Raw genomic sequence first — 243,793 nt, forward strand, 5'->3', positions numbered from 1 at the left:
TGTCAGCCTGTGTGTGTACTCCTCGATGACCATGTGCAAACGCAGGTTTCGACGAAGACCTCTTGACATTTAGTGTGTGTATAACTCAACTCTCAAGAGCAGGGAATAATAAATTGTGATTGATTCCCAAGATTGGAAAATCGTAATCGAGGAAATAAATAGAAATGTGGAAAACTGAAGGAGGATGTTAACTGGTAATAAAAAAAGTGCACAAGAAATGAGATAATCAAGATATTGGAGTAATAATTTTAGGGCAGATGTAAAACACTACTGTGATCTGGATGTTAATGTCCACCCTAAATTCCGTTGTTGAAATCCTCAAGTGCGAAATGTGGTATTAGGAGGTGGGCCAGTGGCTGGGGATTACTTCACAGAATGGATTTGTGCTCTTATAAAGGAGATCTCAGAGCAGGCCTCTTCCATGATGTGAAGTTAGAATGAGAAGCAGATCTCTGCTAGATCCTGTACCTGCTGGCTTTCCAGCCTCTACACCTATGAGAAGCAAATTTCTGTTGTCAATAAAGACAATTGATGATACCTTATGATGTTATGTAACAGCTCAAATGGGCTCAAACTGCAATGAATCTATTTTCTATTGAGAATTCGCCAAAGGAATAAGTAAGCTTTTCAGTTTCACTAAACTTGTAATTATTATTCTTACCCAAATAATAATTATGGGAGTTTTCACTGTGATGCTGTCTGGAGACACACAATCCCATTTCATTTTTGTGGAAATCCTGGGAGGAGAGTTACTTGTAGCTCTTCCTTGTTTAAGTCTCCTCATTCCCTAAGCGAAGACTGGCACACTAGGCTTGGCTCTGAGGGTAAGTCATGTGTGGGGGTAGTGCCTCTGCCTTGCTTCCTCCCCAGAGAAAGAAGCCAGGGAACACCTGTTGGTTGAACACTAAGTTAGAACAATGGTGCTTTCCTTGTGACTCCCTGTGTTGAGTCCAGTTCCAGATTTTGAACTTTTCTGTTAGCTTACCAGGTTAATCAGTTAACTTGTCTGTGTTTACAGAGGTAGAAATTAGAGGAGTCTGGGTTGAATCCAAGTGGTTTGTTTCTAGAGTTCCCTAATATCAAGGAGAAAAAAAAATCCATGACAGCCATGTATTGCTTATCAATGTTTCAGTCAAAGTTGGCAGAGTGTGTATTGATGATCCCATACAATTAAAGTGGAGTTGAAAAGTTGTAATCACTTTGTGTGCCATAGGTGTCATACTGTCCTCGTGCAGTGCATCGCTCATGTATTAGTGATGATGGTGGTGAAAGAAACCTACTGTGTTTCCTGTTGTATGAGAAGACAGCATGTATAATTATGCACAGTAAATAAGACTTGATAATGAATGACTAGGTTACTGGTTGATATGTTTGCTGTAGTATCTTTTAATCATTGTTTTACACTGTATTCCTCTACTTCTAAAACACTGCCTTATGCTTTATTGTGTTGACAATCTCTTGATAGCATAGAGAGACCACATTGAGCAAGTGTTTTACCATTAATGGTAATAACTGCTTTTACATAATATAATAATTATGATCATTATAAACAGTTACTTGGCATTAATATAGAGCTTTCTGAGTTAGAAATGCTTGCATTTTATTTTTCAGAAGAGCAGATCTCACTAAGAGCACAGATAAATTTGGGGGGTGGGCATAGGATTAAAACCATGCAGGTAGACTGAAGGCCAAACTATATACAGGGATAATTTAGAGGGCATGTTGAATGTCATGTGGGAGAAGTTAGACCAGGAGCATCAGTTTTGGCTTCAAATCTACAAACTATGCTTAGACAAGCAGGATTGTTGGTTAAATCTACCTTGCTTTTAGTGAACAATTGGTGCCATTGTGATGACTTATCACCCTCATCCTTCCAAACGCAAAGGTTACTGTCACTGAGAAAAAGCCGGACTTACGCAATTTCCAAATAATTTGCAATTCCAGTGGAGTTTTAAGCTCTGTGTTGGTTGACATCCACAGAAACTGTCCTGCCACGTTACTCTTTAATCTAGCTCTGTTGAGGCCCTTCCCCAGAACTGTGTAACCAAGGAGTTCTAAAGGTGGGACCAGGCAAGGGTACATCTCGAACAGCTGGCCGAATCATCCTGATGGGCAGCATGCTGAAGAATCCCTGTAGTAGAACCTTATGGTTGGGAAGACATTGGCAAGGTTGTCCGTCAGCCAGAGCTCAAAGCCATGAAGCAACAGGCCATGAATAGTCTGGCTGTGCTGGGAAAAAGGCTCAGTTCTGTTTTCTCATTTTATGTCTCCTGTTTGATGTATGTGATGTGCTCTTCTGCTTTGCTTAAGATACTTGGGTTCCTGCCTTGGCAGTGCTCTTTGTGGTTGTCCTGTTTCCCCCTCTGCCTGTCCTTCCTGTAGTACTTACTTTTTTTTTGTAGTATGATTCTCTTCTCTCTCCCCACCTCACAGAGTTTAGTAAATAGCTGATTTTTCAATACAAATTAAAAATCCAATGCGGAAGGAAGTATACTCCGAGTTGTTCTCTCTAGTTCTTGGAATCTAGATCAGTGACGTCATGTTACACAGTTTTTCACCATAGATTTTTTCCCAGTGAGTTTTCCCTTTCTTTAAAAAAAAATATTTGTGGGGCCAGTGTAACTTGGTACTTGCTTCAAAGTAGAAGCACAGTTTCTGAATTCCTCAACTTTCCAATGACTTCAACTCCTCCATCTTCCAGAAAAAATATGACAGGTCAAAATTTATGTTGATAAATAGATCAAATTTAGAAAAAAATTTATTTCCTTTAAAAAGTGCCTTTTCCTTTCTTAGGATGGAGTGCTGGTTAAATCTAAAGCAAACGTCACTTTTCTGAAGTTTGTGGAGATGATTAAGAAAGGAATTACAGCTAAGGAGTATTGGAAAATGAGAGAAATTCCCTATTTTAAATTAAAAATTTAATTAGTTGAAGAGAGAGGTTCTATCCATTGTTTCACTCCCCCAAGCCAGGGACCTGGAACTCCATCCAGGTTGTTCTTGGGAGTGGCAGGGCCCCCCGAACTGGGTCATCACAACCTGGCTTTCCAGATGCATGAGTAGCTGTACTGAGAACAGAACTGAGGCCCCAGCTGGTGTCCTGTTATGCTTACCTGCTGTATCCCACTCCTGGCTCTGGCATGGATTACTTTAACATATTAAAAATGATAGTCAATTTAGAGTTTTTTTATGTTTCCCAAATGTTTCTTTTCAAAAATATTCTTACGTGGTTTTTCCCCCCAAATTGGGTCCTATTCTTATACCTGCTCAGTCTGACTTAATTTTCTTAAGTAAGTTTCATGTAGCTCTTTTGTTAATATCTTGCATCCCGGGGAAACATGAGAAAAGCAGTGAAAGTGCTTGCTTGTCTTGTTTGTGCTGGCATCCTTGGTATCTAATATAGTTGCTCATATCTGGCAAATGACAGAATATTCTCAGTTGAGCAATAAATGATGAATTAATGGAATACTTAAACGAAAAGCAATTTAGTTTTGATCATCCTGTTAACTTTTTCTGTCCTTGATTTGCTTTGAATTTCCCTCTGATGGGAAAATTAAACAACCACTAACATCCTTTGGAGTACAGAATTCTTTAATACTTGTTTTGATCCGCATGAAAAATATTTGGAACATCTGTCAATAAAGCATAGTTTTTGTTTAAATGCTTTAAAATGGAATGTCATTAAAACTTTATAAATATAACATATCTGACATGATTTATTGGTGGTGAAGAAATATATAGCATGGAAAGCTATGTGTGTGCAATGCTATAAGTCAATCCATAATGGTCTGTATTTGCTTCTTTAGGCTTCAGGAGTCTATTTGTGATTTGCAGAAAAATCAAAATATTTGTTTCTGTTTTGCTTTGATCCTAACTAAATCCTGGGAGAAATTATTGACAAGTAAGAGTTCAAATAAAGAGAAGTTATGTCAATTTTTATTTTGAGACATTATTTCATTGCTCCTACAGTTTGGAAAGTTGCTGCAAACTTCCTAAGATGAATGGCTTTGATGAAAAAGGCACCCGTGGTGTCTGTGTGCAAGATGATACTGACCTCCAGAGGAGGGGTCAGGTGCATTAGGCTGCTCTGCCAGTAATAGCAGGAGTGAAAGACACGGATGTCTGTGTCCAAGGATGCATCTGTGTCTAAGCTGCAGCTGCAACTGTGAATCTTTTCAGTTTAAATTGGACAGGAGCACATTTGATCATTTGTGCTGATTATCGTTAATGAAAATAGAGCAAAATGGTGGTTTGCTCTGGAATTGCCGAGGCAAGAATCCCCAAAGTCCATGATCTTATTGCCTCATGGTAATAAATTACCCAACCTCATTTTTAAGTGGTGCTAAGGCTTTTGATATGATAGAACAGAGACAGAAAGTCTCATTTTCACATTGAAGTATCTAGGTTTCAATCTCCTCCTTGGGGAGTTTGTACCCAAAGATCCCTCATCATTAATTTATATTCCCTACAAAACAGTATTGAGAAATAAGAGCTAGTAGAAACATAAGCTATGGGGATAAAAATTTTAATGAATGTGGAGAGATTTTTTCCACAGTTGAGGAACATTTTCCTCTACAGAAGGGAAAATGACCAATCTAATAATTTTAATGATGATAATCATAATGACAGCGAAATAGTGGGAATTATTTCCATGTGTTTGCTTTGGGAAGTGCATATAATTTCATTAGTAGCAAAAAAGAAGAGATCTCGACAGACCTATCAAAATGGAATACATCACAAAACTAATTCAATTTCTTGTTAATTTTCCTTGCCAAGTTTTATTTTTAGGTTTTATTTAAAGTTTATTTATAACATAGTAGATTATTCATATGGACTCCAAAGTCTATAAATTAACTTACCTCTCCTTAGGAGCAATGGGAGAAGTATCTGTTGCTACTTTGTTGTCTTAGCAATAATTAAATTCTGAGAAGTTAGGAAGCACACATCAAGGCAATGATTACACTGCAAATACTCTGAGGAGAGAAATGTAAGATCAAATGGAAGATAATCTCATAAGGTGAAATGGGAGTAAATGTGGGAATGTTCTGAACCTGGGAGGGTTCTGTTCTGTACCCGGAACTCAAGGCTTCAAGATTACCAAGGAGAAGTTGAAGGTCTGGGCTCATATAGCCGACAGTGGGATAAGAGAGAGATACATAAAGCATTCAGGACAGAGTAAGACTGTTTCATCATTTGCAACATACACAAATTGCAGATGAGGTAAAGTTTCACATTTTAATTAGTTAGAAATAATTTTCTAACTTTATACTTGATCTTAGCCAAAGGGCTGAGAAGCAATATAATTTTCTAAGTTTAAAACTATTAAATCTGTGGTTGACATTTTGTGCAGCATTCAGAATGCTGTTTGGGAACCCCAGAGTGCCTGTGTTGGAGTTCTGGTTCTGCTCACTTCCAACTTCCTGCTAATGTACAACCTGGGAGGCCAGAAGTGTTACTGAAGAGACTGAATTCCAGATACTCAAGTGGAATACCTAGATTTCCTGACTGCCCTGGTCGTCATGGGCATTTGGGGTGTGGAACAATGGATGGGAGTTTGGGCTTTCTGAAAAAATAAAGTGAAGAAGCAAAACTCAGATTAAGTTTGGTAAACAAAGCTAGTAGTCCATTTAATCAGTGTTGAGTGAATTATGTATGAGACAATGAACGTTGGGCATGTATCAGTAGACAAGTCGTAGGCCTTACAAACATGATACCAGCTTCATGGAAATCAAAATGGACAGAGGTCTTAAATTTAATGGTTTCTTTCAAGTTCTGAGAACTTATGTGCCTGAGTATAGAATGGAATTTTCTGTTATTTAAGCTTTATTGCTATTTTTGAAATGCAGGAGGTGATCATTTTTTGTTGGTTTGTTTTTTAATCAAATCCAGTCAGGGGCTGTGGACAATCATCTTGTGTTGGAATTTTAGGAAGGTTTCAAGAAGACCTCACCAGAGAAACACATCATTGGAGTCAGGACAAATACTTTGCTATGTGTGGTCAGGGAGAATATTCACTTCCTTTTAAAATTCTTATTTTCATGTTTTATTTGAAAGGCATGGAGAGTGAGCTCTGTAACCTACTGGCTCACTTCCTAAATGCCTGCAATAATCAAGCCTGGTCCAGATCAAAACCTCTAGGCAGGACGTTTTCCTGAATCTTCTACATGGGTGGCAGGGGTGTAAGGACTGGCAACATCATCTTCTGCCTCCAGAAGTGGTATGCATTGCCAGGTAGCTGAATTGAAGCAAACACTCTGCTATGGGATATGGATGGCCCAAATGATATCTTTACCAATACATCAAATGCTCACCCCTTAACCAGCATGCTAATCACCAACCAACGTCTCAACCCCTAGGTTAAATGTCTACCCCTATGCTCAACATTTTCAACTAACATTGTTCCCCTCTATCAACTTGCACGTTTCATAAGAAGTAGGGAAAAGATATATTATCTGATCAATACAATAACTTCTACTTTTGTGGATTAAACATGTTGTAATGACGTTTTTCCCAGCTAATATTTCTACACAAATGTTGCTACCATCTGAATGTTTGTGGTAATGTTAGGAGATGATTAAGTCATGAGGCTGAGGGATCACTGGTGTGATTAGTGCCCTTATGCAAGAGGCTTGTCAGGAACACCTTGTCCCTTCTACCCTGTGAAGTTATCATCAAATCTACTTATGCCTTAATCTTAGACTTTCCAACCCCCAGAACTATTAGAAATAATTTCTGTTGTTTATAAACCAGCCAGCCCATGGTATTTTGTTATAGCAGGTTGAAAGGACAAATGGTTAAAAATAATCACGAATCCAGATTTAACATCATAAGAAACATTACAAAATATAACAAACATTGCAAAATATAAAAGAACAAAGGTCTGTGTTGAGAACCAACTTAGGCAATGAATCCCATTTGACCAAATAAGAATAGAAATGGCATGCAGCCTTGTATGACCTTGAGACTTAGAAAGAATGAGTTCAGGAGGTAGACAAGTCCAGCAGACAAGACTTAGACAACCAAAATATCATGAACATCAGAGGTAGCTCATGGGAGGAAATAATGGCCAGTCATGGGAAAGGGTTTGAAGGGATAAGGATGAAGAATACACAAGAACAGAATAGAACGTGAGGAGTTGAGATACTTGACACATGTTAAGGCCATGGAAAGTAGAGGTTTATGTACATGAGCCACAAAAATTGACTTGTTTAATCGGGAAAGGCACAGTAGGAGCAGACTCAGGCTTTGAGCAGGGAGTCCTAGTGCTTGGACCTGAATTGGCTTCAGTCTACAAGTGAGCTCAGGAAGAATGTCCAGCCCTGAAGGTTAGAGTTCCTGCAGAGAGAGGATGTCATATAGACACTTCCAGACAGTTAGAGAAAGACAAGATGCACAACTGGCCAGAAGACACCATCTTAAGTCCTAAATTTGGAAAAGGTCAGAAGCCAAAGACTGAAAGTCATGGGCACACTGAGCATCTGTTGGTGCTTCGATAATAACAGATGAGAGACTGAGTAATCGATAATGACCAGAAATGTGCTTCTCATCATGTGGGGTCTTTGGGTGCATCCTCACATGACAGAAAGACAGAAGGGTAAGAAGGCCTTTCTAGTTCCTTTGAGCCCTTTCATAAGAGTACTTATACCATTCAGAATTGCACGGGCCCTGGCGACTTAAACACCTCCCCAACCCCCCACCTGTTAATGGGCCTAAGGTTCCAACATCTGAATTTTGGGAAGACACACCCACTGAAATTGGCCTTCCACCCATGGGCATTCTCTAGCCTCTCGTCATTCTAAGATCATTTTTGTGTTCTTAATAATTAGTAGTGGAAGGAATAAAAGGCAATAGCTTTAGCATTTTGTTCTCTACTCCCCTAACTAACATTGGGGCCAAACTCTGTTTTAGAAGCAAGAGAAAAAAACTTCTTTGCAATTAGAGTTTTGAAATGCCAGCCCAGCCTATTTTGCTTGCTGCGACATTGTCTGAGTACTTGAACTTTGTGTCTCAACATCATCTCAGTCCCTTCCTCCTGACAGTTTCCCTGCTTGTATTTTGGAATTTAATGCAGTTGATAAAATTTTACTTATCAATGCACTCAGTTTCAAAGCAAAAATATTTATTAGGCAACCCTGTTAATTTATTAGGTCAGGTAATTAAATAAAATATAATCCCTGACTTTAAATGAACAGACAAACCAATGAGTGGCAAAATGTAGCAGAGAAGCAATGGAAGAAATACATGCAGGGTCAAAGAGGGAGAAGAGTCAGATGTCTTTGTTGAAATGACTTTTGGGTAAATGTTCTAAGTCTCTAAGTTGAACTCCATGCCCATTTATTCCTTGCTGTGGTAGGAGAGACCTACTTCCCTTAATATTCTTGTCCTCTTTTGTATTTATTGTTGTTACCCATAAAAAAAGCAAAGGAAAAATGCACAGCATTTGCTTTTTCTTCAGCTTAAGACTTTACTTAATCGGTTTTCTGAAATTTGTCTTCCTGAGTATATGCAAGAAAACATTGTGTGGAATGGAAAGGGAAATTTCTTTGCTCAACATTCCTAGAGCATTGAAAGCCATAAAGAAGCAGCTTACAGTAAGGTTTGCTGTGCACTGAGATTTCACCCACTTGAAAATGAGGATGCTTCGTTGCCTTTTGAAACTAGAAACAGAAAACTCCCCTGCTACTTTCACTTAAGGAACTAATATTCAACATGTTTTGAATCTATTGGCATGTGCTTTCCTAACCACTGTGCCTCCAAGGCTTTTTTGGAGATTTAAACAGTCACTGTGGCTTTAATGCAGTATTTTCTTTCCCCAAGAATTGCAGGCTGTGTGGTATTATTGGTTCTAGTTGAAACATCACACTTTGGGAATAAGAAGTGGGCTGTCAAATGCGTTTGACCTCCTTAATGTTCCCTGCATTAAACTTTTAGAAGAAAACTGAAATCATCACAAATTGATCGCTGTCAGTAACCCAGCATTAAAAAGGTTTAGGTCAAGTGAAAATTCATCTCGAAAATTTTTCTCGGTCCCTTGACAGCTAAATTTTCTAGAGAGATACTACTGGCAGATTAAAGATGACTTGGTAGAGAAATTTATTATTATTATTAAAATGTTATAATTTCTCTCTAATGTGAACTATATGACATAGGTTGTCCTTGCTTAGTGAATAATAACTTTAAGAGCAGAGGAAATCGGGTGGGTGTGCAGTCTCAGATGGTTTGCATGGGGGGCAGGATCTGGAGTGTACCAGTTCCACATGGTTTTCATGAACCCAATATAGATATTCTAGACTTCTTAAAAATAAAGGGTATTCTAGACTTCTTGAAAAAAAACCCTGTTTTTACATGTATGTTTCATCTTTTGCCAAATGCACCCTGAAAGTACATGATTTGAATTGCTGAATATATGGCAAAGATTTAGAGTTCGCTATACTAAACTGAAGTCAAAATATGAAACCATGCTAAGTAACATTGGCTCTGTGTTGAAAGCTGAAGGAGCGTCAGCAGGGATTCCCTAATATCCACGGACTTCCTATAGGAAGCGCTTTGGCATACCACTGACTGCACAGTGGCGAGATTCTGTACTTCCCCGATGCATTTACTCGATTTTGAGCTGTTTCTCCACAGTATAAGCTTCATTTCTTTCCCATTAACCAGAACAATACATTGCACAAAATAGCAGCATAATGTACTTTTATCTCTATAGCTCCACATTAAAGCTGCCATACAATAAAGTGCTTTTGAAGCCCATTCTCTAATGTCCTGATAAATGAGTGTGAATATAAAATTACATCATTTGCATTCAGTGTTTCATCCATGCTTAACTGGAAAAATAGGTAACCTGTTTTTATTTAAATGACAGCAACTATTTAACTTGGTTTGGCTTGATGTTATCAATCTTTCGAGGAATAAATGTGATCATGGCTTAAGCTTTTATTCGATATTTTGTTGATAAGAATAGTCACTGTATTGTTTAGAATGTTGAACTTAATCTGTCCTTATTTTAGTGTGTACCATCATAACTTAGTTGAAAGTGCTTTGGATCAAGAGACACCAGTATGCTAATTCTTACTTGGTCAGTGTGAATTCAAATAACTTGTTGGTACTTTTCTTGTTTTCTTAATGAAGAAATACAGCTTATGTCTGTTATGTTATACTAGGAAATAGCCATTCATCATTTGTTTTGGAAACACAAACTCCTTTTGTTTTAATGTGGGGATAATTCTTTTAGTTGTGTGTTTTGGGGAGTGGCAGTACTTTTTCCTCTTATAAATCTCATTACTAGGGTATAGGCACGTGATAAAAGATCTTCTATTCAGAATCGCCTACTCCAAGGTTTCATTCTGTAGCTGGTGACATAGAGTAGCTCACTCTCTGTCTGTATTCCATGTGTGCATTGGCCATGACTGTGAGGCTAAGATCTGAGCTTAAAATGGACAGTAAACTCCTAGGCCTGAGGTATGACAACCGTCTTCGTTACATCAGTCGTGCACCACAATTTGGGCATTGTTCCAAGGGGTGGGGGTAGGCTTTCAGCTGGTTGTGTAGCACTCCTGCAGATGCTGGGGGAGCTTCCTGAGACTACATCAGCTGCTGTTGTTGGAATCTAAAAACCTCAGGTGATATTGTACACCACAGTATTAGGCGCTAGTCCATGGAAGTTCAATACATTTGGCAAATGTCAGGCTGAGAAGTTTAGGTTGGGTTGGATGTGGAGGCTTCTGATAAGAGTGGTATCTAAAGACTTAGATGTCTGTTAATATAAGCATTGTGTACAACTTTTTCAACCTCAGAGGAGTGAGAATGAGGCAATCTTTTATGATCCTTACACAGATACACACATATATATAAATCATATATACATAACATATGTTATTTCTTTTGACTATCTCTTGGTGCAGCTGGTCTTTTATTTATTATTCACTTACTACTAGTGTGTGGGCAAATAGTGTTCACTGAGTATGAAATATTGTTCTCTAAGAAGGAAAAGGCAACCAATTTGAGAGACAAATCAATCATTTCAATGAAATTAAAATCCTTACAGAGTCTTCCATGTACAAAGCATTGAAAACATCGGTACCAAACTGTGGTATTGTTTTATCCCATTCATTTTTTGGTAGAAATGTTAAGGTTCTCTGCTCATAAATATTGAAACTTTGTGGAGTTAACTTTTTCTTTTCCTTTTTATTTTTTATCTTTAAAGACTTTGTAAATTATCTAATGTTACAAAGGAAAAAGAAGCAATGAGACAGAAGTATACACAATTAAATTTTAAAGAAACAGAGTCATATAAATGAGGGATATTTTGTCCTCAGAGCCAAGAATGCAGAATAATGGTCCTCTAATTTCTCCTCCCTAGTCTGCCATTCTGTAGTTGGTAGCAGAATGCCTACACTCTCATCGTCTTGGTTGTTTCCCAGGGTTGTCTGACAGAATGCCTGCAGTCACGTTTGCCAGAAGCCCTGTGTAGCTATTGACTACAGAATTTCTTAAAAGAGGCGAGCTTTTTTTTTAAAGCATGTTTTTTTTTTTTGGAATATTTCAGCTACATAATAAAAGGAAGCTGAGAGTGCTCCCCAACTTTGCTGCTGCTTCCTTTTTCTGAAATAAGGTTTTAATTATTTTTTTATTTGGAAGGTTGATTTACAGAGAGAAGGAGCAAAAGAGAATCTCCATCAATGGGTTCACTCCCCAAATGGCTGCAATGGCTATCCAAGGCAGGATATCCAGGAGCCTGGATAGCCATTGCGGCCATTTGTTGCTCTGGGTTTCCCACATGGGTATGGGAGTCCAAGGCTTTCCTAGGCTATACACAGGCAGTGGGCTTGGAAGTGGAGTGCCCAGGACCCAAACCAGCAGGAATGTTGTCACTGCAGTTGGAGGTTTAGCCTACTATACCATGGCACCAGTACCACATATTGCTTCTTTGACTATCAAAGTCCAGTCCCACAGAGGTACATTGCTACATGTTTTGAGTCTACATTGATTTAGCATTATCATAAATAGTCCACAGTTTTATGTTAGGGTTCATTTTTGGTGTTGTACCTTCTATGGATTTGAACAAAGGTATATAATGATCTGTACCTACCATGAAATTATCATACAGAATAGTTATACCACTCTGCCTCATCCCTCCACCCTCACTAGCCCCTGACAATGACTGATGTTTTACCTTTTCAATAGTTTACTATTTTCAGAGCACCATATTTGTTAGGGCAAGAAGGAGGGCAACATGGACAGTGTGGGGTGGTCTTCAAAGAGGTGAAGTTTTCTTTATCTTTGTCCCTTCCTCCTGAACAGCAGTGCTACAAATGCAACATAAATTGGCACTTCCTTTCTATTTGCCTTCCCTGTCTCACACACACAGCTTGGCAATGCTCGAGTCCCACAACCTGCAGACTCATAAAGAATGAGCAACAGCTACAAGTTAAGAGTATTTGAGGGCTGACAACATTGAAGAGTTGATAGCATCTTGAAACACCTGCCCCCTCTTGGAGTTTCATTGGTTGATAGATGCGAGTATTGTGCAGAGAATCTTGGAGCAAGCGGTTTGCCAGTGCTTTGATGCACAGCCAGAGCAGTCCACAGGGCTTATTATTGTGTGATGCTGGTCTGGAGCCTTCGCTTAATAAGGGCCAGCTCCCAGATTCCCCTGACAGGCTGCTGGGCTTGTTAGTGCTGTCTCCCTCATTCTGAGACAGCCTACCACAGCAGTGCCACAATGCAGCCTTAAGTCATGGCTTGCGCATGTCATTTCTTTGGCTCAGGCTGTTTCAACTTGACAATATTTTGTCAGGACGTTACTAAGGCTGAATAAACTTCTCCATTTTCTGTCTGGAGTTCTAGTCAAAGAAAAGGTTGTTAAAGAACAGCAAGGGAATACTTGATCAAAATAATCAAACAAACCTTCAGGTACATAGTTAGCACCTTGCATGGCAGAACTGTAAAAGAGTATTGACCATTCATGGGGCCCCAGGCGCAGCAGGCACGGCAGACTGTGCTTCAGCTGCTTTCTTGTGCTTTTTTGGAGCAGGACTGCCTTGAATCCCTCTGGAGTTTTTCTGAGTCAAGTACTTTTTGTTTTAAGGATATTTATTTTTATTGAAAAGGCAGATTTACAGAGAGGAGAGACAGAGAGAAAGATATTCCAGCTGCTGGAATATCACTCCCAAGCAGCCGTTGTGGTCAGAACTGAGCCAATCTGAAGCCAGGAAACTCTTCCTTGTCTCCCATGTGGGTGCAGGATCCAAGGCTTTAAATTTTCCTCTACTGGTTTCCCAGGCCACAAGCATGGAGCTGGAAAGAAAGTGGAACAGGTGGGATATGAAATGGTGCCCATATGGATCCTGGTGAATTCAAGGTGAAGACTTTAGCCACTAGACTGTTGCACTGGGCCCCAAGTCAAGTACTTTTTTGAAGGCTTTAAGTAGGCAGCTCCCTACTGTTCAGGTTCAGAAATTTCTGACTGTCCCATTAGGGCCAAAGTAGTTTCTTTCTTTTTTTTTTTTTTTTAAAGATTTTATTTTATTTTTTATTACAAAGTCAGATATACTGAGAGGAGGAGAGACAGCGAGAAAGTGGAGCTGCCGGGATTAGAACCAGCGGCCATATGGGATCAAGGCGAGGACCTTAGCCACCAGGCCACGCTGCCAAGCCCCAAAGTAGTTTCTTGAGGAGCACATCTTGGAGAAGCCATATTCCTTTCTTGTGTCCACCCGCATTCTTCCTCCCGGACAGCTTACCTCCTCCTACCTTGACGCCCTTGTTTGATCAGCAGTTCTTCTGACATCCAGAATATTAAATTTCAGTGGGAACTTGGAACATCTTTAGAAGATGGTACCAATTGTAGTTTAGCTACTCATAAGTCCATGTGTATTTTCTCCTTCAGGTTGTATTGATGTTCCTTACTTGGAGTAAGGAGAAATAACAGGGTTTGGAATTTAGTAATCCTGGATTTGATTTTCAGTTCTGCTTCTTATAAGCTCTATGAACTAATTAATTTCACGGAACATTAGTTTTCTCATCTCAAAAAATGGAGTAATGCTTTGTATCTTGTATAATTTTTGAGGATTATGTAAAAATAATCATTATTTCAAATCACTTAACAGATCATAGGCAGTCATGAAGTATGAAACTCAATGGAAGATTGCTACAAGTTATCATCTTTAGGAGTGATTCCATCATCTGTTTTCTGTATGTGTTGTGTCAGAGGAAATGGTACTAAATCATGGACTGAACAACTCAGCAATGGTAATTAAAAAATTAGTGAGATCTGTTAGCTAATCCAACTTTTAAAAAATTCTGTGCAGAGCAAGGCAAATTAAAAATATTAAAATGGTCATCTGAGATGGAATTAAAAGGGGATCAGATAGCATATGTCATGAGGAATGTTCTCAAAATCACGTTTTTGTACTGGGGTTTCTACTGAATGGTCTGGTTGTTGTCCCTGATCCATCTACACTTCTAATTAGCAAGGGAATGGTACATTAATTATTGGTTTTCATGTGTGATTGAACTGTAATAATTCTGATGATCATAAAAATCTCAAATTCCTTAGTTAATCATGTTTTTATTAAAATAAATATCCAATCATCAGTCACCTCTGCTTCCTTATAAACATGGAGTCTGATTATGAGTAATTGATCCTGAACATTTGGTTATAATTCCAAGTGACAAAGAAAACACATGGACGTTTCTGATTAGAAAATAACAGCTAATTAGATCCCAAATCCCCTTAGAGGTCTAACTTCACTGTATATGTCTTCAGCTATATATGTTTCTAATCTATGTAATAATATTAAGGATTTTGTTATCATTTAGAACAATTTGGAGTTAAAATATATGGAAGAGGGAAAGAGTTGATAATCCTATCTTCGTGATCACTGATGAATTGGTACAGTGTAATTTCTAATTCAGAAGAGTCGATGACTCATGCATTATCGACTGAAGGCTCTTATCTTTCGAGAGGTTAGGATTTCATTGAGATATGTATATATATCTTTGTGCTTTCTACTGGATTTTGTGCAATCATTAAGGAGATCAACTAAATACATTAGGAGTGGTTAGTAGCATTGAGTGTGTGATTCATGCCATAGTAAAGGAAGCTTGTGGGAAAGTGTTTGCCCTCCTGAGCTCTTGTCTTTCTGCTTTCTGCCATGTGGTTACATAGCAGTGAATCACTTGCCGGTTAACAGTGTCTTGTTCTTGGAATTACCACCCTACAGTACTGTGAGCCAATGTATTTGTGTTGAATATATATTACCCAAATTTAGATATTCTGTTAGAGCAGCATAAAATGCAATGTTACCATCCATCTATTCCTACTATGCTATTATTCTAATCAGTTGTTTCTAGGAGATGAAACTTCATCTCTGTTCACTTTACCAGTTGATCATGGTAAGGGTGATTCATGTTTCATTCCTATTTGTCCATAGTTTGATATCGTAGCATACCATTGGTAGATAAAATCTCTAAGTGACATCAAACCATACCATGATTTCTGTCACTTGTAAATATTTCTTTGTGCATCAAAGAGTTTTTTGTGTTTGATTCAAGAACAGTGAAGTCTAGCTCCAGTATTTTAGGATCAGAACTTGTAGCAAGGAATGATATCTATGCATGATGCAAAATTCAGTAGAAACTAATGAATGAGTAGTATAAATTCTTGTTGTGCTGCCTTTAATTCCTCACCTCCATCCTTTGCTAGAGACGTAATAATGTTACCAGAAGGAGAGAGAGGAGGAAAAACTAGAGCTGTGTGTGAAATAGTCAGTGTCAAATAGTAGAGAATTGAAATAACAACTATGTATATTTTGACATTGCAGATCAAATAATGCCAGGAATTTTCTACCTTCAACTTTTCTCATAAAAATACTTTTGTCACAGACCCTCAAAAACTGTAACTGTCAATTGACCTATGTGTCTTGGAAATAATAGGAGACACAGCACCTGACTGTACAAGGATGCCTGAATCAATTCAAGTTAAAAGCAATATTGTGAATTGTCTATGTCACTGTTTATGCTCAGAAAGGATGAGGAAGTTCTAGTCATTGCTTTGGGCTTTCAGCTGGACTCCACTGAATAATTTCAATCAAATGCCTCTTATTTGTGGCTTTTTTGGCTCTTAAGCACTCAGCTAGAATCTTACTTTTGTTAAGGTTTGGGCAGACAATGAGTAACCAGAAAAAGTCTCTTTGGAGAACCCAATCTGCAAAGCTATCATCTTCCAGGGTACAAATCAGTTCTGAGTTGAGCAAAGAAACCTAGCAAATCTAGGTCAATCCAACTATAGAGAATCATAATATTGGAAGCATTGGATCCCTTTGTGTTGTATTTTTTAGGAAAGATTTACTTATTTATTTGTAAGGAAAAGTTGTAGAGAGGGAGAGAGATCATCAATTCACTGATTCATTCCCCAATGATCACAACAACTGGGTGTGGAGAAGACTGAAGCCAAGCACCAAGGATTCCATCCACGCCTCTCACATGGATACAGGGCCATGTACGTAGGCCATCATCTTTTTAACAGGGAGCTGGATCAGAAGTGGAGCAGCTGGGACTTAAATTCATGTTCAGAAGAATCCCAACATTGCAGGCATACCCGCTCTGACACAATGCCATTCCATTTCTGTGAGGTTTTTAACAATGGGAAAGTTCAAGCATCGCAAATACATTAGAATGGAAATAGGCACAAGTAATGAAAATGATGATGGAGCTGGGAGAGCTGATTTATGAGGAGTTTGAAAGATTTGAACATGGATAGCTTGGCTGAGTGCAGAGTGTAGGTCCTTTGATTAATAATTGTACATTGTCACAGTGCACAAGCACTAAGAAAAAAGTTCAGTAAGTCTTTGGGTGTGGAAACATGAATAATGGAATCAATTAAGTAGAGGAAAATAGATTAAATATAAAATTCAAAGTGTCTATTTCTGGATTTTTCAGACATGCCTCTTGAGGTACATTCAATGTTAAATATTTTCTGGTAAAATGAATTTTAAAAATATATTCAAGATGAAAACATGAAAAAAGAAATACAGTAAAGGCTCTAAAGGATTTTACAATAAAACATTTGTCCATAGGTTAGGACAGTTGGATCCCTGTGTCTACTATCTTTAGGATGATACATCCTGAATGTAACGCAGTTGTATGGAAAACCACAGAAAGGTCTTGGGCCATGGAGGAAGTCACGAGGAGAAAATTGCCATGGCTTTGGCATCCTCTTGTTGGCATCCTCTTGTTGGCATCCTCTTGTTGAGGATGCTTCATCACCTCTTATAATGAGTCAAACAGTCTCATTTAGTAATTGGAAAGGGCTGGAGTTTAAACAATTAATGAAATATGTGAGCATCATTGTTGGAGTTGGATTGCTGAGACAGAAGTTAGGCAGCCTGGGATGAGCAGGAAGAATTCAGGGTCTCGAGGAGGGTGATGAACCTGAAGATCATGGTCTTCTTTCAGGCACACATGGATACTTTCTAATGTTGCTTCCTCCTGTGCAATGGGATAACTCCCAGAGTTGTGAGGATAATACAGAAGATTCTGCAGGTGGAGCTTAACATGGCTACTACTCCAATAAGAGCTGGTGTAGCTGGTGTAGCTGATTTAGCCTGTTGAGCTGCTGCCTGTGTCACCGGCATGCCACATGTTTGCATCCCAGCTCTCCATTTCTAGTGCAGCTCCCTGTTAATGGGCCTGAGAAAACAGCAGAAGAAGATTGTCTAAGTACCTGGACCCCTACCGCCCATATGGGAGACCCAGATGAAACTCTCAGCTCCTGGTTTCAGTCTCACCCAACCCTGGGTGTTATGACCATTTGATGAGTGAACCAGTAGATGGAAGGTTGCGCTCTGTTTATCTGTCTCTTCCCTCTCTGTGTAACTTTGCCTATGAAATAAATAAGCAAATCTTTGAAAAGGTGACTAATAAAGCTAACATGGTAAAAGCCATGGTGAAGACACTCTGAGGCATGGTTGGCTTCTGCTTATGTTCCGTGTGACTTGTTTCTGTATACCTCAGTTTATAAGAATGAATTTTCTTTAATTATGTTATTCTCTAGGAACTTGTTGTACATATAAGGATTCTGTGGGCAATTTGACATCTTAAGTTCCCAATACCAAATGCTTTATAAACACTATCTAATCCAATCACCGTTTCATTTTCTTTATTCTTTCCTATAATATTTATGAACTTGAGTTTCATAATCAGGAAGGACAAATTAATGTAAATTGTCTGCCTTCTCATTGGGAAAACAATGAAATCAAGAAATTTGCTCTTAGGAATAGGATTTGACTGAATTGTTCTATCTGGGTTAATTGTGAGTCAGGAAATTTGACGTTAGGAAAGCTTAGAAAAGGAATAATGGAAACTTAGAAATGAAAATTGGAAAATAAAGATCATGCATGAAACATATCAAGACTAGCAGCAGAAGTTGAAATCATATTTTAAGGGCCAGTAAAATCCACAGGAGGAGAAATTAAGTTTGGTGAACCAACAACTGTAAGTATGATGAGGACATCAGATGAGGAAACAGGCTTTGAGAGTGTAAGTTGTTTCCCCATGACAAGGTAGATATTTGGTAATGCTGACTCTGTGTCTATGGCTGTGGTATACCAGACAGTCTGTCCTTGACCTCCATTTTATAAATATTCGTATGAATATCGTAGTTACTTTTTCTAAGCAAGAATGTAAAGTCTCTTGCTTTTACTCATAAAAAGTAAAGACCCTGTATTTTGATACATAAATTTTAATGCATTAACAGGAGACACATTTTCATTTATTATCTGTCATTTCAGGTTTGATGTTGTTAGACCTTAACTCTCCTGGAGTTAATGCTACACTGAGTAGGCTGTGCAAGCAGTGGGGAGTTGTTTATTTCATGATGTGGATTTGCCTTGGTGGCCTGCTGTGGACTATTCATTTGACCCTGGGCCTGTCTCAGCAGTAATGATCCTTCAGACTTTAAGCTAGCATCCTCAACTGTGCCGCTGCCTCACAGGCCACTTTGCTGCACCTACACCTGCAGCTCTTGCTGCACTTCCCTGCAGTGCACCAGCACTCAGCCTTCTGGTCAGTCGCTGAGCCCAGTCTGGGGGACCCACAGCTACCTCTGCATGTCCTCCTGTGGCATGCAAGACTGCAGACATTTCCTGGGTTTCCCCAGTTTTCTCTTTTTCGACTGTGTAGTGATCACATTGATACAGCCAGTTGGTTTCCAAAGACTTCACCTGAAATCTAGGTGGTCCCAAATTTGGGCTAAAACACTGAAGAGGGCTACAAGTGATTTTTGATTCATCACACAGGAACTCAGCCCAAGGAAGTGTTAGGCTAGAGCCTCCTTATCCCTTGTTAATGGTTACCTCTCAAAGTTTGCCTCTTCTGTTTGCAGCATCTTTTCTTCCCCAGCTCACGTTGCCTATCTAGACTGACATGGAAGTACAGGACAGAATCAGGTAGGCAATACCTAATTTCTAGTGCTTCAGTCTTATTTAGGGATCTGAAAGTTTTGAGCCTCTTTGTTTAATTGTTACTTTATGAAGCTGCCTTTTAGGGCTAAACTCCTAGCCCAGGTGGAAGAAGGTCACCTCTGGGGGGGGGGGGTAATGGAGGAAGGGACACTCCATTTGCTACTTGTCATTTTTCCAGTGTTTGTTAAATGATTACACCTTGTTAGAGTCATCTTTAAGGGCAGATTTCTCATGAATTAATAACTTAGAGAAATTGCTGATGTTGAAAAAAATTGCACAAATAGTTAATACTTTATACATTCAGTAAAGGTTACTTAATTTATCGCTTCTGTTATTTCATTTGACATTTGAGGCTTAGAAAAGGCAAAAATTATGTAAGTTATAAAATTAACAGTTTTGTGGCAGTTCATGAAGTACCTGAGCCAAGTCTGTCTTAGCGCAGGTGTTGGGAATTCAAGGACAAGACAAACTTGGCAGTGACGAGGGATGCTGAGAACGTGGGTTTGTGCAGCTGACGCCATCAGTCATCTGTATGCACCAGAAAATCCTGTTAAATCAGTTTTCAAGGAATTGCCCCAGTTCTTTTGTTCACATAAAAATGGTTTTACCTGCATCCCTGCCTCTTCTCCATATTTGAACAAGAACCGAGTTTTGTCTCCAGGTATTTGTCCTGCCGTTTCCATTCTTGTTACTACCACCTGTTAGACCCCAGAGGATTTACTCTCCTTGCTTCACCCAGTTCATCCTCTGCTTACACCAGGAAGTCTTTATGAAATACAAGCCTAATCTTTACTCCCTCCCTCAGCAACCGTGATACCACTCCGGTACTTACAGGACAGTGCCAGTCCCTGAGGAAGATACACAAAGCATTTTTCTTTCTGTCTCTGTTCTGTGTAAGCATTTATTCATTCATTCATTCATTCATTCTTTCATCCAATCAATATTACTGAATTCTTTTAGAGATATATAGTATATATATATTCATATATGTAATGCTTATCTATATAGCATGTAGCGTAATATCCATTAACATATACATTTCCATAAATAGGCACATGTTCAGTCTTGGCAGCAGTGAGGATGTGAGTGAGACAGTGGTAGAAAAGCAAGGAAAGAAACCATTGTACCTACTGCAATGGAAACGTGCAAAAGATATAGCAGAATTTTGAGCCAGTCTTCTGAAAAAACTGGGGAAAGTTCACTTTCTGTGCATACTCACTGTCCCTCTCCAGCACTTTCTAATTCTGCTGTGCCACTCCATGCCCTTTTACCTCTGTTGGATTATGAGCTTCTTCATGAGTTTGTTCCTCCTTCTCATTTTTGTAGTCCCTGTATTGCCTAATATAGACCTTGACACACAGTGACACACAATAACCCTTAGTTGAATTGGGAAATTGAATCAAATTTTGACATAAGTCCATTGAGATCAGGAACTATATTTGGCATTTTTGGATGTTAGTTACAATAAATGGCCTTTGTTAATGATAAATATCACATGAATGATTTCTCCTTAGTATTTACCCTTAAACTATTGCCTTAGTATTGTTTTTTTTTTTTTTTTTTTTTTGGAACCACAGGTGAAAGCCATGTATAATTTTCTAATCCAAACTTGACACCTAGACTCCTGATTAAGCATTTTTAAGGGACTCAAATTTTGGTGTCTCGGACTAAGCCACGATTTGGAGATTCCAGACTGAGCTGTTCCACTTCCAATCTGGATAATACTTCAAGTGTTTGGGCTCTTGCCAAGTGGGAGATCTGGATGATGTTCCTGGCTCCTGGCTCAGCCTTGACCAGCCCTGGCTGTTGTGGTTATTTGGAGAGTAAACCAATGTGTGGAAAAAAATCTCTATCTCTTTCAAACTACTTTTCAAATAAGTAAAGTATATATCTTAACATCTAGTATTTTCAAGAAAATGGGATTTTGGTATTCTTAGAAGGGGAGGGGGTGCCTGCCTGAGACAACAGAGCGGATGTTTGGACCAAAGCTCTGGAAAGCTGATTCAAGAGGTCACATGAGGCATGGAAAACTTCGTGGGGAAAGTGAACTTCTAGTCTGATTTTGAAGGAGGGATCAAGTGAAAACTCTTTATAAATAAGGAGAAAAAAGCAACTCAGGGAAAGGACAGCATAGTGAAAACTATGTAGGGGGCATGAGAAATAGGAAAACATTAAGCAGTAACAAAATGCTTTGTATACTTGGTAGGTTTTTTTAATAATTATTTTGTGCTTATCAGGCACTATGTCATCAAGTTTTTGATTACCTGAATTAATGAGGAGGCTAAAAATGATCAAGAAATGTAACATACAGGACCTCACATTATGTTAATTTTAAATATATAATAGTTCTTATGTTGAAGTAGAGTTATAGTATAAGATATGGTAGTGGATTATATCTACCCAACTGCTTCTCAAGCAGAATTGCATTCCTCTTACTTTTGGATTCTTCTCCAGTATGCCCTTGTGTTACATGCCCACTCATCTGGGCACAGAGATGGGCAGGGCCAGTCCATTCCAGGGTCTTTCCAAAGTGGAGTAAGGTAGGAGGAGTAATCTTCTTCAGAGATGAGGTAGGAAGCGAGGGGCAGTAAACTGTAATGTTTCTGACTTTGAATAAAGGAAGCCAGAACTCTAGAGAGCAGACAGAGTGGTTGAAAAGCACGCAGATTGTAATCTAAATGTAGTTGGGTAGTGTCCAAACCTGACATCTTTGCCAAAAATCTTCCCCAGTCTGCAATGCAAGCTTAAATTTGGTTTCTCTGTATGTGGAAGGAACTGACCTGGGAGTTTTACGACTCCAGAGCCACAGAATGATAAAAGATTTGTTGAGTGAGGAAATTCTAATGAGTGCAAGCCAATGTTCACTTTTGTTGGTATTGTGATTCAGAGCAATGCCCAACTGTGTTTTAGGATAGTCTAGATTGAAGTACCACTACCCCAAGCTGTAGAAGTGTATGACCATTCAGAGTCAGTTTCCGCATTAGTGCTTGGTAGTAATATTCCATTGTGTATGTGTACCACATTCTCTTGGTTCGTTAGAAGGTGGATATGTAGGTTGTTTCCACTTCTTGGCTATAGTGAATGATGCTACAGTAAACATGAAAGAATACTAGGTGTGTCTTTGATAGACTGGTTTTCTTTCATTTGGATGTATGTTCAGCAGTGGTATTCTTGTATAATGTGGTTTTCCTTTTAATTTTTGGAAGAATCTCCATACTGTCTTTTGTAATAACGGTGATACTTTCCTATCCCACCAATGATATGCAAATGTTCCCTTTCCTCCCACATCCTTACCAACTTTGTAAAATGATACATGTGTTAACTAGCTGGGCTTGATCATTCTGCAATTTATGCATACTTCCAAACATTATGTTGTATAAAATAAATACATATAATTATATCTAGTAATTTAGGAAAGGGAAGAGTCATTTTCTCTCACTGAGTATTAATATCAGTTTTCTTAGTGTGATGGAAAAGGAATTAAGAGTGTTGAAAAGGGAATCTGTTTCCTGGCAACTCAAGAGTCCAGTGGGTTCTTGTTGCTTTAGGTGCATCTGACACTCAACTGGGGCACAAAGGGGCCCCTGCAGTGGTCAGATTGTTTTCATGTTCTCTCTGTTTTCTTTTGGAGAAGGTTGAGCCCTTGACTTTGTTTTGTGATGTCTAGCGGTACTGTGTTGATGTGGTTTTTGGCAAGTTTGCTTGACCCTGAATTCCTCAAAGTGTCATTCTCTGAAGAACAGAATATGCACTGGAGACTTTTAAAAATACAAAAGACCCTTTGGGAATTCTTGATTGGTTAAGGTATAATTGTTTGTCAGAATGAATTTACTATTACTGCAAAATTTTGATACAGAAATGATTCTTTAAAAAAAATTCAAGCTTAAGTAGCTCCATGTAAGAAATCTAGTATGCCTTTTAATTATCTCTTAAGATAAAAAAATATGTTTTTTTCTATATGGTTCCATAGGCACAGGGATTTCCCCTTCATGTAGTTTCTGCCTCCCTGTGCCCCGTTTTCTGTTATTACACTTATACTGTACATAACCATTTTTAACTTTGCATCAAAACACCTAGTGTCTTCTGGGACACTAAAGTGAATATAATTCTCAACTTCTAGGGGATTACAATTTTGTACGGATGTCAAGACACATTTTGGAGTAATCACAGTCTCCCCATCTATACAGGCATGAATCATAATAATAGCAAAACTCCTCAGGCTAGCAGTATTTTGGGAGCAGCAAGTTTACTGCGTAGAGTTTAGGTTACCTTTCAAGCTGCTAGTTTCTCACGGCTAGTTCAGAAAGTCCCAAGGTAGTGTCTGGCTTGCGATAGCTAACGTAAACTTTTTGTTTTCCCCCCTAAGCTAGAAACAAGTAGACTTTGTTGGAGAAGTCTCCAGCTGGAGGATCTAGCATTCTCTCTTGCTTTGGTACTGCCTGTATGTCTCTAACCAGTACTCATTTCTGATGTTATCCTTGCTTTTGCTTTTCACATGGTCATCAGTTTGGCTTCCTACTCAGTCTTCCAGGACTTCTCCCCTCTAAAACGTTTGTGAATCCTTGTCTCCTGGTTGACTGTTGTGTTCAAAAGGAAAAGTGTCTCCTGTGCCCATTTGTGACCCCTACTAAAGCATGGGCCAGAAAAATGCATCATTTTGTAACCTCTGCATTCTACAAAGATTTCAGTGAAGCAACACCCTTCTCCTTTACTCTAGAAACTAACTCCCAGAACTTTTACCTAATTTCTGTTATTGAGTAAGTGTGGTGGCAGGCTGTGGGACAGTGGCAGCGATGTACTTCAGATAACACAATTGCCCCTCCTTTCCAGATGCAGCAGTTGCACTTGAATTCATCTTTGTCACCCATGCATTAGTCTCAGGAGGCACTTCTTTGTCTTGTGGGTATGCAGATCTCCCGCAGTGCAACCTCAGTGACTCTCTCTCTGCATGTTGTTTTCTTCAGTGAAAATCTGTCAGCTATCCCTGCATCAGTTACCTGGCTAGGTCTGGGAGATACAGTGGTTGATGAAGCAGTCTCAATTTCTTTTATCATGTCTCTTAGCAGGAAAGATCATAGCCTTTAAGTATTTGAATATTTGGGAGAAAAACAGCGTGTGTTGGCTTCTAACCCTGCTGCTGAACAGATGAACAGCAAAAGGTAGCACCTGTTAGATGCTCAGGAAAGAAGCAGCACAGGATTTCAGAGGAGCAGTTGATTAATGGAGAGGGTGGAGGAAGAAATGGGAAGGAGCAAGTTGGGACTGGAGAGCAGGAGTGGTTAGAAGAGTGACACTGAGCAGGAATGGCATTGGGGGAGGAATGCATGTGCTAGGTCCTGGAAGAGAGGAGCAGTGCAGCTTTGCACACCTGTGAGCCCGGAGCAATACTCAGGACAAATGAGTCCCATTGGCTTGAGTTCAAATCTCAGTTTGATCACTGTGCAGATGTGTAACCTGGGGTCAGCCATTGCATGCTCTGAGCCTCGATTTCCACATCTGTAGAAGAAGGATGTCAAGAACTGCTCCGAGAGTCTTCTAACAGTATGAAATATCTTAGGATAAATGCAGGTAAAACGTAATGAATACTGTCTTGGATGAAGTAGATAGCCAAAACTGAATAGCTGCTGCCAGTTTGTTGGAACAGATGATGCACGGAGGGTGAAGAAAGTGCTCATTTTCATATTTCTTTTTTGGAGTTTACCCTTTGCTGTTGAGTAGGCGCAAATGAATGAGGAACACTCTCTGCTTTGTTTCCCACGGTGGTGGCAAGGGGAGTATCCTGTTTATTCCCATCACTGTCCTTGCCCAGCAAGCTGAGGAGGTGTTGGTGACTCCTGTTTATTACAAAATGATCTCACCATATTCCTGTTATGTCAGAACATCAAGCTGTAGGAACTTAGAAGTCATTGATAAGCAGGACTGATATGTTTTCCTATACCCTCTATGGCATCAGCTTTATTTGCCCCAATTTTTGTCTTGACATCTATCTGTGACAAAATAAGCTTCCCTGATGCTTTGAGGTTGCTCCATCCCCTTGTTAACATCTAACTTGTTCCTTTCCAGTGAATTTCACCTCAAATATCAATTGTATCACTTTATAAACTTTAAAATGTGCACTGTTTCACATTGAAAGGCCCAAATAGACCAACACTAGCAGTTCTCTTTAATTAGATTCTTCACACACAGGTTTTATAATGAGTTTTTGTTGTAATCTAACCTGACTTGCTATCCAAGCTACAATAAAGTCAAATTAGCAGGATTAGAGATAATGTCTGGTTCTGTAGAGTTTTCATTGTATCTTTGTTGAAGGAATGCAGGCACATCCCAGAAAAACCTAAAAAACACAGAGACTGATCATTCAGAGTAAGGCATTTAGTAGAATAAAAATTATTTAAATCAGTGGAGAAAGTTAATATATTCTGTAAATACTAATAAAACAAAGAGTAAAAAGAAAGTGTAATCCAAAATAGGTGAATGGTCTTCAATTAAAAACTAACACATGGATTGTGGGAAGAAAAGTAAATGGTGATTCAAACGGTGGTCTGAGTGGGATGAGATGAGGTCATGTGACTAAAGTAATTGATTATAGAAGGAAGAATCAAATGGAGGTGCAAATTCCATTCTAACAGTTTTATTTTGAATTGTCAACAGGTAGAACAGCTCTGACATAACAGTTTAATTAAGCAAGGCATCACTGAGGTTTTATTGCCTGTTCATTCTGTTCCTAGTATGACTCCTTAGGCTTTTTTCTGATGTTGCACACCTGAATATGATTGTATTGTAGTTCATTGATTAGGCATTGCATTGCAGCTTGTCAGGGAGACATTTAAGGGCATGGAAAATGTTGTGTGCATTGTTAAGTCTCCTGTGCCTGCTCCAATATCGGACGTGGATTGGATGCTCTGCAAAAGGTGTGACATTGGCTCAATTAATGAATGCCCCTCTGGCTGGCTAAACATGCTTTTGTCCTTTGCCTTGACTGTTCTTTAGACAAATTGTTAATTCTTTCACTTCCGAGCAAATAGAGGATTACTTCTGACATCAAAGGGACGTTCGAAATAAAGGAAAGACAGAGTTGCAGGATTTTGATTCCAGGAAGTGTTTCTGTCTTTCATGTGCTTGGAGAAAGAACAAAAATCAGTCTGGCATCATGGTGACAATAATTGACAGGCTAACAAACTCTGCTTTGCCTGATAAATCAAGAGGACTGGGTATGTGTTTCATACCCTGCCAATTTTAAACTCCTGCCTGACAGCTGTCTGTCAGGACATAACAAGAACAGGCCGCAGGGAGACCCAACACTGCTTCTGGCATGTGTGGCTTGATGTGAAAACTGGGCTCTCGCTCACTGCAGTGCGATCTTTTCCTCTGAGCCTGGGACCTGAAATATTTTAAAGATGCCGATTTGTTGGCAAGGCAGCTTTCTAGGATGCAAAGTCACTTGGAAGTGGCAGGAGCATGCTTATCCTTACATAGTAGCGTATTCCTATGCATGAAGACTGATAAAAATGGAGACAGACTTGATGATTGGAGAGACACTTCTAGGTGTGTGCAGGTAAGCAAAGAACAATTCGTCCATGTCTCTTGCATGTGCCACTTGTTTCCCAGACATGGCATGCCTGGAGGTATGCAATGGTTCACCACTGCAGCAGGGTCGTACCCCTATCCCCCCGGGAGCATTGGGCAGTGTCTGAGGACATTTTTGGCTGTCACACTTGGAACAGGTGGTACTGGCATCTGGCTGGTTGAGGTAGTTTGCTACTCAACACTCAGCAATGCATAGGCTCTCCTCCCCGCCTCTGAAGGAATTATTCACTTCAGAAGGTCTGTAGTGCTGAAGTGGAGGGTGTAAGTGCTATAGGCCTGTGCCGGAGCTCAGGGATCCCATTTCTGGAAAATCTGCTGCTTCTGTATAGCAAATTCCCTGCTGAGAAATCCACTAGACCAACCAGTGTGTCCTCCGCAGGCATTTGGGATGTAATTTCCTAGGTTCTGCAATAATTTTTTTTTGAGTGATTTAAAAAATCTTGATCTTTCTCACATCTGGTGCCCGTATCAATTTCCCATGGTCCCACGGAGGCCTCCGTGGTATCTCCTGATGCCACCTCCATTCTGCCACACACTTGTGAAATGAAGTGTATGGTGTCTGCTCATGTGGGCTCCATCCTGGGTCCTGGCTGTCTGTGACGCTGCTGTCACTTGGCTAGCAGAGTTTGCTTGTCACTCTCAGGTGACTGGTTGCTGTAAGCTGAGCTGTCTTGCCTACCTCCAATTATAGGTTGAAGCTTTAATGTTCAGTATCTCAGAATGTGACTGTAGTTGGAGACAAGATTTTTGAAGCGATAATTAAAATTAAGTCTTCTGCATAGGCTCTTATCCAATATGATTGATATTATCATAAGAAGATGGTATCAGGACAGACACAAGACACAAAGAAGACTAAGTGAACATGCAAGATGGCTGTGCATAAGCCAAGAGGAGAGGCCTCAATTAGAATCAATCCTGTTGGGCCCGGGACAGTAGCCTAGTGGCAAACTACTCCCCTTGTACGCGCTGGAATCCCATATGGGCGCCGGTTCTAATCCCAGCAGCCCCGCTTCCCATCCAGCTCCCTGATTGTGGCCTGAGAAAGCAGTCAGGGATGGCCCAAAGCCTTGGGACCCTGGGCCTGCATGGGAGACCTGGAGGAGGCTCTGGGCTCCTGGTTTCAGATCAGCTCAGCTCCAGTCATTGTGACCACCTGGGGAGTGAACCAGTAGACAGAAGGTCTTCCTCTCTGTCTCTCCTTCTCTCTGTGTATCTGTCTTTCCAACAAAAATAAAATAAGTGAATCTTAAAAAAAAAAAAGAATCGACCCTGCTGACATCTTGGTGATGAACTTTCAGCCACCTGAAGTGAGAGGAAAATACGTTCTTGTTACACAGGGTACCCTTCATCTTTTCTATGGAAACAGGCGGATGGCTTCTGATGTGTCCACTGCCTCCTTTTATTTCTCCCCCATTTCCTTATTGCTTTGCTTAGTCCCCGCACTGGCTTATGCTTTGTTTATACTATACCATGTATCATGAACTAAACTTTAGGGCAATGTCTGTCTTCCCCACCCCCATCCCCAGGTTGTTAACACTTCTCAAATTCCAGTGTTTGAGGATAGTGGTTCTCACTGTGGACTCCCTGATCACCGGGAAATTTGTTAGAAATGCAAAATCTCAAGCCAGGTCCAGCCTGACTCAATTAGGAACCCTGGGGAAAGGGCCCAGAAGTCTGTTTTTAACAAGACCTCTGGGGGATTCTGCTGTACACTCCTGTTGGAGACGCTAAGAATTACAACTTCAATTCCAAGAATTCTTCTTTATTCTCAGTCCAAGCACTTTAAGGACTCTCTGGTATCTGAATTTTGGAGTCCCTCCCTAGAGTAACATGCTATTTTTTCTTTGTAACACCCACCAGCTATTTTATCCTGGGGGAAATCAGCAGATAGTTCATAGATACAGTGACAGAAAATTCAACTCTCCAGTCCTCCTTCCATTAGAATAAAAGCAGGGATATTTCTCCCTCTGTAAGTAATTTGTCGCTGATCGGGGCCACAGCATCTTTATCCCTGTAGCTGTATGAAATGTCCTTTTGTGTTATAATCAGGTTATATGTTCCAAATGTTTGGAGCAGTAGGTGGAAGGAAGAACAGAGGGAATCCTCAAAAACTTAACACTGCAAAGCACTTTTCACAGGGCGCTTTTTACATCTGGAATCATTGTAGTCCTTACCTGTGGAAGAGGGAACATTGTACTTAGTCAACAGGACTCGAAACAAGCTGGTGAGTTGGCTTCTCATTTCCCAGGTGGGAAATTAAGGTTCTGGTAAGGAACATGACACAAGATGTTAGTCCTACAGAATGAACTTGAGCCCAGTAATTTCCAGCTGGTGCTAAGAAAATCAAGGCACAGCCCATTTGTTCCTACTGTGCAATCAATTGTACCAAGCAGGATGAGCCCAGGGGTCTCACTGATGTATTTATTTCCTCTTGTTAGCTGCTGATACATAGATTCACTGTAAAAAACTGAAATAAACAGGCCCAGGGAGCCTTGTTTATTTCTCTTCCATAAATTTACTGAGAGGAGATGGCCAAATTATTATCGACTAATTAGGATTAGAACTGTTAAAGGCAAATGAGTTATTGAATGCAAAGAGGTAGGCACCATCAGCAGTGAGGGACTTTGTGAGACTGGTGACCCAATGGCTGCAGAACAGCTTTGGGGAAGGTACTTCTTTGACAGTTCTGGAGCCCCAGGGCCATTAGGGAGACGCGGTGTCTACAATGGGTCAGTTGCTTCTACCTTACAATGTTGAATGCTGCCTAATGCAAAAATTCTAGTTGATGCTATAAATAATTTATAAATAATTACCCCCAAAAGCACCAGAGTATTTATGTAGCAAACATTCAAGGACACAGGAAAAGTCTGCAGAAGCCTTTTGTTGAGCAACAGAATAAGACAGGTACCTGTGTGTGTGCGAGGGTGCATGTATGTGCGTTTGTGTGAGGTAGCAAGGGTGTGGATAAGCATACGTGTTCTCGGTATTTCTATTTGTTGTATATTTTTTGTGCCTTTAAATCCTTGGTAAAAATTTGGGGAGAAGATTTTGAATGATGCATTGGAGTATCAGATTATCTTTGTGATAATACAGATTTCTGGGAGCCACATAAGCAGAGGTGGAATTTTCCTAAGGACTACTAAGGAGAAATTTGTGCCAGGAGATAGGATATAATTCAATCTTCTTAAACCATATTCTGGGCAATCACTGATAAAAGATATTTTGTCATTTTCTCCTTTTATGCTGCGACTCAATCGTTTGCCATCTTTTTGAGCATTACTTCAAGTAAATCTAAGGTAGGTGTATGTTTCATTGATCTAATAAAATATGAAACAAAAATAGTGGCAATATTTTAAAACTACATTAAGTGTGTGTGTGTATTCATATTTTCCTCCAAGTGGTTTACCAGAGATTGCCAGAATGTGTCATAGAGAAATACATCATTTGCGATTAAAAAATATCCATCTGAATGCTTTAATATTTGCACCTTAGTAAGGCAGTCCACTCAGAAATATATTGACCTCATTTGCACAAAATGTCTAAAAATCATTCATGGGCCCGTTGCGGTAAGCTAGTGGCTAAAGTACTTGCCTTGCGGGCACCAGGATCCCATATGGGTGCCTGTTCTATTCCTGGCAGTCCCGCTTCCCATCCAGCTCCCTGCTTGTAGTGTGGGAAGGCAGTTGAGGACGGCCCAAAGCCTGGGGACCCTGAACCCACGTGGGAGGCCTGGAAGAAGCACCTGGTTCCTAGCTTTGGATCAGCTCAGCTCTGGCCATTGTGGCTGCTTGGGGAGTCAATTAATGGATGGAAGATCTTTCTCTCTGTCTTTCCTCCTCTTTGTACATCTGCCTTGCCAATAAAAATAAAATCTATAAAAAATCAAAATCACTCAGAATGTAAAAGGCCCATATTGAGAGAAGATAGAGTAAGGTGAAGAGATATGAAGTATGGGCCATGTGTAGTGAGCATCAATATCCCATTAACAGGAATTGCAGAAAAATAGAACAGAACAAAGGAAAGGGAGAGATTTGTCAAAGAAAATATTGAAAGAATGCTGAATATTCTTATAAATAGTGTAAATGGACATGGAAAAATAATTAGAATTGTGTTTGATGGAATTCTTAAATTTAGTTTGAAATAGACTTTAAAAACAGAATTTGAAAAAGAAGTGATAAATGAAGTTAATTATAAAGAATCACTCTTGTAGGAAAACTTCTACTTTTTTGCATTAGCTCCAGTTGACTGAGTCTCCCAGCAAGTGAAGCTTCCTGTCGCCTGATGGTTTGCTAGAAATTCACACATTGAGCTGTGGCATCAGAAATTCTGGGGGTTTCTCATCTGTATTCCTGGAACCTCTGGCTGGGTGCACATAGAATATTGTTCTTACTCTCCTTTTAAGGATGCATTTTATTTTTTATTGCAAAGTCAGATATACAGAGAGGAGGAGAGACAGAGAGGAAGATCTTCTGTCCGCTGATTCACTCCCCAAGTGACCGCAAGGGCTGGAGCTGCACTGATCTGAAGTCAGGAGCCTGGAGTTTCATCTGTGTCTCCCACGTGGTTGCAGGGTTCCAAGGCTTTGGGCCGTCCTCAACTGCTTTCCCAGGCCACAAGCAGGGAGCTGGATGGGAAGTGGGACCATTGGGATTAGAACCGGCGCTCATCTGGGATCCTGGCGCGCTCAAAGCGAGGATTTCAGCTACTAGGCAACTGCACTGGACTCTGTTCTTACTCTTTATTGCCTCTCACAGACACTTTTCTCCTACCTCACAATATGCACACAGACACACACTCTTCATCATCATCGTCGTCATTGTCATCACTGTGGGAGAACCAGATGAAGCCATTGGCTTCCAGCTTCAGCCTGACCCAGAGCTGCATCATGTGGGGAGTGAGCCAGTGGATGGAGGATTAGCTCTCTCTCCCTCTTTCTCCCTTTCTGTAATTTGAGTAATACATTGTGAAAAATATATGAAAACTGCTTTGAAAATTCTTTCTTGAACACCATTCTTTCCTAATGTTGGCATCATTTCTTACCTTTCATATCAGATCTCAAAATAATTCTCTAGAAATTTTCCTTGTTTTGCTTTTGACCCCACTAAACCAGGGTTTTACTGATACCTCTTTACTGCATTTGCTAAATCCAATGAAAAATGTTTACTCTTTATTTTACTTGACCTGTCAGACACATCTGACAGTAAACTTTCAACATACTTTGCTTGATTGACTTTAAGTTACCACACTGTCTTGGTTTTTCTCTAATTTTGTGTACTGTGCCGGCCCCTTCTCAAACATTTTATTACCAAGCAATATCTGTCTTGTACCTCTGTGCACATTCCCTTGTGATTTTATCCCATGTCATAGTTTCGAATGCCACCTCCATGATGATGAGCCCAAATTTTTATCTCAACTGGTTCCCTGAATTGTAGAAATCTAGAAATCTAGACTCAAGCAGCATATCTGGCTTGCTGACAAATAGAGATCTTGGAGTTTGTATACCCCCAAACTGAGTTCCTATATATTCTTTTCCAGACCTAATTCTTTATATCTGCACTGACTACAGTTGATGACAGCCTCGTATTTCCACTGCTTAGGGCAAAATCCTTCTGTTATCTTTGCCCCCTTTTTCTCTTTTATGCTCCACCCAAAGTGACAGTAAATCCTATTGGTTCTGTTTTCTAAGTACATATTTATGAAGATGTATGAATAATTTTAGTTCCTAATTTGGAAAAATGTTTAGTCTCATCCACAAGATCAAGGTACAATATGGAATTATTATACTTGATAAAGTGAATATATATATCACAAATATGTATATATGTGTGTGTGTGTGTGTGTATTTTTTTTTGTGATAACCTTGGCCTCCCCATTTGGTTGTTAGGTCAAGAGCTGGAACCTGACATGCTTTGCTCACAGGTGTCCAGGGCTAGCACTAAGTGAAGGAAGGAAGGCCCTTACTTTGGCTACAACATTCATTTAGAGGTTTAGTGGGGGAGGGAGAGATTTGATAATCAAGATAAATAATGTATTTTCATGAAATCCTTTTTGAAAGTCAAAATTAATGTAACAATATATGATGAAAATGTGCCTAAATTTTATTTTATTTAGTATTTAATTTTTTTCTGAATTTTGTTTTAAATATTTATCTAATGAACATGTCTATATGTCATCCATCTATCTATCTACCTACCTACTTACCTACCTATCTAGACTGAGAGACAGTTAGAGAGAGCTATGATCTAGTCACTCACTTGCCAAATGCTTGCATTGGCCAAAGTGTACATTACCAGGATGCTGGAGTCAAGAACTGGAGCTGAAACTTGAACCCAGATATTCTGATAAGAGATATGGGTTAAGACATAGAACTGTGGTCTATACTAACCTACCTTGATATCAAAATTGTAGCTACGGGCCCGGCGGCGTGGCCTAGCGGCTAAAGTCCTCGCCTTGAAAACCCCGGGATCCCATATGGGCGCCGGTTCTAATCCCGGTAGCTCCACTTCCCATCCAGCTCCCTGCTTGTGGCCTGGAAAAGCAATGGAGGACGGCCCAAGGCTTTGGGACCCTGCACCCGCGTGGGAGACCCTGCCGGAGTCCAGCTCCAGCCGAGAGTTCAGAGCTCGGGAAGGGTGCGTGGAGTCGGCGATAAAGAAAGACACAGACACTGACACTTGGTGCGTTCTCACCACAGCCCAAGAAAAAGCTGTCCTTTTTATTTACTCAGACACCTCACAAGCTTCTGCACAAGCAACTAATTGTTCTATTTTTTACTTCAAGACTAAGGAGGCATGTACAGACATTCGGTCATTCCGTCTGCACTTCAGGGCTAAGCAGGTGTCCCCAGAGATAATTCTTTAAAACACTGTATTCATATTCTTCAAAGCAAGCCATTATTCATTCTTCAACAGTAGCCATGGAGCGGCAGCCAGGACTCCAAGGCCAAGGCACATGCGATTACCTGCTAATCAGTAGTACATTCCTACCACATTTCTATTTTTACAACTTGCCCATTATTCGATGGGAAAATAGTTTACAAGGGAAAAAATATAATTCTAAAAACAAAAATTACAAATATTAAATCCCCCTACAACTATAGACCTTGCAACCCCATAAATAAAACAATAATCAAAAACATTTTTCTTTAATAAAAGCATCCTTAATTCCTCTAGCTAAAAATTATAAAAGCGGCTGAAACAGCTACATTTTCTATGCTCCAAAAAATTGCAAAAACAGGCTAGCCTATAAAATAACAATAACTATACTTATTGCCATAGCAATTTCAGCTCTCACTCCCATCACTTGCATTCCCGTGGGTCCACTGGGTGCTACCTGACTGGCCAGGCCCTGGAAAGGAGGCAGATCCGCCTCACCTGTGACCTCCTGTCTTCCTGCTGCCTCCTGGCCTTGAACCAGTCATTATTTTAGGGCAGGGCACTCGTGCAGTGCTCCCAACAAGACCCAGAAGAGGTTCCAGGTTCCTGGCTTCGGATCAGCGCGCACTGGCCCGTTGTGGCTCACTTGGGGGGGGTGGTGAATCATCGGATGGAAGATCTTCCTCTCTGTCTCTCCTCCTCTCTGTATATCTGGCTTTGTAATAAAAATGAGTAAATCTTTTAAAAAAATTGTAGCTAAAGAGAGGATTAGTAGTGAGCGTTGTGCCTCAGCATGTTAGGTTGCCACTTTGAATGCCTGCATTCCATGAGAGATTGTTGATTCTGACTTCAGCTATTCTGTTCTTCTGATGCAGCTTCCTGATGACTTACTTGGGTGTGGGAGATTACCTCTGAATCTCTGCCCGCTTAACTTACGTGGCAGGTCACAGGTACAGGGCACATCATGTCCCCGGGGGAACTCTTGGACAATGGTTTTGTCTAACCGAAACCTCAACCTTGCTTGTTCGCTGATCATACAGGTGAGAGCAGTGGGCTGCATCCCAGTGTCTCTTCTCTGTCCTTGGACGAACTGTGCTGGGACTCCTTGATAATCAACTCTGAGAAGTCAAATGCAACCCATAGCCTACCTGCGAGCCACATGTGGGGAATGTGTTCTGAGGCATACCTTTTAGCCTATGTGTAGTATGTGACTCGTGAGCTACCTACCTGTGACCTGAAGATATATATGCCAACTGTGCATGTTGAACGTGATCTGTGATTTGGTTGGAGGGTCCAGAGAGATAGACATGCCTTCTAGCCAATGACAGTGTCATTGCTGGGTGGGAGGATTGTTGGGAAACACCTTTCTACCTTTCCCTTTAGTAGTCTATATAAGTTTGTGCTCGCTTTACAATAAATGAACATGGTTGATTATACTGTCTCTGGTGGTTCTTGCTGTGGCTGAACACTGTTGCCTCACCGCCTCGGTGCTTTCAGTCGCCTGCTGGCAGGAAAAACCCTTGAGACCTGGGAGGCACAGTGATAGCCCAAGTACTTAGGTTCTTGCCACCTGCGTAGGAGACCTCGAGTTCCTGCTTCTTGACTGTAGAATGGCCTAGCAATGACTGTTGTGGGCATTGAACCAACTGATGGAAGACCTCTGTTCTCTCTTCTCTTCCTTTGTGCTCTCCTTTCTTCCTCCGTCCTTCCATATCCTCTGTCCCCCTTCTCTCCATCTTGTCATCTCCGTTACTTCCTCCTTTCTATTCTCCTTCCTCCCTTCTGATCCGTCTCTTCTCTTCCATCCTCCTCTCTGTTCCTCTCCCTTCTTTTCTCCTCTCTTGTCCACCTCTCTCCTTCTCTCCTCCTCTCCCTCTTTCCTCCTCTCCTTGCTTTCCTCCTTACACTGCCCGCTTTTTTGGTTTTGTTTTTTATTATTATTTTATTTTTTATAATGTTTACATAGTTAGGAATGCATGCCCATGTGGACCACTGATTAGGGTGGGGAGGGTCGATGAATTAGGGAACAGCAGATTTTCTACTTTCTAGATCATTCTGTGGTCTAGCCTGACAGGACTGGGGAAAGCAAAGAGAGATGGGGAGAGGGCTGCTCCCAAGAGCCCAACTGCATCAGTACCTAGGGATGGGGGATGGCTACCCAATGTCATCCCAGGGTCCCTGATTTAGAACCAGTAGTGAGGGTACTGCTTAAGTGGTCTTGATAGTTTGAAATGTTGTTGATCTCACTGCTCTAAAGTTGAGTCTCCATTCACCCAGGTATTTCCTGCCAGCGCTTAGTTGGGGTAGCTGATCAATTTGTTCTGACCTTGTTCCTCTGTTATGATATACCATGTTCTCTGCAGGCTCTAGTGAACTGCCATATCCTCCAGGTGCATCTGGATATGCCATCTACTGCTCTGTGTAAGCCATTGGAGAGGCTCAGATCTGACACATGCACTCCATGGTCAAAACATAGATCCTGCAATTCTCCCCTGGTTGGAATTCTGAGTCCAGCAGCTCACCTGAAGGATCCCTGATGAAACCTCACCTGAGGTGATCCCAGACCTAACTTGTGTGTGCTTTCCAGTATGGGGTCTGGCTTTGTTCTTCACCCACTTCAGACTATGTGCACACTGGTAATTGTAATTGTTGCATTAGTACTGTCTCCAGCTCTGCCTCCTGCACAAACCAATAAATGGTGCAGCCCAGTCCAACCCAGCCCACCACACACTCAGCCTACACATACCCCAGTAGCAACTGCAACTTAATCAGAGCAACCCCTCAAAACCCCTACTAGGCGTGCCCCCAGCCCTGGTTCCTGTACTTGTCAGTAAGTACAGAAGATTGGTGCAGTCTATCCCACTTCCCATTCAGCTCTCATATACTTCATTAGCGTTGAAGCCCAATTCAACACCACCAACCATCTTGTCCAGCCTATAATTATTCTGGTAGGTACCACCACCTGTTTAGCCATGCCTGCCCCCAGCCCTGGTTCTCATGCTCACCAGTGAAAGTTGCAATCCATCAGAGAGATGCCCACAGTTTTCCTATTGGGCTCACTCTAAGTCCCGGCCTTCCCTGGCCAGCCCACACCCATTCCAGCTCCTACTGTTGGGTGTTACAGCCAGGTCATACCTGACCCATCCCCAGACCCAGCTCTTGCTTGTTTCAGTGGGTGCAGAGATCTAGCCCAGCTTGTCTTATAGCTACCTTGGCTCCCGTGGGTATCAGCAGGTGCTGGAGTATAGCCCAGTCTGGCATACCCCAGTATTAGTCCACACTCATGCAAAGGGAAACTACAGCCATGCCCAGCCCAGTTCACTACCCCCATTCTAGCTCTTGCTCTTACTAGTAAGAACCACACCCCAGCAGGGGCATCACCTTATCTCTACAACCATGGCTGCTCCCAGCCACAGATCTGACATGTGCCAGTGGTTGCTCTGACCTAGCCTGGCATAACCCAACTTGTTGCTTAGCCTTTGCCATTGGATGCTGCACCCTGGCCTGGCCTAGCCCACCGCTAAGCACAACTTTTGCTGCTCAGTGCTGCAGCCTAGCCTAGCCCTGTGCAGCCTCCCTCCATCTTTTGCTTTCATGAAAACCAGTATGTGTAGTGGCCTAGCCAAACTTGGTATGGCCTGCACCCTATCCTGGTTTCTGTGAATGCCAGTGTGCTATGGTCTAGACTAGCCCTGCCCAGTTTGACCCCTGAGCCATCCCATACCCCTGCTAACAAGCAGAGTAGCCCTGTCCAGCCTGACCAATACCTGGCTGACTCACATGTTCACTAATGGGAGTAATGACCCACCAGGTGAGTTCCCCAAGTTCCCCCACCAGGCCCACTCCCAAACCCAGATCTCACACATGCCAGAGTGTATTAGGCCCTTACCCTGCACAGGCTGCTCCCCAGTGTCAGCCTTTGTGTGTATAGGTGGATGTTGCAGCCCAGTCAGCCCCACATCTCACTCTTGGGTGTGCCTGCAGGTACTGCAGCCTGGACCAGCCCGGCCTGTTCCCAATGAGTGTTGCTATGTTCCATGGTCATGCCTAGTTAGTCCTGTCACCACTCCTGGCCCTTCAGCACACCAGCTGGAATGGGAATCCTACAGGGGTGAGCCCACAATCCCCCACAGAATCTGTTCCAAGACCTGCTTCTCTTGCATGCTGGTTAGTGTCATTGCCCAACCTGATATGGTCAACCCCTTGCCATGATACTCACTGGCGGGTACTGTGATCGAACCCTAGCAGGCAGGCTCCCCAGCCATGGCTTTTGTGTATAGATGGTGGCCATACCAATAAGCCCAGCTCAGGTCTCCCATGTGGGCAGGTGTATTGGTTTGGTCCTAAAGGATGCTCTGGTTTCCCTCTTCCAAACCACCCTGTTTCAGCCCAATAATTTCCCTGAAAGTGCAGTAGCCTGGTTAGTGGAAGTCCCCCAGAAGTCACTCCTCATCTGTCACGTTCTGCCTCACCAGTTCTCTCTCTGTCACACATTCCCAGACCCCCTTCCCTAAGCAACCCATTGCCCCACACACTCGTGAGTGCACAGATGCCCAAGCCCAGTCCTCCAGCAGCACCCTGGGGGCCTGCCCACCTCCCCAGGGTCCATGTGCACTCAAGCATGGTCCCCACACTCCTTGCCAGCATGCTGGCATCTGCCTCCACCTATCTTTTTAAAAAGGCATCTGTGCTGGCACACTGGCATTAACCAGACCCAAATGCCCATCAGCTATTAGCTGCTTTTCTCCCAAAAGTATCACACTTGCCTAAGTACAATGCAACCTGGGCAGTTGCCATAGCTGGGGACCTCATGCTCTTTCCTCGCTCCTCCTCCGTCCTACTTCCTCCTCTTTCCTACTCACCTCCCCTTTTCTTCCCTGTCCTCCTGTCTCCTCTTCTCTCTATCTTTCCATCATTTTCCCTTTGGAATGAAAATGAATAAATCTCACTGAAAAAGAGAAAGTAATAGTGATATTGATTCCTTTCATCCCGGTTTTTTTTTTTAGATTTATTTTTATTTTATTGGAAAGTCAGATATACAGAGAAGAGAAGAGACAGAGGAAGACTCTCCATCTGTTGACTCACTCCTCAAGTGGCTGCAATGGCTGGAGCTGAGCTGATTCAAAGCCAGGAGCCTGGAGCTTCTTCTGGGTCTCCCACGGAGGTGTAGGGTCTCAAGGCTTTGGGCCTTCCTTGACTGCTTTCCCAGGCCACAAGTAGGGAGCTGGATGGGAAGTAGGGCTGCTGGGATTAGAACCAGTGCCCATATTGGAGCCTGGCGCATGCAAGCTGAGGACTCAAGCTGCTATGCTACTGCACTGGGCCCTCATCCCAGTTTTTAATGATGCTCCAAGTGGTGCTCATTTTATGTCTTGGTTCCTGGTAACCGTCTACTAATTGAATGCATAAAGGAAGGCCGGTAAAGGTGTAGTAGGGTAAAAGAAATCATGTCTTGTTCTTTGATTTAACAAGCAGAGCAAACAGCATTTATAATGTGCTGGGTACTAATCAAAGTGATTCACTCATGTGACAACGCATTTAAGACCTCTGTAATCACTGCAAATACTTATTACTGTTATGACTGTTTTACAGATACATAAACTGAGATTGAGAGTGATAAAACCACTTGTGTGGCAGGGTTATGCTCAATAGTGGCTTTGTGAGGTCTCCTGAGGGTAGCTAGTCTGATGGGTTTGCAAGGCACCAGGGAACATTTCAGATAAAGTGAGTCTAAGCAAATTCCTTTTGCTGTTACAGAGTGAGTTCACACACACTATAAAATAAATCATGAAAACATAGGGAAAAACAGATGTCATGATCCAAATCCTAGGCTAGAGAAACTAATGTGGAATTATTCTATGAAGTATGTTAGACATATGGAATAAGTTAAGAAGCAGGGCCATGACAGGTTTCCTTTTTAAAGAAGAAGAAGAAGAAGCTGTTGGCTTCAATGCCTGGAGTGTAGGATAGAAAAAGGAAGGAAAGAGGCAGGGTCCTCTCCTCTCTAGTAGCAGAGAGACTGCCTGAGAATTTTCCTTCTTTCCCAGTGAGGAATTAGTCATGGTATCCTTATGTGGCTTCAAGCAACCACTACTCTCTGAATGATTTTACTTATATTTCAAAAATTTTGTTGGAAAATGGAGAGAGAAGTTCATTTTGGTTAAAAAAAAAAAAGTCTGAATGGCTGGTGCATAGCTTTTTCATGATGCGCATTTTCCCTTTAAGCTTTTTGAAGACTTCGCTTCAGTGGTAGGGATCACAGATGAAGATCACTTGCTGCAGGTTCTTTGTAAGTCTCCATATAGCAAACGTCAGTGACTTTGTCCCCATTAGTTTGGAATTTATGTTATTTCAGTTCTCTGGAGGTCTGTTCACCAATAGAGGACTTATCCTCCAAAATATGCAACTATAGTTTCGGAGAATGTTGACAGACCTAATGAACTATGGTCTTCTTTTCTTCTGCTTTGTATGAAATACTGAAGTTTTATTTCATTTTATGAATATTAATGATAATGAAGGTAAAAGTCTTTTAGAAGCATGTTATGGATGGACAGATAGAGGAGGCTTTCTTATTTAATGTCTGTATTTTTTTTTTAAATACTGGGAAATACTTGGGTTGTGACATAGGTTTAAATTTCAGACACTCAGGTGAAAAAATTGATTTCTTTTTCTATTTCCCAAACTCTTCCATAAGAAAAACATTCACCATGGACCCTGACTTGTGCTCCTGAGATTCTAAGATATCCCTCCTGGTAGATCTATTTATGTATTTAGACTATAAATAATCTAAAAATGGAAAAATGAAGAAAAATTTTAAAAATAACAAAGTGTAGCTGTCCCTATACTCCAGGTTAATCTTTGTATTCTAATGTGACTTCTTTGAAGATGTATTGAAGTCAGATTTTGTTTATTCCTCTTTCACTTGCATATGAAGGTTTGTGACCGTTTAAAGTCCCCAAGGGAAATGACAAACTCTCTTTTTGTTTTGCTGAGATAATGTGAGGGTGCATCTGCTGGCATCATTTTTGAGAACTGGGAGCTCCGCTGTTGTTGCTCTGTGGTGGATTCTGTCTTGAGTCACTCACTGCTCCATTGGAAATAGAAGAGACTTCTGCAGCAGTGATTTCCTGATGGGGGAGCATGAGCCTAACATGCTGCTTTTCAAAGGGTGGTGTCAACTCAGTTGATATGATCAAGGAATGTAGAAATCAAGTTTCTGTAATATTTTTGCAAAGCATGTGGCTGTACGATGAAGCACCAGATTTTTAACAGGGCCTCTCTTAGTGAATTACAGTCTTAAGCCACAGATTCAATAAAGGTTGAGGGAATGTGCATGACAAGTTGACTAAAATCACCCTGCTATAAATTACCTGTGAGCTTAAGTAAGATGCTTTACTTTTGGAGGCCTAAGTCTTGTGTTCACTGTAATTCTTGTCTTACATGTATAATTACACATTTTCTACGTAACATGTTACACATTCACACTGCATCCTAAAATTATCTATAATTGTTCTGTCAATAAAAAACAAAAAGAAATATGACATTAATATGATAATTTCTTAGATATAATCTCATTAATTCACCAACAAAATGAAAATATGTTGATAATCTTTTCTGCTAGTCAGTGAAGTAGGGTATTGAAAATTCAGTGTCAGAGAAAACCAGATTTGGCTTGCTAGAATCTTGGAATTTACAATCTGGTAGGAGGAAACATATATTAATAAAAAAATATAAAAATAGAAGGGAAACATGAAAGTGTAATATCTTGAAAAGACAAAAATGCTTTAGGCAGTCTAAGCATTTAAAAGGAGGGAATTGAACCACTTGAACATGAATGTTCTATTCTATGCAGGAAATTTAGGAAAAATCAAATGTTAATAATCACATTTTATTCACTCAAAAATAATTTTATTGAGTCTTATAGCAGGCAATTTTATGTTCTTATTTCATGATTGGAAGAGAAAATTTGGTAGCTTAGGAGTTTGTAGGTAAGAACACTACTTTGTTAGAAAAGACCAAGTTTCCAAGTAAAGCATGATTGGAACCCTTGTGATAAAATCGCATGCATTTGTTGGCAGTGTTGAAAGTGCAGGATGGAAAGAGGGAGCGTGTGGAGGGGGGTGAGCAGAATGACAGACTGCAACGCAGGCTGATGTACCCCCTTTTCTTTTCTGGTAGGGCATAAAGCTGCAAAATTCACATGAATCAAGGTTGGAGGTCCCTGGAATTTCACAAAAGCAAGGTTTTGATATAAACATTTTGATCAGTAGTAATTCTGTGGGGCAAATTGGTCCAGAGAACATCTGTACTGTGCTCCAGTTTAAGTTGTGTGCCATATTATTGAAAATCATGCCAGAGAACTTTTGCTCTGCTTTATAGCTACTAAAATGTTTTGAATAACTCTTTTGCTTCTGTTTAAATCCTTGAGGCCATGTATTGATGTGGACCTCCGTGCCTCTCATGATAATAACATCATCTCTATGACCACATGCATTCCCTACGGCTACTAATGCAAGTCTGCTCTGTTAGAAAGCATAAGAGTTTTCCAAAATTTATTTAGTTTTATATATTTGGAAGGCAGAGAGACAGAGACACAGACAGACAGATGCCTGCAGCAGCTGGGACATGGTCTGGCTGAAGCTTGAGCTTAGAACTCAAGTTGGGTCTCCCACAAATGTGGTCAGGGATTTAAGTACATGTGTCACCTTCCAGAAAGGGAGTGTTAGCAGTATTCTATATTAGCAGGAAGCTGAGATTGGAAGCAGAAATGAGATTTGAACCCACGTGCTCCCATTTGAAAAGCAAACATCACAAGTTTACATCTTAACCACTTATGTCAAACTCCATTCCAAAAAATTATATACATACACTTGTAAGTGAGGGGATTAATAGCTCTGGGACCATCACTATGGAATTTGGGGCCAGGCCCCAAAGCACCAGGCCCTAATTTCTCCATAAATAATCCTAAAATGATGAGCCTTTTCCTTCCTTTTCAGTTCTTCCCATTCCCTTTCACTGGCTTTTGGGAATTACCAAAACTGACCAGCTTTGCACAAATCTTTTGTCTGAGGATCTCTTCTTGGCATTGGGCAAAAGGCGATAAATGGCAAGATTGGTGCTTATTTATAACTTTTATTATTTATTTTTGTCTACTTGAAGGCCATAGTGACAGAAAGAGAGGAAAAAAAGGAGGAAGGGAGAGGGAGAAAAGGGTTGAAGGAGAGAGAGGAAAGGAGGGAAGGAGTGAGGGAGGGAAAGAAAGGGAAAGGAAGAAAGAGAGCAAGAGGGAGGGGAAGGATGACAGAAGAGAGAGAGAGAAAGAGAGAGACAGACAGACAGAGAGAGACACACACAATGAGAGACAGACAGACAGAGCTTCCATTTACTGGCTCACTCCCTAAATGCCCTCATCAGCCATGAATGGGCCAGACTGACTCCAGAGCCCTGAACTCCATCTGGTTCTCCAGTGTGCCTGAGCACTTGAGCTCTCATTTGCTGCCTGTCATGGTGCACATTGGTGGGAAGTTGGATGAGAATCCTGGAACCTGAATCTTCTCCTGTACAGGGTACAGACATTCCAAGCATTGTCTCAGCCCTCTGTGATGTAATTAATGTCTTCACCAAAATTTTTTTTTAAAAGCAACACAGGTACATCTTTTTGTGTTTTTGTTCTTAATTGTGTTTAGTGATTTTGAATTTATAAAATGAGCTCACATTACTACTATTTTTTCATTCTTGAAGTGATTTTGAGAGTAGGAATTGTTATTCCCGTAGTATAGACAGAAGCACTATGACTTAAGGTTAGGAAATTAGAAGTGACTTGCAACATGTCACATGGAAGTTACCCATGTAGAGCTCACCAGTTAGTCCATTCTCTAGCCCCTTCATGGAATACTCCATGTGTCATACCCTAGGATAGCCATAGGGACACACTCTTCTTCCTCCCCAATGGGTGTCCCAGAATTCTTGCTGGGGTTATTCCAGGTCTGAGCAAGAAGAGATGGTACAGAAAGCTCCGGTGGTTCCCACACCTGTAGACACTGGCTGCTGAAATGCCAGACTGTCAGAAAGCCAATCCTTCTCCACCTGCACCTTGCTGGTGGCTTCATCTCCTCCTATATTTCATCTTTCACCCTTGAGATTCCCTTGGTTGTGCAGCCCAAGACCAAAAATTCTAAAAAGATTGTTTGGTGATTTTCGTTTTTCTAAATCCTACTTCCCTAAAGTTTCATTGTTGTTACTGATGATTTTCTAATGTTTCTGGCTGATATTTCACAAAGTTCATATTTATGACTTAATGTAAAGCTTTTCTTTTTTTTAAGTAAAGAACAAAACAGAACCATAAATGGAAAAAAGTTCTGAGTTGCCTGCAGCTCATAAATTCTTTAGGTTAATATATTGTCTGAAAATGTCACTATGTAGCACTTAATGATTTTATGCAGTATGTCATTTGGTATGGAATAACCAAGGAAACTAAGTGACTACACATAAAATATCAAATATGACTGCAATCATTGCCATAATTATATTCAGCTGCATATCTATGTAAAAACTATGTGTAACTATATAGAAATATAGAATTACACACACATACATATATGACTTCTGTTGAGTTTGCTTGAAAATTGAGCTTATGAAAGGTTATGTGCTAATGTTTTATGAGGTGAGAATCCTTTGGTGACTAGAATATGGAAAAAGAAAGTGGCAGAAAACTGATAAGAAGACAAGTGACATATTACCTTACTGAGCATAAAGTCACAAGGAGGCACATCAACTCAAGCCTTGGTTGGTTTGAATGGCATTGGTAGGATACCCTGTGTGGCCAATCATGTCTAACCAACTGCTATGGAGGAAGGAGTGGGATGACATTTGTTTGAAAATGCTTCCATTTTCTACTTCCTACGGGCCAACATTTGCTCTGTTCAGGTTGGCTCTCCACATTCAAGAAGTTGTATTGTTCATTTCTTTGCAGCTTTAGGAATGGCAGATCCTATTCTAGAACTGAAGTATGCAATGAGTGAGAGGAACTAGGATCTCCATCAATGTTGCTAGTTTGGTCCCAGGTGTAATGTTAAGCAACAAACCCCAAAGCAAGTCTCAGGATCAACATTGAGCCAGAGGCCATTGTTGAGGGTCTGAATAGTGGTAAAGTCAAGAGGACATGGATAGAGCTATGATGTGTATCCGATTCAATGCAAGTATGAGTTTCCAGACTCATACTCACTATGACATATAACATTAGCCTAACATTTCATGGATCCTCAAATATATTCATGAAAGGAGAAAAAGGACGTGCATATTTGTATGGATTAGAGTCCAAAATTGCATCACAATTTGAAATGGATGTATGAATGTTTAAGTTTATTGAGAGCCATGTAAAGGTCTTAAAACAAAGTAATAAGACATATTTAGAAGACCTAGCTTAGGAAGCTAAGCAAAGCTGTCTTTACCTACTCCAATGCTTCACATCTTTTTTTTACCCTGGGTTAACTATTGCAGTTAAATGATGCATTTCTGGACATTTACAGAATGATCTTCCTAAAAATACCAAGGATGCCTTGGAATAGATGTCTTCCCAGAGAACAAGAAATAGTTAGATTTTCAGATTTCAAAGAGCTTCCCTATAGGTTGACTATGGAGTAAACAAAAAGAACCGAGGAGTCAACAATGCAAGTGGAGAAGCTGAATCAATACAGTCTGAAACCCAGAAAGCCACAGTGTGGGTAACAGTCTTTTGGATGAACAAGACTGAGAATTGTGAGAGTTCAAATGTGAATACACACTCTAGTGCCACAGGAAGGGATCTATCTAGGAAAAAGTCTGTTTTCTAGAAATCAACAGTGTAAGGAATCAAAATAAAATTATTAGAGTTACTATATAATTGCCAGAAGTAAGGTAACCTTAAAAATCAGTGCAGTTAACTGTGGGGTTCAGTTTTGGAGACATCCTCAACAGTCCCATATAAAGAATGAAATATGACAAACACTTAGGGAGCTAAACATACTTTTAGGAGCCCTTTTATTGCGTGGCTTTGTACCTAGAATGATCCAGGCATTCCTGCGCTAAGTGACTATTTTTTTTTAAGATTTGTTATTTATTGTTATTAGAAAGTCAAATATGCAGAGAGGAGGAGAGACAAAGAGGAAGATCTTCTGCCCAGTGATCCAGTTTCCAAAGTGGCTGCAATGGCTGGACCTGAGCTGATCCAAAGACAGAAGCCCAGAACCTCTTCTGGGTCTTCCATACAAGTGCAGGGTCCCAAGGCCTTGGGCTGTCCTCGACTGCTTTCCCAGGCCACAAGTAGAAAGCTGGATGGGAAACGGGACTGCTGGGATTGCAACCAGTGTCCATATGGAATCCTGGCACATGGAGGGTGAGGACTTCAGCCACCAGGCTACAGCACTGGATCCAATGATTGTGTTGTATTTGCAAAAGAACATCTATTTCAAATTATTTATGATTCCTAAATATATGAAATCAGAGAGCCTACTGAATATAGGTAGAAGTTGGTCCTTGCAGTTAGACTTACTAACCTGGAGTTGTAGATTTGTGGCACAAATCATACCTGAAAATACGTTGCAAAGTGTTCTAAAAATCAGGAAATATGACATGATGTTTTAGGCTTATTTAAAAATGCTTGAAATCTGTCCATTTTAGGCGTTCAATCCTCCAGGAAAGCTTTGGCTTGAGACGATTGGTACTCCTTGATGTGCTTTCCAGTTCATTGTTATCACCACTCTTCCATATTGAAACAAACTGTCAATCAATCTTGCTTCCTGTAGGAAATCTATGTTATAACTATGGTCCTGTCCAAAACACTGCTGTTCCTGAAGTTATCCCGAAGAGGTTTGGCCTGGAGTTTATTCCTTCCACTTCTTGCTAGTGTGTGTCACTTTGGTTTCCACTATTCCTGATGGTTTCATTTGACTTCACTGTGTGTCTTTCATTGCTGTCTTTGGCCATTCTTCCAAGTCAGCCTCTAACACAGGCACCATATTTTGGTGTTTTACCTATGCCACTCTAATCTGGGACCTTGATTCTTTCTTCTGCCTTAGTAGCGAAAGCTAATTCTAGTGTCACAAAGGAAGGCATGTGATACTGCTTTAAGTCACTGAGTTTTGGAGTCGGTATGTTACACAGCAATGGCTAGCTAACATAGTGTCCTAATTCATGAGTCTTATTTGGTATTATTTCTTACAAGAAATGAGCCTTGGGAAAGATATTAGGTAGTTACACAGTAAGCAATGTGCCTAGTAATGTTATTATTAGGCTTTGAAGTCTCCAAGAAGCAAGAGAATAGAAGGGCTGATTTGGGGAAGGTTGTTTAGGTTTCAAAAGTGTAAACATGTCTCATCTAAAAATTGAACATGTTCTGGAGACATTCAAACTCCATGTTTGTGTCACAAATAGCATTCCAAACCCATTTCCACATAGGTACAGGAATCTTGGGCTGGCATGAAAAAATATTCCAGAAACCATTACAGTCACTTTGACTTTGAGGTCTCTCTGCAGCAAGAAGTGCGTTAGTGGACCTCTGAACGTTTGGCAGTGCATTTCAAACACTTATCTGAGCCACGCAAGTGAAGAATCTGGGATGGAAATCTTCTAAGAATAACTATTCTCACAAAATTTCCAATCCCTCTTGTTTTTGGCAGAATGTAAAATTCTGTGGAACTGGCTCATTTCGCAAGACTTGAGTGTGTGCTGCTGGCCAGTACCAGGAAGAAGAGCCGACCAGGAAAGGAAAACCAAAGCAATGTGGCTGCATGTTTTCACGCCTTAGAAAAGGTTTGGGTTTGATTCAACCCAAGAAAGAGCACTTGAGTTATTTTTTTGTGTGCCAGCTTTTTCAAATGCCATTCACCTGACGTATGAGGCTCTGAACATTAGAAGGAAACAAGAGTGGGAAAACAGTCTTGAGAGTCTTGATACCCCAAAAACACTGTGGACAAGACTCGTTGCTAGAAGAGACAGAATATCAGCAGAGCAAGATGCACTCACACAGCCCTTGTGTTTACCAGTCAGTTTACTCTATGCCACTGATACGCATGGTTTCAAGATGTTTAAGACTTAATGGTTCCCTTTTCATAGTTTTCATGGTTCACTGAGGAGGACAAGCCTGGGCCAAATTCTCCAGTTCATCCAACGTCCTACTGAAATTCTGAGTTCTAATAATGCACATTTTTTTTTTCAGTAAGAGTGGCTTTGCCATTTTACTTGTCACACTATTGTGTATACCGATTCCACTGCCTGGAATATCACACCACTTATTGTCTGCTTTGCAAATTCCAGTTTCTTCCTCAAAACTTTTCCAACAACAACCTTAATCATATCAAACATAATTACTACTCTGTACATATTTACATGATTCATTTAAAACACAACATTGTGTTCCTAGCATAGTACCTTTGCACATATTTATATTATTACATGTAACACAAAAACTGCATTCTTAGCATAGCATATACTTGATCAGCTATAATAGATTGCTCAGCACACCACCATAGACATTGATAGACATTGTTCCCTTTTCATGACACACAAGCCCTCAGTCATTGCTAGCTGCATCCTTTTCTTTCAACATTACTTACAATTCGACCTTTGGTCATTCCTCATGTCACTTTCTTCCACATAGCTCCCACACATCTTCTCTATATTCCAGGTCACTCTGCCAGCATTTTCATGTGCAAATACTCACAGTTTAATATCTCTCCATCTACCCATAGAATTCTAAATTACTAATACAAAAGTATCTTAATTTCTGGATTCTATTGTCATTTGCTGTACTGAATTATTTGATATCTAGTCTTATGGTAATATATGAAACTGGGACACAGAATCTCTTTCCCTTGAAGTTATAACAGGATAAGGATAATCTGATTTAGCATATTTTTCAAGTTGCCAGTGGCTGGGTCCTTCATCAGATTATAGCATGAGCTGGTACTAATGAAGCAAAGGTCAGGGGTTCACATCTCTGTCTGGGCCAATTAGAATTATTATTCTTCACATTCCCTTTCCATTCCCTTCAGTCTCAGCCAAATCTCCTACAAATTAGAACAACTGCACAAAGAATGTCCAAAGAAGAGCACTAGGAAGGCTGGTGAATACCCACACTTGTTTCTGTGAAAATTATCTGAAATATGCTAATGCTGTGTGTATGCACACACACCCTCATGCAGAGAGAGTAATTTTTTTGTAGGTGCATACAAAAATATCTGCCTATCTGTTATATGATTTGAAAAATATTCATTCATTGTTTCAGAGGGAAGGATTATGTTACTTGAACACTGGTATTTAACGTACATGATCACATTTATTATCATATCAAAACCAGATGTTTAAAATTTGGGCTAGAAATTCCATAGCACGGATTGCATTACCTCAGAGTCACCCTACCACCTCCTGCTCACTGCTCAGCTATGTTTTGTTCTGGCTCTAATAGAGCAATAATGTGTTTCCACAAGTCTTAGTCTAGTATTAGTCGACATGTGGGCTAATTCTGGTGGGTTGAGCGAACTGGCAGGGGGTTATGCAAACCAGAGCAATTTGCTTTCCCAACAATCAGAAAATATGTGAAGAATTATTGTAATAGAGCATCTCTCTTACACCCTCTCTCGCCCTCTCTTGCTTTCTCTCTCTTCCCTTTCCAGCCTTTTGCCATTCTTTTTTTTTATTCTTTGTCGTTCACTCCTTTATTTAAAATTTGTCATGCTTTCTTATGTTTCTAAATGCCCTTCAGACTTCTTACTGGAGCAAAATCTAATTACCAACTTTCTATATCAAAAAGTAGTTGGAATTTTTCTCTCATTTGCCTTTGTTACGTTGCTTTGTGCAGATAAAATTAAAACAAGCATGTACAGAAAAGTGATAATATTTCTGATTTTCAAAATGTTAATGCATTTAGATAAGGTAAAAAAGATAAACCAAAGACTAGGGGGAACGCTGCCAGGGATTCATCTGTTTGCATTAATAGGTTCCAGCAGTGGCACTGCAGGCGCAGAGCCTGGTTGCCACTGCACTTAGTAAGCACATGAGCTTAAAAATAAACTTTGACAATGTAGATCACTTTGTCCTTTCAGGAATGGAAAACGCTATGTACTTCAAAGCATACTAAGCCTGATTGGAAAATGTAGTCAGAATATTGTCTCTCTGGCAGTTGGGAGGGTGCTCACAGCACATGGGTGCTTCATGTGTAAATAGCACTCGGGTCACTAACGAGTGAGAATAATGACACTGGCAACTTTGACAGCCTCATTCATGGGAAAGAAACTTCCATCTTTTAAGTTCTCTGGAGCAACTGGAATCTAGTTTTTTTTTTTCCTTCTAATCAGGGAATATTTTCCTGAACCAAACTGCAAAAACAGAGGATTTTGAGTAGCACATTTCACTTGGATAAAACAGCATTTGTTCATTTTGAGTGTTTTTGGAAAGGAAATCTATCTACAGGGCAACGTTCGCACACAAAAGGAAACAGTATGGGACGATGGCTTGTTAGTACAACTGACTCTGTTTTGGAAATTACGGACAAGAAACCTTGGAGGAAGAGCAGCATAAAAGATCAAAAGCATCATGACTCCTGATGAAAACATCACCAAATGATGAACCCGCGGGCAAAAAGGAACTGCTCCTGTAAGTATATTTGCAATAATCCACTATATTATTTGTCTTCAAAATTTCTAGATCATGCTGAGTAGATTTATTTCCAAGCAAGTCTTTGATGTAGAGACTCTTCATTATAGACAAGTCTGTAATTAAGTTCATTGGGTGGTTTCAATAGAGGGTTAGTTACTGGATTTTTTTTACATGACCTTGCAACACTAAAATAAATTGCACATTAATTTGGATATGTTTTATGAGACAGCTAAGTTGCATCAGGCTTTCACTGTGGGATGTACTACTTCTGGCATTGCAAAATCTATCAATATGTGAGCCTATAAATCCCATTACGTTGGATTCTGATAGTGTATACTATGGTTACATTGGTTTTGTGTTGTGGTTAATTCTGTAATTTATATGTTGTTACACGAAATCACTATTTATTTGTAATTTAAAGAGAATGTTAACTATTTCCTGAGTGAATTTCACTGATACTGTAGGGAACACATAGCTTAGAATCTTGGCAATGGGGAACAAAGTCTTCAAGCTACATTTTGGGAAGTTGAGATTTAGTTTCTTTCTACATTTCCGGAGTTTTTTCCTAAGTAGGTCTGAAACTTACTTAACTATCTATATGTAAGACTTTTTGTGGTCTTAGAAATATGAGCAAAACTTCCAAAAGCATAGCCCCATGTAAATGTTAAAATAGCAAAGTCCATCTTTAGTGCCTGTGTGTCATTAGATATTTTTAAGTGCTGAATAAATACTGGTATTGCGTAATGGGACTAATATCACAATTGTGCAATCATCATCTTATATCGAAATTTCGCCCTTTGAATTTATCCATGAGTACAATTGATTTTGACAGATATGACATAAAAATAGGGATATCATGTATTAACATAGTCACTAAACTTATTTCTTAACAACTTCAAATTTAGGAATGGTTGATATTGGTGGTTTTTCTTTTTAAATATAAGTATTCAACTTACTGTTTATTTGAAGGCATGTCATACAGATTTGAACTAGTTTGGATTTTAAAGTAAATACCACTTGTAGTGTCGAGATGATAGTTTTATTATACTTGGACTTGGAATTAGCACCTCTCTTGAACTCTTCATGCAGGTTGAGATGCCGGCCTGGACATTGGCCAGGTCTTCAAATGGGAAGAGCAGGCTTTAGGTGAATGGGTACGTGAAAATAAACTGAGGAGCAAGTAGATGAAAAGTCAGACTGAGTGTTTGGAGTACGTGAAAAAAGAGTGGTGAGAGGAGAGGGGACGGAGTTGAGTGGGGGTGCCAGGGAGGTCAGGGAAACTCATCACAGACACTGTTTCATTGAGTATGAGGCCAGATAACACTAGGCTTGCACATTTATGATTTTCTAAACCACTTGATGTAGTTGCTTGTTGTGGCACAGAACATATGACCTTCTGATACTAAAGGTAGGAAGTGAGAATGGCTGTGTATGTGATTTTATTGCTTCTTGATTAGAAATGCTGATCAAAACAGACAAAGCAGTAACTGTACAATTACCTTTGAAGATAAAACACTGTTGGATAATCAAATAAAACATTTGGATAAGCTTAATTTATATCATATGTAACATCATCTATGCAAAAATGAGTCAGGTTATAAATTATTCCTTTAAGAATTCTGTTCAGTCTCTTACTTAGAAGTGTATTTTGTAGGTAATTCTTTTAGACAGACTTGTCAAAGTCTGAGTAAGACATTCTACAGAAATTGAATGTTCTTTTAAGAATTAGGAGATCAGCCCGCAGCATCTGAAAATATTGTTAGGCTAAGAATCATCTGGATTTACGAAGCAGAATTCTGGGACCTCAGTCAAGAAATGATGCAATAAAAGATGTCCTAAGGACTTTGTTCTTCCTTCGTTCCTTGTTTCCTTCCTTCCTTGTTTCCTTCCTCCCTCCCTTTCTTCCTTCTATTTATCAATCCCGTCCTCCTCCCCACCCCTCTTTTCTTTCCCCTCCCCCACTTCCTTTCTTCCATTTTTTTTTTTTGAGGAAAGGGATGGCATTTGATTATAACTTTAAAGCCAAATAAGTAATGGATGGTGGGATGATAATGATTTTGAGTATTATCTTTAAGAGGAAAACAGATTTAGACCTCCCGGAAGGACAGGATCAGAATGTATGTATTGATAACAAATGAAAACTTGAGTTTTTGTGGCATATTACAATTATTTCTAGTTAGTTATTTGGCATAAGAGGATCTCTAATCATTAGCCATCCAGAGATTTGTTGAGCTCCCTGCAACTGGTGGCATGTGGCACAATAAGAGGAACAGCAAGAAGGCAAAGATTGATGTTCTAAATCAGAGCAATGTGCATTGGAATTCAGAGCAGAGCCCCCATTTATAGACTTCTGAACCCTGGGCAAGCTACCCAAGTGCTAAGCCTCTGGTTCTTTGCCTGCGTATAAGAAGAGCTATCATGTCTTAAAAAAAAAATATATATATATGTATATATACATATATGCACACATATATACATATATATTATGTGTGTATAGGTATGTGTGTGTATATATAGAAGTGTGTATATATATATATATATACACAATTGGATTATTCATACCAACTTTCTGGAATTTAATAAAGTTAAGCTATATGGTCTTTAGGGGTCTAATTTTAAAGCTCTAGTAATTCTAGCAGTTTGAAGTAACCCAAATTCCTCGATTTTCCAAATGCTATCCAAAGAGGCAACTTAACCAAAAATATTTAATCTTTATTTAATGAAATTTTAACACACACAGGGAAATTGCAAACCCTAAGCTCCAACAATTGCAATAAAGAAATGAGCATGGTAGGATGAGGTATCTGTGTCACAGGAGTTCACTGGGATGCTTGCAACTCCTATTGATGTGCCTGGATTTGGGTCCTGCGTCTACTTCTGTGCATGTACACCCTGAAAACCAGCAGGTGATTGCTGCAGTGGTTGGGCCCTTGCCACCTTCATATAGGAGACCTGGATTGACTGACTGAGCCTGGCCCAGTCCTGGCTGTTTAACATAATCCTAATGAATAAATTGAAAGTGATTAAGTTTAGTTCTCCTTTGTTTTATATTTTTACATAGGCTCAGTGGTCCAAATCTGTTTGATTGGCCATTATAGTTTCTAAAGATTACGATAGTGAAAGTCCTGTATTGACAATAGCTTATTGCTTTCTCATTTCATGTTTTCTTTGTAACTTGTGTGTAAGCATCTTGAGAAATCCACTTTAGTCAGCAACATGAACAATTTTTTTAAAGTCTAAAGGCTAAAAGTGTTTATCTTCAAATGTTTCCTATTACAACCTTCTCTGGTGTTTATACAAATTGAAATTTTATGTGGGTAGTGTTTTAGGATGCTTGAATTTATTGTGTCCATTTGTTCCAAGAACACTTGGTCATAATACTATATCCTACTGTTGAAGCTTCCTTAAGCAGTATTCACACATTGCAGATATGAAATAACAATCTAGCTCTTAGATTCCTTTATCTGGAAAAATTGCTATTTGTTTGAGAGCATTTCAGAAATGGCTTACTAAATGGCATTCTATTTTCTAAAGTATTTCTACCTATACTCATTTTTCTCTCACTGTTGAAGCAGAGAGGGGTGCTACATTCCTTCCATTTGCTCACAGTGAGAATAACAAACCCTAAAATTAAGCAAAATCATGTAACTACAAGTTTAAAATGAAGGAACAAGACTTTGCATCTATCATGATTTTTAAATTGATATAATGATTATCATTGATATTTAAACATTGGAAAAACAGAAATACACACACACACACACACACACACACACACACACAGAGATCTGTGTGCTGATTCACTGCCCGAATGGCTGCATTTGGAGCTGGGCCAGGCCAAAGTCAGGAACCAAGAATTCCACCTGGGTTTCCAGTGTGGACAACAAGAGCCCAGGTATTGGTCTGTCTTCAGCTGCTTTTTCACGTGCCTTAGCAAAGAGCTGGATTGGGAGTAGAGCAGCTGGAACTCGAAGCGGTGCTAATGTGGGATGGTGGCTTTGCAGCAAGCAGCTTAACCTGTTGCACCACAGCACAGACTCTCCCCGTCCATCTCTGACTTTTATCCAGGAATATATGATTCATCTGCTTCTTCCATAGTTTATAAGGAGGGCTTAAACCTTAGTACTAGTTAACATTTATCTTATATTGTGCCATCCACAGAGGTCCAATGAGTCAGGCACACAAAAGCTGAAGTGTCGCACATGTCTGTGGATTGCTCTTTTATGTAAAAGAACCTGAGTGCCTGGAAGCTTTCTGTCATTTTTACTATTGGTATTTTGCAGATACTTCAAGAAAAGGAAGATGTTCATATCCGTTCTCTTTGGGATTGGGAGTTTGTTTTACAATAGAGTCAAGGTCATCAATAAACTCTTGACTATCTTCTCTGGCTGCACAGATGATGTGGATGTGGATAAGTGCACTCTGGGTGCGGGTGTATGTATCTCAAGTCAGAATGGATAACATCAGCTGTAAGTCTGTTCCACAGCTCCTCAAACATTGATGAGCTGCCTCTTACAGGCATAGGTCTTTTGCAGACTTGGGGCACAGTTAGTATCTGTTGATTTTACCTAATAACCAGCTGTCATCTTAGGTAGCACAGAAAGCTTTAGTTAGCAGGCATTACAGTTTTGTAAGTTTAAGAGGGAAACAGAGAACCATAAGGCAGTGGGGGTCCAAATATCTGATGCAAACTAACCACTAGGTGATTTATAAATTTGTTAGGTTGCCCTTTTTCATATTAGTAACCTTATATATGTAATTTTTAAATTTCAGTTTGGTTTTCATTTAAAGGTTAACATTACACATACTCCACAAGTTTGTTGGTGTTGGTGGTATTGGTGACATTTCATGGCAATGTAGACTTACAGAGGATATTATGAAATAGAGGGCTTTGATATATTTTGAATTTCATGGAATGATTACAAGAGAAGACCTTGCTCTGCTTGTACATACTTCAGATGTTATCTTACTATTCCTTCCTCTTGTGAGAGAAACAGACTAAATTAGAGCCCAGCTAGTGGAGGTGTGATTACAGGTAATTAAATAGTGTGATGTGCAAGTGTTTTGTTTCCATTGTGCTGTTGATCTTCTGAAATCCTAGGGGAGAAGTCAAGGTGAGTCAGTTGTATGTCAAGGCAGCTAGCCACTTTGCACCTGTTGATTTTGGAGAGTTTCATGCAGTGCTAGCCTAATGGAGAATTTTTTTTTCCTTCATGTTTCAAAGGGTTGGTTCGTTTTTGAGAAAGGAACAGGTCCTCCATTTTTCCAGATTGAGATAGGCTTCTGACAAAAGGCACATTTTAGTTTTGTATATGTCTGTGTGATTGTTTCTAAATTTATATTAGGGAACATTCAATAATTTTGTGTGTACAGGTCTTTGACCCTTCAGGTATAGTCTCTTGGCAACCATCACTATAATCAAGATATTGAATAGATTTTTCAGCCCAGAATTGTTCCCTCGTATTGTCGCTGTATGGTCAAGGCCTTCCCGTCTGTAATGCCTCATACACTTACTTCTCTCTCTCTGATTCTGCCTTTTCCAACATGTGATATATAAAAACATACAGTTTACAGTCTTTTGTGTGTGGTTGCTTTCACTATGGGCAGGATGCATGTGCAGTTTACTCACCTCCTGGTTTTTAACATTTCACATCTTTATTCCTGAGAAGTGTGTTATTATATAGAGTTTATGATACTCTTCACCAAAGGAGAGCATCCAGGTAGTTACTGGTTTTTGGTGACTACGACCAATGCTGTTCTCAATATCATGTGCTGTAAACATGGGGTTTTATGTGAGCATGAGTGGAATTGAGAGTCTTATGGTAATTCCACATTTAAGTTTACAAAACAAACAAACAAAACTTCCAAAATGCTTTCTTTTCAGAAAGGCTTTATTATTTTATATTTCCAAAGTCAACATATGAAGGTTCTACTCACTCTCTCTCCTAACTGGAAACAATTTTCTTGTTTTGCTTTTTATTTGTTGTTGATTAATTGTTGCTAATTAATTATTTAAATATGTCATTAACTTGATTATTCTGAGTGTTGATGGGTCTAGGATTTGCAGATGTTTTTCCTATAGGTTGTGTTTTCATTCTCTTAGGCTACTTATGTAGAAAAAAATATTTTAGTTTTAGTGTAGTATGAATGATTACTTTTTTCTTATGTCTCATATTGTTAGTGTCATATCTGAGTTTTTAAAAATCTAGCTTCAACCCTGGCTGTGTGGCTTAGTGGCTAAAGTCCTGGCCATGAATGCCCTGGGATCCCATATGGGCGCTGGTTCTAATCCCGGCAGCTCCACTTCCCATCCAGCTCCCTGCTTGTGGCCTGGGAAAGCAGTCGAGGACGGCCCAAAGCCTTGGGACCCTGCACCCGTATAGGAGGCCTGGAGGAGGTTCCTTGCTCCTGGCTTCAGATTGGCACAGCACCGGCCGTTGTGGTCACTTGGGGAGTGAAACATTGGATGGAGGATCTTCCTCTCTCTCTCTCCTCCTCTCTGTATATCTGACTTTGTAATAAAAATAAAAATAAATCTAAAAAAATCCCAATTAAAAAAAATCTAATTTCAAGAAGAATCAAGATGGCAGAATAGGGTAAGGACACGTTTAAATGGACAGAGAAACATTTAATCAGGATGAAGCAGAGAGGGCACAACCAGAAAATAGGAGAGGACATAACAACAGCAGAGGGGTTCCTGGAGACTGACAGACACAGGAAAGCAGCGGACACCATGGTGAGGTGTTGCAGTGACTGATACCCCAGTGGCATTCAGCTAATGGCAATCTGAACTCCACCAGCAGCCAGAACTCCACCAGCAACCAGGTGGGAAGGGACTTTCACTGGGAGCTTGGGAGGTAAACCCAGACAAAGAACTGTCCATCCTGCTGGTCTGTTTGACCAGGAACAGAGACATAGCAGCAGATCCCAGACATAGCAAGAACAGGGTGGATTTCACAGCCCAGGCAGCCCCCTTAGAGCCGAATTGTGCTCCATTTTGCTTAAGGAGGCAAAGGCAAGGGTAAGGACTGAGCATACGCTGAGCTGGGAATGAACTCATTTCTGACTCAGTGAACTGCATCAATGTGGCATTCTACAGGTTCCACCCAAGACAGGTCTGGGTGGCCCTCAGACCTGATGGCCATGAATTCTGTGGATTGCACTGGTCTTGCAGGAAAATAATACCAGCTGTGGCATTGTACGGGTCAAAATAGGTCCATGTGACACCCAGACCTAACGTCCAACAGGTTCCAGCAATATCAGTGCCACCCACAACCTACCTCTATAGGTCACCTGGTGTCTTCCTAATCCTGGGACCTGCTCCAACCGGAAGTGGGAGAAAGATTGCAGAGACAACAGTGCAACCTCAGCATAGTATCACAGGAGGTGGAGATTGGTGAGCCAGGATTTGGGGCTACAGAGTTCTTTGTGGAAATCTGACACAAGAACCCAGACCTGGAACTCACTGAGGGAGTGGCACAAGTGGCTGCAAGCAATCAACTGTGTACCAACTGCAATAAGTAAAATCAAACTGTAGACCTGTGGGTGACATAGCTTAGAAACCTGCCCCAAGGAGAAGACTGCTAACCAGAAGTACAATGACCAAGAGCAAAAGAAGAGACAAAAGCACAATGAATGTTACTGAAAACTCCCCTGCAAAGGAGCAAAACCCTATGCCAACCTCAGACTTAACTGAGGAAGACATCGAGAAAATGGGGGACACAGAATTCAGAAAACTCATTTTAAAGCTTCTGATCAACAATGAGAAGCACATACAAGAGTTCAAAGAATTTAAGGAATATATTAAACAGGAAATAGCAACAATAAAGCAAATCAAGGCTGATATATCAGAAATGAAGAACGCAGGAGAGCAAATTAAAGGAACAGTGGAGAGTCTCCAAAATAGAATGAAGCAAGCAGAAGAAAGAATTTCAGTATTGGAAGATATTTCCTGTCACCAGGGGGAAGCATGGAAAAAGCTGGAAGCAAAATTGGATCAGGCCAAAAAAAGTATTCAAGAATTGAAAGTCACTATTAAGAGTTACGGGAGTCCCAGAAGGTGCAGAAAGAGAAACTGGTTTTACAAATATATTTAATGAAATAATAAAGGAAAATTTCCCTAATCTAGAGAAAGAATTGGGAAACAAGATCCAGGAGGGGCACAGAACTCCCAACAGGCCTAATCAAAAGTGATCTTCACCAAGACACATGATCATCAAGCTGTCTGCAATTGAACCTAAGGAATAGATCCTTAAATGTGCATGTGAGAAAAATCAATTGATATATAAAGGAATGCCAATTAAACTCACAGGAGATCTCTCACAGGAAACTCTATAGGCAAGAAGAGAATGGAGTGACTTATTCCAGATTCTAAAAGAAAAAAAATTGTCAGCCCAGGATAATATATCCAGCAAAGCTTCTTTTGTCTTTGAAAATGAAATAAAATTCTTACACAGTAAAGGAAAGTTAAAAGAATTTGCCTCTTCCAAACCTGCCCTACAAATGATACTTCAAGTTGTTCTCTTGACGGAGAAGAGGAATAGCACCCAACAAACCCAAAGGCAAAAGGGAAGAACATCCCAGTAAAATGACAACAGAAGACTAAACCAATGAACAACCCATTACTAAAATGACTGGACCAAAGTACCACCCATGCATATTAACCCTGAATGTAAATGGCTTAAGCTCAATCAAACGTCATAGATCAGTAGATTGGATTAAAAAACAAAAGCCATCTTTTTATTGTCTAGAAGAGACACACTTCACCAACAAAAATCAGCAGAAACTATATCGCATAGGTTTTGATGTTTTCTGTTAGTTTCATCTCTTCAAAACAATTTTTTCTGATTAAATTCTTCAGTGACTCATAGATCATACAATAGCATCATTTTCTTCAAGAAAGTTCTTGATTTTCATTTCTTCAGGTACACATTAGTCATTTAGTAGCATGTTATTTAACTTCATGGTGTTGTTAATTTCTTTTTTCTCCCAGATGTTGATTTTGTTTTGTGGCTTTTCATTTAAGGGGATGTATAGTAGCTGTGTAATGGAAACTGTCATATCTAGTAACATGTCATTTAACTTCATGGCATTGTTAATTTCTATTTTTCTTTCTATTGTTGATTTTGTATTATGACTTTTCATTTAAGGGGATGTACAGTAGTTGTGAAACGGAGACTAATATCCGGATGTGAGGATACAATGTAGTATGCATTTCTACTTCCAGACAAAGATGGACTTACAGTGAAACTGTTCACTGTACCTTAACAATAGGATTCTGGACACTCTGCCACTGTCTATGCCCACAATGATGGACATATGACTGTGTATGAAGAACTATACTTTAGTAATGATATAGAGGAACTAGAGGAACTAGGCAGGGGGCGGGGAGGCAGAAATTGGGGCTGGGATAAGGAAAATACCAGGATCCTATGGAACTGTATCATAAAATGATAATAATAATAATAAACTGTAAAATGTGAAAAAATCTAACTTCATGAAAATTTCCTAATTTGAGTTTTTTTAGAATATTTTAATTTTATGCTTTACATTTTATAATTCATTTTGAGGTATTTTTGTAAAAGGTGTGAATGTAGGTTTCAATATTTGTTTTTGCATATGAAAGCTCTCTTATTTCAGCACCATTTGTTGAAAAGAAAATCATTTTTCCATAGAGCTTTTTTTTGTACTTGAAAAATCAGTTGACCCTGTTTCTTTAGGTCTATTCCCAGATTTTATTTTTCCTATTATTTAAAATATTTTAATTGCTTACTTTAAAAAAATTTGAGACAGAGCTCCCATCCTTTGGTTATCTCCTGTAAATGTGGGCTGGATCAGGCTGATGCCAATGTCATTCTGCCACGTGGGTGGGAAGGACCAAAGGACTTGAGCCATAACCCACTGCCTGGCCTCTGCACTTCTAGGAAACTGGAAATCGACTTGCAGCCAGGATTCAAACCCAGGTATTCCAGTGTGCCATGTGCTAATCTAACCTGTGCTAATCGCTATGCCAGATACTTCTAATAATGTATGTGTATACACTTTCAGTAATACCATACCATCTTGATTATTATAGCTTTAAAGTAATGGAAGAAGTAGTGCGAGGACAGTAACTTGCTCCTTTTTGTCAAAAAATTTAAAGCATTTACCTTTCTACATACATTTTAGAATGAATTTCATAGTATTTACAAAAAATTCTGTTACAATTTTGATTTGGACAACTGTTGAATTTATGCTATCATTTTGGAGAAGACAGCATAACAATACTCAGCCTTCCATGTACTCTCTCTCTTCTTTTAATATTTATTTTATTTTTATTATAAAGTCAGATATACAGAGAGAATGAGAGACAGAGAGGAAGATCTTCCATTCATTGAATCACTCCCCAAGTGGCTGCAAACGGCTGGAGGTATGCTGATCAGAAATCAGGTGCCTGGAGCCTCTTCCATGTTTCCCACCCAGGTGCAGGGTCCCAAAGCTTTGAACCATCCTCGACTGCTTTCCTAGGCCACAGCAGCAAGCTGAACGGGAAGACAGGCTGCCGCAATTAGAACCAGCACCCACATGGTGCAAGGTGAGGACTTTAGTTGCTATGCTACCACATCAGACCCCCATGTACCCTTTAAAAGCTCTTTGAATTCTATTTGTTTTGTCAGAGGTTTGGTGCATTTTCTCACAGAGGTTTTGTACACATTTTTTTTTTTTTATTAGATTCACAGTTAGGTATTTCATTTTGGGGGCAGTTACAAGTGATACCTTTAAAAAGTCTGTTTCCAATTTTCCTTGCTAGTATATAGGCATCTGCTGTATAGTGACATGTATCTTGCACATTTGAAAAGTTCATTTCCTAATTCTAGAATCTCTTGTGCAGTTTTTATACAGATAATGCTGCCTCTGAGTGGAGACAATGACATAGCTTTTATTTTTTCCTCCAATCTTTGTCTTTTAACTTCATTTACCTGTTTTAGTGCATTATTCAGCACTTTCACTACCATGCTGAGCAGGAGTAAAGAGAACAGACATCTTTTCTTTGGTCCAAATTTTGGTATTTTCATTATGACGTTAGTTATAGCCTTTTCTGTTTTCATTGGCTTTTGTGGGTTTGATAGATGCACCTTATCAGTTTAAGGAAATTCCCTTCCAGATTTGCTGAGGGTTTTTGGTGTTTGTTTGCCATGTATGGTTTTCAAAGGTTTGGAACATGTTTTCTGTGTCCATTTATCTGACCACATGTTTTCTTTGTCCTGTACTGATTCATGTGATAAATTGCATTGCCTAAATTTTGAAGGTTGAACCAGTCATTTTTGAGGATCAACTTCAAACTGTGAGAGGTTTTTTTTTTTCTCAGTGTATTGGTGGATTACATTGGCTAATATTTTGAGGATTTTCACATATATATGCATGAGGACTATTAATTTGTAGTTTTTTCTTACCTTTCTGTTGTCCCATGTCAGGGTAATCGTCATTTGAAAATGGCAGAAATTTTCTTCCTCAAAATTTTCAGAAAGTACTGATGGCTATAAAAATTTTCTATTTAAATTAGTGGGGAAGCTAATGACTAATACATGGTCTACCTTTTTGAAACAAATGGAGTTAATATGTCACTGACCATAGACAGTGGTAGGGGCAACAGTTAAAAAAATCCTGGTAGAATAAGACTCCAGTGTGTGTTGGAGGTGCTGCATTTTGCCATCGACTGACATGCATAAATGCTAAATTGAGCTCTTAGGACTCATGAGACAAAGCTTTACAGATAATCTGATTTTCATCTTCCTGTCTATTTTTAGAAATGTTCAGTGAGGCTGAACCTTGTGTGCTGTTTCTCACTCAAACAGATCCCACTCTTTCCTAGATAATGAGCGTGCCAAAGATCCTGCAAAAAGAAGAGACGGGTTTGCTTAACTGTTTTAAAGGGCTAATCTTTTGAGTAGATGAAACATAAAGGAAGGTCATTACAGATAGGGCAAAGAGCAAGAAAAGCAAAATATTCAAAGCAGATGCCTTCATTAGCACACGGTGGTTGTCCTTGATAGCATAGATGATAACTGTTTATTTTCATATATCTAATATCTCCTTTGGGTATGCTAGGGTTTTAAAAATACGAATTCCATGTGGAAACAGAAGAGCAAAGGAGTATCTTATTGTTATGCAAACAGAATAACTCAGAATATTTACAGTAATTACAGGAAAGCATGGGAGGTCAATTTAAAAGTTATAGCCATTTGGGGATTGAAAGACTGATACAACATCCACCTCCTTTGCCCGCACCCTGCCTTGCCTTCCCTCTGTCAACCTCTCTTCTCCCTCTCCTACTCTTTATTGCTCTTTCTCTGCTCTTCTACTCTTTTCCTCTCTCCCTCTTTCTCCCCCTTCCTCTCCCTCTTCCTTTGTCTTTGTCCCACACATACATACACACTCTCTCTCTCTCTGTCTCTCTCTCTCTCTTCTTTTCAGGCTCCCCCCCCCCGCTTCTCCCTCTGTAACTGATGAAATGGTCCCCTTGGGATTAGACTGTCATTTTTTAGTCCATGTTTATATTCCAGTGGAAATGTGGTCTTGTGGTCTTTTCTACTTGTTGAATCTTGTGATTTGTGGCAAATTAAGCCTGTGAATACAGAGTGAATTAAAATGATGACTCTCCCAAATGTTGTCGGAGAGAAGAAGGGAGGGAGAGGTATAGGGGAATCAGGGAGCAAGGGAGCATGGGCATCTTCTTGGAGTGGTGCCCGTGGAGTGCATGGAATCTATTCTCTTTATACTAGTAAAAAAAAAAAATAAAAGCAGAAGCTGAAACTGTTTAGGGTTTTTCTCAATGCAGTAGTAGTTAAGTAAAAGGGGGTGAAAATAACTTTTAAGGGACTAGAGTATTCTGAGCCTAGTGGCAAGCTTTTCTCGAACTGGGTGATATTTTTAATATACTTCTTACAGGAGATAAAGCACTTCATTCATTTGTTTGCTTAATGAATACTGTTGTGCCGGATTTTGAAGTTCCCAGAAAATCATCAAGTCTGAAGTCGGTGCTAAGGCATAAAGGTGGTTTATTCAGGTTAGCCTAGGTCTCCCAGCCACCTCCCCCAGCCCAGCAGGGCCGGGCAGGGGAGGGGCAGCCTCAGCTGAGGCTGCTGCTGCTGCAGGATTCGCAGGGAGGGCAAGAAGAAGGAAGAGAGCGAGCCAGAGAGCGAGCCCCTAGTTGAACAACCCAGCGTTCTTATACATTTTAGGCTATTAATTATACAGTGATGATTTAGCAGGCTTCTATTGGTGGGTTTGAAGCAAGCAACTTTCAAAACATACAAATCGATGGGCTCTAGGGCGGTGGATCTTATCAAACACCAGGGACCTCCTTCCTGAGGAGTGGTCTGCCTACGTGACCTGCCAGGTGTCCTGCCGGGTGTCATGTAGACTCTCAGGCCTGGAGTTCACACAGCCCCCAGCCAAGCCATTAAGGCAGGAATTACAGAAGGCAGAAAACATCTAGGTTCTTCAATACCACAGTGAGTCTGAAACATGTTGGTACCTATAGAATTGCAATCAAACATTGAAAAGAATATTATCTGCTATATCCATAGGCTATGACAATGTTAATATAGTGTAACTATGAAAAATGGGACATTGGGATAGCTTATATTAAATCATAATTTTCAATACCCTCAATAGTTATATTGTTAGTAATATTAGCATTAATATTTTAAGTTATTCCATAAGTAGTTATGGTGTTTGTTATCATTCCCTGCAACCTCGAGATTCAGGAATCTTGATAAGGGAAAACATGAAATTTAGATGGGATATTGGAGAAATTAAATGCTTTAAAAACTGAATTTGAATGGGCAATAATTACACTCACTCACGAGATGACTTATCTTCCTATGACTGTGATTCATATGTGTCGCCCCAAATCATGCATTGGAAATGCAACTGTGTTGGCAGGTGGGCCAGCTGAGAGGTGATTAATATACCAGGGCTCTGTCCTAATGAAGGAATTAGCATCTTCTCATGGCAGGTCCCCATGTGCACTGATCCGGCTTTGACCAGGGAATGAACAAAGAGTCTTTACCAACACAGGTAACATGATCTCCTTCTTCCCAGCTTCAAGAACTTCAAGGAAATACTTTCTGCTCTTCAAAATTTACCATGTCTCTGTATTCGGTTAAAGCAACACAAAACAAAGTACAAAACATAAATGCTTATGATATTTCTGAATATTGCATAGTTTGTATGCATCCAATTGAGAACATAAGAAGTATTGCATAATATAACATGCATAATGTAGATATAAATATGTATTTCTCAGCTATGTTCCTTTCTTTCAAAGACTTAGAAAAAGTTACCCAGCCCCTGGCAGCAGTGAAAGTCTTTTTTAGCATAATTGTGGCTTTGATTGAGACTGAGATCTGCAGAATGAAAATTTTGGTTTTGTCATTTTTCCATCAAAAGAAGCCAAGACAACTTTGAGAAATGCATGTGTCCAAGTATACATCAAGAAACATTGGTTCATAAGTATGAAATGAATTTTAAAAGACTACAATGAGCTAAAAGTGGCACAATTTGAGCAAGATAATAATTGCAACAAACCTCATCAAATATTTATATATGTGATAAGAAAAACAATTAACTAGAGATTTAGAGAAGGTCTCTTTAAAATTAAGAAATGGAAATTGAGGGGTAAGTTAGGGAGAAGCTGGGGAGAATGCAGGCACAGCTAGGGCACAGAAGAGCTGATTGTGACACTGATTGTCATGGCATCAAGCAAAGGATTTGGTTTTCAGTTCTTAACACAATGGGAACTTCCTGGTTTGTTTCGTGCAAGGAGAGGATATCACCAGACTTACGTATTTGGAAGATCACTCTGACTACTACATGGCCAGTAGACTGGGAATGTCAAGAAGAGAGTTGGAGAGGGAGAGTAAGGGAACACTGCTGGTGCGAATTGTAACTGGCAAGGTTTAGGAAGGTTTGGTGCACTTATTGACTGCTATTATGCATTTCTATCTCAGGGAAAAAATATTCTAAAAAAGACTTCTTGATTTGTAGAGTAACTGTGCAAACTGGATAGAATTTGCCCTGGATATCTGATAAAATCAGTTCTCTTGTCCTTATTCCATTGTCATCATTAATTGAGTGTGTAACAGTCTATTCCAATAGAAAGTTCACTACGTAAAATTTTTATATTAATAATGAAATTTATTAGACACTTTTCACAGAATACTTCTTTAGTAGAGTAATGTCACTTTTAAAGTATTTGTTAAAGTATCAGAAAAGATAAAATTACTTAGCTTTTTAAAAATGATTAGGTATTTACTTGAAATGTTACAGAAAGGGAGAGGCAGGGGTGGAGAGAGGGAGAGATCTTCAATCCATCAGTTCACTCCCCAGATTCCACAGTGGCTAGGGCTGGGCAGGCCAAAGATGAGAGCCTGGAGTATCCCATTTGGGTATGGAGAGCAAAATACTTAGACGATCTTCTTCTTTCCCAGTGCAATAGTAGGAAGCTGGATCTGAAATAGAGCAGCTGGGACTTGAACCAGTGCCCCTGTGGGATGCCGACACTGCAGGCTATGTCTTAGCATATTGAGCCACAGTGTTGACCCCCAAATCACTTACCTTTACTCTTATTTTTACCTTCTATGAGACAAAGTGTTGACCTTCCCCCAAAATAAGTTGCAGAAGAAATATTGTATCTTTTTAATGAGCTCATACATAAATAAAAATTAATTTGTGTTAAAAAACATATATTTCTCCCATTAACAAACACTCTTAAGTAAGAAAGTTATTGAGCAGAGATGTCCAGTAGGACTAAGTCAGTTGTTTATGGCTGGCACTCAAAAGTTGCTGCGTCCATGTTGGTTGGTCTCTATTGTGTACTGAAGTTTATTCAGTATTTAAATACCACTCTGATCATGATTATCAAAATCACATTTCCACTTCTCAATTGGGACACATTTAAGTTAATTCACTTTGTACAGTTGGAATTAAAGTTTGAGGCCAGGCAACATTCTGATTCACCACAGTCAATACTTTTTGGGAGGAGTGGGGGAGATTATCGAAGAAATGTGTAGTCATCTTTAGAGGTTTATCTCACTGTGCATCCTCTAGCTTTCAATATATTTGGTTATAATCCACAAAGAATACTAGCTATTATGTTTCTGTTATACCTTTCTTCTTTTCTTTGACAAACACACACAAACTGAATGGTAAGAATGAAATTAATAGCTTCTGATTTGATTGTTGTTCATAGCCCTTGGCTATATTCCTGTGGTCCGTTCTACTTTTTTACTTGTTGAACATTATGTTAGTGGTGTATTAAACCTATGATTATGGAGTAAATTTGAAAGTATGTATCACAATTTTTTTAAAGAAAGGAGGAAGAAGGGATGAGATATTGTTATAGTCTTTGATTTGTGCCTATAAACACTTGCCTATAAACCCCTTTCTCTCTATATAAAAATATATTACTATTTTTAGAAAGAAGATCCTATTTTTTTTACCATGTTGTATTTTAAAAATGTCAGGAGAATTGAGTTCACCATGAGTCATCATAGAGCTACTGCTCAAAATTTATAGTACTAATTCCTTTTCTCTCTTGTTTAATGAGTGTGCATTTTCTTTTATTTCTACAAACTTTAAAAGTATAGTGTTTCTGATATTCACAGTAAGAGTGTCTGTACTGTGACGTCCAATAATAACGGTTGGGAACAAATGTAGTGAATAAGTGTGTCAGTCTTGGAATTATTACTCAAAATCAAAGAAAAGCCCAATTACAAAGACATTTAGTCTACTGCTCTTGAATGGCTTGTCAATTAGTTAAAAACATACTGATAACATTCAGTGTCTTCTAAGGCTTGTTATTATCTCTCAGAAGTCAACTTCAAAAATGAAATACCAAAAATAGTTCAGCGTTGATACCTTTTGATTTGAATAGTTTCCCCATGTGATTACTAATGGATGGCACTCATTGAGATGTGTGAATCCTAAAAAAAAACTTGCTTTCTACTCTATGCTGTGTTTCTACTACATACATTCAAATAGCCAGTTGGAAAAGGGAACTCCAATGAAAAGATCATATGTGAACTATCACCTTATCACCTTTTACATCCTTTTAGAAGTCTTCTGATCTGCTTCCCTCTTATCTTTTAGGATAATCAATGGTGATGGGAAGACATCATCATCTTGAAAATTCTAAATGAGCCCAAATTTTAAAAGGCCAATGTATTTTCATTGGTGGATAATAGTGACTTATTAAAGTATATTTTTAACTTTACAGTAATTTTCATCTATGTTTGGGCAGTAAAAACCTAGTTTAAGAAATGTGATTTTTTTCTATAATGGACTTAAATTTTATTCTAAGTTTTTAATTTCACCTGGAAAAAGTTAATCTTGGTGAATATGTTGGTGATTAGATGCATTGTGCTGGCTGATTTCAGAGACACGCAGAAGCTGATGTGGTGTCATATCTGGGTTTGTGAAGTTGTCTTTGGAGGAGATTGGCATTTGAATCGGTGACATGAGAAAGCAGATGCCTCCCTCACTCATTGTAGGCAGACACCATCCAACCCATTGAGGGCCTAGATGAAATAAAAACTCAGAGGAAAGATAAATTTGCTCTTTCTTCTGGAGTCAGGATAATCATTTTGTGCCTTTGAACATCGGAATTCTGAGGTCCCAGGCCACAAGCAGGGAGCTGATGGGCAGTGGGACTGCCAGTATTAGAACTGGAGCCCATATGGGATCCCAGTGCATGGAAGGTGAGGACTTTATTCACTGAACCACTGCATTGGGCCCAGAACATGGTCTATTTTAAACGAATGGAGTCTCTTACTGAGATCTGCTGAAGCAAGTTCTAAAATCACAATCAATTTACATTCCTCTCACTATCCCCAGTCCTATCTGGGGATCTGTAACCCTCTTCCTGCCTGCATTGGCCTTGAGTTAAAGGAAGACAAAGTGCTTCTTTCCAAGGGGGGAGAACATCTACTTTTCATTCTTCCTGATTTTTCCTTTTCTCTATCCCAGATAGTCTATCTTTTCTGAAGTATTAAGGAAATGAAAGAAACCCTGGATTTCACATATATCATTAGGCCTTCACATGTAATCATTACATGAGGATTTTGGCTTTTAAACTCCAACATTAGTGATTTTCTTCTTTCTTTCCTGAAAGCTGTGAGTCTGTAAGTGTGTTTATCAGTGGGAGTAGAGGCACATGAGTGAAAAGAATGACTTGAAACAAAAAGCGAATCAGTGCAGTTATACAGCAGCCAAGTATGGACAGTAGAACTGATAACAGGTGGATTTTTTACAGCCTACAGATTTTGAAATGGAAAGAGGTGGCTCTAAAATGGGAGCCTTCCGGAATGGTGTTGCTTCTGCTGTGAGACAACTGTGATAATTCCTTCTAGAAAGTTCCTTCTTGCATTTTAGGAACTTTCTTGAAGGCTTACTTTGTGTATGTACATACAGGACATATGTGTGTGTGTGTGTGTGTGTGTGTGTGTGTCTGTGTGTGTCCTGTATGGCTAGATAGGGTAGGAAAGTTAGTCTTGGAAATAAATGGGCTCTGACCAGTCCCTGCTATAAAGACATCTTCCTGTGTATCCCCAGAAGCTTCTGTCTATCCACCTATGCAGGAGCGAGTGAGCTGATTCAGTGACCCTGTAAATGAATAACTTTTTCAAATCTGCACTCTGGTCATACCTATGTCACTTCAGTATTATTTTATAGTTGGCAACTGAGTTACACTGAAGCATTTAGAGGAGGAAAAGAAATAGGAACATTTATATTAAATAGCTTCACAACAGTTATAATCAATAATTGGGTGCTCTAGGTGAGTGACCATGGCTATGCTATCAACATAGTTGGCAACTGAGGTCTAACCCATCAGCTAGCCAGCATCTTCTATCAAACACTGAATTCCTAAATGTGCTTTCCCATTGATTTTCACCAGCAATGAGAAGCATGCAGAACAACTGAAAAATTTTCAATTTTTTTGTTTGCAAAATATTCAGTTTTTCCAGTTGAGGAAATCTGAGTGATATTTGGCTCAAAGTTATATTGATTTCGATTCAGAGATTATCTGAGATAGCTGCTTACGTTTTACATTTTATGCTGTGCCCCTTTTTTTCCTCCCCCCTATTCCTCTGCATTCTGTCCCTTTGATGGTTTTCAGATTAGGACACAAAAGTGGGGAATCAAATTTGCATCCCCAGTTTTGAAGATTTTCTCACCCAATATCAGGGACACCCAGCAGGGTGCAGAATTAAGTCTGCAGTCTAGAACTAGCTCCTGAGTGGATGTACTATGCCCTACCAATTTGCATGTCATCTCTGAGTAGGGGCCATTCTGATAATCTCTGTATTGTTCCAATTTTAGTGTATGTGCTGCTGAAGCCTGCACCTGGATGGGCTGCTGTTTTGTTCTGGGAAGGACAGAGGTAGCATGAGCAGTCTAGGGAAGGTGTGAACACAATAGGGCAAAGGCCTGCCCTGAGACCCTGTGGACAGATGTAAGGACTAAAAGAATCTCAGGATGGATTCTTAGTCAAGGACTTCTAGACAAGAGCAACAGTAACTACAGAATCAGGTAATGATACTGAATCTGTGTCAGCCTCTCATAACTTTGGTGTATAAACTAAAGAGGCCCAGTCTTAAAGGAGCCCAGTCCACTTGTGTTGTTAACAATACAGGGTGACTCTAAGAGCTTATGGAAAAATTAGATTAGGAAAGAAAATATCTATGTATCTCTCTCTCCTTTCTTTTTTTGTACCAAAACAAAAATTTTTAAATTCCATTATCCATGAACTGTTTAAGGTACTATCATGTGCTGCTAGTCTTGACATTCAAAGCTATATATGCTTGTGCAATCAGTTGATAACACTGCTTTCATACATACATACTCAGACACACACATTTGTACTTGCCTAGATTGCTTCCCATTTTTCTCATGTTATTCCTCTCATTTCTCAAAATCTTAATCATATACTAAATGCCACTTCCTTTGTAAAGTGTTTGTATCTGAAATTCCCACTGAACAAATGTTTGTTAAATATCAAGGAGAGACAAATGAGAAAAACACACAAAAAGCTGATCAGTTCATTAGTTTTTTTGCACTATATGGGGGATTCTCTGAGTGTTTGTCAAACATATTTCAGTGACACATAAAAACAAAGCTTATTGCTCTTTCACCGTTTTTACATCTGATCTCACACATCAGATCTAATAGATTTAAGTTTTTAGACTAAACTTCTACATCTCCTTGCTCAGGGAATTATCCATAGCTATAGAAGTTTCCTTCTTTAAAAAAACTAAAATAAAAGCATAATGCTCATCTTACATCAAAATGTGTGTGTTTATTTTAGTGATATGTGTAGGCATAACTTGGTTATAGGTAAAGATCTGGAGATTACAGGCCAAGCTGTCGCAATAAGTTGATTCAAATATAAGCCCTGGAACTAAATGATTGTCTAACCTTTGGAAATTCTGCTTAATCTCTTCATTTTCCAATTGAAAGAAGTTTGTTTTAGTGCAAAAAAGCAAAAAAAAAAAAAAAAAAAAGAAGAGTGAGAGAGACCCATGAATGATTTGTTTCATAATCTGAATTTTCCATAGACTCCTGGAAGACTTGTACTGTTAACTGCACAATTTAATATGTGAAGATAATAGTTTGGACTCCATTGGGTTTGGGTGAAAACAAATTAATGAACACATGTAAAGTGGTCAGAAAAGCACAGTAAATAATACAGATGGTTAAATTTGGGCTTCTTTCCTTTTTTGCTTTTAATTTTTATAATGAAAAGTATTATGCTTGATGAAAGGCCTGTCCCCAAAAGACAAACATCATGGGTTTCCCCTGATTTATGGTATTATACAGATTATAAAAAGTGTAATGTATATGAATGAAACTGGAAATTTGAGATTTGATAGTTAGAGCTCTCGTTGATAGTCTTGCGGAATAGTGATTTTTCTACTTCCTATTGTTGAGTTCTTTATTTGGTGGAGTGTTAAGGCTGACCATAAAATGAGCTGAAAGTATGTCATTGTCTGTAAATGCTTTCAAACTTTGCATCAAAAAACATCCAATTCCATTTTCAAATAATTTTTTGAAGTTCACTTATGTACACAAATTGTGTATATGTGGTCATTGTTTGAATTAGAAAAATGAAACCCTGATATGCATGTTTTTGTACATCTTCGTTTTTTCTCACTCTGTAATAACGTTTGAAAATCCCTGCAGGTCAGCAGGTGTACCTGAATAATGCTCCTATGTTCTGTGGGTCAATATCATATATGCATACGTGTTTGCCAATACAAAGAGTGCTGCAGTTAACAATAGAATTCACATAGCCTTGCATTTTGGTAGTTGCATTTCTGTGGGTTATACATGCAGAAGAGGAATTGCTGGTTCAAAAGGCTTACATATTTCTGAATTTTAATGCATGTTGGCAGTTGCTTTCTGGAATACACTCATATTTCTGCCAACAATGCATAAATACTTTCTGAATATTATTGGTAAATAATTCTATCATTATTTAAAATTTTTTTCAGGCTGATTGGTTGAAAGTCATAGTATATCATTACTTCAATTTCCATTGCCCTGTTCGTAAATTATATATAGATATATATAACACATATATTAATTATTGTATTATACATATCACATATATATGATCCAAGAGATGATGGAAAATGGAATTAGAAGATGGTTGTGTTGCGACAAAAATTTTGGAAATCCACACATAGTTTTTTCATAATAAAAATTTCCATCACCTTTTAGAAGAGCCCTTATATGCATGGATTTTGAAAAAGCTAAATTTTAACCCAATTTTACATGCATATTTTGAGTTATCCTTATTCTGTTAGAAATTTGAATTTGCTGATCTGTAACTCGCCTATTTATATTTGTTGCTCAGTTTTTAAAATAGTTTGTTGTCCCTTGTCAATTTTTAAAACTCTCGTAATATAATTATAGCTTTTAAGAGCTTATCTGTCATGTGTATTGCAAACATGTTTCACAAATTTACTGTTCATTTAATCTTTTTTTATGTTATCTGTGCCACTTAACAATTTTCTTAGTTTCTATCTAGCTCTTCCCCAGAAATCTTTGTGAAATAGCAGTATTATACTCATATTTAATAGTTGAATTTATCTGATTTGTTGGTATATGACGTGACATATGATTAATTTTGTCAAGATGGCTATCCAGTTTGGTAGGAAATTTTGTTGTACGTGATTTTTTTTTCTCTCCTGAATTTAGTTTTCCCCTGGTCAAATGTTGAATTCTCATGTCTATGATATGGTTTTCTGGAGTTTCTCTGTAACTTTTATATTTCTAACATCCCTACATTGTTTTGGTTTTGATTTTTGTATGCTGTTTGGTTAGGTAACTAGCCCCTTGCTTTTTGTTTTAGGTTGTTTATGCAAATTGCATAACCAAAAATAAATTTAAAGGATGACATGGATACAAATTAAAATATATATTGGGGGCAGCATTTTTGTGTAGTGGGTTAAACCGCTGCTTGTGATGCTCACACCCCAGGCTGGAGTACTTTCCTATTGCACTTTGAATCAAGCTTCCTGCCTATGTGCCTAATGCCTTGTGAGATGGCTGAGATGGAGTTCCTGGCTTCTGCCTCACCCAAACCTAACTGTTATAGCTTTATGGAAAATGAGCAAGTAGAGGAAGATCTCTCCTCTGTTTCACACTCTGTTCTCTCTCACTCTGTCTCTCTTTCCTCTCTATTTGCTCTGCATTTTAAATAAATAAGTAAATACTTAAAAACCATATTAAAATTATTATGCTAATAATATAATATTGTATTTATAGTTAATACAATAAAGTATGACAGGATCTTAGCTTTCTATTAGAATTTTATTTCATATGTGTATATATGTGTATCATGATTTAAATAGCTGAATTCTTCTTAGTACTCAATCATGTTCCATTACCTTGTGCAAGTGGGCCTTAAGATGTTTGTAGGAAAACAGAAGTATGCTTTGGTGCCAAAAATGTCTGGATCCTGTGCATGATTTTGTATAATACACATTTTCCATAAACTTTTTGGACTCCCTCAGATGCACTGATTTTTCTTGCACCAAAGTAAACATCATTGAATTAGTTCTGTTTTCCATGAACTCTTTGATGTAGCTTGCATGCCACATTTACTTACTTCTTCACTTACTTAACTATAACCTGGTTGCTTCCAAGTTTTAGTAATTATACATTACCAGATAATTTTCTAATTATGTATCCTGCCACCTTAAATTTGTAAATAGTTGTTTTATTGGTATCTTAGACTATACAAAATGGATTTTATGTGAGAGTAGAGATTTATTTTACTTCTTTTTCATTTTTAGTCTCCTTTTTCTTTTTCTTGCCTTATAGCATTTGCTAGGATGCTAGTTCAGCAGTGACGTGGTGAGAGTGAATATGTTTTATCACTAAATACATTGTTAATCATAAGGTTTTAGTGTTTATTTCTTTGTGTATGGATTTTCTTTTGCTAATTTTCAGAAAGCTGCTGAGAGATTCTGTGCTAATCACAAATTAGTATAGAATTTTGTTAAAATAATTTTTCTGTATTAACCACAATGATAATATGATTTTAATTTAATCTTCACTATTATAAAGCAATTATTTGTGTTTATTAACTTTCAAATGCTGAGCTGGTAACATTTCCTGAGATAAACTCTAATTACTATGGCCATACCACCCTGAACACACCCAATCTTGTCTGATCTCGGAAGCTAAGCAGGGTCGGGCCTGGTTAGTGCCTGGATGAGAGATAAACTCTAATTGGTCACAACAGATTGACTTTTTTATATGTTTATACATTTGATAATTTGTTAAATATTTCGAAGTTATTTTAAAGACTATTTTACTTGAATATCAGAATTGCTGAGTGAAAGGGAAAGACAGAAACAGAGTTCTTCCATCCACTGGTTTCCTAAATAACTACAAAGGCTAAAGCTGAGTTGGTCTGAAACTTGAAGGCAGGAGTTTCTTCTGGGCTTCCCATATGGTCTCAGGGACCCAAGGTATTGGGCCATCCTCCATTGCCTTCCCCAGCCATTAGCAGGGAGCTGGATCAAAAGTGGACTCACTAGGACATAAATTGGTACCCATATGGGATGTTAGCACCACAGATGGAAAATTGGCTTGCTATACCGCTGTGTTGGCTCCCTAAGTGTAAGTTTATGGGAGATGATATTGCCTTGTGTTTTATTTTTATTTTTTTAAAAAAACCTTTTTGTAACGCTGTTGCTAGATTTTGAAGTAATCAGTTACATTAATAACCTCGAGAAATGCATTCTTCAAAGTGTTACCTTCCCTACTGCATTCAGCAAAAGTTTTAAACAATACTATTTTATTACTTATTTCTTGGGAGACAGATACTAAATTCAGGGAACTCAACCACTTGAGCCATCACTGATACCTCCAAATATACACATTAGCATAAGCTGAAATTGGGAGCAGGTGCTAAACACTGAACTGTGACACTGATGTTAGCTGAATATGTGGCAGTTGAACCACTTGACTAAATGTCCTCTTTTTATATATTTCACATTTAAATAGCTGGAATACCATACCATGACCTGAGCATAGACTTTTCTTTGTGGGAAGGTCTAAAATTATTATTTCAAGTAGTTAGCATTTAATAGTTAAAATATTATTAAAATAAATATATTTTATAATTAATATAAATACTTTTTTCAAACCATTTTTGATAATATGTGTCACTCAGGGGGATTTTTCAATTTCATCTGTTACCAAATTTATTGGCTTTACTCTGTCTGATATGCCTTTATAATCATTTTAAGATTTGTGGAATCTAAAGCTTTCATTTTTAATAGCAGTCATTTGTGTTTTCCCTTTTTCTCTAAGGGGTTCTCAAGGTGGTAGAAGTTAGTTGCGTGTGTACAGTGATGCATGAATCTAAGACATGAGAAACAAATGTCTAGCTCCTTCATCTTCTTCTGTGATCCTAATCTTGAGAATGGAGGCAGAAGATTCTGTCCATACGCAATTTCCTTTTGGATTTTTTTAAAAAAAAAAAAGATTTTTTTTTTGGAAAGAGAAATATACAGAATGAAGGAGCATCAGAGAAAAAGATTTTCCTTTGTCTGATTCACTCCCCAAATGGCCACAACAGCCAGAGTTATGCAAATCTGAACTCAGGAGCCAGGAGACCTTGTGGGTCTCCCACGTAGGTGCAGAGTCTCAAGACTTTGGACTATCCTTTACTGCTTTCCCAGGTTGGGAAGTGGAGCAGCTGTGACCTGAACAGCAGTCATATAAAGCGGCCTTGTTTATAGACAGAAGATTAGCAGAATGAGCCATCATGCTGGACGCCCCCCACCAACTGCCCCCTCTCTTCTTGGATTTTTCAAATACCAGAGACCCTTCATCTCACCAGGGGGGTTGTAGACCTGTTGACTCCCTCCAGGGTCTGAGGGATTTTAAAAGCGAATCTTTTCTAGAATCTTGGTTTTTCAGTCCATTATCCTGCGGCTCATCAGTGTTGTGGGTGTTGAGGAGCACCCTCCCAAAGAGGAGGCTCAAACTCTTCTGCTCCTCTCTGCTAGGCATGTTGGCTGTGCTTCTTTCTGATGCCTCTTGGCTTCTATTTTTCTTTCGATTTCCCCATATCCTGTTCTTCACATGAAAATGGTATCATAAGATGATTTATCGGTATTTTATAATTGTTTTCACCTACAGCAGAGAATATTGTCACACCTTTTTTTGTTGCCATGGAAATGATTATACAATAAAAAAATAGAATTAAGATTTTATTTAGGTTAGGAATTAGGTTGGACAGATAATGTTAAAGGCATAGAAGGATGCCTATTTTTGTGCCTGGAGGAAAGCAAACCATAAATCAAATAGCAATAGGTCTTTTTGTTTTAACAAGAACTGTTAGAATATAAAAAACAGATTTGGGGCCCAGTGTGGTGGCTCAGCAGCTCAAGTCCTCGCCTTGCATGTGGTGGAATCCCATATGGGCGAGGGTACTAATCCTGGCAGCCCTGCTTCTCATCCAGCTCCCTGCTTGTGGCCTGGTAAAGTAGTCAAGGATGGCCCAAAGCCTTTGGGACCCTGCACCGGCATGGGAGACCCAGAAAAGGCTCCTGGCTCCTGGCTCCTGGCTTTGAATTGGCTCAGCTCTGGACATCGTGGCCGCTTAGGGAGTGAGTTATAGGACGGAAGATCTTCCTCTGTATCTCTTCTTCTCTCTGTATATCTGCCTTTCCAATAAAAATAAATAAATCTTTTTTAAAAAATCAGATTTGGAGCACTTGTGTGAGTTTTACAGATACCTTATAGCTAAGAACAGTGTCATCCTGTGATCTGATTGGTCTTACACCCTTGAACCTTAAACAAAAATCACTCTCTTCAAGTATGTCCCTGTTTTTAACCAACTGGTCTGTCATTTCAGCTGTATTACTTCCACCTATTAATAAAACTCACTTAATGAAGTTAATCTTATTAAAGTGCAGGATAGTTTGATCAGCCATTTATCAGCAAAACCACTGAGTTAACAGAGTGATTTCCTGCAAGTCTTGGTTTGGGAGACTTTCCCCTGCGTTTCCTATAAAACTCATGCATAATTGAAATGTTTTCATTGTTTTCCGAAGTAGAAATGAATCACTGTCAAGTAACACAGTATTAGATATCGAATAGAAGTAATGTGAGGGCCTGCTATTATGTAAACTGATAGAGGAACTCAATTTAAATATAAAGGTAATCACAGAATTTAGAGTGTGGAACACTTCTATCAGAATGTGTTTAATAGAAAACTATGTAATAGAATACATCAGGTAGTCTCTCCTTGTGTGTCCACAGATATTTATCTCTGTTTAGTGTGTGCCATAGTTCAGTATTTTGCCATCAGATACAATTTTCTTTTTAATAATTCTTTATTTCCCCTCAGGACACTCATCTACTCAGAGCATCCTGAGATCCAAATGCTTGGGACAGAGGAGAAATAAGTGGAAACTTTTTTCTATCACTGTGGATTGCTCCCAGGGGAGTTAATTTTCCACACTGAATTGCAATTTACTAACTATAGAGCCATCTGCTTGTGCCTCATTGTAGAATGTTACAGATGACACTTCGGGGGCACTTATGAAATGGGCGAGGATAAATATGTTGTAATAGAATGAACTCTGTGGTGAAGGTCTAACAATTAATATTCCAGCTCCTTCTATATGTAGTTTACATTACAATATGTAGAGGTTATAGTATTTGAAACAGATGGTATGAGTTTAAGTCTGATTTTTTTTATGGGATATTACACAAGTTATGTTGCCCATCTCTGATTTATACCTTTATCTGTCAAGAGATTCTCCACACATTAGAGGTTTGTTGTGAAGCAAATAATTAGTGCTGTATATTACCCTTAGTTCTTAAAATAAGCCTAAAGGAAAGTGCTGCCAACCGTATTATATAGCAAAACATATAATTGGACAGGTTGCATAACTTTCCCAAGGTCATCCTCCTGGTTGAATAGGAAAGACCATTATTCTTTATCATTATACCAGATGTGCTATAATGCTTCCAAGTGTTACATGTTATTGGAAAGGTAGTCAATCTTCAGAATTTAATTTACACATATATTAGACTAATGCGTGTGCTGGAGCTTACCATAGGGACTGACTCACTAAACTCAAGTAGCCACTTGTGAAGTTGGAAAGTTGATGTTAGTAGAGATGAAGACTACCTCTGTGGATTGGCATGATTTTGTAGGAAGTGTCACCTGTTAGCCCCAGCATCTTAACACAAACCAGTTTTCACATTTCAAATTGAGACTCAGCCAGCTATCAACATTCAGTGCCCACCAGCCTTACACCAGGTGACACTTGTATCCATGAGATAAACCAACTTTGGCAAGTTGTTTGAGAGTCAAACCCACATTTGACATGAAGTGCTGATGGTACAGCATTAGTGTTTAGTAGATGTGAAATGATCACATTCTGTGTGGATTGCTCTACAGTTGCTCCCAGATGCAGAACCAGGCTGGTCCAGGACATCAGAGACAAGTTGTTGTAGCCCAGAATGGAACCTTGGGCCAGGGCTTGACTTCCATCACATTTTAGGGTCTCATGTTTCTCTCCCTTCCTTTGCATCTACTATCCCATGTGTAACCCGAATAAGGAAAACCACTGATGAGCCACATCAGGACTCATTGTTTCAGAAAACAGTTCTTTATGTTGTTACGTTGTCAAAGCCTAAATGGCTCTTGTCTGTAAACTGAAGATAGTAAGAGCCATGTCCAAGACCCTGTGCAATAATCATAGTGGCTAAACCTTTCCCTTATATGCACCAGGATCCTGTATGGGCACTGGTGTATATCCAGGCTGCTCCACTTCCCATCCAGCTCTTTGAGGCCTGGGAAAGCAGTAGAGGATGACCCAAAGCCTTAGGACTGTGCACCGACTGGGAGACCTGGAGGAGTCTCCTGGCTTGACTTCATATCAGCTCAGCTCTAGTTGTTGCATCCGCTTGAGGAATGAACCAGCTGATGGAAGACTTTTCTTTCTGTCTCTCCTTCTTTCTGTATATCTGCCTTCCCAATAAAAATAAATAAGTTAAAAAAAAAGGCTTGTCCAGAAGGAGTAAGTATGATGGTAGATGCAAAGTACGTAACAAGAGTTCTGACTGAAAGAGCATACTAACTGGTAGTTACCTAGAAAGAAGTGCCCCACGATACGAAGCAGGAAGAGAATCAGATCTGGAAAGTTTGCATATTGTGAGTAATTCTGATACATGGCAAGCTTATTTGCCTATAATGAGATTAAGAACATTTCTGTCATTTGTGTTGTCTCTGTATATCTTTAACATGCACACTGGAGAAAATCACAGGTGGCCAGATTTTGGATATTTATTTTGCTGAAATGTTGGATTTTAAATTCAAATATTTGTCCTTAGAACACATGTGAGTGTACTCAGACAGGTGCACAGGATTAAGACATATTCCTACCATTGTGAATTTACAGGTGCATGCAGAAGTGTATGTGGTATATATTTAAGGTGTGTAACATAAGGAGGAGTACAGTTTGTTTAACACCATTGAGTGCAGATCATCATTACACAGCATCATATTGGTGGTACTTACTGGCAAGTTATGCCAGTGTTGTTTTCTGTAGGAATTCACAATCTCACAGATGGGATTTATACATAAAGTCACAGATAGGGCACAGAGTCAAGGGAACAAACACTAAACCGAGTGATTTTTAGCTATCGTTGTAGGCAGGACTTACTGACAGGGTGTTTTCATTGGAGGGGGGTGTGGCTTGGTGAAAGTTCTGTAGTTGGATTTTGGTACTAGTTGCATAGCAATATCAGTGTAATTAATGCCATAGGACTATAAATTTTGCTACAATAAAATTGTAAAATGATACTAGGATACTAAATAGCCATGTAGATACTCCCTTAAAATTGAGTTAGTAGTATAGATGACAAGCGCAAAGAATCTATAGATGACAACAAATAATGTTATACCTGGGGAATTTTTATGATGAGGAAATGTTGGTCTTTATTTGAACAAGAACCTCTCTGATATGTTTGAATAAACGCTTAATAATATCCTAAAACACACTTTGAAGTGTTTTTATTAAGTGTTTTTATTAAGTTAACCTAGATTTGACGCTGGTTCTCTGAGTCCCTCAATTTTCTCAGTGATAAAATGGGACTATATGATCTGCTTCACAGGTGGGTACTACCTATCAGATTGGATATTAAAAATTATACTCCTTGGCATTGTAAACTTCAATTGATTCAATTAACTGGTTAGCCCACTGCCAGCTATGATTATAACCATGCAGTGAAAAATAGAAACCTAAAAAGGGTAGAACTACAAATTGATATAATTAGATGAAAAATATGAGAAATGAACCATAATTTGGGATCCTGATGGACTGTATAAGTATGCTTTAACTAGATATCTGTGGATGAGTGTTTGTGTCTTTGTGTGTATGATGAGTTGTCAAGAATGCCTTAAAAGATGAGTAGATTTAAAGACAAATTTGGATTATTTTACTGATCTAATATGAAACGTTATACTGGCTTGGAGGGGATGCATTGGTAGGTCTTTATCCCATTAATTGTGTCTTTGTGTGAGTTGCTGGGGGATCTAATCTCTTTTCTGATAATGATTTCCCTTTACGAACCAAAATTTAAAGAGAACTTTAATCTTGAATATTGTTGTTCATCAAAAAATGACCTTCTGAATAATACTTGAGATAAGGATTTTAAGAATTGTGCATCTTTTTTTAACTGAATATAAAATAAGTTGAACTGTGCATATAACCTTTACTGAATTTGCTAGAAAGCACTTGAAAACTCTGCCATTGGATTATTATCTGAAAGGCTTTTTCTTGAATTCCTGGATAGTTTGGCCTTGGGCAATTTGTTTTAAAATGAAAGAGTGCCCTTGGGTAGTTTTGTAAGGTGGTCTGCTTGCTGTAGGCTTTTCTGAGCAGTCAGCTATAAATTTTCATCTGGTTTCACATGATATCTCTACACTTACAAATGTGTGATTTTAGCAAGAGTGGTGATGAGTGTGCAGTGAGTATGCTTGTTGATGCTAACTGATATAATCGATTTGTAGTAGTTCTTTATTTGAAGGACTCACTGCCAGTAAAACACAAGCATCCATTATAAGATAGAACCTGAAGGTAACACGTAGAACTCAACTTTCTGTAGGATGGCTCACGCTCATTAATGGCTTAAGTAAACATGAAAAAATTTGTAGAGCAAAAATTATTTACAATGCAAACAAACAAACAAAAAAACTAGAATAGATAGAGAACAACAAGGAAAGCTTAGAAACAGACAGGAAATGGTCAGCGGATATGCACTTATAACTCACTGGGTGGGACACAAAGATTAGTTACTCCTCACTGGGGTATTGAAGATTTCTCTGCACACCCCTCCTAAAACTGTTCACCTAAACTGTTGACATATGTCTTGTTAGAGTCGTAGAGTTAGACTACCTGAAAAACAGCCAGGTTCAGCAAAATCATGCTTCAACGCTATGAACTGCTAAATACTAAAACTAGAATATACATGAGACAGCTGAATAGTAATCTATATCCATTTTAAGGTGTATAGAACCTGGTTGTATATAAACTAATAATTGAAATGTCAATGTAGAAGTTACAGGATGTGGTTCACAACTTGCATTCTTCTTTTTTTTTTTTTTCTCTCTTTTAACATATTGGTGACTCAATACCATGTCAACTAATTCCATAACGTTATAACTCATTACTGATGTAATGTTGGGGCTTTTAATTGATCGGGATGATACTCTGCCAGCTCTACCTTCAGACCAGAGATGGTCTCCCCAAGAAACCGCTGAACTTATCTGGACAATAAGATGCCGGACTTTATGTTTGGTAGATGCTTGCAATGAAAGAATCTCAACTGAATTTGAACTGTGGTAATGCAACAAGGTGAAAGAATCCACCATGGGGGGTGGTTTGGGGAGGGGTTGGGGGAATCCCAGTACCTATAAAACTGTGTCACATAATGCAGTGTAATCAATAAAAAATAAATTAATTAATTAATTTTAAAAAGAAAGAAAAACAACAACAAAAAATTTAAAATTTTCTTTTTAATATTGTTTACATAGTTGAGAGGGATGCATGCCCATGTAGATCTCTTATTATGGTGGGGAGGATCAGGTATGGAGGAAGGTAGATGGGATAAATGTTCTTTTTTTTCTTTGTTTTTCCTGTGTCTATAGGGGAGAGGAAGGAGACTGCTTCTTGCTGTCAAATTACATCGGCATTTTGGATTAGGGGAATGGTCTTTTGATTGACATCTTAGAGACCCCAGTGTAGGGAAGAGTCTTCCAAGGGCATTACTGGAATGGTTTGATAGTTCTGAGTTGTTTTTTTTTTTTAATTGTTCTAGAGTTGAGAAAATTTTTCCAAGGTCTGTTGATTAACCAGGTCCATGTTAGTGCATCCACAGACGCAGGTACCTGTTATAAAGCTTGGCTAGGAAGTCTATCCAACTTGTGCTGCTTTCCCTCTTTTGACAAGACAGTTGACATCCTCTGTTGGCCTAAATGGGCGACCATCATATCCTCTGTATCCATCTGGACATGCTGTCCATTTTCACAGGCATCAGCAACTGAGGAACCCAGTCTTGATACATACACTGAAAGGTCAGACCTCATATCCTGTGACTCTTGCGGTGGTAGTGTCTGAGTCCAGCCATCTAGTTGGAGAGTCCCCCAAGAAACCTCTCCTGGGATGACCTCAGACTTGACTCTGGTGTACCAGCCAGTTCAGGGTCAGGTTCAGTCTGTCACCTGCATCAGGAAATGTACATACTGGTGGATGCAAGCTGCCTGATCAGTTCCACCCAAATATTTAGATCTTAAGCTACACTCAAAACTTGTAAATTGTAGGTCATAGCCAAGAAAATAGAGCCTAATGGACTTTTCCTCTAGGATGAATAAAAATCTTGCTAGCAATTTTTATTTGGAAGTATGGTTTGCGAAGTAGAATGGCTTTATGTTTTATAAAGATAGCCCTTGGCAAAAAAGAGCACATGTAGCCAGGAAAAAATCCCAACCACCACGCACATGTGCGCACACACACACACACACACACACTAATATTTAATTTTCAGTGATGTATCGGTTTAATATTTTTCAAACGTCATGGATATGATTGGGAACTATAGGATTACATTTGATCTTACTAGGTAAAAAAAATATAGATCAAGGGAAGACTGTTTTGTGATATAAAATACTCATTTAACACTTGTACTTTCAACTTTGAAATGACTGGGAAGTAACTATAGCATAGATAAGAGAATGCTGTCTAGCATAAACAGTTTTTTTGTGAATTACTACTCTATCCTTAGGTTCAGCTTGGATATCTTAGCTTCTTAAAATAGGTTCACTTTATATAAATATAATTTGATGTACTGCTTTTATATTATAAAATTAGAAATACATAAATACTATAAAAATAACAATAAAATATTTTACATAGAAAAATGTCTTTCCAATCTTTACCATGTGCTATACATTTGAGCATTGATTTTCTTGCTTGTGATTAACTATTTTTTTAAAAGATTTATTTTATTTAATTTGAAAGGTAGCGTTACAGAGAGTTCACTCCCCAAATGGCCAGAAAGACTGGAGCTGAGCTGATCTGAATCTATGAGCCAGGAGTCTTTTCCTGGGTCTTTCATGTGGGTACAGGGGTTCTGGCACTTGAATCATTTTCTGCTTCTTTCTAAGGCCATCAACAGGGAGCTGGATCAGAAGTACAGTAGCCAGGATGCTCACATGGTTTGCAGGTGGAGTCTTGGACTATAGGCAGCAGTGCCAACCACTGTCACAAGCTGTTCAAAGTAGGGAAGTTTGAGCGGAGTGTAGATTGCTTCCAGTGTGAAGCTTGTTGCAAAAAAATCTAAGAAAATGACATATGCATTCTTTGTTTCAGGATTTAAAATATCTCTACAGTGATATTTTTGAAATTATGCTTAAGGTTGAATATTTCAAAACTTCTTAGAACCTAGAAAAGTCTGAACAGTAGTAAGAAGATAATTTCTTATTAGTCAGTCTTTAGACTGGAAAACAATGCTTGGATTTAACTTACAAAAAATTAAATATGATTAACTTTTCCCTGGAAAGGATAGTTACAGAGAAAATGGATAGGTTTATTATCATTACCATGTCCCTTAATAATGGCAAATTTAGGATCTCATTAGTAGACAAAATACCTTATTGAATACTTGTCAGCCAGCCAATGTGTTGCACATTTTGTGTCAATTTTGAAAGACAACTTCAGCTAAACATTCAGTGTGGTAGATATGATACAGTAGAAATCAGTTAATCAACCGACAAATGTTTACAGCCCTAGTGGGGACTAAGGTTTGATGTTAGGACTCGGGAATTTTGTTCAGTGAGTGAATGATTAAGTGAATGGTGAGAGGAAAAATGGATAGGTAAATTAATACAGACTGGGAGACATGTCTACGGCATGGAATGATTTTTCAAGTTTTTGTTCTAATTTACCAGGAAAAATGATGTTTACATGCTGACACTCAAATTACAGTTGTACAGAAAATAGAGCAAATGAAATATGCTTTCTCTCTTGTCCATTGTATTTTCAGCTATAAGATAGGAGGGGTGGGCGTTGTGGTACTGAGGGGTACGTCCCTGTTTGGGACACTAGAATACCATATCAGAATGCTGGGTTCAAGTCTTGGCTTCTCCGTTTTTCTAATTCCGCTTCTTGCTAGCACTCCTGCTAGGTAGATGATGTCTTGAGTTTGGGGTTGGCATTTAGTTGCAGCAGATTGAGATGTTGCCTGTGACACTGGTGTCCCATCACAAAGTATCTGTTAGAGTCTCAGCTGTACTGCTTTTGGTTCAGCTTCCTGTTAGTGTGCCTGGGAAAGCAGCAGAAGATGACACAAATATTTGGATTTGAAGGTTCCTGACCTCAGCTGTAGAGGCCATTTGGGGAGTGAACCAGCAGATGGATGATTTCCCTGTGTCTCTGTTTCTCTGCCTTTCAAATGAATAGCAAATCTTTAAAGAAAGAATAAGATAGAAGGGAAACTATTATATATATTCCTAGAGGTTTTGATTGATGTAGAATTGTAAATAGCTATAGAGTAAGGTGTGAAATTGCAATACATGTATACAATGTACAATAATCAGTTCAAGGCAATTGGCATATCCATCACATCCAATGCCATTAACACCATTAGTTTGAATTGGGAGCATTCAAAATTCTATTAGCTCTTTTGTAAACTCTTAATGGCTTTTCTTCTATGCCATAGAGCAGCAGAAGGCAGTCCTCTGTACACATTGACCATCCTCTGTTCATTTTCTTTATTGCCACCCTTCTCAACTTCTGATAACCATTAGTCTACTAGACAGACATTCTTGAACAAAATATAAACTTTGCTGTTTTTCTTTGACTTCATGTGTTATAACTTCCCAAAGTTATCTTTTCTCAATCCAAATGGCTTCCATCTTTAAAAAAAAATGATAGCACAAATACCACAACGTAAAAGCTGTAATTTTTGAACCGCAAGTATTATTTTTTGAGCTTTTCTTTTGGTCAGTGTTCATTCCACCAGAAAGAAACCTGTGATTGCCGAGTCTCCCCTTATTTCAGGATTATCAGTGTTGTGTTTCCTTGGTGTGGAGGATTGGATAGTTGAGAGACTGCGAAAAGGAGTTTTGACTCTTTATTCTCCTCAGGAGAGGTTACCCAAGGTTCCTTTTTAAAGGTAGTGCTGACTGCTAAAGCCCTTAGGCCAAGGGGAAACACTTCCTAAGACTCAAAGACCCCATTGTTTTCAGCAGCATCCTGTACTAGGAGCTCATAATCCATCACATGAGTATAAAATGTCCTGTATTCTGTTCATTATAACTTAGTTTCCCCAGACATTTGTCACATACATGTTTGAAATGGTTAGTTTTCCTGTAGGCTGCCTTAAAACCTTGTGGGTGTTCTGAGCTTTGCAGGGCACAGGCAAGCACCAACTATAAGTTACTATGCAGATGGAAAAGTTCTGTGTTAGGTAGCTGGTGTGTCTTTGTATAAATGCCATGTGATAATGTGAACTGAAAAAGTATGTGTAGACAAGAAAAATATTACCTGACTGGGGACATTTTTTCCCAGTTTTAACAGAGAGCTATTTGGCCCTTTTCCATGCAAGCTAATCAAGGCTTGTTGAGAAAGATAATTCTCTTTGCCTTTGTACTCTAATTTTTCTTCTCATTTTTTTCTAATGTGTCTTTCCCAGGTTTGTTTCTACTTGTCTTTATCAAGTATCAGATACTATGAGAAGTAAAGTGCTCATGAAGTCATATCCTTAAATCACTACTTTGGATGTGGAGTGGTCGATTCAAGTGTTAAGATCACTGAATTGTGTAATGAACACAGACTTAAACCTTCAAAGTAATTGGATTGGATGAACTGCTTATTTAAGCATATTATATGAATATCATGATTTATCATCACATCTAAAACACACGAGACTTCTGGGTGTTTTGATCTCAAGTTCCTACCATTTTAACAGTATCTATGGCATGCTGTCTAAGTGCATTACTGCTATTTCTTAGTACACAGCAGAGCAACACATAAGGATTAGTGCCTGAATGTGCTTATACCACCTTCACAGGAATGTCTTTTTCTCTCCAGTTGCCTTCTGGGGTTATGAACCCTCACTGCATTCTCAGAATATGCTCTCATTTCAGAGAGAATAAAGGCACACATCATGAATGCAGCAACACCTCGGAGGAAGAACTGGCAGAATGGTATTGCACTGCTCATTGGTTTAAACAAAAAACAGCAAGCGATTGATTCCCAAAGCACTCTCTGTGTGTATAGCAAAATTCCCAAGACCTCATCTGGGTAGTAGAGGCAAAGATTGTGCCCTTCTTGTTAGAGGCTGAAGAGCTAACTTTCTATGATGAGCGATTGGAATAGGCCCACCTCTGCTCGCAGCAGTGTGAAATCTGTTTCCCACTTGAATAAAGATGACAGTTTCTAAACCATTCTTTTGTAACTTTCCTCCCATCTCCGTGTATTCTCATTTAAACTCTTTTCTTCCTGGATGGATTATTTTTTGTACCTGCTGTGACTTATTGTTGGGCCAACAGTACAAACTCTTGTCACCTGCCATTGATCCTCTAATCTACTTGAGAAATGGCTGCAATGAACATGGAAATCAAAACTCGCTGATCCTTGAAAGCTGCCTATCTGGTGGTCAAGCAAATGGCCGGAGATGCTTATTTGATATACAATTGCTTGTGAATTGTAAATCCTAAAACATACATGTGAAGTGTAAGGCCCCTCAAAAATAAATTACTCATTTAAAAAATGCCATATAAACCGAAGGAGTGTCTGATAAAGATACTGTAAACAAACAAACACAGATCCTGGGAGCATAAAGATACTTCGAATAGCTGTTTCGCAGCACCTACATTTATTGCTAATATTATCAGAAAGGCTAATGATGAAGTTCTTATGTGATGACTTTCTGAAAAATATTTAGAGAAGGAAAAATAGAACCATAATGCCATAGTCATCTAAAAGGTTCAGCCTACAAAACGTACATAGAAGTTCGTAGCATGTGCATGGTGTTTTTAAGGCAGAATGCATGATGGATAGAGCCTCGCTCTGATTACAGAGACACTAGCACCAACTTGAGTCCTGGAAATATATTTACAGTCCTAGAGACTTAATGGTCTCATCAGTAGAACAGGAATAGTGTTAACAATTATCTAAAATGTTTGCTGTAAGGACTATGAGTAAATGCCCTACCACATGTCTAACTCAGAGTGAGTGCTGTAAAAGTCTATTACTTACCTGGATTACTCCTTTTTCAATTGATGCAGTACTAAACCCTCTCATAGTCATTGGGCCATTTTCCAGATATCTTAATTATGTTGTTAGATTAAGCTGCTTGTGGGGCAGTAGCAAACTAGAGGTACATTAGTGATATTATTCCTTTGGAATGGAGTTATGAAATGCATATTTAAGCATAGAAGCATTATTGGGTAATCAAAATCTTCTGTAGTTCCTTTTTCTGACCCAGGTTTATTTTTGTTTCACACTGTCCTTGATGGATGATGTGGGAAAGTGCAGCCTGACCTTTTAAGTGATTGTATCCAGGGGCAGGAGGCATGTGACAAAGGATGCACAGGTGCAGAGGGACTGGGACTACAGATCAAGACAGTGAGTGATCTCTGCAAATAGAACAGCTCTGGGAGCTGAGACTGAGGTGTCACCCTAAAGGTGACAACAACAAAAGGTCTCTGCTTCAGTCTGTGCCTGTGTCACCAGCAGTGATTTTGTGGCATTGAGGGCACAAAGCTCTGATTCTAACAGAAGTCTCAAATTGGCAAGGTTGGGAAGAGGGTTCAGGCAAGAGGAGTCTGACTAAAGGTCAGGGAGATACAGGAAGAGAATGAAGGGGAAGGGCAAGGAGCTCCAGAGTGAAGGGAAAGGAAGGAGAGGGCAACAGAACCATAGATAACAATATCAGAGACCACCTGGCTTTCACATCTGGACTTTGATCCTTCCTGACCGGGTTATTGCTTGGGTAAACTGCTTCTTGTCCACCCCAGACATTCATTGGGAAGTACCATAACTTTCTACCTGGAAGCTCCAGGAGATAATTTGGATAAGAAAGTGTACAACAATTTAGTGATGATGATATGAGGATGATAGTGGTGATAATGGTGAAGGACAAAATTTAACGATTTAAAGAAACTAGGAGGACTGGGGAGTTGGGGGTTGGAAAGTACAAGGTTAGGAATAAACAGGGAAATGATGAATGGAACAGATACATGGCAGGTGAACCTAACTGAAACTTTACTTTCATTCATCTCCAGAAAATTCCTTCTCCTTCTCTTCCCCATGACCGCCCTTTCCATCGGATGAATAGTTACTATTTACCTATTCATGATCAACAGGGCTAATCCCTCCTCATGTCTATGGCATTTGCCCCCTCCATTTTTTTCCTTGTAGGAGAGACAAATTGTTCTTGCATTTGTCTCTTTTGTCAGTGGGAGCAGAAACTTATTTGAAGACAGGTTGCAAAACCATGGTTTATGCAAACTGGAAATGAGTATGTTCTTTTTCAACTGCATACATCTTTGCAGAAAATATCAAAAGCAAATAAATTACTCCTCATTTCTCTTTCTCTTACTCATCAATAAAAATGCTTTAATTTTATCTCCAAAACATGCACTAAATTAGTCTATTTCTGATAGTATCTCATGTTGATTGTTATAGTGACCCTCGCTTTCATTTTTGCTTCCTTCAATTTTTATCCAAAGATGACATCATCCCTTCTTCCTATAGCTGAAAAGCATCTGCAAAGGCTCCCCTCCGTATTGAGTATAAAATTCAGACCCTTTTGGTTTGTCTACAAAGCCTTACATAATTGGCCACATTGACCTTCCCAATTTCATTCTACTTTTCTCCTCTCAATTTACGCTCAAGCGATACTGAAGATCATTTTCTCCAAGTTTCTTCTTCTTCCTTTTTTTTTTTTTTTTTGCCTTTTAGGGCCTTTTAAATGTCCAATTTTGTTCTTATCTTTATAAAGCATTCTGGCTCCTTGTCATTCTGGGTTCAGCGTACAGGTCCCAGTGGATGGAAGTTCTTTCTGTCTGTCCTCTCTGGAAATCTGCCTTTCTAAGAAAAATAAGTACATCTTTAAAAAAAATATGTCAGTGTTGGAGGGACTTTTAAAAAACCATTCCTTATGAAACTCTGATTTTCATGACCCCACTATACTACCCAGATTCTTTACATGGGCATGTCTCTGTTTTTCTAGTGTGCATGTTTGAATGTATGTATATCGCCAGAATTCCATCTGGGAGAATAGAAGCCTTGCCTGCCTTGTTCATAGAATCTTTGCCCAGTGTCAAGAGATGTGTCCAGCTTATACATCAACCCAATCAATCTTTTGCCAATTGCTATGGCAGTTCAATCTCTGAATATAGAATCCTTGCTAATACTTGAAATTCATTGTAAGCAATCAGTATTCCGTTAATGTCAGTGATTCCAAAAATCTTCTCAATACTCTCCTAATATGGTAAATTAATCCTGAGTAAAATTAGCTGAGTGCAGTGAAAATAACCTGAAACACTACTTAGAAAAAATGTTTTTGTTTTTGAAATTTTGATGTATAAGCAGTTCTTCTAAGTTAGATCGTGAAACCCATTTTGCCTTGGAGTGAAATTGGGATTAGGATTGTTGGGGAAAGGAAAAAAATTCACTTTTATTGTTGTTTCCAAGCAGGAACTTGCATCAAGCCAATGGTTTAAGAAGACTGTACACGCAGACAAGGATTTCTCAATTTCTTTAGCTCCTGACCAGCAAAATAGAATGCCAGGCCTTGCCAAACTAGGTCATATAATTTTTATTTATGAACTATATGAAATGAGCAAGAGGATCAAATCAAAGTGCTGGACAGTGGGTGTTGAGCCTGCAGGTTTCTATGCCCATGTTACACCTTTGGAGTCCCTGGGGTAGATCCCCAGCTCAGCTTTCTACAAATGCAGATGCTGGGAGGAAGACATGATGACTCACATAAAATGGGTAGCTAACACCTATGTAAGCATGAATCGAGTTCCTGATTCCTGGTTTTGACTTTAGCCAGTTATAGCTATTGTGGGCATTTGTAGTGTGAACCAGCAGATAGGAATTCTGTCTTTCTTATTGCCTCTCAAAAACGAAGAAAAAAAAAGACAAGGGGAAGTCCATGTAATTTAGCCTTTGATGAGGATAAGAAAGAAAAGAAGACGTAGGGGCTGCTGAGTCAGAGCTGTGTCTTCTTCTCTGCTGTTATGCTGGGGCTAGCGAGGTGAGTGCTACACCAGCCAGGACCACACCTGTAGCTTGGGGGGACAGCCACTCCCATGACACAGAAGAGTAGAATGACCTGCTCAGTTGCCCCTTTCCTCTCAGGATCAAGAGGTGATGTGAGCATTTCCCTGTATGCTAAGCATCATCTTTGAAAGAGTCAAATTCCATAACACTTTGGTGCCTGGTATAAGTTAATGGCTCAACCCAACTAAATAGTAGCCAATTTATTAAGAAAAAAAAAAAAGCAAGGGAAAAAAAGCTCCATGCCATGGCCGTGTAGCAAAGAAAAGCACTGGGGACAATCAGAGAAGTTTTAGATAAAGTTGTGACTCTATATACATAACCATGTAATGTAAGTTACTTCTGTAACCTATTCTGTAATGCTGAACCAAAATCCATTCCTTATTCTGATGCCTGGGGTGTTCACTGAAAACAAATTGCCTTCTCCAGAAAATATGAGATTAATAAATTAGCACAGAATGTAATTTTCTGAGTTCATCATTATTTGTGTGGATATAAAATGGCAAAGAATAAAGTTAAGAACACATTTATCTACCTAAGCTAAATATTAAATTTCAAAATATATTATTGAAGAACTAGAAGATTATAGACATATTTCAAAAATCTAAATGAGATTTCTAACTACAGAAGACATGAATATTAGGAAAACTTGGGTCACCCTTTGCATATTAATGAAATTAATACCTTCAAAAATAAGAGATAGATGGAGAGACTCTTTGTCCAGGTGTTTCATGTTGGTGACAAGAGCGCAAGTATTTGAGCCATCATTCACTGCTTCCCAGTTTCATTAAAAGGGATCAAGATTAGCTGGAACTCGAACCAGCATTCTGATGTGACTTAACCTATTCTGCCATGATATGTGCTCCCTGAAGTGTTTTTAAGGGATGTATTTATTTTGTTTTAATGCATTACACACACACACACACAAGCAGAAACAGAAATAAGTCTTATATACTGGTTTACTCTCCACATGGTTGCAATGGCTAAGGCTCCTGCTAAACCCAGGGGCCAGGAGCTTATGCAGGGTCTTCCACATGGGTACAAGGGCCCAAACATGTGGGCCATCCTCTGATGCTTTTTGCAGGCTGTTAGCAGGGATCTGCATTGGAAGTGAAACAGCTGGGATTGGAACCAGCATGGCAGGAGGATATTTTATCTGGCACATCACAATGCTATCCATGCTTCTGCCTCCAACAGTGCAAGTATGTATAAAATATACAACAGTGCATATTGTATTAAGCTTTTTGTTAGAACAATGAAATAACCAAAGCCACTAACTTTTTAAAGAAAATTGACTTATCTATTTGTCTAGCTCACACTTTTGGAAGTTTAAGTTCAAGATTGAACGGGCTCATTGGACTGCTGCAGGGGAAGGATGGCAGAGCACGAGGAATAAAGATCGTGTGGCCTGCTCTAGGAAAGAGAGCCCAGGGGCTCAACACAGGCTTCCAGAGCCTTCTCACTGTTCCTCCCACCGGCTTCCCCTGTTTCTTTTCCTCTCTCTTTTTCTCCTTCTCTGGCACCACCTTCTGAGGACATGTCCCAGTGAACTAAGGAGATCTGTCTTGCTGAGCATCATGATTCAATTAAGTTCCCACTCTCTTAGTGCCATCAACTTGAGTATGTTGCTGATCTGTCTGAGGGAGCCAGAGCCTATTTAAACTATAACACACATTTTATGTTTTGTTTTAACCACAGTTTTCATGTTGGACATAAACTCATTAGAATATTATTTTAGACGAGATCGGGCGCGTTCAGGGTAGTATAGCCGTAGATGGAATATTATTTTACCCTTAAAGATACTTATGCATAAAATATGTATGTTATCTAATTAGAAAATAGTAACATGTTCACTAGCTTTTGTGGGAATGAAGCTTAATGTTATGCTTTCATGATTAGCTCCTATTATGACCTTCAAGCAGCATAACCTTTGCATATTCTCAGTATGCTTTGAAGTACTCACTCTTAGCATTCATATAATAAGAATGAGATTTGGCATCTTTTAAAATTTGAAATAATTACTAAATGTGAGTATTTATACAGCTATCTTTTCCAAATTCAGTTTCAGTGTTCCTGTTTAAAGGTTTGCTTTTTATTTTTAGGTTTTCAGTTTTTATTGTTGCTTATAAATAGGACCATCATGTGATTCTATGTTTTTTTTCTATTCATTTATTCATTAATTACAGTGTATTACATGACACAATTTCATAGGTACTGGGATTCTCCCCCCTTCACCCCAAACCCCTCCCCCATGGTGAGTCCCCCCATCTTGATACATAACCACAGCCCAAGTTCCACCGAGACTCCCTAATTAAAAGCTCACACCATACAGAGTCCAGCATCCCACTTGTCCAGTCAAGTTCAACGGCCTCTTAGGGAGGCCCTCTCAGGTTTGAGGGCAGAGCCAGAAGAGCGTCACCTCGATCAATTAGATCAGCAACAATCCAGGTACGATGAGACTGGTGCAGAGTCCACTGATTGACATAGTCCATCTTAAGAGTTTCCCCTTGTCCAGTTTTTCGCTGCAAACATATAGCTGAGGTGGTTGATTGATCTACTCCATCTTCTATCTTTTCTTCGTTAATGTTTTGATTCCTCCATTTTGTTCAGGGGAATCCCCAAAGAAACTTTGAGGTGTTCCCAGTCCAGGCTCCTAAATACACTACTAGTAAGCATAGTGCCTGCCACAGTCCATCACTCCGATCAGCTGGTGGTTGTAATCCCTGGGTTGGTTCTATTCTGAGCCCCGACCTCCATTGGAACCGATGAGTATTGCAGCTCTTCCCGGCTCTGCCCATCACACACTCGTCCCTCACCTAAATCAGTGGGAGGTGTGCTGGTTGGGTGCTGCATTCCCTATTGGCACAGGCCATTTCACCTTGGCATTTGGTATTTTGTACTGTTGTTATTGCAACCAAACAAAAAAAAAGAAATCTTCAAACATAGGATAAGTGTGGTAATGAGTTAACTGTTGTGGGGTGTTTGTGAGTCAAATGTCATTCATACAACAGATGTAGGATACTCTACCAAACATGCAACTGGGCTTGGATTGAAAGTTGATCAATTCAATAGTAAAACTCTTTTGTCCTTCTTATAAAAATATTTTGAGAATTGGTTTGCATAATTCACTGGATTTAAAAGGGAAATGGATTTCTTCAAAAGTATCCCACAGGAAACCATTATGCTTAGTGAAATATCCCAAAAGAGTTAATATCATATGTTCTCTCTGAGATAAAGCAACATTCATGCAAAATACAGAACAAATAGGTATATAGGTAAACATGTATATACATATATTCTCATAGATAAACGGTATAATGGAGACTAGCATACCAGGAAGTGAAGATATGTTGCATTATGGATCTGTACTCCCAATTAAATGTTCAGTATACCTTGACAACACGATACTAGATTTTCTGACATTGTCTGTACCTACAATGCCATGATACACTTAGGTAGCAGAATGTTGGACTTGTAACTGTTGCTGAAGGACTATACTGTTGTGGTAACATAGGAGAAGAGAGTGGGTGGAGTGGAAATGGGGAGAGAGAAAGGGGAGAATAAATCTGCAACAACAGATAATTGTCTTTAAAATTCATATCAGTTGTTAAGAGAAAATCAGAAGCCATGACCCAGGCGATGTCTTTGGGGACAGATTATTTAGGTAGCAGTGGGGAATCAGTGGGCTAAGCAGAAGGTATTAGTGGGTTTTATTTGTTTTATTCTTTAAAAAAGGAAGTCATCTTGGAGTTATAGATGTTTTAATTAAACACTAACTTTAAACTTTAACAATTATTAATAAATTATAAGACAGTTTGAAGTCATTTTACGCTGTAATAACAGATGCTAACAATCTTCAGCACAATATTATGATTATAATGGTAACCCTCTCCCTTTCTGCCCTAGTCAATACATGGCTTTCATTAAATACTACACAGGTCTCTGAGAAAGTTAATAGTCTAAGGCTGTTCAAACTGCCAGAAATTACTCTTGGGGAATAAAAGCATTATGCTGGAAACGAAAGACTCAGATAAGAGTGTAGGCTTTAATTTAAAGAGAAGAGATGAGTGCTGGGCACCAAACAAAAGCAGCCAGCACTGGCCTGAATAGCTCAACTTTTTTTCCCTAATGTACCATCTTAGGTCAGCTGGAATACCTTGAAATGCGAACATGACAGAAGGTCAGTTCATTAGCCAAACTTGCTGAATGGGCAGTGCCGTGGCCATTCTATGATGTCAGGACTGTACACGTAGGTAGAACATGTATGTGAAAATGTACCAAGTTTTGTGAAGGACCTCTCCAAGAGGAAGGTAGGACAAAGAGAAATAATAGGAACTCCAAGTCTGAAATATACAAGGAAATGATTAAATCAGTATTCCTGGTAATTATCTGTGGCATAAACTGAAGTCTATTTCATGATTTGGTCTTGCAAAGAGACCTCAGAAGGCTTGTTGAAACCAAAGCATAGTTTTTAACATCTTCTAGTATTTTGAAAATATTTTTCTGATCTTAAATTATTTTAACTGTGTAGCCATTTATTGCAATATACACTTTGTGTTGGATGCTGGTCATAAATTTGAGAGATACAAACAATGAAGTAGTTCTTAATTTTTAAATTTGTTTTCACTATATTTGGATGGGAGAGAGAAGGAGAGCAGTATCTTCTATTTCTTGGTCTCATTCCTCGAATGTCCACAATGGCCAGAGCTGTGCTAGGACAGAACCAGGAGACCATAACCCTTGTACTTGAGCCACCATTTGCTGTCTCTCATTATGTGAATTAGCAGGAAGCTGTATTGTAAGCCAAGAATCAGGGACATGGAGCCAATCACTTTAATGTGTGACTGGGCATCCCAAATGATGTCTCAACTGCTGTATCAATATCCACCCCTAGACCTTCATTTTAAAGGAAGATGAACATACCAGATATTCAGTGGTTACCTACAACACAGTGGGAAAATAATGAAGAAGGGAGGAATGTGGATTCTGGAATCAGTAATCCACAATTGTTCTTGCAACCGAAGTTAATGACTGAAATCTTGAAGTTTTACTGGAAATTACCCAGATAGACTAGACTCAAGTAACAAGAGAAGTTAAGCAAACTTAGAGAAGCCTGGGAAGCCATGACCTATTGGAAATTGGAGGGAGGCAGTGATAATGAAGATGAGCTACAGGAGCAATGGTGTCATCGTAACAGTGTGGACTGTGGAGCCAAGGAAACAGGCCATTGAAGAGCTTTTTGTAACTTGAATTGTAGCCTGATGACTGGAGGAAGCCATGGGCATGTTTTCAGCTGGGATGTGCCTCTGTCAGATCTGTAGACTGCCCACAACAGGGGAAAAACTTGGAGGTTGCTGCAGAAATTCAACAACAAAACAGATGGGGAAGCACGTCTGTTTGGCTCCTCCAGTTTCCATACACAGCTCTACCCATGCTTGTGTTTTGGACTTTATACTCAACAGGTCTTGAGTTTCTGAAGATTACTTTCATCTATCCCTTCAAAGAGTAATAGAACTAATAATAGCTTTGAATTTTGTGCAGAAGGACTCCTCTAAATGCACCAAAAGGAACATTTGCCATCATTAACATTCCATGCTGTCAGGCATTTTTCACCTCGAATCTTCTGGAAGAGCAGTACAGAGAGCAAGTCAGTTTTGCTCGGGAAAATACAGGTGATATTAATGCATGTCACAGACCCTTTCTTTCCTCAATGCAGTGTGTGACTGAGGGTCCTGGGTTGTATTTGAACTTGAGAATAAGGCTGCCAGGTCATTCTGGTCCCTGGCTTCAAACTCAGTGATGTTGGGTTAACACAGTAGCCAGTCGTGAGAGCTGAGTAAGGAACTCTGAAAGGCAGAAAATGATTCAAATGAACTTTTTGCCTCATATGCATGGAATCTTTTTATTAAACATTTTATAACCTCAGGCAATGTTGTAGATTTTAAAGAATAAAGTTTTTTTTTTTTTTTTTTTACTCTAAATTCAGTGAACACAATGCATCATTTAGGAAAAGTTCTGCATGTCTCAACATGGATAAATCTTAAACATTAATTTTGAAAGGCAAAAAAACAAGTTAAAAAAGAACTGATGGATCATGATATAATTTGTGCTCATTTTAAAACACTTTATAGTCTTGTGACTCCATGCATACATCTGAAAATACAATGACAAGAGAGATGAACACCAACTTTAGATGGGTGGTTACATGTGGGGAGGAAGACAAAAGAAATAAACAAAGGTAAGCTGGACTGTTTGTTTTTCCTCAAAAAAAAGTGACCATGTTTTTGAAGCAAATTAGCTGGGATCAAAATCTCAGGGTTGTGCTATTTTCAATTCTTTTCTACATTTTTGATAGATTTACCTATTAAAAACTCACCAAATACATACAACATATTTTATTTTATTTTTAAAGATTTTATTATTATTGGAAAGCCAGATATACAGAGAGGAGGAGAGACAGAGAGGAAGATCTTCCATCCGATGATTCACTCCCCAAGTGAGCCGCAACGGGCCGGTGCTGCGCCGATCCGAGCTGGGAGCCAGGAACCTCTTCCAGGTCTCCCACGCGGGTGCAGGGTTCCAAAGCTTTGGGCCGTCCTCGACTGCTTTCCCAGGCCACAAGCATGGAGCTGGATGGGAAGTGGAGCTGCCGGGATTAGAACCGGCGCCCATATGGGATCCCGGTGAGTTCAAGGCGAGGACTTTAGCCGCTAGGCCACGCCGCTGGGCCCATACAACATATTTTAGAAAGTCTCTGAGTCTGGAGTTAGAGTAAGCTGGTTTCGAGATGCCCTGTTTTAGAACCTGCTATGTGTTACTAGAGGTGGAGAACGCAAACACAAGTGCCTATCTTAATGAACTCACTGAGCAGAAAGGAGGAGATGTTGGGAATACCTCAGTAGCCTATATCTCAGGCATGTTATCTGCACTGGCTTCTTAATGGACTGATTTATCCCAGGATGCTTCTTGCATAGAAAAATATGAGGAAATCCAGGTCAGATTATTGCTAAAAATTCATCATACGTATGTTAACATAGTATTTTAATATTTCAAACTAATTGCTAACAAAGTATTCTTACAGAGAGGTCCATAAATGCAAGTGGTAAGGACGCTCATAGTGTATTGAAATAAGTATTTATTATATATCTTAGCTGATATTTCCTAAGTGAGTACTTTCAAGTCTTTTTTGTTACTAAGTGTTTTTTTTGTTTTGTTTTGTTTTGTTTCATTTTGTTTCTAAGTGTTTTTTGTTTCATTGTTCTTAGTTTTTACAGAGAGGCCATCTGGTTTTTAAGTATTTAACACCTACTCTCTAAAGTTTTTATTGTAATCCTATATAAATGACAAAGATAGTTGTATTATTATTGAATGCCTACTGTGTTATAGGACCAGGATAGAGGGTACCAGGCTGCAAACTGATCAGCTGAGGTCAGGGACACAATAGGAGACACCAGGAGTTCATCGCCATTGCCACACCTGGGCAGATGCAGAATGTGGAGGATGTAATGCCATACATGGAAATGGTACAGATGACTCCCATAGATTAAACAAAAGACACATTACATTCAATTATCTTGGAGCATGGCAAGGTGTTTTGGAATATAAGCAAAATTATTGACTCTACTTCTTGAGAAAACATCAATGGAAATCACTTAACAATATGTTTTTCATTCAACTGTAATCCAAGGGAAAAAAACAAAACAAGACATAAAATTCCATTGTTGAGTTAGAGTAAAAAAGGAAAAAAACCACAGGAAAAAAATTGTTCTATTAATAGCTACACTCAGTGGTTAACAGATTTTCAGCAACAATTGTTAAAAATAGAATAGTAAATATTTGACAGCTCAGTTTTAATTATAATGTGATATTGGAGTGAGAGGGATAAGAGAAATTCCTGATAAACCTGCACAGAGGGAGCAAGTACAATATATGAGTCATTGGGGTAAATGCATATTACACCTGCTGGCTTAATAGAAAACTCCCTTCCTGGGGCCCTGATTGTGTTTATATGTTACTTGCATATATTGGTCCTCTTAGCAACCAGCAACTTGTGGTTATAAAAGTTTTACTTTAACCAAGAGTCTGTTTGTGGAAAAGAAGAGTATGTTCAGAAATCAACATTGCTAACAATGGAAGAAAAAAAAGAAACCAAGAAGCAAACATAATCATGTAAAGCTATCATGATCACAAAGGAGAAAATAAAGTCAATGCAATTTATGGAACAGTTTCAGATAGTAACAGTCAAAGCTATTGGCGTCCTGGCAAGTGGGAAATCTGAAAATGGGCATGGCAAAGAAGGTGGCATCACTGTGTATCTAACAAGAGCAGATAATTAGGATTTTTGGGGGGTGTTGAGTGTATTCTTGTGAACCTTCTACTGTCTCCCTTTCTAATCTGATTAGCTCCTAAGCTTGCCCTTTTTGGGCTGCATTCTCTAAGGACTCCCCTCACAGCAGGGAGCACGGGAAAGCCACCTGTTCCAGATAGAAGCTGCCTATGTTGCAGTCTTCTCACTGGAATAGAAGGACCACAGTTTAGCTCCATCTTGTCAAGCCAAATTGCAAGTTCTACCTGTTTACTGGATCAAATTCTGTAAGTTAATTGGTCTGATATTTTGGTTTTACTTCTTATTCTAGATATATCTCCTCTTTCTTTCCATGGTTAGGTGTAATCAGTGGTAATGATTTTATTGATAGTTACTGATGTTCATTGAGTTAGTAGTATATTCAGGCACTGTTCTAAACCCTTTCCCAAATATTAATACCTAGGTCTCATTGACGATTTCAGACTGATACAATTTTCATTCCCAGCTCATAGATGAGTAAAACAAGACACAGGTAACTGTAGGTACTGGAAGCTTACTGTCTTCACCAGTAGGCCATATGGACTTTCATGAAAATCTAAATGTTAATAGAATTGTTTTGAAATAATGAAAGTCATAGAAGAAAATGTGATAATTTTTAAGTATGAAAAATATCTGGACATTAAATGCTTTTGGACAAAAACATGGTTACAAGGGGTTCATTTGGAAGTCTTAGAGTGATTGTATATATATTGCAGGCAGTGGTGGTCTTTTATTCAACAACTTTTATACTATTATATGTACTAAGAAATAAAAGACAGGTCAGAGGAAATGCTGTCCGCAGCTACATCACCAGCTTTTGTTCTAGTAAAGAAGTTCAGGCAATATAGACAAATGAAAACAAGTATAAGCATTTTGGTGTCAGTGTGTAGCAACGCAAAAAAGTATATATGACCAAATTTATAAGAGGGCATGAGCAGGGAAGCTTTCAGAGAGGGAAATACTCAAAATACAGGATCAGCAAATCATGTTCATCTAATCAATTGTTAAACTGATTATTGTTTTCTAATTTTTTCCTTTAATGTACGAAGATTTCAGAAGAGCTTGGGGTCACATTTAACTGTCCTCATCCTATCTTGTTCTATTTCAGACGATAGTTACCTTGATACCGCAATCCTAAAATTGCCAAGGTGGTTCCAATGGCTTTGCCAGTGGGTGCTTCTCACATTCTGTGAATGCATGAGCATAACTGTGTTGGTGCTGATGTGCTGTTGCCGTGCTTGTGATACTCGGGGTCTGAGAGACGATGACGACAGCTCTGTATTTGCCTTTGATTATTATCCACTCCTGTCTATTATTTCATTATTTGTGGTGATGATGCATGAGAAGTCTGCATTGTAAGTGGCTGTTTAAGAAAGTTCAGAAGCATCATCTCTGTTGCCAAACTTCATAATACTTCAGATGAGATTGGAGAGCTGAAGCCACATCAGAGCATTCCATGGAAACTAACCTGCTAACAACAGCTCCCATCAGAAACATCCAGCCTGTGGTAGAAGCAGGAATTAAATGGAAGCCTGAGAAAGTCAGATAACACCAGTGTCTATTTCAGAGAAGTGGAATAAATGAGAAAATCTGCAGAAAGTATAAAATGGCGCCCCGAGCGTGCTTAGACGTAGAATTTGGGGTGGATGGGGTGGATACTGTAGTGCCTGAGGTCCAGGAAGAGGGACCCGAGGCAACATAAAGTCTGTTCCTAAATCGTAGAGAGGACAATTGCAGGGAGGACAGCTATCCAAGAAGCAGGCAAGTAGGGCAGGATTGGGGTAGCGTAAATGGTGGAGACTCATGCAAGGTCAGTCAGATCTTGTCTTTGTTTAAGATTGCTACCTTTTGTTCATCATGGATATTTTTGCATTAATGCTGATTTATAAAATTTGTATTGAAATGGGACCAGAGAAAGAGAGAGGAGAGAGAAGCATTTCTACTGCTGGTTCACTCCACAAGTAGCCACAACATCCAGGACTGAGCCAGGTTGAAGCCAGGAGCCAAGAACGTAATCCTGGTCTATGATTTGTCAGGAAACCAGCTAGTTGAGAAATTATCTGCTGCCTTCCAGGACATGCATCAGCAGGAAGCTGGAATTGGAGCTGGGACTCAAACCTGGATGTTCTGTTATAGAATTTTGTCAGACCAAGTAGCAGTTTAACTGCTACGTCGAATGCCCAACCATGCTAATTTATAAAATAGCTTATTAAAATATTATTTATTTTCACTATGGTGTTTTTGACACTGCTTACATTTTGTGATGGAGAAAATACCTCCCTAGTTATAACCCTGCCTAACAGCAATGAAACCGACATGTTTCCAACAACAGGAAAACCACCAGTTTTCTTAAAAGGGTTTGGATCTCAATAGATAGTTCCAAAAGAAGAAATAGAAATGGTCAACAAATACTTGAAAAAAACTTCAGTGCCACTAAACCAGAGTTCAAAACCACAACGAGATGTCATCTCAACCTTGTCAGAATGGCTATTATCTAAAACGTAGAGAATAACAAATGTTGATGAGGATTGCAAAAATGGGAACACTTATATACTTTGCTGGGGAGAAAAATTAGTAAAGCCACTGTAGAAAACAATATGGAGATTCTTTATAAGCTAGACATAGACCTGCCATAAGATCCAGCTATCCTGCTACCAGGTACAGACTCAAGAATTGAACATGCTATATTGGAGTTACATATATTCAGCTATTAAAATATATTTAAAATACATTTAAAATCAATATATTTAATAACATAATAACAAAGTATTCACATATACTGTTTGTATACTATTATATAAATTTTATATAAAATTCATATAACATAAATTTATGTATTTATGTAAATAATACATAAGATATGTGTTTTATAATAAATATATAAAACATTTATATATTAAAATATACATGCAAATATACTTAAGCTATAAAAAGGAAATTGTATCATTTGCAGTAAAATGGTTGGAAATGGAGGACAAAATGTTAAGTGAAATAAGCTAGACACAGAAAAACAAATACTGCATATTCTTTATATGTGGAAGTTAAATAATGATAATGATGATAAAGATTATCAGCTCAGAAAAAGAAATACTGTGTTTTGATGCATTTTTAAAAAATATCAACTTTGTTTTAAGTCTTTGTCAAACAAATTGATAGGGATTATATACTACTATAATTTACTGATTCTGTGACTATTTTTTTAAAAGATTTATTCTATTTGAAAATCATATATATGGAGAGGAAGAGAGACAGAGAGAAGGAGAGACAGAGAGGAAAATCTTCTGTCCATTGATGCACTCCCCAAGCAGCTGCAACGACTGGAGCTGAGCCAGTCTGAAGCCAGGATGCGGGAGCCTCTTCCGGGTCTCCCATGTGGGTGCAGGATCTCAAAGCTTTGGGCTGTCCTTGTCTACTTTCCCAGGCCACAAGCAGGGAGCTGGATGAGGAACGAGGCAGCTGGGACACGAATTGGCGCCTGAATGGGAACCCAGCACGTGCAAGGCAAGGACTTTAACCGCTAGGCTACCACACTGGGCCTATTATTTGAAGATTTATTTTTATTAGAAAGTCAGGTTTATAGAGAGAAGGAGAAACAGAGAAAAATGTCTTCTATCTGCTGGTTCACTCACAGAGTGGCCTCAATGGCTGGAGCTGAACTGATCCAAAGCCAGGAGCTTCTTCTGGGTCTCCTATGTGGGTGCAGAGTCCCAAGGGTTTGGGCCATCCTCGACTGCTTTCCCAGGACACAAGCAGGGAGCTGGATGGGAAGTAGAGCAGCCAGTAAACAAACCAGTGCCTACATGGGATTCTGGGACATGAAATATATCTTGTACATCCATGAAGCCTTTGACTCTACATTTAAATTTTATCTCAGATTATAAAGAACTATTTAAAAGCTAAGATGTTACCAGAGTTACCACAGCCCAGTGGACAGAATCATTGCATTTTACTACAGAGGTGACTTCACAGGGCATGTGTTGTCACCGTAACATGGAGGCAGCAGTTCGGTGGCATCAGGAACAGATTCATCCTGCAGATACCATTTTTGGCCATCAGCATATTTACTTTTGAAACTGGCTTATTTTTCCCTATTGGAAAATTGGGAAAATGCCTGTGAAGAAATTTTGATATTTGACTCCCTTGAAAGATAAAAGGTTCAACAGTAGATTTATACTCAAGCATGGCAGCAGGCAACTAGAGCTGACTGCAGAATATTCTCTGTTTTGTACGTGTTTGTTGTCTGCGCAGTGCCATGGGCATTGAGATTCTGAGCCCTGATTGTTTGCAGTGTTCTCTAAATAACATCTCTTATAGAGGGGCCTCTTTTCATTTCATAAATATTGAGGTTTATATCTATTATGTATAAGATACTATGCTGAGGAACAAGATGACAAGTCCCTTCCTCTCTGGACTTTATGTTAACTTCAAAGCAAGGTTATAACTCTGTGTTCCTTCATGTTAAACATAAATGCTGATACTGTAAGCCCGGTGTGTGACAATGTACCCTTACTGGGAAATAGGGTCTTTGCTGAGGTAGTGAAGTTACATTGAACACATTAGGGCCTTTACCAAGATGACTGTTGTTGTTTATGAAAGTGGGAATTTGGACATAGATGTGAACCACCCAAAAGGGAAAACGCTGTGATACGAAGAAGATGGTCATGATGTTGATGCATGTGCGAGTTTATGAAGACCAGAATTGCTGCAAGTTCCATCAACCTGAGAGGCAAGCAAGGATCCATGTAATCGGGATGTGGATAAAGACTGGCGATGAATGGAGAAGTGGCTATAGGCATAAAACCCTTGGGGAAGTGAATAAGCCAGTGACAGTTGGTGGTAATGCCACATTGATCAGTTTGTGGCATTTGTGACATTGCACAGCCATCTCAACAAATTTTAAAATTTCACAGAAATCCACTTTCATGTGTATTTTGGAGTTTCTTTCTAGAGCGGATACATCTTGGGATAATGTATGGGTTTTAATCTCAATTCTTCCAATAAATTTAACAAGTGGCTTCACATCTGCTCATATATTCATAAAGATAAAAAAGACTTTGGACAGACGAATCCTATATCTAAGGGATCTTCATAAGTTTCCTGGAAAATACATAATATGAAGAATCTATGCAATGGATTTTAAAAACATTTCATACCAGTTCAATTTACTTTTTAGTTTCATTTTCTACAAATCCTTTTGAGAATTGTCAAATAATTCTTTTTTTAATACATGCATGTCATTTATTAACTTAATATTTATTCCTCTGCAGTAAAGTAATTCAACTCATGCAATCCTTTTGAATAAATGGTATTATACTTCTCTATTAATATATCCCAAAATTAGTTTGAAAGAAACGTTTTCGGAAACACAAGGCAAGACAACACAAAAAGTATTTTGTTGCACGTACAATCCCAAACTCAAGGGCTGGTGACTGGATTCCAAATGACAGGTGTATCGTGTAAGTGTGTAAGCCAATCAAGTATGAAATGTGACCCAACACATTAGATGATGAATGCATAACATTGAAAATGGCCTAGTGCTGTCTGGATTTATGACTGACTTGTTATTATAGAGCATCTCATTTGGCCATAATTGGTTTGCCTTTTATTGGCAGACCTAAAAAGTTATCTAATAAGTGCACACCATGAAAGGATTTACCTGTGAGTCCCAAAGTAGAAAATGTTACAGTCTAGGTACTCCTTAAATGTTCATTCCTAAGATTTACTGTGATAATCAGCTTTGAAGAGGAAAAGGGAATTCTGGAGTAGATTTCCTCTCTATATTAAGTGTAGTCTAATGTTCTAATGTTTTCTGAATTTCTTCCAAATTAATATCATTTTATAAGGATTTCTTTTTTTTCTCCATTTTTTATTTTATTTTGACAATCTTTACATAGTTAATTAGGGTAAAAAGGTTCAAGGGCTATAGGAAAGTGGGTAAGACTGTTATTTCCATATTTTTTCCTTCATGTATCTGAGGTAAATAGGGATATTGAGGGAGAAGCCCCACCCAGTTTCCCACCCACCCCAAGTCCCGGAAAGGATTTCTTTACAGTTTTTTTGTTAGATCTTTTTTCCCTTGTTGGACAATGCAATTTATGATTTTTCATCTTTTGTAAAATGAAAATTTTTTGTACCCCTAATAGTGAAAACCCTGGTAGCTCTATGCAAAAGAAAAAAAAAAGGCTGTTTTGATGTTAATTAGAATGTAAAAAATAAGAGATGTGGGATAAGTGGTAGGCTTTGTGTTCTGATAGCTGCCTCTAGCTCCTGATTCCAGCTTCCTGCTAATGCAGGGTCCAGGAGTCAGCAATGTTGAGTCAAGTGAATAGGTTACTGTCACACACATGGGGACCTCATAGCTTTGACCTTGGTCCAGGCCCTACCCTTGTGGGCATCTGAGGAATGAATTACTTATGAGAGCGCTCTCTGTCTCTGATTCTCAAGGAAAAAGTATTAGTTTTTTTTTTTTTTTACAAAGAGATTATATTGGTCTAACAACTATCATTATAAAAAATCTGTTTATATCCAAAATATTTAGCTTTTTTGTATCCTTTTGTTTGTTTTTAAAAATTAAATATATACAGAAAGCCATGAGGATGACATAGTTGAGTGTCATGCATGTTAGAGTGACTTATCTTTATGAAACAAAAGCAGCTAACTTTGAATGAATATTGCCAAGTTTTTATAGTAAAATTGTATGTTTCTTTGTTTCCTTAATTTTCAAGATGGGGTACTTTACCATGAAACCATCCAAGTAAGCCAAAGATGTTTTCCTCAATAGATGTGGGCAGAGTTTCATTAGTGTAAGCCTTTTCTCAGTGCCTGAATTCCATGATGACAAGGAGTTGATGTTTCACTACGACACATCTCCAGTGCTACAAAAAGGCCATTCTAGTAATATAGGCACTCAGTCAATGCTGGTTGAATTAGTAATTAAGCATATGTATAGTACTAATGGTAAAAAACAAACAAACAAAACAAAAAACAAACAAGTGGTATTGCAGATGGAGAGAACCTTTGAAGATCACACCATTGAACTTGGTAATGGGTGTTGCTACATCCCAGAGCTTTCCATTATTTGCCAACTTTGTTAACAACCTGAGTAGCCTAAATTTTCACCACTGCCTATTTTACCTCTGTAAATGAGCACTCTCAGAGTAGAATGAACCAGAATTCAGCTTCTTCAGTGGTTCTCAAAGGGTGGTGCCTGCATATGCATTGCCTTGGAAATTGCTATTCATGCTGATTCCCGGGCCCACCCTATACACCACACAGCAGAAATTCTAGCGGTGGGTCCAGAAAGCTTAATCTGAGAAGCCCTGCAAGTGAGTCTACTGCCTCTTTGAGAGCCTCTGCTGTAGACCCTGCTTAAACAGGTAGCTCTTATGTCCACCTCTGTGCTCCCTTCTCCGTTCTGCAAGTGATGTCCAATTTCCCTTTGGCTTGACACACTCTAATTTTAGGAATATGGATTGTTCAAGATGAATGAGGTCTGGACTTTGAGGAATTGCCCTCTTAAGGAAATTTTCATAACAGTTTCAATCGACACTTTATAGGCTTACTTGGAATTTGATTCTTATAGGCTATATTAGTTATGTATTACTGCATAGCAAATTACCTCAAAACTAAGTATCTCGATGCAGAAACATCTTATGACCTCACAGTTTTTGAGGCTCAGGGAATCTTAGATAAGCTAATTTGAGTGGTGCTGACTCAGGGACAATCAAGGGTTTCACTGAAGGTGTTGTCTGAAACCACAGTTATATAGGGCTTGACTGGGGAAGTTCGCTCACATGGCTGTTGAAAGACTAGAAGATTGCCTTCCAAGTTTATTTGCATGGGTCATTCTGCAGGGTTACCTTGTAACAAGGCAACTGGCTTCTATCAGAGAGAGAGAGAGAGAGCCAGAAAGTAGGAAGGGAGAACACAAAAGAGGAAAGCCACAGTCTTTTTATAACCTAAGCCTGGTATATTGAGGTTCCATCATGGTGTATATTCTACTGCAAAGTTGCTGATCAGTTTAGGGGAGATGACACGACAGTGTGGATACCGTGAGGCAAGAATCACTAGGAGTCAGATTGTGATCTCCACAGAGCTCTTCTCCCTTGTATTGCACTATTTCAATTGGGCCTCGGATGTCTCGACACCAACTGACTTCTACATTTGATCTTAGCCAAAAGGCCGAGAAGCGATACCAACTGACTTCTATAGAAAAGAAAAGTGCATGCGGTTTCCAATGTTGTTTGACATAAAGATTTGATGAAATGTGGTCACCTATACTTGGTCACCTTGGTTCAGTTTACTCCGTGTCAGCTCCGTTTCTCTCCTAACAGCTACCAGGGCTTTCAGGTTCAACACAAACAGGCAGAGTGAAGTCTTTTGCCCCAGCAATCCTATCACAAGTCCCTTTGGCTGAGTGGGTCATGACCTCATGAATCAGCTGAGAGGCTGAGAAATTGAGAAATCATGACTGTACTAAGACCCAGTTTGCATTCTCTGCTTATAATCTGGAGGAATCCCATAAAAAATGCAGCATCTCTTAGAATGGAAGTTAGATGCCTGTGGAAGGATCTCAGATTCATTGCAGCCAGTACTGCTGCCTCTTGCAGAGCCCTGCGAGGAGTTCCAACCTGTCACCACTCACTCACCACATCCAATGGATCACAGAAGCTTGTTGATGGCCACCCCTGTGTTCTGTCTTCCACTCCCATCTGTCACCTGGAATCTCATCCAGGCTGCAGCAATAATGTCTCAACTTATATATTTTATATATTCTGCTTTCAATTTAGTAAAATTAATGAATCTGATGAGATTTATTTTGTGTTAAGAATGCAATAGAGTCAAATTAGTTAAAATCCAGGTGCCATGAGGCCTAGTTATGCTGCCTGTTCAGCCAGACCACTGTCTACCAATGATCTTCCCTTTCTGGGTGACCCGAATTCTCTAGGTTTCTTCCTTCCGCTGTCTTCCCCTAAGCACTCTTCTTTCTTCATTCTATGCTTTGACCTTTCCTACTTTTTGCTCATACTCAGGGCCCAAATTCATTGTGACTTCTTTAGACAGGCCTTCCCAAGCTTCCAAGGTGATCTATTCCCATGGTAGCCAGTAACATTTTTGTGTAGCTGTCATAAAATTTCGACTTTTTATGTGTGTAATACCTGTCCTCTTTAGACTGTGAGACACTTTCAAAGTGATCTTAACTATAGTCATACATCTATTTAATATTGGGCAGGCACTCAGTAAATCTTTATGAATGCAATTTAGTCTTCCTCACCTTATACTCATGGGATTATGTTACCTAGCAAATTATATAAATGATAGAATTCCTTACAGGGTTGAAATCTGTTGGTTTGTTTCTTAGGGGGGATCCCCAGGGTTCATGGGGTGAGATAAAATCCTTTGGGAAAGCTCCAAAATGGAACACAAACATGCTGTTGGACTGATTTTTACAACAGTTTTCTGTGAATTCCATAGTCATGGTCTTTAGAATGGGAGACTGATGCCAGAAGGATGGAGTGATTTTCCTAAGTTCACATGGGTCAGAGACGGTGGAGGTAGGGTGCCCAGGATAGTTCCTGACTCCAGAATTTCAGATCTGCTTGAAATTATGGGAAAACATATTTTAAAATGTTTTTTAAAATATTTTAAAAATACTCTTTTCTTCAGTATGGCGCTGGTTAGGCCAAGGCCAGAAAGTAAAACAAACACGAAGATGAGGTACTATAGATTCCATGTGGCTAGTTTGAGAACAACAGATCTGAAAACAACAGAATGAGAGAAGTATAGAGTAGGGGGCAGGAGGAGGCTCTAAATATTTTTATGATAAATTTCATATTTTCCTCCCCAGGAAAATACACATTTCTGTTACACATCTGATGGGATTTATGCACATTGGGTAAGGTGAGTGTAAAATTAAGCAGGATATATGATTCTATTATCTTGTTTCTCAAATTTTGATGATACTCAAACCAGTCTACTTCGTTTCTGTCTGTTACTTTCAATGCTGTTTGTGTGTATCTGATTCAAAGAGGCTGTTGAAGGAAATATTGAAGGACAGGACTGAAGAGCATAGGGGAGAGAAGGGCTGGAGAGCGTAGGGTAGAGTAGATCCAGTGTTGGGACTGCTTGTTCCCTTGGTTCTTCCAAGTTGTTTGTGAGGCTGGAACTTTACTTGCTGGAGTGGTTTGTACTAAATTAGTTCGGAGTCTTTTTAAAAACAATCAGTTTTAACTTCTCTGTGCAGTACCTCCTCCCCCTCTACACCTGCTCTTAACACCCTACACATAAATGATTGTTAATGGAGAACAATTTCTACCAGTAAATTTGTAGGGAAAAGAAAGGAAAATGGCAATCCAGCTTTGGGAAAGGTCGTGATCCCCGAGTGCCTTGCCTCCGCGGACAAGGAGGCACTCTGCAGCCGGATAAATGCACACAGGTGATCTGGACTGTGAGTTAATCCTCCCCTGTAGCCAGTTTGAAATTGGACCCAGGTGTAAACAAATTGTCAGAAAATCTGTGAAAGAACCACCAGGTTTTTTAACAAATGGGGAAAACACACACACACACACACACACACACACACACACACACACGAAATAACCCAAAGTGTGAATGTTTTATTTGGAGAACAAAAACGCTTGTATTGGGTAGAAAGTGATTCTGCACATAGTGAATTCATCTTGTTTTGCTCCTTCTGTGGGATATGCTCATTAAAGCGGCTTGGAGGGAAACCAGTTGAATGATGTCAGTTATTTTGTAGCAATCACACTTTCTTGTTTAGATGTTTATCAAGCACTTATTTGGTACTTGCTGCTAGTTATTGCTGACATGATGGAATACAGAGGCATGGTTTATGCCCTTACTAAACTTACAATCTAGTTTAAAAAAAAACACGATGTAATGGGTCAGATGCAAATATAGAAGAAATACAAATTGATCTTGGAAGTAAATGGTAAAACACTTGATCAGTTAGTGGGAAATTAGTTATTTAACACTAATCTAGACTCTAAGCTTTGCTGCAGGTGTATTATGCAGATGTGGTTAATATCTACACTATACTAACTTTTTTTTTTTTTTTTTTTTAAGATTTATTTTATTTTCATTACAAAGTCAGATATATTGAGAGGAGGAGAGACAGAGAGGAAGTGGAGCCGCCGGGATCAGAACCAGCGGCCACATGGGATCAAGGCGAGGACCCTAGCCACTAGGCCACGCTGCCGAGCCCTACTATACTAACTTTTAAAAAAAATTTATGTGAGGGGCCTGTAGGGGGGAGGGGAGAAAGAGGAAGAGAGATCTAGAAGTACCTTTCACCTATCTGCTGATTCATCCCTGAATGCCCACAACAGGTGGGGCTGGAACAGGCTAAAAACATGAGTCTGGAAGCCAGCCTGGGTCTCCTCTCCAGTGGCAGGAGCCCCAGTGTTTGTCCCATCAGCTGCTGTTTCCCTGGTGCACTAGCAGGAACCTGAAATAGAAATGGGAGTAGCCGGTGCTCCAGTGGGCACTCCTATATGAGCGGAGGGGGTCACAAGCAGTGCCTTAACTTCCTGAACCCACAACAGCTGCCCCTATAATCAGTCGACTGTAAGGAAAAGAGATCACTCTAGATAACGTGGGTGGGCCTCATCTAACCACTTAAGACAAAAATGAGGCTTCCTGGAAAAGAAATTCTGCCTCCTGCCTGAGACACCCCCTCCTGCCTGAGTTTCCAGCCTGCCAGATCTACCCTCCAGATTTCAGACCCATCTGCCAGCCCCCAGGATTGGGTGAGCCAATTCCTCAGAATACAACTTTTCTATATACATACATATGTGTGTGTACTTATTGGTCCTGCTTTTCCAAAAACTCTACTGGCGCAGTTTCTCGGTCATGTTAAAGTTGTGTGAGGCAAGGCGTGGGATGATAAAGAGAAGCTGGATCATGAAGCATGCCCTACTCACAAGTGAATGGGGACTTCGGAAGGGTAGGATGTCTGGGAGCCAAAGGATGAGATTCACGTTCTAGAAAGGCTGATTAGATTACCATCGAGAGCAGAAGTCAAGCAACGTGTGTTGAAAGTCTTGCAGGCAGGGAAAATTCTATATCTAAATATATGGAGAAGGGGGTGTTGCTTCTGTTGTGGATTCCAAGATAACTTGGCATCTTTAAGCACCAATGGCCAGGAACGTAAAAAGCTACACAAAGTTCTCTGGACAATCACGACTAGAGCTTCCCCCTCGGAAGTTCTCCCTCTTGCTGCCTGGTGGAGCGGTTGTGGAAGTTCAACTCCAGGGCTTGGGGTGGGGGCGGGAGGGCAGAGGTCAACCAGGGATGCCTGCTGAGAAGGGCAAAGAAACCAAACTTTGCAGATGGCTCCAGGTTCTGCTGAGTCCTGCTTCGCGGGAGGATCTTCTCCGTTTCCACAGCGGCAGCATTCCATGCCTCTTTCAACAGCTCCTGGGCAGGTTCCTTTCCAGTATCCTAGCCGCTGCCCCAAGGTGCAGTCCCCAAGCCTAGGCGGAGCCTGTACCTGCTCACTGGGATCTGGATTTGGGATGAGGGGGCTGAGAGCGCTAAATTCAGCTAAGGTTTGGTGTCACTTACCGACAATATTTAGCAATTTCCATTTCCCATCACAAGGGTCTTGCCGCCCGAAAGAATTTAATGGGCCCACCTCCCCCAACCCATTCCCTCTGCTCCCCTAAATATCTCCATCCCAACTCCAGGTGTGGGATCCTGTGCAGATCTGAGCTCCTGACCACTAATCAAATACTCCTGGAGACAGGGTTGGGTGCTGGTGACTAGTTAACCATCCCCTAACTGTAGAAGGGAGGAAGCCAGGGTCCTCCTACTGCCACCACTCCAGGGGGCTCTGGCCACAAGGATGAAAAGGATTTAGAGCTTGGCTCCAAAACCCGCTGAAGGAAGGAGACAGGATGGTGGTTGTGTGCTTGGGTGCCAGATACTGAGGAAGTGGAGTGGGAGTCGGGGGGTGGGGTGAGGCTGGATCGGTGGAAGGGGCCGGGAGGAGGCGGCAGGTGATCTCAGGGACTGAGCCCCCACACATCTGGCGGGGTTAGGGGCGTCCTGGAAGGCAGCACCAGCAGGGGCGCGGCGGGCTAGGGTCGGGCCAGGAAGCGTGCAGGCAGGCGAGCCCAGGCGGTGAGGTCGTGGGGCGTGGGGGAGGAGGCGGTGTCGGCGAGGGAGAGGGAGGTGCGCAAGGAGGGCGAGGAGCGGGCGAGGGGCGAGAGCGGAGGGCCAGGCAGGCAACTGCTGCTGCTGCTGCGGGCGCCTAGATCGTGCCACACCCCCTCCCCGCGGGGCACGGAGGGCTCAGCCGGGGGAGACGCACAAAGACATGCGAAGTGGGGCTGAGCAGGCGGGGGCACAAAGACGCCGGGGCGCACGGCCTCTCGGGCTGCACCGACCGCCCCCGCGCCGCGCAGCGCCGGGGCCAGGCTAGCGCCAAGCCCAGGGTCGATCGCGCGGCGGCGGCTGCTGCTGCTGCTGCGGGCCTGCGCGGGACCCGGCTCGCCCGCGCTCTCCGGGTGACCCGGGCCCGGCAGCAGGGCGCGCGTGGGGGCGGTGGCGCCCGAGCCCAACTTGGCCTCGGCCTCGCCCTCTGCCCAGCCTGCCGGTGTCCCCTCCTTCCCGCGATTTCGTTTCTTCTCACGCTTCCCCCCCCACCCCCGCCCGCGTCCAGCCCCGCTCTCCCCACCTTGTAAAACAAAGCCGGGGAAAATGCTTGCCCGTGCAGCTCGGAGCGCGCAGCCCGTCTCTGAATAAGAAGTGAGTACAATGGCGTGTTTGTAAAAAAAAAAAAAAAAAAAAGAAAGAAAGAAAAAAAGAGAAAAAGAAAAAGAAAAGAAAAAGGAAAAAAGAAAGAAAAAAGAAAAAGAAAAGCTTCAAGTCCTTTTTTTTTTGGAAAAAAAATAATAAACCCATTTCGAATGCTGCATGCCTCATGCTTCCCAGCGCCTCGCGGGAGAGACCCGACTGTAGAGCAGGAGGTGAGACCCCCCAGGACCCCCTATCCACCGGGCCGCGCTCTCCTGCCTCTGCCTGTCCCGCCCCGGGCTGCAGATGCCCGGCTTGCGGCAGCCAGGCGTTTCCAAACATCTCTGTTTCCCGTCCAAAGCGTCGGGTCATGGTGTGGATTTGGAGACGACTCAGTCCCTGGGCCGTTTCTCTCCTACTCCTGCCGACGCTGCGGGGCTGTGGCATCTCCCTCGGGTCTGGGTTTGGAGCACCTTGGGGGCTTTCCGATGGAGGCAGGGGGTCAGCGTTCGGGAGCAGCAGATGCTCAGGTTGCGCGGTGACCCCGTCACACTTGTTGCCCATTGCCTGGTGGGACACGCAGTGGTGCTGAAAAAAGCTTGTTTTTCTGGCAATTCGGTGGGCAGTGGCGGCTGGAGGGAAGCCCAGTCTAGGTGAGGACGGGAGCCCGGCAGTAAGAGGAGACGGTGCTGTTCCCCGGAGGTGAGGGGGCAGCGATGGATCCAAAGGGTCTGCTTAATTCCCTGGTTACCCATCACAGGGTAGGAATGGAGACCCTGAGGCTATGCGTGTGAGGGAAAAAAAGGCTGCGTGAACAAATATTTTTGTTTTCGTGGTGTTCCTCCGGCTTCTGCCCATGCTGACTGCCAAATGTGCATTGTGTGAATATATCTGCTAATTAGAAAATACAGCTTTAAGAAATTAAACTCCCTAGGGAAAGGGTTTAGCTTTTAACGGACGCGTGCACTTGCAATCTTTTTAAAGGAAAATCTGTCATTTTTAAAGTATATGATGGCAAGATCTGAGTGGAATTTGGGGAGGGGGAGGAGAATGGTAGCAGCTAGGTAAACGCTGGTGATGCTTTCCAATTCTGCACGATGGAAGGCACTGAGATGGAAAACCCGAAATAGGAGCTGGTGAGAGGTTTGGAGGGCTTCCTGTGAAGAGACGATGTGGAACTCCTGTGTGGTTTTCTGTTATTTTTATTCCAGAAAATGACTATATTTTAGATTATGACTTATTTTTCGCTTGGACTCAGCGGCTTGGGGAAGGGGATGGCAAGCTCACAGTGTGACAGTGACTTTTGCCAATTATCAGCACTTCTATTAGAAAAGCATGTGTGTGTTTAATTGAAACATTCAACACATGCTCCGTGCTCATTTGGAGTGCTCTTTATTCGTGTTTTAAAGGTGTCTGCTAGATCGTGGCTCTACTCGGAGCAGGAGGAGAGGGAAACGCGTGTGCGTCTGTATGTAATAGGTTGAACCTTGTGGGACTGCTGCAATGAGCCGTGTGTAGGTGGCATCTCTGTTTGGACGGCTTGTCCTCAGTGCAGCTCTGGTGCCGTCTCATCACAGGCGGAGCCATTCAGAGCTTGGCTGTTGGGGACCCATCTCCCCTGCCATCATTTCACACAACCTCGGTCTAATGCTTCAAATAGCTTTGTTGGCAAAGCTTCTTTTTGATGGATATGTGAAGATATATTTTATGAACTGAAGCTATGGCAACTTGCATTTAACACCCAGTGTTTGACAAGAGAGCAGGGGGTGAGCCATGTGAAAATTGGCATTCTTTGATAGACACTGATCCTTAGGTAATTTCAGGTGCCAGTATGGTGGTTGGTTGGAATTCTATGGGGATGTCTTCTATATCTATCTGAAAATGTAGTTTTGATTATGTTACCATTTTATCATCTACATAGTGGCAACTTTCATCATCTACATAGTTATCATCTACATAGTGGCAACTTTCTTATATGTCTCCAAGATTGATGAACTTTAAACTGATTAGTGTGTTTGGATTTTTTTTTTAAACCTCCTGGCTCTTAGCCATTCCAGTAATCCTTTTAACTCAAAGTTGCCTTTCTAATCCAATGTTCTGTAGCAAATGACCGATTCTCCCCTGTAGGAAGTGGACATGCAGTATCTCTTGTATTTTTGAAAAAGAATTCAATTATTGATACTTTTGAGCAGCTGGGATAGACATCAGTGAGTGTAGTCACCTCAGAGTTATAGGAACTTGTAAGAAAACATTGAAATCCGCTCGAGTGGAACCACTAGCTGTGTTCAGAGTACGTTAGTGTCCTAGTTGGGAGTTAAAGTTTTCATTTCCTTTTTTCTTGATATTGTTCACTGTTGAAATAAAAGGAGCTTGTCTCTTGTGAACTTACCTAAGATTTTAGCCACCACGGCTATCAGCAATTTCTATAAGCATATTTCCAGACGTTTATGGAAAATGGCATTAAGAGATTTGTTTTGGTGCAAAAAAATTATTTTGGAATCCATAATGTACATTTCCATGACCCATTTAAAGATATACTTTTTAAACATGTCAGAGATGGAATCACAAAATGATGGGACTACTTCATTATGAGCCTGCTTTGGAAGGTGAACACAAGAAATGATTGGACTGTTGAGTGGTTTATTTGTGTCATGTTTTGCTACAAGATTATGCATGATTTCTTTTGAATAACAATGTTTGAAGCAGAAATTTTCTTGTAGTTACTATATTACAATGCATTTAAAAACAAAACTAGAGAGTATTCTTTGTATCAATTTGCTTATAATGTAAATTGCTGAGACTGGGAAAGACCAGGAGCCTTGTTTGTGAATACTCCTGCTCTGACTAAGAAGCATCAACTCTTTGGAGTTCAGTGTGTCTTTGTTGACTAGTGTGGTGGAGAGATACAAGTTTAGAAAGGTAGCCCACAGATAGTTCTGTTTAGTGTTTCTTTTCTTTCTTTTTGATTTTTTTTTTTTTGAGTCTGCCTCCAGTGTTTTTCCTTTTCACCTGGGGCTTCCAGGGCAGCAGAGAGCAAAAGTCAGGCCCCTTTCCCATGAGCCTCTGTGTATATATGATCCTGCTGAGGTCCAGTGAGAACACTGTGGTTGGGTCCTGGAGCTTCCACGAGGAGAGCAAGTGGAGCCCAGGCAGTCTCTGCAGAGCCCTTCTAGAAGCAGGACCGCCAGTTCCCTTGTCTCATCCTCTCCGGTCTAACCTTCTTTCTCTGTTGTTGCCAGTGGCGGCACCTGACTTGCTGGATCCTAAATCTGCTGCTCAGAACTCCAAACCAAGGCTCTCATTTTCTACGAAACCCACAGTGCTCGCGTCCCGGGTGGAGAGTGACACAGCCATTAATGTTATGAAATGGAAGACGGTCTCCACGATTTTCCTGGTGGTCGTGCTCTATCTGATCATTGGAGCCACTGTGTTCAAAGCCTTGGAGCAGCCTCATGAGATTTCACAGAGGACCACCATTGTGATCCAGAAGCAGACGTTCATATCCCAACACGCCTGCGTCAACTCGACTGAGCTGGACGAACTCATCCAGGTAATGGCAAGGGATATGGTACACCATTTCCTCAAAGGGGACACGGAGACCGTGAGAACAGGAAGGGACAGCCCAGGGCCCAGTGCAGTTTGGATGTGCCAGGTACAACCCTGGTTCACCTGTGCTCCTTAGCAGCAACCCATTGCTGTTTCTTTGTCTCCTTCATGCCTTTTCTCAGTTTTCTTTTCCTTTCCCCTTGCTTCTCCCACTGCTCCCTCTCATTCTCTTCTTTGCCCGTTCTGCTGTGTATTTCTTTATGGTGTCCTCTTGCTTCCTTTCATGTTGCCTGTCATAAAACGGACAGTGAACATTCTGGACATGGGGTGATTGTGCCAGAGGTCCTCATGGTTGACGGATAATTGCTGATCAAGAGGCCAATGGAAGGTAAATTCCAAGACAGAAATCTTGGCCATGCCCATCATAAGAGAGAAAAAGACAAATCTGGGTACCTCTCACAATTGAAAAGTTGTAGTTCACTTTTTACGTCTAGTGTAGGTAAAATGCTGATAATTGAATCTTTGGTATGTGGAGGAAGAAGCAACTATTACCCTCTAAGTCCTGAAGAAAACTATAACACTAAACATACTGTTGTACAGAAAAGTAGATTTTTTTGGACAAAGACTAATTTATTTTTTGTTTATACTGCCAGAATAAATCCTATGAAGAAACATTTGGTTTTAAAACTTAATTTCCAAGTGCTTAAGCTTCTGTTAGACTCTCTTGAGCTCCTAAGATTTTTTTTACTGTTTGTTTGTTATTGTTGTTACAGATTTACATAAAATAATTCATTAGCCAAACCATGCAACTTGATCAAAAAGAAAGAATTTACTTTATGAGGGGAGACTTGACTGGTTTGGGGAACAGATTTAACACATATTTATTTCCCTATAAATCCCACTTGGCTTACCTGGTTTAATGAGAATTGGACTGTGGATCATCACCTGGGCATGTTCTTCCTCATTTTATGTTTGGATTTACTTCATGTGAATGAACTGGCGTAGCAGTTGGCTTAATTCAGTTTCTTCATCTAGGACCTTTAGTGTCATCATCCTTTGCCCTGGGTCTTCAAATGCAGCCACTGCCTTTCATAACCCTCCATCTTTATAGCATGGCCTTGCAAGTCCTTACTGAAGTTGTGTTAAAACTCCTGAAGTTGGTATTCTCTGATTCTTATTTAGACATTTCTGAGTGTCACCTGTTGGGCTTAAGTTTTCAAAACTCTCTTCACATGATTATATGGTATAGTGAACTTTGCACTTTTAAAAGATGGTGGCAAATTCAGTGATGGCACTGAAGCTGCTGCTGTTATTGTCCCAGCTTCCGCTTTGCTTGATCGCATGTAAGATCACTTGAACTTCACTCTGTTCCACGTGATCCCCTGGAGTTCCACAAAAATGCTCACTTCTTTTGGGTATTAGAAGAGCTCATGGTTTTCTGGGTGGAGGGAGGCAGCCCAGAGTAGTGGCCAATGTTCAAATTTTGGAATCTGTTAGGATGTATTTTTAGTTCATTCTTTACCACATGTCTTCTTGAACAAACGACGTTTTACTCTCTGACTTTAACACCATCTCTTTGGATTGAGAAAAGACTGCTTGTCAATAGGATTGCTATATTGAGGGGATTCACGTATCTTACTGAGGGGCCCAAAAAGGCAAAGGTTGGTTGCTTGATGTTATTTTGCCTTCCTTGTCCCTGTAGTGGGAGTAGCACTTAATTCAGGTAGCTTCATTTTTAGCCCCTAGAGTGAGGTGGTGGTGGGCTAGAGCAGGGCAAGAATGAATGACTGAAATTTTAGCACAGTGCAGGAGGAAACTTGTATGGGTTTGAAAGTGATCTCACTCTTCAGTACTATCCATATTTACTCAGAAATCTCAAAGTAACTTCAAGGTCATAGCAGTTAGGGACATTCTATTGGTGAATACTTTTTTTTTCTAATTTTTTTCCCTATGTTGTTTTTAAAATGGGCACAACCATTAGACCTATTTTCTTTCTCCTATGCTTGGACATTTCATTTTAGATTTATTAATGTTTGCTGTGTGTTGGGTATTTTTGTATTTTAAAACATGTTCATGCTCAGTATTTTCCATACTGAAAATTTCTCATTATCTATTGTCCTGTCAATCACCTTTGTAATCCCATGATTTTAACAAATTATTTTGTTCTTGAATGCAATTTCTTTCAAGCTAGTATTTTTTAAAGTTTATTTAAAAGGCAGAGAGAAAGAGGAAGAGATAGAGGTCTTAAATCAAATGGTTCACTCTCCAAAGGCTGCAATGACTGGGGCTAGGCCTGGAGCTTCTTCCAGGTCTCCCACATGGGTGCAGGTTCCCTACTACTTGGGCCATATTCTGCTACTTTCCCAAGTGCATTAGCAGGAAGCTATATCAGGAGTAGGACAGCTGGAATTTGAAGCAGTGACCATATGGGATGTTAACATTTCAGGTGGTAGTTTAGCCTGTTGTGCCTTAAGACCAGGGCCCCCAAAAGTGATCTTTTCAGCATCATGGCTTCAGGGCTTAAAAAGTGTGTAAGAAGGAAAGGAAAATGAGCCAGGCATCATTTATTAGTGGTGCATTTCATTTATATGATTCTCATACATTTCTAAATGTTTTTTCCACTCCTCTCTTGACATTCAATTACTGTGTAACACCTTGTTAATAGGTATGCAAGGCAGTAACATTCCAACATTTGTATTAGGAAATGCAGACAGGGTAAGTCCAGTGACTTCCCTTAAGGAGTGTTGTTCAGATGTGAAAGTGCAAGGATCAGGATTCGTGGTTGGCATTGTCCACGGTACCTCTGCTTCTTCAGGCCTTACCTACTTTCTGTGCTGAAGGAAGACGTAGTCAAAGTGGCAAGCACTTCAGTACACAGCTGATGGAAAAGGAATCCTGGCCTCTGTGTTTGGAAAGCTGGGAAGGAGGGAATGGATAATCAGAGAGCAGGCCAACCACGGGCAGTTCATCTATAATCTGCTCCAGGTCTCAGGTTGTTAATTACAGCTGTAAATAAACTACAATAACTTGATTCCATGTTCTGGTGGTTGTGTGGGGTAGGGCAGCTGAGGTGAGAGAGAGAGGAGCGGGAGGGTGATGGCTGTTTCTGTTACAAAGCCTACATGGGGTTATGTATACATCATGCTTTCAGGGTGGCTTTTGGTACTAGTCCTTCAAGACAGGACTGGGGAAGGACAGGAATATCAAGACAGAGATACCTACCATGCTGAAATCTTGAGCAGTGTGATTTCCAACTCCCATTAAATGTAAATTAATGTGACATCAGAAGAAGAAAAATATAGGGAAAACTTTTTACATTTTATGAGTCATAAATACCAGTTTAGTGAGCACTTACCCTGTGCACAGCATCATTTTAACCCTTTATACTTATCATTTAATTGAATTATCTTAGTCCATGAGTTCTGTGCATTACTGCCTGCAATTATGCATGTGGAAACTAAGGCAGAGCGAGCTTACATTGCTGGGAGTGAGCAGTGAGTGATCTGTTATTGAAAGGAGGTAGACAGAACTTGTGTTCTTGGTTCTTGCATTTTCTGCCACTGAGAAAAATGTAAGGACACATTGGATGTAAAGTTGCCATGTGTGAGAACATAATGAATATTATGTTGTCTGTACACTGGGATGTCTAGAATATTCTTTTTCCAAGACTGAGTTTGTCATATGGATTTGAATCTTCTTCCTGGGTGGAATCACTGCTTTCCTGTTTGGAATGGTAATTTATAAACTGCCAATCCATGAAGTGGTAACCCAGGACAGCATGGCTACGTTATACGTACCTGGTCTTTAATTTAGTTATTTAGGTGTTCGTTAATTCTGGGGTTAAAACATAGAGCTAAATGTGTGAGCTATGCATTAATTATAAAAATGCCCTATAAGAGTTTGGACTCTAAAATATTTTTAAAGATTTAATTATTTGAAAGGAAGACAAAAGGGAGAGATCTGTCTTTGATCTTCTGGTTCATTCCTGAAATGGCCACAATAGCCAGAGCTGGGCACAGTCACAGCCAGAAGCTGGGAACACCATCCAGGTCTCCCCACGTGGGTGGTAGGGACTCAGCTACTTGAATCATCTTCTTTTGCTTTTCCAGCTACACTAGCAGGAAGCTAAATCCAAAGAAGAGCAGCTGGAACTTCAAGCAGTGCTCTGATATGTGATGTTGGCATTGAAGGTCTATAGCTTAACCCACTGTGCTGTCGTACCCAGCCTGGGAGTTGGCTTTTGATTGTTAATTTAAACTGAATCCCCAGTGAGCAGGCAAGGTGATACTCTGCTCTTAGGTGAAGAAGCGAACACCTGTTTGTGAAGGGCATCTGGTGGCCCAAGGTCCAGATCTTTGTCATTATTCTGCTGAGAGGATTATTTTCTCTCTGCATGCCCCCTTCTTGTTTTGGTTGAACCAGAGCCATTTGTTGAGACCTTCCAATGTGTATGACCTCTGTGCTAGTTTTGAAGCAAATAATGGCTGCTGTCATGGCACCCCCTCTCACATAGTCAAGCAGAGGATACTGCTATAGTGATAGAAACAGCCAAAGAACTCATGAGTAGGTCTGGCAATTGTTTGAATTGGAGAGATGATGAGGAAATGAAGAACCTAATGACAAGTGGGGAAGACTTAAAATAAAATGTTAAAAGGAAACTGGGTCTCAAGGATACCCAAGGGTGGTCTGTGGGGATGAAGACATTAACTGGACAGTGCCGGCAGGGTGGACCTGGTGTAGTCAAGTAATGGGATCGTTTGGGTGAGAAGGGCAGGGACATGTGTGGCAAGTGGACTGGGGCCTATAATTCCACACCAGGGAAGTGGGTTGTGTCCTAGGCCTGTTCTCTTCTGCTGGGTGTATACGCCTGGTTGGATTCTTAGCTGTGTGTCATAGGTAACATAGTCCTGCAATACAAGTTAATGACAGGTCTTGCTACAATGCCACTGAAACTAGATGTAAGATACAGAGTATATACAATCATATGCATATTGCCTTACGTTAATGTTATAATCATTCATTTGAAACTGTTTACTGTAAGTTGGGCTAAGATCTGAAACAGTGGAGCATAGAACATAAAAATTCTTGTCTTTGTTGAACTTACACTGCACTTGGGGAATAATTACTGGGGTGAATAGTTGGATGGTGATAAGCTTCAAGAAATAAAGTAGTTAAGGGATAAGAACATAAGAGTCATGTTGGTGGTTAATTTTAGATCATGTTCCTAGGGAAGATAAGGTGACTTTCACCTTGAAGTTTCACTGCATGGTGGCTTGCAAGAAGAGAGACAAGGGACAAGCACCTGACTGTAGGAAAAACACTTTGGTAGAGAACTTAGCTCATTCAAAAGCCGTTGGTGAGATGAGACGTTCTGACTATGGAAGGGATGGTAGGAGATGTCTCAGGCAGGTGATGGGTCCAGGTCATAAAGGGTGTTGCAAATTCTAATAAGGACTCTGGCTTTTTGGTGTAGATAAGTATCCTGCTTTGGCTTACATTTCAAAAGGATCACTATGGCTGCTGTGTTGAGAAATAGCCTACATGCAACCAAAAGCAGAAACAGAGGAACCATTAGGAGACTGTTGTAATAATTGCCATGGGAGATGAGGGGGTTTAAACTAAGGTGGGGGCAACAGTGGCTTGTGAAATGTGGTTGGATTGTGGATGTATTTTGAAAAGGAGAGTCAATGGCCTTCCAGTTGGACCAGATGTGCAGTACAAAGAAGGGGAGTCAAGGTTAATACCCCGATTTTTGTTCTAAGCGGCTAAAAGAATAGGGTTTCTCTTTTCCAGAGATGTAGAACAGTGTAGATAGAGCTGGTTTGGAATTTAGTTTTAGATATTTTATTAATAATATCAGGTAGGTTTCAGTGATTAAGGAAAATTAACTGGATTTCAAATAGTACTTAGAGATCCATAGTATATTGCAGGGAAATGATGCACTTCCCAGACATGTACCCAGGCCAAGTTTACATCACAGTGAAGACTGGATGGATTTGAGGGGTCTGGAGAGGCCACCTGCCAGCTCCTGCTGTTCTCTGCAAGCCTCTGTTTTAGATTAAGAACCACGGATGTATGTTTGGAACACTTTGGGACCTGGGAACCCAGAAGGGACTGCTCACCATCGTTCTTTTACTTTGCTGGTCACACAGGCATATTTTCCAGTGTAATCAGCCCCAGTGGTGGGATTTTCTGGGAGTCTCACCAAGAAAAGCTGTCAGTTTTCCCTCACCCACTGTATAGTTATCAACATGGAGTGCTGAAAATGATACCACTTCCCTTTCCTCTGAAACTTCCCAGGCTGTTGTCTGTTGAGCAATGCTCTTGAGATTATCATGAGTTATGGTCTGGTTTTATCAGGGGACAGTGCTGGGCAGGTCCTCCGCCAAAACACCTCAGGCTGATTCTAGCCATGTTAAATCTGAGATGCATATTAAGACATTCAAGTGGGGAGCTGTTGCTGTGGTATAGCAGGTAAAGCCACTGTCTGTGTTGCTGGTATCCTGTATGGGTGGCAGTTTGAGTCCTAGCAGTTCCACTTATGATGCAGCTGCATATTTCTGTGCTTGGGAAGGCACTGAACAATGCCTTAGTTGCTTCTGTCTCTGTACCCACATAGGATACCCAGAGGAACCTCCTGGCTTTTGGTATTGGACTAGCACAGCTCTGGCTACTGTGGCCATTTAGGGAGGAAACCAGCGGATGAATGATTCTCTCTGCCTCTCTCTACCTCTCTGTCTCTCCCTCTCTCACTCCCTCTGTCTGTAACTCTGCCTTCCAATAAATAAATAATCTATCTTTACAAAGAAAAAGGCATCCAAGTAGTGATGTTATATAAGAAGCTACAAATAGGAGTTGGAGTTTGGGGGAGGTTTGAGGGTTAGGAAAGTCATCATGAAACAGATAATGTACTATCCATAATACATAATTTCATTGCCCTGGATGAAATTTCCAGGGTGTGAACAGAGATTCAAGAGTGATCTTAAAAGTGTTTTCGCATGTGGAAGATACTAAGAAATAGAATGCAAAATGTATTTGAAAAAATGATTTACAATCAAAGATTTCATGGACAATTTTCTTATTTTAATGAACTGCATTACCTTATGTCATTCCTTTTATTCTTGTTTGTACCTGTCTAAGCATGGGAACTACTGAAGATGTGTGAGTAGAGGCAGTTTGAGTTTTAGATCATGATGCAGTGGTAAATTGGGTGACTCTGTATATGAAGAGCAGAGCCACAGCTGACTGTACGTGGTAGTGAGTGATAGTGTATGATTACATAGGCAATGGTTTCGTGGCTGTCATTCCAGGTTGTATAAATACTCGTAGATGATGGGTTTCCAAATGGAAAATATGTGTTATGAAAAAGCTATGCATGGACTTCAATGCTTTGGGGACCAAGATAAGTTTATATTTTCCATTCCCCTCATATATTAGATATTTGGCTTCATTTTTATTTATGAACATGATGACATGATGTTCAAAAAGTATCCAAAAAGGATTCCTTTCCCCACCAAGTTTTTGGAACTATAGATTTTATACACACTGAAAAAAATGCCTGCAAGTGGCCTAAATCTCTCATAAACATTGGTATCCTTTTGCTTCATCTCTGGATTAATGCACTTTTAAGTAGTATAATGTGGAATGTTTTTGGGATATTAACCTGTTTGCTTTATTATGATTCCATATTAGCAAGTTGCAACTTAAATGCCAGAACTGGGAGTGCCAACTGAAAATCTGACTGCCAAAAAGGAATGCAGAAGTCTTAAAGAAAGCGTTGTCAGTGTCCAGGTTTTTCAGGGCTTCTCCATGCGCTGATTTCCGATCCTTACCCCACTCCCCTGCCCATGTTTTCAGGCTGCCTTGACTTTCACAAGAAGAGGAATCAGAGGGATAGTCTTTTGTATAAGTACATCAGGTGACAATTGAGGAACTTCATGTACTATTTTCTAATACTAATTGAAGTTTAAAAATTGCTTCTACATATTGGAAAGGTGAGAGAAAAAGAAAGACGGAGAAAGAGGAATCCCTATCTTGCTTCTACTAGTTGACTCACCAAAAGGCCACAAAAACCAGGAGTGGGGCAGCCAGGAGGACAGAGCACTCCGCTCAGGACATTCACATGCGGGGCAGGGGCCCAAGAACTTGAGCTGTTGTCTCCTGTATCCTGTGTACCTTAGCAGAGAGATGGGCTTTGACTTGCTTGTTTGGGATGTTGGCATCACAAAGAAGCAGCAGATGAGTGCTTGGTGCTAATTGCGGACCCCTACATTTTTAATATAACCTGTGAAATTAGTCTGAAAAAAATTTACCCTTGAAGAATACATGAGGATAAACTTGGCCCTGTTATTTTTTAAAAAAATAGAAAAATGGTACATGAATGTTATAGGTTCTATATTAATAAAACATGATTTAAAGCTTGTGGTTATGAAGGAATATTATTTAAAATAATGGCGACCGAGTTATGACAGAATGAGAGATATGATTCTGTACATGCCTTGTACTATATTTTAAGAATACCATTTGACTGGCAGTATATTTAGTCTAAGCCAAAATAAGACTTGATTGTGAAGCTCATTGAATAGACATAGAAGAGTCTGGAATAGAAGAGTGGATTCGATTGAAATCTGACCATTGTAGATGTGTCATTAGTGATGATAGTCTTGGCTCTAGCATTGCCATAGTTATATGTGCCTTGCTTGTTGTATACTGTTTGTGTACCATTTTCCACCCAAAGCACATTATATTAGTCCCCATACCCCTGATCATCTATATTGTAAGTTACGTTTTTAAAATGAAGAAATTGAGCCATAGGCACAATAAGTGTCTTACACCCCAGAAAGAGGAAAATTGGTGCCTTGGTCAGATTCTTCCTTGTGTGTTCTTCTTAAAGTTGTACAGGATTGTATGCAACACTTTTTAATCAGAGGGGATACCTGGCAAATGTGTAGTCTACGTTTACATCTTCACAGAGACACTTTCATATGCTTTCCCTCTTGCTGGCAAGAAAAGATTTTCCTTTGCTCCCCCCTGCCCTTGCACGTGAGTGAACTGAAGCATGGAATGTTAACCTAAGGCCACTGGCTGCAGCTAGCACTGCAAGCATCACAACTGTAGCACTACTGTTGAGGTGACTCCAAATGCTGTTTGTCCTGTTCTGAGACCTCCTTAGAAATTGCAGTATTTTGTTATGTTTTGTCACCCTGAGCTCCTCTTTCGTCCACTGTCAGGGTCTTCCGTCCCGCAGAAGAATTCACCCGACACTCCAGGTTCTATATCTTGAGGCACTTTATTCTTCCAACCAGTCCGTTTCCCAGCCGGTCGACTCGACTTCTCCCTTTTCCTCCCGTTTGTCTCTGTTTCATTCCCCAACCTCCTCGTCACCCCTAGTGTTCTTCTGTCTGTCCGTCCGTCCATCCCAGTCGTACCCTGTCCTCCGTCTCAGTCTGTCCGTCGGTCTCCGTCTCCGTCTTCCTGTCCTGGCCTGCTTCTTCCTGAAACCCCCACCACTAAATATAATCCTAGTCCAATCAGCTTAAAGGTCACCGATGCACGCGGCAGGCACGCCAGTCATAGCTCTGATCACGCGTAGCACACGTGCTAAGCATGCAGCTACGGGCCAATCAGAAGGCACTTCCTGAAACCTGTGTACCGCCAAGCTCTGGAGGGAGGAGAGGTCTCAGCGCCATCTTAGGGCACACGTGCAGTGCTCCTGACAGTCCATCCCAAAGACACAAGTATGAGTTGTACATCTAGACCCTGCCCTTCTGATTTTGCAGCTTTGGTGAGTTCAAAACTCAGCAAGCCTGGCTTCCAACATCTGTGTGCTCCCTGCTTTATGAGCAAAGGTTGGCGGGAGAGGATTTGGCAGGTTACAACTCCAAACCCACAAATGGCAATGAAAATATTATTCTAGAGCGTGCATGGCTGGATGCTGATCATGCTGAGGCATGGGCAGGTAAGGTAAGCCAGGGAAGGCCATTCAAACAGGAGAATTCTTCCCTGGAAAGAATGAATGGCAAAGGAGGTGGGGGCACAGAATGAAATAAAGTGGATGGAAAGGAGTTTGTGCTTCAGAAGCTTCCTTAAAAATGTGTAGTATAAAACATTTGGGGTTTCAAATTTTTTGGCACTAAAATATACTTATCCTTATTTGGATTATTTATTTAAAAGGCAGAGCTACAAAAGATGTGTGTGAGAGAGAAAATGAATATCTTAGATCCACTAGTTTACTTTCCAAATGGCCACCATGGCTGCAGCTGGCTCAGGCTTAAACCAGGGCCTAGGAGCTCTGGATCTACCACATGTGTGTAGGGACCAAGTGACTTGGACCATCTTATGCTACTTTCCCAGGTGCATTAACATGAAGCTGAATTGAAAGCGGAGCAGCTGGGCTTGAACCAGTGTCCATATGGGACAGTGCATTTGCAGATAGCTGGTTAACTCACTACACCATCTTTTTAAGCTGTGGTCTGCAAGGTGTTTTTTTGTGTGTGTTTGTTTTGTTTTGTTTTGTTTTTTTGTTTTTTCAGAGACATGGCAAAAAAGGTCACCAACTCACAAGGTCTTTGTGTTAAGGGACAGGGTATGGTGAGGAATAGGAAACCTCACACAGCAGCTGTCTCTGATGCAGCACTGCCTAATTCTTCACAACATGTTTCGATTGGCAACACAGATATGAACTGGCCTAACATGTTTTTAAGGAAATGGAGCATAGAGCCAAATCAAAGCATAGATTGTAAAGTTCCCTCTAAGCAGGAATCTTCCCTATCAGATTTGTGATGTTTTTGAGATTGTTTGATGTCACAGGGTTCATTACTGCATCAGTCAGCTTCCCAGAGTCATCCTGGGAATGCTCTTTCTTCATCTTGACATTTATAATTATTTAGTTTATTTTAATTTGAAAGACGCACCAACACACACAGATAAAGGGAGGGAGGAGGAGGGTAGACACAGAGATGTACAGTTGGATGTCTCTGGGACCTTTGCATCTCACATCCTCCTGAAGAGCAAGTGTTGTAATTAATGGATCAACAGAGAAGGAAGGGACTTTCATCTAGAATTGTCCTTGTAAAGCTCTGCAGGTACTAAGCACAGTTATCTTAGCCTGTGGGTAAGGAGAAAACTGAGCCTATTCCTTAGTCGTGCTAGAATGAGATTCTGATTACATCCAAAGAAATGCATGGAAAGGACCACATGGAGGTTCTAGGTGTGTCTGGTAATGAAGAGCCACAGGTTCTCCAGGTGATGACTGTTGTCTCCTCGTTAGGATGTATCCGACAGACTCTTCCTCCCTCCCTCCTGCTTTCTACCCTCCTCTCCACTCTCCCTCTTCTCTTCCTCCTTCCTTTCTTTTTTCTTTTTCTTTAAAATGGAATTCTGTTATTGGCGATTTCTCCCCTCTTTTTTTTTTTAAAGATTTATTTATTTTATTACAAAGTCAGATAAACAGAGAGGAGGAGATTCAGAGAGAAAGATCTTCCGTCCAATGATTCACTCCTCAAGTGTGCACATTAGCTGGTGCTGTGCCGATCCTGCGCCGATCCGAAGCCAGGAACCAGGAACCTCTTCCGGGTCTCCCACATGGGTGCAGGGTCCCAATGCATTGGGCCGTCCTCGACTGCTTTCCCAGGCCACAAGCAGGGAGCTGGATGGGAAGTGGAGCGGCCGGGATTAGAACCTGTGTCCATGTGGGATCCCAGCACGTTCAGGGTGAGGACTTTAGCCGCTAGGCCACTGTGCCGGGCCCTCCCCTCTTTCTTGATTAAAAGCTTTCTTTGACAGATCTGAAATTATGTGATTTTTTTTTCCTCTGCTGTCTTTTTGAATTCATTCTTTATGGTTTCATTATTGGATTGAAGACCAAGAGTGCCAATGTTTTAATTTATGACAATGTTTACTAGTGACTGCTGGTATAGGAACTATAATTACAATTCTCTAGAAGTTGTTAATTCTTTTATGAAATTTGATCAGTTTTTGGAGGTTTTGTGTGTTTTGTTAAAAATGAAGCTTACCCCTTTGACTGAAGGTAAAAGCAATCTTAAACTTTTTTGTGATCTTTTGGTCCAAAAGTTCATCCTCTTAGAAAATAGTATAGAAATAATAAAATCATTGGTATTGCAAATGAGAAGGACCTCTGGAGAATATGGTGGCTCCTTTTGACCACTGGGCTGAGTTACAGGTGTTGTATATGGTTCCACTCATTCCTATTCTTTCATTGGTTAAATGTCCACATACCTTGGGCTATAGCTTGATCAGTGAGAGAATAAGATGATATTTTAAAAGGTAATTCATTAATTTGAGAGGTAGAAAATAGAAATTAGAGACAGAAAGAGAGAGATAGAGGTAAGAGCAAGAGAGCGAGAGAACGAGAGAGGGCTGTTATTTCCTGATTCACTCCCCAAATGTCTGGGATGACTAGAATTGAGTCAAGGTTCAGTAACTCAGTTGAGGTCTCCTGTTTGGGGGACGGGGGCCCCATTACCTGAACCAGAGATGATGTGTTTCATCTCTTTCAAGCTGTTTCTCTGCCTTCCCTTTTATGGCAATGTGAGTCAGGAACATTGAGGCTTCAGGTTGGTGTCTCTAATCTTAACAGCAGCACCAAGAGATGTGGAAAACCAGGCCTTCGCCTTCCACAGTGGAGATGTATGTGGAGCATCAGGACACCAAGCTACTGCTGTTCTTCAGTTTAATCTGGATAGATGTTTTGAATGGAACTATATTTCAACCTCTACCTTCTCTTGAGATAAATGGGTCAGATCCTATCAATGAAATTCTGCATGTCATTTAATCTTTTATGAAATGACATCATCCTTATTTGAAGCATAGCAAGCTTTTGTCAACAAAGTCATGTAACACCCTTTAAAGAAAGGAGCATTGTCTTTTTATCTCCTCCCCTTCTACATCTGTGGAGTTGATAGTGAATTCTAGATGCAAGATCTATGATCCTGTGTCCTGGGTCTTTGCATTTCTAATACTTTTGGTTTTTAATCTCTCTCTTTTTAACTTATAATGTCTCTTGATTGTTCTGTTTGTCTTTCTCAGAGCTACATTCCACTCAGTTAACTTTGGTAAGAGTCAATAAGAATGGTGGGCAATATTCTAGAATAGAAGGATTTAGAATGTAGCGCAAGGGTGGTTTCCTGGTTTTTGTTTGTTTTTTGTTTAATTCCTATTCTCTGTGAAAACTAGTGTTTTGGGTATTAGTATTGTTTTTGGATGAAGAGTTATGGTGTGAATGTTTAGCCTAGCAGTTAAGACACGGCAATCCCTCATTGTAGTGCCTGATTTCCATTTCTGCATTGAGATGTGGATTCCAGATTCCCATCACTGAATACAGTGGGAAGGAGCAGTGATGCCTCAAATTGTTGGGTTCTTGCCACTCATGTGGGAGATCCAGATGGAGTCCTTGACTTCTAGCTTCAGTCTGGCCCAATGGTAGGAGTACCTCTGTCTCGCTCAATGCCTCTCAAATAAATAAATAAAACTGAGTAAAGAATGAAACGTAAACTCAGTTGAGGTCTCCTGTTTGGGGGATGGGGATCCCATTACCTGAACCAGAGATGGTTTGTTTCATCTCTTTCCAGCTGTTTCTCAGCACTATTCCTAGAATACAAAATAAGAAAAAGAAAAAAAGAAAACCAGGAAAGGAACAAGAGTCATGGCAATGCCTGATACTTCTAGGCAACTGACAGCACAGCGTAGAAAGGGTAGCCTGCCTGATTTCTCGTAGCTATAATTGGTATTCATGTGGTAAAGACCAAATCCAACTCTCATTTATGTGTCTGTTCCCCTTTCTTGTTTAAATTTAATTGAACTTGAACATTTCACTTCTCATACATCCTGGTGGTATGTCCAGACCTTGATAGTTTCCCCTTTCAGTTTTAAATCAAAGCACCCTGCACAGATGCTTAGATTTATCCCCTCACATAGATATTTCATACACTTATTATTATAATTCCTTCATGTAGGTGTGGGACCAAGCATACTATTTGTGCAGAGATGGATTTTTTTTTACATCAGTCTTTCCAATATTCTTGTGTTTATGACTACTTATATTTTGTGAGTTGAGTTTTCTCTCTCCTGATGCATTTCCTTAGAGTGGTCATCTGATGGGTAGCTGTTACTGTTTTCTCTGTGCAGAGCTCTTTGTTTTTCATTATGATCAGCCTTGCACATGTGTTTGAAAGTATTATTCCTTGTGTGATTTCACTGTGTTTTACTTTCACTTTTTCTCAGGAAACTCAGGTTTTTTTCTTTCAGGATTCTTATAAATGAGGGACCAGTGTTTGCGAATGCACCAACATTTGCAGATCACCATATGAGGAACTGTATTCTTTTTAGAGATGTCTAAGAAATTGAGATCTACCAGGAGCTTGCATGTGAACAGTATGACAGGTGTTCCCTGGTGCTGTACGGGGAGGAGAAGCTTGGGAAATCAGTAAGGCAGTGTGTATGGGATCTCAGCGGACACTGCCATGTTACAAAGCGGGCCTATGGATTGCACAGAAGCACGTTTTGGGGAAGCAGTCTTCAGTTCTAAAGTCTGCCATTTGTAAGGTCCCAATGTAATTTTATGGCTGTTGGAAAGTTCTTCTTTTCATAGTTATACATCTGTTCTTACTATTTTGCTAAAACGCACTAAGAGAAGGAAGGGGATTCATCAAAACTTGTGCTAAGTTAGCTAAAACAGGGCATGTTCCTTTAGTATAAGTGGAAATTTTTTTTTGTCTGTTACTCATATGCTATATGGTTCAGTTTAAAAACATTTGCTATCAGTGACAAATACAGTCAGATGGAGCCTCCATTCTTCTTACATCCACTGGTTTCCAAGCCAATGTGATACCAGAGAAGTGGATTCCCTGATGTATAATGGGCACTGGTTTATGTCTGCAAGGCATCTGCTGTGAACAGAGAGAACAGAGATACCTTGCCCATTCTCCAGACCTGGAGGGACCACCTCCTTTCAGGTTCGGCGTGAGTGTGGGGGCCCTTTCCTCTCAACCTAGGCCTCGCTACAGCCTGGTCTGTGGTGCTCTGTGGGTTCCTAGCAGGATGATCATGTGGGCAGTATGCATGGATTGCTGACCCAGGCAAACCCAAAGGGTGGGAAAGAACAGGTGGCAGTTATTTGGTCGATTTAGAATTCTTGCATTTTATTTTTTATCAGGAATAAAAGGAAAGTCAGATTTTCCTTACAATAGCCTTGGAAAGGCTTCTGAAATTTGTTCTTTAAAGAACAACATTTTGTCATTCAGTGGTACCCCAGATGGATCAGAAACTGGGTATTCGTTTAGCAAAGAGATAGCAGGTTTTTAAGACAGAGGTCTGGGCAGCCTTGCCATCAGCTTATTTTAGTGTTCATGCTTTGTGTTAGGTAAAATACACTTTACAGTGTGCATTGCATGATGGTCTTTAAAGCATTATAAGGATGCTTGGTGCCAGTCCAGTGTTCCTGTGGTGCTAGGGATTGGCTCTGGTTGCTCAGAAAGCCTCACACCTGCTTTTTACAAGGTGAGACAAGATGATTGCTATAGTTTTCTATTCACCCCTATCTATGCACAAATCATCAAACGTATGGCAGAAACCAGGAATAACAGTTCCCACTTGTTACTAAGTAAAATTTAGTGAGTCAGTTATATTTGATCATTGGTCAAAATATTGTATCTGTTCAGAAATAAAAGCGAATCTATTTGGAACATGTTTTTGTGACTTTGTTTTAGGCATTTGGACTTTAAATATTTCGCATCATTTTCTGAATCATTACTCAGAAACACTTTTGCAGTTTTCTATCCTACTAGCAGATCAGCTGCAGGGAGATCTGAGGTAAGATGTGTGAGGTGAAGACACACTCATGCAAAGCAAGGAGTGTTTAAGACTTTCATTTATTCATTATTCGTTCATTTCTGTTTTGGAGATGGCATTGTTCTAAATGTTGGGCATAATCAGCACAGAATTAATCAGAGACCGCTGTGGGGAGTCACTAAAAATTAACAAATAAACCTGCAAAACACAGAATTTCGGAAAGTGCGCATCTGGTGAAGACCGAGTGGGCCTCCTCTGGTTAGGTGATGATGGATAGGCGATCTCTGAGCAGGTGATGTGTGAGATGTGATGAGAACCCAAGGGAGGGAATGGAGAAGGTCCTCAGAGGAGATGATGGTGCATGCCAAACTTAGAACACTCTGGAATGCTCTGGGACTCATGCAAATGCTAATGTGCTTTGACCCTCCCTGGGGAACTAGAGGAGGTGTGTTGAAGTAGGCAGGTTGCAAGCCTTTAGGAATTCCCAGATGGTCTAGGTTTTAAGTGCATGGAAACAATAAGTAGAACATTTCAGAAAGAAACTAATAATTACAGTGTCACTGCACTAGACAAATGCTGTGATAGCCTGTTAGAAAGATAAGTTGGGGGAAATTCTGGTGAAATTTGTTTTCTGAGGGATTTTTTAAAGGGTGAATCAAAAAGACAGGATTGGGATGGCAGAAGAGAGTCCTAGGAAAATGTGATAGATGTGCGATATTCATGGGGGTACATGGAAATGTCTGTGGAAATGGAATTAAAACTAAAATATTCTGTATAAAAGCCTAGAATAGTGAAGCTGGAAGGAAATATAAAAAGGCCAGGCAATGGAAAGGTTAATTTTCTGGTGGAGTTGACTGAAGCGTGTACATTGAATACTTGCACTGCATAGGTTAAGAATGTACAGGTATTTGGCCCGGGCTGCTGTGCTTCCTCTCCAGCTCCCTGCTTGTGGTCTGGGGCAGCAGTAGAGGACGGCCCACAGCTTTGGGACCCTGCAACCGCATGTGAGAACAAAAGCAGCTCCTGGGTCCTGGCTGCTGGCTTTGGATGGGCTCAGTTCTGGCCATTGCGGCCACTTAGGGAGAGAACCAGTGGATGGAAGGTCTTTCACTTTTCTCTGCTTCTCTCTGTAGATCTGATTTTCCAATCAAAACACAATAAATATTAAAAACAAAAAATGCAATTACAAGTATTGAATGTTAATGTCAAATTTGAAAATAAATAAAGCATAATGAAAAATACATGTGTTTTAGGGCAAAAATAAAATCCATCAATATAAAAGGTCTTCGAAGAGTTCCTGAAAAGTCCTATTATGAAATTAGTATGAATTTATTTCAGTTTTTTTTGGTTAAAAATATGCATTTCGCTTAATTTTCCATTAGCTTTTTGCAGTACTGTCATGCTTCCTGTGAAGATTCAGTGAGAAGAGATGATTGTTGAAGGATTCTGACCCTGCTCAGTGTATCTATGATTCCTGCTTTAGGAGAAATTCAATTTAATGGGCCCGGGTATTTGTCAGCTGATTCTTTTGCATAGACCCTGTGTAGTGTCCTTTGTTTTCTCAAAATGAATGCTAACACCTGTTTCAGACAAAAGATGCCTATCTCACTTTTTGAAGTTGTTTTTAAAATTTAAGTCCCTCAGCAAGGCTAATAATTGTGAGCATGTTATGGCTCACATGCTACCAAAAGTGATTGTGCAATTATTTTAGCCTTAATAATTATAGGTTTCCTTTTTTCCCCTCTGTGGTTAATGCGTTCCCAAGCTTCATACCAGTTCTCTTTTCTGAAACATCTTTTATCAGACGGTGACATTTGGCTTTTGATTTGAGTAGGCCTAGAAATCTATTTCATGAGGGTAATTTTAAATAATTTGGTTTAATTAAAATTGTAAATGATGTTATTTTATAATGATATCATTCCTGAGGCATATTTTTCTTGGACAGCGGTACAATGCTATTATGCAAATAAGTAATTTTTGACAGGACAAGAACTCATGCTTTACTCTCCATTACTCATTGCTTCACAACCATATTACCTCTGTAAATAATTGGTGTGTGTGTGTGTGTGTGTGTGTGCGCGCATGTGTGTGTGTGAGTGAGATATTTCCCTAATTCTTCCCTGTTGCTGGATTAAATTGCCTTGTATATGTCATCCTGATAGGAACCTAATGAGATTTCTTTCTTGGAAAAGGAAAAAAAAAGTAAGTAATGTTATGTGTAAACCCCACTGAGTTCTGTTATCTAAAGCAAAAAAAAGCAAAGAACAAACAAAAATGGTAGCTATGTCTGAAATATGGAATTCCAAGTATGTAGCAGTAAAATATTATCATAATATATTTTGAGTTGATTGGATATAACATCCTAAGGAATACATTTGTAATTTGAGATTGAATTGGAAACCTGACATATGGAGGAGGTATTGCCTATTCAGGAGCTCAGTTAAGTTTTTAAATTTTCTTAAAATATCTTTGGAATTCCTAAAGTTATTTGTTTTTTTAAAAAATAGTATTACTGTATGGTCTACGAGTCATTGAATGATTTAATCAGAAAAAAATGTTTTGAAGAGATGAAACTAACAGAAAACAACAAAACCCATGCGATATAGTTTCTGCTGATTTTTGTTGGTGAAATGTGTCTCTTCCAGACAATAAATAGGTGGGTTTTGTTTTTTAATCCAGTCTACTAATCTATGACGTTTGATTGAGCTTAAGCCATTTACATTCAGGGTTAATATGTATGGATGGTACTTTGGTCCAGTCATTTTAGGAATGGGTTGTTCATTGGTTTAGTCTTCTGTTGTCATTTTACTGGAATGTTCTTCCCGTTTGCCTTTGGGTTTGGTAGGTGCTATTCCTCTTCTCTGTCAAGTGAACAACTTGAAGTATCATTTGTAGGGCAGGTTTGGAAGAGGCAAATTCTTTTAACTTTCCTTTACTGTGTAAGAATTTTATTTCATTTTCAAAGACGAAAGAAAGCTTTGCTGGATATATTATCCTAGGCTGACAATTTTTTTCTTTTAGAATCTGGAATATGTCACTCCATTCTCTTCTTGCCTGTCATACAGTAACATCATTTTCTTCAAGAAGGTTCTTGATTTTCATTTCTTCAGCTACACATTAGTCATTTAGTAGCATGTTATTTAACTTCATGGTGTTTGTTAATTTTTTTTTCTCCCTGGTGTTGATTTTGTTTTGTGGCTTTTCATTTAAGGGGATGTATAGTAGCTGTGAAATGGAGACTGTCATATCAAGTAACATGTCATTTAACTTCATGGCATTGTAAATTTCTATTTTTCTTTCTGTTGTTGATTTTGTATTATGACTTTTCACTTAAGGGGATGTACAGCAGCTATGAAATTGAGACTAACTTATCCAGATGTGAGGATACAATGTAGTATGCATTTCTACTTCCAGGCAAAGATTGGACTTACAGTGAAACTGTTCACTAAATCCAGACAATAGGATTCTGGACTCTCTGCCATTGTCCATGCCCGCAATGATGGACATATGACTGTGTATGAAGAACTATATGTTAGTAATGATATAGAAGAACTGGATTGGGAGGGGGAGGGATTTGAGGAGGGGATAAGGGAAATGCCAGGAGCCTATGGAACTGTATCATAAAATGATAATAATAATAATAAAATGTAAAAAATAGTATTAAAATAGTAGAAAGAAAAAGGTGTGGATGTTATCTGGGTTAAATCATCGCTTGGGATGCCTGCAGTCCTCGTTGGAGTGCCTGGGGTATATCCTGTCCGCTTCAGGTTCCTGCTACTGTGCACTCTGCGACACAGCAGGTGATGGCTCAAGCTCTTGGGTTCTGTCTACCTACATGGGAGATCTGTATGGAATTCCTGGCTCCTGACTGCCCAGACCTAGTCCAGGTTATTGCAGGCCATTGGGGAGTGGGTCAGTGGGTGGGGGATCTATCTGTCTTTTGCTGTTGCTGTGCATTTCAAATAAATACAAATAAATAAGCATGGGAAACTCTCCTCACTTTTAGATGTAAGAAAATCCATAATTCATTTCCCCAAGAAAGCACTAATGCTTAGTAACAGAGCCAGTGCTGACCCCTGACTTCTGGTTTCTCAAAATCTCCTAGATTTCCTCTTTTCCATTTTTCTTCTTTATTTTACAAAATAGTCATCTTCCTAGAACTAGAGCTGGCTGTTCTAACATTTTGTACTTCCTTGCAGTAAGGAATCTGTGCGTTTTGTTCTTTGCCCCCTGGGGGCGGTAGTAGAAGTCTGCCCTCAGGAACTTGAGGCGGGACTTGCTCTGCATTAATGATCTCCTTGTTCGTGCCCTGTTTGCTGCCTACTACGTGTGACTGAGTGAGCCCTGTAGATCTCAGACAGTTAGAAACAGTGGATGTCTGCTTGACTCATAAAGTTCCTCTGCCTTCTGAAGTGCAGATAAATGAAAGGAGTATAAATGAAAAAATGAATTAATAAAGAGAAGTGAGGTAACTTGCAATTTTATTTTTTCTAGTTAATGAATTAGACAAGTATTTAATAAGCATGTGAGTGATTATGATGTGTGTGGCACTGTATGAGATTATGGGATTTTTTTTTTCTTCCCCAATTTGTGTTTGATTACAGATGCTATTTCACAATCTCAGATGGTGACATGTCATGACTAGATATGCCTATCTTTAAGTACAGGTTTAGGTAATGGATTTGTAACATGCCATTCTATGAATTTTCTGTAATATTTACAACTTAGATCTTGTTATACCAGGCATTTGGAAATAGAGCTCTTTAACAGGTCTGGAGGAGTGTGGCATATGACTGTTGGTGATTGCCACCATGCTGCTGTTCAGCTCTCCAGAAACTGTGTTTTTGCATGGCTGAAAATCCATACCTATTGATCAGCAGTTTTTGCATTAAATCCTTCTGTATTAAACCAGCATTCTGCTTTTAGTGCCTATGAATTTGACCCTTGAGATGCCTCACTGAGGTGGGAACATGCAGGATTGCAGTATTCCTCCTCATGCTGATCTACTTAGTGTGATGTGCTACAGATTCAACCCTGTTGTAACATCCGACCTGCCTTGCTTCTGTTTTAGGGCTGTAACATACTCCACTGTACGTCCATACTCCTTTTATCCATCTATTGAGGGACACTGAAGTTTCTGCTTTTTAGCTGTTTTAAATCATGCTTCAGTGAACACAGGAGTGCACATCTGATTTCAAGATCCTGTTTTCAGTTCCTTCGGGTGAAGACCCATAAGTGTGGTTGCTGAACCACATAGTAGTTTCAATGTTAATTTTTTGAAGTTAGAATTGGGAGCCAAGAACCCTGATAAAGGGATGCGGGTGTCCCAAACCATGTTTTGACCACACCCAACACCTCCAGGCTCATCCTCCCACCCCTTTAAAACTTTCTGATAGACTTTACTTGACTTTTATTTTTTTTTTTTAAAAAAGATTAGCATTATTTATTTGAAAGAGATACAGAGAAAAATTGATCTCTCATCTGGTCCAGTCCCCAAATGACTGCAAGTTTGGGGATGATACAGGAACCTGAAATTCCATCTGGGTCTCCAGTATGAATGGTAGGGACCTATCAACTTGGGCAGTTACACGTTAGCAGGGAGTTTAATCAGAGCTAGAGTGTTCAGGATGCTGACATCACAGCTAGTGATTTAACTAGCTGTCTTCATGCCAGTCCCGAGACTTTAGTTTTCGGAGCTGTTTTGTGTTCCTTGTAAACTGAACCAAAGGCTGAGATTTGCAGTAGATTCCCTGTTCTCATACCTGTTAAAACTAATGAGCCTACAGCCACATCTGTGTCACTCCAATTCATTGTTTATGCGTGTTTCCCTCCTGGCGTTGTACATTGCATGCTTTGGGGCATCACATAACATTGTGTACTTTATTGTCGCATCATACAGAATGATCTCACTGCTCTGAAGGTCTTCCGTGTTCCACCTGACCATTCTTAATTAGTCTCCAACTCTTAGCCATTGTTGCTCTTTTGTTGCCGTCATAGTTTGACCTTTTCCAGAACGCTGTAGTGAGAACCTTCCTGCATACCAGCTTCCACTTGGTAATATGCTTTAGACTTTCCTCCCTGTGTTTTCTTGGCTTTATAGATCATTTTTAAAAATTCCTGAATGATTTTCCATTGTCTGGATGAAGCACACAAATTTATTAATTTACCTAGGAAAGACCATCTTACCTCCAAATCTTGGCAGCTATGAAGAAAGCTGCTTTAAACATCTGTGTGCAGGTTTCTTCATGGACATAAGTTTCCATCTCTTTTGAGTAAACGTCAAGGTCATGATTGCTGGATCAACTGGTGGAAGTGTGTTTTGTTTTGTAAGAAACTGTGTGTTTTGTTTTGAAACAAACTGTCTTCCAATGCAATGAATGACAGGGCCTACTTCTCCACACCCCCTAGTATTTGTTATTATCAGTATTTTGCATTTTGGCTCTTCTAAGAGGTGTGTGATAGCATCTCACTGTTACAATTTGCATTTCCCTGGTGATGTGGAGTGTCTTTTTCTATGTGTACTCATAATATTTAGATTATTGTGACTTTGTAATATGTTTTGGTGATGGGAAATGTGAGACTGCTGGCTGTGATCTTTCTTAATGCTGTTTTCCCTGTTTCACAGTTCCTTGTATTTCCCTTTGAAATTTTTGACTGATTTGCTATTGCTGCAAATAAAAAATTTACTGGGATTTTGATAGGCATTGCTTGGAATCTGTAAATCTTTTTAGGTAGATGGATTTTTTTTAATAACAATAAGTCTTCTAATCCATGAACACTGCAGGTTTTTCCATTTCTTTGTGATTTTTAAATATTTCTTTCAACAATCTTTTATAGTTTTTGTTTTGTAAGCATTTAACTTCTTATGTTAGGTTTATTCCTAAGCGGTTTCCTTTTGATGCTATTGTAAATGAGATTGCTTTCTTAATGTCCTTTTTGGGTAGTTTGCTAATGTATAAGAATACAATGGATTTTTATGTATTGATTTTGTGTCCAGAAGCTGTTTTGAATTAGTTCACTAATTATAATAGCTTTTGGTGTGTGTTTCATATCTTCATTGTTTTATACCTGCATGCTATCTAAGAATAGCAATAGTCTTACTTCTTCCTTTCTGATTTGGATGTGCTTGATAGTTTTCTATCATAATTGCTCCAGTTTCTCACCACTTCCAGGACTGTTTGAACAGAAGAGAGAGTGAGTCTTCCTCATCACAGAAGAAAAGCTCCCTTTTCCCACTGATGAGCATAATTTTAGCTAAGAGAATTTTTAAAATTCAGGTTACTTTTTAATTTCATTTTTTATCAATTCCTTTTTAAACATTATTATTTACTTGGAAGGAATTGAAGAAGGTTGGGAGGGAAGCAGAGAGAAGGAGAGAAACGTATACCTACTAGTTCACTCTCCAAATGCCTACAGCTACTGGGGCTGGTCAGGTGGACTACAGGAACCTGGAATTCATGCTGAATCTCTCTTGTGGGCAGAAGGGAGTCAAATACTTCATCTGTCACCTGCTGCCCCTCCACGCCACTGGGTGCACATTAGCAGGAAACTGGATGGCGAAGCTGAGATTCAAGTTAGGCATTCTGATGTGGGATGTGGATTATGCTCCAAAAGTCTGTGGGCTTCTATGTAAGTTCTTCATTACACGAAATACATTCACTCATTGATAGTGTCTTGTAAGTTACTGGACTTCTCTTGACTCTTTGTCATGGCCTCTCTGAACAGGTATCAAATGACCTGTGCCCATGTTTGCAGATTTTTCTTCTTGGGATTTGTTGAGTCTGCAGTTGGATCCTTCTAGTGAAATTTTCAGCTTGGTTCTATTCCTCATCTCTCAGATTTCTATTGTTTCATATGTTGCATCTTTTTTCCCTAATACTTTTGTTTTGATCGTACTTCATTTATTTTTTGAGCTTGTTGAGCGTACTTATGGTTATTTGGAATCTTTGCTAGGTAATGTGCATGCCTCTGTTTTTTAAAGATGATTTCAAAGACAGTTATAAAGAGACAGAGAAAGACAGGTGGGGGAAGGGAGAGAGAGGGTGAGAGAAACCGAGATCTTCCATCTACTGTTTCATTTCCTAAATGTCCATAATAGACATAGTAGACTGATCTGAAGCCAGGAGTCAGAAACTTTTTCCAGTCTCGCTGGTGGGTGAAGGCCCAAGCACTTGGATCATCTTCCACTGGTTTTGCTGGTGTGTTATCAGGGAGCCGGATCTGAAGTTTAGCTGCCACGTCTCAAACACATGCCCATCTATGATATCGGTGTTACAGGTGGTACTAACCCACTATGTCACAGTGCTGCCCCGTAAACATCTATGTTTAAAATGGATTTCTGGAAGTTTTTTTTTTTTTTTACTTTATTTGATCTTGTTTCCATTTTTTTTTCTTTAAATGCATTGAACTTTTCTGATGAGGGTGTGAGGATCTGAGTATCTGAAAAGCCAGCCATCTTTATCTCAGTTTCTGTAGAATAACTTCATGTAGGAAAGACCTTTCCTAATGAGCCTAAGTAGAGATTTGGGGCCATTTCAAGTCATTCTTGTGTGTGTGTTTGTGTCTCTGGCCTCATGTAAGTAAATTGCTAGTGAAAGATATTTGCTCCTCCTCATCTTGGGTGCTTGTCATCTGGCTCCCCCTTGTCTGTGATACTGCAGGTTCTCTGGAGCTATTGCATGTTGCTGAGTTTTAAATCTCAATGACTCCTAGGATTTGCCTGGTCTCATCAGTGCCCTGGTTGTCTGAGATAGTAGGCAGTCCCTTAGGCAGAACCCCCCCCAAAAGTCTTTACATTGAACAGGTTTTTGTCTTTTCCCTCCCTAGGGAGATTGCTCTGGCAAGTGCCAAACTGTTGGATTTTTTGTGGTTTTGATTCAGCCAATTTTGCACTTGCTTGGGGTATAGGAGCTTCTTTTAACTGGGTATAAGTTCTGTCGCAAAGCAAAGCAAATTGTTCTATGTATTTTTGAATTCATATTTCTGAGGGAAGTAGAGTTGGTTCTTTGTATTCCATCATCTTGCTTACCTTACTGCCTTGAGGAATGGGTTATAAACCCATAGGCAGGCCAAGTAAGATTCTCACAGAAACAGCAAGTAAATTAATTAATAAATAAGGTAATATAAAATAATTTTAATTGTCTTAAAATTAGTAGAGATAGTGTGGTAGCCACTACCTGGGCTAAGTAACTTGGCATATCAGAGAATTTAAATATTTTAACACAGATCTGAAAATAAATAGTTTTCTGTACAGAGTAAATAACTGGAAAAGGCATTTCAGACGGAAGAGGGAATTCAAAGACTGAGAGGCAGGCACATTCTTGACAAAGAGGCTGTGAGGCTTGAGGGGACAATTGGAGGGTGGATTCAAAGGGAGGAAAAATAACACCAGAGAAGATGCTGGAATCCAGTTCTTAAAGGGCTTTGTAGACCACTGTGAGTGACCTTGGCTTTTACTTGGAGTGAGTTAGGGTGGATGGGGCTTCTCCCTTTATCTCCTCTTTTACCCCAGATACAGGAAAAAATAAATAAATAAAAGAAAGAGAGAAAGAATGTGAAAACAACGGTCTTACCTGCTTTCATATAGCCTTTGACTCTTTGTGCCCTAATCAATTCTGTAAAGATTATCAAAATAAAATAAGCACTCTAACTCAGGGGTCTGAAATGACTTTTACCTGAAAGGGATTACTGTAGTTGTCCTGTGAGGAATAGAATGTAGGGAGACAACAGTGCGATCCCTTTGCAAGAACCCATGGGGCAGCTGGTGGCCTGTGTAAGGACAGGTATTTCAAATGTCAAAGGAAAGGCATTCATAGGAGATGAGAGGTGAGAGCAGGAAGCCATGGATTATTTATGTATTTTGGGGCTGAAAACATAAAAAAAGAGAAAACTTCCAGTCAGTAAATGATAAAGGGGAAACCCAGATGCGTTTGTTTTCTAGGACAAACTCCGAAAGTTCCTGGGCACGTAATTGATTCCACCTGTTTCTTGGACCTTTCGACATGGGATTGATGCCATAGGAATAGTTCAGAGTTATCAGTCTATCAGTAAGATGTTTAAGCGAAACCTCTTCGGAATGAGAATGCAAAAGAATAGAAGCATGGCTGAAATGTGACTATAGGTGGGGTGAAGGGCAGACACCTGGAGTGTGGTTCTATGAGCTGAGGGAAGGGTTGTGTTGTAGGTGGGAGAGGTCTAAGGTAAATGCCTCTGTATCGTCTAACTCCCTTTGTTATGATTGTAACATACAACTAGTACTGCCTACTGGCAGTTCATGATACTGATTTTAGATTTACTCAGAAACCAATAGGCATAGAATAGTTCACAAAAATTCTTGAGCAGTTAACATTATGCTAGACATGTGAACTATATACAACACCAACAAAGGCCTGAAGATTGTTTGGGATTAATTTAGGAATAGGTTCTTTTGAAAATTCATACAGAACTGTATTTGTTACTTGGGATGTTCTGAGTATGTTCACATAGAAATAATATTGTAATGCTAGTTCTAGGCAGTGAACACCCAGCAGGCTCACTCTTTTTTTCTTTTCTCTTCTCTTCTCTTTCTTTTCTTTCTTCTCTTTTCTTTTTTTCTTATTTTTATTGCGTTTCATTTTATAACATCGTTTCATAGGCTCTGATGTTCCCCCCACCCCTCCCCGTGCCCTCCCCCCATGGTGGATTGCTCCCATGGTGGATTGCTCCACCTTGTTGCAGTATTACAGTTCAAATCCAGTCTTGTTTCTTTCATTGCAAGCATGTGCCATTCACAGAGTCCAGCATCTTATTGTCCAGCTCAATTCAACAGTTTCTTGGGGAGACTAACTCTGGTCTAAAGACATAGCTGGCAGAATATCGTTCCGACCAATTAAAAGCCATAACATAACATCAACAACAGTTTCCAACATTATGGGGTTAATTGACATTGTATTGAGTGACTGATATGTTAGAAAATGCAGGTTCTTAACCACATCCTGTGACTACTTCTTTAACATTTCAATTTTAGTTTGTATACAACTGGCTTCTATCTACCTTAAAATGGCAATAGGATACTGTTCAGCTGTCTCGTGTCGATGTTCATTTTAGTATTAGCAGTTTATTGTGTTGAAGCATAATTTTTACTGAACTTGGCAGATTTTAGGATAGTCCAAACTGGCTTAAACCTTTAGCAAGGCATGTGACACCCATTGAGGCACAGAACACTGTTGGGAGGGGTGTGCAGAGAAATCCTCCATACCCTAGTGAGGAGTAATTTATTTTCGTGTCCTACCTAGTAAGGTATGTGTGAGTCTCCACTGATCGTTTCCTGTCTAGTTCTAAGCTTTCCTTGTTGTTTTCTGTCTATTCTAATTTTTTTGTTATTTGTTTTGTTTTGTTTTGTTTTGGGGGGGGGCTCCGGGGCGACCCTAATGTCTCTTGCTTTCATGTAAATTTTGAACTACCTTCCCTTTGCTAGATTGCTGTGCTCTGAAATGTTTGAGGTTGGTATGCTGATGTGAATGGAGATGAATAATACAGCATGTAGGAGAAACTAGTGTGGAAACCAATGAGGACAGGTGCCAGGCTCGTGTGCAGTGCTGATGGTTGTGTTGTGACACTCTCATGTCAGCCTGAAAAGTGCCTGAGGGAAGGGTTTAATTGCATTTTTGTGTAACAACTGCTGGACAGGTAACAAGGGAGAGCTCTGTTCCAATTGGCTTGAAAAAGTGCAAAAAATTCTGTAGGCTCCTGTTTCTTAACAAAGTGTATATCAACCAATTCAATATTTCCTGTAACTAGTGAGTGTATGGGTATGTAGTTGAGAAAGATGGGGAAATTTGGAAAAAAACTAAGACACAAAGCCAAAAGGAGAATGAATCACTACGTAGTAGGAAGTTATTCATATGTTTTTGTTGTTGTTGTCCTGATTTTGTAACATTAAGCTAAGGAGCAGAAACATATTAATTTTTGTAAGACTTCCTTTTATCTACACAGTGTTAGCAAGTCATTGGAAAACTTGCTCTGCTGTGCTTTAAGGAATTTATCCTGGGACCTGAAAAGCACAGACACTCTTGTGGGCTTACTAATGACAGTGAAGAGACCAGTTGAAGAGAAATACATAAATTTTGTGGGGCCTGAAATAGCAGATCTCTATCAGAATATCATTGAAATGGCTTAGTGTGGCAGTGTTCTGGATTTACTGTAGGCTAATTTTTTTCCTTGCAGAAAATTTGATGTTTTCCAATATGAATTCTGCTCTCTGGTCACTTTGTTACTTATGTGTGTATGTGCAGCTTGAAATTTTCAGCTTTTCTGTAATTTTTTAGTTAAATACAGAAGAAGGAGAGAAAAAAACTAATTTGTATTTTAAGACTTATGATAAAATAGTGCCTTGCTGTGGAAATCTGAATGATTCCCTTAATTGTTTCTCATATGAGAATTCTTATGTAGGAGTCAAATACAAGTAGTATTTAAGTACTTAAGTAAAAGTATTACTTAAGCTTGTGTCTTTTATGAAGATAGAGAATAAGTATATGAATACATTATCTGAGTGTAGATTAGTAATGTTGTGTTGGAAATATCCACCAAAACTTCTAAATTTGGGAGCTTTTGAATACAGATAATTGGCAGTAAAATGATCTTTGTTGCATTTTAGCTAATTCCTTCCTATCAGTTTAGAAATTAAGACCTTAAAAATAGTCTGTGCATAAATGTTGGTTAGTGTAGCAGGCCTTGGGCAAAATGATATAAAAATATTGTCTTAGGTGCTGCCAGCTTGCTCATTCTTCTGCCTACTCAGATCTTATTTAAAGAACAGCTTCTGAGTTAAAGGAGTTTCTTAGATAGAGTGTCTATAACTTGTATTCAGTTCCTAATTCTTCTAAAGCCTGTCTCTTTGTTTCTGAGATAACCTTTATCTTCTTTCCTTTTTACTTGCCCTTCTGTTTCTTTCTGATTCCTTCCCCTACCTCCTTCTCTTTTGTCAGTCATTCCCCCTCCTTATGATGAAATGGGGGGGAAGGTGACTAGAAGGACAAAGCTGAACATAACATTGTTATTCCAGGCGACTACATGTGAAAGCTAGGAAGACTGCAGCAAAAACACAATGCCAGGGAAACGTAGGTTTCTGTGTGTTGGCTTCATGTGTTTTCTGACTCAGAGTTGCAAGGATACGAGAATGTCAACCATGCTTTCTGTGCACCACCTGTGTCCATTTCATTCAGCTTAAAGAATCATAAAATAATATCAAGTGTGTTCCTTGAAAGATGACATCAGATGGTCGGTCGCTTGCACTTGAATATCATTATGAAAAAGCAATTCTATGGTAGTGGAATGCTTATAGAAACTGTTACATGTAGCTACTTAAGGGAGATATTGTGGCCATTAAACATGGTCACTCGCACAGTGCTGGTATTGTTGCCTAGCATGTAAAGGCTCAGTCTATGACAGCAACATTCCATGTCAAAGTGTTTCCAGGTTGTTCCACTTCCAGTCCAACTCCCTGCTGATGGCCTGGGAAAAACAGTAGAGGTTGGTTCAAGAATTTGGGCTTCCACCACCCATGTGGGAGACCCAGATCTGGGGAGTGAACCATGTATGATGATATCTCTTCTCCTTTCTCTCTCTCTGTCTCTCTCTCTCTCTCTCTCTGTCTCTGTCTCTCTCTCTGTAACTCCGATTTTCAAAATAAAGAAATGGGTTGTTGAGATCAGTGAGTACCATGAAGATTTCACATGACTTGGAACATACTGTTACGTGTAAGCAGTTGAAGACAGATTTAGATTGTAGTATTTTTTAAAAAGCCATACATGTGTGGTGTTGTAATAAAAAATGTAGAGAGTGGGAATATTTGGGGTTTTTTTTGGCTTCTAGTATAATTTTTCCCAAGTGTTCAATAATTTGTATATTATTTTAATGATTAAAAATATTGTCCTGATGGCCCAAATGTTTGAGCCTCTGCCAGCCACACGCGAGAGCCAGATGAAGCTCTTGGCTCCTGGCTTCGGCCTGATCCATTGCTGGTGGCTGTTACCACCATCTGTGGGGTTTACCAGTTTATCATCTCTCTGTCTTCTCTGTATCTCTTTCAAATAAATATATAAATCTTAAAAAATTAATCTTCCTGAGTCTGATGATATGGTGCAGTGTGTTAAGTCATGGCTTGTGTTGCCAGAATCTCAATTTTTGATCCAGTTTCCTACTGATGGGAAGATAACAGATGGCAGTCCAGGTATTTGAACCCATACTCCCAAGCTGGAGACAATAATGGAGGTTGAAGCTCCTAACTCTGACCTCGCTCGTCTATGCTATTTCCAGCTATTTGGAAACTGAATCAGTGGATGGAAGATCTTTCCCTATTTCTTCATTCCTCCTTTCTCCCTGTCTGTTGCTTTACTTTCTAGAAAGAAAAAAGGAAAATATTAAACTCCAAATATGTAAGTTTTTATTTTTACAAAAATACCTCTTCCTGAGTGGATTTGATCAGGAACGACAACCCTAGCAATTCTAAAACTTCTTGCTTTGGCTTTCTCTCTCTCTCTCTTTAATGGAGTTTAATAGGGAATAAATTTACACCTTCCAAAGAAAAAAGCCATGCATTTCATTAGTCTACATAAAAAAAGCTTTGGCATGCAGTTTTATGGTCCCCAAATAGGAGCAAAGATCTGAGAAAGTGAATGCAATATTTACCTACAGACCAGCGTTCTACAATCTAGTGTGGAGAAGCTGCTAACTTTAGGGAACACTTGGCTTCTAAAGTAAGAGGAGTGAATTTGTCTGTGTGTTTAAAGTAATTCATTTTCATAAGAACTTTCCACTTAATGTGTGATTACACTTAGGTTGGATCATATTTGGAAACATTCAAAAAATTCGAAAGGCTTTCAGCAAATTAAAAAAAAATGCTGTTGTGTATTATCTTTCTATACTCTGGGAAAACCTACATAATATGTTTCCTTACCTATTTCTAAATAAACTATGAGGAATCATCTGTGTTTTGAATAAAATATGGAAGAACTCTACTGTATCTTTTTTTTTCTCCAGAGAAAAATCAGAATTGTTTTGTTAAAAACACATACTTGATACTTAAGAAAAATTGAAGTTTCTTTCTTTTATTTTACTTATGTAAATGCTTCTAATTTTCCCAGACTTAAAACAATTTTATATCCATGTAACTATTAAATTTCTGAAAGATGAAGTTTAATGTAGTAAATTGAAAGCTAATTTATTTGTTCAGAGTGTATATTAATTTGTGTGGAATATTTTATAGCAGGTCAGGAATATACAGTTTTATTTTTACAAAATGTAACCTTAAAGATTAGATAGCATGTATGAATTTCTCAGATATATGCAAAAAGTGAAAACAACTATAAATTTCAGTAAAAATTGAATAGGCAGTTTGTTCTTAAAATAACATTCTGAGCAATATAGGTATTCCTCATCAAACAGTTGTAAGCAGTAAGACAACAGATTGATTTGCTAATTAGTAGTTTCTTGCAAATGGGAATTAGCTCCATTCTGCAGTAATAAAAGCCACACTGCAATAAAATATAATATGTTATAGCATACTGGTCATGGAAATACGTGCCCTGTTCTCTTGTATGGTGAAATTGAGGTGCCATTTTTGAAGTTCAAAATTGCCCAGATATTACCAGTCTGTTGTGAAACCCACTTCTGCAATATTCTTGAACAACAATATGCCAAAGTAATATAGTTTTTAGGGACTTGTTTGTTCCCTTGGTAGCTTATTAATGATTCTGAGTGGCATTTTGACACAGCTATCATCTCATTCCGTGGCTTTGGTTTAGCATCCAGTGTATCTTGAAAGGTGAGGAAATAGATCTGGTTTCTGAGGTCTGTTCTCAGAGGGACTGAAGCTGTACCAAATACACAGTAAAGCACTATACTGCTTCTCTTGGCAGAACCTAATTTGGTGTGTCAAGTGACCCAAGAAGCACCCCCTGTGATTAAGATGGCTACATATCATTGCAAGAGGTAATTGTTGGGTAATTGAGGTTCTTAAGCCGCATTCTAGACAGTTATGACCAGTAAATTTTAACAATTTTCTACACGCATGATCCAGTGTGTTTCGTGCTGGATTGAAACACAGGCACTACAGTTGCCTAGGCCGCCCAATGTGAGGGGAGAGCTGCTTGGAACAAGGCTCTTCCTGAGACGCTGTGAATTTGCTGGTAGAACCTTCCTTAGCAGAGCACATCATCTGGAATTAGAAATCAGGTTGTTGACACAAAGCAGAGTTTTAAAATGAAATAGATGAGGAGCCTGCAGCCTTTGCTGCAGTGCTCACGCAGGACTGCCTGTTATTGATGGGTGATGATTATGTTAGTGGTGTAACCATAAATCACAGTAATCCCTAAGGTTATCTTCCCACAAAATCTGTTGGCAAGGAGAGTATCATTTATTATCTTGCTTTCCCCATTATGCAGTCATCATGCTTTTCAAAACGATCTTGCTTACATGGTTGAAGTGGTCTGATGCAGTGTTGTGAATATGTAGTTTGAATTCTTCCCTGAGGTTAGCCTACTCCCAGGGTGACACTGGTTCCCCTACAAGGAAAATAGGGACATCAAGATCTGTAATTGTGTCTCACAGAATATAGGCAAGTGAATACTTACATCAACTTTGAGAAACTGTGTGCTTATACAGATGTCAGTACAATTAGAACTTAATCTGGTCAGCATAACAGTGTATTCTATCTCATGCCCCTCCCCCTTTTTTTTAGTGGAGAAGAATGAGAACATTCTTAGATGTCTAGTAAGAAAAAGTAATTGTTGGGCCCAGTGTGGTGGCCTAGTGGCTAAAGTCCTTGCTTTGCATGTGCTGGGGTCCCATGTGGGCACAGATTTGTGTCCCCTCTGTTCCACTTCCCTTCTGGCTCCCTGCTTGTGACCTGGGAAGACAGAAGACAGCCCAGGGTCTTGGGACCCTGCACCCAAGTAAGAGACCTGGAAGAAACTTCTGGCTCCTCACTCCTGGCTTCAGCAATCTAAATGCGACCACTTGGAGAATGAATGAGTGGATGGGAAGGTCGTTGTCTCTCCTCCCTGTAAATCTGACTTTCCAATAAAAATAAATCTTTAAAAAAGACAACAAAAGAAGTTACTGTTGAATTAGCTATACATGCATCACTGGGATAGCTGAACTGTATGTATTCATGTTATACCTGTAATTCAGAATTTTGATATCACACACACACACACACACACACACACACACATACTGCATGAATATTGTTACCAATGACTGCAGGATCCTCACATAACTCATTTTTGTGCTGGTTTGTGTCAGCATATATGTAACTAATATGTCTGTACTTAAAGAGCATAGATGTGGTAGCATAGTTTTTTTTTATGAAATCTCAATGTATTAACATAGAAGGAATTAATAGGAAGCATTCAGAATGTTCTGTATTATTTAGAGGAATAAGAGATCTGTATATAGGGAAATGAAAATCAAATCAGAACTTTTGATGTCACTCGTATTTTATGATCTGTTTTGCAAACAGTCATTTCTTTAGACTGGCCCAAGTCTGTTCAGTTTCCATGGTCTATCCCTTTAACGAAAAAATGGCCTTTCTAGAATGTATCTCTACATGTGAAAATTGCTTCTTGGCATTGGACTCATGGAAACATTTTCCTGAATGCCAGTTATTCCTTGGAATTCCAAGTCTGTGCTAGTCTCATACAATTACAAATAAGTGGGTCTTAGCAGTGTTTGGTGTCGGAGCTGAACGTGGTTGCAGAAGGCTGGATGATGTTGAGACATCAGCTTTTCACAGTTCAAGAATGCACAGACTTACAGTTGAACTCTGTTAACTTTGGTTCCAAAGCTGTCATTAAAGGGGAACCAAGATTTTTAAATGCTTATCTTTCAGAGTAGTAAGACCTCTTAGAACTCTGCTGTCTAAGGTTTTACTTTGCTCTTCCCTGTCAAGACTTTGTCAACTTCAATCCTTAGTGCCCATTTTATGCTACAAATCAGAGCGAGAATTAGCAGAACTCCAATTTAGCCGATCTGTGAGCAATGTCTCAAGTAGTCATGTTAGGATTAAATGCAGAGATTTCCATATTGTCTTTATTTTTTGTAAATTTTTTTGAAGATTTATTTTGAAAGGCAGTTTTACAGAGAAAAGGAGAGAGAAAGAGAGAGAGAGAGAGAGAGAGAGAGAGAGACTTTTAATCTACTGATTTATTCCCTAGATGGCCGCCCCGACCAGAGCTGGGCTGGTCTAAAGCCAGGAACTGGAAGTTTTCTCCAGTATCCCATGTGGGTACAGGCGAAAAAAGTCTTGGACATGTTCTGCTCCTTCCTGAGGCACATTATCAGGGAATGGGTTCAGAAGTGGAGCAGCTGGGACCCATATAGTTTTCAGCACCACAAAGGCTTAACCTATTCTAGCATGGCCCTGGACCCTCCATATTGTCTTTAAATGTAACCTAGATAATTCAAGCATTCAGTTTATTGTCAATTCACATATTGTCAGCACGACTTAGTTGTTCACAAAAGTTGTTTTTAATGGAAAAGGGAGTTTTTGTTGTTGTTTGTTTTTATCCATTAGGCATTCATGTTACTTTGGCTGCATAGCATGGCATATCCAGTAGTTCTCCTGAAAGTATTTGTTAAGTGCTTTGATGGCCTGAATTGATGCTGAAATTACAGAGAATCTTAGATGTAGGTCAGTGCTAGGAAAAGGGCAGCCAGCTTCCTGTGGCTGTTGACCAACATTTTGAACAGAAATATAAATTAAGTTTATGAGAATATTCTAGAGAAGAGGCTCCATGGTAGATTCATTTTCACGAAGATCTGAAATACTTTGGTTTTATCTAAAGCTTCTGTTTTAATAATTATAACTCTGTGATAACTGTTTACAACCCATACATTGGCAAACACTAGTTTTTCTGATTCTAGTCCCATATTTTTGAAAATTCAAATAACTTTAGACCTTGTCCATGTGTCTGAGTAGCACTGCTCCTCTATATTGACAAGAAAAGGATAAATTAAAATGAGGTTGCCGCCACGGAAGCAATATTAATCAGTTGCTGGAAGATTTATCTCACTTTAGAAATATTGCAATTTGTTTTACTTACGTGGTGGATTCAGAAGACCTGCCTGCTGTTTTCTCATCTGTGTCACTTATCTACTGTTCCATCATTTGCCCTTTGCCAACACCATAAATCTTTTTTTTTTTTGAGTAAATGGACGTGTTGAAGGACTGTATGTAAAATGTGAGAATATACTTACTTTGAATGCAATAGCAATTTGTCTAAATCCTGCCCATTTTTGATTCTTCCTGGCTATCAACTAATCTGGCAGTCCTGTAACTTTGCCTGGAGCATTCGTGAGCACAGCGCTCAGTGTGGCATCCATGTTTCTTCAGCCTGAATCTGTTCCCTTCAGAGTCACAGCATATGTCAAGGTTATCTTGAATGCTTCTTTCAGGTTCAGAAGGCTGAGGGTTTTAAGCTACATACTCTATAAATTCAGTAGAGTCAGAAAGTATGTTTAAAAAACTTTCTTTTTATTTATACTTAACTAAGGGCATCTTTCATGTCTTCAGTTAATATGTCTCTTGCATGTTTATTATCATCTTCAAATATTTCTTAGAGATATTTTTAATTTTAAAGTCTTATTTGTACTTTCTATTTGCTTGCCTTATAATTTATTTAATTACGTGTCATTTTCTTGCCAGTAGTCAATATATTTCATATTAAAATACTAGGACCATTGAGGACTTTCTATAGTAAAACAGAGAATCTGCTTGTCATTTTTCTTGTCAATATTACTCTAGAAATATCTTCCAGAGCAAGAAATGAAAGTTAATGAAACACAGTTCATTGAATGATGTGCAGATGAAAGGCCATTATTTTTAAGTGATGGTACTGGTTACTTTGGTTTTCCGGGTAGAGGGTAAAATAGAATGAACAAATGAAAAAAAAAAATGTTGAGCAGTGGTTGTCAAAATTTGATCCCTGAAGTACTCAGGGATTTAACAGAATAGGAGGTATTTTCTTTTTTCCTTTCTGTTTTTTTAAGTATATTCATTATTTACTATGATACAGATTTGTAGTTATAAGATCCCACCCTATCCCCTTCCTTCCTTTCTGTTTTCTCTTCCCACATTTTCGCCAAATTATCACAATTTACAGTCCCTCAGTAACAGTTCCGAGATTATCTTTCTGCTATGCAAATGTATTGTCACGTGGTAGGTATAACCAAAGGTAGAAAACCTAGTATCATTGTACAGGTATATTTACATGTTTCAGTGAAGATCTACTTTTATTTGGGAGCAGAGACACATACTGCATACTGCAATTTAACTTTATGTCCCAGTATGCTAATCTCTGTTATATGGTTCATCTGTGAGAATATGTGTATACACTTGATTTCCGACATGTATTTATTTTATATTTTGCAGAAAGGATGTCATAGCTTGGAGAAAATATGATATTTATCCTGTTAGTATTAGCTTATTTCACTAAGCATGATGGTCTTCAGTTGGGACCATTTTGTTGCAAATGATAGGATTTTATTATTTTTTATGGTCAAGTAATATTCTATAGAGTAGAAGTACCATCCTTTATTTATCCATTCATCTATTAATGGGTGTCTGTATTATTTCCATAGCTATTATCAAATGCTGTTGTGAGTTGCTGTGCTATAATTGGGTCGCCATCTCATATGCAAGTTTCACTTTGGATATATTCCTGAAAGTCAGATAGTTGGGACATGTGATTGATCAACTCTGAGTTGTCTGAGCACTCTCTGTACTGACTTCCATAGTGGCTGCACCAGTCTACACTACCAGCAACAGTAAACTAGGGTACCCTTTTGCCCATATCCATGCCAGTAGATGTTGTTTGTTGAAATCTGTATGTAGGCCATTCTCACTAGAGTTAGGTGGAATCTCAGTGTGGTTTTTATTTGCAGTTCCATAATGTTTCATGTGTCTGCTAGCCATTTGGATTTCTTCTTTTAAAAATGTTTGCTTATGTCCTCACCCATTTGTCAATAGGATTGTTTGTTTTGCAATTGTTGAGTGTCTGAAGCTCTTGGTAAATCCTGGATATTAGTCCCCTATCTGTTGTGTGGTGTTCAAAGACTTTCTCACATTATTTTGATTGCCTCTTCACTTTGTTGATCATTTCCTTTGCTGTACAGAAGTTTCTTAGTTTGATGTAGTTCCATTTTGGGGGGCAGGAATTTGGTGTCTTGTCTAAGAAGTCTTTGCTCATGCCCATGTCTTGTAGAGTGTTCCCTATGTTTCTCTCCAGTAATTTGGTGATGTCTGGGTGCGGATTTAAGTCCTTGATCCATTTAAAGCTGATGTTTGTGTAAGGTGAAAGTTGGTGGGCTCTGGTTTCTTTCTTTTACAAGCAAGGAGTTTTCTTAAAAATGCTAACGTGTTTTTGTCTTTTTCATTCAGTGTTGCATTAGTACATAGTTAGAGCTTTTGGTGTCTGTAATTTTTGAGACTCTTTAAAACCATAAAATTAGATGTTTCCATAAAATTTGGCAAAAAGATTATAAAGTTTTTATACAAATGTAACATGAGAGTAACTTCATGTTTTCAAAGAAAAATATTGAGATAAACCTGTCTTATCAAATATTAAAATTATAAGAAAAGTTCAGATAAATCAGCTGTCCAGGACCAGTTCACTGTGTGCTGTCACGTATGTGTAATTGTGCATATTAACTACAGGATAAAGGAAGCCTTTAAGTGCAAAATTACTTATAATCAAAGACACTGAAGTGTGAACAATTATTATTGCATCAGTAAAGATATGGTGTCACTGTTTAGAGGTATTGCTAGTCCATTCATAAATTATTGGGGAATAGTTTTAAATTGAAACAATCTTCTTGGATAGTGATGTACTATTCTAAGAGTTTTATAATATTCATCATTTTAATATAGAAAATTATTTCTAGCATTTTCTCCAGAGGAAATGTTTAGAAATGAGAAAAAATATACAAATATATTAATGACAGCATGTTTTATAATAACACAAGTTTTAGAACTACATATACATTTACATACTGAAAATGACTAAGTACATATAGTGACACAGAAAATGCATATAAAATAGCATTAAGTAAAATAGAGAATTTAGCTTTTTATATGTTTCCTAAATCCAGTTATGTAAAAGTTTTTTAAGCTACTAGGAGTAGAAATGTGTAAATGGTGGTTATTTGTGGATTCTGAATTTATATGTAATTCTTATTATCATTTTGTATACATCTGTGTTTTCCTATCCTTTTACAATGATTATTATTACTAGTGAAGTAAATAAAAGCAGCATAACTCTATTGAAATAAAACTGTTGAAGTTCTGATTTATAGATTAAGACAAGTCAGACAACTGTTGTAAGAGTTCATTTTAAAGATGTGAGATTCTATTTCAGTGTTGCTGTTTTCTGTAGCCAGTCACTTGCTTGAATAGTGGTTCTGTTTTCATAGCATACTTAATGTCTTTTTACTAGTCAGCTTACTTTAAACAAGAGTTTTTGTTTTATCGCCCTTAGTTTCCATTACTATCTAATAACGTTTCTCCCAATTATAAAATCTGAGATGTGTTAAATATTTGCAAAGTATTATTTGCAGCAGAAACAGCTTCTCTTATAATTCGCATGTCTGTCTTCTACTATACGTTTTCTTTTGATGTATTCTCCTACCTTTTGTGCTGCTCTGTCTCCTCCTTTACCCTTCTAACCTCTGATGAGTTAGAAACAAATGGAAATGACATCTTTCTGTTTGTATCTTACTGTTATTCAAGATAGTCTCCAGATACCCGGGGTCCATGTTTAAGTATTGCAAATGGCCATCTATAGAACTTTGGCCATCATCATAGGATTTATAATTTATTTCTATTATCTGTAGAAATTCTGTGACTAGACCTACATAGACTGTGAGTTAAACTTGAAGATGGATAATGAGTAGTCCGTGCTTTCCTCATAGGTCCTCCGTGGTCAGACACTCTGTGCTTGAAGGCAGGAGTTTAACATTTGGAATGATTTGTACTTCAAAAGCACATTTTTGTTTATGATGAAGCTATGCTATGTATATTGTTGTTTGCAGTCTGAAACTTTAATCTGTGACACATCTGCATTGCCTACCAGAGAATACTGTTATATTTAATATTTAATCCAAACAAGTCACTACTGTGTTGATGGATGATGATATGAATTGGTACAATATCGCAGGCTTCATGCGGACCCCGTCACTTGATATCAAATGTAAATTTCTTGTGACTTCACCATTATTAAATTCTTTAGTAAAAATTTGTATCTGCATGGTACAGTTTACATGGGGAAAAAAGCTTGGAATTGATTCTCTTTGTATAAATGCTTGTTTCTAGGCTGTAATATATATGCTGTTTAATGCTGCTGTGTGGTTCATGTGTACTGATACATTTCTTTTTAAACTTGCAGCAAATAGTGGCAGCAATAAATGCAGGGATTATACCTTTAGGAAACACCTCCAATCAAATCAGTCACTGGGATTTGGCAAGTTCGTTCTTCTTTGCTGGCACTGTTATTACAACCATAGGTAGGAGACAACTTATTTTGCTTTTTAATTTTGGTATAGTTTATGACCTAAAATTCATCTGTTTGATGTTTTTAATAGTTGCTTAAAAACTAAATGATAGCAAATAGATTTTGAAAAGGATGTTTGAAGGTTCAAGCAGAGGCATGATGGCAGTGAATCAGTCGTTCTTTCCGAGCCCTGAGTTCACGCAGGCATGAAAAAGCAGCAGTGCCTTGATTCTCTAGGTTAATGGAGAGTGATGTCACTTTCGGCTTGAAAAGATGATTTTGGGGGTAACAAGTAGTTTTTAATTTTGCAGCATCTTTAATAACAGGAAGGAATTGAATCCAACTTCAACATTCTTTCTTGTAGTGCTTATTTGGTATCATGCTTTTCTTTTGAAATTGTAACTCTTCACTTCAATAGATTGTGATGTGGTATAGTTTTTAATTGCAAATATTTTACAACTTGTTTGGTATACATTGCTTTTTTTCTAGTAAAGGAAAGTGATAATAATGAACAATGAAACATGAGAATAATGAAAAGAATGAAAACTGGAGCCTTGATATTTTGCCCTTTAATCATTGTTTATCATGTTGGAAAGGGTTGTAAAAATAAGAATTTTTTTTGTTTTTTCAGCTTGACAATGCAAATACTTGGCACTTTGTAGGCAACAGATTGGTCCTGTAGATGTCATCTTTCTCTTGGTTTTTCAGAGTCCAACAACTATTCAGACAATCTAAACACAGACTCCTTAATGGAAGTCATTTGTTGAGGATTGGGAAGCATTACAGCCATCCTGCTCCAGGAATGAAGTGGGTTTAGACACAATTTTCTTTTCTTTTAATTATTTATTATTTTACTTTATTAATTACATTGTATTATGTGACACAGTTACATAGGTGCTTGGGTTCTCCCCACCCCTCCCCAAACCCTCCCACCATGGTGGATTCCTCCACCTTGTTGCATAACCACAGCTCAAGTTCAGTTGAGATTCCCCCATTGCAAGCGTATACCAAACATAAAGTCCAGCATCTTATTGTCCAGTCAAGTTCAACGGCTTCTTAGGTATACCCTCTCTGGTCTGAAGACAGAGCCAGCAGAGTATCATCCCAGTCAATTGAAAGCTCCAACATACCATCAGCAAAAATTTACATCATTATGGAATTAATTGACATAGTAATGAGTAACCAATATGTTAAAAGTAAATGCGAGTTCCCAGCCACCGTCTGTGACCACCTCACCTATACTTCAATTTTAGTTTATACACAACATATAACATTCATAACATAACATGTTATACATAACATCATATCATCTTAAATTAAGGCAAACATGTGGTATTTAACCTTTTAGGATTGGCTCATTTCCCTTAGCATTATGGTTTCCAGTTTGGCCCATTTGGCCACAAAGAACTGCATTTTGTTTTTTTTTAATAGCTGAGTAGTATTCCATGGAGTAGATGAACCATAGCTTTCTTATCCAATCCTCTGTTGATGGGCATTTTGGTTGCTTCCATGTTTTTGCAATTACTGATTGTGCTGCTATGAGCATAGGAGTGCATGTTGGTTTCTCATAAAACAATTGTTCTGGATATATTCCTAGGAGTGCTATTGCTGGATCATACGGTATGTTGAATTTGAGTTGTTTGAATATTCTCCATACTGATTTCCATAGAGGCTGTACCAGCCTGCAGCCCCACCAGCAGTGGAGTAGGGATCCCTTTTCCCCGCAACCTCGCCAACATAGACACAATTTTCAAGAAAGGAATGGGCATTTACTAATCTCAGTTGCAAAGGGATTTCAGGTGGGAGGAAAAAAACATGTACAAAAGGAAGTTATTCCTGTACACCTACATCTAGGGTAAGATTTCTTCTCCTGGGACTGATCTCTAGAGGGTAAAATTTCCGATTTTCATCTTTGATATTATTGAGATATTATGAAGCAAATAAATTTTTCATGTCAATATTTTACATAAAAATCATAAATAAGAGAACATGGAGCATTTATGCATGAACTCTTGCCTAGAATTTTTTATAGGAATTTTTAATGTCTTGCTATAACAGGAATCCATTGCAGTGCCTCTTAGCACTGGATCACTTGCCAGCAAAATAAATACCTTAATGTGTTGACTTTTGCCTTTGTTAAGAGGTCAGAAGACTGTATTTACTCTTACATTTCCATCAGCTGGGTCAAAAGTTGTATGGCTGTGAAAATCTGAAAGAAAGGCGACCTTGATCTAGCCATAATAATAGGTTTAATTTGGGGCTTAGACATCTTGGCAATTCCTACTCATGGAAATAACTATTTATTGTGTAAACTACTTAGAGTCTGGAATGAAAGAGAAAAAAAATAACTCACAGACAGAGTGAGAATGGTTTTATCTGCCCAATGAAAACTCAGAAGTCTAAGTTATAACTCATCCTGACCACCACTCAATTATGTTGCAAGAGACTCAGTCATTATACAGACTTTCTGTTGCATCACATGTTTATAAACAGTCTCATTCTTTGAATCCCCAAATTCAGTAAGTTTAGCAGACATATACTTCCAGGCATGACAAAAAAAATAAACCATTATTACTAGTCTCACCCCAAATTATAGCCATTAAGCACAGTAGCTGATCATTTAGGTTGTTTAGGTAGCTGCCTGACAACCCAGATTTCCTACGGCTCAGTCTCAAGGTTTAGTCTTAGGGAAATTAAATCATTCTGTGTCACCTACTAGGGGACAGTTTCATCCATGGCCCTTTTCGTAGGTCAGAGTCATCTCCTCTGTCCTTGAACTGGATCATGATCTAGGCTAGGATAAACACTTTGAACTTTTTGTAAGTTTCCTTCTGAGATTCAAAATTTTGATTCCATAAGATTTTTAAAAATTGGTGTGTTTTTCTTTTAGCAGTTATAAAAATTTCGACCTCTAGTACTAGCTACGTTGTATTAGGTCTTTGAAAATAGAACTGGGTGGAGGTATGAGAAATTGATAACATTAGCTTTTACAAAATGCCAGTGAAAGAACTGCTTCATGAAGTGAGTCGGGATGCAGTTGTCCAGCAGTTTTTCTATTCTAGCTTGTTGGTATGGTTAAAAACCAAACACTGACCCCGATGGTTTATTGGAAATAATTCTGAATGAAAATTCACTTGTACAAGATAGTATATTAAAATTTGTAAAACCAGTTTTTCTTTCTGTACCTTCTGGAACTCCCATAACTCTTATATTAGGCCTCTTAATAGTGTCTTTCAATTCTTGAATACTTTTTTCGGCCTGATCCAGCTCTGCTTCCAGCTTTTGGTTTGCTTCCCCCTGGTGACAGGAAGTATCTTCCAATCCTGAGATTGTGATCCCATGACTGTGTATGAAGAACTATACTTTAGTAATGATATAGGGGAGCTAGGTTGGGGGGGAATTGGGGAGGGGATAAGGGAAATCTCAGGAGCCTCTTTAACTGTATCATAAAATGATAATAATAGTAAATAAAAAAGATAAAAAACAAGATAGCATATTAAAATTTAATGTGTCCTTGTAGAGAATCTCTTCACATATCTATCTACCCTTTCCAAAGTTATGGTGTTCCAAATTTTTCAGAAATTTTGTGTCACAGTTGTATAGGCCAAAATACTTTCTTGACTCACTTCTAGTTCGTTACTTGATTTCATGGTACTTCATTTAGAGTCGATTCAAGGTTTTAACAACTACCCACAAACCAAACTTAGTATCATTCTGGTCCAGATCTTGTCAATGCTATGGCTAAAACCTGATCAGAAGTCTTCCGGGGTTTTCAACTCAGAATAAGAACCTTGGTTTCTTTCTTGTCTACTTTAATCTATTTTTCATGAGGTTAGAATTGGCATATTTTTGTATCTTTTCTGTATTCTCCATGCCTGAAACACAGTAGGCATTTGGTAGTTATTTTTGGAATTTAGAATGAATAAGCATTCTAAATGGTATTAACTGTGGTTTATTGGAAATTTAAAAACACTAAAATAATAACTATGATACAAAATTCTTAGCTTTTTCAACAAATTTCTTTATTAACTTTTTTCTCAATTTCTTTATTTAACAAATTAATACTATAGCTGTGCTGCTACTGAAAAGATAAAATTCCCTGGCCTTAAGTTGTACATTGTTGAATTTGAGAGACTTGGGCTCACGTAAACTTTTATTGATGTGTCAGATTGCATGAGTGAAGAGAATTTAAAAGAAAAAGTGTAGGAGTGACATTTTATGTAGATAGTTGGGTAGGTGGGTGAGAGAAGAAGGGGCAATGGTTACCTCTCTTTCCTCTGTAGGTTTTGCCCTAATTGAAACTAAAAAGAGAGTTAAGAATTTTCCATGTGAGTAAATGTGTAAAGGGAACATTTCAGGCATAACAACGTTAGGTGGAAAAGATTTGTCATCGGAAGAGACAATATGCTCTGGGTGCTGCACTGTGTATGCATCTAGATGATTGCCGTTGAAACTATTGATCCTCAGGATGGTGTGAATCAGTAAGTCAGTTGCAGTGGCTTCTGGTGGCTCTGTGCTGCTTCTGCACTGGTGTTACAGTGAAGGAAAGAAGGGCTAGATCACTGCTTGTGTACTTGTCTTGGAGATAAAAGTTACATATGAAAGAATAGCCAATAGAACTAAATGTTATATGTTTCATATAATCAGATGTAACAAAAAAACAATAAGGGCTGCAAGAGTTGAGAAAATGGGACAGAACATGTTAACTGAAAAGAAAAGCTTACATGGAGAAGTTGGATTTGGGCTATGCTTTGAAGTGCCTATTTTGGTTTAGACAGATGAAAGGAGCAGACTTTTGTCTGTGGTATGGCTGAGCAATAAGAACAGACTGGAGACTTGGCAGCTCAGCTGAGAGAGCATGTAGGCCAATGCTGGGACTCACCCAGAGGGGATGAGACTATTGACTGGGGTGATTGGAGTTGTTGTTTGGGGATGAGAATAAGACTGAACTCTGAAATAATTTGATGGAAGAATCAACATGTCATGACTAATAGGATGAAGACAGAGAAGGCAAAATTTTGCAGTGCAATCAGTACAGTGTTAGTTGATCCTATTAAAAGAGTAAAACAGTGACCAAAATGTTACACACTGTCTCATTTTAGGAAGCTGAATTTCAATACTCCCTTTTTAAATTATTCATTTATTCAGCCAGACTAGTAGTACGAGATAGACGGGATGCCTCCTGGCACTCCCATTGGGGTTGAAGAGACGAATAGCGGCTGAGAATGTTAATGAATCAGACCATGAATGATTGCAGCCAGTACTACTATAGACACATGTGTGCAAGGACAGTGTAGGACAAGCAGCAAAGAAAGGAGTGGGAGGTGTTCTAAAGAAAGCCAAGTCAGAAATTCTCTAGAGAGTTGACGTTTAAACTGAAACTTGAGGGATAAAAAAAAAATCAGCTATGGAGAGGAAAGTGGAAAGATGAGTTCAGGCAGAGGGCACAGAAATGGCAAAGACCGTGAGCGAGATAGATGTTGCTGTGTTCAAGGAATACAGATGAGGCTGTGCAGCCAACCCTAGACCCCCAGACCGGGAGGAAGAGTGGCAGCAGAAATTGAGAATAGCTAGATGAGTGGGAGCCAGAGCAAGTCGTTCTCATTAGGCCAGGATAACATTCTACATCCAATGGGAAGTACTGAACAATGTAAGTGGAAGAGAGGCAGGCTGTGACTCTGGCTCTCATTTGGAGGGTCAGACTGGAAGCAGGGAGGCTGATGAGGAATGTGATATCATTGAAAAATGTATTAATTCTTGGCACAGAGCTCCTAAAACTGAAAAAGAAAACATCTGGTTTCATAGATGTATCTTTTGTTAGAGCCAGCACTGTGATGAGGAGTTGGGCGCTTTCAGAACTATTCCCAGGCTTCAAGATTCAAAGGGTTTGTCCAGTTTGGAAGACTTGGGAAGGAGTGTACTCATCAGTGGTCAGTGATCTAATCAGCTGTGTATATGTGACAGGGCCTGCATAAAGCCCCAAATAACAGAACTGGGCAGTTTGGGGGCTGGTGAATTCATCTAAGGAAGACAGTGGCATGCCCAGGAGGGCATGAAACATGGAAGGTACATTTCCTCCCCACACATCAGTAAACATCCTACACATCTCTGGTATTTGGCTATTACATCCTCTAAGATAAACCAGTATTTTTTACATGAAATGCTTTCCTAAGTTTTATCAATCCATCTGGAGAATTTTCCTAACCAGAGCAGGAGCATGGGAACTCTAGAGTTTGTAGTTGGTCTTGCAAATGTGTCAGCAGCCCACCATCATTCCATTTGCCGCTGGTGTCTATATGGCATAGCTCTGTATGAGTGAGCCCTTAACCCAATAGCTCAGGGTCTCAAGGAATTGAATTGAGCTGTGGAACATCCAAAGGGTATTGGGGAGTCAGAAAACAGCAGTGGGGAAAATAGCCTAAGATGGACATTATTGTGTTAATCTCTGAGAAGATGTTTACTGGGATAAAGAAGGTAGCCATGAGGATACACAGTGGGACCCAAAAGTGAGTTTTTAAAGGTTTGCAGACAGAGATAAACCCAACTGTTAGAATAGTACCATAGGACAGTTAAGGATTTAAGTTTTAAGTTATTTGTAAAGCTAATAGGAAATCAGTTGAAATCTAAGAGAGGTAGTTGGAGAAAATGAAGTAATGGACAATAAGTATTCTGTATGGTCAATGAAGATTAGGATAAAGCAATCAGTGATTTTCTTATCTGAGGACATCACAATAATAATTAATATAATTATAGACTAATATATAGTTGTAATTAATATAATTTAATATAATTAAATACTAAAATTTTCCTGAGTGGAAGGAAAATGAACCGAACCCGAGAGGCAGGACTGGCCTATTTTGACTGCTCAGCCTTCATGATCTCTGAATGGCAGAATGTACGTGGCAAAGGTACCCTTGCCGGCTCCAGTAACTTTCAGGATCCCAGCGTCTTTCCTGGGAGTAACATTTCTCACACTCCGCAAGCACTCTTGTTTTCAGCTTGAATGTAGAGTTGAATTTGTGCAATCTCTGTTTCTTTAAAAAAATTTGTTTTTGATATCTTGTTTCCTACATTTTGAGGCAGCCCCGAGAGTTTTCACTTTGTTTTTACTTAGTGTGAGTGGAAAAGCAGTTACAACAATGACAACAAAATTTTTCTGTAAACCTGTATGTCCTAAAACCAGTTTGTCCTAATTGATTAGAAAGTGTTTAATTGATTAGAAAAACAAAACCAAAAAATAGCACAAAAAGAATTTTATATTTGGAATAATTCTGGCAAACAATTTCATTGAGAAAGAAAATTGTTTTGGAAAGAATGTTTGAAAATTGCAAATTATTGTGCTTGTTTTTAGCGGACAATCTAACACCTTTTTCTTAGATGTGGAAGAAAACTGAAGTTAAAAAGAAACTGTTTCTTTCCAGGTTTGTAGCTACAAAACGCATTGCTGTAGAACCAGTGGTGTAGTGGTTTTGTTGTTGTTGTTGTTGTTTATTTGTTCTTTTCTTACTCTGGGATGGAGTCAACACAACTTTGGGTGCTGGGTGCGAAGATTAATTAGTGAACTTCCAACTGTTGTATTTAACTTGCCGCTTAGAGTTCTGGGAGAGCTGTGTGTTTATCGTTTTCCCCAAATATGTTATTCCAGTATTATGTAGTCCAGGTAGAGGTTGGAATTAAATTGTTCTGGGTCTTTGATTTTCTGTTTCTCTTCTTTTCCACTTACGGTAATGAAGATAAAAATTTATCTCAAGATGTTAACTTAGGTTCTTGTCATTCAGCTTAATTGTTCTCTAAGTTAAAATGTATTTCTCAGAGGAAGACTTCCTATAAATATTAGTTGAGGTGTCAAAGTGCAAGATTATATGTCATTGGCGATAAAGCTGAATCGATGAATTAGTAATACTGTGTACTCCAAAGCAATAATGGAGTAGTCTATTCATCTTCTCATTGTATGCATTTGTATTACAAAAGGCACAGAGATTCAAGTCAGAACACCTAGTCTTTACCATACTGTGGTGGATGAAAAGGGCTTTGGAGACGTTATGGAGTAGTCTCATGAGCTAAGCAGACTATTTTTTACGTTAACTATAGAGGAAAACAGAACAGTGTAGTTCAGATCTAACAGAAGTTTCAGCAGGAAGGGATCTGATGATGTGTTATCAGCATCATATCACGCATGGATTGAATATATTTAAGTCAGGGCTTGTTTATATTCTGACACTAAAAGCACATCTTTGGGGTAGTTTTGCATATCTTGGTAAAGTTGGTAGTCAATATTTTTATTCTCCTTAAAAACTATCACTGTTAAATGTTACAGAAGTAAACAATTGTTAAGAAGTTATGGCCTAAATAAATAATTATTTTTTGTCTTGTCTTCCCTAACCTCTGAGATTCAGTGTTGTCTGTCCTAGATTATAGATTTTATAGAGCATTTGACTGAGCATCAAATATGCAAATATTGCTCTGAATATGATTAAAACTAGGTGAGATGATTATCAGAAAAATTCTTTTTTAAGTATCTTAAATGTTTCATTTGATAAGAAAGGAATGTAGTAACATTTGTTCAGTCCTGCCTACTTCCAGCTAGTAATTATGCCACATATTTGTTTTCTTCCCAATTCCTTTTTTGTTTGTTTTCGAACTTGTGCAATCTTACTGTTGGAAAATTTGCATTGTTATATGGTAATATAAATACTGCATGGTGTTTACAAAAGAAGTACCTGTGCCAAATGAGATTTATGTTCATGTATTGCGGTTTATGTGCACATAAGGTACAGTGCAAATGTGACCAATCCTAACTGGAAAGGAATTTCATGTAGTCAGCTCTTGGTTCAAACATAGCATTGAGGAAATAGTTATGTTAAGAACAATTGAAAGTCATAGGTCATTGTAAAAACACATTAATGATGATCTTCAATTTCTTCCTCCCCCAACCTCATTCTTAAAATAACAAACAAGTGGCCAGATTTAGCTTATGTGTCATACCTCCCCCTTCTAGTTATAGATTTCTTTTGTGGAAGATGCCAAAATAGAGTGAAATTCCCAAAGGTAAGGAGCAAGCAAATAAAAAACCGAAAGAAGCAGGATAAAGGAATAAGAATTTTCTCTTACTATCGTCTTGCTCCTCATGGTAGCCCTTCTGGCAGTGAAAGTTTCATGTTCTGTGTGGGAATTTCCTTTGCACTCTGAGTAGTCTCCAAGGACAGCAACAATAACACGGAGTCCTCAGTTTCAATCCAATCCTGATATCATCTGTCAAGAGTTGGCATAGGATCCTACAAGTTAGGGGCTCACACCTCAGATGCCAGGTGCAAATCTGAGATTCTAGAAATCCTGACCGGTTGACTCTAAACCAACCTCTTCCTCAGGTTGCATATTTGCTAGAGGAGCTCAGAGGACTCAGGGAAATAGTTCACTCATATTTACCAGTTTAGTGCACAGACCACTGCAATGGCTAGAGATGCACGGAGGTGTGTTGAGCAAGATACTTCTATACGGGAAAGGGCATAGAGCTTCCATGCCTTCTCCATTTGTGCCACATGCCTAGCACCACTGTGTTTATCAGCCTGGTTGTGGGGGGATCACTGAACCCTTCAGTTAAGGAGTTAATATGGAACCCTCATTAGGCAGGTATTGATTATTAATTTAATCTCTAACCCCAACCGTTTTCTTGGAGAATGGGAGCTGAGCTTGAAAGATCCAAGCTTCTAACCATGATAATTTGATTTATTCCAAATGATAGATGATTTTAGTGATTCCTGGAGATGACTTGGTAAAACTATGCACTAATTTTGTTTGAAGTGAAACAGGAAGATTACAGACACGACCTTAATAATTTTGTGCTACAAGTGCATAATGTCCTGCTCACATTGACTTACATGCTTGGAATGAAACTTTTTCTCTCTATTTTTATTGCTATTTTAAGTATTTATTGGAAAGGCAGAATTGGGCAGGGGGAAATAGAGAGAGAAAATATCTTTCATGTGCTGATTTACTCCTGAAATGATAGGTGATACATTTTCATTCTTATGGTGCACATTTCTCCTGGCCTAACTTAAGATTTTCTTTAACAGGTTTTGAATGTACAAAGTTGAATCTCACATCCACAGTGCTATGTTAGAGTTGACTAATTTCTTTACTAAATTCTTTGGTATTTTGATTTAATGAGCTAAGTAGACTGTTTTTAAGTGCTATTTGGAAAATACAAAAGTGATAATCAAAATAATATGTACTCTCATCTTACTGTTAGATAATTGAGCATAATAAAAATTAATTCTCGTGCCAATCTGTTTTTAAAATAATTTGTAGCCTGTGTATCAGAGAGAGTATGCGAAGCTAATCTCTGGAACGATCTACAGCTTGCTTTACATAAAATTTATTTCGTGTTCATGATGTACATCCTGTATATATATATACACACACCTACATACATACATATACAGGAGGACGCTGCATTCACATGGGGACCTCCGTGGGTGGTCCTTTCCAGTTATTCCCACATAGTTGCTGTGCTTTTGGGAGGATGGCAGAATACTTTATGCACTAGCCAATAAAGGTTATAAGAGCACACATTTTGCTTTCATTCGCATGACATTGGGCAAACCAATTTCAAGAGCATGCATGGGATATCAAGGCCCTGCCGTGACCTCAGAGCAGGGTGTATGATGATAACCCAACTAATCACAGCAGTCTCTCTTTTAAACAAAGCTATGCATGGAATACCTTCTTTGAAGGTTATTTAATATGCAAACTCATGAAACATTATGATGAGAAGATACATTTTGTGCTTTGTTTTTCCTATGTCTTTTTTTTACTCTGTCACTAAGAAAGGCCTTTTATTTTCATATATGATCTTGAGTTCACTTGTGTTATTGAAAAGCAGTGATGCTCCCAATGCAACGTCCCAAAGAGTGATCTCATCAGTGAAACTCAGAAGAAGTCAGCTCTTTGTTAGCATTTTGGCAGAGATATTTGCATTATTGTTATTTTAAAGTCTCATAAGTATTTAGAGTTTTATAGCAATGGTCAATTATGAGGTCAAAATTGTGATGATGATAGCATTCAAACTGTTTCATAAAATAAATAAAAAGACCTAGCTCATTTACTATGTTGAAGCAAAACAACATAGAAGTCAGCAAACTATGACCTGTGGGCAAAATCGTGCCTGTCTCCTATGAGTATTTCATGTAACTATTAGAACCCAGTCAAACCCATTTGTTTTCCTATTGACTTTGGCTGTTTTCATGCCGTAATGGCAAAATAGAACAGTTACAACAAAGACCGTATGTTCTCTGGAGCTGAAATTATTTGCTGCCTGGTCCTTTACAGAAAGAGGTTGCCAATTCTTGGACTAAGGAAAAGGACATAAGGCAAGGACAAAGCACAAGTTTTCTAAACAGATTGGGATATCCATTCACTGTGTGATTTTGACCAGCTCATTGTACTTAGTTACTTGTTTTTGTCATGTAAATGGTTTAAGTTGGTTTTCTAATAGATGGAGAATAATAATTATTCTTATGCATCATTGCACTGAATTACATGAGAACCCCCAAATTTAACAATATCTAATAGCCCAATTCACCTAGGCAAATGAAATCAGTCAATAGAATTGACTTCTAAGAACATACTGTATTTCTTATTTCTTTAAAAGTTGAAATATGGTTTGGAGCTTAATTTCTATGACTGGGAGGTTGGTCTCTGCATAGGTTACGTGAAAAGAGTCAACAGCATACATCAGATTCCAAAAGAGGTTCATGCTCCACAGAAAGATTTAGAACCACTTGACTGAATGGTTTTATTTTAATTTTCAGCTGACTAAAAGTGCAATTTGCATTCAAAAAATGGAGAGAAGATTTGAGAAGCATAGTAGTCATAGATATTAGCAGGCCAGGTAACTTTTTTTTTTTTAAGATTTATTCACTTTTATTACAGCCAGATATAAACAGAGCAGGAGAGACAGAGAGGAAGATCTTCCATCTGATGATTCAATCCCCAAGTGAGCTGCAACGGGCCAGTGCGCCGGTCCGTAGCCGGGAACCTGGAACCTCTTCCGGGTCCTCCCACGTGGGTGCAGGGTCCCAATGCATTGGGCCGTCCTCAACTGCTTTCCCAGGCCACAAGCAGGGAGCTGGATGGGAAGTGGAGCTGCCGGGATTAGAACCGGCGCCCATATGGGATCCCGGGGCTTTCAAGGCGAGGACTTTAGCTGCTAGGCCACACCACTGGGCCCCAAGTAACTGTTTTGAGAACTATATACTGATCAGAGGTAAACCATGTCAAAAGACATTTTCACAAGTCTTACTGCTCAGCTCCGAAGATTATGTCAGATGTGTTTAGTTCCCCAGCTTGTACGGATTCTGAGTTGTTTCCTTTAAATATTTTGTGATAAGTTATACTTAAAAAAAAACGAGAGTGCTACTAATTCCAAATCACAGCACTCTGAATTTAGAAGTCAAAATAAAACAAAACAAATAAGAGCAGATTTGGGGGAAAATTGAAGAAAAGGGAATCTATATGGCTGTAAAAGATATTAATATATATTTTTTGATGTTTGTGGGGGTACGGGGGATGGAGTACTAGGATAGGATGTGGAAATTGTAGGTTTATGAAATGAAAAGAAAGTTGTTATCATAAGGACACCCTTAATATGGATATCGATGGAAAAATAGCATTAGTGTTATTGTAAATAATGTTTTTTAAACTTTGTCTCTCAACAGTGCTTCTTGGTTGACTTTTATAAATACTTACTGGAAATTTGAAGACTTATAGTGTTAATTGCCTTTATAATTCAGGGAACTTCTGGGAAAGATTTATACATTCATGCAACTCTAGCTGTATGTTTTGCTTGCACCATCACAGAAAGGTCTCCCATATGTCAAGTGTGTCAAGCATTCTAGCTTGTTTTATAGTTAAACATTCATAATCAGTGTGTTTAGATCTAGGGGTGGCTAGACAGAAAGGCACCTGCAAGTATGTGTGTTGGCTGGATAGTAGGTTGTTTGGGTTGAACTAGACTTCAATGCCCATTGACAAGTACCGGAGCTAAATGGAATGTGGGACAGACTGAACAAGCCTGCGGTACATACTGACATGCATGGGAACCAGGGTAGGGAGCAGGCATGGTGGGGGTTATGGGGAGCCGCTCCAACTAGGCTGCAGCTCCCACTGGTTTGCATGAGGACCAAGTATGAAGTGGGTAGGATCGAGCTGGACTACAACACCCCTTGGTTCAAGTGGAAGACAGAGCTGGAAACAGAACTGACCCAGAAATTGCAACAACCAGCATGTGCATAAGCTGATTGGGGCGAATGACTGTGCCAGTCCCTGTACTGGCAAATTCACACAAGAATCAGGTCTGGGATCATCTCAGATGAAGTTTCTTTGGAGATCCCTCCAACTGAACTGCTGGTCTCAGAACCCCAACCAAGAAGAGACTATGTCAGCCAGTGGATTCTGAAGAGATTTCATTGTGCTTGGAATGGTGAGAAGCGCAGCAATTCAGACCTGTTGAACTATCAAAACTGCTCGAGCAAGACCTTCAGAGCATACCTCACATCAGGGACTTGGGATTGGGGGGAGGCTGGGTGGGGCTTTTCGCTTTGTTGCTCCCCTGACCCCAGATACGGGGGGAAAATTATATTAGTGTGGAAACAATGATCTTACCCTCTTTCCTTTAGCCCTTGACCCTTTGTACCCTAATCAACTAAGTAATATCATTTTTAAAAAATTAATTATTTAAAATGATTCGTTATTTCCACCTTTTACTCCTTCTACTAGGAGTGGATGTTTAAGCTTGGAAGCTGGCATCTGTGTGGTTTTGCTGTAACAGGTGCTAGAATGCAGGCTTATAACCAAATTAGAACGTCTGTTTCTTTTCAACCTTCTGGGTGGTTGAAGGTGCTAAACATATTATTGTATACCAGCTAAAAAGGAAATTGGGGAGGCAGCAGATGGTGTCTCTTGTGATTGGGTTTTGGTCATCCATGTGGGAGAGCCCAATGGAGTTCCTGGTTCCTGACTGATGCAGTTCAGCTCCTGTTATGTCACACATGGGAGAGAGAATTGGTGAATGGAATGTCTCTCTCTTTCTCACTGAGTGTATGTGTGTGTGTGTTTGCCTGCAGTCTCTAATGAGCTCCATTGCTGTTTGTTCTGCACTTTCCAGCTCTTGGTTCTTATCTCTCACCTATTACTTTTTTCTCCTTGGTTCTCCTGTTTCCATCTTACTGTCTTTGACCAGACATGCTCTCTCCCACTCTGCTAGAAAGCAACTGAAGAAGCACTCCAACTGGTGGGAAAGTCAAGTATAGAGAGGTGATGGCAGAAGGCAGCCAGAGGTGTACAGGGCCTCCTCACCAACTTTCTGGTTCTGGGCTAATGGTAGCCCACCCAGTTACACTGTCCCACTTTACCTTGGTGAAGGAACGAATATGTTTTGTTGAATTATCTTCTAGGCAAAGGTGATCTACTTATCTGCCATATTTTGTTATTCAACTTTTAAATTCTAAAATGCATCACTTAACCTATGGGATAAACAATGTGGTTTGCCATAAAAGTATTTTATTGTTATGAAGATTTATATGACAGTTAACTTATATGATACTCAGATACTTTTAAAAATAAAGGTACATGAGGCAGATAGATATTTACAAATGGCTTTCTTACATGAAAAATAATTTCATTGGATATAAGATTCTGGGATCACAACTTTTCTCATCAGAACTTTAAGTAGTTATTGACTTTTCTTGCTTACTGGTGCCCGAGGGAAATTTGATACTAGTAATAATTTCCTTCCATTTTTTGTTAGATTCCTCTATCTGTAGCTGCCTTTTATAATTTGAAGGAAATTTTATTTACATTTTGCACCTGATTAATTAATAAGGCATCCTTATAAAAAATTTTGATCCATTCTTTATTGTATGGATAGGATGTTGTGTTCTCTTCTAGAATGATTTTCAGGCATATTCTGTTTCCTGTGTGGTACCTCCCATTGTAGAGGCTGCTCCTTTGAATCATTCATTTATTCTGTCAGCAAATATCTGTTGAGTAAATTTGAGATGATTGAATATCTAGATAAATAGATAAACATTGAGTAATTTATAAAGAGTTAGTCTAGTATGTTAAAAGTTAGATTGTTTTGGAAGAAAATGGATCAGGAAAATGGGCTGAGAATAGGTTTATTTTAATGGATTAAAAAGATGATATTTCTTCTTTAGTTTTCTACATGACTTGCCTTGACTTTGGATTTATATTTGTAACTTGTGCATCTGCAGTAGGGTTAGGGACCTCACAGGTTCTATCTAATTAAATATGAGTAGGCTCAGTGGTAGAATAGCATAGGTATAGTTAATTCCCGATTAGTGCATTTCAGTTCCTGTCTTGTTGCTAAGCACGGAAACCTCACACAGCCTGTCTATATGGACTCTAAATTGTTATGGAAACAAAACCATAGCATTTTTGTAATTGCTGTTTTGAACTCTCTTGGTGAATTGTTTTGTTGATTTCTTGCTTAATTTCTCAGTCCCAGATTGCTATGTTTTCTAATAGACTAAATCTAGGATAAAGGACTTGGATTTAGTAGTCTTCAGAGCTCTGATGAGATTATAGAAGTGGTAGAGATGCATCGGGAGTGCATGTTCAGGGCAAGGGCAGGCTTTATGAAAATTATCTTTTTTGTGCTTGTATTTTATTTGAAGGTCAAATGGGAATGTGTATGAGACATTATGATATAAGGAGTGAAACTCCTTCCTCATCTCCTAGCTCTGTGGAATTTTTTTAAAGTCATGTATGGGTAGATAAGTAAATTTATTTGTGCATGGGGTATGCAGTGTGTTGAGGATGGGGGTGAGGGAGCACTGTTCCAAGTGAAACCTGCCAGTTTCTATAGTAGGAAAAGATGGTGACATCAGACACATCTGCTGTTAATCACTGGCCTTGTCATTTTTCAGTATGTCCCTGAACACTCTCATCCTTTTAAAAATACCTTTTCCTAGACTTTAACTTTTAGATTTAACTCTTACAACATCGCCAAAATGCATGGCATCGTAAGTCCCTAGCTCTGTCATTGTTGAGCTCCTACACATCTTTCACGTTGAATGTTCCCGGTGAGAGTTAGGGTTAGACCTTCCTCCCACGCCTTCTCCTGACCCCAAGCTCAATGAACACATTCTACACTCTGTGGGGAATTTGCAGCAAATCAACTCTGAGCTGTGAAAGAAATCCCTCAAGTATCTCTACTAGGTGGAATACCACCAATAAAAAGTTTGATAACATGTAATCACCAACAGTTGCCAATGGTTATTGGAAGAATTATGCCCTTTGATGCCTCTTTGATTGACAGAAGTAAATAAAACATATAGAATGGTTAAACCTATTAATTCCAAGATACCTGGAGAGGTCAGAAAAATTACGGAATCACATTGAAAGGTTTGTCTTGCTGTTTTCTCTTGTGTAAGAGTAACCAGCATTAGTATGCGCCAGGTACAGTGTGAAGTCTACTGCAGGACAGTACTTCTTCTTCATCTGTGATTCTGTCCTCTGAGGTTTAAGCTTTTGGTGATCAACGTCAACATGGTTTTAGATAGAGACATTGAGAGATCATCACTGTGCTTACATAGTGCAGGCAGGCACGTGACATTGTGGAGGTTAAGTTTCCAAGAGCCCAATTTTTAACTTCTGATCTCTGATGTTTGCATCTACAGACTGAGACAGACATGTTTTATAATCTGTGTTGCAAAAAAAGGGGTTATATGTGTTGCTATACATTTTGATTGAACCAATAATGACAGCTCTCCTTCCTAATGTTTTAAAGACTTAAAGACTTTATCTTTTTAAGTGGAAAGTCTCTGCCTTTGTTACCTTCCCTAAATACTTTCTGCAAGTAAAAATCATTATCTTTGGAAAATCACTTTCCTTAGGTAATTTGTAGAAAATGTATCCTCATATACCATCTGCAACAAAAGCTACTGTGATGTTTAGGCTAAATGACATTGCACTCTTGATGCTGAGGGTATGATTAAGTATGTGAATTTGCATTAATGTATTTTTTCTATACTGTATATTTTAAAATATCTACAAATAAGTTAGTTTAAAATATTTGTCAAAACTCGGGGAATATCTGGAAGGGACAGGCAGGTACAAAAGTTAAGATGTCATTGTGATTATTGCATGCCATTTGGACCGACTCTGTTCAAGTTTCAGCTCTGTTTTCGGATTTCATCATTCTTGCTAGTGTGTGTCTTCAAAGGGTACAGGTGATTTCCCAAATACTTGGGTCCCTGGCTCCTATATAGAGAGACCTGGATGGAGTTCTAGGATCTTGGCTTTGGTCTGATCCTGACCTAGTTGTTATATGGCATTTTTGAAATGAGTTAGTACATACAAGTTCTTTCTTTCTTGCTTTTCACCCCTCCCCCTCTCTCACTTTCCTTCTCTCTCCAGAAATTTATTTTACTTGAGAGTCAAAATGAAAGACAGAAATATCTTCTGTCCACTGATTCACTCCCCATATGCCCAGAATAGCCAAAGCTGGGCCTTTGAAGCTGGGAACCAGGAGCATCTTCAAACTTTTTGGCATGGGTGCAAGGGCCCAAGGCCTTGAGCTAGCTGCTGCTTTCCCAGGCCATTTGCAAGGAGCTGCTTTGGAAGTGCAGAAACTGGGACTTGAAACAGTGCTCATATTAGATGCTGGTGCTACAGGTTCAGGACTTGCCTGATGTGATACTGCACTGGTCCCAGATTTCTCTCTCTCTCTCACTCACTCTCACTCTCGCTCTCATTCTGTTTCTCCTCCCTCTGCCTCTCTTTCTCCTACTATTCCTTCTTGTCACTCTCTGTTGCCTTGTCTTTGAAATAAAGAAATCTTTCAGTAATATTAACTAAAACTATTTGAATTCTTTGCAAATTTTCTCTTCTGTGTATGCCCCGTTAATTAATTGAATTTTCTTGGTTTTGGTTTTACATTTTGTGTAGCACTGGGGAGATGGGATTAGAATTCTGTTGGCTATTTCAGGTCTTGTAATTTTGTTTAAAATAACTCAGCTACCTTTCCTGCATCAGCTTCTCGTACTTTACATTTGTGAATATAGAAACGCAGACAGCCATGTCAAACAAGAAACTCTCTAGCAGTACTTAGAGATGTCAAAGTAACTTCACCCAGACAAACTATTCTGTCATGCAGTTATTATGTTTACCAGTTGGAAATGAAGGGTGAACTACTGTGATCACTACTGCTGCTAATGCTTACTTGGCTGTGAGAATGAAATGTGAGCTTGGGTGGCTGAAAGCACTTTATATGATAGATATTTGATTAGATAATGAGTTGCTTTCTCTGCGCTTTTGAATAATTTGTAAAATGAAGAGTATGAGAAGAGAACATTGGCTCAGCTCTTCTTACCTTAAATATATTCTGGGAGAAAAAGTCACAGCCATTACCACCATTATTTTTATAGACAGACATATATTACAAGCATCAGCGATTGTATCCAATCTATATTGCTTGGGCAGGAAAGTGACAGCTGCCAGTTGGTGCTCACTGGTCGCATGTAACATGCCCCACTCTCAGTCCCTTATGCATATTACATAATTCTCATTGCAGTTTTACACACAGGGCAACTGAAGTCCAGTGGATAGGTAGGTAGGTAGGGAAATAGGTAGATAGATAGATAGACAGACAGACAGAAAGATAGGCAGACAGAAAGATAGATAATAACTTTTACAGTGACAGAATGGCAAAACAGTTTCTTTTTTCTTGATGTGATTTGCTGATGTTTCCCCCTCTCAGGATAAAAGGGGAATTAGATCATCTATCACTTAAAATAGCATATAAGTTTCTGAACATTTCAGTAAATGCAACTTCACACGCAAGAATTTGCCTGGTGGCTAAAACTTCAATTGCAACACTTGCAATACATACTAGAGTGCTCAGGTTCAAGTCTGTGGGGCAGTCGGTGACGGCTGAAGTTGTCAGGTCCATGGTACCCATGTGTGTGATCTGGATTGTACCTCAATCTGGCCTCTTTTCAGCTCTGGCAGTTGCAGGCAGTTAGAGAATGGACTGGTAAATGGAAATTTTCTGTGTGTGTCTCTCTGCCTTTCAGATAAAAAAATGCAACATGTCATATGTATTTATGGGTATTAGCATATATATGTATATACATATTTAATATATATACATATTTATATATATGTAAACTTAGCAGAACTCCGTTTATTGGTTTGATAGTCAGTTAAAAGAGTTGACAAAAATTTAGTGGTGATCTATAAAAAATGCTTATCTAGCTGTAGTTATAGGAAGATATAATTTAGATATATGAAGATATGTAGATTAGATATATTTAGATAGATATAGCTTAGAATCAAATCTAAAGGCAATTAGATGCTCTCTGTGAAAAAAGTGTGTGAGATTTAAGAGAGGTTTTAATATCAACGTGGAGGTTCAATGTACTAAAGAAACACCTATTAGATTATTATTTTTCTTTGGCCAAATTCCTTTGCTGAGGAATTTTCTCCTAGCTTTTGGCTGCAGGTGTAGGTTACATAAATGTGTCTTGTTAACAAAAGCCCTAACGTAAGAGCTAGGCCCTTGTCCTGGAGGTAAAGCTGCTCCTTTAGGGTGCCCACATCCCACACTGGAGTGCCTGGCTCAGCATCCGACTCCAACTCCCGATTCCAGCTGCCTGCCCGGCACACCTGAGAGGCAGTTGTCATGACAAAAGCAGTTGGTTCTCTCCACCACATGGAAGACCTACATTGACCGCCTGCTTTGGCAGAGTGTTCTCTCTCTTTCTCTTTCTGTCTCTCAAATAAATACAAATAAAGAATCTGGAAACTTCTCGCGGAGCTTACATTTAAACAATAACTTTAAAAAACACTTAGCTTGGGCCCGGCGCGGTGGCCTACTGGCTAAAAGTCCTTGCCTTGAACATGTTGGGATCCCATATGGATACAGGTTCTAATCCCGGCAGCTCCACTTCCCATCTGGCTCCCTGCTTGTGCCCCGGGAGAGCAGTCAAGGATGGCCCAAAGCCTTGGGATCCTGTACCCATGTGGGAGACCAGGAGGAAGTTCCTGGCTCCTGGCTGCGGATTGGCAAAGCACCGGCTGTTGCACTCACTTGGGGAGTGAATCATCGAATAATTGGAGGGAAGATCTTCCTCTCTGTCTCTCCTCCTCTCTGTATATCTGACTTTGTAATAAAAATAAGTAAATCTTTTAAAAACCACTCAGCTTCCTATAGGTTTACAAATGATCAGCTTTGGTAAAGGATTTTGTCATGTATGTTACAGCTAAAAATAGCAAGAGAGCCATCTTGTGAAATACTATTTGAACTGCAGGTATATAATTTCTGGGCCAAGAGAAGTGTGGTGACATAGTGAATGTGAACTGTTAGTATACGCTTTGATGTAAATCCTACAGTCAATATGTTTGTTTTGATGCACCCAGACATTCCTTCTAGTGTCTGGGTATTGGCAGAATGGGCTTCTACATAGGGATCTTTGTTCTGTATTTATGGAGGTATTAAGTTTAGTAGAGTGTTAGTAGCTTTGACCCTGATGACTTGCTCGAAGCAAGGAAGTAATAGTTTACATTTCAGCCTTGACATATGGTGAACACGGGCCCTTGAACACATTACATCACTTTGTTATGGCTCTGTTTTCCCATTCTGAAGGTATGGAAAGTTGTCGTGAAAGTTAAGTATACATAAGGAGGGACTGGCGCTGTGTATTGCATGCAGTGAGGGAGAGCAAGTGTTTGATAAATAACAAGGTTGGCCACCATCTTCCTTACACATAAAAATATTTCATTACTGCTTTATTATTGGTCATGAAAACATCAGGCTATAGTGATACGATAGCCAGTCTGGAAGATACTTCTGTCAAGGTTGTCCTAAGGACAAAAGGGAAGGCAGATTTACCCTAAGACGAAGACCCCTCACTGACACATTTCTGTTTCCTAAGTTTTACTCCTTTTTTGAAAAGATGTATTTATTTTTATTGGAAAGGCAGATAAACAGAGAGCACAACGACTGGAGCTGCACCAAACCAAAACCAGGTGCCAGGAACTTCTTCCAGGTCTCCCACACAGGTGCAGGATCCCAAGGCCTCGGGCCATCTTCAACTGCTTTCCCAGGCCACAAGCAGGGAGCTGCATGGGAAGTGGGACTGCCTGGATTAGAACCTGTGCCCATATGGGATCCTGGTGCATTTAAGGCGAGGATTTCAGCCACTAGGTCATGGCGCTGGGCCCAATTTTACTCCTTTTTTCCCCAAAAGCAGTTTCTGCCTTCATATTGTTTGCATCTAGGTTTACAAACCCTGCATCTGTCGCAGGAGTGTAGCAGGTCAGATTCATTTCTGTGGGTGTTTAAACACATAAAGGCTCTTGTCCTTTTCTGCCTAGTGAGAAACAGTAATGTGGTTGTCCTGGCCAGGAATTTCTAATATATATTATTCTGATATTTATCCATGTTCAAAATCAGTAACGTAGAAGAATAATGCAGAACATAGAAAAGCCCTGAAATAAATACTTTTTGAAATCAAGGCACTGCTGCAGCTGGCAGTGTGGCATAATGGATTAATCCGCGGTCTGCTATAGCCAGCATTTCATACTAGTATTAATTTGAAACATGGATGTCTGTCTTCTTGTTCAGCTCTCTGTGAATGCACCTGGGAAAGCAGCCGAATATGGCACAACTACTTGGGTACTTGCACCCACATGAGACACCCAGAAGAAGATCCAGGCTCTTGGCTTTGCTCTGGTCCAGCCCTTACCATTGTGGCCATTTGGAGAATGAACCTACAGACAGAAGTTCTCTGCCCTCTGTCCTCTGCCCTTTATCTCTGCCTTCGAAACAGTAGATATCATTTAGCGCTTTCTTAGTTAGAATCATATTGTGGAACCATATTTCTCCAGCGTTTGCTTAGGGTTTTTCCTCATAAAGCAGTAACGATGATTTTGAATAGCATTTATTTTGAATATTCATTTTTATTGAGAAGGCAAATTTATGGAGAGAAAGATCTTCCATCCTCTGACTCACTCCTCAAAGGGCTACAATGGTCAGAGCTGAGCTGCTCTAAAGTCAGGAACAACTTCTAGATCTCCCACACTGGTACAGTATGCTTTTTAGAAATGATTTGTATGTATGAAGAATTTTGCTTTTTCTTGTCCTCTTAAAATTAGAGAGGGAAAAGCAGAGTATTAGAGCTATCTAGATCTGAGCATGTCTGTTGAATTAAAATATGTTCTATTAGTAAAAATCCAAAGACCAGCGCATTAGCATAGTGGTTAAAGTCCTCGCCTTGCATGCGCCAGGATCCCATATGGGCGCGAGTTCTAATTCCCGCAGCCCCACTTCCCAAACATCTCCCTGCTTGTGGCCCAGGAAAGTAGTCGAGGATGGCCCAAAGCCTTGGGACCCTGCACCCACATAGGAGACCTGGAAGAGCTTCTGGCTGCTGGGTTCGGATTGGCTCAGCTCCAGTCATTGCGGCCGCTTGGGGAGTGAACCATCGGACCGAAGGTCTTCCTCTCTGTCTCTCCTCCTCTCTGTATATCTGCCTTTCCAATAAAAATAAATCTTAAAAAAGAATCCTAAGGTTCATCTTTTCAACTTTTGTGGACATCTGCTGTGAGCAAATTCTTAAACAAGATGTGTAAAGGAGAGAAAGACAATAAGAAAATTACTGTTCCCCAGAAGTTTCTTATCAGAAGAAAGGATAAAAATATGAAGGCTAATGGCAAGGAAACAGAAAAAAACAAGATCCCAGCTTGTTGAATAGGTTAGGAGTGGCTGTGTGTTAGAAAGATAGCATGTGCAGAGGGAAGAAAGGATGTGTAGAATTTCAACATGAAGCTGGCAGGGTCATAGTTGTGTCAACTACAGGCTGTAAGCCAGATATGTATCTATCTATGTGAAATCAGAAAAGTTCATCTTTTCAGAGTTATGAGCAACTCTGGTGGTGCCAGAAGGCAGAACAGGAGTTTGGGGACATAAAGAATGGTTATTTGTACATGAAAATCTTGGACCCGTGAAGTTAATTTTAACATTATTATTACTTAAGAGGCAGGTAAAGGAAGAGAGAGAGAATGAATGGGTGAATGAATGAATGAATGAATGAATATCCTATCACTGGTTCACTAATACCCTTAGTGGCTAAGGCTAGACCAGAACCTGAAAAGAAGCAGGAAGGAGGATTCAGGGTATGTTTTGGCAAAGGAATTGCCTCATTGCCCCCCAAAGCCATATGGATTTTGTCTGGGCTGAGAGCCATTGGCCTGGGGTGATTTACTTCAGCATAACAACGTAGTGAACTGAGGCTGTGCCTGTGGAGAGAGGAAAGGGTTAGATATTCTCTAGTAGGCACAGATTTTATTTTTGAGGGGATGGGAACACCTCCTTGGCATGTTTGTCAATGAGACTCTAAATGCTGAAGAAGGGTTGGTCTGCTGTGGAGAGATGCTGGGTGGACACGTTTGTAACACAACTGACAAGGTGTTAATTAAATGTCACTAAAAGAGAATGAGAAGACGAAGTGGATTACCACAATAGTTCTCAGCTAGTTATTCACTAAGGATAAAACGCTATAGGGAAGAAGATAAACCAGGCTGGTCTGAACTATATTTAAAGGAAAAATACTGACAGAAATTAAATCAGCAGACAGGAGGGGCACAGCTATGTGCAGAAGAGATTTTGAAGGCCCCGAGAGAGTCAGTAGAGGGATGTTGATTTCCCTCCCCAACGTTTCAATAAAAGCCAAAAATGAACTGATTTTTGAGACATTTTAGGTCCACACTCTTTCACACTTAACAGTAAGGTGACAGAGTAGAATGGAGAGAGGGTGTCAAGGGGACACAGACTATTAGGAAGGTAACTTCCAGAAGCATGTGTGTGTATATTAGGAATTCCACTGGACATACCAGGCCTTGGTGCTGATGAAGTGTCATGCAACTTCTAATCACAGAATCGGTGGGTCAGAGCTGGTGAGGTAAGTCTGAAGAGAGGGAAAATTAAGGTTGGAGGATGGCTTCATGGAGGAATTGATAACTCACTCAAGTAATAAATGAGTCCTAGGCATAGCTGGATGAAGACTTGTAGGTATGGAAGGGTTAACTGTTGAAGAAAAAGAAGAACCATAGAGAGGATTAGAAGGGAAGAAACTTGGTTTGGTTAACTTGTATTTTTCTTCTCTATCTGATACTTATTTTTATACAAGTTCTTCCTTCAAAACAGCAATTATTAATTATTCCAATATTCTTAATGAAATAATTGTACCGTTTCGGACATATTTTCAATGCGACTTTTAGTGATATATTTTTAAAAGTCAAGGGGAAGGCAGTGAGTCTAGTGATTCAAATGAGCCATATTTCACAATAGAGGACTTGGTTAGATACCCAGCTCCAACTCTCAACTCCAGCTTCTTGCTAATGTGAAACCTGGGAGGTAGTGCTGGTGGCTTAAATGAACGAATTCCTGCCATACATATACAAGACCAATTGAGTTTTGAGCTCTCAGCTTCATTCTGGGCCTAGTGCTTCTTCTTGAAAGCATTTGAGAGGAGTGGAATACTGGGGTTCAATTCTTGAATAGAGAAGAACCCAGAAAAGTACAGTGATAGCTTGACTAGTTGGATTCCTCCTGCTTTAGTTAGAAACCTGGATTAAGTTTTGGTCTCCCAGCTTTGTCAGTCATTGTACACATTTGAGGAATGAACCAGTGAAGATCTTTCTATGTTTCTTAAAGAGAAAAAATAATAGACATTCATTATTTCTGACCTCATTTGGTTCTTTTCTGCTTTGTTCCAAACCATACTGCACTAGCCTAATTCATTTTCTAAAATTCTTGCTTATATTTTGATAGTTATTTTTATATATCCAATTATTTTAGATAATGCTAAAATATTTAATTGCTCTTGGGTTTTGCATATTTATCATGCATTCAGCTATTTTACTGAACTTTTCTTTATTCAACAATTTCCAATATTCTATATTTACCAGATATTTAATTTGTTCTTCTTCTGTTTAATAATTGTTCCTTTTCTTTCTTCGCTGTCATTATACCTGTTAAAACTTTCAGAATTATAATTAGCAATTGTGAAGTGAATATAATTTTTTCACTGACTTTAAGGGAACTCCTTTTGTTGCGCTGTAATGTTATATATGATATTAAATATTTTGTGATACTCTTCATCATGGTAAGGCAGTTTTAATTTCTAATTTTAAAGAACTGTAAGATAATGGTAGAGAATATCATCTGATGTCTTCATCTATAAATGCAATGTCTGTGTTCTTTTCACATTTTGAGTTTTGCATAATATTTCAATTGGGTAAAAAGTATCTAGAAAGAATAATATTACACACCCAGTGTTGGCAAATCTTAACCTTGTTTTAGGCAGTTTTTGTGATTGTTGTTATGCAAAATAGTATTGGAAATTGAAGACCCATTCCTGTCTCACTGGATAGTTAGCCATCCCTGCCCATCCATTCACTATTCAATTTCTCTTTATTCTTGGCAGATACTCATGTTTGCAGACAAGTTTTGTTCTGTTTCTGAGCTTTCTGTCCTCTCCTCCCCATCCCCACTGGTCTATGTGTGTCTACCCAGTGTTCTACTACCAGCCTAGCTTAACAATTTGACTTTTAATAAATTATTTATTTATTTGAAAGCAATAATGATAGCGAGATAGGCCTGGCTTCAAACAGCTGTTTCATTCCTCAGAGGGCCTTAGCTCTAAGGCTGGGCCGGGCTGAAGATAGGAGTCAGATCTGCCATATAGGTGGCAGACTCGGGTCATCCTCTGCTGTTTCCTAAGCACGTTTGCAGGAAAAGGGAACCAAATGGAGTAGTCAGGACTCCAACTGGCCCTTAATTCTGAGGTTATAAGTAGCAACTTAACCTATTGTGTGTTGGCAATGCCCGTGTCGCCACATAATCCGAGCTGAGCGGAGGGACTAGGGTTACAAAAAAGACCACGTGCAGAGACAAGACAACACGCAGTACACCGAATGCCGATCGATGATAGATTGATCTTTATTGCAACTCCAGACTTTCTTTTATACTCTGCTTAGCTCCTCCCAGTGTTTATCCAGTCCTCAAATGGCCACCCTAAATCCCTTGAGTTCCTCCCAGTGTTTATCCAATCCTGTTGTGGCCACCCTGAATCCCTTGAGTTCCTCCCAGTGTTTATCCAATCCCTTGGCAGATAACTTGACAAATAGGAAGCAGCAGGAACTTGCGGTTAAGCCAGTGGCTAGATGTATCAGGCCAAAATTGCTCATTCTGTTTCCCTCTGAGAAACAAGCTAAGCTGTGGTGTTAATCCTTGGGAGACCGGGGCCTGCAATTGTGCCACAACGTTGGCCCTTCGTTTGACTTTTTAAATACCTTTTAGTAGGTTTTAGTATCATGTAATATGAATCTTTCAACTTCATTCGTTTTTTTCCCTAAATATTTCTTAGCTATGATTGGTTCTTTAGTTTTTTAATGTGATTATTATGTAAGTTGAAATTCTACTGAAAACTCTTTCAAAGTATGTGTTGCATTATAAACTTAGTCTTCTTTTATCAATCATTCATTTTAACTTTTTTCACCAACTTGTTTTCAACAAGTTTTATCACCAAGTTCTTACATATAATTATATGTGTTTATAAAATTTCTTATTAGAGTTATTTATTGCCATTGTTACTGAGTTTTGTTTGTTTTGCATTGTGTTTGTGTAGTATTTTTGACAGTACGTTGGTTGTGTTGTAGGGACTAAGAGTCTAGGTGTTTCCGTACAGCATTGCTTAACTTATTCATGGAAGACTCTGCCTTACTTCTCTTAGCCCTTTAGTTGAGTACCCCATAGAATTAGTGTCTTAGAAATTTATTAATTTATTTTCATTTTATTTGGAACACAAAGAGGGAAAAAATTTTCCATCTACTTGTTTATTCCCCGGATATCTGTGAAACAGCCAGGAATGGTCCAGGCCAGAGGCAGATGTCCAACTTCAATCCAGGTCTTCAGCTGATTGTCAGCGACCCAGCTGATTGAGCAATCACCATACCTCCCAGGATGTACAACAATAGGAAGCTGGAATCAGGCATAGAACCACAGCTTAAACCAAGAGGCAGGTTGCAGGCATCCAGGGATCTTAAGTGCTGCACCAGATTTCAGCTCTTGGAATTAATCGGATTTGTAGCGAATTCTTGCTCTAAGTGTTGGCTGTATTTCTCCCTATTTAAATTATTCATGTGCTTTTTTGGCTGGAGGACAGTGTTGAGTAGGAAGGCTTTTGTTGCCTGCTTTTTGTCCTCTCATTTTACTCCACACTCATGATTTAGGCTCCAGGGACCCACTGATACAGTACATAAGCATTTTTATTCCAGTATGGCAACAACGTTCAAGGCATGCTTTGAGTTTATTCCATCATTGCATATATGCTACTTCTTGACAGCAGTGTGGCCTTTGTAGGGAAACAGCTTCTGAATAGAAGTGACAGGGATAAATGATGACAGAGCCAGGGAGAAGAGATGTACAACGCTGCCAAAAAATGAAGGCCTCAATGCACACATTTCCCAGTGGAGGAACACAGAAACATTTTGCTGTATACCTCCGGAATGGCTTGTTCTTGCCTTTGAGAGATCAAACTAACCATCATGATTAAGCTTTCCCAGCTAGTAAATGCACCGTTTTATTGATCCTTTTCTCAAACACATAGCATCATTCCTGGTTTTCAGTGTAGCATGTTTTTGTCCCTTTCATACATTATTTAATGTTTTAAAGAAAAGTTTGGGCCTGCTGCGATGGCCTGGCGGCTAAAGTCTTTGCCTTTAACGCACCAGGATCCCATATGGGTACTGGTTCTAATCCCAGTGGCCCCACTTCCCATTCAGTTCCCTGCTTGTGGCCTGGGAAAACAATTGAGGACAGCCGAAAGCTTGGGATCCTGTACCTGCGTGGGAAACCTGGAGGAAGTTTCTGGCTTCTGGTTTTGGATTGGCGCAGCTCTGGCCATTGCGGTCACTTGGGGAGTGAATCAGTGGATGGAAGATCTTCCTCTCTGTCTCTCCTCCTCTCTGTATATCTGACTTTGTAATTTAAAAAAATCTGTAAAAAAAGTTTGTGAGTGGCATTTGTTTTAATAATTACTTGGAAATTTGGGAGAGAGCATTTTCCTTGGTGTCCTCCGCTTCCAGTGTTCCAGTGTCATGATTGTTAAATGCTAGCAATTGAGTCATTTCTATTGAACAGAATTAAATTATACTCATTGTATGGTGGTATTAGATTTTTTCTATGTGTATCTTATAATTCTATGATATAACATTTATCAGAATGAAGAAATAGTGTACATTTCTTAATGTGTGAAGTTGCTATCCAATTGGGATAGTAAAGTCACACCTCTTGAATTTTTGTTAAGAGTGACCAGATTTTTTCTTTTTTTTTTTTTTAATTTTACGATTATACAACTCCATGGGCTCTGGGATTTTTCTTAGCTCCTCCCCAAATTCCCTCCCCTACACTAATGTCCCCTGTGTTATTATAATAATGTACTCCTTTATAAGCAGTCATAAGTCCATCATTCTACTAATTAAGTGTATGCTGACACTGTTGGTGCTGAAAATGACAGAGTCCAGCATCCTATTATCAGGACGTACTTAACAGTTTCACTGGGAGTGCATCTTTGGTTTAGAAATAGAGGTGCATACAGCATGCCTTCACATCTGGATATGATAGTCTCTATTACACAGTCACTATACAGCCCCTTAAAATGAAAAACCATAAAACAAAATCTACAACAGGAAGAACGTTTTAAAAAATTTACAATGTCATGAAGTTAAATAACATGCTACCGAGTGACCAGTGTGTCACTGAAGAAATGAAAAAGAAAATAACTTTGAGAAAATGAGTTTTTTTTTAATTTATTTTCCATGATAGAGTTTTGTAGTTCTAAGTGTTCATGCCTCCTCCTCCCTTCCCATTTTTCCCTCCTGTCATTTTTTCCCTCTGTTTCTGCAATAGCATAATCCCTTAGTACAAGTTACAAGCTTAACTTTGATATTTAAATGTATCATGACATAATAAGTATAGGCAAAAGGTCGAAAACCTAGTATCATAATGTATCACACATACACATATTGGCTCTCTTATGTCAGTTAGAACATATACTGTTTGTCTTTTGGGACTGGCTTAATTCACCAAGCATAATGGTTTCCAACTGAGACTATATTGTTGCAAGCAGCATGATTTCATTCTTTTTTTTATTGCATTTCATTTTTTTAAAAATTAATTACATTGCATTATGTGATACATTTTTTTATGCACTGGGATTCTTTTAATGGCTGAGTAGTATTCTGTAGAGTAGATGTACCATATTTTCTTTATACTTCTTTTGAAAGGCATCTGGGTTGTTTCTATGTCTTCACTCTTTAATTCTAGAAGAGCCTTTCTCAATGCAATTTCAACTTGTTGTTTTTGTCATTAATGTGGCCAACAGTGTAGTGGAAGGATGCTATCTCCACTTTGGAAGTTAGCAAGGAAGATCCAAGTTTTCCTGAACTGCCTATGGTCAAGCAGAACTCTTAAATCCAGAGTGCCTAAACAGTTGGACAATTATGTAGGTCTTGCACAGAAGCTGAAGAAACTACTATTATGCAAAAGTGTTTCTTATTGCAAGTTTAGTCTTTTTTCAGTAGAGGTGAACCTGTTTATAAATGTTTTCATTAAACAGTCTAAGTATACATAAACAATAAGATATTGAGGATTTACCAATTTATCATTACATTTAAATTTCCTAGGAACTGGTTATATTTCCAAATAACAATCCAAGATTTAAACAATTGGTAGAAGGCTAAATAAGATGACATCTCAAATTAAGTGTAGGCATGATAGATTTCAGCCTCGAAATGAGAAGTTTTGGTCCCCAGCATCATCCTAGATGTATATTCAGGTTTATCTTTCACTTGTTTGATTGTTCTGCCCAAGGAGCACTGGATAAAGATGTATTGTCTTGTTTTTTTGGCATGGTGTCTTATGGTTATATTTAATAGCTGATAGATTAGCTCAATGATGTTTAGTGTAAAATGTGAGGTCAGCAGGAGATTTATTGTCGGGTAGATTAGATTATTACTTAATCCACCATCATTTAGTGAGCACTCAACTTCTTTCAATTGATCTGGGTGCAGTATGGTGATGGGTGTGCATGTGTGTGTACTCTAAGGATTGGTCACATTTTGAAGGCTGTGCCCTTCAGGGCTGAGTCAGCCTCAAATCTCAGGGAGGTCCTTGTTGGGTGAAGGAAAGAGTGTTCAGAGATGTTTGCATTGGGACCTTTCCCTCCCACAACCTTAAGTCGCATGAAAGTAGTGAAAGTCAGGTGCAGCGAAGCCCAGGAGTCTCATCTCTGCTCTGTGAGTGGTGAAAGGCAGATTGGCTTTGCTTAAATCTACAATTCTGTTTGGATTTTGGGCCATTTCACTGGCAGTAAATAAACTTGCTGAGGAACTCTTCAGTCAGCTTTTCTGAAGCTGTTCAGAGGTAGCCTTAAGGCTGATTCTGAGCTCTGCTCTTTAGGCCTTTTTAACTTGCATGGTGGTACAGCCAAACGAATGCTCCTAACTGACGGGATTGCAGTATTAAACAGGAAATCCTGTACATAGCATTTCTGCAGTCAGAATAAAAAATAATCCCAATTGTATCTTTATCGATTAGGAGGTAGTAATTGTATGATATCTTGGTATAGTCATATACTATGTATTTTTAATTACTTAAAATTTTGTTTATTTGAAAGGCAGAGCATGGGGAATGCAGAGAGGTAGTGGAATAGAGAGAGGAAGAGGGAGTGAACATGCTCCCTTCTGCTGGTTCAGTCCCCAAAGGGCTACAGTAACAGGGCCAAGCCAGGTTGAAGCCAGGAGTTAGGAATTCAGTTCTGGTCTCCCACATGGGTGGCTTCCTCTGTTTTCCCTGAATCATTGCCATGATGCTCAATGTGAAATGGAACATCTGGGGCTGGAACTAGCACTCTGATGTGGATGCCCATGTCACCAGCATGGCTGTGCTGCAGCTGTGGTGCCTGTCCTGGGTGTTGAGCAGCATGGAATGCTTCGATTCTCCTACATCCAAAGCATTTACCATTTCTTTCTAGTTCAAGTATCAGAAACGTCATCTTCTAGCTATTTTGAATTAGGTGCTACACTGTAATTATCCTCCATATAAAATAGCAGAACTTATTACTCCTATCTTGCTATGACCCTGTATCTTTTTTTTCAACCAATCTAGTTTGTTACCACCTTTTAAAGTAAAATGATTTTGGCACTACATCTCCATCTGCAAACATGATGACTTTTTAAAAAATATATTTTTAAAACATCTTCCATCCAACGATTCACTCCCCAACCAGCTGCTATGGCTGGAACTGAGCCAATATGAAGCCAGGAGCCTGGAGCCTCTTCCAGGTCTCCCATGTAGGTGCAGGATCCCAAGGATTTGGGCCATCCTCAACTGCTTTCCCAGGGAACAAGCAGGGAGCTGGATGCGAAGTGGGGCCACTGGGATTAGAATTGGTGCCCAAACCTGATCCTGGTGCGTGCAAGGCGAGGACTTAAGTCGCTAGGCTACCACACCAGGTTTTAAAAGCTTTTCAGCATATTTAAGTAGGTTTGTAATTTTGCTTCTCTTAAAAATGTTTTTTTTAAACAAGCCTTATAAAGACTGTCCCTTCAAGTTGTTTCAGTTTAACTTGTCTGGAAAGGGTGAGTACATGTAGGATACGTAACTACAGAGGAACGTTTAAAACGTGGATTTTATGAGTAACCAATATGTTAAAAGTAAATGCGAGTTCTTAATGTCAATTAATTCCATAATGATGTAAATTTTTGCTGATGGTATGTTGGAGCTTTTAATTGATCGGGATGATACTCTGCTGGCTCTGTCTTCAGACCAGAGAGGGTATACCTAAGAAGCCGTTGAACTTGACTGGACAATAAGATGCTGGACTCTATGTTTGGTATATGCTTGCAATGGGGGAATCTCAACTGAACTTGAACTGTGGTAATGCAACAAGGTGGAGGAATCCACCATGGTGGGAGGGTTTGGGGAGGGGTGGGGAGAATCCAAGTACCTATGAAACTGTGTCACATAATACAATGTAATTAATGAATTAAAAATAATAAATAAATTTAAAAAAGGAAAAAAAAGGTGGATTTTATGAGATGAAACACAAGCCATTTTAACAAGTAGCTTTCTTTTAAATGCTAAGATATAGTTCAGGACATTTCAGTGACAAAAAGATCTACGGAATCTGACCTGATAGCATAATACTTTAGAACGCAAAGTTAGCAATGGGTGACATAATCTTATAACAAATATTACACACTAGCTCGTACGAAACTAGAAGCGTATTACTAGCTCTGCTGGTGCCTCACATCACAGTATCACTTAGAAGTAGGAAGAAATAGTATCTTCACCTTAACTAGTTGTTATGCCATACATATTTTTTAAATGTTAATAAAAAATATGAAAATATATTATCAAAGGTAATGAGTGTAAAAGCATTGAATGTGTGTGCAAGCCATCTGCCTACATCCACGTGTGATGTGTCATCACTGCCTTTGAAACGATGACATTTCTTCAGTGTCCTCGGCAGTTGGGTCACCTTCATCCACCCAGATCAAGTTTGATCATCCTGTACCATGTGTCTGGGGATCTTCCAGACCTGAAGCCAGAAGAAAGGAACGCAGTTTCAGAAAGCAAGATGACCAAACTTCCATGGACTTCTCTTTCATGTCAGTCTCTGCTTTTTGTCTTCAAGTCTCAATAATGAAATGGGAAAGATTTATCTGCCAGGTGTTTCTCTGTTGAGTTGTCTCTTAGGGCCTCAGCTTTCATGACCCTTTCCATGTCACCTGTCTGGCCATATGTACTTGTGACAATACAGCATGGAATTTGACACAGCCATCTTTGCAACTTTTTGTTCCAATATATCTTTCATGATTTTACAGAGGCTTTCACTGGATGTAGTAGTCATCACTATGTTCAATCATGGAGATCACTTCTAAGCCGGTTTTCAGAAGGCTGAGATTGTTACGTGTTCCTGTGATGGATTAGATGTGTCTGTGTTTTCCTTTCATCCTGGCACAGTAGGCCTTGAGGAAATGATCACAGCACCAGAAGTAGATGTGTAGTATCTTAGCAACTTGGAAAGATTCTTTGGGTTTTTAGTCTTCATGTATTAGAGAACTGCTTGCAGAAGTTTTTATAGCTCTCTCTACCTTCTGCTGGTTCACTGAGGAGTTCTAGACATTTTTTTGACCAAATTCTCCCGATAGCTGTCAAACATTTGCCTTGTTGTAGCACCTCATGGGAAATATTTAGCTAAAGCTCCTCAGATTCCACCATCTTTCTAATAATACTCAGATACTCAAGGATTAGTCCCTCAGTTATCCATGTGAAAACTCAACAATCACACAACTCAATGTTGTTTTCTTTTTATTTTCTTAAAAGTCAACAGGAGCAAATCTTAGAAGAAGAAGTAGAGCCCTGAATGCCAGTTTTTCTTCAACTGAAAACAGCTTGGCCACTCAGTGTTCTCCCCAGTCAATAGTCAAGTGCTTATATAATTTTCTATACTCATCATTACTAATATCGTCAGGTTTTCTGGTCCAAATAGGCTTTGTTTTGTGAAGCCCTCATTGGACAGTATACTCCCTAATTGTCTTTTTCTTCTTCTTCCTAATCAGAACCAGCATCTATTTCAGGTTTGTCATCAGACTCCTTTTCTTTTTCTTCCACTTTATCTTGCTTTTCCTCTGCTTGACAACTACTGATGGCTTTATTGTGTTGCTTCTGCACAGTAGTGTGAAAAGGTAGCCAATCAGCTGTAAATGCCTCTAGGATCGGCTTTCTCCTCCTCTCCAAGTGCTCAGTAGGGTTTCTGGCCAGTTACAGCACATCCTTTGCCCCGCACTTCATAGAGTCACCTTGGTCAGTAATCAAGACGAAGTGTCCCCAAGCAGAGAGGACTCCCAAAGCATACTAGTTGTTGTTATTATGCTTTGTGATTACAGTCACCTTCTCAGCAAGCAGAAATGCAGAATAAAAACCAACTGGCCCAACTGGTAATATTTGCACCAGCCTCCAGAGCCTCCATGTGCACTTTGGTCTCAGACATGGCAATGGTACCAGGATTGCATTATTGATCAAGTCAGTCTTGGTCATTTCCATCCCTGTATCCATGGTGATCAGTATTCCAACTTGTTTTTTCTTTTTAAAGATTTATTCATTTTATTACAGCCAGATATACACAGAGGAGGAGAGACAGAGAGGAAGATCTTCCGTCCGATGATTCACTCCCCAAGTGAGCCGCAACGGGCCGATGCACTCCGATCCGATGCCGGGAACCTGGAACCTCTTCCGGGTCCTCCCACGTGGGTGCAGTGTCCCAATGCATTGGGCCGTCCTCAACTGCTTTCCCAGGCCACAAGCAGGGAGCTGGATGGGAAGTGGAGCTGCCGGGATTAGAACCGGCGCCCATATGGGATCCCGGGGCCCTCAAGGCGAGGACCTTAGCCGCCAGGCCACGCCGCTGGACCCCAACTTGCTTTTTTTGAAATGAGATTCACGTGCAGCCCTTTCCTTGAGGTTAGTTTTCTGGGTCAGTCAAGCAAGCTTTCATGTCTAGAGCATCTGATGAATTCAGAATCAGCTCCTGCAGGAAGATTTGTTTGTTCTAGTAAAAAGTATTGATGACAGGTGGCATCAACTGGACAATTTCTGTCTGAAAAGCAGATATATCCACCCTTTGCTCCTCCAGTGGCTTGTTTTGGGTCTGGCTCTCCTTGGACATGTTGGCTGAACAACCACATAGCCTCCATGAATAATAGTCTTGGGATGCAGAAGCAAGTGTTTGTTTCATTTGCTTTTCTTCCTGAAAAATAAGAACCCAGCCCTTTCCTGTGTGTGTGTGTGTGTGTAATCTCTAATTCATGTCTTTATGATCCTTCTTGGAGAGAGATTATTTCTTATGAGTATGATTATAAAGGAATAAGATTATAAAGGAGTAAGATATCCCATGCACTACTGCAGGCTGCAGGATTATTTATGTAAAGCAGTGGTAAAGTATTGTGGGGCCAGTGTTATAACACTGTGGGTTAAGCCTCTGCATCTACAAAGGCATCCTGTATTGGGATGTCTGGCTTTGAATGCTGGTCTCTGCTTTGAATCCAGCTCCCTGCTCACTAACCTAGCTGGAAAGGCAAGGATGATGGCCTGGCGTTTCCTTTATACCCCACTGGGAGACTTGGATGAAACTCTTGGTTCTTCCTGGGTTCTGCCTGGACCCATCCTGACTGATGTTACCATTTAGGAAATGAACCAGCAGATGGGGTATCTCGCTCACTCTCTAGGTGTGTGCGCTTGTATGTGTGGGTGTGTGGGGTGGTTCTTTATCTCTGTGTCTCTGGGCTTTACATATAAGTAAGTTGTTCAATGTATCTTTTTTTTTTCTCTAAAAAAGAATAGAACTTTTCTGAGATAATCAGAGGACCCATGTCCAAATGGTGTACCCTTGAGGCAAGTGAGTGAGTTTGAGTCCTAGGTTCTACTTTTGATTCTGGTTCCCTGCCGATACAGACCCCTGGAGGAAACAGGTGGTGTCTCAAGTGATTGGATCTTGCCCACCTATGTGGGAGACAAGCATTCCTCATGCCTGGCTAGGACCATGGTCCCTGGCTGTTGTAGACATTTGGGGAGTGAGCCACTGGATAGATTCATTCTCTCTCTCTCTCTCTCTCTCTCTCTCTCTCTCTCTTGCTCCTTCCTCCCTCTCAAATCAGTTAGAAACACAAATACACAGAGTGAATCCTGCTAATTTGACAAGTGGCATGTGTTCTCAGTTCAATGACACATTGGCCAGTTTCACTTCTTTTAACATTTTATTATTTGAGATATCCTTTGTGTTCTCCAGATGACTTTGATATGAACTATGTGAGTCTCTTTTCTGCTTGTCTCGGATGGATGCTTTGTGCAGAGAAGACTGGAGGGACATGAGTTAAATGTATAGATTCCATATGTCACGGTCCATGGTCCTGTCAGATTTCTTTGTATGTGACTGAGTAAAAATTATCCATTGAGGCAGAACAAAGTAGGATCCCTGGCAAGATTAGAAATTACACATACAAAGTCTTGGAGGCACAATGAAAATGCAGCATATTTGGGAAAATGAAAGGTTTTCACTTGGGAGGATCAGGGAGGGTGTGAGGATGGCAGTAGATAAGGAAAGGTGAACTGATGCAGCACTATGAAGAATCACATTCATGATAAAAGACCTTGTGAATCAGCTACTATGTTTAATTGATTTATTTACTGCGCTAAGGGTACCTTCTACTTCTGTAGCACATACTTAGCGCTCAAGAATTTGTCAGCCATGTGTCCATGTTCCTCCCTGGATTGTACATTCTGAGAAATCAGGAGTGTCTACTTCAGTTTTATCCCTCATGTTTTAACATGCTGTGTGGCAAATAGTAGGTGCTCAGTATATATATATATATTTTTTGCATCAGTGAGTGATCACCACCCACGGTGAGAGCAGATATTAGAGAACGCTGTTCTAGCATTGGCATGTACATTTGCCATGGACTAGTAGCAACTCTGTGTTGTAAGGAATTATGGAAGATCCTTCAACCAAAATGTTAAGTAAAAGTGATTATCTTGTTCTTGTTTATAACCTGTAGCCATTGAACTCCACATTTTGGTTATAGTACTTCTAGAATGAATTCTGTTTCTGTAATTGGCATTTGTTATTTTTGTTCTTTGTGTTGAACTATCAAAGTAAGTTTGTTTATACTTCTATGCTTCAGTCACTCAAATAGTTGAAACCTACTCACCTGCTACTCTCAATCTTCTGTTCCTCACATAAGTAACTCCAGTCTTTACAACCATTTGTGTATGAAAGGTTGATTTTCTCTGTAGTGTTGTCTCGCCAATGTCCCTTATGAGGAATAGCATCATAATTTGATGAGATTCTTCAGAACATGGTGTGAGGCTAGTAAGAACTCTTAAATTAGGGCAGTACTTTGTTTTCAGTATATTCTAAATGACAGTTAACAGGATTAGCTGAGAAGTAGAAGTAAATTTGATGGGAATATTTGTTTTATTATGTGTGTTACAGCCTCAGTGTTCATCATCTTATTAAAATTGAATTGGAACATTAGCTACACTTGAAATTGAAATATTTGCTTATAAAATATTTTCTTAAAATGTTATATAATATAAAGGGATTCTAAGCTAGTTGAAATAGTAATAGTGATTTGTATTTTTTAATATTTGAGATTTTCTGAATCAGTCTTTTAAGCCATAGCTCATATGTAAACATCTGATTTACTTATTTTTTTGTGTTTAGGATTTGGAAACATCTCACCACGCACAGAAGGTGGAAAAATATTCTGTATTATCTATGCCTTGCTGGGAATTCCTCTCTTTGGTTTTCTTTTGGCTGGGGTTGGAGATCAACTGGGGACCATATTTGGAAAAGGAATTGCCAAAGTTGAAGATACATTTATTGTGAGTACAGTAAACGTTTGACTGTACATGTTTTTATTTAACTCTTTAAAATATTATGCCTTTTCTGTTATGTTAAACTTTCAGTCATTAAGGTTCATACGCCAATATTACGTGACTCCACTATCATCTAACTTGTTTCTCTTAATTGGTTGTATGGTTATCTGAATGCATAAATTAGTGCAGAAGGAAATTTCATTTGTAAGAAATAGCAGAAATCAACAATAGCAAGTTCAAAATCTACATACACTCTTTCATAATGTAGTTATTTTATCCTCAAACTTGCATTTTCCTTTCTCTATGCTGTGAATGGTGGTACTATGAGGTATTACTCAGAATGTTGCTGCCAATATGCTAAATCTTCTGGAGCAAATGATGGATTTTTTTTTTTATTTTTTACAATGTAACAATGATGCATAGTTTTTATTATTTTACAATGCTGGTGTCATTTTAAAGTTATGTAACCACTTTTTGAAATTTGTATTAACAAGTAGCAAACATATAGCTTGATTTATTAATGACATTGATAGGAACTTATTTAAGAAATGTAATTCAGCATAACTTCCAAATAATGTTTACATTTAATGACGGTAATGAAATGGTAATGCACTATTGAATATTATTTGCTAAATTTAAGCTATGTTTCTAGTTTCAGTATTGATCATACTTCAGATTTACACTCAAAGTTGCTCAAACATTTTTACTGTTGGAGTGGGATAAGATATCATTGTTCTAAAATAGAAGTCTCAGGGTTGGGTGTTGTTGCATGGTCCATTAGGCTGCTTCTGGGTCACCTATATTCTTTATCTGAGTTTGAGTCCTGGCCTCTGATTCAGTTTCCTGAAAATGCGTGCTGGGAGGCAGCAATGGATGGCTCAAGTGTCTGGTCCGTTGCCACCCATGGAAGACCTGGGCAGATGTCCAGGTTCCTAACTTAGGCCTGACCCAGCCCTGGTTGTTGTGGGCATTTTGGAAGCCAGCCAGCAGGTGGAAAATTCATTCTGTTTTTGTCACTTTGTCTATCAAGTAGATAAAAATAAACAAACATTTCAATAATAAACTAGCAGTTTTCTTGTTTTGTTGGTACTATACTTTTCTTGTGTTGATATTACAAGTATTCTGTACATATGTCAAAAGAGCGGATTAGTGTCATGAATTTGGTGCTACTAGATGGTTTATATTTTTTATTCAGTGATATTAGAGTACTTCCTGGATTCTGAATGATGTTTTTCATGTTAAGTGTACATCAGCACATAAACAAATTCCATACACTTGTGGTAATGGCATTCCAGTGCCCATGATCCAACTTTGGTTATCAAGGGCTATTTTTTTTTAAATTTGCAATTATGAACTGATTTAACTCACATCTGAGGAGGGGATGGTGGGTCATAGCAACTGATGTCATCTCTTTCTCCCTGGTGACTTGAAAGATCTCTCTGAAAATCCTTCATACTCCAACATTCCATGATTTTTGTTAAGGTGACTGAAAGCTTTTTCCAGATGTAGTCAGAGATGGAAACATACAGCAGTTCATATAGTTCAAATTAAGAACTGGAAACAGACTGCTGCATAGATTAAAGCTTCACTTATTATATTGTCTTGGGATGTGTCATCTTGGAAAAGGATGTGCACAAATAGGGGTGCTTGATGAGAGCTATGAGTTAGGGGTGGTGAATTCTCATCCTTTCTGATAAAACATTTACCCTCGTTGTATGAGTTAAGGCCATGGGAAAGGAAGAGAGAAAAGTCTTTAGATCCTTTGGTATTATACTCAAATCAAGTGAATTAACGACAGAAGTAGTCTTTGTAGTTTTGAAACATAAATTAATTTCATGCTTAAATGTTTGCCAGTTGTCAATTGTGAATATATAGTTCTTCCAATTTCCTATTCTATATATTTTGAAATTGTGTTTGGCCCACGATTAGTTGTATGCTTATAGACAAAAATATTTTAAGAGTATTTCAGGTTAACAAATGATGCACTTCAAAGTTACCTTCTCAGATCACATGTAATGTACTTTTGAAAGGATTTTACCTGTTGTAGAGCTTTGTAAGTATAAAGTAGCATCCTTGTTAACATTTACTGTTTTTATAAAGTTATGGCCAATTTTCATTGAAAGTTAACTCTAAAATGGATTAAGACAACATACTTACTTGCTAATGATAGCGTGGAGATTGTCTCTGGGAATCCTGGTAATCTCTCTCCCTCTGTTCCCACGCTTCTCTCCTCTGCCTGACTCTGTCTCATCCCTAGAAATGGAACGTTAGTCAGACCAAGATCCGCATCATCTCCACCATCATCTTTATCCTGTTTGGCTGCGTGCTCTTTGTGGCTCTGCCTGCGATCATATTCAAGCACATAGAGGGCTGGAGTGCCCTGGATGCCATCTATTTTGTGGTCATCACTCTCACAACCATTGGATTCGGCGACTACGTTGCAGGTAAGACTTTCTTGGCCCTGACGTTGCTCTCCTAACCTGTGTCCTTTAGGTGCAATTTTTAGGTTTGTGACAAAACACAGTGACGCTGTGGGTGTCCTAGGAATGTTATTTTAAAATACCACAGACTGGGTAGCATTAAATTCATAGACAGTCGTTGTCTCCCAGAAAGTGTCAGCAAGGCCATGACCTTGCTGAGCCTCTGGGTAAAATTTTCCTTTACTTCTTCCTGGTTAGCCATCCTTGGCTGGCAGCTGCATTGCCCCCAACTCTGCCTCATCACCACAAGGCCTTTATGTGTCAGTTTCTGTACCCAAATCCCCTGGTTATTTTAATGACAGCAGTGGATGGGCTAAAGGCCCACCCAGTACAGGAGGAGCTCATCTTAGCTGCTCATAGCTCTAAGGGTCTTATTTCCAAACAAGGGCACAGTCTGAGGTGTGCTGGGGTTTGCAAATTCGTGGTGCCTTTTTTTTGGAAGACAAAGAGTAATTTCATAACCCTCGATGTGCCCTGGATGTAAACAGAGGATGATACGGAATGTGTGTGTGTGTGTGTGTGTGTGTGTGTGTTAACCTTCTTAAATTCTTGCTTAAGAGTTGTACATTTCTACCTTAATTTCATGAAGCAAACATCTGCTTCTTAGGTGGTTCATTTATTTTTTGTAGTGATAAAACAAGTCAGGTTTGGGCCTGGCACGGTGGCATAGTGGCTAAAGTCCTCACCTTGAACATGCCAGGATCCCATATGAGCTCTGGTTCTAATCCTGGCAGCCCCACTGCCCAACCTGCTTCCTACTTGTGGCCTGGGAAGGCAGTTGTGGATGGCCCAGGACCTTGGGATCCTGCACCCATACAGGAGACCTGGAAGAAGTTTTTGTCTCCTAGCTTTGAATAGGTGCAACTCTGGCCATGTGGTCACTTAGGGAGTGAATTATCAGATGGAGGATCTTCTTCTCTGTCTCTCCTCCTCTCTGTATATCGTATCTGATTTTGCAATAAAAATAAAATGAATCTTTTAAAAAAAAGAATTCAAGTTTAACATATCTTTGTTGTGTGTGGGCCCTTTTCTGCCTTAGTTTTAAAATTAGCTGCAAACTTTAAAGGAGTACTTCTTGGTTACCCAAAACCTTCTTTTTAAAGAGACATTTATGCATTTAATTGTTAATTCTGAGAGCAGTATTTTTGACCTTACCCTCAGTAGGTGAGATGGATCTCAGTGTCTGCATTATTGGATTCACCCTTATTTCTTTATTTTTTCTTATGTTATCTCAACTGTTGTGTGTTTTATTATTGTAATTCTTAGATCTTATATTCTGGCCAGTTCAACTCTCTTTCCTAGAAATGCCAATTTTGCCCTTTATTATTTTTTGTTATTCTAGTTTTAAATAAATTGTAGAACTAGTGCTGCATGCAAGTATGTTAATATTCTATTGTGGGTCATTTTTTACCAATTCCGCCAAATCAAAATCATTCTGTAAAACAAAACCCAGGGAGGTGTTAGAAAGATATATCAAACATTGTAGTAGAGCTTGGTAATTTTAATTTCTCAGGCTAAGCTTCTACCAGCATAATTTGGTTTTAAAAGAATTTTATACTCTCTGGCTCTTTTGTGTCTTGATTCAAACTTCTTACTTGAATATTTTTAGAAAAGAAAATACACTCAAGTGCTAGAAAATCTCAGGATGGATGGTTCATGTTTCTATTGTTTTGTTTATTGCAATTTAACCTGGCAAAGCCCTCACTATGGCAAATGGTTGTATAATATCCTTGAAGAGCTTGGAGTGTTGAGATTGGCAGCGATTCATAACTGGTGAACTATCAAAACCACTTGAGCAAGTATCTCAGAGCATGCCCCACATCCGGGACTTGGGGTGGGTAGGAAACTAGGTGGGGCTTCTCCCTCAATATCCCCCTTTACCTCAGATACATGAAGGAAACAATATGGAAATAATAGTCTTATCCACTTTCCTATAGCCCTTGAACCTTTTTTCCCCTAATTAACTATGTAAAGATTTTCAAAAATATAATAAAAAAAATCAAATTAGAAAAAAAAATATTCTTGAAGAGGGTGAGGTTTTCATGAGCAAAACTTTGCTTTGTGCGGAATTGATCCACAACAAGAAGGCTGCAGCTTTTAAATTCTATGATTACCATAGCGAGAGTTTCAGACTTTGAAACTCCATATGAAAAGACAGATTTCTGTCCCCAAATTCCCATTTTTGTTTTACTCTCACTGAAGATATATAATTGTTTTAAGTAGAAGTGAAAAATCGGTTGATTTAAGAGAAAATGAAATCATTGAAAAGAATACTTGTGGCCCAGTCATCTTGGGCTGCCTTGCCATTTTATAAATATGACTAACAGGATTTTATAGCAATTGTAAAGTATCGTGGAATTGTGGGATCAGGCCTAGGGTGGAACTCACATCCTTTTGCTGAATGTATTTAACTTTAAAGAGTGCACGGACTGTGGTAATCTAGTATGTGACCCTCATAGTCCAAGCGACTCTAAAAATAATAAAGATTATAAATTTAAAAAACTGTGGGTGGGTGAAATCCTAAAATAATATTCTTTGTGGCAACTGCATAAACAGACCTAGGGGAAATATAGTTTTATTTTATGGTTTTATAAATGAAAAAATCTTTCCTCTAAACTTTACGTTTATATCAACACTGAAATTAGCTATCTCATGGGGGCTATTAGTAGCCAATCTTAACAATCCAAAGAAAGAAATCCAGCGAAAAAATCTCATGTATATCCGTGAGGATCTTGAATTCAGAGTCGTTGCCCAGTGTCATTAGAAAATGGGTTGATAAAATATTTGTATGCTATTTAAAAGCATAATCTAATAACTAATTTTGTTGTTGTTAGCTTTGTATTAAATTCTTCCCTTCCTTAAATTTGTTAATTTAATTTTTATTCTGCAGAGGAACAAATAAAAATGGTAGGAATGTGCCTTCACAGTAGTTAACATAGGAATTTGACATGATTAAAATGACAACTGCAGAATAAGACTAATAAGAAGCAGCAGATGGGTGCTGAGTTTGTTTCCTTAATTTGTGTATTTATGTTGGCCTTTGGGAACCTGTGGGATGGTGTCCCTAATACTGCCGGCTCCACCTGCCGGATCCGCATGGCCATGGCATTGTTTTGAAATTAAAATATGGATGAAGGGGATGATGTGGCAAAGGTTGGTCCAGAAATGTGTGTCCTTGATGACAGGTTTGGAAAAATGGAAGCTGAGGTTTTTAAAAAATGAATCTTGGAGGGCCCGGCGGCATGGCCTAGCAGCTAAAGTCCTCGCCTTGAACGCACCGGGATCCCATATGGGCGCCGGTTCTAATCCCGGCAGTTCCACTTCCCATCCAGCTCCCTGCTTGTGGCCTGGGAAAGCAGTTGAGGACGGCCCAATGCATTGGGACACTGCCCCCGCGTGGGAGACCTGGAAGAGGTTCCTGGTTCCCGGCATCGGATTGGTGCGCACCGGCCCGTTGCGGCTCACTTGGGGAGTGAAACATCGGATGGAAGATCTTCCTCTCTGTCTCTCCTCCTCTGTATATATCCGGCTTTCCAATAATAATAAAATCTTAAAAAAAAAAATGAATCTTGGAAAGCAATTGCTCATCTATTTCAGTAGAATATACAAAATGAGCTTTTACATCTGCAGAGTTTATGACTACAAAGGTAACTGTTGAGCTAAGGCGACCTCCCCCATCTGGGAGCCATCAGTCATTTACATTTCAGAACCTTCCTTCTTGGTACTATGTGTCAGAATAGACAGGTTCTTTCCACCTGTTGCAAATTTTATCAGGGATCGTAAGAAACCTAACATGATATTTCTCATCTTTCTGTTAAACTGTGTTTCAAAAAAATAAAGATGTGTCTTCTGTAACATGTACTCATAATCTGATGCCCTGTTTAAGCCATTCTGAATAGGAGTAGGGTTATCCTTTAATTCAATTTTATTATTATTTTGCGTGATGCAATTTATAGGTATTCCTACCTTCAGCTTTCTTCCCACCCTACCCCCCTAATATTGTCACTGTAATATAGTCCTTTAGTTACAGTTACAAATTCAATATTCTGCTGTTAAGTGTGTCAAGACTAAGGTAAGAAATCCAGTATCATACTATCAAGATAAATTTAACTGATTGATTGAGAGTCCTTTTTTGTGTAGCAGAGATGTGTACTGCAGTGTATCTTCACTCACTGCCATTGCTATACTGAGCATCCTTGAAGAAAGTTAAAAAATATTTTTGCAACTATGGTGCTGTTAAAGGAAAATAGACACATTTTAGAAGGTGATTTTTAAATTAAACATTTTTATAAACTTATTTGAGAAGGAGGGGGAGAAGGGAGAGAGAGAGAAAGCACACTCCTTTGGTTCTCTCCTGTGCACACAACAGCCGGTGCTTGGCTGGGAACTCCACCAGCTCTCCCATGTTAGATCATGCTTACCCAGAGACTGGGAGCTGGAGCCATCAGCCTTACATCATTAAAAACCCAGAAGTAATGTCAGTTCCCTGGGAATTCATAGCAGATTGTCTTTTAGTTATTCAAACTTGCATTTACAGCTCTTTTTCTTGGTCCGTGTCTGTAAAGAATACATGGAATCATTGGTTAGCTATTCTTTAGAACTGGAGAAGCTTCAAAGTATTGTCTACCTGAACACAACTTGAAGTCGCTTTTCAAAGCTAGTGTCTCCTTTAATAAGGGCACAGTATAGGGATGATGTTAAGAAATAACTCCATGGCTTGTTTCAAAGATGCCCCAGGAAATGTTTAAAAATACTTAACTTTCCTAAAACCAGCTATTTTATAGAGATCAGCTGAATGAGTGAAAGTTAAATGCAAATTTATGGTTTTCACAAAGAAATGTTCCTATATTATCAACTTTCAAAATAAGCAGAAATTCTGAAATTCAAAGTAATTGTCATAACTGATATAAAAACATATTCCATCAGAGCATATGTTTATTTAGCCATGCATAAGTATCCTCAAATTTTGAACACTGAAATTTAGTATAGTTGGTTAAATAATGAAAATTTTATCACCCTATGTGCAGTTACTGAATGTTTTGCCTGATTAATCTAGCATTTTGCTTAGTACTCACTTTGTACCAAAAAAAAAAAGTAATGTAATTTGGGTCTTTTCCAGGAAAAATTGTTCTTCATTTGGTACTTAACCTTTGTTATACTTTTTCTAATTTTTCACAATTATATAATTACTTACTGCCAGATTTTTTACTTGGAAACAACTCATTTGCATGTTTTACTCCAGTAATTCATTTTCTTAGAGTTATGTTTTAAGGGTCATTACTGGAAATGCAGCTTTCCGTGACCAAACTCTTGATTTCCTTTATAAATGAAAGTGTGACTCATTCAGTGGAGCACTCAGAGCTGGCTTAATTGAAGGAAGCTTTGTCATGAAACCATATCAGTTTCTCTTGAAATACCATAGTAAGTCATTGTTGCCATTTAAAACAGCTTGTTCTAGTAGAGATCTTCTAGAAACCAGTGTCTGATGTTGCCTAAGAATTTTGCAATTATGTGAGAGAGACCTGTTATTAAAATTGCTATTATTGAGCTGACCACCAGATAAAATCTTGCAAGAATTTAACAGGTAATACAGGTACCTGATCAGAAGTGATGTCTCAAAAATAGTCACCTGTACTTGCATGATCACCATGATTGAGAAAGTAGCTTTGGTTTTAAAAAGAGGCTTTTGTGTTGCTCATGAAAATGGAATATATTCCTCATTCATTTGTTCATTCATTCATCTAGTTGTTGAGACAAATTGTCCTGGCTAGAAACTCTACCCAGCCTCTCATGAAAATAATTACTCTAGTTCTTGTTCCTTTGGAACAGAATGTATGAAACGCAGGAATAGCAATGCAAGTAAGTAGGCAGTGTTCTCTTCCTATTAGCTGTTCAATGTCATTCTCTTGGAAAATTCTGGAAAGGGTCTGGTCATCTCTCCCTATAGCCAGTGACTGTCAGCACACATGAGAATTGGTAGCCATGTGCATGATTAACTAATGGGATTTGACACAAATTGTTCAGAAGTCCTAGGACTGTGGACAAATTAAGAAACTAAGTTCTGATTCAGAGTGAGTATACTGAAGCCTTGTAGAAATAAAGAGAAAAAAGCAAAGAGGAAACCATTGAATCACTGGTAACTGTGGCTTTGTGAGGCAGGCAGTAAATAATACTACGTTCAGTGAAGAAGCCTGCAGATTGCTCTGTATTGAGATGTGAAGGTAATTTCTAGGGATGAAACTTCCATCTTTACCGAGGATAACTGAGTGACTCAATGGGTTGATCTTTCATGATCATGACAGTACTCTTCTACTGATGGCATTCTTCCTAAATTTAGAACACTTAGTAAGAAATATGAAACTTTCCAGAACATTGAAGTCTGAAATCTCAATAGTTAAAATGTTAGGGAGATTTAATGACATTTTTTAGCCTTTGGAGGTTTTTGTTATTTACTCAATAGTATCTGAGAAGTTCAATTTAGTATATGAGCTATTAACACACAGAAGTATTATTTCCATTTATAGAAAAGGTAGTAGTACTTAAAACATCGCTGAAAAAAACCTCTCAGTTCTTGAAACAAGGAGAAGGACTGTGTTTAAATTACCTACATAAAATAACATAAAAGCATACTAATGCAAAAAGTAAGACTTCTCCCGTCCTTCCTAAAAAAAAATAGTCAGGCTAACTTTTGTTAATAAAGTTACACAAAGTAGTTGAAATCAGATTTATATCCAAACTATAATACTTTGAGTTGAGTATAAAAAATAACATCATTATGTTGAGAATGAAATTATATATCCTAGTCTGCATTCTATAATATAGGTTTATAAAGATAAAATGCATGGAAAACATTAGTCCAGAATGGCTAGATTCAGAGAGTAAAATCACAGAGAAAGAAAATTCAGTGTAAGAGGAGGGGGCGTTTAAGTTCATTAGGACAGATTAGCCAGGGTTGGAAACTTTCAGCCTGAGAGATGCACAAGGTGAGGAAATTCCTGATAAAATAGCACTTGTTCTTGAACCTACACGGTTTCCAGCTCAGAACCTTGAAGGGGAAGAACATGCCTTGTGTGACTTACTGCTCTTAGGTTTGGTGACTGTTTGCCATGCACTGGGGACAAGCTGGGGGATACTGCAGTTTGAGTGTTCTTTCCAAAACCTGTGTCAAAGTTTAATTGCCTTTGTGACAACACTAGGAAATGGACCACTTAAGAGATGCTTAGGTTGTAAGGGTGCCACCTGCATGGGCAGTATTGGTGCTGTGTCAGTGCAAGTTCACCTCCTAATCTTGCTCACATTCTCTCTTGCCCTTCTACCTTCTGCCATGGGGTGATGGGTCTTCCAGACACTTGCACCTTTGAAATTAGAATTTCATCCCTCTAGAACTGTGAAAAATAAATTTATATTTATTTTCATTTATGCTATTCTGGTTTTGGTTTCTATTACAATAGCAAAAATAGACTAACATAAATGACAAGGAGAGTAGTTGACATTTTAGGTGACACACACAATGAGAAGAGCCTTTGTTTTAGAGCCATGTAGATGTGGCTTGAATTCCACTTCAGTTGCCCTCTTTCCTGATCTGCTCTATATAATTTTTTCCCATGGACATTATAGTAAAGATAGTTACCATCATGATTTAAGGGATACCAATTCAAATCCTTCTGTCCTTCTAGGTGCTGAATAGACTCGGGAATGTGACAGTGCTGGCGATGAAGCCATGAGCTTTATTACTGAGAAAGACAGCTAGAGACATGTAGCTTATCTGTATGACCTAATGGTCTCAGTACTGTCCCTGCCCGAGTCAGTGGAAGTCTGGGGATTAAGATACAGCTCCTGTCAACACTTACCCCCAGGGCTCTCATTGGTGCTCGGTAAAGTTTCAAATATTCTGCGTATCAGTTGGAATGTCTATATAGACTGGGATGTAGGATTGTGAGGGCCAGACAGAAAAGTCTGCCAGGAGTGGACTGCTATGACCTCATGGACAGCTTTACTGCTCAGAGACTTTATGGGACCAGAGCTTCATTAGTGCTGGGTGGAAGGACTGTTCCCAGCATATGCTTGTGCTGCATTGGATTAGATTGAATGAGTTTCTCTTGCAAGTATCAGCAAGTATCAGAGAAAACATACAAAACAGGGCGGCACCCTCTCAAAGAGACTGCTGCCTGTCACACAAGAGGGGAATATTAGGCCTTTTTTTTAATTACTGGAAAAGTTTGTGTATTCCCGAACCTCTGTACCTCCATCCATCTTTACTGCTTTTATTATCATTTGAGAGTTCTTGCTTAAAGAGAAGGCAGAAAGCACAAGTGGTTACAAGAATAGTAAGAAGTATGGAATGAATATTCCTGCCAGGTAGCTGAGGTGTCTGGGAGGGAAAGTAGATGGTAGCACCCTGCAGGAATCTGCAAAAAACAAACACACAGACAGACAGACACACACACACACGAGAAAACAGCTTATTCTCTTTCTTTAAAATTTTTTAAGAAGAGGTGAATTTATTTGAGAACCAGTTCTCGCATGTGGGTGACAGGAGCCTGATTATTTGAGCTGTTGCTGTGCTCCCAGGATCTGTATTAGCTCAAAGTCGGAATGCAGGGCCTATGGCCAGGACTTGAATGGAGGTACTCTGATGGATTCAGCATCCCAACTGATGTCTTAATTGCTAGACCAAAACCCCACTCCTACACTAGTTTCTTAATGTACAAGAGATGTGAGTGTGGGTCTCCTTAAAGTAGCTACTTTGAACTTCATGCTTGCAAAAGTTAACATTTTTTTTTCTTTTTACAACTACAATTAAAAAAATCTTCAGCAAGTAACCCAAACAGTTCAGATGTTACTCTGATATAATTCTTGGTCCAAGTAAATGGATCAGTGCAGAAGTTGATTCATAAAGCTTACATGTGAGAAAACAAGTAGGATTTGTGTGTTGTTTCTGTGTCCTTTACCAATTTTAGTTTTTCCTAGGACATCTGACTAATGATATTTCATTTTAAGACTGACAATTAAGAAGGACAAGCCATCTCGCCCCCCCATTGGAAGTAGACGCCACAAAAATATTTCTATTGAATATTTTCCCCAAATATAGACCTTTTGGTGATTGAGTTAATTTACTCTTCCAACTGTGGCATCCTGTTTATAAGAAAGAAGACATAAAAAATCATCTTGAGGATGAACTAGCTTTTCTAAAGTCAACATCTTGGTGAAGTTATTTCTTAAGTGAGTCACGGCTATTTGGAAAAGATTTTCTGGTTTTGAAAGAGAAAGTACTTGGAGGGAAATGCCATTTTGGTTTCATTGAGATGGAAACATTGAAAACATGGAATTCGCTGGTGAGCCCATCCTGTCACATGATGGGTTTCCACACACATTTCCTCAGTCAGTGCTGGCATCCTGAAGAACCACACCCTGTTGTGTCAGGTCCTCATGGTGACATGTGGTTGGCGCTAAAATACTTCCCAGGAAGGACTGAAAAGTTCAGTATTTGAAAGGTAATTTTGTAATATATTTAAAGGATCATGTATCTACAAAGAAAGCTAAACTTAGGTCTGGTTAAATGGTTCACTAAACAAAAAATGTTCTCCTTCGTTGTTCTTGCCATGCAGTTTTTGTCAATGTCATGGTGTGTTACTCCAAGTCTGACTTGCTTACAGTCATGTGGTATCTCGTATTTAGTGTTTGAAGTTAATGTCTACCTGTGGTTTTATGAACTGTGCGACTGAATTGCTGGGTCAGATTTCTGTGAACAAAATAAATTTTTATTCACTTTTCAAACATGCTCTGAAGAGGACCCTTCAGCTGCTCAGCAGGTCTTTTTAGCTTGTACAATGGCAGAAAGGCCAGAAGCACAGTGTTGTGACTGCTCAGAATCATAAATAAATAAATAAATAAATAAAAACATGAACCCAAAGCATCCCTAGTCCGTGTGCTTTAGATGCTAAAATCTTTCTTCTCTGTTCTTCCGGTTATTACAATACAAGTGGAAAATGAAACTTAGTACACATAGAATAATGAAGTGCTAGAATAGTTGTATCAGCTTAAAATAAATGAAAAATATGGCACAAGGAAACATCATCATGACCTGGAGAATGAATGATCTTTCTAAGAAGCACTTACATAACTTGTTCAAAACAAGATAGGAATAACTGAGTGAAAAGGAGAAAGTTAATAATGAATGTTTGCAAGAATGTTAGATTTCTTACATTTTGTAAGTCTAAACTCTTAAATCCAGTTTAACAAATATCTGGATTTTAGACTTCTGCAAATATGAAGTTTGTTCGCTTTGTCTTTCTCTTGCAGGTGGATCAGATATCGAGTACCTAGACTTCTATAAGCCTGTCGTGTGGTTTTGGATCCTCGTAGGCCTCGCTTACTTTGCTGCGGTTCTGAGCATGATTGGAGACTGGCTCCGGGTTATATCTAAAAAGACAAAGGAAGAGGTGAGAAGTTAAAGCTTACAAAAACATTTCCATTTAGCTTATTCTGTAAAGTTAGTTTGAATTACATGTTCAGTTTACATTTTAAACAATTATTTCTGTTGACTGTGAATGTTCTACCTGAAGCAATGGGGACGTGTCATATATTATAGTTCATTCAGTTGAATATTGTTAAGTATTTTTATGCACCAGATGCTACCTTGGAACTAAGAGTAATTTGTCATGAAAAAAAGATAAAATTATTTTTTTTTCTTTTCTCCCTCAAGCGCACAAGATGAATTTTATTCTCTAAGAAATATATGGTGGAAAATATTTGAAGCATCAGGAGCATGAAATAGTGGAAGTTGTATAATGTTGAATTCTTTATCCAGTTATTTTCCTTTATCTTTTATTTATGTAAATGTGTACATGTGCCAGCATATACACTGCACATAGGCACACCAAAACCGGCATTTTCTCTGTTTCAGCTGATTTAAAAAGTGTCCTTTTAACTAGTTAACTATTCATATTAACACAAACAATTTTGAGCCATAAAATTTTGGGAAGTTTTAAATTTATTATTAAAATTTTGTTGATTATAAATGTGGGTTTGATTTAATATTTTCATGTTCAGAAGCGCCATCAGTTTGATTGTGATGCAGTATAGATTTTGTCATGAATTCTGCAATTTTGGCTTCTGGGTCTGAGTCTTTGTTCATTATTTGAGAGCAGCCAGTCTCTGTCATCTGCACCTGTGGTACACACTCGACCTGCTTCAATTATCCTCCTCCTGCTTCCTCATTTCATTTTCTCCTGCTCAGGGGCTGGGGACAGCAGCAGCAGAGTCTTTGTTTTCCCCAACAAACACAGAATCTTTAAATGTATACCCCAAAATAAATATGTAGCATAGAAGAGAAAACAGTACTGGTAAAATTAGTTTACACCTGCTTTCTCCATTTTTTTCGTAAATTGTTAAGTCATATCCTATCCTGTGAGGACTCATGGTGCCTGTGGTTAATTACCAGCAGTGAGTTCTCCAACCATACCCTTCATGAAGACCAATTTTTTTTCAATTAGGATTTCAGATGTCCAATCTGTATGCATCAATCTGTACTTCAGTTACACAATAGTAATAGAAACATCTTTGAATTAAACAAGCAAGCAAGACAGTATGCTTGACATTCTAACTGAAATTGTGTCAAAGTTCTGCTTTTTTATTGTTTTTATTTTCCATGGTAAGGTTTTGTGCGTGAAGGATTCCCCATCTCCACCCACACCCCTTATTCCCCTCCCACTATTTTCTTTCATATGATCATGATGGTATAGTTTTTTAGTATCAGTTACAAATTTACCATTGTGTTTTTTAAGAGTATCAAAGTTCTGCTTTGAACAGGACCTTGATGAACTCACCTCTATCATTGTCAATATTAGAGGGTCTATAAGAAGGGAAAAAAAGAGAGCTGGAGAGAAAAAAAAAAAGAAACCTGGTTACTTTAACTTTGTGTAAGGATCTTGAAATGCTAACAAGAAAAATTAAAAAAAAAACCCTAAAGCTAAAAATATTTTATATAGCACATCTAAATATACCAGTGCTCCAATATCCAGCCATAACCTGGCTTTGAAATGGAGTTAAAAGTATGAACACATAAAGCATATATTCTTAAATAAATTTGGACAGAACATATCTCATATATTAAGTTTAGAATAGTATTGCTCTTTCAAACAGACACAAATACATGCATCTATAATATAAACATACTATGTGTTTATATATTTAATATATTTGTGTGTATTGTATACATTAATATTAAATTATACATAATTACTATGAATTCATATTATATATGCCTTTCAAAAGCTTGAAAGACAGTAAGGCATATTTAGTATTTCAAAAAATGCATCCCCTTATCAGATTAATGTCAAATATTTGACTAAGGTTTAAGAACCTGTATTATTCAAACCAATGCTATTTGTAATAGGATAATTGATGCAAGGCGTTCTCATACTCATTGTTCCAGAGTGGTGAGGTACTGTTGTAGTCTGCCCAGGCTGTTTAAGTCTGGAAACTGGGAGGCTGGATTTGCCCCCTGTCCTTGGCTTGTAAATAGTGCCTTTTTGCTATGTCCCCACAAAGCCTTTCCTCTGTGTGTACTGGAGGGGCGTTGGAGAGAAGAGAGAAGAGTGAGAGAAAAGAGAGATGAGAGAAAACTGATGTGCTTCCTCCTCTTATGAGACTTCTTAGACATAGCACCGGTCCTGTGGGATTAAGGCCCTGCTCTTAGGGTTTGGTGGAACCTACGCACCTTAAAAACTCTATCCCCAAACACATTAACATGCATTGAGGGGAGTGCAATCCATTCTCTAGCGCCATTCCTTTCAAAGGAATCTGCTTGTCTCCATGACTGATTTATGTAATGTGAAAAACAACTGCATCTACCTGCCTTTAAGTGGTTTTCATGACTCTCAATTGAAACTCTGAAATTTTCGTGGTCTTTTCAGGCTCATTAAACATGGAAGATTAGGAACCATTTTTTCCTTTGGGGTTCCACGTACTGTTTTGTGTAAACATGTGCTTTTTGGTGATTGTGTCTGTCGAATGTTAATGTGAGTGAAGGGCACCCTCCTGGTCTCTGTGCACTCTGAAGCCACAGCTGTTCTGCACGATTGAGCCAGTTAAAACGAAACTTTCAATTTCAGCAGATGTGTGTTTTTTGATTTACAATGCAATTTAGGGAAATGCAAAATAGTCTACAAATTCAGCCAAATGTGAAAAAAAGAAAGGGAAAGGCAATTTATAATTTGTATGTAGATTATTAGGATCAGGGTTTTCATTTACACAATACTCCAAAAATTTCTGTAGCAAAGAACAAACAATTGCCAGATGATTCTGAAATAACTCACCAAAGGATACAATTAAAAGAACACCATCTAAATAGATTATGGTCCTTCCTTCTGAGGATGAACCAATGCCAGGGAACCACAGCAGGTGTTTATTTTTGTGCCTAAACTATTCTAGATATTTTAACTTTAAAATAACTCACAGTAGCCAGTGCTATAGCTATTGTTGCAGGTTAGGCCTCAGTTGGGGCATTGGCATCCCATATGGGCTCTGATTCAAGTCCTGGCTGCTCCAGTTCCAACCCAGCTTCCTGCTGAGTACCTGTAAAGGCAGTGCGGACAGCCCAAGTGCTTGAGTCCTTGTACCCATTGTAGGAGACCTAGAAGAATCTCCTGGCTTCAGATGGGCCCAACCCTGACTGTCACATTCATTGAGGTACTTGAGCCAGGAGATGGAAGATCTCTCTGTACCTCCTTCTCTCCCTGTAACTCAGTCATTCAATTAAGAATAAATAAACCTTTTAGTAAATTAATTTATAAATTTTCAGAAACAACAATTTCTAGTTTTTATGTTGAGTGAAGAAAAAGGTTGAATATTTTGACAACTAGGAATATTCTTTACTAAAAAAATTAATGAGTGGACCTGGTGTGATAGCCTAGTGGCTAAAAGTCCTTGCCTTCTACGCACCAGTATCCTATAAGTGCTATGGTTCTAATCCCGGCCACCCAGCTTCCCATCCAGCTCTTTGCTTGTGGCCTGGGAAAGCAGTTAAGGGTAGCTTAAGGCTTTGGGACCCTGTACCCATATTGGAGACCTGGAGGAGGGTCCTGGCTTCTGGCTTCAGATAGGCTTAGCTGTGGCCGTTGTGGATGGAAAATCTTCCTCTCTATCTCTCCTTCTCTCTGTTTTTCTGCCTTTCAATAAAAATAAGTAATTTTTTAAAAACATAATGACATAAGCTTTTTTACTAAGGATTTTTAAAAAGCATTTATTTATTCATGTATTTATTTACTAGAAAGGTAGATACACTGAGAGAATGATCTTCCATCTGCTGGCTCACTCCCCAACTGGCCACAATGGCCAGAGCTGAGCTAAGCTGAAGCTAGGAGCCAGGAACTTCTTCCAGATCTCCCACACAGATACAGGAACCCAAGGCTTTGGGATGTGCTTGACTGCTTGCCCAGGCCACAAACAGGCAGCTGGATGGGAAGTGGAGTTAGCTGGGTTACCAACTAGCACCTATGTGGGATCCTGGCAGAGGTAAAGTGAAGATTTAGCCACTAGGGTATCACTCTGGGCCCTCAAAGATAGTTTTAACTTCCAAATAACTTGCTGACCCTGAATGAAAAGTTTGGTTAATAGTAAGTCTCAGTTTTAAACTATTTTTTTCAAAAGCAATTCTGCTCACACCATATTGGTGAAGTATAAACATACAGATCCAGTCATATGTGGCCTTTCGTTTCTGTTTTTGATATTAAAAATAAATTCTGTTTCCAGAGAAGAATAACTTTGTTTAGAAGTAGGGGAAAATGTTTTCCTTCAACATGCTATAATAAAACACATTGGTATAGTTCATCCATCTGAAATATTTGAAGGGGAAATGGTTAGCTGGAACAACACAGTATTGTTTTAGAAGTGCCACATATAATTATAGTTGATCTGCATTCCTCAAGGAAAACAATAATGAGCTCAATAATTTTTCCATGGAGGCATGCATTTATGTAAAGTGTTTGTTTCATTATTTTTTAAGGCTGTACTAGAGAATAGGCACATGTTTAACAGTAAATATTGGTGGGACTAATTATCTTTCCAGTGAAACCATGTAACCCCTTCTAAGAAAAACTTTCCATTTAGAAAAAAGATTACTTAGATATTCTGGTTAATACAGTGATGCTGCTACTGGGGACAGATACAGTTAAAATAAAATGTGACTGCACAACTCAAAGGCAAAACCTACAAGCGTTTAGGGAGCAAATAAAGACTAGTGTATCCTTGGGTAAGTATAGCTCATTTATCTGTTGCTTTTTTTATCTTGAGCTTGAAATGGCCTGTGGTTTTTTTTTTTTCCCTCATTTTTTGAAGATTCACTTGAGAGAGAGAGAGAGGGAAAAAGAGGAAGAGGCAGAGGGAGAGAGAGCTTTCATTTGTAGGTCATTCCCAGATGGAAGCAACTGCTGGGACTGGGCCAGGGCAAAGCCAACGTCCTGGAGCTCCCTCTGGATCTCCCATGTGGGTGCAAGAGCCCAGGCACTTGGATCATCCGCTGCTTTCCCAGGCACGTTAGCAGAGAGAGCTGCATCAGAGTGCATAATATGAACCAGGGCTAATTTGGGATGCTGGCATTTCAGGCAGTGGCTTGACCTCCTTCTCTGCAATGCCATCCCCATGACTTCTATGTACTTCTTATATTGAGTCCACCTGGAACGTCCCTGCGTCTCAGTGAAATGAACGTCACCAGAGCTTGGGCCGTAGTGTGCTGGTGGCCTTAGGTCATGTGGCACTATATCACGTTAAATGACATAGGTAACCAAGAAACCCTTTTTTACCAACTCATTTCTTTAGTCCCTGGAAATGATCATGCAGATGGAGAGACTGGCTTTATTTTGTAAGTTGGCTTCTTACTTGACCTGGTGGGGATTGAAGAGAGTTCCAGTTTTCTGAAAACTCTATGCAATGTCCCTGAACTTACTTATTTGTGATCCCAATATTGTGAACTAACCAGAGAATATTTTTCTTTTTTAAAAAATAATTGTTTTATTCCTTTGAGAGGCTGAGTTACAGACTCAATCCAGGTCTTTCCCAGATACTGAGGTTGTCTTCTCCTACTCTCCAAGGCTCATCAACAGGAACCCGGATCTGAGGTGCAGCAGTGAGCAGCCAAGTTACCACTTGTAAAGAAGGCTGGCGTCACAGATGTTGACTTAACCAGCCAGAACACGGTCCTGCCCCGAATACCCAAGAATTTCTGAGGGATACAGTTTTCTCCTGCAGTTTGTTCCCCTCTGAGTTGTACGTAGAGGGACAGTGACCTTTCCTGTGAAGGAGCTGAGACTTGGAGACTCTGTTTTGATTAGAAGGGAACAGGGAAAGGACAGTTTCAGTCTCTGCCCTGAAAAGGTCACGGTAGAGCACTTCGCTATTATTCCTGATGGGCTTTGATAGGAATGATTTTATTTGCTCCTGTAAAATAAGTCCATCTTTATTCTGCAAACCTCAGGAAGATATTGAAGGACTTTAGGAAGGAATGATCTTCGCAGCAGTAAGAAAGCTATATTAGAAGCAACACTGTGTTGCAAATCAGTTGGGAGAGATTATTGCAAAAAATCCCGACAAAATAGAATGGGGAGATAGGTGGGCTATGGAGTCAGTGGGAAAAGGATAAAGGAATGTATTCCAAAAATATATTGGAAGTAGGAGGAATGGAATTTGGTAACCCATTAACCACGAGTAGTAAAGAGAAAAGATAACATCCATGGTGCCAACTTGGGTTGAACTACAGAATGTAGGAAAGTGAGGTACTTTAAGAAGGTGTAACAAATGAAGTTATTTCATTTTGAACATTTTGTGATTGGTCTACCTGTTGGGGATCCCAGTGATTAATTGGAGCCTAGAAAATTAGTTGTGCATGCCCTGAATTTAGAAAACGAGAAATGAGGAGGGTAATTAACAGGTCATTACTACATAAATAACAATGATGTTCATCAGTATAGAACCTAAAGAATATGTGTAAAGTAAAAGTAGAGCTAAAAAAGGAACGTGGACTAGTGTTCTTTCATCTAAGGAGTGGCTGTGGGGATGGGAAAGGACTGCGTAGCAAATGAGGTAGTGAAAGCAAATGACTCAGGGAGCATTTTTGAGAAAAAAAGTGAGGTTCAAATTTGGACAAGAAGATGCTTATAGTGATGGGTCATATTAACTAAAGGCAATGTTGAAGGAAAGGAATCTAGAGACAATAATGGCACGTGGGTGAGTGAAGTAACTGGAATCCTGTATGAGGTTGTTTCCTGCGGCGGGGGGGGGGGGGGGAGAAGGGGCATCACTGAATGAAACAATATAAACACCCTGCCCTGCATTCTCTCAGTTGCTGTGGGTACTTCCACAGAGAGTTGTTTTGGTTTATCAAGCACAACACAAAAGATAACGTTCACAATATTTTTGTGGAGATGGTAGTCCTGGGAGCACAAGTGGAATAAATCAGTGACAACGGTGCTGCCTAGGCTGGAGAAGCCAGCAGCTCTGGTGGAAGATGTCTACGGGCACAGCTATGTGGCGGTGCAGGGCGGGGATGAGGGGGGATTTTGAGCTGTGAATGGCACAGCTCCTGTGTTGTCATCCAGGAAAGGACAAAATCTGAATCATGGAGATGTGACAGGAATTAAACATTATTTAATGTGTAATACATTCCTAAACCATCCATCCATCCACTGAAACTATTTATTGAGCAGTTACCTTATGATGAGTGTGTATTTGGTGGTGGGAATAACTCCATCTGTATTAGTTTAAGTCAATCTCTTTAGTAGGAAAACTCAATATGTCAATATGTGGGATACTTCGGTGCTGTGTTGGCTTCTAGTGCTTCTAGTGTTGAAAGAGTTTTCGATTACATAGGCACTTAACCTGTGATTAGAGATTGGTTATTGAAATAGCTTTTCCTTTTTTTTTTTGTTTTTTCTCTTTTCTTTCTTCTTTCCTCCCACTTCCTGTCTTTCCTACCTTTCCTAAATCTCCAGACTTTGAACAAGACTTTGTACTTTTAACATATTATGGGATTGACAGGTTGCAATATTATTGAGTAGGAAAGCTTGTTATTGTTTTTATTGTTATTGCTCTTTTACTAAGATATGAAAGCAATTAAAATGACAATTAGAAGTTGGAGTATACACATACTACACAGCAAACCTAAAATATTTTAGGTTTACTTTTTAATGCATATTACTTTTTTGGCTAAAGGGAAAGAATAAAATAAAATAGAGGCAGGTGGTATCGTAATGGACTGTCAAAACTAAGACACATATTGCAGGCCCTTTGTTTTTTTTTTTATCCATTGCAAGAGGGGTGTCTGTCATTTGCTTTGGGCAACTTTAAGCTTCATCTGCTGGTCAACATTTGGCTCTGCCTCATTATGCTAAGGAGAAAGTTTCTTCTCATTCTAATCACAGCCTCAGCTGCAAGTTATTATCTCTTCAGTAAGTAGGCAATTTAGAATGGGGAACAAAAACCAAAGAGAAAGTGACAACATAAGACTTAAATTATTCTTCAAGGCACAGCAACTGCCAGAACGTGTCTAATTTCTAAATGAATTTCGTTTGCAGTCATTTCTGGGAACCAAGACCAAGTTGTGCATCTATAGTTTCATGCTGTGAACCTCTTGGGTGTCTAACCTTAGGAAGTCTTTACACATCAGGAGATAGGAGAGTTCTTCAGAAAGTTCCTGAAAGATGGAATTCTAAAAGATAAGTTTCTTTTTCACACAGAAAATTTATGAAATCTCTGTATAGTATTTTTGTAATACACATGTTTAACAAACATTTTGAAGATACTTTGTGAATTTTTTTTTGCATCAAAATAAATGTATAGTTTAAAACTATTTATTTAGAACAGAGGGGGAAGAGAAAGAAGATCTTCTATTTCTTGTTTCACTCTCCAAATATTCCCAGCAGCCAGGGTGGGCCAGGGAGAAGCCAAAAGCCAGGAAGTCTGTCTGAATTTTCTGTATGGGTGGTCGGAACTCAAGGACTTGAATTTTACCTGTTGCCTTTGAGGGAAGCCAGGCACTCTGATATGGAATGCAGGCGTTCCAAAGGGCAAATCAATTCCCTACACTAGAGTCTGTCCTAAATGTCCTTTGAAATCCGTTTTCCACAAAAATTGGTGACATTTGTCTACTAAAAAGAAAACAGGCTTTGAGAGTAACAAAAATAGAAACACTTCTCTTATAGAATGTACTTTAAATTATTTGCCCTTTAATAATAAGTGAGATCATTGTGTGAAGTCCATAGGCTATTAAACAATAGTGGCACCTAAGGACACGGGAGCTCAGGGAGGTATGGGGAGTTGCCCAGTATTGTTCAGATGGTTGAGCAGAAGAATCGCGAATCAACCCAAGGACCGAGCAGAGCTGCCTTCTCACATATTTTGCTCCACTACCTCCCCAGGGCTCCAAGTGTTGGTTGTGTGTGCTTGTTCCCATTTCCTCTGTTCCCTGCTTTCTCCTCCTCCTCTTCTTCATCTTCATCTCTGTCTTCTGCAAAGTAATATATGTAGGTAATATTGACTCATTAGAAACAAGCGCCCACATTCAATCCATGTATGACTTAGTAAATACCTAGAACCATTTTGTGAATTTTCTTTGATCCCTCATTAAATCTCTTATGATCTAAATCAATGAAATGTGGAAACCCCAAATTTTAAGTCTTTCAAGGAAATGGAAATTACTCACATGCTCTCCAATAATGCATGGGCTTTGGAGTCACAGAACTGAGGTTTGTTTTTGTTTATTCATTTGTATTTGAAAGGCAAAGTGAATGAGAGGGGGAGAGGGGGAGGGAGGAGGGAGAGAGGGAGGGAAGGAGTTCTATTTATTAGTTCATTCAGAACTCAGTCCAGACCTCCTGTGCGGGTAGCAGAAGCTGAGGGGTTGAGCCATCAGCCACTGCCTCCCAGAGAGAGCAGGAAATGGCGTCCGGAGCAGAGGAGGGACTCCCGCAGAGGACTCTGGTAATGGGATCTGGACATGCTGTGTGGCACATTAACTGTAATTACAAATATCTGCTTCTGAGATTTAATTCTGAACAAACTATTTATTCCTTTTGTCACTCCACTACCATACCTAGTCTCCCTGGATCTACATTTTCTTAAAAAGTGATGGTAGTGGACCCGGCGGCGTGGCCTGGCGGCTAAAGTCCTCACCTTGAACGCCCCGGGATCCCATATGGGCACCGGTTCTAATCCCAGCAGCTCCACTTCCCATCCAGCTCCCTGCTTGTGGCCTGGGAAAGCAGTCGAGCACAGCCCAAAGCTTTGGGACCCTGCACCCGTGTGGGAAACCTGGAAGAGGTTCCTGGTTCCCGGCATCGGATCGGTGCAGCACCAGCCATTGCGGCTCACTTGGGGAGTGAATCATCGGATGGAAGATCTTCCTCTCTGTCTCTCCTCCTCTCTGTATATCTGACTTTGTAATGAAATAAATAAATCTTTAAAAAAAAAAGTGATGGTAGTGGTACCCATTTTATGAGACTCCTATGAAGATTCAGTGGGCTGTGTGGGTTGCGGCTAACTGCCTACCAAACACATGCTCTTTTCCTCCTAAGTGTCTGAAGATATTAGTATCAAGATATTACCCCATCAAAAATGTAAATTTCTAAGAGCATTGTCTGTATGTCATCATGTGTTTTTCCAGTTGGAAAAAAAATGAGTATAGAAATTTCAGATAGGAAGGTACTTCAAAGTTTCATGCAAACATTGAATTTTACAATTTGTCTTGATGGGAAAATGCTTGAAATCCATCCATTGTTTTTCTTAACATGCATTTTCTATGGGCTCTTTGAAGGCTGTTTATGGGTTTGATGTTTGAGTCTTAAAAACAAGTGCCTACATTTAGTGCTTCTTAAATCTACCCAGATAACTGTTACCTGCTTCCATAGGTCTTCTGATGCTTGCTGTCTCCACGAATGTAGAATGCATAGGTATTCCTGGTGATTAAACCATGAGGCAGAAGCTCAGTAGTTGTCTTAAAAATATAGCAACATGGGCCTCAGAGCGGTAGCCTAGTGACTGAAGTCTTCGCCTTGCAACTGCCAGGATCCCAGATGGGCACTGGTTCATATCCTGGCAGCTCCACTTCCCTTCCAGATCCTGCTTGTGGCCTGGGAAAGTAGCGGACAGCCCAGAGCCTTGGGATCCTGAACCCATGTGGGAGACCCAGCTCAGCTTTGACTATTGTGGATGGAAGATCTTTCTCTCTGTCTCTCCTCTCTGTAAAATCTGACTTTTCAATAAAAACAAATAAAATTTTAAAATATTTATATTTAGAAACATGCACTATTTTATTGGAAAGACAGTTTTGCAAAAAGAGACAAAGAGATCTTCCATCTGGTGGTTCATTCCCCAAATGGCTGCAATGGCCTGAGCTCAGCTGATCCAGAAACCAGGAGCCAGGAGGTTCCTCCAGGACTCTCACGTGGGTTCAGGGTCCTAATTCTTTAAGCCATCCTCCATGGCTGTTCCAGACCACAATCAAGGAGCTGGATGGCAAGCGGAGCAGCTAGGACACGAACTGGTTCCCACTTAGAGAGGGAAGATGAGTCACATGAGCTATTTTACCAGGCCCAATTCCATTTCCTTTTATGTCTTTTTAAAAAAGATTTATTTTTTTTATTAGAAAGCCAGATTTAGAGAGAGAAGGAGATACAGAGGGAAAGATCTGTCTACTGGTTCACTCCTTAAGTGGCCACAATGATTGGAGCTGAGCTGATCTGAAGCCAGGAGCCAGAAGCTTCTTCTGGGTCTCCCACATGGGTGCAGGGTCCCAAGGCTTTGAGCTGTCCTCTGCTGTTTTCCTAGGCCGTAAGTATGGAGCTGGGTGGGAAGTGGAGCTGCTGGGATACAAACCAGAGCCCACCTAGGATCCTGGCGGTTGTAAGGCGAGAATTTAGCTGTTAGGCTGTGGTGCCAGACCCTCGATCTAGATTTTCGATTGAACCTCACTATTTGTCAGTTGGGCCTTTTTTTTTTGTTGTTCAGACGTTTCACAAAATGTCATCTGGTAATGGAAATTTAAAGTAATTTTTTCTATTCATTTGTACATAATAGGAAAATAACTAAGTTAATAGTTTTTTGCCTCAAAGCTCTTCATGAGTAATTTCGTTTTCTTTAGTTAGAACATTATCAGGATTTAACACATCAAGATAATGTTGCTCTCTCTTTTGACTGTTTTGAGACCATCTGTTCTGATAATCAATTTGAGGAAAAGTGACCACCATGAACTCATCTTTCAAAATTGCCTGGTGGATTCTCTATTTCAAACCAGAGCATTGTATTCATCTCTATGGAAAGCTAAAATCTGTCAATTTTACAGAACCCAGTCTGAGTTTCCCAAGCACACACTAGCTTGTTTTCGTTACTCTTCCGTTTTAAGACTTGCTTGAAAGGTAGTGACAGAGTCAAGGGCTTAGGGGGTGGAGAGAGAGAATCAGGGACCTTCCATACACTGATTTACTCCATAGATGTTAGTGTTGTGTGCCTGTTGAGTCCAGGCTCTTGTCTCTGATGTAAGAATCCAAGGTGGATATACAGGCAAAGGGGAGTCGCAAAGCAAGGTTTGTTTATGTGCAACATGAGGGTACACACTCTAGGAGCATTGTACATATGCTTAAGAAAGAATTATGCTCCACTAAGCTTTAAAGTTTGCATTCCTGTTTTTATATTGTCTGGGAGCATAAGGAGTATGGGGTCAAATCATAATTGAATGATTGTAAGAGAGTATGGGGATGGGACTTGAGTTCTACCTTTTTTTTTTTTTTGCTGTTTTTTAGAAATCTCAAAAATGGCATGATGTCAGGTACATGGTGAGAGTGGGTGCATGGGTGCATGATGTGTGCCAGCAATGTTGCTTTGATTTTAATGACCTTAGAATTGGCTCAGGTAACTGTGAAGAACTCCCAGCAGCTGCTGTTTGCTCCTGCACAGAAGCAGCAGGCAGGGAGGTTCACTGGTTCCAGTGAGGCTGCAAAGAAGAGCTGAGAAGAGTTTTAACCCTCTCCTTGTTACCTCCATTCCTGCCTGAGTCACCTGCAGTAGCCAAGACTGCACTATGCCAGTGCCAGGAGCCAGGATCTCATGATGGGTCTCCAGTGTGAGCAAGTGTGTTTTTTCAAAGGTGAACCAGAAGAATGGATTTGGCTTCAGTTCCTCCTCAGTGAGGATTCTTTCCAAGTGCATATGTTTTTCTACGAAGTGTGTTAACTTGTATAGTGTTCAGTGGATGGCGCCCTACTTGCAGTAAGGGAATCCAGTCAGTTTTTTTTTTTGCTATTGTAGGATTTGAACCAACAGAGCAGCTTCTAAATATTGATGTATCTGTGTGCATGTGCACTTATACATGCATATTCATGTCACATACACAGCATGCTGTGCTCACATATATGCCTTACATACACAACTTTTTCTTTAAGGATAAGGAAAAACGTCTTTTCTTCTTACAGTTAAGTACTAGTCACCATTATTGTGAAGTATTTTCCTTTGTTTTCCCTTTCTGATGCACATTAGGAGTGTGCTCACCTGGCCACATCATACCTGCTTCTCCAATGGTGGATGCAGATTCCTCATTGTGTAACTGTTATCATTTGAGATAATTTACAAGTTTAGGGAGAGCATGAGGGTAACTAGGAGAAATTATGGAATAGAAAAGGAAAGCATCGAGCTGGATAAATAGCACTGATTTTAGATTCTTTCCAACATCTTCTCAAAGGCCTCCCCATCTCCATTTGACCCCTCTACCCTCAGGTTGCAGGGTTGACTCCATGAGGGACTTCGTTGTGAGTTCAGACATCAAAAAAAAAGGCCCTTGGAAAGACAAAGGTGTATGGCCAGATATACTCTCTGCTGAGTGGAGAGAGGCACTTACATGATTCAGTGTCATGCCAGGTGTCTTAGTCTAAAGCAGCTGTTTCGCAAAGACCTCCTGAAATAGAGTGCGCTCCCAAATAGTGGATAGATGCTTGACTTACATGTCCATAAGAACACAAGTCAACATGCAGAGACGGTGGTCACTTTCATAATGAAGAATATCCTGCCACAAAGGTAAATTCCAATTTCTGTCCAACATGGTAGACTGCCTAATATCTCTAAAATGTTAACCTTTTGCCATTAATTTTTATTTAAAAAAAAAACAACTTTCTCACACCCTGTTGCTGTTTATCTCTATTATACATAGCAGTAACTGCTCAGAATAGTGTGTACTTGCTGTTTTCTTACTGTTTTAACATCTGTAAATATTTAGTTTTGTGACCACAATGTTACATATGAACTATTACTTTAAGGCAAAGTAGAAAAATCAGTTGCATTGGGTGCTGTGGATATACAAATCAATACATTTTCAAAATTGGAGACTAAATGCATAAAATGATTATTCTTTTCATTGCATTTCTCACAAATGCTAAGTCTGGTAATTTGCCAATCATCCATTCAATTCCCTGGTGCCTTTATGGGAGAAGTGAAGATATTTCTTTCAGTGACTATATTTTTATGTCTTCTAGTTACAAACAGACACACACTTATTTGTTTTTACTAATATTTCTTCCAGTCTTTGTAAATCAGACAGATCTCATCTGAAAATCAGTTCACTTTAATGACTACTGCTTTGAATTGAGTCCTTATTTATGAACATATAGGCGAGCAGCCAGAACATCCTTGTAAGCAGAATAGCATAAGGGTTGCTTTTTCATTTTGATACCACAAGAACTGCAGCATGCAAACTTTGTTGTAAGCGTGAATTCTCCAAAAGGCAGTGTAGTCTTAAGTTTGAATACTGAAAAGATAAGGATCACACTGAATCGCGTTCCTGGTATACAAAAGGGGGCACAGCAGGAATGACTTAAGTCCACAAGTATTCATTGATTTATTTGTTCATCAGACATGCTTTGATTGCCCATGATGTGTGAGTCATTACACTAAGCATTGGAAAAATGGGCATTAAAAAGTCATCACATTTGGGCTCAAGGAGGGATTTATAGGTAAGTGGGAATATATAAACATCTACTAACAGTTGCGACAAGGCAGCTGCTATGCTGGAGATGTGAAGAAAGTGTTTTGTGTGCGGTGGTGTTCAGAAATAGGTATTAGTAATTCTGAGTGGGTAAAATGAGGACAAGTGCATAACAAAGGTGACATTATGACTCATTTCTTCTCAAATTATTTCTTTTCAAAAAATCTCTTCTCAAATTCTGTCATGCAGTCGTCTCATTGATCTGAAACTGTTGCTAGAATCCAGGCATTTTTCCCCTTTCCGCACCCTTCCCTGCTCCGAGGGTAGTTCATAGTGGGTTATTCTAGGGGCCTCCTGACTGCTGGCTCTGCTTTCACCTTTTCCAATGGAAAGTCTGTTCTCAACAAAGAGGCCAGAACACTCCTTTGAAACCTGAGTCCTGTCATGTTGGTTCTCTGCTCCAAAGCCTTTGATGGCTCCCCACAGTGCTCAGAGTCAAAGTTGATATCTGTAAAGCAGCATGAAAGGTCCCATATGATCCAGTTCCTGTCTCTCTGGCCTCTCTCAGTACTCTTCCTTTCCTCCTGCTCCCTCCACTTCACACTCCCTACTCCTCTTGCCTTTCCTCCAACACAGTAGGCACACTCTAGCGCAAGGCCCTTTGCACTGACTGCCCCTTCATGAGCAATAATCTTTCCCCACATGCCTACTGTTCTAACTCATGTTGACCTTCCTCCATCTGAAACCCTGGATTTTTCTTGCCCTGTTCTACTTGCTACCATCCTTCCTGATTTTCCTCTTTGTTTTTTTTGTTTTGTTTTGTTTTGTTTTGTTTTTGGTGTTGTAGTTGCGTGTCCCAGAAGGCATTGCCCATAAGGGAAGGAATTCTTGCTGCATGGCATTATTAAAATAAAGAGAAACAATTCTGGTTATGTAATAGGCACTCAGTAAATGTTTGTTGAGCTGCCTTCATGAAAACATATAGAGGTAAAGGGATTTGATTGAAAGTGATGGGTAGAATTCCGAATTCAAAAATTTGGATAGACTTGAAATTAAGCCAGAAGCTTGTACCTTCATGATGAAAGTAGGATGACTGGTTTTTCTTATCTGTCAAATCAGAGGTATGGTTTAATATTTTTCATTTTAAAATATTTTTCATAAAACTGAAGCCAGCTTTTTTGGGTGGTTTTGTTCATTATATATTAAATAACAGTAGCGAAGTAACTCACGATGGATTTTTAAGGGGTGATTAATTTCATGATTAAATTACTTAGTATGTTGATATTCACATATCAGTAGTTAAAAAAATATGAGTAGTTCCTGTGAGGTGTCGTATAGAGGACATCAAAGTAGAAGCTAGTTCGAAAGGTGCTTCTGTCTTCAACAATGTCAGGAACATTTCATGATGATAGCAAGCATCTTGCCATTTTAAAATGTTTATTTATTTATGACTTATGTATTTGAAACACTGAGAATGAGAGAGAGAAATCCATCAGTTGCCTCACTCCCCAGATGCCCACATAGATTGGAAATGGGCCACGTAGAAGCCAAAATCCGAGAGCGAAATTTGGGTCTCCCACGTGGATTTATCTGCCAGTTTCCCTAGGCAAATAAGCAGGCAGCTACACTGAAAACAGAGTAGCCAGGCCTCAAAGTGATGCATTTATATGGGATGCCACTGTCTCCAGTAGTGGCTTAATTCAATGTGTCACAACACAGGTGCCTGCTGTTGTATTTTAAATGATTAGACTATTTCCCTGCTGCTAGATTACCCAGCATACCCTTTGCTGTATGAACAAACGATTATGATATTTGATGCTGTTTAAGCATTAGGAATATTTTTTCCAGGGATTTCAATATTTTGAGGCTTTCTAAATTATTTAGAATGGAAAATTTGCCAATTTCAAGGGTATGTATTTGATCTGAAAAGTAAAATTTCTGCAAAAGCAAAGAAATGTCACTCAGGAATGATTACTTGTATGTAATGTCTAGTTCTAGAGACTAATCCACATAGAGATAGTATCAGGTAAAGTGAAAAGGATGCTTACACAGATTTTGTTATTGGCATGAAGTGAATTCAGTGTGGGCTCTAAAGGAACAGTTGCTATATTTTCCAAAACCCCAAGTAGAAACTATGGTTACCTTTCAATGTGGAATGCGAAGTAATAGCATGTTTTAATTTCCTAAATAGAAAGCTTTTGCTCAAAAATGCTGGCCTCAAGAATGATTGTTTATTTCTTGTAGAGCAGGTTTCCACCTCCCAGTGCAAATCAGCAGGAATGTTCCGTACTGGAAATGGTGTCTTTTAGATGATTTGATCCACTTAGATTCTGAATGAGCAGCCTCATTAAAGTAGTAGTTTTTCCTCTCCCTGCAGCAACTTTACAAACCAAAAGGTCCTTGGAGAATGGATTGTATTTCTGTTGCTACACTGTGAATTGTATTTTTGCTGCATTCATGACTGTATGTAAAGTAAAGCTTGTATGGTTCTTAAAGTTTGAGAGGGAGTATTTGGGGATAGTTGGAGGGAATTTGGAAATTGAATATGTTCCTGCTTTTGGGGCACCATGCAGGTCAAGGCCACCAAGGATGGCAAGATATTATATGGGCAGTGGATGTGTTATTCCACAGCCTAATGGTGGCAAAGTCCCCAAAGTGCATGCTGTTCTTTTTGTCTACTGGTAAGGTGATGCCATAATTACTGGTTTGCTGAAACATTGCCACGTTGGAGCATTCTTCTTCATTTTAAGAAGATTGAGCCTTGTGATAAGGTTCCCTTATTCCTCAAGCATTATAAGATACAAAATGGTAAGAAATGGTGCTTTTTATTCAACAGTAATTCAAAACAGGATAGCCCCTTAAAATAAATGGAGGAAGCACTAGAAAAATAAATTTGAAATTGTCTCTAGATCTCTTACCTTGCCGAATAAACCCTAGGTTTTTTTGATGAAAAGTGCAGATTCTGTAAATTCAGACTCCACAACTCTAATGTGTTGTTTCAAAAGTTCTTGGAAGGTGTCAGTTATAGAATTTTAGGTTTGTTAAGTATTCTCTTTTTAACGTGGTTTTCCTGTTGTCTATTTGTTGACATTGGCTTTCATCCCTAATTGGACGTTGTTAATTGAGCCAGAAGCAAGTTCTCTTTGAGCCTGTTAACGGTTCCAAATATGTTTCATGTATTCACACTTGGCATCGGGAATAGCACCTTTCTACTGAAGCTGTCAGGTAGCTGGATATTTTGTCTCCAAGTACAGCCATGTATGTATGGATTGCCCCCTACTGAACATACTGGTAATTTGAAGATATTTTTAAAGCAGTGGGGAGAGGATGATTAATTTATTCTTCCTTTCTCTGGAAATTTTCACCTTCTGTTATTCAAAATGCACAAGGAGCTAATTTTTTATATCAGAATGAAAAGAAGAGAGGTGACTGTGGAGAACATGGAGGAGCAAAAGCCTTTGAGAGCCTCTTTCTGTTTTATGGGCCCTGAAGATGTTAACATCAGACAGAGGCAGAAGTCCCATCTCAAACCACCTGGTCTAAGCTTTGATTTAATGTGAGGGATAGGGAAGCAGGGGTTACTGAATCAATGTCGAGTTCAAAGCAGTAGGGAATACTGGCCAGGTACCCAGGGAGACATTGGGATTTATCATTGCTTCTGTCCTTTTTTGTCTGCTTTCTGAATTACCTCCTGTCTTTTTAGTACTTAATGGAATAGGGCCCACAAAGTAACCTGACCAAGATATAACTGAAACCCATTTTCACACAGCTCAGTGTTAAGTGGATAACAACAAAAATAGGGCAAATCATGTTCTCTAGAGCATGAATGATGCTGTAAGTGCTGTGTAGGGAAGCTGGCTTGCCCGAGGAGGTTAGCAGTGGGAGTTCCATCTCATTTTCTCTCTGGGCAGAATCCTCCAGTCTTTGTGCTGTCTGCGTAGGTGCTGCGGAAAGCTGAGCATGCCACAGGCGAGAGGTGGTAGCCCATCATTCCACCTTCCCATTTACTTAAGGTTCAAAAACAATTGTTGCAAGGATACCAAAGCATAGCTTTTTGAACTTCCTTATACAATAGAAATCTGCCCCATTTCATCTTCCCTTTGAGGGAGAGAGGGAGGCATACCATCTGTAGGCATTGCTGAGGCGCCAGTCTCTTGGCACTTGGGATCTGCATGTACCAGGCCCGGCACTGCCCAGCGTCCCTGCTTGCTGAAAGGGCTTGCCGTGATTCCAGTCACATCTGTGCTATTTCCATGGCCCCTTATTTTGTTTTCTGCCTTTTCTTCCTGTGTCTCCGGCAGCCTCATTACAGCTTAGCCAAGTTAATTAAAATACAGCAGCACGCTTGTAAGACAGCACGCATCCTGCACAGTGAGAGGCGTTTCTGGAGAGCTCATTTGGCAGTGCTATATTCAGTTTGGGAAACGCAGCTGTGTGTGCCCCTTCTTGCACAGGCGCAGTCCCCCTCCGCTACTTGTCCCAGTTGAAACATTTCCAGTTTCCCACAATTTTTATACCAGTTCATTTCATTTAGCATTTATAAGGCAAAAATGTCAAGGTATGATTTTGCAAGAGTATATGACTGTTTTTACTGTAGTTTCCTTGAAAATTTTTCACATTCTCTTAAAATGTCTGACTTGATATATTCTAGCTAATATATGGTAATGAAAGGGCATTCTAAGGACTTACCCTTTATATAATAACCGCGGATATAGAATATATATGCTAATATCACATGTAACATATACTACATGTCATAACTTATGCTAATAGGTTGTTAAATGCAATATTACAGAGTGATAACATGCATAATATTAACATGTCATAATGCAAATACATATGTATATAATATTATATGTATATGGTATATAATATACATATAATGTATAGTCCCTTGAAAGTTTTTATTTTGTTTCTAATTGATAACATTTCAGTGTGTAGGAGGAAGAATAAAAAGATCTTGAAGAGTGAAATGTATCTTTTTTTTGCTATTTTATCGTTTTAAATTTTACTTCTTTTATTGTTATCATTTTTTTAAAGATTTATTTATTTTATTACCAAGTCAGATATACAGAGAGGAAGAGAGACAGAGAGGAAGATCTTCTGTCCGATGATTCACTCTCCAAGTGAGTGCAACAGCCGGTGCTGCGCCGATCCGAGCTGGGAGCCAGGAACCTCTTCCAGGTCTCCCACGCGGGTGCAGGGTCCCAGTGCAATGGGCCATCCTCAACTGCTTTCCCAGGCCACAAGCAGGGAGCTGGATGGGAAGTGGAACTGCCGGGATTAGAACCGGCGCCCATATGGGATCCCAGGGCGTTCAAGGCGAGGACTTTAGCAGTTAGGCCACGCCGCTGGGCTCTTTTATTGTTAACATTTTATGATACAGTTCCATAGATTGTGGGATTTCCCTTATCCCCTCCCCAATTCCCTCTCCCCTCACTGAGTTCCCCTATATCTTTACTATAATATAGTTCTTCATACATGTCCTACGTCCATCATTGCAAGTATGGACAATGGCAAAGTGTTCAACATCCTATTGTCAAAATATAGTAAACAGTTTCATTGCAAGTCCAACTTTGGAAGTAGAGATGCCTACTGCATTGTATCTTCACATCTGGATACGATAGTTTCCATTACAAAGTTACTATACATCCCCTTAAGTGAAAAGTCACAATACAAAATAAACAACAGGAAGAAAGAGAGAAATTTACAATGGCATGAGGTTAAAAAACATGCTGCTAGATATGATACTCTCCATTACACAGTCACTATACATCCCCTTAAATAAAAAGCCACAAAACAAAATCAACAACAGGAAGGAAAAAAAAGAAATTAATAGCACCATGAAGTTAAATAACGTGTTACTGGATGACTAATGTGTCGCTGAAGAAATAAAAAAGAAAATCAAGAACCTTCCTGAAGAAAATGTTGCTTCTGTATGGTCTATGAGTCATTGCAGAATTTAATCCGAACAGTTTTGAAGAGATGAAACTAACAAAAAGTCAAAATCCATGAGATATAGTTTTTGCTCATCTTTGTTGGTAAAATGTGTCTCCTGTAGGCAACAAATACATGGGTTTTGTTTTATAATCCAGTCTACTATCTATGATGTTTGACTGAGATTAAGCCATTTACATTCAGAGTTTAATCTGTATGGGTGGTACTTTGGTCCTGTCATTTTACGAATAGGTTGTTCATTGGTTTAGTCTTCTGTTGTCATTTTACTGGGATGTTCTTCCCATTTGCTTTTGGTTTTGCTAGGTGCTATTCCTCTTTTCTGACAAGAGAACATCTTAAGTATCCTTTGTAGGGCAGGTTTGGAAGAGGCAAATTCTTTTAACTTTTCTTTACTGTGGAAGAATTTTATTTCATTGTAAAAGACAAAGCAAAGTTTTGCTGGGTATGTTATCCTGTGCCGACAATTTTTTTCTTTTAGAATCTGGAATATGTCACTCCATTCTTTTCTGGCCTGTAGAATGTCCTGTGAGAGGTCTCCTGTGAGTTTAATTGGCATTCCTTTATATGTCAGTTTATTTTTTTTCACGTGCACATTTAAGGATTTTTTCCTTATTTTGGGCTGAAGAGAGCTTGATGATCATGTGTTGTGGTGAAGATCACTTTTAGTAAACCCTGTTGGGAATTCTGTGCCCCTCTGGGATCTAGTTTCCCAATTCTTTTTCCTGATTAGGATAATTTTCCATTATTATTTCATTGAGCACATTTTTAAATCAGCTTCTCTTTCTGCACCTCCGGGACTCCCATAACTCTTATGTTTGGCCTTTTAATAATATCTTTCAATTCTTGAATACTTTTTTGGCCTGGTCCAGCTCTGTTTCCAACGTTTTGTTTGCTTCCCCCTGATGGCAGGAAATATCTTCTAGTTTTGAGATTCTTTCTTCTGCTTTATTCATTCTATTTTGGAGACTCTCCACTGTACTTTCAGTTTGCTCCACTGTATTCTTTATTTCTGCTATGTCAGCTTCTATTTGATTCATTTCCAGTGTGACATACTTCTTAAATTCCTTGAATGCCTGCTTTATGTGCTTCTCAGTGTTGATAGGAAGCTTTATAACAAGTGTTTTGAATTCTGTATCCCCCTTTTTCTCGATGTCTTCCTCAGTTAACTCTGAGGTTGGCAAAGGGTTTTGCTCCTTTACAAGGGAGTGCTCACTAATATTCATTGTGCCCTTTTCTCTTCTTTTGCTCTTGGTCATTGTACTTCTGGCTATCAGATTCTTCTCCTTGGGGCAGGTTTCTCAACTCTGTTATCCACAGGTCTACAGTTCGATTTTACTTATTGCAGTTGGCACATGGCTCTTTGTTTGCAGTCACTTGTGATACTCCGTCCAGCGAGTTCCAAGTCTGCATTCTTGTTAGAATTCCAGTATGTTCTCCTTAGCCCCAGCTCCTGGCCCACCACTCTCTAATTCCGGTGATACAGTGCTGAGGCTGCACCATTGTCTGTACAACCTTTCTCCCAGTTTCAGTTGAAGCACGTCCCAGGATTAGGGAGACACCAGGTGTCCTATATAACTAGGTTGTTGGTGGTGCTGGTCTTGCCAGAACCTATTGACCATTAGGTCTGAGGGCCACCCGGACTTATTTTGACCTGTACAATGCCAATGTGGGTATTATTTTCCCTGTGGGACCAGTGCAATGCACTGAGCTCAGTGAGTTCTGACCGAGCTCAGTCCATGCACAACTCATTGTTGTCTCCTACAGTATTTAATTCTTTGCCACACTGTACAAAATGGCTCCTGATGTTCTGCTACTAGAGTTCTTGATCTGCTAGCTGTCAGGTCTGAGGACTATCTAGACCTATCTTGGGTGGAACCTGCAGGATGCAATGTTATTGCAGTTCACTGAGCCAGAAATGAATTCACTCCCAGTTCAGTGCATGTGCAGTACTGTCCATAGCCCTTGTCTCCTTAAACAAAGTGGCACCTGAAACAACCCTAAGGGATGGGCTGGGTTGTGAAATTCACCCTGTTCCTGCACTGCCCATCTGGGATCTGCTACTCTGTCTCTGCTCCTGGTCAAATCAAACGGACCAGTAAGACAGGCAGTTTTTTGTTTGGATTCCCTCCCAAGCTCCCAGTGAAAGTCCCTTTACACCTGGTTATTGGTGTAGTTCTGGCTGCTGGTGCAATTCAGAATGCCACTTGCTGAATGCCACTGGGGTATCAGTCACTGCATCACCACACCATTGTGTCTGCTGCTTTGCTGTGTCTGTCAGTCTCCAGGTACCCCTGTGCTATTGTTCTGTCCTCTCCTATTTCCTGGAATGTTCCCTCTCTGCTTCACACTGGCTAATATTTCTTCATCTGTTTAAATGTGTCCTTACCCTATTCCGCCATCTTGATTCTCCAAAGAATGAAATGTGCCTGTTAATACGTGGTAGTGGTTTTTCCCCTATCTAAAATTAATTCATGGAGACTATCTTTGGGTTTCTTATTTCTTTTGTTCTGCCTTTCTTCCAGTGTGTGAAACTGAATAGCCATATGTGAATTTTCATATATTGTAGGAGGTTTGTATAAAAATAGACCACCCTCACCTATGTGATGTCCATGGGAGAATTCACACAGGGATTTCTAGGAGTTATTTCTTCTTTGAAACGGAAGTTGGAAAGCTGGTTTTCATGAATTTCATGAATTAGATTGTATTGACTTAGACCATTTCTCCTGCATTCCACTTGCAAAGTTTGAATATGAAAGGATTTTAGAGCTCGTAGAACATATATTGAGAGATTCATATTTGAGATAACCTCTGAAAACAGCAGTAACAATAACACAAGAAAGACTTGCTCTTTTTTTCAGTTCTTCGTGACGCTATGACTCATTTCTTGTCTTCCTTTTCACTCTTTTTTTATCATAAAACAAGTTGTCTTTTATTTTGAATCAGTAAAAGTGGCAAAGACATTAAAGGACAACCTGTGATTCACTGGGTTCACCATCTCAAAAAATTATGTGATGGTGACTTAATTCTTTTTTACTTGGCAAAAATGTCAAAGGTCTCACTTGTATTGAAATACAAATAACAAATAGTCAGCAACCTAGGAGAACAAAACTGGCAATTCCGTTATCTGATTTTTTGAGTCTGACTGTGTGTCTGTAAGAATGAACAGGTGTCCTGGCATGGATGAGGTAATCCTTCCTTCAGACACATGGAGGAAGAAGAAGAGCAACATGTTACTTTCTAAGGAAAATAAGCTATTGTAAACACACACACACACACACACACACACACACACACACACACTTATCTAGTCCTTTTCACTCTTGAGCTCTTCATTGCTACTGATTCTCATAATGTACTTGATCAGAGACTACTTTTGCCTGAAAAACCTAATATTTGACCTGACTGTTTTAGGAAAAAAACATGTATCTAGCTCTGCTTGGAATAGAATTTGTAACATACATGTATTTTTTTATACAAATATGATTTAATGGCTTCAGATTTTAAAAAGACTGCTCTTTTGTTTATTGAACTTGATTTTTGGACATTGATATATTTGATCTCAACATAGTGATTGGTTATAGATAAATAGGTCAAAGAAAGAGCATTTTACTGTCTACATGATTTTACTTTTCCAAAGCTGTATTGAGTGGCCACTATCTTTCAAGCAATGAGATTCATTTTGTAGATAAATAGATGAATAAGACAGTCTTCTTCAATTATGGATAATAGTCATTGTCTCTATTCCCACTAAAGTGTTTATGCTTTTGACTTGTTAAACTGATATGTAGTGAAGTATTCAACATTTTTACTGTAATAAGAACTCAAAGTGTTTTAAACTAAAAATGTGAGAAAGGTAGTAGGAAGGAGAGTGGGAGGGATGGAGGCATGGAATATCATTATGTTCTTAGAATTTTAGCTACAAGTCACAGTGAATCTATCAAAATTAATTAAATATTAAAATACAGAAAAGATGCAGGCCTCACAGTAAATAACCAGCATCTAATAGCAAACATGCTGCACAGAAACCAGTAGCCAGGATACAGTGCATCATCTAATTTCTGTGTTCCTCTCAGACTCCATCTTATAGGTTTCACCATGCACATTCCCCTAAACCTTCTTTGAGTTCTCTGAACACACTCATCTTTTTCTCACAATAAGCTGTGTCCTGCCCGGCATTCTTTTCTCCATACCTGCTTACCTGACTGACAACATGAATCCTTCAGATCTCACTTCTGATGTCACATCTCTGTATACGTCTCATCTGAACACTAGGTTGGCATGATGCCGCCAGTATCTACACACTCATCACTTTCTTGACTTCATCTTGATTGAATTTAATCATGATTTCAATCATGTGTTTGATCAATTATTTATCTGCTTCAGCATGAAAAACATTAAAAACACAATAATTTCCCAACCGATGGCAACTTCTAATCATGTCCCTCTTTGAACCTTAGGACATTCTCCCTAAGAACTCTGTGTCATCCTCCTTCATGTTATTGGTCATATGGTTCCTCCAAATCCATTTGGCTCCTTGGGTGTTTACTTGATCAAATTCTATTAAGCATGTACAATATGCCCATAATGTACTGGATAGTGGGCATAAAACAGTATGCAAAATGAAATTTGTATAGCATTGTTTTGAGTGTTCTGCTTTTAAGAATGAAATGTCCGGGGTCAGTCAGGTTACTTGGCAGGCTCATCCTCCCCTCTGTGATGCTGGCATCCCATTTGGTGCCAGTTTGTGGCCTGGTTGCTCCACTTACACTTAGTATTCAGTGCCCTCCTGATGGCCTGGGAAAGCAGCAGAGGATGATTCAAGTCCTTGTGTCCTTGTACTCACGTAGGAGACCAAGAAAAGCTCCAAGCTCCTGGCTTCAGATTGGCTCAGCTCTGCCCCTTGTTGCCATTTGGGGAGTGAACCAGGAGATGAGAAATGCCTGTCTTTCCTCTCTCTTTCAAATAAAAATAAATAAATCTTTTTTTTAAAAAGCATCTACTTCAATACTCCAAGGTTGAATATCCTTCATGTGGCAGCAGTTTGTAACTTTCAGTGGTTCCTATTTTCTAGGACAATTTATTCAGGACTATAATCACCTTTCCCAATTAATAGAAACCACAGATTGTAGTAGTAGATCTCTAGTTGTGAGAGGTCCATGAGTGTCTGTAACCCATGGTTGGGTAGCACCTCCTGAAGCAATCATGCATTAAATGTTTATACTTTGTCCTCACAACTCTGAGATAGAGACAGGTCAAAAGCAAAAGCAGACATGAAATATATTTTATTATCAATAAATCACTCTTTGGAAAATTTGTGAGGCAGAGAGAGAATAAGTAACCAAGATGTCATCTGCTGGTTCACTGCCCAAACACTCATAATGGCAGATGCTCAGCTGCAGCTGTTCCTGGCCAGCTGAAGCAGGGACCTCAACCTATTTCCTGTGCTGATGGCAGAAACGCAATACCTCCTAAGGTCTGCAATGGCAGGAAACTAAAATCAACCCTAGGCAGTCTGATAGGGGATGAAGGCACCATAACAATGAAGCTAATTCCCTGCTTCTAGATAGTTACATCTAAGCTTCCTAAATGAGTTTCAAAATGTCATTTAATGTTTTTATTTCAGTGAATTTATGAGGTTGGTTCTTCCAGAGATACACAGAAACTTTATGTAATGAAAAACATTATGCATGGGTTTCAAAATTGTTTATACCCAAATAAGCATTTTTTCATTATATTTTCCATGAATTTTCTAAAGCACCCTTGTGTAAAGAATCCATTTAATGGTATGTGCCTTTAGGGTTCCAGTCTACCCTGTAATTCAGCTACTGTGTTTAACTTGGTGTTGTTTTTGCAAACCTTTAAGAACCTAACAGGTGGTCATTTTGCACATCACCATCATCACCACGCCATCATGACCCTGTAATACTCACACAGCTCTCACCCTGTCCTGACATATAAACAAATATCTGTTACTATAGATATTTACAATCCTATAATAGTGTTTAGAATTTTATAGTCATTTCATATTGTTTTATACACTTTAATATCCCCATTTTTACCATGCAGAAATTGTTTAAGTTGAACACAACCTCCATGCCAGACCAGTGGGGATTAAATAAGTTGATGTTTTGTTTCCCAACCCCACTTTATCATAGCAATTAAAATGTACTTTGACATTTTGAGAAGATTATGCAAAATAAAGGTGCTAATTTTAGTATAAATTTTCTTGAGTTTTTAATTAAAACATTAACTGCCATTGTGTTTCATCTTTACACAGTTATGTTAATATGTGTGCTGTTAAGAAGTAGAGCAATTGTTAAGGGAGAGTAGTTAAGGAGACCTTGTGAAATTTGCATATACTTTCCTGAAAACTGGAGAAAAACATCATGTACTGTTCTGCCAAGATAATGAGACACTTGAACCTGACTGGTAAAGAGAACAAGTTGAATTGTTCTTTTTAGCAGTACAGTTCAATGATACAATGAATGTCAATACCTCAGAAGAACTAATGATAATTATTAGGCATTATAGTCTAGGCAAACTCTGAAAATGAAAGTAGGTTTCAAATTACCTTTACAAATTTAGCTCAAAGGATATCTACAACTGAGCTAACTGCCTATAATATGTTGCTTTCCTGAAAACCTGGACGTATACAAACATTTCAGCACTGAGAAAAGTGAGCTGAAATTCCACTGTCAGGAATGAGAGGAAAGTGCATTGGTCAGGGGTGAAGGAGGCCTGTTCAGCTTTTCTTGAGGTAAAGAAAATTACCAAATGGTCATTATCAAATCCTCAATATCCCAGTTTTTGTCCAAGATTCCTTTGAAGCCATCCCATAGGGAAAAAGGTTCTTTCTCCTTAATCCTCCACCCTCATTAAAAAAAAAAAAATTCCATGTGCCAAAGTTCTTACAAAGTATTATCTGGTGCTTGAATTTGCTGTTGGTAATTGGCAAAACCATATTGTTTCTGATCAAAACTCCTCATCTTGTGATATTGCGAGTATAATGACTTACTAAAAAAATTCATTTTTATTGGAAAGTCAGAGAGAAGGAGAGACAGAAAAATCTTCCATCTGGTGGTTCACTCCCCAAGTGGCTACAACAGCCAGAACTGAGCTGATCTGAAGCCAGGAGCCAGGAGCCTCTTTCTTGTCTCCCATGTGGGTGTAGGGCCCCAAGACTTTCGGCAGTCTACTGCATGCAAGGCAAGGACCTTAGCCACTAGGCTATTGTGCCAGGCCAAGTATGACTTACTTTTAACAGGTGATTTTTATTTTTAGCTAGTTGAGTGTTGTTCAAGAAGAGAAAATCAATTTGAATGAAAAATATAGATAATACAAATTTCTGTAGGAACAGGTGACTAGAAGACTGTAAAAATGCAATACCAAACAGGGCCTTACACGAGAAGTAAAGTGGGAAGACATAGATTCAAAGGAAATTGTAGGAGGGACAATGGGAGGACTTAAAGAAAATACAAATTGCTCTCTGACCATGGAGTACTGGCAGAGTTGCTTTGGCCGCAGTTCCAGATCCTGTTTCCAATCCCATAGCAGAATAGCTGACTACAAATAATTGGAATAGTGTTGTGGGGTCCTGTTCATGGAGATGGACCACATTGTGATTGTTTTCTTTACTGCTTTCTTCATAATCAGAAACCAGAGCTGTAAAAAGAGGGTTACGAATTTCCCAGACACAGGTTATCAGGGAAAGTTTACTGAAGCAGAGAGTTCTGGGTTTTCTAATTTAATGGAATTACAACGCAGAGGTCTTGTTTGGGGGACATATTTAGGTGAATATGTGGCCATAATGAAACAGTTCATGTAAATAGATCATTTAAATGAAGTGATGTTTAACCTCCTGGTGATTACCCAATGTGGAGGGAAAACTGGAATCATGCAATGGTACTGTTTCAAACTGGGGAGCCTTCTGTGTCTTCGCCAGTATTTAACACTGAGATTCCCGGCAGCCTCAGCTGCTGGTCACCCAAGACATCAGTGGCAGACACAAGGAGCTCTGGCATGAAGTGGAAATGTTCTGATGAATCTTGCCTAGAAATCAATTTCTTGTATCAAAAGTCAAAAGAGGTTAATTCTTCTGTCAGAGAAACACAGTTAAGAAACATTGGAAGGACAGAGACTGCTGAACAAGGTCCTGCTCATCAAAGATGGAGTTTGCTTTCAGACAAAATATCTAGCTGGCATTTTGCCAAATTATTTGGAAAACAGTCATCTCAGTAATGAAGTTGTTAAAAACCAGGCATTTAAAATTTCAGTATAACAAATACTTAAAATTTAAAAAAAGGTTAAAAATCAGAAAACAATCAACAACCTCTTCTTAAGCCCTGTTACACTTTCTGTTGTAAAGAAATGACTACTTCAATGACGACTGACCTGGGGTAGAGACAGGTGGCTTTCAGAAGTGAAATATAAGAATAGACATGAAAATCAGAATAGGAAATACCCAGCAACACATCTAAATGGATAGTACAGCACAATGAATGATATTTTAGTAAATAATATATGATACAAACAGCCTCAATCTTTTCTTGATTACATAAAAAAATTAAACATTTTCCTAAGGTTTTTTTTTTTTTTTTTACTCTGATCTTGGATAAGAGTTTCCTAGTGACATTGTAGTTCACTTCTGGTACTAAGGTCAGGTTGAGCAGAAAAGTTGCACATTATAGGAAACTCTGCCTTCACAAAGTTTTTTCTCGAACAGTCACTGTATCTGCACAGATGATGCAACATCAGTTTAGGGATGTGTAATAAAGAAAATCTCGGAAACTTACACTCAACATGACTTCATATACTCTTAACCTTCCTTTAAAGGCTGCATTGCTGTAAAGACAATGAAGCCATTGCTGGCATTGTCTCACCAGATGTTGTCATGCAGTGTGATGGAAGAGATGAAGAAGGCTGATTGAAAGAAGGGGTACAATGAACAAAACTAGAAGAATGGGAGCAGCCTAGAATTGAGGAAAATAGAACCCCAAGTAATGAAGGCAGAGAATGGGAAAGGTGCAAGAAAAGGAGCCTACAAGGTTGACTGAGAAGAATGGGTTGCATGTGATTGACTGCAAGAGTTGCTGATTTGGAAATGAAGACTGTGAGGGATGGAGCAGTCAGTGGCAGAGACTGCGGGCTTGTAGCTATGAAGATAAGGCCCTGTCCACTGAGTTCAGTGTAAAACAGGTACCCTGGGCTGACAGTGATGGACACCTAGGAGTACATAGGCTCAGAGAGGTGGGACACCGGGGACATTCATTGTCATCCTTCAGAAGCTGTTTTTCTCATGTTCTGGTCCTTGATTTTGTTTCTGTGATGCTATTTGCTTCACTGTAGGAAGATGGAGTATTTTTTTTATTATGCTGCTGAAAGACTTTTATAATGGTCCAATGGAAGAAAATATTATAACACAAAAATGATTCTCTTTATTCAGAGCACAATCATTAACATTTTAATCACTGACAGTTTTATATATATATGTGCTATTTTGAGCTACTTATTCTAATCTTCTTTCAAAACAAAGCACTTCAAGAATCTGGATATATCATTTTATCATCATTTAAAAAATGAGTGTACTTCATAGGAAATGTATTATTGGGTGAAAAATGAATGTGCTGTTGTTGGATAGTCCTGAAGTTCAGGATTTTGAAAGAGAAACCAGGTTTTGAGGGATCTATTTCTTTTTGTTTGTCATTTACAAGCTGTGAGTTTGATTATGAAGGAAGGGAGAATCCCAAGGCCCAGTACATAGGATTTAGATGAGAAGCCCAGATGTGCACATGTGTAAGTCAATTGTTTTCAGTATTTTTAGGAAATCAAGACAGTGTATCCTCACCCTAATGTAAGATCCATAGGGTGAATTTCCATTTAGCATGAATGTGCCCAGCACTCCCTTAAAGGATTTTAATTCTTACCATAAGTGAATAAAGTATTCCAGCAATTCATATTGCCAGCAGCTCCATCATCATAGTTAGTAATTGTGCCATCCTCATGGCTTAAGAATACACACTGACATGTGAGTGTGCATGTGTGCCAATGCACAGACATGACTTGTTCTCCTGTAAAATCAATTATTCTTGTTTTCTAGATAAGGAATTGGAAGTTAAACAAAGGTTAGGTTTCTTGCTACAGGACACATAATTGTGGTTATAGAACTGAGACTCCAGGCTCTCTTCTACCCTTCCTACCAGCCCCACCCCATTGGTGACTGTTTTCATTGCAGCCCTTACAGACCTCCAAAAGTTACTTCTCTACCTTTGGTGATTCTAGGGAAATTTTTAAAAAAGTGTTTCCCAAAGTGGACAAAATTGCCAGCCTCTGTCAGAGAATGAATGCAATTAAAAATAAGCAACTGAAGACATGAATGGACCTCAACAAGTCTGAGCCTTTTTCTAATTGGCAGAAAACTAATGTGCAGAAATAGTTGGCTCTACAGGGGTTCCTGTGTCATTAGTGTAATTTTCAGGATCATTGTGATGTTGAGAAGCTTCTGGAGAAAATTCAGATCATTTCCTTTACTGTACAGAAGCTTGTTAGTTTGGTGTAGTCCCATTTGTTCATTCTGGCTTTGATTGCCTGTGCTTTTGGAGATTTTTCCAGCAAGTCTTTATCAATACCTCTATCTTACAGAGTGCTTCCTGTGTTTTTCTGTGACAGTTTGGTAGTTTCAGGGTATAGTTTGTTTGGAAAACAGTATATTTAATACAAGATTGTATTTCCCAAAAATATTTATTGTTGTCAAAGATGGAAGAGGAAAAAATAGTGTCAGAGTATGCTTAGAAGGTTAAAGATAGATTTTTTTCACCACACTTGTTTTTCCAGGAACTTTTTGAAGGTCCCGCATATGCATGGATTTCAAAATGTATTACAGTGAAATTAATATTTGCTTCTATTTTCATGAACTATTTTAGTTATCTTCATAGAGGAAAGAAAAGCTATCATGCATGTACACTATCCTATTTCTAGTTATTATCATCGAGGGGTAAGGTTACAGAGTGCTTATATTTCTGTGATATGTTTATTTATTTAACAGTATTTTTTAGAAATCTTTTGCATGTCACATGCCAGGTACTGAGGATATAGCTAGAAATTCCATCCTAGTTGAAGACATAAAATAGCAAGTTAATTGATTAATATTTGAGCCTTGATAAACAGCCTATTACTTTTATGATAGGACATTTTTTTTATATTCATTTATTCATGAATTACATTGCATTACATGACACAATTTCATAGGTACTGGGATTCCCCCCCTTCACCCCAAACCCTTCCCCCATCATGAATTCCTTCACCTTGATGCATAACCACAGCTCAAGTTCCGTTGAGATTCCCTAATTAAAAGTTTACACCATACAGAGTCCAGCATCCCACTTGTCCAGTTCTAGTTCAACGGCCTCTTAGGGAGGCCCTCTCAGGTTTGTAGGCAGAGCCAGCCGAGCGTCACCTCGATCAATTAGAAGCTCCAACATATCATCAGCAACAGTCCAGGTATGATGAGGCTGGTGCAGAGTCCACTGATTGACATAGTCCATCTTAGGGTTTCCCCTTGTCCAGTTTTCCGCTGGAAGCATAAAGCTGAGGTGGTTGATTCATCTACTCCATTTTCCATCTTTTCTTGGTTAATGCTTTGATTCCTCCATTTTGTTCAGGGGAATCCCCCTAAAAAAAAAACTTTGAGGCATTCCCAGTCCAGGCTCTGACATGTACTACTAGTAAGCACAGTGCTCGCCACCTTCCATCACTCCAGTCAGCTGATGGTTTTAACCCCTGGGTTGGTTCTCTTCTGAGCCCCGGCGTCTATTGGAACCAATGAGTATTGCAGCTCTCCCCGGCTCTGCCCATCACACTCTCGTCCCTCACCTAAACCAGTGGGAGGCGTGCTGGTTGGGTGTTGCATTCCCTACTAGCACAGGCCATTTCACCTTGGCATTTTGTGTTTTGTACTTTTTTTTTTTTTAATCGCTGTTTTCATTTTTTTATTGCTGAATAGCAGTTCATAGGGTATGTACACCACATTTCCTGTAGCCAGTCATCAGTTGGTAGAGAGCATTACAATGGAGAAGAGGAGGCAGATTCTGAGGGCAGCAGCCTGTCTGCTCATGAGGCCTGGCATGTTGTTTATTTCCAGTGATAGATATTGTTGACACTTTCCTAACCAAAGATAGAACCGGATATTTATATCTTGCTATATAATGGTTGATGTAGTTGACATAGTTCCTTGTGGGAACAATAAGTCTCTCCAGGCAAAATTATTATACATTTAGCACCACTATATACATATACACATGCAATTATACACACATACACATACATACCCATGCACAAATGTGTCTGAAGCTATCCAACTATATGTACATATCATATTGTAATGCAGGGGTATTTCAAGAAGCATATTTTAAAGATTTTTTTTTCATTTGAAAGAGTGACAGAGAGCGAGATCTCCTAGCTACTGATTCACTCCCCAAATGGCCACAGTGGTCAGGAACCAAGAGTCAGCAACTTCACCTCAGTGTACAATGTGGGCAGCAGAAACTCAAGTGTTTGGGCCATCTTCTGCTGTCTTCCAGGGCACATCAGCAAGATGTGGGATGCTGATGTTGCAAGCAAATTATTTAACATGTTGAGCCACAATGTCAGTTTCAATTTAAATTTTTTTGTGCCAAGATAAACTTTAAATTTCATTTTCTATTAACACTCTGAGGTATCCCTGTGTTTATACATATCTGTCCTTTATTGTAAGTCAGGTAAGTGTAAACATTGAGAAACCATTAGTAATATCCCATGTCAACATTTAAAAGAAAAAATCGAGACCTAACAAAGCACAGTAAAGTAACAAAGCTGTAGTTATTTGCTTTGCAGGCGAGAGATCCTAAATCACCATGGAGTGAGCTCAGTGTGTCTCTCTAAGTTGAAAGCAGAGTGCAGGAAGGGAATGAAGGAGTGGTTTCAAGTAGGAAATTAATCTAGGCAATTCCTAGGTGATTACACAGCTTACGTTAGGAAGAGAATTGGTAGTTTCTTGTAGGATTGATCATTTTCAACTTTAGGGCACAAAAGTATAATTTTCAAGGGAGTTCAGAACAAATGGCTTATAGGTGTATGCCAGGACATGACATTTTTTTTTCTTTAACCCTGATAAGACAGAGAGCAACACAGTACAAAGTGTGAAGGACCTGGTAGCTTGTGACATACAGTAGCACAGCATCCCATTAGGAACGTTCTGTGAAGAGATCGGATGGATGCCAGAGGAAATGGAGCTCTGGCTGGTTAAGTCACTCCACTGATTGCACAAATATCCATTGAGAAATAACTGCCTTCCACTTAATGGCTCCCAGCCTGTCTCAAACGGACTTGGTCATTCTCACGCTTTCAGAGAAAGCAGAAACTATTTTATTGGTTTCTTAGGAATTTGAGAATTCCCAAACGATCCCTGTGTGATTGGATATATAGTTCTCACACCCACTCTTTTCTATTTTTGAAACAGTTCTTTATATCTTAAGCAAACAGCATTGCTGGTATCAGGGCTCGCCCAGCTCACCTGGATTTATATTCCAAACTTTGTCTCTGCCTTGCTGCTCTCCTTATGCCTTGTTGACATCAAATACTTCCTGAAATTACAAACAGATGAGCAGAAGGAAACCAACAAACACTCATAGTTTTTAAAAGTCAATTTGCCTTTTAACAGCGTCAGAATTTTCGAGTCAAGAGTCATGTTTAAAAACAAAAACAGCACATCTAGTGACTCTGAAATCACGTGGCTTATGGCATTGAAATTCATAGATTAATTTAAATCCCTCTCTATATACATTACAATTGCACTCTGCACAATTTACGTAACTATGTGGATTCTCAGGTCACACATAAATGACTAGCCTGTCTTAAAATTCACAAACCACACCAAGTATTGTCTACCCACTTGACATTTCTCTATCTTTTCTGTGTTTGCATGCTCCAGGTGGGAGAGTTTAGAGCACATGCTGCTGAATGGACAGCCAACGTAACGGCTGAATTCAAAGAAACCCGGAGGCGACTGAGCGTGGAGATCTATGACAAGTTCCAGCGTGCCACGTCCATTAAACGGAAGCTCTCTGCAGAGCTAGCTGGGAATCACAACCAGGAGCTGACGCCTTGTAGGAGGACCCTGTCCGTCAACCACCTGACCAGTGAGAGGGATGTCTTGCCGCCCTTACTGAAGACTGAAAGCATCTATCTCAATGGGTTGACACCACACTGTGCTGGGGAAGAGATTGCTGTCATTGAGAATATTAAATAGCCCTCTCTGAAGAGCCTTAGGCATAGCCATAGGTGAGGACTTCTATATGCTCTATATGACTGTTGCTGGTAGCATTTTTAAAAATTGTGCATGAGCTCCTAAGGGGGGAAATGTAGATTCACCCATCATGGTCATCTGCCATCAAGAGAATTTGGAATTCTGAGCCAGCACTGTCTCTGATGATGCCTGTTGCACACTCCACTTTTCTGGGATGAGTGGAAGGACAAGCGATGTCTGATGCCTTTCTGTGCCCAGACTGTTTTTTTCCCTCTTCTCCCCACGTGCCACAAAGGCCTCAGAATGAATTGCAGTTGTCTTTGGTAACGATGTAGCTTTGAGGGGTCAGTCCTTATCTTTTCAGGGTCTACCTAACTGAGCCTAGATATGGACCATTTGTGGATGACAACATTTCTTTCTGTCAATGGCAAGAAATTCTTATGCAGCCTTTTACCTAAGACATTTTCTGTCAGTGCCTTATCTTATGAAGAGACAGAACCTCTCTAGCTAATGTGTGGTTTCTCCTTCCCTGCCCCACCCTAGGCTCACCTCTGCAGTTTCTTATTCCAGCCTTCCCGTTTGAATACCATACCTTGCTGGGAACAATGTGTAAAATGAGTGACGTGACGATGACCGAAGAAGGAATAGATGCCAAATTAGATGGACATTGAAGCAACTCTCAGAAACTCTAGTATTGCAGGCACTGCACAGAAAGGAGGTGCAAAATTGGCCCTCTCAGTATTTATTTGACTCAGGTACCAAGGGTACATATATACAGTGTAATTATTACCATGCTGGTATAATTGGCTGCTCCCAAAACATCCCTGTTTTTTTTCTGGCAGTTTTCGGAACTTATCCTTTCCTAGTAACTATACATTTTTAAAGGTAGAAGAAGAAAGTCCATATGTAAGTCATCTTATGTGAAATAAAAAGACTGTTGAAGTGGTGTTGTTATTGGAGGCAATTTAAAACAGTTGGTATGAATTACCCTTCTGATGAAAAGCAAATAGCAAAACAAATGTGTTCTGAGTATTTTCTAATAAACGTTCTACTGCCAGCCTCTATTTGCTTTTTGATGTATGGAAGAATGATGTGATTTTCTTTCCTTGGGTGACATGTGTCAGGTGAGGAAGGGGGATGTAGCAGGGAGAGGTCCTCCCCTTGACCCCACCCCCGTGGGAACCCTTGAAATTGTGACCAGGTGTGAGAGCAGAAGTGAAACTTGGATCACTGTGATTTTGCATGTGGAAAAGATACAGATTGCAGGTATAGTTCATTCATATCTGACATTAGAGAAAATGCTGTTATAGCACAATTTAAACCTTTTTAGATAGAAAAAAAAAAGCCAATAACCCTTTCAGTTTCATTTTATATCCTATTAATTGTTTGGATATTCCCATGGTTTAGAAATATTCAGTAACTGCACCCAAGTCCATTGCTGTTCTCTTTGTTTTCATACTTACATATGCTGTACATTGTATATATAATTTTTAAAGTCCGAAAAGAAAACGATTTCCCGAAATACAATTACAAAGCTGATTTCTTTTACCTTTTGGAGGGAGAGGGTGCGTGTCTGAGTAAGTGGCACTCAGATTAGGGTCTTACAAAATTAACCCAGGATCTTTAAAAACAAACTAACAGATGCTTATTTTCCAAATTTTAAGCTAGAAGTGTAAATATTCACTTGTTGAAGGTAATTTTATAAATCTAAGAAGTTCTAACCAAAATTTTAGAAAGTCAGGCTCTTTAAGCAAGAAAGCTACTCTCATTTCCTCAGTAACTGTTCTGAAAGTCCATATGGTGGAATGCACCATGTATAAACTGTGAATTGTATTGACGAATAAAGTTTGTAATTAAAGTCAGCATTTCTCAGTCTCCTGATTGCTGCTAGAATTTGGGCTCTCCTAGCTAAGTAAAATGCCAGGATGTCACTTTTCATGCTGAACTAGATGTAGCTCCCTCCTTCACAATATTCCAGAAATCATTTTTGATGTGTTAGTACTACTTTTGCTGGAAAACAAACAAGAGTGTTTTTGGTGGCTGTGATCAAAATCCAATCTACTGAAATTTGTTTTTGAGATAGGACATGTGAAATAGCTCATAAATTCAAGACTTTCTGTTACATTCAACCATACATATTTCATCATTGTTAGAACTTATCTTGACTCTGATGTGGTATGAATCTGAGACAGAGGCACCTGATTGTGGTGGTTTTTGTATGTGTGAGAAAAAATGAGCACCCTGTTAATACTGTAGCCTTAAGAAGATAGTTGCAAACCAGTTTTTAGTCTTATTCTTAGACACTTTATCCTGTAAGTGTCCTGCATAAATTTAATCATTCATTGCTAAATAACTTGATGTTGAGTTATTATCTTAAAACTTGTCCCCAAACACTATCCTAAAATGATTGGGGGAAAGAATATTCAGCCTGACAAAACCCTGGCCATGATGGGAGTGGATTGGAGCACCTTCTCACTCTTCCTCCCTGTCTGTCTCCATCCTTCCCTTTCAAATAAGCATAAACAATAAGGATTGATTTTGAGGACAAGCTATTTTGACTCTGCTTTTTATTTTGAATCAGTGCTGTTCACCAAAGCTCAGCTTCATAATAATATCCTTCTAAAAACCATTTTTTTCTTAGAATTGGCTTTATAAAATATTTTCACTGTGTTAGCCCT

At 39.3% G+C, this 243,793-nt stretch overlaps 1 protein-coding gene, 1 non-coding gene and 1 pseudogene across 5 annotated transcripts; 1 reads left to right on the forward strand and 2 right to left on the reverse strand.

Moving 5' to 3' along the window:
• The first annotated feature begins 50,001 nt into the window (after nucleotides 1-50,001).
• Nucleotides 50,002-242,896, forward strand: KCNK2 (potassium two pore domain channel subfamily K member 2). Of its 4 annotated transcripts, XM_058669184.1 has the most exons (8): nucleotides 113,135-113,265; nucleotides 116,272-116,582; nucleotides 155,806-155,923; nucleotides 193,284-193,444; nucleotides 195,696-195,882; nucleotides 206,221-206,360; nucleotides 240,801-241,150; nucleotides 241,659-242,896. In XM_058669184.1, exons 1-7 carry the CDS (start codon nucleotides 113,220-113,222, stop codon nucleotides 241,116-241,118), a joined length of 1,281 nt encoding a protein of 426 aa, XP_058525167.1. In that variant the 5' UTR covers nucleotides 113,135-113,219; the 3' UTR covers nucleotides 241,119-241,150; nucleotides 241,659-242,896. The 4 variants fall into 4 exon arrangements, with proteins under 4 accessions (XP_004578701.1, XP_058525168.1, XP_058525167.1 ...); XM_004578644.2 differs by lacking the exon at nucleotides 113,135-113,265 and adding an exon at nucleotides 50,002-50,551 and having other exon boundaries at nucleotides 240,801-242,896; XM_058669185.1 differs by lacking the exon at nucleotides 113,135-113,265 and adding an exon at nucleotides 112,580-113,044 and having other exon boundaries at nucleotides 240,801-242,896.
• Nucleotides 69,834-69,940, reverse strand: LOC118759169 (U6 spliceosomal RNA). The gene has a single exon (XR_004996016.2). It is a non-coding gene; the product is annotated as a U6 spliceosomal RNA (small nuclear RNA).
• LOC118760638 (heat shock protein HSP 90-alpha-like) lies at nucleotides 188,566-190,730 on the reverse strand (annotated as a pseudogene).
• Nucleotides 242,897-243,793: the final 897 nt, after the last annotated feature.

This window comes from Ochotona princeps, chromosome 10 (genome assembly GCF_030435755.1).
Source record: "Ochotona princeps isolate mOchPri1 chromosome 10, mOchPri1.hap1, whole genome shotgun sequence".
Classification (NCBI taxonomy): domain Eukaryota; kingdom Metazoa; phylum Chordata; class Mammalia; order Lagomorpha; family Ochotonidae; genus Ochotona; species Ochotona princeps.

Coding starts and splice junctions, on each gene's coding strand:
- KCNK2 (XM_004578643.4), top strand. CDS start 113,220: ATGCTTCCCAGCGCCTCGCGGGAGAGACCCGACTGTAGAGCAGGAG. Junction 193,445..195,695: donor AAGTTGAAGATACATTTATT/GTGAGTACAGTA, acceptor TCTCATCCCTAG/AAATGGAACGTTAGTCAGAC. Junction 206,361..240,800: donor CTAAAAAGACAAAGGAAGAG/GTGAGAAGTTAA, acceptor TGCATGCTCCAG/GTGGGAGAGTTTAGAGCACA.